Consider the following 288358-nt stretch of genomic DNA (forward strand, 5'->3'; position numbering starts at 1 on the left):
TCGCCCGCGGCGGGATCGGTGGCCGGGGGATCGGAAGGAGGTTGTTCCATTGAGAGAGAGAGAGAGGGAGAGAGAGAGAGAGAGCGTTGCAGGGAAGATTTGGATGAGAGAGTGAGATAGAAATTAGGGACGTTTTAGAAAACCGGCGGCGCTTGTATGCGTTTTGTATTGGAGTAATTTGAGTAATTTGAGACAGAGAAGGAGAGAGACCGTTTGGGTTAGTGAAGGGAGAATTGGAAATGGATTTGGAGAAGATGAAGAAGAAGATCTGGTTGAGAAGAGAAAGAGAGAGAGATAGAACGATTCCAATAAAGAGAGAGAAAAGTAGGGCTATAGTTTTTTTGGGAATTAAGGTTTTGGTTAGGGATAAAACAGTAAATTTATTCTTTAGGGTTTAGGTTAAAATTAGGGCTTCAAAATTGGCTTGGGACAACTTTTATATATAGAATAGATATTACAAAGAAATACATATTATCGATTAAAAAAAAAGAAATTCATAACATGAAGAGAGAAATGTGAAAATACTTAAATCTATATAAACTAAAGCTACTTCCATGAAATAGAAAAGTTAAGAAAAAAGATAACGGAATAATGGTGCGTATGACAAACTAAAAAGTAAAAAGTGTAAAAAACATTATGATAGTAATCAAAATACAAAAAAATATTTCTTGTTCAAAAAAGAAAATACAAAGAAATAGTTCTCTTTGTCAAGATGAAGATAAATTGTGTTTTTAGCATTTGAGTGGTATATATTTATAGGCCGGAAATATCACTCTTTGAGCCCCCAAAACTTGTTCAAAATCAACCAAGAATTTCAGAAATTAATTGACATTTAATTTACAACTTAAATAGTAGCACCAATCAATCCTTTTTTTGAGAAAATATGACCACCAACTAAAATTCAACTTTTCATGATTAGCAAAACAGGATTGCTATTTGGTTGTGACTTTTAATAGGTTTAATGCAATATTAATTGGTAGTAATTTTTTTTGAATAAGTTAATTGGTAATAATTGTTCAGTAAAGGACCACTTATTTTAGAGACCCCTCGTAGTAAGTTTAATAATTTCCTCTTTGCTGATATTTCTAGGGCTATGGTGGGACACAATTTTGTTCTAGCATATATTAAGAACTGTTAAATTCTTGAACAAAAAAATAAAAAGAATTGTAAAATTAAAAAAAACCTGATATGCTTATAATAATTTGACAAAAATATATATTTTGATTTTTTTAAGCAACCTTTCTACGTGACATTATTTAATTAAATTTAAGAAGATGTGTATTTTGAAAGTATGCACAATTTTTTTTTTTAGGAAGTATGCACAATATTATTGTTTCTGCATTTTTAGGTAATTGGGCATAATGTTTTCAATTGGTAGGTAAATAAATTTAAATTTGAATTCATTGAAATTAATGAGGAATCCTAATGAGAATTTGGCTTTATGTTGAAATAAACAATAAAATGTTTGTTCAAATAAAGAATTAAAATAAAAAAATATGTTTAATATCATTTCATACTTAATGTCAACAGAGAAGAGGCAAATGTGAAATTTAACCTTGTCAAACATTGCCTTTTGTAGATTTCACTCGAGTGAGTGGGATTTCTAAGGATTCGAGAACTCAGGCACAAGCCACATTCTCACAACCCTCACGGTTAACACCAAATTGTGGGCTTTTTCAGTAACATCGGAGATCAAGGCGTTTTTGGCCATTTGAAAAATAAACAAAAAAAAAAAGAGACAAAAAAAAAAGATGTGATGGAAAGTGAATGAAGAATCATCCTATTTATAGTACAATTGGGAACACGGTCTTGTCAAACATATCAATTATTGTAATTATTGTTTTGTCTCTTGATTTTTCTAATGTCAAAATAACAGCATAAAACAATTATTGTAATTATTGTATTGTCTTCCATTTTGTTTGACCATGTAGTCAAGGATGGTCTTAATTGTCAAATAATCAGTATTAAATTGGTAATATATGGTATAAGCATTGTGAAAATGTTAATTTTTTTAAAGAATTGTCAAATACTAAAGCGGTACTAATTCTAGCCGACAATGTTAATTTAACACGGTATACTGTTGTGTCAGATTTTGATAAAACATGTGAATGTGTGATATAAGAGTAAGAGTTAACAATAAATTAATTAATTGTAAAATAACTATTGTTGGTCAAATAGAGTATCAAGCATTCTTAGAATTATTGTCTTGTTAAACATATCAATTATTGTAATTATTGTCCTGTCTCTTGATTTTTCTAAGGTCAAAATGATACCAGAAATAAAAGATTTTATATTGTTTGATAATAAAGATAATTCACTTTAGTCTATGGTCCAGATTTTTTTTTTACGACAAAATGACCCTGATTTTGTAGGGTCTATTCTATTTTATTTAAGTGATTATAATATATTGTTAGAATATGTGCCTTCTTTTTTTCAAATAAAAAACTAATTATTTTATATGCTAGATAGACATTTTTATTTATCAACGCTAGATAGACATATAAATTATTGTGACTCTTTTTTCATATGTGCAGGTCAGACAAAAGTTTTTCTAATTAAACAAAGAACAAATTGTTTTTTTTTTTGAGAGAGAGAACAAAGAACAAAATGTTATATATTGATAGTATTATTTCAGGTGATAAAAATATAGAGGCTTTTTCCCTTTTTTTCTCAAAGGATTTTCAAAAATTATTAGAATTACTTTTTTTTTTGTTTGATCAATTAGATAGAAACAAATAATTTAAATCACAACAGATAAGAAGCAGCATAGAGAGAAGCAGAGAGAAGCTGCATTAGTTACGATGACAACAAATAATCTTGCCATATAATACTGCCTTATGTAATTTTATTTTTTTTGGTGGTGGCTGCTTTATGTAGATTAGTGCAAGGAAAATTGTCAAATGTAATATAGATATGCCAAATGGCACAATTGCACATGTGGATAGGCTAGATAGAAGAAGCATTTAATATTGGCCAATGTAAAACATTTGCATTTGTATATAATATAGATATAGATAGATATAGATAGATATAGATATAGATATAGATTTCTTGTGATTTGAAACAGTTGACTATGATTCTAAGGTGTGTTTGTTTCAAGTTTATCAAATTTATTTCTAGGAATAACATTCCTTAGAATATAAAGATGGGAATTTTATTCCAAGGTATTTAGGAAAAATATGTTTGGTTAACTTTATAATATTCCTAGGAACCATAAAAATAGGGATTATAATAGGTAACTATTTATAAACTTATTCTCATCTTCATGGGAACTTTATTCCCACCCTTTTCCTTGGGAAATTTTTTCTATTCCCAGGAACTTTTTATACCCGGGAATAAAATTTAGTAAACTTGTAACAAACATAGGCATATATATTCCTATCCTTTTATTCTCGGGAATTAACAAATATAACTTGAAGCAAACACACCCTAAGAATTTTTTATGTGTCTTGAAACCGTGTAAAGGCTACAATAAAATATCATTAAATGCATTTTAATTTTAACGAAAATATGCTGCTTGCCTTTCCTTAAAAAAAAAAAAAATTGCTTGCCACTTGTGAAAAATATCATTGAATTATCTCAATAATGCTTTACCATTCCCAAAATCATTTTGTGCCACTCAATTATTCTTATCAAATTTCTTTCTTTTCTAAATGGCTCCCAATTATGACTCTCTTATTAATATTAACGACAATAAGAGTAAATTCTGCTTGTTTGCAAGAATCGTTAGACAATGGTCATCTACCGATTCAAACAACTCTGAAAAACAAACGACAATCCATTTGATTTTAATGGATAATTATGTGCGTTTTTTAGATTTTATATTATGATAAGCTTTCGTAATTTATAAAAGATTAATATGTTATATGACTATTTTTTAAAATTATTTCCCATGCAGGGTCACAAGATACATGCAATGGTTGGTAGTGAACTTTTTAACAAGTTCGAAATTTCTTTTGAGTCAGTATCAATGAAATACAAGAAGTCATGACAACATCACATAGATTTTGTCTCAACTTTACATATAAGACTAAGATCGGACCTATTAATCATGGAATTATGCCTTATTATTCCTATATTTTGTTACCCATCCTTCAGTTTTTCTTTCAAATAGTTACAACTCTGAAGTTATGGTCGGTGAATTTCGATTAAGTTCAGTTTTACCAATCCTTCAGTTTTACCCATCCCTCTCTTATATAACTTCCAAAAACCCTTATAAATGATGTCTTAAGGGTTTGGGTGGAGCATCCAACGTTTCCTTCATTTCTAATCGATGTAGGACATGATCACTCACACTTGAAACCCAACAAGTTTCACGTCGATGGCTGCTATGTGTGACTTTAAACTATATATATTAATCACAAGAAACTTACTACACACATGACAAGAAATAACGAGGAAATTGTCGAAGATAGGACACATATTGAAAATGATTTAATTAATGTTTACTACTCCCTCCGTCCTTTAATGTAGGCACACATTGCCTTTTTCACATTTCTTAAGAAAAGTTGTTACTGTAATTAATGTGTCTGTTTTGTGTATTAATATTACCAAATTGTCCTTTGTTTGTATGTGTATTAAATTTGACTTTTCATATTTCAAGACAAGTTAATAGTATGGCTTAATACATCATTTGGTCCCTTAAGTTATTTTTCATTTTCATTTTGGTCCCCTAACTATAAAGTGTCTCAATTTGGTCCCATAAATCTTCTACCGTTACCATTTTTGGTCCTCTCCGTTAGTTTTTTAATGTCTAACATTTCTGATATGATTCCAACCATTCGATTGCAGGTCCATTATATACTATAGTGAACCATCACCACATAATTTTTTTCCCTCTCTTCATCTTTTTCCTTCCACCACTTCTTCATATTCATACAAAATTCATCAACGTTCATACTACCAGAAAAAAAATACTCATTTTTTTTTTAGAAAGAAAAGAATCTCTATCTCTATTATATATATTTGCGCTATTTTTTTTTCAATAGTACACGTGTCATTCTCTCTATGCTAATTGTCATTAATTGTTTTGATCTTGGCATATGTTATGGTAGTATCACTGTGTTATCATTGATTTTATTAAGAAAGGGTTTTAATTAGTTAATTCTTAAAAAGGTACCAGATCATTGTTTTTATTAAGAAATGATTTTAATTTTTGAATTCTTAAAAAGGTGTGTATGTAAGGGATACAAAAACGGTACAATAATGTTTGACTTATATATCATTAATTAAAAATCTTTTTTTGGGTACAAATTAAAAATCCTTTTATTTGTATCTCTTATTTATCTTCATCTTCATCTTCATCTTCATCTTCATCTTCGTAGTAAACATTTGCTACATGTGGCATGTTTATTTGCTTATCAACATGGACTACTTGGATTATAAAATAAAACCGTGTATTATCATCAAAGTTTATTTTACAGGTGTTTGGAGTGAAAGGAAAATTATTTCGTGTATTTATTGAGTCTTCAAAAATATGCAAATCGCAAATACGATTCGATTATGGAATGTCATTGAATAAGAAGATTACAGGTGTTTGAAAAGGCATATTCATTCACTCATTTTTTTTCTTCATTTTTCATAATAAAAGAGGGGTGACGCCAGATTCTTTGGTGCACTAAACAAAAGAAATTAAGAGGGCTGAAATTGCAGATCACAGATTCCATGAATCAAGCATGAATCATGTTCTTCATTTTTAGTGTTTAGGGTGCTATATATACATACCACTATTTACTCATCTTGCACAATAATTCATCATTCATCTCTTAGCATTAGCAGATGCACACACAACAACAATTTTTTAATCATGGATGCATCTTTTTCTGTATTATTATCACCTTTGAAAGAAAAAAAATTGTCGAGCATTTTGGTATCTCAACGGTGTATGTTAATGCTATTTTATTGGGAGTTTAAGGTTATATAATTGTTGTGCATTTCTATTTGGATCTAGATGCATGTTTCTCTTTAGCTATGTAGTGAATTTGAAATGTTCAATTTAATTTTTAATCTTCAGGTGTGGAAAAGAAGTTTAAAAAGCCGGAGAAGAGATACCCACTTCGTTTTGTAAACCTGTTGATAATCGAGGAATAAAGACTGATGGACTTAAGGAGTTGTTCATGTCACGATAGCAACCAATCTAATTTTTTAGAGAGGCGGCCACAAAAGGAGCTCAATACGTTGTGTGAAGACGATCATCAAAAGTTTTGCTAGGATTCACAATTTAACAAGTTCTTTTTTTTTTTTTTTACAAAGATGGTCATATGTTTTTACTCCTACATTTTGATCTATATATAGGTTAATTCTTAATGCTAAGTTACAAATTCTAATGATTTTTCCATGTGTGTTTTTGTATTCCGATATATGGAATGAAATCAAAATAACAATTCTATGTAATTTTCTATTTGAATGTTGATATTAAATAAGAGATTAAGAAAAGATTACGAGGTTGCTGAATTTGTTTTAATGGTTTTCATTGTAGCTCTTTGACAAGAAGTTCTATGAGTAGATTGTTAGAATTTCTTCTAATATTTTGTGGGCTACAATCAATTGTTGGTTCTGGTTTTAATAAAAACGGACTGATGTTGTGATCCATTTGATGATGCTTAGGCCTTAATAAAAGTGATCAATAAATATTGGGCTTTTGGGCACTTAATCTGATTTGTGTAGAAACATAGTGTAGGCCCAAACACTAGGCCCATGATGGGTGGTGTCTAGGGTTGCACGGTTATAAATAGAGAGGCTAGGTCCCCTTTGCCATCACTCTGACAATTCTGCTCATTAGCTGTTTGCCCCATCGAAAACCCTAAGTTCGGAGCATGTGAAAGGCAAAGGAAGACTCTTGTCTCCAATCTCGGCGAATCCGCTCACCATAGTTTCCAAGTAAGTGTGTTTTAATTTCATATATCACCATAGTTTCCAAGTAAGTGTGTTTTAATTTCATATAATAATTCGATGTTGTTGATTTAATTCTTACATGTGGTATCAGAGCCTAATATTATATGATTTAGAACCTTAATTTAAATTTTTGATCATCGGAAATATTCGGTAACGATGAGTGTGCCTGATTTTGTTTCGGCTATATAAATTTTTGTTGTGATAGTCGATTGTGTGATAACCATGAATATACAGATCGCATAACTTTGTTGATTTGGTTTTGGGTTTTGCTTTTTGCATATAAACAAATTGACATAATAATTACTATGGTATTTTGTCTTCTTGCCTTTGCATGTGATATGCGTCGATGATTTGTATTTTTGGTTTTGAGTCACCACCTACAACGTGTGTTCTTCGACTATCTTGCTGAAATTATTTGCTGACATATGAATTGAATTCAAAACAAAATTAATAAGTGCCGTGGAAAGTAGCCTGAATTTCGTAATTAATTTTAAATCGGTTATTATTATTCACATTGAAACAACTTGTTTTGTTTAGTTGTGGCTTCAACGCTTTCAGAAAATTCTTACTTAGATTTTGGATCCTGTTGAAGCCTTGCATCAGTATTGTTTATTTTATTTACATGAATTTTGTGATATCTGTTATATTTTATTTTATGGTTATATATAGGTCTTTTGGTCTCAAGTCTACATGAATTTTGTAATATCAGCAAAATGCCTCTTGGTCTCAAGTCTACATGAATGAATATAGGTCTTTTGTTTACTCATGGTTTGCGATGCATAAACCTATTTTATTTAATTAAGAGGCAAAGACAATATCTAAAATATAGATTTATTAAGCACAAGACTTAGATGCTATGTTCTGAAAATTGCAAGCTGTGTTATGGAACCTTGTAACTTTAGTCATAATTTTGTTGAGTAACCCCTTGTTCAAATATTAGACAGTTTGTTTCTTGAGATAGTTGATTCAAGCAACGTGTTACTAAAGGGATATTTTTGCGGATATTAATTTATTTCATATAAATATGGACCGTAAAATATATGTTTTCTCATCATATACTTGAATTAAGTTCCTAAAGTGGATATGGATATCGATTAATTTTGAGTAATTTGTTTCTGAAGATTTAGAATTAAATCTTTTCACTTTGCTCATTTTTTTTTTTAATATCGTTGCCATATCTTGGAATTTGATATTCTTTTCACCTTGGTATTTTTTTGGTCTGGTATATTTATATATATGGTTTGTACTTCATGGTGAATTTGCATATTATTTAAAAGGTTCAATTTTGTTTCCAAGATTTGTTCTTATTTTAAGCATACATTTTGAAGTTTTGAATTAAAATATATTTTTTTTAATATTCAATTTCAATTATTGAAATTGTTTCAATTTTCAAAATCATATGGTTGATAGGAAAATTAAATATTTCCTATTCTTAATCTTATGTGTTTGGTTTTGCTTATCTGGCAAACAATTTTTAATCAAAATGAAGTTACTTGAACAAGAGTTTTGATTGTTTTCTTCATTTTGGTAAATTTCCATAATCTATATGAAAGATGATTTGGGTTTAATAATCGTTTGCTCAATTATTATTAATTTTATATGTGCCATAGATGAATTAATACGTGTGAAAATGGTACATTGATCCAATTTTTGTGTGTCTCCTTCATTTATGTTTATGGATACTTTCTTTATATATGACCATTGTTTCTACTCTTTTATTTGAGTGGATTTGAGATATGGTTTATTCTTAGATTGAATTTGTTTTAAGAATATGTTTATCATAATTGAATTACAACCGCATGTGTGGATCCAAATACAATTTTGAGTAGTCATGTTTAAATTAAAATCATGTATTTTTTGTGCTACTCCTTTTGATGTTGTGTTTGTCACTGCATATTGATTTTACATTTGTTTCTGTTGCCCAAAGGTTTGAAGTTTTTTGAAACAAATTTCACATGTTGTGATTCATTGTGTATGTGCTTCAAATGTTTATAAGCATTGGCATGATTATTATATGAATATTCCATCATGCATAATTTTATTTTATCTCAAATCCGGAAGGAAACACCATGATTAATATTTTATGGATCAAATTTTGCATTTTCAAAAGGATTTGATTTGATTTTGGTGGATTGATTTGTTTTGAAATTGAGTAATTTGATTGAGATTAAATTCCAATATTGATTTCATATTTTTCTTTATGAAATATTCTTTTTGTATATGTGAGACATATATTTCTAAGGATGTGAGTCTAAATTATTATTTGTGAAAATCTCTTTTATAGAAGTGAATTATTCTATCAAATTGTTGTAATTGTGAAATTACTTTAGACTCAATTTTGTTGATATCACCAAATATTAAGTATACGAATTTATAATTATTGTATAAATTGTGTGTTGCCTTGTTATTTTTATGCTCATTTGTGGAATGTCATAAAAGATAATTTTTGAGCAATTCTGAAGGCAATTGAAAACTATTATCCTTGTATTTTATTGATGTATTATTAGAGTCTTTCTTTTGCTTTATTGTTGTTATTGAATTATGAACCAATTGAGATGACAATATGCCAAGTTTTGCGGAATTTTCTTTAAGTGATCGAAGCTTAATGACTCTACATACAAGGAGAATTTATTACACCTTTTGAGGTTAGTCATGGTTTAGTTAATTTAAATTATTTTTATTGAATTTGATTACACTTGTTCCCTTATTATATAAGGGATGTGGATATCTTATTGGTGTAATATTAATTGACATGACCATTGTGTGATAGAGAATATAGTTGAATATTTGTTTAAATATTTTAAAGTCTTGGATTGAAAATCTAACTATCATTCTCTATCAAGTGGGAGAATCTTACATGTCAATTATATATAAATGAGAAACAAACATCATTTGTTGATGAATACTCTTTTGTTTATTATGGAGACTTACATTGAGGATATTATTGTTTTTTCTTAAATATTTTTTTTATGACTATTTTGTCTTTTATCCTCAATGGTAGTGAAATTTAAGTCTCACATATTTCCGCTGCATTGGTAATTGATTTAAATATTTACTTGTTGATGAGATTATGAGTTTAACGGTAATAGTTACTCTTCCAAAAGATAGCACATGATTACATGTTGATTTTCTTTTATGTGCTTTTAATGTACTTTTCTACTGCATTGTATCAAACAGAATTATGATGAATGCAAATTGAAACGATATTGACCAGTTTATATGCATTTAAATAATGCATATTTTTTGTGTCGTATTTTGACAAGAGTTGTTGATTCCTATGCAAAAAGAATTTCTTGCGTTGATATAGGTCGTTACCACCAAAGTGGGACCACCTTTATTGATTGATTGATGAAATTTCTTTTTGTAGCTTGAGGAATGTTTTTAATCGTAACATGTAGTTTCCTGCCCAAAGGTGGTTATTGCATTTTACAATTAAAAATTTATTTGGGATAAGTTATTGGAGAATGTTTTGAACTAAGGAATTTGTCTGTCCAAAGGTGACAAATTTCTGAATTCAATACATGCTCATTGATTAACTTACCTGAGGTTTTGACTGGGGTTATAACCTTAGTTTGTACATTCTGCCCAAAGGTGGTTGCACAATTATATTGGCCTCATTGTGATAGCTTATTTATTTTGAGCTATATCTTGTCAATTGATATATTTTAATGCATTCATGTTTTGTCTCATATATTTCCTCAATGGATAATTATTGTGTTTTTATTATGCATGCTTACTGATTAACTTATACGAGATGGAGTTATTGGAGTATATGTCGAACTAAAGAATTTGTCTGCCCAAAGGTGACAATTTCCAAAGTTCAATGTATCCTCATTGATTAACTCATTTGAGGTTTTGGCTTGGGTTTTGACCTTAGTTTGTGCATTCTGCCCAAAGGTGATTGTACAATTATATTGGCCTCGTTATAATAGCTTGTTTATTTTAAGCTATATCTTGTCTTATGACATATTTTAATTCATTCGTTTTTTTTTTCCTTATCAATGAATGGTTGTTTTGCTTCCATCGAGATCTTAAACAAGTCAAACTGTAAGAAATGGAAGTAAGATTTGGAGTTGCCTTTAAGAGAACATGCATGAACTGAAATAACCCTTTGGTAAGTGGGAGATGACTCACAAGTTAAAGTACCTTATCATATTGGTATTGGTCTCCATGTGTCTAATGAAAAAGTTATTGGACTTGAAAATATGACAATGTTGTAATTTATGAGTAATTGCGAAGTCAGTGGGAGATGTTAACTTAATTTCAGATTAATATGATTTAGGAGAAACTGTGAAGTCAGTGGGAGATGTCAATATAATTTAAGATTCTAGTTTTGAACTTGTTTTGGAAAACATCTTTCACATACTTTCCTTTAGGATGAATCTTGTTTGTATTTCTTTGTTGGATGAACTTTGTTTTACTCTTGGAGGTAGAAAACTAAGTTTGAGATTAAACTCACATAACCTTGCTTCATCCTTTGTTCATCTATATAAATTGTCTCTAGTAGATGGTTCATGACTCCCTGAATCTTTTATTGATAGTTTATTAAGTTGTCTTTGACTTCACATAACCTTGCTTCGTCTTTCATTGTCAAAACTTTTGTTGCTATAAGGTCTAATGTTGAGGAAGACATCCTTTACTTTGTGACATAAGCACTTGGATTATATTTATTGGGGAAAGGGCTGAGAAATTAATCAAAGTAAATATTCTACCTTTCTTAAAGTTTGATGATCCAGGTACTTTTGTGGATTGCTGTAACATCCCAGACTGCTTACAGGATTGCCGACTAACCCCACAAACCAACACGAGTCTTTTCAGCATGCTTTGTCCTCACTCACATGCTTACCGGGAAACTTCCCGGTAGGTCACCCATCCTAGTACTACTCCAAGCCAAGCACGCTTAACTATGGAGTTCCTATGGATTGAGCTCCCGAAAAGAAGATGCATCTTGTTGATATGGGTAGTACCTAACAATTCTTATAAGCCTTCCTTCAACCATGTAGTCCCATACCTACACGGCCTCCGGATCCCTCTCATTCCGATGTGTTTCGGTTCCTACTATTGTCGTGGGGGTCCCTTGCGGCTTAAACCGTTCCCCTTAGGTCAGGAACCTTTCGTATCCACCTAGCGGGATATCGAAAGCCACGACGTGGGTGTTACATGCCCACCAGCTTCCGCCTGGTTCGTCCCCGAACCACACCGTACTGGGAGAGGTCTGCTCTGATACCAAGTGTAACATCCCAGACTGCTTACAGGATTGCCGACTAACCCCACAAACCAACACGAGTCTTTTCAGCATGCTTTGTCCTCACTCACATGCTTACCGGGAAACTTCCCGGTAGGTCACCCATCCTAGTACTACTCCAAGCCAAGCACGCTTAACTATGGAGTTCCTATGGATTGAGCTCCCGAAAAGAAGATGCATCTTGTTGATATGGGTAGTACCTAACAATTCTTATAAGCCTTCCTTCAACCATGTAGTCCCATACCTACACGGCCTCCGGATCCCTCTCATTCCGATGTGTTTCGGTTCCTACTATTGTCGTGGGGGTCCCTTGCGGCTTAAACCGTTCCCCTTAGGTCAGGAACCTTTCGTATCCACCTAGCGGGATATCGAAAGCCACGACGTGGGTGTTACAATTGCATTAGAAACAAATTTACTAAAACCAAAGGTTACAACTAGCATTTTTGAACCCTTTGAAATTGTCGAAAATGAAATTAGTGGCTCTCAACTCCTATAATTTATGGTAATGAATTATTTATTACATTCATTGGCTTCCTAACCTTGACATTAATTGTTCTTTTAACCAAATGATTTAGGTTCTTTGTTTTCAAGAGTCATTTTGAATAACATGAATACTGTGAATTCTTTTGATGCATTTGGTTAGTGGGAGTTTGAATTTTATATTATTAATTTTTTGATGATGAATTTTTCTTTCACTTATTTTCTTTGATATATTGATGTGAATTTCCATTCAATTTAATTATTGATGATGCGATGAATTCTTGTATATATCAAATATCAAATGTGAAAAATTATAGCTCAGTGTTGAAGCGATCACTATGCCGGTGATCGACACTATTTTGGAGTTGAGGCATTACATGTGAAAAATTTGAGCTCAATGTTGACAAGATCTTTATGCCGGCTGTTAACATTATTTTGGAGCTGATGTATTATGTGTGAAAACTAGAGCTCAGTGTCGTTGGGATCACTATGCCGGTGATTGACACTATTTTGGAGCTGAGGCAATGTGGTTTTCCGTGGACCACATAATTTCTCTGGCTTTAAAGCTTTTGAGAGAAATCAAATAATTTCTCTGGCTTTAAGGCATTGAGAGAAATTGTGGACCGACAATGAAAATGATAGTATGGTCGATGATCACGTTGACATATCATTTCTTGCTACACTCTACGCAGATGACTAGTCGACGGAATTGGTGATATTTGTAACCATTGAAGGTGTTGTATCAATTAAGGATATAACTACCGTCATAATTCGATATCATTCAGTTCTTAGTTGGACGGAGTCTTTATTAAGTGTTGCATCATGGGATCATGTAGTGGCCACGTTAGGAAGTTTGTTATCAGTCCGAGAGTTGTTTTCAAAAATTATTTTTTAAACTCAAAAAATTATTTTTTAAATTTTTATTTTTTATTTTATTTTTAAAATACACAATTGATTTTGCCCAAGTGGGAGAATGTTAGAATTTCTTCTAATATTTTGTGGGCTACAATCAATTGTTGGTTCTGGTTTTAATAAAAACGGACTGATGTTGTGATCCATTTGATGATGCTTAGGCCTTAATAAAAGTGATCAATAAATATTGGGCTTTTGGACACTTAATCTGATTTGTGTAGAAACATAGTGTAGGCCCAAACACTAGGCCCATGATGGGTGGTGTCTAGGGTTGCACGGTTATAAATAGAGAGGCTAGGTCCCCTTTGCCATCACTCTGACAATTCTGCTCATTAGCTGTTTGCCCCATCGAAAACCCTAAGTTCGGAGCATGTGAAAGGCAAAGGAAGACTCTTGTCTCCAATCTCGGCGAATCCGCTCACCATAGTTTCCAAGTAAGTGTGTTCTAATTTCATATAATAATTCGATGTTGTTGATTTAATTCTTACATAGATAACCAGGAACATAGTTTAGCAAATATAGAGTCTGTATTTTTACATGTTCTTTAACTATATGGCTGCTTAGTCCGATCGCTTTTTATGGAAAAACCTACACCATAAAATGAATCAGTAATATGTGAAAAATAAATTAAGCGATTATTGCTTTTTCTTTTCTTTTTTTTTTTTTTTTGTAGAAGAGAGTCGTAAAACATTGATATGCACATGTAAAAAATATAGAGGGCAAAATTATTTAGTGAACCACGTTTTTAATTTTTTTTTTCAGCCACGCTATTTATCGTGACACCTTTTCTCGCGAATGCCTCACAAATGCATTGTGAATATGTGGTCAAACTTTCAACGAGAAGAACGACCTTGCATATTGTTTTAAATTTTTTTGACATTTTTCTTTTATTTAGATCAGAATGTGATTTTTCAAGCATCTCTCTTTATCCATCATCACCTCTTTAGACTGGTGTTGTGCTTTTTAGGTTTGATAGAACGTTTTCCTTTTTTTTTTACGTTAAGATTTCCACGCTTACCAAAAAAAATTAGTGTAATATTTGTCGAAAGTTATATATTAATTTGGCAATTATATTAGTTAAAACTTAATTTAAACTTATTGTACAATCTTGACTATGAAATCGCCATCATATTAATTTGGCAACATTATGAATTCATTGTACTATTTCTTTATTTTTATTGATTTCTTTAACTAACTGTGATCTTTTTTTTTTCTGGGTACAAACTAACCGTGATCTTTATTTTGCTAATAATGGATATTCTTTTTTTTTTTGATGGGTAGGGATACTCATTTTTAAATTGAAAATATCAATTTATATTAATATATCAATTTTAATATCTATTTATACTACGATAAATATCTTTTTGCTAATAATGGATATTCTTTTTTTTTGATGGGTAGGGATACTCATTTTTAAATTGAAAATATCAATTTATATTAATATATCAATTTTAATATCTATTTATACTACGATAAATATCTTCACCATTTTCATATCATGTTTTGTTAAAATGATATATTAATATAAATTAATATAAAAAATGCGATATTAAGATTGAAAATAGATTAAATAGATATTCAAATGGTAAGACACTTTGTGATGCATTCCCGAGAAAAGTTTCACGATAAATAGCGGTTGAAAGAAAAATGATTAAAAATGCGGTTCACTAAATAATTTTGTCATCTATATTTAAATATATATTAAAATATGTCCAAAAGATATTTCAGAAAATTGAAAATATCTTCACCATTTTAATATCTATTTATATTAATATATCAATTTTAAATGGGGTTTCCTTGCTAAAAATGTGATTTTGAATCTCCTTTATAACATTAAGTTCTCTTATTTACGATTGGATGTAATATGTTTATTGTCTTACAATAATCGGTTTAAAATTAGGGAAATTCTAACCGGTTTAAAATTTCTAAAGTACACATGACACCTCTTCTTTCTATTGAGCATTAAATACTACTCCATCTCATAAAAAGAGTTTTCACTTGTGATTCATTTGGCAAGGCAATGTATGTAGATTAATTCGTTACCTTTATTATGTCTTTTCATCATTAGTTTTTGCTTTGTTATTAAAATAATTTAGGGTTAAATATGTTTATGTTCCCTATAAAATTGTAGAGTCAGGATCCGTTGACACCAGCTGTCAACAGATTCGTTGACACCAAATCATATCCATTCATTTGTATTGATCTAAAGGCTCATATTCATTTACTTGAAAATCTCACATGATCTTTACTTACATGAATTTTTGAAGTCCATATATTTTCATTTATTTAAATGCTAATTCTTCTCTCTCATTTTGGTTATCTTTATTATTGTCCAGATTTTCGTTTTCCCCCTCTATTACAAATGAAAATTAACAACGGATATTATTATATCTAATTATCTATCGTCATTTCATATACTAATCAGGGATTCTTCTCCATTTCAAGTTTTTGACAAAAATCTACATTTCAATATTATCATGTCAGATCAAAATTTAAATGCTATATAATATATTTAACTTAATTATATTTCAGTGGTGAATTTTTCTAACACTTTAAGTGACCATCAAAAGAAGTGTTATCTTTCTAACACTTTAAGTGACCAACAAAAAAGGTTTGATATGAGATTGCAAATTTTTCCTGTGCGAATGCAGACAAAAATCAAACAAAAAATAAAAAATACATGTTTTTTAATGTGTCTCGCCAATAAAAGCAATAATTAATTCCCTAAGAAGAAGGTAATAATTAATGCCCAAGGAAGATTAGAGAGAAGGGTCTACCTGAGGTTTTTCATTAAAAATTATGAACTTAGATCAATACAAATGAATGGACATGATTTGGTGTTACGAATCCGTTGACACCAGGTGTCAACGGATCCTGACTCAAAATTGTAAACTTTTAAGTTTAGTCTTTACCTAATTTTAATAGGTTTTTTAGTCCCTACAAAAAAAAATTACTTCTAATTTTAGTCACTGTTACAACAACGTTTGTTTAATTATCCTTAAACTCTTAAATTCTTGAACGATTTGTTTGAGAGAAGTTTAGAACACTATGAAAGATTCATTTACTAAAATTTAGAATTTTTTAACATGAAACGAATTAAATATGAATTTTTTTAAAACGACAAAAGTTAAAGATAAAATTAACAAAATCTGGACGAAAAATCAAATTTTGCAACAATTTTTTGTAGAGGATGTAACACCCCGTTTTCCCAACTTAAAAATTTCATAAAATTATCAGAGTTTATCATCATAAACGGAGCATCACATTCATCAATACATCAATTCCAACAATCATAGTAATAGAAAATACTATTTATTAAAGCAACCTATCTTTATAAAATTCAATAATCAAATGCAGCGGAATTTAGTTTACATCGTCTCATAAAAATCCTCGGCACTAAGAGGCCACAACTTAACAAATTAAATAGTCTTCATAAAATACTTCGACATTATTAAAAGAAATACGTAACAAGGAAAACAAAGCATCAGACAATCCCCATCCCGTTACGTATCAGAGCATCCTAGACGACACGACGGAGATCACTCACAATTGCACTATTCTCCGTTACCTGCAAGTTACTCATACGAAGAGCAACATTTTCAAGTAGAAGGGGTGAGATTTCACATTCATTAATAGCAAATAACAATTCATAAAGAGTAATAAACATATATATATTCAACATTAAATAAACATCAGTTAACATCATCTATTAATGTCAGAATAGCATTATCATCATCAAGAACAGCAACAACAACTCAAATAATCATCATTTATATCAGGTTATGACGACTCTACAATGCAACAACGACTCCTCATCTTAAAAACAACAACGTCTTAGACAACTTCAACATGCATGTGGTACCACCAGGGCATTAAGCCCCCATCTCTAACTATGCAACGACACAACTCTAATGCAACACTTCATCTTCAATGTTAATTCATTAACAACTATTCACAAGGACTCATTACATCAAATCAGCATTACTGGAACATCATATTTAACAGCATCATCATTAATATAAAGATCAGAAGCTAACTCATCAAGGAAACAGGCGAAAGGACAAGATTTCGCAAGACAACAGGTCTGTACTGCACTAGCTCGCGAGGCGAGCTACACTACTCGCAATGGCGAGATCCTCAGGGGGAACTCGCGAGACGCACAACATTGCTCGCAGTGGCGAGCTAAAAGGTTACTCGCGAGGCGAGCTAAATCACTCGCAATGGCGAGCTCAGGGTGTTTGCTCGCGAGGCAAGCGGATTCACTCGCAACGGCGAGTGATGACAGAAGGGTCTGTCGCAGACCCTCTGTGATCAATCTCAGGCATCCAAAAATCACTACTCAACCCCCTAAATCATCAGGAACCGACATCTAAACGTTTTATATGACTGAATAACATCTTTCTACATCAAATTACACAACTTTCACTTAAAATCTTCCAATTTTAATGATTCTTTACCTAATTCCCAAATCCCTAAAACTACAACAATTGATCAACTTCATGAATCAAAACTTGATACTAATGAGAGTTAGTCTCACCCTTACCTTATTTTTCTGAATTCCAAACGGCTGCGTTCTTCGTTATTAGGGTTCTCTCTGACTTCTCCTCTTTTCTCCTCTTTTCTCCCTTTTTCTCCTCTTTCTCCAAAAAGTGGTTTAACGTAAAAACTCTTTCTAACCTAAGCTTCCTTATTTATAATACCAATCACTCTTCCTAAATCTATTTAAGCCCAATAACTTATTCTTCTTTCTATTCTAACCTCCAATTCTACTTACACTAATAACTCTCATATTCTAATAAATAATAGAATAATGCTACATAATAAAATACTAACACCTCATATATATAAATAAATCACATAAATAGATTCTAACTTAATAAAAATAATTAAATAAAAGGAGGGCGTTACAGAGGAACTTTTACTAATTTTCTTAACACGTCTGCAAAAAAATTGTTCAAAAACTCAAGAGTTTAACCATAAATTAAACAAATTTGAATTGAGGAGAGACTAATACTGAGTGCAGGAAAAAAATTAGGGACTAAAATAACAATTAAAATTAAGTAAGGACTAAACTTAAAAGGTCACAATTTTATAGGGACCAAAAACATATTTAACCTAATAATTTATTTAAATATTTTAATAATTATAGCTAGGAAAAAAAATGGTTTCAAAATTTACATTAAGTTTTGGCTTATTGAAAACCATTATTCTTAAGAATTTGTGTAAGGAGTTCGAACGAATTTATGACACATATGTTTCATTTAAATCCACTATTATTTCCTTTTGGTGAAGATTGATATTACGTTGTTGAATTGTGTTACTAGCTTCGTTTACAAGAAGGATGAGATATATTTTTCACAACTTCAAGGATGCCATGTAACTCAAATTGAAGAGAAATATAAGATTTTATCAAATCTATGGTTTGAAGGAGAACAAAATATGCAAGAATTTGAAATGATAGAGATTGAATAAAAAATATAGCATCAAAGTGAACGACAGTCAAAAAATAAATTTTAGATTAAAAAATTAAACAAATGACATCCAAACACTAACAAAATAATCCATCATAATCATAATGTTGAGACTTCGGGAATGAGTCTACATTGGGTTGGACCATTATATTAGGGTAAAAGTAATCACACAAGTGATATTGATACCATGTCTTCACTTAAAATGTCTAAGAAACATGTATTTTGTTAACTCAACATAATACATCTATATTTTGACATTGTTAGATCTCATCATTTTTTTTTAAAAGTTCATCATGGGGGGGGGGGGGGGGGGGGGGTGTTTAAACTAGGTTGGATAATCGCATTATGCTAGGAGTAACAACAAAAGTGAAATTGACACCACATCTTCATCCAAATTGTTGACGCATTAGACATATGGGTCATTTAACTTATATGTTTCTCACCATCTACTCTTGCATCTAATGTGAAATTTTAACTCACATATGACTTATTGACATTTCTCGCTTACATGTGAGACTGTACATATGTAATCTGGTAACATAGTCAAATGAGATTAAGGAATACATAACAGGGTAAAAAGATGGGTTGGTGATGAAATAATAGAGGGAGGTTTTTGTTCATTTCTTTCATGCGAAGAGAGAAAATAAATTAGAAAAAAAGACAAAAAAAGAATTTGAAAATGAGAGAACTGATAAGGAAAAAAGGAGTGTTTGTGCTTTGTCTGTAAAAGTATATAAAATAAACTGAATATATGGTAATTTACGGGACTGCCGAAGGAGTTAGAGATTTTTGAGTAAATATTTTACCAAAAAAATAAACTAAATAAATAAAGCGCCACATTATTTAAAAAATTCTAATAACCATTTATTTTGTCAAATTAGCAAAACTCATATAGAGTTTTCCATTGTCAAATCTCACCAAAGACCAAAAGTGAAAGAATTTTAAATGATAAAGGCTGTATAAAAGATTTAATATGAAAGTGAATGATATCTAATAACAAAAATTTAAAATAAAAAATTAAACAAATGACATTAAAAAACTAATAAAACAATTTACCATAATGTTGGGATAATGTTAGGACTTTTGGGTGAGCCTAAACTGGGTTGAATCATTATATTAATTATTTTACCAAAAAATTAGACTCTATTAAAAAAAGAAGTCACATCATTTTAAAATTTCTAATAAGTATATATTTTTATCAACTCAGAATAATACATATGCATTCTTCTAGGGGATTCTACACTGAGTTTGATCAAACATTATACTAAGAGAAACCACACAAGTGAGATTGATATCATATCTTCGTCTAAAACCATTAGGTATCAGGTATTTGAGTCATCACACTTATATGTTGTTCAAAGTCTACTCTTCCATTCAATATATATAGAACTCTTTAACCCACACTCGACAGGTCAAATTATTTAAATCAGGTCAAATTAAGGCACGATTAAATAGTTTGGTTGGTGGTGGTTTCATGGAGTGAGTTTTAAGTTATTTTCTTCCATAAGAAGAAAGAAATAAAATTAAATGGAAAAAAATATGGAATTGAAAAAGGAATTTAAACATGAGAAGATAGGAGAAAGACAATAAATATTATGTGTTTTGTTTTCTTAAGAAAAATAAAAATATTATGCATTTTATTGTGGGTGTATAAGGAATAACGTGAGTTGTCGGTTATTTTATGGGTTTGTTGAAGGAGTTGGAGATTTTTCGGTATGGACAAAACTTAGGTACAATTCTTTAGGTGCTTTTCGTATGGTTCTTAACTAAAAATACACCTTTTTTTTTGGATATAACAAACTTTGATAAATTATGGATTTAAGGAAATCATGGTAAATTTAGTTAAGAACCATACGAAAAGCATCTAAGGAATTGTACCTAAGTTTTTTCCTTTGGGTAATTAGTTTACCAACAAATTAGATTAGTTAAATAATTTTAAATTGTCTAGTAAACATATATTTTTGTCTACTTAGCATAATGCATCAACATTTTACCATTTTCATTTGCCACCAAAGTCCAAAAGTGATTAAATTTGAAATAATAGACTTTGAATAAAATATTTCATATGAAAGAGAATGACATCCAAAAATTAAAAAAAGAACGGTTCATAACAATGCTTTGACTTTCAAAGAACACGACATTGAGTTTGATTATCTCATTAGATAAAGAGATTCCACACGAGTGAGTTTGACACCACACCTTAACCTAAATATTAATGAATTAGGTATATGACTCATACCACTCATATGTTTCTCAATATTTACTCTTGCATCCAATGTAGAACTTTAGTTGACACTTAAAACACTAACGTCTCTCACTCATGTTTGAGACTCTCTACATCTGTAACACCCGGAACCACACATGCTTCCTCCGTAAAATTGAATTAGGTTATTATACCATCGCTGGACCTTATAGAGGGAGTCAACATTAGTGTGGATCAATCTATTGGACATAAAACAACTATATAAATGAGAATAATACCACATCTTCATCCAATATTTTAATTACAAGGGAATTCTAGCCCGTGCTTGGCACAAGTATCCATACTAGGCTTTGTTAAAGGCATGCAAATCTCTGATATTTCTAGGATACTAGTGTTAGTTAATCACTAACAAAACACAAGCAAAAATGAGCGGAACTAAACAAAGTAGTAAAAGATTAACTAGAATATGTGTTACTTAGTCATGTAATTTTATTATTAAAAGAATATTAATAGGTATTCATTTGTATTAATTAGTCATTCATTTTGTATTCATTTTCTATTCATTAGTCATTAAGAGAATGATAGCAAATTGATGTATATAATGTACTCATATTATCAATGAAAAACATTCAGATATTTTCCTATATGGTATCAGCTAGGTTTTAGATCCTCTCCTACTTCTCCTAGCCACCCATCACCACCTCTTATTCTCTATACTTCCGCTATCAACCGCCATCCATGGCTAGCTCCAGAACAGTTGAATCAACCCCTCTCTCAACAAATTCCTCTCCCGTGACAGGCACATCTGTCTCAACGGGACCATCAAAAATTCACTCGGCCTTCACCATCAACAACGTGAAGTCTATCATTCCTGTAACCTTGGACAACGATTCAAGCCTCTACCTTTCATGGTCTGCCCTCTTCATGGTTCAAGCACGTGTTCATAATCTGCTTGATCACATCATCCCCCCAACCGATGTGAAGGCTATGCAGATCGCCGCTGATGTCAAAACCAATGATCCTGATCTTTGGAGCAGGCTCGATGCGGTCGTCCTTCAATGGATGTACGCCACTGTATCACAAGACATTCTCAACTCTGTTGTTGTGATCAATGACTCAGCTGAAGAATGTTGGAATCAAATTGCTTCGTTGTTTCACGACAACAAACATTCGAGGGCTGTCCACCTTGAAAATCAATTCACCAACACCAATCTTGAAGACTTCCCATCCACCAAATCCTATTGCACCCGCTTGAAGCTTTTAGCCGATCAGCTAGCAAATGTTGATTCTCCTATCACTAACACCCGATTGGTCCTAAAAATGATCTCCGGGCTCACAGACTCGTATGCCGGTTTTGTTACTTATATTCAACAACATGACCCACTACCTACTTTCGCAATCGCGAGATCGCGATTGGAACTCGAGGAGTCCACTATGATTCAACGAGTTGCTCGTGAATCCGGCTCATCACCAGGAGCTTTTGTTGCCAAAACACCAACCTCTCCTGATGAAACGGTTACCCAACCCTCCTCCCCAAGTAACAAGATTCAGTATCCTTGATACAACAACAACAACCCACGCAACAACCATGGAAAGAAAAATCAGAAAAACTCTGCTGCCCGAAACTCTGGCAGAGGTGGTCGGAATGGTACTGGTAATTCTGGCGGTGGCAGAGGTCAATTTTTCTCCGGGAATGGTGGTCGTGGTCAAAACCCACGTTGGCAACAATTCAACCCATGGCAATAGTGGACTCCATGGAACATGCCTCGATGCCCTTATCCTTCATATAATTGGGCAAGGCCCAATGTTGCAAACAACACTTAGCAACCAGGCGTTGTTGGCTCAAGACCTCAACAAGCTGCCTTCACCGCCGCGGCACCCCCCAGTCCAACAAACATAGAACATGCGATGCACACTCTGAGTATGGATCAACCTGATCCGTCTTGGTACATGGACACTGGAGCAACATCTCATATGACATCCACCAATGGTAATCTCTCGTCTTATTTTAATTTGAGAAAAAATAATGGTATAATTGTTGGCAATGGTCATTCTATTCCTATTCGTGGCTTTGGTAGTGCTAAATTACCCCTCCCTCATCCACCATTAGTATTAGACCATGTTCTACATGCTCCTAAATTAATCAAAAACCTTATTTCTGTTCGTAAATTCACTACAGATAACCATGTTTCTGTTGAATTTGACCCGTTTGGTTTTTTTGTGAAGGATTTTCAGACGGGGATGCCTATAATGAGATGTGAGAGTCAAGGCGAGCTATATCCTATCACCACCACCAATAAAGTTGTGTCTCTTGTTTCCTTTGCAGCATTGTCTTCTTCCATTTGGCATGATCGATTAGGTCATCCGGGAGCCCCTATTCTAGACTCCCTTAGGAAAAATAAATTAATCAAATGTAATTAAATTCCGCATTTGAATTCATCTTTTTGTCATTCTTGTCCTCTTGGTAAACATGTTAAATTGCCATTTATTAATTCTCATAATTCTACAAATATGCCATTTGATATTTTGCATAGTGATGTATGAACTTCTCCCGTTATGAGCTCTTTGGGTCACAAATATTATGTTTTTTTTTCTGGATGATTACTCAAATTTTTTATGGACATTTCCGATTTCAAACAAATCTCAAGTCTATTCAACATTTCAAAAATTAAGAGCATATATCAAAACTCAATTTCAACGGGAAATCAAATACATTCAGTGTGACAATGGTGGAGAATATATAAATGGTAAATTTCAAAAACTTTGTGAAGCAAAAGGAATTTCTTTTCGCTTATCGTGTCCTCATATGTAACATCCCAGATTGCTTTCAGGATTGCCGACTAACACCACAAACCAATACGAGTCTTTTCAGCATGCTTTGTCCTCACTCACATGCTTACCGGGAAACTTCCCGGTAGGTCACCCATCCTAGTACTACTCCAAGCCAAGCACGCTTAACTATGGAGTTCTTATGGAATGGGCTACCGAAAAGAAGATGCATCTTGTTGATATGGGTAGTACCTAACAATTCTTATAAGCCTTCCTTCAACCATGTAGTCCCATACCTACACGGCCTCCAGATCCCTCTCATTCCAATGTGATTTGGTTCCTCTTATTAACGTGGGGTCATCCTTACGGATAGTGCCCGTTCCAACTGGCGGGAACCTTTCGTATCCAACTGGCGGGATATCGAAAGCCACGTTGTGGGTGTTACATCGTACGTCACCACAAAATGGTAAAGCTGAAAGAAAAATCCGATCTATTAATAATATCATTAGAACATTATTAATACATGCTTCACTACCACCGTCTTTTTGGCATCATGCTTTGCAAATGGCCACATACCTGTTAAACATTTTACCAAGTAAAAATCTTCATTACCAATCACCTCTTAAAATCCTATATCAAAAAGACCCAGCTTACTCTCACTTACGTGTTTTTGGTTGCTTATGTTATCCTTTATTCCCGTCCACTACCATACATAAGCTTCAACCACGTTCAGCCCCATGTGTCTTTTTAGGATATCCATCAAATCATCGTGGATATAAATGTTATGATATATCCTCAAATAAAATTATCCTTTGTCGTCATGTCTTGTTTAATGAAAATGAATTTCCATTCTCAAAGTTGCATACTCCCTCTTCCACATCTTACAACTTTCTTGACATTGGTCTATCACCATATATGATTAACCATTTGTTAGAAGAGACTGAGACACACATACCTGCTCTTTCCCCGTCCCAACCTATTCACACAACCACACCTCAGCCCCCCACATCAAACACATCAAACAACGAACATTCCCCAATATCTCCTCACATAGTCCAACCCACCTCTCAAACCAACACACACCATCACCAAACAGACCAAAACACCCCTCAAAATGAACGCCCAATTCACCTTCCTCCCATTTACCAACCAACATCGAGTTCAGACGACAAACCCGTTACGAGAAGCCAACATGGTATTTTTAAACAAAATATAAAATATTATGGTCTTCATACTAATGTAACAAAATCACCCCTACCTCGTAACCTAGTGTCTGCACTCAAAGACTCGAATTGGAAAATGGCTATGGTTGACGAATATAATGCTCTTATTAAAAATAAGACGTGGGATTTAGTGCCCCGTCCTCATGATGTTAATGTTATTCGTTCTATGTGGATTTTTAGGCATAAAGAAAAAATTGATGGTTCTTTTGAGCGGCATAAAGCCCGACTTGTAGGTGATGGTGCAGGTCAACATGTTGGTGTAGATTGTGAAGAAACGTTCAGCCCAGTTGTTAAACCGGCAACCATTCGAACCGTTCTTAGTCTTGCTTTATCCAAAGCATGGCCAATCCATCAACTTGATGTGAAGAATGCATTTTTGCACGGGGAACTTAAAGAAACTGTATACATGCATCAACCATTAGGTTTCAAGGACCCTGAGCGTCCACATCATGTATGTCTTCTGCGAAAATCTTTGTATGGGCTCAAACAAGCCCCTCGAGCATGGTACAAACGATTTGCCAATTATGTTTCTTCTATTGGATTCTCTCAAAGTAAGTCTGACAACTCTCTCTTCATCTATCAAAAAGGCATTCATTTGGCCTACCTCCTACTGTATGTAGATGATATCATTCTTACTGCTTCCTCTGATGACCTTCGAAAGTCTATCATATCACTCCTTAGCTCTGAGTTTGCTATGAAAGATTTGGGATTGTTGAATTATTTTTTGGTATTGCTGTCACACGTCATCCTGGTGGATTATTTTTGTCTCAAAAAAAGTATGCAGAAGAAATTATTGAACGTGCTGGAATGGCTTCTTGTAAACCATGTCCTACACCGGTTGATACTAAACCAAAGATGAGCGCCAAAAGTAGCACCCCATTTGAAGACCCTTCTCTATATCGCAGCCTCGCCGGCGCCCTACAACACCTCACCTTCACAAGGCCTGATATTTCTTATGCAGTGCAACAAATATGTTTATTTATGCACAATCCGATGGATGATCACATGAACGCCCTTCGACGCATCCTGAGATATATTCAAGGCACACGTGAGTATGGGCTGCAACTTTACTCTTCTTCTACATCATCATTGATTGCTTACACAGATGCAGATTGGGGAGGTTGCCCAGATACCAGACGATCCACCTCTGGTTACTGTGTATTTCTTGGTGACAACTTACTTTCATGGTCTTCCAAACGACAGCCTACTTTATCTCGTTCAAGTGCTGAAGCAGAATATCGAGGAGTTGCCAATGTGGTTTCTGAATCTTGTTGGTTACGAAACTTGCTTTTGGAATTACATGTCCCCATTCACAAGGCTACTTTAGTTTATTGTGATAATGATATTGCCATATATCTATCCGGAAATCCCGTCCAGCACCAGCGCACAAAACATATCGAAATGGACATTCATTTTGTTCGTGAAAAAGTAGTTCGTGGAGACATCCGCGTCCTACATGTTCCATCCCACTATCAAATTGCAGATATCTTCACTAAGGGTCTCCCGTTGGTTTTATTTCAAGATTTTAGGGACAGTCTCAGTGTTCGACAACCTCCCGCATCAACTGCGGGGGAGTGATAGAATATGTGTTACTTAGTCATGTAATTTTATTATTAAAAGAATATTAATAGGTATTCATTTGTATTAATTAGTCATTCATTTTGTATTCATTTTCTATTCATTAGTCATTAAGAGAATGATAGCAACTTGATGTATATAATGTACTCATATTATCAATGAAAACAGCTATTTTCCTATATTAATAATTGAGAAAAGGGTTTTGATTTGGGAAATTTGTTTTTTATGTTCTTGCTGTTGTTGTTTCAAAGGAGAAGGATGGAACAAAAGATTGAATAGCGATGAAGATGAAGGAGGAGGAAACATCAGAGAAAATGGATTTGTGATTAATTGTTGAATATATTTTATCTTTTTTTTTCTGGATTTTTTTTTTCTGGGTTTATTTGGATGGTTTTGATGAAGATGAAGAAGATGAAGAAAGTGAGAAAAATATTAGGTGTTATTGGTTCACAGTAAAGTACAATACACCTTACATAATTCAACGGTCCTCTTTTAAAGAAAAAAATCAAATGGTTAAAATTTAAAAATTTAATACGGTCTATGGTGAACCACCTTTAAATATGGTTCACCTTATACTTTTGCTGTTAAAAACTAACAGAGAGGACCAAAAGAGGCAACGACAAAAGATTTATGGGACCAAATTGAGACACTTTATAGTTTGGGGACCAAAGTGAAAACGAAAAATAAATTAAGGGATGTAATATCCCGCTCGTCAGCTAATGGGAAATTTCATATGTTAAATGTATCAGAGGACTAAGATTCATGGAAAGTGATTATGATGAAGAAAGTTAAGTATGACGGAAGATATTTATAAGTAATATCAGTTAAGCATGAGTTAAGTATCAGGGTCAGATAAACACGACTGAGACGAAGGGCATTTAAGTAACTCGCGCAAGGGAGTATATAAGTGATTTTGGGGGTGAAAACCTCATAATTTCTTCTACTTTCTCTCTCTAGGTTTTGAGAGAAAGAGTTCTCTCCTCCTTCTCTCTAACCCACGCCCTCTCTCTTCACTTTAAATCATCCAAACTTCTTCCAAGTCATGATCAAGCATGGATTAAGGCAGCTTAGCAAGCAAGAAACACATAAAGAAGAGGATTAAAGCATGGTTTGGTTTGAAAGCTAAGGATCAAGAATTGGATAAAAACCTAGGGTTTGGGCTTGAAGCTTGAATAGATGCAAGACACATGATTAGGTGAGTTCCATAGATAGTTTACCTACCTTTGGTTGTGTAAATTCATGTTAGAAAGCATTGATTTATGTTTATGAGAGGTTTAGGACCCTAATGGACTTTTGATAAATTCTTGTTGATTTGATATTATATTGCCATGAAATATGTTTATAAATGTATATATATGTTGCTGGATGATTATGGTGCATTGCAGGATCAAACTGAACAAGTTTTGGGTTAAAACTGAAAATTTTGTACCACAGACCCGAAGAGCTACGCTATTAGCGAAATCTACGCTAATAGAGAAATTCTTCAGGATGAGCCACGCCCCAGCTGAGCTATCAGCGCAGCCCTCTGGTTTTGGCCAACATGCTTTGGCTTGTTGGTCCATCCTAGGGTCGGTGGTGCATTCCGAAGCCTTTCTTTCAACGTTTTATAACTTTATAACCCTAAAACAACATCTAGGCAATGCACATAACATCAAACGATTTTTGAAATGAAAATCATGGCAAACTTAACATGAATGGCAAGAGTGAATTAAGAGAGTTTAAGCCGATATTACTCGGGTAGCAATGAATTAAGAAAGGGATTAAAGTAGAGCCTCGATATAGCTTGTCGAGAACTAGAAGTTAAGCATGAACCTTATGTAGGTTAAGACGCGAAGTATATTCTCTTCGCACGTGACTAAGAATGATTAGGTATGTAAGATAAGCCGTGAATTGATAGCAAACTCTTCACTTATGAATAGATATGAATATGAATGAATATAGAGGTAGTTTACTACTAATCGGATCGACCCCGGATCCGAGGTAAACGAGTATGCATGTATAGGTTAGAAAACTTTCATGAATGTTTATGAATGTTAAGACCATGATATGTATGTGTAGTTTATCACACTTAGGATCGCTTAAGGATCCGTGGTAAATGAGTAAGTAAGACGTAGGTAACGTGAGAACGGGATAAGCTTCTTTCGAGAGGGGCCCGCACGTTACTGAGGGAGTCCGATTACCTTAGCTAGGTATTTTCGGTATGTATGGGATTGTACTCGGGTTTACTCCACCACGGGGCTCTCCGTAAAATGAATCAAGATAATGTTTGTATGTTCAACGCTAACATAATGAATGAACTTAGATACGAATATGTATGTTATGTTTATGATTATGCGAAAATGACTCCATGCACGTTTATGTTCAAGAACAAGAGCATTAGATGCTACATGATAAGTACAAGGCATGGATTAGATCAAGTAAAGAACGTGATACCGATGACGATCTTAGGTTTCCCCTAATCGTCCGGTTTAGATTAGTGTCATGATATGTTATTTTTAGGCCTCGATACGTAGAGCGTATTCTTGGCAATGCGGTCTTAGATTTCCCCTCGATCGCCATGACACGTATAGGAAGTGAAGCCTATAACAAGTTAAGATAAGATCAAGACGGCTCTAGTATGCACTACCGTCTAAGTATGCAAGTCCCCACACACGTATAATCAACCGTCAGGTTGTAATGTAGGCACGTGGTGACCGTAGGTTTCCCCTGAGGTTACCTATAGCCTAGGATTTAGGGGAACTCACTGAGACATTATGTCTCATCCCAATCCTTATTTGTTTCAGATAAACAGGTTGGATTAGCAAGCTAGTAGCCGAATGGATGATGCGACAAGTGTTCGTTCGTACCGCTGCGGGACGATGTGGATATTCAAGGATGCATCTAATATACTTTAGAAAAGTTGAGTTGTATTATTATGTACGAACGCATTTGGTTGTATATATATTCATTCGTAGTTGTAAATTTTTAATGTATCCAGTACTAAACTAATACACATGCTAGACTTTCTAGATACGTCTAGTATGGGTGTTACATTTGGTATCAGAGCAGGTCGATTCAGATCGTGCCTTGGGTCATTAAGTTACAACAAAGGTAGCGGGACCATTGGGTTCCGGGTAAATGTTCTAGTTGTTGATGTTAGTTGAGCCTGATCAACTCAATTTAGCATTCGACGATTAGAACGGATGCCTGAGAGCTGAATAGGACCCAGGAGGAACGAAGTATGTGATGAAGATGCACCGGAAAGTGTGGACTCAGAAGTAAGAACTCGGAATGAGTATTAGTAAGAAGTTGATTGTGCCAGTAGGTGGCCGGTGAACTAAACAAGTAAGAAGTATGAATCCTCTGGGAATGTAAGGCAATGATGAGAAGGGTCATTCGATAGTGTTATGTTATTGAAGTTAAGGACTTGAATGTTCAAAGTGAACAAGGTTCTAGTGTTTGGGAAGCTACGTTAAGCGGCAACGCAGAGAAGTAAGCTACTCGTAGTAGAAAAGGATTTAATGAAAGTTTTATGTTATCAGGAACGAGGCATTAATTTCTAAAGTGCCGAGGATTGTATCGAAATAGCTTGACATGTGCCATGCATATGATATAGAATATCTTACGATGCAAGTAAAGAATGATGTGCATTAGGTTACTTGAGAAATAAGAATTTTCGTTCAAAGAATGTTTTTCCGGAAAATTAAGCTGAAGAAACTCGCCGATAGCAAACCTGGGGCAAAGTTTTTGGTTTCCGAAAACTGTCAGTTTGTCTCCAGGATTTGCAGTGACTTGGGGAGTTGTTTTCACAAACTTTTATGCGACAAAAACTTTTATAACAACAAGTAACGAATGCATATCATATCTTAAAGTTTTCAAAAAGGGAAAGGGGCATGGGCAACCATCAGCGGAAATCGATTCGGTTTAACGTGACTTTGGAAGATAATGTGTCAAGGGATAAGAATGAGTTTAGACCAAGAGTTTAGAGGCACCAGTATCTAGAATGGAAGTCACAGATGTGAAAGCATGAAGCAAGAAGTTAAATGGTGCAGAGTCGTACGAAATCACAAGGATGTCGGATTTCGCAAAGTTATGAGTACCCCTCGAATCTATGTTTTGCTTGATTGACTTGCGAAGGCTCGTCAGGATGCTAAGTTGTAAAATTTATATGATTTTAGAAAGACATACGCATATGGGTGATTGAAGTTGACATTTTTGAAATTCAAAATGAAATTTTGTAGGTACCGGTATGTTAGGACTCGCGTAGTTTGGGCTAAACTCACTAGGACTAAGATTTGATGACACATACGTGTTATCAACTCGTCCTGGGATTTTAGAGTAACGACTGGGACCTAGATTTAGTATATGTTTTATATATATAGTTGTAAATCATCAACGTCAATGACCCGTGTGCTAATTTACGAAATTTTATTAGAAAGAAAAATTAACGAGCAAGCATAGGAAGGATTGAGCAAAACATAGTATGCGAGATACGAAGATACAATGTTAGATGCATTAGGAAGTATGTCTGAGTGCAAGATGAGTCTACCATGGGAAGATGTAAGAGCGATTCATGGAATAGTAGGTATGTAATAGCAAAGATGTGCTCCTTGAGTTAAGTTGCTCGGGAATAAGAATAAGTATGACATTGATATGTCCAGAGGTAAGTTTCCCCAAGATTCAATCTTAGCAGCAAGGAGTAGAGCGAGGTTGCAGAGTAGCATGCAACATAGAAGTATCGAGCAGAGTTCAAGCAGATAGTAATGTAGGGATAGAAGAAGAATAAAGTTCACTTGTCTCAACGGATCAGAGTATTGGTTGAAGCCAACCGGTGGGAATCAGAGTAGCGCAACGGAAGTTAATTACTTAAGTTGCGAAAGTAGCCTTGGAACATGGAATTTTGTAGTAAGAATCTTTGTGAAAAAATGTTCGAGATAGAAATACCATTTCAGTGGGAAGTATTATGTGGAAAGCGAGGAGTTCTCGTTATGTTAAGTAAGTATAGATGCTTATGCAGCTAGTAATGATTAAAGTAAAAGTTTAAAGAAAGCATCTTCACTCAGGTAAGATGAGAAAGACTAGAGTTACACAGATGGATTAATCGGGTTGCCTTTTTTGGTGATGTCGAATGCGCAGAAGAGTTGTTGGCCAGTCAGAAAGAATTTGTGATGTGATAAAAGAATACAATTCATGAGATATGCACGGAGAAGCACATATCATTTTATACCATACTTGTTAGGTGATAACGGTACTTTCTAGAATGGTGTCAAGCCATGATTTTATAATTTTTAGAGTTAAGATTGGTATTGAGGAACTTGGGAACGATGTTTATTTTAAAAACATGAAATTTCACATTGTTAAAACTGATGAGATACGTCGAAAGCGAGTAAGCTCACTTAAGAAGTACAGACTTCAGGACCAACTCGCTAGAGGCAAGTGTGAAGGAGAGTCGTAAAACCTTTTTCAGATATAGAGACTCGTCCTGAGGTTCTGCAGTACTAGTATAGACTCAGTTTTAAAATGATATTTTTCCTAGTCATGTATCTATTCGTTCCAAGGACCTATGTACCAGAGTTTAGAAATTTTAGAAAACAAAATGCTAGAATGATGTATCGTTATTAACTAACAAGAAACCGTATTAGAATGTGTGCAAACTATAGAAGATAAGGTTTTATGAGGAAACGACGATGTTCATGTGATACTAATGTCCTACGGGATGCACAGATTTGTGCTTAGAGTGTCCAATGCATGTGTAAATGGATTTAGTAGAAAGTTTAAGAGCGTGCAAACCTCAAGATTGGTTAATAGATTGTCAGATGAAAGGTCACCTAGATGCATGGTTATGCTCAGTAGATAAATTATGGATTCAGGACAATCAGTCCACTTGTAGAAAGAGCGTGTTTCAAACATGATGTTTTAAGACAGTTCGGTAATTTTTATAAAGATAGTGAGATTGAAGAGACCATATTCAATTATATGTAGAATAAGAAAGAGGAAGAATTACATGTATTGATAAGGAAAGTATACTTCAATCTTAGGAGTGAGTTTGATCAGACTTTATGTAATCAAAACCAAAGGAGGCAGATTATAGTTGCGATGTTTGTAGATGATTTCTAAATTTTGAGGACGAAATTTTTTTAAGGGGGGTAGAGTGTAATATCCCGCTCGTCAGCTAATGGGAAATTTCATCTGTTAAATGTATCAGAGGACTAAGATTCATGGAAAGTGATTATGATGAAGAAAGTTAAGTATGATGGAAGATATTTATAAGTAATATCAGTTAAGCATGAGTTAAGTATCAGGGTCAGATAAACACGACTGAGACGAAGGGCATTTAAGTAACTCGCGCAAGGGAGTATATAAGTGATTTTGGGGGTGAAAACCTCATAATTTCTTCTACTTTCTCTCTCTAGGTTTTGAGAGAAAGAGTTCTCTCCTCCTTCTCTCTAACCCACGCCCTCTCTCTTCACTTTAAATCATCCAAACTTCTTCCAAGTCATGATCAAGCATGGATTAAGGCAGCTTAGCAAGCAAGAAACACATAAAGAAGAGCATTAAAGCATGGTTTGGTTTGAAAGCTAAGGATCAAGAATTGGATCAAAACCTAGGGTTTGGGCTTGAAGCTTGAATAGATGCAAGAAACATGATTAGGTGAGTTCCATAGATAGTTTACCTACCTTTGGTTGTGTAAATTCATGTTAGAAAGCATTGATTTATGTTTATGAGAGGTTTAGGACCCTAATGGACTTTTGATAAATTCTTGTTGATTTGATGTTATATTGCCATGAAATATGTTTATAAATGTATATATATGTTGCTGGATGATTATGGTGCATTGCAGGATCAAACTGAACAAGTTTTGGGTTAAAACTGAAAATTTTGTACCACAGACCCGAAGAGATACGCTATTAGCGAAATCTACGGTAATAGCGAAATTCTTCAGGATGAGCCACGCCCCAGCTGAGCTATTAGCGCAGCCCTCTGGTTTTGGCCAACATGCTTTGGCTTGTTGGTCCATCCTAGGGTCGGTGGTGCATTCCGAAGCCTTTCTTTCAACGTTTTATGACTTTATAACCCTAAAACAACATCTAGGCAATGCACATAACATCAAACGATTTTTGAAATGAAAATCATGGCAAACTTAACATGAATGGCAAGAGTGAATTAAGAGAGTTTAAGCCGATATTACTCGGGTAGCAATGAATTAAGAAAGGGATTAAAGTAGAGCCTCGATATAGCTTGTCGAGAACTAGAAGTTAAGCATGAACCTTATGTAGGTTAAGACGCGAAGTATATTCTCTTCGCACGTGACAAAGAATGATTAGGTATGTAAGATAAGCCGTGAATTGATAGCAAACTCTTCACTTATGAATAGATATGAATATGAATGAATATAGAGGTAGTTTACTACTAATCGGATCGACCCCGGATCCGAGGTAAACGAGTATGCATGTATAGGTTAGAAACCTTTCATGAATGTTTATGAATGTTAAGACCATGATATGTATGTGTAGTTTATCACACTTAGGATCGTTTAAGGATCCGTGGTAAATGAGTAAGTAAGACGTAGGTAACGTGAGAACAGGATAAGCTTCTTTCGAGAGGGGCCCGCACGTTACTGAGGGAGTCCGATTACCTTAGCTAGGTATTTTCGGTATGTATGGGATTGTACTCGGGTTTACTCCACCCCGGGGCTCTCCGTAAAATGAATCAAGATAATGTTTGTATGTTCAACGCTAACATGATGAATGAACTTAGATACGAATATGTATGTTATGTTTATGATTATGCGAAAATGACTCCATGCACGTTTATGTTCAAGAACAAGAGCATTAGATGCTACATGATAAGTACAAGGCATGGATTAGAGAAAGTAAAGAACGTGATACCGATGACGATCTTAGGTTTCCCCTAATCGTCCGGTTTAGATTAGTGTCATGATATGTTATTTTTAGGCCTCGATACGTAGAGCGTATTCTTGGCAATGCGGTCTTAGATTTCCCCTCGATCGCCATGACACGTATAGGAAGTGAAGCCTATAACAAGTTAAGATAAGATTAAGACGGCTCTAGTATGCACTACCGTCTAAGTATGCAAGTCCCCACACACGTATAATCAACCGTCAGGTTGTAATGTAGGCACGTGGTGACCGTAGGTTTCCCCTGAGGTTACCTATAGCCTAGGATTTAGGGGAACTCACTGAGACATTATGTCTCATCCCAATCCTTATTTGTTTCAGATAAACAGGTTGGATTAGCAAGCTAGTAGCCGAATGGATGATGCGACAAGTGTTCGTTCGTACCGCTGCGGGACGATGTGGATATTCAAGGATGCATCTAATATACTTTAGAAAAGTTGAGTTGTATTATTATGTACGAACGCATTTGGTTGTATATATATTCATTTGTAGTTGTAAATTTTTAATGTATCCAGTACTAAACTAATACACATGCTAGACTTTCTAGATACGTCTAGTATGGGTGTTACAAGGGACCAAATGATGTATTAAGCCTTAATACTATTAATTAGGGATATGTTTAGGAAGAAATTAATAAATGCATCTAGTAATTTGAAAATGTGTTTACATTTAGGGGCAAAAATAAAGTCAAATGGGGGCTTAGTTATAGGGACAGAGGGAGTAGTAATCATTATCAGAAGTTAGGGAATTTCACCGGCCAATTAAATGAGATGTTGAGTTTTGACTAAGAGGTACACCCTCCGGTCACTATTATAAGCAAAAATCTACTTTTTAGGTTCATTCAATAAATGATGTATGTGGTCCATTAAATAAACCACATACATCATTTATTGAATGAATCTAAAAAATGAAATTTTGCTTATAATAGTGACCGGAGGGTGTACATGAGTACATGTAGTTGAATTTGGAAGAACAAGTATTTTTGAAATGGTATATGCTAACGTTAAGAAGTCAAGAAATGAAATTTATCTTGGAAATGATGCAATCAACACACAGAAAATTTAAAAAGTAACTTTTTTTACGTAAAATTTATAAATCATTTCTATATTTGAATCCTTAACAAGTGTCTTTAGGGCACGTATTAGCGAAACCCTTTTGAAATAAAGACGTTAATAGTTGAATTTGTTGGCTTTTATTTATATTTGAGACCAAAAGATTAAGATATTTTTTGCTTATAAATAAGGTAGATCGGAGCAAGCGTTTCCATATTGGTTTTTGTTTAATACTCAATGTATATGAGTATATTCATTCCTCTTCTATTTTTTATCGGGTCGCATTTTATTATTATTAAGCATGATGATTATTCAGCATAATATATACTTCCTCCGGTCTCAAATGTAAGAAACAAAAAAATAAAAAATAAAATTGATGGTCTCAAATATAAGAAAAAGTATAGTAAAATGTGAAGGTGAGAAAACACAAGAAGGGGGGTTGAATTGTGTTTTGAAAAATTCTTCGTTTCTCCTAAACAACTGAATACACTGATCAGAAGCTAAGTGAGACAACTTCTGAAGTGATGATCAGAATCTAAATGCAGCGGAATAAAACAGAGAGAGAGAAGAAGAACAACACAAAGCAATTATACTGGTTCCTTCCACAATCCGGAAGTAGTCCAGTCCCCCTTGCACTTCCAAGGAGATTTCACTAAGAGTAATATCTGATTACAATTGCTCAAGCACACAAGCAAGAGACTTCCTTTGCTCAAGCACACAAGCTAGAGACTTCCTTTGCTCAAGAACACAGTCAAGAGACTTCCTGCTCAAGCACAATTGCAAGAGACTTCCTAACTAAACAAAATTACACAGAAAATTGTTTAAGGTTGAACACTTGATATACAATCAGAGGTGCTCACAATACAAATCAGATACAGACTCAATGGACTTAAGAATTTCTAAGATATGACTTTAAGACACAGAAATTCTAAGTGAATGCAGAACAATTTCAGCAGAGGTTTGCCACTTGTAAAAATGTTGTGAGTCTTTCGTTCAGCGTTCTTGCATTACCAAAACTCTAAGTCTTCACTCCTTTATATAGAGGTGTGAAAGAGACGTTGTGAAATTGCCAGCGCACCAAAGAGTCGTTGTTGAAGCTTGATCTTTCACCAATGATCTTTTGCCTGATTTGGTTGTTGTCCTATGAAGAACCAATTTGAAATCCATTCCTTATCCAAAGGAACATCTATGCAGGCGAAGCTGTATTCTGGAGCTATTTTCTTGTCTTGTAGCGTGGACACAAAACAGAGAAGTGGAGAACGTGGTTGTACAATTCGTACAATAGTACAATGTCAACGCTTTCGTCCAAATTGCAAGCACATGCCTTCAAACACCTTTGAAATGACCGTTGCAATGTTCCACTAATTTTCTGCTATGTTTTCGAATCCAATAGACAGCTTTTGCAATGTAGATTCTTCAATCTTTGAATCTTTTGCAAATCCAGTTGATCTTCAGCTTCTGGTGAAATGACTTCTGATGAGGCAGCTTCTGATGATGCAGCTTCTGCAGCTTCTGATGGTGCAGCTTCTTCAGCTTCTGATGATCCAGCTTCTGATAATGTGGCTTCTGGACCTCTTGTCTTCAGGAGCACTATTCTTCAGGAGCGCTATTTCTTCAGGAGCAGCTTGACTTCAGGAGCGCTTTTACTTTCAGGAGCGTATTGCCTTCAGAATCACCTAAGCTTCATTTTCTTTTGCTCTTTATTTGCTCATTCAGAACCAATTAATGATGTAACTTTTTATCTGTGGTCCTGTACACTTGAACAAATATTAGCTAGTCCAATTTACAATTTTTAATACCTTGTTATCATCAAAACTCTTTAAGGTTCATTGTTAAACATATTTTGTTCCAACAATCTCCCCCTTTTTGATGATGACAAACGATAGTATTTAAAATTGATCAATTGTTGTTAATCTAATTAACAAGTTGACCTTGGGGTTCTGAGGTTTGTAAGCTCTAACTCCCCCTGAGTCTGATAGTCTTTAAGGTGAGGTTTGTAAGCTCCCCCTAAGTTCTATCCAAGTTAATTAAATTCATTTTTCGCACAATAATATCAGAGCTAAAAAAAATTGAAAGAATTGACTTATAGATAAGAAGAATGGTTCAATTAATTGTTATTTGAAATTTGATACTCCCCCTTTTTGATACACCGATAAAAAGAGATAGAAATGTTCAAAAATTTCAAACATTAATTAATGGGGCTCAGAGCCTTTAAATACTATCACATATACTCCCCCTTTTGTCATTAGCAAAAAGACATAAACAAAAAGAAGAGATGAGAAAAACATAAGATTAAAGGTTCAGAGCATAATTTAAATCATTTTAAAGCATATTAACCATCTTCAAAGATTAAATGAACAAGCATAGCAAGCATTATTATCAAAGCAAATAAAAACACACAAGGTATAAACAGTTAAGGATTTTCAGAAGCAGGAAAAATTCAGAAGCATCTAATATCAGAAGCGAAAGAAATCAGAAGCAGAAATGAACATAGAGTATCAAAAACCTAAAAAGACAGAAAAATAAGCTAAAAGTGTGCAACTATGGGTTTGACTTATTTCTCTAAAATCTTCTTCAGAAGCTCTTGAACATCAGCATACTTCTTGTCCATATCTCTTCTGTAGTTGTCTTCTCTGATCTTGGCTTCTTGCATGTCAGCTTCCAACTTTGATATCTTCAGCTTTTGCTCTATTAGCTCTGTTTCCAGCCTCTCATTTTCTTCCTTGAGCACTTTGTTCTCCTGAGCTAGAGCCAGGTTAGGTGCATCAATCTTCTCTAGGATCTCAGAAGGAATACTCAGATGCAGTTCCTTAGGCAGGAATTCATCAGGTGCTTTGCCTCTGATACTGAGTGGAGTCTTCACCCAAGTACCAAGAACTTCAACATCTCCAGTATTCTCTTCTATGCCATTCAACCAATCTTCCAGCTTCTGCTTGGCTTGCTCTTGAGCCTCAATACAGGAATCATGCAGCGCTGAAATTAGGTTGACGACCCTTTCCTTGATCCTTCTCCATTGCTTCTGATAGCTTATTGTATGACCCAGGTCATTTCTACTTGCTATCAGTCTGAGAACTTCAGAAGCAATATCTTCCCACACATCCTTTAGAACTTGAGAATCCAGGTATATGGTGGGAGGTGAAGGTTGTTTAGAGGGTTTTGGAGGGGCTAAGGGAATAATTGGTAGGTTTGGTGATGATTGGTCATTTGTAGTTACGGATTGGCAGGTTGATGGTTGGTCAGGAGTGGGGTCAACTACCATATCAGAGGCATGATCATTTTGATCATCCTCAGAAGTTAGCTCAGGAACAATGTGTTCAGGAGCGGCAGTTTCAGGTTCAGGTTCAGTAGTAGGTTTAGTAACTGGTTGTTCAGGAACAGTATGTTCAGGAACGGTCTTTTGAGGAGAGACTTGTTCAGGAACAGATAGTTCAGGAACAGTTGGTTGTTGTTGTGGGGGTGATGAAGTTGTAGGGGGTGAAGATTGAGAGGGTGAAAAGGCTTTTACTGGTGAAGGTTTTTGTTGTGGGGGGTCTTCTGAAACAACGTTATCAGAAGCAGTTGCTTCTGGAGTTGTCTCAGAGGCTCTTTGTGAGGTGGAGTTAAAGTTAAATTGAGGTAGTTCACCTAGATAATGACTTTCTAGGTGATCTAGAAAGGAAGTGTCTTCAGAAGGAATAGAGGATGTGTGAGAAACTTGAGGTACCTTAGATAACATTGCTGAGTTACCTACTGCTTCTGAAGTTCCATCTTCCGAAGCATCTTCAAAAATGATCATCATTTCTTCTTCCTCGTTGTCTTCATCAGTCTTACCAGCAATTTTTCTTACTTCGGCCAATTTCTCTTTGAAGTACCTATCACAATCTTCCATACCTAAAGCCTTGAGCTTGTCATCTCTTTGTTGAATGTATTGTGCTTGTCGTTCCTTTTTGCTTGATAAAATATCAGAAGCACGTTCATCTGCCATCCTTTTCATTCTTGGAGTCATCTCAACCATAGGACTCACAAGTTGAAGGGGAGCCTTCTTCTTCTTCAGCTTGGGCTCAGCCTCTTCTTTCTCTATTTCTTTAAGAGCTTCCTCCAGCTGCTCTTCGGTGATTACCAAATCTGCCTTACCTTTTCTTCTTTTCTGAGGAATAGAAGCAGCACCAACTTTCTGCATCTTTCCTTTATCCTTGACAGAAACAGGTATAGCTTCAGACTTAGCAACTTTTTGCTTTTCAGTTTTAGCAACAGCAGCTTCTGACTCAGTACTAGTTCTGGCCCTCTTTCCTTTAGTAGGAGCAGCATCAGATTCTGAACTAGTTCTGGCTCTCTTTCCTTTAGGTGCATCAGAAACAGTTTCTGACGCAGCAACTGCCTTGGCCTTCTTGCCTTTCCCTTTAGCAAGAGCAGCTTCCCCCCGAGAGCTTGCATCTTCCTCCAAGATGTACTCAGCTACTAATTTAGCTAAGTGTTCAGGTTTACTCTCCTTAAAGATGGAAGGAAAGTCCCTGATAATATCAGTTTCTTCTGTGGTCATCTCCAACCACTTCTCATCTTTAGGAGCTGTCTTGAAAACATGCATAGAATGTAATGTCTTGCTACTGATAGTCTTCTCAGCAGTAGAAACTTCGAAGCATTTATCAGAAGCATCCCTTGTCTTTTTCAAGAAATCCAGCACTCTTCCTTGATAAAAGATCTCTGATAACAATCTTCCACAGGGCACTTGTTTCCTTCCTTTGACAGTGCCTTCATTAATAGCCCAGCAGAGATAATCCATGACATATCTGGGAAAATTAATCTTCTCAAGCACGGCCATGAAGTAGATTGCTAGTTTCTGTTGATGATTCGGTTGGTCAGATCCTCCTGCTCTTAGAAAGAAGCAATCAGTGCAGAATTTCACCAGCATCCTGTGATGAATGTCCATTTCTGAAGGCTTAGCATCTTTGTTACCACCCAGAAGAGTGTTGTAGTAGCTTTGCAGCAGGACATCATCCTTCTTAACTATTTCTTGAAACCTTCCTTCTGCATTCATTCTACAAGCTTTAGCAATTATCTCCTCTGTGATGGTTACGGGAATACCCATCACTTCAGACCTTATCTCAAGGCTACTGAAGGAAGTGGGATTCAACTCTATCTCCATTTTTCCTTTCTTCGACCCAGCTTGTTTATCTGCTACCTTCACAGGTTTTCCATTGAAGATTTCAGCCCTTAACCAGAAATCTTTGACCAAGTTCACATACGTTGGCCCATTTAGCATCTTGAAGTAACCGGTCAGTTTCTGAGTTTCTACATAACCTTCCATGTCCACTTCGTACTTCTTGAGTGAGGTGAAGTCCACTGGCGATTCTACTTGGACGATTAAGGATTTCCATGGAATATCCATAGTCTTTTCTTTGTAGACTGACCCAGATTCTGTTGCGCCTTGCTTGCTTGAAGTAGATTCTGAAACTTTAGAGCTTGATGATGCCATTTGATGATGATTGAAGAAGATTTAGAGAATTTAGGGTTCTAAGGTTTTTGCGCTTACTTCGCAAGAGGTTTGAGAGCAAAATGTGTTTGTTGTGAGTGAGTAGTGTGTGAATTGACAAAGTGTTAAAAGTGAAAACGTTTGCAATTCAAAAGAGACAAACAAACATAACATTAATGACAAAATTGGGGGCGCGTGAAAAGTACTTTCAAAGCTATTAAATCATCATTGCCCTTTTAGTTATACACCAACACATACAGGCCACGTAAGAAGTTCACAGAGTAACTACCAAGTTAGTGGGCCAGAAGTTACTTTTAAAAAGTAACTCCCAACGTTTCCACTAATTCAACTATTCGAAAGCAATAAATCCAGCTTCTGGACTTCAGATGCTGACGTCATCATCAGAAGCGAGTTTTCCTCAGAACCTCAATAAAGAGCTTCTGATGGACTACTGCTTCTGAACTAACTTCAGAACCTAAAATCCTATTCAGGAGCAAGCAAACATCTAATCAGACACATAGTGCATGTTCAAATTTTTCTTTATAAAATCAAATCTTTCAACAGTTGGCTTAGTAAATATATCAGCCCATTGATTTTCAGTATCAATGAATTGTATATCTAAAATTCCTTTTTGAACATAATCTCTGATAAAATGGTGTTTGATTTCAATGTGCTTAGCTCTTGAATGCAAAATTGGATTTTTAGACAAACAAATAGCAGCAGTATTATCACAATAAATGGGAATACTGTTAGCAGTTATCTGATAATCTTCCAACTGATGTTTCATCCAAAGAAGTTGTGTACAACAACTTGCAGCTGAAATGTATTCTGCTTCTGCTGTAGACATAGCAATAGTAGTTTGTCTTTTGCTAGCCCAGGATATAAGATTATCACCCAAAAATTGACAATTGCCACTGGTTGACTTTCTTTCAATCCTATCACCAGCATAATCAGCATCACAGAATCTAATTAGCTTATAATCTAAGGATTTCCTATAAAGGAGTCCAAGATTAGTTGTTCCTTTCAAATACCTGAAGATTCCCTTGACAGCAGTCATATGAGATTCTCTAGGATCTGATTGGAATCTTGCACACAAGCATATGCTAAATAAAATATCTGGCCTAGATGCAGTGAGGTATAACAAAGAACCAATCATACCTCTATACAGCTTCTGATCTATTTTAGCTCCTTCATCTTCTTTGCTTAAGGTGCACGTAGGATGCATTGGAGTGTTCATCACTTTACAATCTTCAAGTTTGAACTTCTTCAGAAGCTCCTTTGTGTACTTTGATTGATGAACATAGACTCCATCTTTGCATTGATTGATTTGAATGCCAAGGAAGAACTTCAGCTCTCCCATCATACTCATTTCAAATTCATCCTGCATTAACTCAGAAAATTCCTTGCAAAGAGATGCATTAGTAGAACCAAATATTATATCATCAACATATATTTGCACAACAAGAATATCTTTCCCAAGGGTCCTTCTGAAGAGTGTAGTATCAACCTGTCCTCTTTTAAAATCATTCTTGATTAAGAAATTACTTAGTCTATCATACCAAGCTCTGGGAGCTTGTTTCAAGCCATATAGTGATTTCTTCAGTTTAAAAACATGGTCAGGATATTTAATATCCTCAAATCCAGGAGGTTGCTTGACATACACTTCTTCTTCTATGACACCATTGAGAAATGCACTCTTGACATCCATCTGATATAATATTATGCCATGATTAACTGCATAGGAAAGAAGTAACCTGATTGCTTCCAATCTTGCAACTGGAGCAAACGTTTCAGTGTAATCAATGCCTTCTTGTTGACTATACCCTTGTGCAACAAGCCTGGCTTTGTTTCTTGTTACTTCACCTTGCTCATTCAGCTTGTTTCTGAATACCCATTTTGTTCCAATAATGTTCTTGTGCTGAGGTTTGGGTACCAGATCCCACACATCATTTCTTTGAAATTGATTCAACTCTTCTTGCATAGCTAGGATCCATCCATCATCTGAAAGTGCTTCATCAACTGTTGTAGGTTCAATCATTGAGATTAGTCCAATCATTGACTCTACTTGTCTGAAATGTGATCTTGTTCTTCTTGGACTATCTTTGTTTCCAATGATTAGCTCCTCAGGATGTGAAGACTTGTGTTTGAATGTGTTTCTGGGAGGATCTGCTTGATGTGAGCCATCTTGTGCTTCATCAGAAGCAGCTTCATCTTGCGCTTCTGATGTGGGTTCAGCTTCTGGACTATCTTCAGACTCAGCTATCTGATCAGGTTCTGGAGTAGCTTCAGGAACCTGTATCTCTGCAAAACTTTCACCTTGCTTTGAAGTTTTATCTTCAAGCTCCTTGTCATCAAATTTAACGTGCATAGATTCTTCAACACAGAGTGTTTCTGAATTATACACTCTGTATGCCTTTGACCTTTCAGAGTAACCTAAAAAGATTCCTCTTTGGGCCTTGGCATCAAATTTCTTTAGGTAGAGCTTGTTGTTCAGAATGTAACATGTACATCCAAATTGATGAAAGTAAGAGATATTGGGTTTTCTTCCTTTAAAGAGTTTATATGCTGTTTGTTTTATCTTGGTTTTCGGGTGTCAAACATTGATTACGTTTGAACCTTTCTAACCGGTGATATCTTATTTTTTTCTTGGGAAGGGAAAAAGTAAGCAAAACCCTTGAGAATCGAGGTCCGTGAGTTGTTTTCGCTACGGGAAGGTGTTAGGCACCCATAACGACTATAGTATCCTATAGGAACCGTCTTTAATTTCTACGCGCGCGCTTTATTTTTAAATGCTATTTGAAAGCGTTTATTTAAACCTAAAGGTATTCTAAGTGAAAAATTGGAGGGAGAAGAATGTTTTTTGGATTTTTATTTTATTTGAATTGAAGGAATTTTGTTCCTTGCCTACGTACCCGTTTAAGGGATTAAATCCACCGTAGTTCTCTTACAAAAAATGTTTTTTGTTTTTTTTGTTGGTTGATTTTAAGTTTGAAAATGGAATTTTGAAGAATGGAGATTGAGAGGCCTCAAGGGCATGAGATTTTAAGAAAAAGAGTGGGGTTTGATTAGTCATTTTGCAAAAGAAGTCAAGTATGATTATTTTTCATTGAAATTTGATTAAGAAAATAAAAGGGAAAATTACAATGGGATTTTGATCCCAAGGTTTGTTTAGAAAATGGTTTGAGTGATGTTGTTCACATTTTTTTGGAAAATTGATTTTTTCTAAGTATGAATCCTAGGCATTCATCTAAACATACAATCCTAAACATACATCTAAACATGCATATTCTAGCTATATACCTAAGGTGATGTGTGTGCATGTGTCGGTGCTTGTGTCGGTGTACATTATTAGAGTCCATTGTCCTTATTACATCATTGGCCTAGTTTACATTCTATGGTCTTGCAAGGAATTAAAAGCATAAGGTAAAATACAAGAATTCCTAGGTTTTACACTCTAAATTTTGCATGGATTTTAAAGTGTAAGAAAAAATAAAAGGATGAAGATGTGAGATGGAAGATGAAATGCTCATGATGTATGAAATAGAATAGAGGAAGTTGTTAGTAATATAAGGCATAGAGAATAGGGATATAGGTAAGTAAAGCTATCATAACCAAAAGGAAAAAAAAGGATGTAAAATAAGCAAGAATAATGTATAATAGGCCTAAAATTTCTCACCAAGGCAAGGCTTAACTATGACTCATAATTCTCATGGTTCAACATATTTTCAAGACATGAAATCCAGGTTTAAAAATGAGGATCTAAGAGTTCATAGTGAGCCTTACATCTTAATGTGAATCTAGACCTATTTACACTATTTATTCACCAACATTACTTGCAAAGCAAGCAAGTAAACAATATATGCACATGACCAGTAAAAAACATTCAAACTGAGGTAAACTCTTCACCAAATCACATATCATGAATCACAAGTATACATCAAGAATTAGAAACAAAATTAAGTCAATTTTCACCATTTTTTAACATGAAATTCCAGAAATGAAACAAGAAACTATCTCAATATTTTTTATCAAGTTTTTCAGTATAAAACTACACAAAAACATCACAAAAATATCAAGAAAACTCTATAAATTTTTCTAGAATTTTCTAAAACATTTGAAGCATGCCAGGGGTACAAATATCAAAGACAGTGTGGGAAATAGTAAAAAATAAAAGGAAAAAACGAAGTCTGCAAGGACATAAGGCCCATGCCCAAGATCTTGATGGATCTGGACTATCCAAACGCATCAGGAGCGTTGGATTGATCCAGCTCCATCTAGACCTAGATCCAAGGGTCCAGAAGCAGCAGGCTCACAATAACACATTCAGCCACACAGGAATATGGCATCTAAGCCGTACACGTGCATAGGGAGCGAAATCAATGGCCAGGAATGGAGGGAAACCGAACCAGTCATGAATCGGACCGGTTCAAGTGCTTATAAAAGCACTAGCGCACCGGTCTGCTTCATTCCCTTCCCTTCTTTCTCTCTCTATGTTGTTGTTTAGTGAGAGAAGCTCTCGCCTCTCTCTACAACCTTCATCTTCAACCTCATGACTTTCTGGAAAAAACAAGAACACCGATGAAGTTTCCGGCGACGGTTAGGTTTCCGATGACGGAACCACCGTGCCGGAACTTCATACTTGACTGTTTTCGAAAGCTTTTTACACTGGTGTGTTCGTTTTTCCTTCCTGAGTTTGAAGATCTACTTCGTTTTTTCTAAATCTTATTGAATCTGTGTAGATCTACATTTCAAACTTACGGTTTCAGGCTTTTCAAATCTTTTCCAAAACTCTTGAAACGAGGCTCTAATCTGGACTATTTCCTCTACTGATTATGAATATGAACTCGTATTTGTAAAATAAACTGTGAATCTTCGTGGATTTGTGCTTTAGGGTTTCGATTTCAAGTTTTTTGAACTTCTTTCAATCTTTTTTCAAATGAACGAGTCTCAAGACTTGTTAATCCACTTGATTCACCGTTTATTTTTTGTTTATGGACCTTTGATGAAGATTTGAGGTGAAACGAGAAGGTCTTTTCGAGATTACCTGGATTTTAGTGGAGATTCGAACACAGATCCTTGAGAAAGCTTTTGAGTCCTCTGGTTCCTCTTCACCGTTTCAGGATTCACTTCGTTCTTTCTTCTTCTCTTCGTACGATCAAGTCTTCGTGATCGTGCCTGAATTCGTCACCGTAGGTGGTGAATTCGCACTAGAATTACGAAGCAATGGTTCAATGATGAGAATCCAGCAATGGATCGCTGAGAATCGTGAAGAAATTCATAAGTCTGCCTTGAATTGTTGATTCTGGAAAATTAGGGTTTATATGTGATTTTGTGCGTTCTTGTGTTCTTTGTGAAATTGAAACGGTTTTGAGGATTGTAAGGATTCTGTGGAGTTGAATTGCGTGTGAATTGAAGGATTTGATGGAGAATTGAAAGGATTAGGGTTCGGAGAAGATGAAGTTCATGCGAAGTTCTTGATGAACTTCGAAGAATTTCTTCAAATTTCTGAATCTTGATCTAACTGACAAGAGAGAGAAAATTGTGATGTGTTTGTGTGAGTTGGCACTGAATGAATGGATCTGTTGGCATTGACTGAGATGACTGGGCTTTATAGCTGACACTTGTGCACTCTGACCCAATAACCTGCTGCCACGTGTTCCCTAAGCTTGGACTTGGACTCAAAATGCTTTAAGGACCTTTCTGCAAAATAACAAACTAAAGGGACCATTCTGCAATAAGACTAAAAAACAATTTTAAGACAAAAAGGACTCAAATGCAATATCTAAAAAATAAAAGGACCAAAAATGAAACAAAAGAAAAAAAAAATTGGAATAAAATTGGTAATTTTGACTAAACGTAAAGTGAAACCAATAAAAAACACAAAACGGACTAAAACGAACCAATTACTTAAATGAGGTACTTTAAAGTAACCTCTCTCTGCCGAAATTTCGTGTGAAATGACCAAAATGCCCCTAGGGCTAGAACGACTAAAACAAAGACTCAGATGCAAATTTTAACAAGGAATTAGAGCAAGACCTTATACAAACAAAATTAAGAGACTCAGAGACAATTTTTAAACATTAAACAGGGTTTTAACACTCGAAAAGACTAAAATGCCCCTAGGGGCAAAACTGACTCAAAATGACTTCAGATGCAATCTTGGAACTGGATTTTGACATAGAATGAATTAGAGACTTATTCAAACCAAATGGAAAGACTCAAACAAATTTTTAAAAGATTGAAAGAAATTTTTGACATAGGAAATGACTAAAATGCCCCTAGGGGCTAAAATGACTAAAAAATGACTCAACTGATATTTTTTGAAATGAATTTTGACATGAGGTTGAAACAAGGACTTATACAACCAATTTAAAAGACTCAAACAATTTTCAAGGATTAAAATGAGTTGAATGCAAGAAATGACTAAAATACCCTTTTTCATGAATTTTGCAAATAACATTGAAATAAAATGCAGGGAAAGATGTAATTGATCAGAGACAGTTCAAATGACTTAAAATGCAAGAAAAGAAGAATTGAACAAGTATTTTTAGGTCCAAAATTAGGGTATAACAGCTGCCCCTATTTAAGTTTCTTTGTCCGGAGAGCCAAGAGACGAAGTCTTTGATTTGACGGGACGAAGATACTTAAATATTAACATTTGCACTGTTTTTGGACATAAAAATACGCTCTTGGATTTTCAAAGCATGAATGCCATGCAACATTTTGATTATGAATGCAAGACAAACGACTGGAGCCTATGGAACATGTCATGTCACTGGGGATTCGGGTAGACATTGACAGGGTAGGCAAACCAGGGGATAGAAAATAAGGTACAAGCTGTTCTTTGGATCGAACTAGTCACTTGACCAAGGAAGACAAAACAAGAGACGGGTGCAAGCTGTTCTTAGGATCGAACTTGGCACCTGACCGGAAACATAGACATATAGGCAGATACAAGCTGTTCTTTGGATCGAACTTGACACTTGATTGAAGATACAAACAGATAGGCAGACACAAACCGTTCTTTGGATCGAACTGGCTATTTGGCTGGAGATATAGGCAAAAGGGTAGATACAAACTGTTCTTTGGATCGAACTTGCCGTTGGATTATCACCACATCATGTGGGTAGGTGCAAACTGTTCTTTTAGATCGAACTTGCCGTTTGACCGATAACAAAGCATAAGCTGGGTACAAACTGTTCTTTGGGTCGAACTTGTCGTTTGTCCGGAAGTATAGGTATATAAGCAGGTACAAGTGGTTCTTTTTGGATCGAATCTGGCACTTGACCAGTAGTAAGATACAAATTGAAAGTCTGGTTTAACAAGATACCAATTGAGGGTAAATTGCCATTGACTTGATTTGAAAATAGACATGACCATTTTTGTTGGCCCAAGAGTAAATTGAGAGTGAATTGACATTGATTTGGATTGAATTGAAGATTGACATTGAAAGGGAGATTGAAAGTTGAGATTGAGCAGAGACATAGACATAGACATAGACATTGGATTTGGAGAGTTGAAATTGATATTTGAGACTGGATTGGAATTGAATTGAAAATTGAAATTGACATTGACATGGAATATTGACATTGACATTGGAGATTGAGATTGGATATTGACATTGACATTGAGATTGGATATTGACATTGGAGATTGGCATTGAAATTGAAGTTGAGATTGCTTCGAATTTGAATTGAATTGAAATTGAGGTTGCTTCGAATTTGACAGTTGACATGATTTGAAATTGAGATTGGAGAGTTGGGATTGCATCGAATTTGACAGTTGAAATTGAAATAGGAATTGGAATTGAGTTTGACAGTTGAAAGTTGGATATACAGCATGTATGCATGGTGTAGCAAGATTATTGGATGTATGAGCACATAGAATGCATGATTATGCATGTATGAATGCTTGAAATGCATGATTGGTTTGTAACTTGACAGAGAAGCTTCGCAGAGATAGACAAAACATTGGAAGATTGGGCACGTAGTGGCTCGTGCTGCAATATATTCACAGGGGAAAAACCTCTTTGGAGAGACCGTCGTTGAGAGACGTATCAAAACCATGGCTGAGGGCAATAAAACTTGTAGAGGGGGGAACCTTTGGAAGATTCTTGGATACAGGTCGCCGTTGCTAGGCGTGTCAGTGCTGGGTAAACATTGGATGTTCGCATCTGTGGTCAATGCTTTTCAATATTTCATTTTTCATTTTCAAACCCCATTTTTGCCTGAACCGCCCTTTCGGGTTTTCGATTCACCGGGGAGTAAAGTTCTTTTCATTGCCCCATTTTAGCCTGAATTGCCTTCATAGGTTGTCAATCAGCGGGGTGCTCATTTTTGCCTAAGCCGCCCTTTCGGGTTTTCAACTTAGCGAGCTTTTCATCTTCATTTTTCATTTTTCTTTTCATTTTCATTCTGTTTTTTCATTCTTGCCATTGACCACAGATCATCCTGGGGAGTAACCTGCTTGTAACATGTATTGAAATAGACATTGACACTCATTTATTCATGCATGTTTCATTGAAATGTACCCTGTTGCTCAGGTTTGCTTTCAAAATAGACAGGAAAAGATGTTTCAATTTTCAAAAATGTTTGTTTCAGACATTGGCATTATCAAATAGAAAGAAAATATTTTGTATATAGCATTGAAAATAGAAAGAAAAATAGAGTTTCAAACAAAAACACAGGCTCAAATTGATGTAGAAGAGGGAAAGTCAGCCAAAGGCATGACTTCACGGATTTACAAAGCTTGGAAAATGGTAATCTTATTGGTTGGTGATACATTGAACACGATGACCGCTACATTTCATAGAAATTTTGAATTCACAAGTACAGAAGCTTCTGATGAAGACGATCATTGACAGTTGCAGATGCCCCAAGGGGTGATGGTGATTTGCCAGATATAGTTACTTGTCTTTTATTGTCAACCTCATTTTTGCATGAACCGCCCTTTCAGGTTTTCGGCTCATCGAGGCGCTCATTCTTGCCTGAGTTGCGTACAATCTCAGCGAGCTCTTTCATATCCATTTTTTTTGTCCCTAACTTTTGCCTGGATCGCCCTTTCAGGTTTTCGATCCACCGGGAAGCGCATTTTTGCCTAGGCCGCCCTTTCGGGTTTTCGACCTACCACGCTGTTCTTTTCTTTCTAGACAAAGTATTTCTTGACTATATCGGCATTAACAGGATTTGGGAGTTCAACACCATCCATGTGTGTAAGAATCAGAGCACCACCAGATAAAGCCTTCTTGACAACATAAGGACCTTCGTAGTTAGGTGTCCACTTGCCCCTTGGGTCGGGTTGTTGACTTATCCTTCGTTTCTTGTCAAAAGCATTCTTCATTCGCACTTGATACAACTGTCCATGAGCCATAGCATCCATACGTTTCTCTTCAATCAGATTCAACTGGTCATACCGACTTTGACACCATTCAGCCTCAGTTAACTTTGCTTCCATGATCACTCGAAGAGATGGAATCTCCACTTCTAGAGGGAGAACTGCTTCCATACCATATACCAGAGAGAAGGGAGTTGCCCCGGTTGAACTGCGCACTGTAGTACGATAACCATGCAAGGCAAAAGGTAGCATTTCATGCCAGTCGTTGTAAGTAGTGACCATCTTCTGAACAATCTTCTTGATGTTCTTGTTAGCGGCCTCAACTGCACCATTCATCTGAGGTCTATAAGGAGAAGAGTTGTGATGTTCAATTTTGAATTCTTCACATAAAGCTTGCATCATACTATTGTTCAGATTGGAACCATTGTCAGTGATGATCTTGTTGGGAACACCATATCGACAGATGATGTTATTCTTGATAAACATGACAACCACTTGCTTGGTCACATTAGCATAGGAAGCAGCTTCAACCCACTTGGTGAAATAGTCAATTGCCACTAGAATGAAACGATGTCCATTAGAGGCCTTCGGTTCAATTCTCCCGATCAAGTCAATGCCCCACATAGAGAAAGGCCATGGGGAAGAGATAACATTGAGGGCATGTGGAGGCACATGAATCTTGTCAGCATAAATTTGACATTTGTGGCATCTTTTAGCGTGTTTGTGGCAGTCACGTTCCATAGTTATCCAGTAATAGCCGGCTCTTAACAGTTTTCTTGACATGGTGTGACCCGAAGCATGGGTCCCAAAGGTACCGTCATGTACATCATGCATCAACTTCTCAGATTCTTGTTTATCAACACATCTCAATAAGACCATGTCATAGTTCCTCTTGTATAGGATTTCTCCGTCCAGAAGGAATCTGCTAGCCCATCGTCTCAAGGTCTTTTTATCCCTGTTGGAAGCACCAGGTGGATATTCGCGATTCTGCAAAAATTGTTTGATGTTGTAATACCAAGGCTTTTTATCATTCACATCTTCATCAGCTTGATCTGGCATATTTTCAATAGTAAACACATGAGCGGGTCTATCAAGACGTTGTACTTTGATTACAGGCACATCATTCCAGTGATTGACACGAAACATGGAAGACAAGGTAGCAAGAGCGTCAGCCATTTGATTTTCATCCCGAGGGATATGGTGCAGTTCAACCTTGGTAAAGTATGTCAACAGACGTCTTGCATAGTCACGGTAAGGGATTAGCTTCTCGTGATGAGTCTCCCATTCACCCTTTATCTGATTAATAACAAGTGCAGAATCTCCATAGATGTCAAGGTGCTTAATTCTCAGATCAATGGCTTCTTCAATGCCCAAGATGCATGCTTCATATTCAGCTATGTTGTTTGTGCATTCGAAAGTTATTCGAGCGGTGAAAGGAATGTGGTGCCCCTGCGGAGTTACAATGATGGCCCCAATTCCTTTACCATAAGCATTAACAGCACCATCAAACACCAATCCCCATTTGCTATTGGAGTTCGGCCCTTCATTGATCAGTGGCTCTTCACAGTCTTTTGCTTTCAGATACATAATCTCTTCATCGGGGAAATCGAACTTAATTGGCTGGTAATCATCAAGAGGTTGACAAGCAAGATGCTCAGCAAGGATGCTTCCCTTGATTGCTTTCTGAGCTTTGTACACAATATCATATTCAGACAACAACATTTGCCAACATGCGATCTTTCCAGTAACAGCAGGCTTTTCAAAGATGTACTTAATTGGATCCATTCGGGATATCAACCAAGTTGTATGATTCACCATATAATGACGCAGGCGTTTGGCAGCCCAGGCTAAAGCACAACAGGTCTTTTCAAGCATTGTATACCGAGTCTCACAGTCGGTGAACTTCTTGCTCAGATAGTAGATAGCATGCTCTTTCTTACCAGTCTCATCTTGCTGACCGAGAACACAACCCACTGAATCATCTAACACTGATAGATACATAATCAAAGGCCTTCCTTCCACTGGCGGGACGAGGATAGGTGGCTCTAACAAATATTCTTTAATGCTATCAAAAGCTTCCTGACATTCATCATTCCACACAACAGGCTGATTCTTTCTGAGCAATTTGAAAATTGGTCCACAAGTAGTAGTCATGTGAGATATGAACCTTGAAATATAATTTAGACGTCCGAGGAAACCTCTGACTTGCTTTTCAGTTTGAGGGGCCGGCATTTCTCTGATGGCTCGGACTTTGTCAGGATCAACTTCAATGCCTCTTTGACTGACAATGAAGCCTAGCAACTTTCCAGATCGTACACCGAATGTGCACTTGTTAGGATTCAACCGCAGCTTGTACTTTCTCAGTCTTTCAAACATCTTTTTCAAATACACAACATGCTGCTCCTCATCACTTGACTTCACAATCATATCATCAACATATACTTCAATCTCTTTGTGAATCATATCATGAAACAGAGTTGTCATACCCCTTTGATAGGTAGCACCAGCATTTATCAAGCCAAATGGCATCACTTTATAACAGAACGTTCCCCACGGAGTGATGAAAGACGTCTTTTCTCTATCTTCAGGTGACATTCGTATCTGATTGTAACCGGAGAAACCATCCATAAAAGAGAACACTTTGGATTGAGCAGTACTGTCAACAAGCACATCAATATGAGGCAATGGGAAATTATCTTTTGGACTGGCTTTGTTCAGATCTCTGTAATCAACACACATTCGAACTTTCCCATCTTTCTTTGGCACTGGTACAATATTGGCAATCCACTCAGGATATTCAGCTGTCATGAGGAAACCTGCATCAATTTGCTTCTGTACCTCAGCCTTGATCTTAAGAGCCATGTCTGGACGAGACCTTCTCAATTTCTGCTTGACAGGAGGACATTCAGGTCTTGTCGGTATCCGGTGTTCCACAATCTTGGGATCTAGGCCCGACATATCTTCATAGGACCATGCAAAGACATCTGGATAATCATGGAGAAGCTGAGTGATCTTCTTTTTCACTTCCGGCTCGAGTGCGGCACCAATCTTGATCTCTCGCTTGTTCTCTTCAGTACCCAGGTTGATAAGCTCAATCTCTTCCTGGTGAGGCTGAATGGCTCTTCTTTCTTGCTCAAGTAGTCGAGTGATCTCATACGGTATCTCTTCATCATCCTCCTCATCTTCAGCTTCATATACAAGGAGTTCAAAATTTGGAGGAACCATAGGGTCACTGTGTTCAACGGGTTTATTATGGTTCAATCTGCATAATATGATTGGGATAATTTTAGAGAAAAAAAATAAAAAATTATGCAGATTTTTGAAATTAATAAGAAAATAACAAATGTTTTGGTTTTTTCTGGCATTACCATTATTTCCAAGAAAAAGGCACTAAAAAGTATAAAAAACAAAGAGTCGTGAGAAAGACGACAACTTTTATTGATAACGGCAATGCCGAAACAAACACGCCCTTACAATGATATCACTTTCGCCTTGGGCAGAGCGAAAGGATTGTTATTTTGAAAACAAAGAAAAACATGAGCAACAAGACACATTACATGGAAGCATGCATGACTAAAGGAACATCAATGGCCTCCCAATTTCTCACAGTGCCTCCTGGTATAACAAATGTAGGCACGTGACTACTCTCCGCAGCATCTTCATCAATAGCATTGACAAACCCAACACTGTAAAAAGTTCCTGTTGAAACACCCGAGGTTGGGGAGAATCCAAGGCCCTCTTTACGCTTGTTTTCCAGAATCTGAATCACTTTGCCCCAGCCTGCAGCTTGCCCTTCCTGAACAGCCTTCTGGGCATCCTTCAGTGAAGCTATGCTAGTACCAGCCCTCCGGGGTTCTGCACCTTCAACAGTCAAGCCTTGAAATGACGTCCCTTCAGCGGACCCTGCTTCAACACAAGAGAAAGATGACATTTGGCTAACCAGATATGCTTCTTCACCATGCACAGTGACAATCTTACCATTCCTCATAAACTTGAGCTTTTGATGCAAAGTAGAAGTTACTGCTCCAGCGTCATGAATCCACGGCCTTCCAAGGAGACAACTGTAAGAAGCATTGATGTCCATGACTTGGAAAGTAATCTGAAATGTCTCAGGACCAATGGTAATTGGCAAGTCTACTTCCCCAAGAACATCCTTGCGGGATCCATCAAAAGCCTTAACTAGATAGCTGCTACCCCTCAGAGAAATTCCATGATGACTCAACTGCCTTAGTGTGGATTCGGGCATTACATTCAAGGATGATCCAGTGTCCACCAGCACATTGGATATCATGTCAGACTTACAGTGCACCGAGATATGTAGAGCCAGGTTGTGGTGTTTCCCTGCTTCGGGGAGTTCATCATCACCAAACCCCAGGTTATTGCAAGCAGTGATGTTACCCACTATTCCATCAAACTGATCCACAGAGACTTCATGATCAACATAAGCTTGCTCAAGTACTTTCATCAACACTTTCCTGTGAGCTTCTGAGCTCATGAGCAGAGACAAGATGGATATCTTTGACGGAGTTTGCAGCAGTTGGTCAACAATCTTATAGTCACTCTTCTTAATAAGCCTCAGAATTTCATCCAGATTAGACTCTTCAATAGATTATCCTGATGGGCCGGTGTCCTTGTCAACAGGAGGAGCAACTGGTGGAGTTATTGTAGCAATGGGTGTAACCACCTTCTTTTGAAACAAGGGTGGACGGACTTTTCCACTTCTCAGGGCTGTAATTTCACTAGCAACGTTATCCACTGTAGCTGGGGATACCAGAGGCACCTCCACTCCATTCTCAATCATGGTTGCATTGTACTTGTAAGGAATTGCTTTTGTAGAGGCATAAGACACCGGACCAGGTAGCCTGATCACTAAGGGCTCAACATTTCTTGTCTGAGATGCCGTTTCAACAGGAGAATCATGAAATACTGGTACAATCACACACACATCACTGGCAATTAGGTGCTTGTCATCCGTCAGGCTCTGGATATCATCTTGCACCACACAACAGCCCATAGGATTTTGAAGACATTCTGAACAAGACGCATGATCGTGATTGAACAAAGAAGCCTGGCAAAGTTTGACATGTAACGATATCAAGGGAGTAACAACATTGCGGACATCCAACATGGGATCCTCTTTGGGGACAGGGACACTTTCAAAGGCCTCGATCATGTTAACAGCAGCATGGTTTGGAAGTGGATTGTCAAGAACATGTGGAACACTATTTTCAAAAGTCAACCGTCCTTTTTCTATCAGGTCTTTCACAATATATTTCAGAGCAAAGCAACCTTCAACATCATGGCCTTGAGCACCCTGATGGAATTCACATGTAAGATCCTGTCGGAACCTGGGAGGCAATGGATTAGGCGGAGGCTTGCCTGGTCTAGTGACGCAGTGTCCCTTAGCAAGTAGGGTTGGGAGCAACTCACCATACCGCATTGGTATTGGTGGAAAAGAAGGTTTGGGTCGGGGACCCTGTTGTTGCTGCCGTTGCTGTTGAGCAGGAGGCTGTTGTTGTACTTGCTGAGCGATGGCATTGACGGGCACTTGTGGTTGACCCGGTGGCAGAGGATATTGCTGGTAGAATGGTGGGAAGAAAGGATATTGAGAGTACTACATGTATTGATATGGCAAGGGTAGTTGTGTAGCAGCTGCAGATGGGTTACCAGATACCATCCCTACTTCAGATTCTTTCCTCTTATGGTGGCCATTACCATACTTCTTCGGTGCACTGGTTGAAGATTCACCTTTCTCAAGGACAATAATACCCTCTCGGACAGCCTCCTCTAGACGAGTTCCCATTGTAACCATATCAGAGAAGTTGTTTGGGGCAGAGACTATCATTCTCTCCTTATATTCCTTCTTCAGAGTCTTCAGGAATGTTTGTGTTAATTCTTCCTCATCAAGTCGAGGAGAAACACGGGCAGCTGCCCCTCTCCATCTCTGAGCATATTCACGGAAGGTTTCATCTGATTTCTGAGACAAGGCCTTAAGAGAGTCTCTATTTGGCTTCAGACGAGTGTTGAATTCATAATGACTTTCAAAAGCAGCAGCGAGTTCCTCAAAAGTATGGATGTTGTCTTTGCTCAAACTAGTGTACCAATCTGCTGCATCATCTGTCAAGCTACTCTGGAAGCAATGGATCATCAGTGCATCATTATCTGCGTAGTTAGCCATCTTTCGGACATACCGGATGACATGGTTGTGTGGATAAGAAGTTCCATTGTATTTGTCAAATTCTGGCTCTTTGAATTTCTTAGGAACCTCAAATCGGGATACCAAGCATAGATCACGAGCTTTAGCAGGAGCACCATTGTTTCCCCAGCTAGCCTTGACCTCACGGAGTTCTCCAGCCAACTCCCTTAACTGTCTCTTCATAGTTTCCATTGCGGAATCTTGTCCACGCGGAGTGTCAACATCAATCACCTGTTGCACAGTGTGTACAATAGGGTCGGTAACAACAGTAGTCACTTGAGGCATAGCAGTGGACACAGGAATCTGTCCTTGACCAGCAAAACCAGAGACACCAGCGGCAATATTAGGAGAGTAGTAAGCTGAGAGGCCATAAGGACGGCCGTTGGGCATAACAAAACGAGCATCAGTAGCCACAGTAGACAGTGGGATAGAGGGAATCACCTCAGCAGTAACTGGAATAGAAGTGGCTGGTTGTTCTTGTGCAGCCATCATAGTGGACATAGCGTCATGAGCCTTAGCCAAGTCTTCTTTCATAGCAGCCAATTCGGCACGGAGCTGAGCATTTTCTTCTTCAAAGTTAGTCATCATCCTTCTCTTGTGAAATCTTGTTTGATGAATTCTATCTGGTTGGTAGACTTTGCGAACACGAGCCACTTTTCAGACTGCGGCGGACAAAACCAAGAGGCAATGAGCACGAGAGAAGTTTTTTGTGACCAATGAATGCATATGATGCATGAAATGTGTTAATGCATATGCAAAAAGACTCTTTTTGTGTTATCGAAGGGTTTTAGACAAATTAGAAACTTGTAAACGGGAAACAAACAACCAACATATAGTTTTACAAGACAATTTCAACATAAACAAATGGAAATAACAACAGGAAAAAGAAATCCTCAAGCATAGGAAGTGGAAGCATCATCCTCAGACTCAGACTCATAGCTGCAGTATCGTGCATAGAAGTCACGGGCACCCCTAGCTCTCTTGGAGTCTCTCATAAGCAACCTATCCTTCTCTTCAATCTCTCTCTTAGCCTTAGCTAGCTCTTTCTTCAGTGTCAAGACCTCATGGGTCTGCTGTTCATCCTTTCCATCCAAGGTCATGATCAAATTCTCAGCCTCATAGTATCTAGCCCTCCACTGATGCTTCTCCCGACTCTCCATAGCTAGATGCTCCTGATACATCTCCTGGGTAGATGGGAGTAGAGGCAAAGGCATGGTAGGAACAGATGCAGACACATATCTCATAGAGGGGTAAGGCATACCAATCTCCTCAGCTTGGTTTATCACCCACTGTGTATAGGTCTCATGAGCAATACCGGACCTTACACCCATATGCTTCACCTCTTTCTTCCGAAGCTTGGACCAAGCTTCCATGAAATCCTCTCTAATTCCCATGGGAGCATTGGAGTAATGAAAGAAGTAAGGAGCTGTAGCAAGATTGATGGGTTTATCTTTCATCGGGAAACCAAATTGTCGCAAGGCAAGCTCCGGGTTGTAGTTGATTCCACCCCGGGTACCAAGAAGAGGTACATTAAGAAACTTTCCACCACCACAGATGATTTCCTTAACCCTAGAAGCGGGAGTAAGCCAAACCACTTCATTAGGAGTGAGAGACATAATCCTCTGTGAAATAGACCAATTCTCCGGATTGTCGTGGAAAGACTTCGGAAGGTGCAAAATAAACCACCTATAGAGGAGAGGCACACAACAAAGAATGTATCCACGACCTTTGCCGGAACGATCGTGAATAGCATGATATGTGTCAGCTAGCAAAGTAGGAACCGGATTCTTGGAGTGGAAGATCATAATAGCATTCATGTCCACGAAGTCGTCAAGATTCGGAAAGAGAATGAGCCCATAGATGAGGAGTGCAAGAATAGCCTCAAGAGTGTCCTGACAAGTGGTATTGAGGTGAGCTTTCCCAAGAAGATAATCTGAAGTGAACCCTCGGATACGAGCCTTAGTGACAAGATTCTTGGAGACATCGGAGGTTGTAAGATGGAGATCCTTAGCAATAACCAAAGAAGTAGGAGGATGCTCAAGTCCCGCTAAGGGTACCCCCTTAGCAATAGATAAACCCATCAAGCAAGAATAAGCCTCTAGAGTAGGCATCAACTGAAAATCTGGAAAAGTAAAGCACCGATACCCCCGATCATAGAATTGCACTAGTATGCATGAATGCATGATTATGTTCAAGTTCGGAGAAAACATGGTGGGTTGAAGTTCAAAGTCGAGGAGTCATGGGTGGTTACGGCGTCCGGTGAAACTAGGGCTTTAGGAAATAGTAACCGGGTTCTAAAAAGGTTCCCAAGTTGCAACCTCTCCGACGTATATCACGGTGTCACGAGACAACACTCGCTCCATGATCATCCGTGGAAGGTCTAACCTGAGTGTAGTACCGCGTGACGACTAAAACTCGAGACAACACTCGGTTTAGCCTCCGCACTACATCCTAGAAAATGGCCATGGATGGGTTTGGTTATCTACGGTTCATAGCGTCATAGAAAAATTAGAAGTAAAGTGCCTAAACGCGACAACACGCGCCGACAACATCACCCCCAAAATGCCTTAGCTATGTGGGATTGATCGCATAATCCAAAACACGAGGCAACCCCCGGAATGAATTGTCGATTATATCCCTCCTAAATCCTAAGTTCACTCAGCCCGGGTGCAGGACTCTTGATATTCTCACCCCACACGTTTGCAAGAAATTAAACATTTATTCACATAGGAAAGCAAGTAAAAGAAGCAAGTAAAAATACAAGCGCAAGCGTGGAAATAAAGACTAGGCGTAACTCTCGAATCTCCCCAGTGAAGTCGCCAGCTGTTTTATCTTGGTTTTCGGGTGTCAAACATTGATTACGTTTGAACCTTTCTAACCGGTGATATCTTATTTTTTTCTTGGGAAGGGAAAAAGTAAGCAAAACCCTTGAGAATCGAGGTCCGGGAGTTGTTTTCGCTACGGGAAGGTGTTAGGCACCCATAACGACTATAGTATCCTATAGGAACCGTCTTTAATTTCTACGCGCGCGCTTTATTTTTAAATGCTATTTGAAAGCGTTTATTTAAACCTAAAGGTATTCTAAGTGAAAAATTGGAGGGAGAAGAATGTTTTTTGGATTTTTATTTTATTTGAATTGAAGGAATTTTGTTCCTTGCCTACGTACCCGTTTAAGGGATTAAATCCACCGTAGTTCTCTTCGAAAATATGTTTTTTGTTTTTTTTGTTGGTTGATTTTAAGTTTGAAAATGGAATTTTGAAGAATGGAGATTGAGAGGCCTCAAGGGCATGAGATTTTAAGAAAAAGAGTGGGGTTTGATTAGTCATTTTGCAAAAGAAGTCAAGTATGATTATTTTTCATTGAAATTTGATTAAGAAAATAAGAGGGAAAATTACAATGGGATTTTGATCCCAAGGTTTGTTTAGAAAATGGTTTGAGTGATGTTGTTCACATTTTTTTGGAAAATTGATTTTTTCTAAGTATGAATCCTAGGCATTCATCTAAACATACAATCCTAAACATACATCTAAACATGCATATTCTAGCTATATACCTAAGGTGATGTGTGTGCATGTGTCGGTGCTTGTGTCGGTGTACATTATTAGAGTCCATTGTCCTTATTACATCATTGGCCTAGTTTACATTCTATGGTCTTGCAAGGAATTAAAAGCATAAGGTAAAATACAAGAATTCCTAGGTTTTACACTCTAAATTTTGCATGGATTTTAAAGTGTAAGAAAAAATAAAAGGATGAAGATGTGAGATGGAAGATGAAATGCTCATGATGTATGAAATACAATAGAGGAAGTTGTTAGTAATATAAGGCATAGAGAATAGGGATATAGGTAAGTAAAGCTATCATAACCAAAAGGAAAAAAAAGGATGTAAAATAAGCAAGAATAATGTATAATAGGCCTAAAATTTCTCACCAAGGCAAGGCTTAACTATGACTCATAATTCTCATGGTTCAACATATTTTCAAGACATGAAATCCAGGTTTAAAAATGAGGATCTAAGAGTTCATAGTGAGCCTTACATCTTAATGTGAATCTAGACCTATTTACACTATTTATTCACCAACATTACTTGCAAAGCAAGCAAGTAAACAATATATGCACATGACCAGTAAAAAACATTCAAACTGAGGTAAACTCTTCACCAAATCACATATCATGAATCACAAGTATACATCAAGAATTAGAAACAAAATTAAGTCAATTTTCACCATTTTTTAACATGAAATTCCAGAAATGAAACAAGAAACTATCTCAATATTTTTTATCAAGTTTTTCAGTATAAAACTACACAAAAACATCACAAAAATATCAAGAAAACTCTATAAATTTTTCTAGAATTTTCTAAAACATTTGAAGCATGCCAGGGGTACAAATATCAAAGACAGTGTGGGAAATAGTAAAAAATAAAAGGAAAAAACGAAGTCTGCAAGGACATAAGGCCCATGCCCAAGATCTTGATGGATCTGGACTATCCAAACGCATCAGGAGCGTTGGATTGATCCAGCTCCATCTAGACCTAGATCCAAGGGTCCAGAAGCAGCAGGCTCACAATAACACATTCAGGCACACAGGAATATGGCATCTAAGCCGTACACGTGCATAGGGAGCGAAATCAATGGCCAGGAATGGAGGGAAACCGAACCAGTCATGAACCGGACCGGTTCAAGTGCTTATAAAAGCACTAGCGCACCGGTCTGCTTCATTCCCTTCCCTTCTTTCTCTCTCTATGTTGTTGTTTAGTGAGAGAAGCTATCGCCTCTCTCTACAACCTTCATCTTCAACCTCATGACTTTCTGGAAAAAACAAGAACACCGATGAAGTTTCCGGCGACGGTTAGGTTTCCGGTGACGGAACCACCGTGCCGGAACTTCATACTTGACTGTTTTCGAAAGCTTTTTACACTGGTGTGTTCGTTTTTCCTTCCTGAGTTTGAAGATCTACTTCGTTTTTTCTAAAACTTATTGAATCTGTGTAGATCTACATTTCAAACTTACGGTTTCAGGCTTTTCAAATGTTTTCCAAAACTCTTGAAACGAGGCTCTAATCTGGACTATTTCCTCTACTGATTATGAATATGAACTCGTATTTGTAAAATAAACTGTGAATCTTCGTGGATTTGTGCTTTAGGGTTTCGATTTCAAGTTTTTTGAACTTCTTTCAATCTTTTTTCAAATGAACGAGTCTCAAGACTTGTTAATCCACTTGATTCACCGTTTATTTTTTGTTTATGGACCTTTGATGAAGATTTGAGGTGAAACGAGAAGGTCTTTTCGAGATTACCTGGATTTTAGTGGAGATTCGAACACAGATCCTTGAGAAAGCTTTTGAGTCCTCTGGTTCCTCTTCACCGTTTCAGGATTCACTTCGTTCTTTCGTCTTCTCTTCGTACGATCAAGTCTTCGTGATCGTGCCTGAATTCGTCACCGTAGGTGGTGAATTCGCACTAGAATTGCGAAGCAATGGTTCAATGATGAGAATCCAGCAATGGATCGCTGAGAATCGTGACGAAATTCATAAGTCTGCCTTGAATTGTTGATTCTGGAAAATTAGGGTTTATATGTGATTTTGTGCGTTCTTGTGTTCTTTGTGAAATTGAAACGGTTTTGAGGATTGTAAGGATTCTGTGGAGTTGAATTGCGTGTGAATTGAAGGATTTGATGGAGAATTGAAAGGATTAGGGTTCGGAGAAGATGAAGTTCATGCGAAGTTCTTGATGAACTTCGAAGAATTTCTTCAAATTTATGAATCTTGATCTAACTGACAAGAAAGAGAAAATTGTGATGTGTTTGTGTGAGTTGGCACTGAATGAATGGATCTGTTGGCATTGACTGAGATGACTGGGCTTTATAGCTGACACTTGTGCACTCTGACCCAATAACCTGCTGCCACGTGTTCCCTAAGCTTGGACTTGGACTCAAAATGCTTTAAGGACCTTTCTGCAAAATAACAAACTAAAGGGACCATTCTGCAATAAGACTAAAAAACAATTTTAAGACAAAAAGGACTCAAATGCAATATCTAAAAAATAAAAGGACCAAAAATGAAACAAAAGAAAAAAAAATAAAATTGGAATAAAATTGGTAATTTTGACTAAACGTAAAGTGAAACCAATAAAAAACACAAAACGGACTAAAACGAACCAATTACTTAAATGAGGTACTTTAAAGTAACCTCTCTCTGCCGAAATTTCGTGTGAAATGACCAAAACGCCCCTAGGGCTAGAACGACTAAAACAAAGACTCAGATGCAAATTTTAACAAGGAATTAGAGCAAGACCTTATACAAACAAAATTAAGAGACTCAGTGACAATTTTTAAACATTAAACAGGGTTTTAACACTCGAAAAGACTAAAATGCCCCTAGGGGCAAAACTGACTCAAAATGACTTCAGATGCAATCTTGGAACTGGATTTTGACATAGAATGAATTAGAGACTTATTCAAACCAAATGGAAAGACTCAAACAAATTTTTAAAAGATTGAAAGAAATTTTGACATAGGAAATGACTAAAATGCCCCTAGGGGCTAAACTGACTAAAAAATGACTCAACTGATATTTTTTGAAATGAATTTTGACATGAGGTTGAAACAAGGACTTATACAAACCAATTTAAAAGACTCAAACAATTTTCAAGGATTAAAATGAGCTGAATGCAAGAAATGACTAAAATACCCTTTTTCATGAATTTTGCAAATAACATTGAAATAAAATGCTGGGAAAGATGTAATTGATCAGAGACAGTTCAAATGACTTAAAATGCAAGAAAAGAAGAATTGAACAAGTATTTTTAGGTCCAAAATTAGGGTATAACACTGTTTTCTCCAAAATAGGTCTAATATAGATCCTGTTTTGAACATAGCATGCTGTATTCACTGCTTCTGCCCAAAAGTGTTTTGGTAAATAGTTTTCATGAATCATGGTTCTGGCCATTTCTTGTAAAGTTCTGTTCTTTCTCTCTACAACCCCATTTTGTTGTGGTGTTCTAGGAGAAGAGAATTCATGGAAAATTCCATGTTTTTCACAAAAAGCTTCAAATGGCTCATTTTCAAATTCTCCACCATGATCACTTCTGACTTTCAAAATTTTTGATTCTTTTTCAGATTGAATTTGAGTGCAGAAGCTACTGAATACATCACACGCAACATCTTTACTCTTTATGAATTTCACCCAAGTCCATCTGCTGTAATCATCAACAATGACTAATCCATATTTACTTCCATATAATGATGCAGTACTCACTGGTCCAAATAAATCAATATGGAGTAATTCTAACGGTCTTGAGGTTGAAACAATGTCTTTGGTTTTAAAAGATGATTTCACAATTTTCCCTCTCTAACATGCACCACAGAGTGCATCTAAATGATAGTCAATGTCTGGTAGCCCTTTCACAAGTTGTAACTTACTAAGCTTAGAGATTAACCTCCAGTTAGCATGTCCCAACCTTCTGTGCCACATCCATTTCTTATCATTCACTGATAGTAGGCAAATCACCTTCTGATCAGCCAGTTCAGAAAAATTGATTTTATAGACATTGTCAACTCTCTTTCCCTTGAACACAATGGATTTGTCTTCCTTGTTGATTACTGTACAGTTGGGTTTTTCAAAAAGCACATCATAACCATTATCACAAAATTGACTAATGCTCAAAAGGTTATGTTCAAGACCATCTACCAACCATACATTATTAATTGAGGTAGAGGAGTTACCAATAGTTCCTGTACCTATGATCTTGCCTATCTGGTTTCCTCCAAACTTCATATTTCCTCCCTCTTTCATTGTTAGGCTGAGGAACATGGACTTGTCTCCTGTCATGTGTCTTGAGCAACCGCTGTCTAGGTACCATGATCTTTGTTTTGGCACTGCTCTTAGACATACCTGCATCATTGACATTTTTTGATTTAGGTACCCATTGTTCTATGGGTCCTGGAAGGTTAGTACTTAAGGCTTTACTCTTCACTTCTTGTACCTTGTGCTGTAAGTTGGGTTGCTTCTGATTAACCATCACCTTAGGTTTTGGTACTTCAGAAGCAGTAACTGACTTCTTCTGAAATTTAGACTTCAGAACCCCAGATTTTGGATTCACCAGACTCTGAGGAATAGGTTCTGATCTTTTCAGGATCCTAACCTTTGAAAGCTTGGAATCAGATTTGATCATAGCCTTTGACTTAGAGTTCTTTGGCTTTGAAGTAATCTTAGCTTTAGAACTAGAAGCTTCAGGTTCTGATTGAACAACAGTTTCCAACTCAGCCCCTTCTGGTACAAAGGTTTTCAGACCTTCCTTGATGCATTCACAACAAGATTTTAGATTGGTTTTCTCAAGTTTCACTTATGGAAAACCAATTCCTCTGCCATTGTTCTTGTAAATGCTATAAATCATAGAAGCTACTCTGCTTCTGTCAATTCCAGATATAATAAAATCTTCAAGAGCAATTTCATGATTACTTAAAGGTTTTTCATTACACTTTTCTTGTAGCTTCTGACATAAGAACCTGAGCTGATCTTCATATGTTTTACACATGAAGTCAAAGCCCCTAAGTCCTTGTTCAGAAGCTTTCAGATCCAATAGAGTTGATTTTTGCTGTTGTACCAAATCAGCATATTTTTCTTTTAAATCCTTCAACTCATTGGTTCTTACTTCAAAATGTGTAAGAAGTTCTTTAAGTGACTCAACAAGTTCATCTCTGGGAATTTTGGAATATACCTCGTTTTCATCTTCTGAGTCTGAATCTGATCCAGCTTCTGAAGTTGCTGTTGCTACCAACCCAACAGCTACCTTTGCATCTTCATCAGCTTCCTCTTTATCAGATCCAGATTCACTACCCAAATCATCCCAGGTGGCCATTAAACTGTGCTTAATCTGCTTCTTGAATTTTCTTGGTTTGAATGTAGACCTCTTTGACTTGTCCTTTGACTTTTCTCTTTGAAGATCAGGGCATTCAGCAATGAAGTGTCCTGGCTTCTTACAGTTGAAGCATCCCTTCTTATCTTCTTTCCTTGAGCTTCTGGAGTTACCCCTTTTGGCGAGAAACTTTCTGTTCTTCTTGGCCAGATATTGAAGTCTGTTTGAGAGCATGGCCATTTCAGCAGCATCTGGTTCATAATCTGAACTTGACTGTTCTTCCTCTTCAGATTCAACCACTTTGAGAGCTTTCGATGACTTGCCTTTGGATGGAAGAGCTATTGATTTACTCTTCTTAGTAGACTCATGTTCATTAAGACTTAACTCATGAACTTTGAGAGAACTAACAAGATCTTCGACACTTAAAGTGTTTAAATCTTTAGCTTCCTCAATGGCAGTCACTTTTGGTCTCCATCTGGCAGGTAAGCTTCTGAGAATCTTACTTACATGATCAGAAGCAACATAGCTCTTCTTTAGAATCTGTAGCCCAGAAACTAACGTTTGAAACCTTGAGTACATTTCCTCAATAGTTTCATCATCCTTCATCTTGAATAACTCATACTGATGTACAAGTAGAAGAGCCTTTGCTTCTTTGACCTTCTTGCTCCCTTCATAATTTGAACAGAGAGAAGCAAACATAGCTTTAGCAGTGGATTTGTCACTCATCTTCATGTACTCTGCTTTGGGTATGGCAGTGACAAGAGCTCCTCTGATAATATGATGCTTCTTGTAGAGTTTCCTCAGTTCTGGAGTATGTTTCTTTCTATCCACAGCAGCTCCTTCTTCATCAAGGACTAAATCACCAACACCATCTTCCAGAAAATCCCATAATTCTTCATCTAGGCTCATGATGTAACTGTAAAAATTGGTCTTCCACCAAGAGAACTCTTCAGCATCTCCATTGAACTTTGGAACTTTTCCAACACTGGTTTTCTTACTATCACTATAATCATGTGAGACATTTTTATAGCTAGTATCACCAGAACCAGTAGGAGGAGGAATAGACATGTTTTTCTCAGATCTTTGATTGTTGCACGGTTAAGTGTAACACAACAGACCAAGGCTCTGATACCAATTGAAGGTGAGAAAACACAAGAAGGGGGTTGAATTGTGTTTTGAAAAATTCTTCGTTTCTCCTAAACAACTGAATACACTGATCAGAAGCTAAGTGAGACAGCTTCTGAAGTGATGATCAGAATCTAAATGCAGCGGAATAAAACAGAGAGAGAGAAGAAGAACGACACAAAGCAATTATACTGGTTCCTTCCACAATCCGGAAGTAGTCCAGTCCCCCTTGCACTTCCAAGGAGATTTCACTAAGAGTAATATCTGATTACAATTGCTCAAGCACACAAGCAAGAGACTTCCTTTGCTCAAGCACACAAGCTAGAGACTTCCTTTGCTCAAGAACACAGTCAAGAGACTTTCTTCTCAAGCACAATTGCAAGAGACTTCCTAACTAAACAAAAATTACACAGAAAATTGTTTAAGGTTGAACACTTGATATACAATCAGAGGTGCTCACAATACAAATCAGATACAGACTCAATGGACTTAAGAATTTCTAAGATATGACTTTAAGACACAGAAATTCTAAGTGAATGCAGAACAATTTCAGCAGAGGTTTGGCACTTGTAAAAATGTTGTGAGTCTTTCGTTCAGCGTTCTTGCATTACCAAAACTCTAAGTCTTCACTCCTTTATATAGAGGTGTGAAAGAGACGTTGTGAAATTGCCAGCGCACCAAAGAGTCGTTGTTGAAGCTTGATCTTTCACCAATGATCTTTTGCCTGATTTGGTTGTTGTCCTATGAAGAACCAATTTGAAATCCATTCCTTATCCAAAGGAACATCTATGCAGGCGAAGCTGTAATCTGGAGCTGTTTTCTTGTCTTTTAGCGTGGACACAAAACAGAGTAGTGGAGAACGTGGTTGTACAATTCGTACAATAGTACAATGTCAACGCTTTCGTCCAAATTGCAAGCACATGCCTTCAAACACCTTTGAAATGACCGTTGCAATGTTCCACTAATTTTCTGCTATGTTTTCGAATCCAATAGACAGCTTTTGCAATGTAGATTCTTCAATCTTTGAATCTTTTGCAAATCCAGTTGATCTTCAGCTTCTGGTGAAATGACTTCTGATGAGGCAGCTTCTGATGATGCAGCTTCTGATGAAGCAACTACTGCAGCTTCTGATGGTGCAGCTTCTTCAGCTTCTGATGATGCAGCTTCTGATAATGTGGCTTCTGGACCTCTTGTCTTCAGGAGCACTATTCTTCAGGAGCGCTATTTCTTCAGGAGCAGCTTGACTTCAGGAGCACTTTTACTTTCAGGAGCGTATTGCCTTCAGAATCACCTAAGCTTCATTTTCTTTTGCTCTTTATTTGCTCATTCAGAACCAATTAATGATGTAACTTTTTATCTGTGGTCCTGTACACTTGAACAAATATTAGCTAGTCCAATTTACAATTTTTAATACCTTGTTATCATCAAAACTCTTTAAGGTTCATTGTTAAACATATTTTGTTCCAACAAAATGAACCTATTAAATGCCACCATTCCAAATTTACCCTCATTAAAACCACTTCATTAATGTCTTTACTACTCCAAGACAAGGGTAAAATTAGAAAAATAATACTTTTTATAATGACTTAAATGTGGTCAATCCACTTTTTATCCTAAGTAGTGACAAATTAAAACCACTACTCAGAATACTTTTTATAGAAAATAAAATCATAACAATCAAAATATTTTCTTCATTCACATGCTGCAGAGTATTTCATTTCACTCACATACTTTAAAAACAGTCAAAACACTAGAATCAGACTTTCTCTTCTCATGTATTATCACTAACAATCTGCTTTCACTACCCATGTTATGTAAATGCTTTCACTACTTAGGTTATGTAAATTTATTTCACTAAGAGAATCACAAATAAATCTACCCTCTTTTCAATTCACCACTTTTATTCCAAATACAGGGAATGGATTCAAGTTACTTAACTCTTATACTCAAGACAAAACAAAAAGAATTACTGTGCGATTTCAGCTAATGTTGAAAACTAAACATGTTTCCTTATATCTGAAAGTAATCCCCACTAAAAAAGATCATTATACAGCTCTAGACAAAACCAAAAAGAACAAAAATCAAATCCTTTTAAGAAATGCAAAAGTCAAACACTCTTAAGTTATCAATAATGTTTAATTTCTCTACTTATAGGGTCGCCGATGGCAGCAAACGATGACGTAGGCGATGGTGTGGTGGTCATCTAGTCCGTCATGAGGCGGTAACTGAGGTCAATAGTTAAATTATCTTGGATGATGTAATAGGCAAGAGTCTTGCGGTCCTCCAATGGACCATCATGAAAGAAACGGTAAAAGAATAGACGCTGCTGGTGCAGTGGGATCCCTTCCTTGTCTTGAATTTTCTTCTTCACATCGAATATCGTGTCTGAACTCCTAACCATGAGGGGGAACTTCTTGTTTCCATACATGATATTTATGAATATTTGAACCTGCGCCGCAATTGCCAACACATTAATCACTGATAAAAGAATACAAAATCCAAATCTAGGGTAAAAAAGATTTATTATAGCATAACAGGGCAGAGGAAATTCATGATCAAATCAAAAACACATACAAAATTTATTCTTAATGGCTTAGCACAGCAGGTAGCGCAGTATGGGCGCTTTATCAAAATCTAAGGAAACAATACAAGAAATTCATATTATACACATACAGATTTGGGGCTGCTAGTCATCTTGCTATTCATTCCTTCGTTCACAGCAATCGCAGAGAAGTGATAACCGGAGCTGCTAGTCATCTTGCTACTCATTGCTTTGTTCACGGCCGTTGCAGGGAAGACAGAAATGGAGCTGCTAGTCATCTTGCTACCCATTCCTTTGTTCACGCCTGTTGAGATATATTATAATTCTCTATTTATTGTAATTATATTGTAATTATGTTAGGAGTAATTAGTCTTTATGTATAATTATTTCTTGTGTTTCTTTGTCTCCAATCCTATAATATAAATAGGACAATTTCCTTGTACTTGAAACACACAATGAATATACAAATATTTCTTATATCTTCCTGAGTTTCTACATGGTATCAGAGCTTAGGTTTTCCTTTGTCTCTTCTTTTTGTCATTATTTTTTCCTTTCGTGAGTATTCCTTTTTCTTTGATCACTGCCGCTATCCATCAGTGTATTTACTTAATACCTCATAAACCAATCACCACATCAAACCCATTCCACCAAATATTGCCAACGTGTCCTTCATATTTACTTTGCCACAATTGTGCAATTTCCTTTGCATTACCTTTCCAATTGTGACATCATCAATCACAATTGTTAACGTGAATTGCAGCAAACTTCTTCCTGCGTGCCTCAAAAGACAACAGCGTGATTTGGTAAATTTTCACGATGAAGGAATATTGTCATCGTTGCCGTAATTTCGGACATTCTTTCTCCTATTGTCCTATTGTTGAATGTTATAACTGCATGAAAAAGGGTCATATTGCTTCAAATTGTTGTCGATACTGCAAGACAGTCGGTCACTTGATTCAAAATTGTCCCACTCATCCTCCACGGTCTGATCAAAATCAGAATCAATCTCATCCCAACTCCATTGGGTCTGTCACAAATATTGAGTCTCTTTTGAGACAACTTTTTCCTTCTGGTAATACTCCTGCTGCTCTTTCCACTACACCAGGTAATTCTAAATGGTATCTTGATTCTGCATGCTGTAACCACATGACATCAGCGTCTCATTTATTTTCTTCCCTATCAAAAAATGACATTAATCCTTCTATCCACACTGCTGATAGATCTCTTATGCGCGTAAGCCATACAAGTTCTATCTCCCTCTCTAATTAAAGCCTACCTAATACATATCTCATCCCTAAACTCAATTTTAACCTTATCTCTGTTGGCCAATTATGTGACCTTGGTTATGAAACTATTTTCTCTTCCTCTGGATGTCGTGTGCAGGATCCACGGACCGGACAACTCATAGGGACTGGACGTAAGATCGGAAGGTTATATGAGCTCACTGAACTGCATATTCCTCATGAGTCAAACATTTGTGCAGCTTCCACACATTCGCCCATTGAACTTTGGCATCGTCGTCTAGCTCATAGTTCAATTGGTAAGTTGCGTCCTCTAGTGTCTCAAGTTTATTTAGGGTCTGTCACCAATGAGTCTTTTGATTGTACTGCTTGTCAAACTGCTAAACAACCAGCCTTGTCTTTCAATAAAAGTACTTCCATTTCAGTTTCACCATTTGATCTAGTGTATTCTGATATTTGGGGTCCTGCTCCCACACCTACTATGGGAGGTTCTCGATACTTTGTTCTATTTATTGATGATTATTCTCGCTTTACATGGATATATATGATGAAAAATAGACACGAGCTTCCTCAAATTTATATCAATTTTGGCAAAATGATTCAAACACAATTTTCTAAAGTCATTAAAATCTTTCGGCGAGATAATGCCATGGAATATTGTGATTCTAAACTCTTGTCATTTCTTAGTGAGCAGGGTACCTTGTCTGAATTTTCATGTCCATACACATCTCAACAAAATGGTCGTGCTGAGAGAAAGCATCGTCACATTCTTGACTCAGTCCGTGCCATGCTTATCTCAGCCTCTTGTCCAGAACGCGCTTGGGGTGAAGCCGCTCTTACCGCTGTCCATATAATCAATCGTCTCCCTTCCTCTGTCCTTGGTAATGTCTCTCCTTTTGAGCATCTTTATCTCACTACACCAAATTATAACTCACTTAAGGTGTTTGGTTGTGCTTGTTTTGTCCTCCTTCAACCCCATGAGTATACTAAACTTGAGCCTCGTGCTCGTCTGTGTTGTTTTCTTGGTTATGACACTGAACACAAAGGTTATCGATGTTGGGATCCAATATCCCAATGCATTCGCATATCTCGCCATGTTGTCTTTTGGGAACATATAATGTTCTCTTCCTTGTCAAAGTTTAAGTCAATCCCATCTACTTCAACTCCTCTCTTTACTAACCCAGATGTCGACCTTTTTCCTAGTGACACACATGCAGGTTCTTCTAGTGAGCTTCCAACCTCTTCTGATGTCCAACCCATTCCTGATGATGTTGTTCCGATTGTTGATCATGCACCACCCGCCATTGAGCTTCCTGAACGGGTAAGAAATCCACCTCCTTACCTTCGGGATTACCATTATTATTCCACTATGCTTCACTATCATGAACCACAGTCCTATAAGGAAGCCTCAACAGATCCTCATTGGCAGCAAGCTATGCAGGAAGAATTACAAGCATTAGAGAAAACTCACACTTGGGACCTTGTTGATCCTCCTTCTAATAAGACTCTTGTAGGATACAAGTGGGTTTATAAAATAAAGACTCTCTCCAGTGGATCTATTGAGCGTTACAAAGCTCGTCTTGTGGCAAAAGGGTTCACTCAAGAGTATGGTATTGATTATGATGAAACATTTGCCCCTGTTGCACGCATCACCTCTGTTCGAACACTTCTTGCCATTGCCGCCACATGCAAATGGAAACTCACACAAATGGATGTTAAAAATGCATTTCTCAATGGTGAGTTAGAAGAAGAGGTTTACATGCGTCCTCCTCCAGGATATACTTGTCAAGAAAATAAAGTATGTCGCCTTCGCAAGGCTCTTTATGGTCTCAAACAAGCACCTAGAGCTTGGTTTGCTGAATTTCACAAGACTATCACCCAATTGAATTTCTCCTCCAGTGGTCATGATTCTGCTCTCTTTACTCCAAAAACTGATAATGGTATTGTTATCTTGCTTCTTTATGTCGATGACATGATTATCACCAGAGATGATTCTGCTGGAATTGAAGAGCTCAAGAAATTCTTGCGTCAACATTTTGAGATGAAGGATCTTGGACCATTAAGTTACTTTCTAGGGCTTGAAGTATTATCTTCGAGTAATTGCTTGTTTCTCTCACAGGCTAAGTATGCTTCTGATCTTGTCTCTCGAGCAAGTCTCAGTGATAGTAAAATCGAACATACTCCACTTGAGCCAAATGTTCGATTTACTCATCAGGATGGTACTTTACTTAATGATGCTACTCTTTATCGGAAACTCGTAGGTAGTCTGATATACCTCACTATTACTCGGCCAGACATTTCATATGCTGTTCATCTTGTTAGCTAATTCATGGCTTCTCCACGTACCACACATTACGCTGTTGTCCTTCGGATTATTCGGTATATCAAGGGTACTTTATTTTATGGTCCTAGTGATCGTCGTTCCACCATTGGTTTTTGTATTTTTCTTGGAGATTCTCTTATATCTTGGCGTAGCAAGAAACAAAGCTTGGCAGCTCGCTCTAGTACTGAAGCTGAATATCATGCTCTTGCTGATACTACTTCTGAGATATTGTGGCTTCGTTGGCTTCTTGCTGATTTAGAGACATCACAATCTTCACCAACTGATCTATATTGTGACAATAGAAGTGCGATTCAAATTGCTCACAATGACGTTTTCCACGAGCGAACCAAACATATTGAAATCGATTGTCACTTCATTCGTCAGCATCTTCTCCGTGGTGAACTTCATCTTATCTCCATTGGAACTCTTGATCAACCGGCTGATTTGTTCACAAAACCTCATTCTCCAGGACGCTTCCGCACTTTAGTTTCCAAACTCAAGTTGGTTGAAGCTCCGCCCACTTGAGTTTGAGGGGGATGTTAAGATATATTATAATTCTCTATTTATTGTAATTATATTGTAATTATGTTAGGAGTAATTAGTCTTTATGTATAATTATTTCTTGTGTTTCTTTGTCTCCAATCCTATAATATAAATAAGACAATTTCCTTGTACTTGAAACACACAATGAATATACAAATATTTCTTATATCTTCCTGAGTTTCTACAACGCCGTCGCAGGGAAAAGAGAAGACGGTATTGAATTTGAATGTTAGGTTTTCTATTCTGGCCCCTTTGTTCAATTGCTTAAATAGGCGGTGTTTATGGACCGGGTTGAATTGGTTTTTGTCAAACTCGTTAATTGGCCCGATCAAACTTAGGATGGTTAAAAAAAATATGGATATCAATTTTACTCCAACTAGGTCGTAAGTTCCAATTGGTTATTTTAGTGTGTAAAATTCAATCGGACCGTGGTCTTGATCAGTTGTTTCAATAATGAGAATAATTTTGAGGGGTTATCATCCAAAAAAAATTCAGGAAGCAACCACCCAAACTTAATTGCTATGTTTGGGTAAAATAAATCAGTATTTTTTTATCAAACTTGATGATGAGCAAGTTGGTCTGTGTTGGGTAGACGTGTCATTAAACATACATTTTATACATATTTGTGAACAAAAAGTTGTAATCACTAATGTTCCCGTCTGTCCTCTTCTTTTCCTACGCTAATGTGTGCAAATTATAAGCAATATTTTTTGGTGGGATTTTGAATTTTTTATTAAAATTATCTGTATGGATTTTCTTTAAAGATAAATTATATGTATAGATTTTTTTGACTTTTAAACAGTAACAAACTATTTTTTTTTGTTGACAAAAGTAACAAACTATATTTATCATTTAACAATTATATAACAAATATAATAAAATTCTTATATTTTCCAATAACACCAATTATATAACATTCTTAAAAGATATTAATTTAAGGGTATAACTAGAATATTGAAAAATCAAGCCCTAAAAATTCATGTATTTTCTTTTTATATATTGTTATAGATGATTAGATGTCATTCAATTTCATGAAAATTCTAATATGTAATGTTTGAGGGCCTCGGCCCTCTTTTCTCCTACCCCCGAAAAAAAATTTAACATTTGAATTTACTTGAAACACTACAAGATTTAACAAATAAAAGTCTAGCAATATTAAAAATCATTACAATTTAACATTTTTTTAATAGATTGGTATCGAGAGACATGAACTCGAAATCAAAAAATTGTTACCCGAACCAAACGACTATGTGTTTGATGGGTTGGTTTGGATTGGACCTAAACTTGAATAAGTCCAGGTAAAATGCATGTAAGGTTTGATGAATGGGTTAATTACCCCGACCCGTGAACACCCCTAGTTTTCCCTTCAAATACATTTTTCCCCTAATATTCCTTTTACTTTTTCTGTTTGCATCATTTTCTTTTTAGATAATGAGGACTAAATTGTCATGTACTTCATTTTGATCAAGTGAATAAGCTTAAGTGGATATTGAGTTCCGCTTAATGATGAATCGTTAGAGAGAACCTAAGTTTGAATTTTGTTCTTATTTGTAATGCATTAAATTTTTGAGTTATAATTAGTTCATATTTGATTTATTAACATTGATTTAAGACTTAGATTTTCGGTCAAAAATAATTTAAGACTTAGATTTGATTTGATTTGATTAAAACTTTAAATTATGATCTAATCAAATTTAGAGCCCGTTTGTTATAGTTTTTTAAGAAAAAAAATCATTTTTTTATAAAAATAATCACTTTTATGAGTGTTGCATCTGTTTGTTATTGCTTTTAAAAAAAATCAGAATCTAAAAAAAAAAATCTAAAAACAGCTTCAAGTGAGAAGCTGTTATGAGCAACTTCTCAAAAAATAGATTTTTTTTAGAGGAGAGAGAAAATACGGTTTAAAAGATTGAATTAATTTTGTAAAAAAAAAAAAATCCCTTTTATATAGTTGTATCCAAACAAACTAAATTATTTGTTTAAAAAAAGTGATTTTTATTACGGTAAACAAACGCAAAATAGATTCTGATTTTTCATATATAATCTCTAAATTATTTTATGTGAAAATCACTTTTATTTTAATCCGTAACAAACAGACCCTGAATTATATTCAAAATATAAATTAGTTAAATTCAATTATTCTATTAATTGTTTAAATTAGTTAAATTTAACTATATTTGGGAAAATTCGTTAGATAAAGAAGGATAAAATTTTAAATAAAAGATTTTAATATATGGTAAATTTTTTTGTTTTTTGAAGAGATAAAAATGAGATATATTACTCAAACAAACTATCTTCCCGGTGAATAAGTTCCAAAACGCAAGTGCTACTTTTGAATTGCAATTGGGTTGGGGTTTACGTTTCCGACTTGAGGCAGAATGATGAGCACTCCAACTTTTTCGAAGGTGTTTACATTTGCGGCGCATCGCGTGATTATGGAGGTTAAGGATAAACCATCAGATAACAATGGAAATCAACAATCTGAACAGGGTGTCGATTGAATCAGAAGAAGAAAGTATCTTTTAGAGATATCTTGGCAGATGGACGACAGAAGGCACCAACAAAGTAGCGGCTCGACCTTGTTGAAAAAGGGTTGGTGAAATATGAGTACGATGGAGGTAATAAACTACTTCGCAAGGTTTTTCTCGATCAGAGTTATTTTCAAGATTTTTGTCATCCATGGAAGGATGAACTAGTGGTGAAACCTCTAGGAAAGATGTAGGATACATTGTCCTCAAGGACTGGTTGGCGAAAATGTTGAAGCTTCAAGGTCAGTTTGAAATCATGGTTGTTGACCAAGGGTTTTACATGGTGAAATTTGACATGCCAAGTGATAGGGAGAAGATAGTAATGGAAGGGACATGGGTGGTGTTTGATCATTATTTAGCAGTTTCTCAATGGTCCCCTAAGTTTGCTACTCCAGAGGCGAATATATAGAAGACATTAGGCTGAGTTCGTTTTTATAGGGCTAAACTTGCTATATTATATGATGAGAGTTTCCTTTTGGTCTTGCTTCAACAGTGGGAACTCCAATTCGAGTGGACAAAAATACTTTGAATGTTGAACGTGGAAAGTTTGCACGTATATATGTTGAAATTGATCTCACAAAACCAATCATTATTAAGGTTTGGGTGAACGACCATTGGTACAAGGTTCAATATGAAGGGTAACATATTATATCTACATCTTGTGGGTGTTATGGGCACTACTCTCGTAATTGTGTATAGAAAGCTTCCAACACTACAAGAAATCCTGCAATTAGCCAGAAAAATATGCCAGGAGCAACAACCCTTGGGAAATTTACCAGTATTACTGACAGAGAAACACCCTAGCAAATTTACCAAGGGTAACCCCTCACATATTCCCTATCTCTTCACGTTTCCACCACACACTAACACTTCATCACTTTACAATGTGTTTTCTCTCTCTAAAAAATCTCTCACATCACCACCGTCCAACACCTTTAGAATCCAGATCCGGCCACTAAGCGACGAGATCTGAGAAAATGAAACACTTTTGGAGCTCCTTATCACAAGACCTATCTTTTAGTCCGATCATTTATCCATGAGCAGCAACTTAATCGTCCTCCTCTGCTCCTCCGTGGTTAGACCATTTGCGACCACCTCTATTCATTTTTTTATGCTTTTCCTTCTTTGTTCTGAGTTCCTTCTTTATCTTTTCAGCGTTTGATTTGATCTCTAAAAAGTGGGCCAGGACAGTCTGCACGCGTCAGAAAAGTTGCCAGGGGTTGTACCAGGGAATGTACCCCACACAAATTGCCAGGAGCTAAAGCGCTGGCATGGTCATTTGCGATGACCTGAATTACTGAGGATTGTGCCCCTGGCAAACATCCATTTGCCAAGGCTTTCTGCATTTTGCTAGGGCTTCTGCCCCTGGCTAATTATGAGATTTCTTGTAGTGTAAAAACTTGTAACATGGAATTAAACCGATGCAAAATGGTATGAGTCAATAGGTGGATGATGAGGGGAACACAACAATTAGGGTGGTGCAAATGGCGGTTACCAATGTGGGGTTAACTGTAACTGACACAACTAATGTGGAGAAATTAATGGCAAATGATAAGGATGATCAACGAGAAACTAGGAAGGATCAGGATTTCATCACTGAAGTGCATGATGAGTGGATGATAGTTTCAAGGAAATACGCACGAGTGGGGCACACAATCCAGGTGAAAAACAAGCTACTACAGTGACCACAAATCTCTCTCATATTAAAGAGAATTCGAGTACCAGGAATAAGGGAAAGTCAATAGCTACAATTGTATACCAATGCTACCATGTGCAATCCACGACTAGGAAAGGGTCAGGGAGAAATTTAGAGAAAGTGAAAAAATTCATACTCGATATGGTTGCCCAAGGAGAGAACAATATATGCCCAATAATTCCCAAGGGGACTGCTGGCCCAGTCTTTAAAGTGGCTCCAAAGAAAGTTCCATCTCTTTTAAATCTAATGACCACCACGGGAATGACAGGATCAGATAAGAGGAAGGATTCTTCCAGAGAATAGGTTCACATGAAAGAGCCTTTGAGCACTGGCATCAACCCAAATGGTGGTTCCCTGCGAGAGTCGCCGCCGGATGAAGGAAAGTTGGAGACAACTTATGTTGATGCTGAAGTGGAAATGGAGTAGGAAACTCCCACTAATTGGGAGAATCACTGCCAAGACATATGCCAATAAGTTTTTAATTCTTTATATCCTCCATCAATCAACTATTATTATTGAAGATAGGATTCAAAGATGTTATAGTGCACTTCTGGAATATTTGGGGAGCTCTGAATAAAATTTCGAAGAGACATGGAGCTTTTTAGAAAACGTAATGTTTTTATTATGCAACAGGGTATTCAAAAGTCGAGGTGGTGGAATCTCGATGTGAAGCGGGAGGAATCTGGATTAGAAAATAGGTTGGAAGCATAGTGGTCGCCTCTATTGTGAATGTTCAAAGTGATACTATTACGTTTCATCTATCTTTGGGGAACGACTCTTGGTTTCTAACAGGAATGTATGCTAGTTATGTTTACTCAACTCGGGTGGAATTGTGGTCGTATCCCACAAACCTTAAAGACATGATTGCAGGGTCATGGTTTATTGTAGGGGATTTTAATGAAATTATGCTTTTATCGTCGGATTAGGAAAGCGTACCAAATCGTTTACCAAGTAGTAAAGTGCAAGTAGAGTATCATATCCATAGGGATTGTCGTTTCATCCAAACAATTAGCGTTACTTATTTGGGAACAATAAAATAAATAACAGAGATAAGAGTTTAAAGTTTTGCAATTTAATCTATTTGCAAGAGAGCAAAGTTTACCTGTTGAAAGATGAGGGGCAAAGATATTTTAAGCAATTGTTTTGTAGCACTTTACAACAGACAAACAATGTTCCAACTAGTGATGGTTTGCATGCTCCCAAACTTTCTGAGGAAGCTACTAGTTTTTTGACTCAAGTGGTAACCAGAGAAGAGGTAACAAAGGCTCTCAATCAGATATGCATATGATTTCCTGGGACCAGAGGGATTCCAGTGTCTCTTCTTCAAGCAATATTGGCATATTGTATGTAATTAGTCTATGCAACACTATATACAAACTTATCACAAAAGTGTTGGTAAATAGATTGAGGTTGTTCCTAGACTAAATAGTTGGGCCGTATCAGAGTAGTTTTCTTCCTGGTAGATGTGCAACAGATACTGCTATCATTTTGCAAGAAGTTATTCATTTGATGCGTAAAACGAAGAAGAAGAAAAAGGGTGATGTGGTGTATAAATTGATTTGGAGAAAACTTATGATCATGTGAGTTGGACCTTCCTACGTAACTGTCTCCAACAATTTGCTTTTCCATCTATTACTATTGATTTATTTATGCATTGTGTGATTGCTTCAAGCCCCTCCTAGCCACCGACCTCCTTGTCGTAATAGATGGACTCCTAGTCACTCCAAGAAATTTTCATATAATCCTTAACCACCACCACCCCCCCACCCCCCCCCCCCCCCCCCCCCCCCCCCCCCCCCCCAAAAAAAAAAAAAAGGTAAGAGAGATCCATTATTATATATGCAAAAATTATTGAAAATCAAAACATAATAATCTCTTTATCTACACTATATATAAATAAAATAGCCTTAAAATACATGTGTTTGGCCAGACTTTTTCATTACCTTTTTTTTTTTTTTGGTCAAGTTTCATTACCTATTTTATCTTTCATTTAAACTATTTAATTTACTATTATATCCTTTAATGATATTATTTTAATTTTTAAATCCTATTAAAATAGGAAATATCCCACCACAATAGGAACAATATTATATATGAAAGAGATCGATATTTTGAGCTGAACTTTTTATAATTCCAATTATACCCTTAGTGTCGGTTTGGTTCAACGGAGGGGGTGAATTTTAATGGAGGAGAGGAAAAGGGAGGAATGGCAAGGGTCCGAGAGATATTTTAATCAAATATATGTTTGGTTCAAGGGAGGGAAGGGGAGAGATTTTAATTAAAAATGTATTTGGTTCACAAGGGGATGAGAGAGATTTAAAAATTAATTTACTATCGTTAACAAGAGCCTTTAATTAAATATATAAAATGCTTCTTTTTACGATTTTATAGACCGACGAAAGACAAGAATACATCTAATAATCCCTAAAAAAATAATATATCTAATAATAAAAGTTGTTACAAGGGTAGTATTGAGATTTTAAGTTAATATAAGGATAATTTTTGGAATGCAATAAAATTTTAAAGATATCATCTCCCGTCTCTCCTCCTAAAAACTCCAATTTGGGGGAAGCAAAAAGTGGGTCTTGAAGAGATTTTGCTCCCCTCCTCTCCCATTTCCTCTCTTCTAAAAATTGAAACGAACATGTCAAATTAAAAATATCCCCTCCCCTCCAAAACACTTGAACCAAATAAGCACTTAAACAAATTTTTCTATATTAATGTTATATTGTTGGTGGTATTAAAAAAGATAATGATTTATATTATTTTGGTTAAATTACAGATGTTATTGAAAAAGATAAACATGTTTTTTTTTGGGTTTGTTACAATTTGAGAGTCACAAATATTTGTACTTATAATTTTAATCAAAATCAAAATTTCATATAAAATACCGTTCATAATTTACACATGTTAGTGCAATAAAAAGAGCGGATAGACAAGCACGTGAGTGCCGCATCTTTTTGCTAGTACTATAATACAAAGAGAATGGGCTTAAAATACATCAGTTTGGGCTGACTTTTTCATTACCTATTTTATCCTTTATTTAGACTATTTTATATAAATTTTTATCCTTTAATAATATTATTTTAAATTTTAATTAAAAATTAGATTCCATTAAAATACTAGAAAATATCCCACTACAAAATGAACAAATTATCAATATTATATATATGAAGGGGAAAGATATTTTGGGCTGAATTTTGTATAATTCCAATTATCAATATTATCAATATTTTCTTATATTAATGTTATATTGTTTATAATTTACACGCGTTAGCGCAATAAAAACGTGTCGTCTTTTCGCTAGTATAAATACAAATTGGAGAGACCACGCTATATGGATCCACACACCTTCTCTCTAATCATGTTAGCGCAATAAAAACATGTCCGTCTTCTCGCTAGTATAAATACAAATAGGAGAGACATGGATCTAGAGACCTTTTCTCTAATCATGCTTTCTAGATTCTAGTTTTTATTGTTAGGTGTAAACAAATGATTTTTTTTTTTTTGACAGAAAGAAAGAGAGTGTAAACAAATGCTTTGTGTGCAACTTTAATCCATTCTGGCATTTGAGAGATATTGTGATGCAAACAATAATTAAAACGATGAGCATTAATATAATCGTTGCGTCATAAAAATAATCATTGAAGAGGTTTTTTTTGGCTTACCAAATACCAATGGTTGACATCAGGTCACGTCCATTTCCAAGCAGATAATAAAAATATACCTCTTTGTTGCTACATTTTTTTATGAGTAGTAAACAAATTCCGTACTCTAAAGTTTACAGCACACAATGCACACAATCTACTTGCTTTAGAAACAGCGGTATCCGTTGTTGCTAGTTGCTACATTATTCGTCTCTTTTGTGAACTAGGGTAGAGTGGTGGTGGAAGCCGTATGAGTTTTAGAAAAGGACATTATTCTCGGATGTGGCTCAGCTACGGTGATAAGAAGAGCTTGTTTGATTTAGAGGGGTTTATTTGGGGTGAGTAGCGGGCGATGGATGGTTATGGATTTCTTTTTCAGTGGTCGTTTGCAATGGTGTTTGATTTAGGAGGTGAAGTTGATTTTGGTGGTTGTTGTTCTCAGGGGTTTTGAAATTGGGTTGGTTAGGTGATGCGTACTGGTGTCTTTTATGGTGTTTCTTTTGGGTGTTCCGCCTATATACGACACTTTTATTTTGTAGTCTCTAATTTACTTGTTTCTGTTCGTCTTGAGCAGGGATCTAGTTTTAAATAAATTTTTCCGTTTAACAAAAAAATTAAAATACCAGAAAAGCATCCTAAGCTTGTTTTTCTAAATGCATAGTCCCAAGATTGTCCCTTACAATAAATATACCAATTTGCAGCAATGCAAAATATCATGGTCCTGCAAATGAGACTTCTCTACTGCATAAGCAAGCACCAGACACACGCTGTGATCACCTTAGCATAAATTCTACAAATAAATATCATACCCCAAAAGAGTAATACCTAAAGTACATATATATATATATATATATGGCTTTTATCCAATTTTAGAGTGAAATATTCTAAAACCTTCAATGCTTCTTGGGTCATAGGGTTAACACCCTGAAAGTACAACTAGTATTGATGTTTCTGTTTCCATTGATTCTCCTTTAATGCACTGCTGTTTAGATGTTGAAAGGTAAATATGTTTCTTCAATTGCTATCCCTAGTAAAAATAAATATTACAGCTCAAGACATAACAAGAAAAATAATAATCAAATCCACGAAATGCGAAAGCCAAACACTCTATGTCATAAATAAAATATGATTTATATATTTAGAAGATGATTATTGTCTTGATGATAAGGGCCACCGATGGTAGCAGACGATGAGGTGGACAGTTGTTTGCTCTTGGATTGTAGTAGTAATCAGCAATGGAGCGGTGGTCATCTAGTCCCCAGTGAGGCGGAGGTGTACTTCGATGGTTGAATTCTCTAGGATGCGGTTATCGGCAAGGGTCTGGCTGTCATCTAGTCGCTTACAAGCAAATATCATATGTTGGGTGTGCACTGGGATACCTTCTCTGTCAAGAATCTTCTCCTTCACACTGACTATCGTGTCTGAACTCTCAACCCTCAAGCGGATCGTCTTTCCAGTCAGGAGTTTTACAAAGATTTTCATCTGCACCACAAATAAAAATATATCAATAAAGGAAAATTTGAGCCTCATATTTCAAGAGCTAATCCAAAAATTGAAAATACTAACAACCTTAGTTTTGGCATTTGAAACACTGATGAATTTGAGATAAAACACTAGAGTATAAATTCAAAACATAAAAGAAAATAACTACTAGACTTTAATTGGGAAAAAAAAACAAAAGCAAATAAAAGGAGATAGGAGGTACCATTGGGGTTAAGCAAATATCTAGCTTGAGAGGTTCAAAAGAACCAAATGGAATCACAAGCAAATCTGATGAAAGAGTTTCTAAAGTAACCTGTTGGACGTTCTTTACAAAAGAATGTAATTTCAGTTTGCATATCTGAGACCTAGCCAATATATCATAACTATATTTGGACTCAGAGTTAGGACCAAGGCAGCAAATATTGACTGCATTTCCTAAAAGCATAGTACTATTATTGAGAATAAATAGTTTGCCATCATTTTCCTCTCGAAGAACAATGGTTTGATCATTAGACTTCAAGGAGACAATGAAGGATTCACCATAAGAAAATTTGATTTAACAATCCCCGTGTTTATGGCTCAAATGGTTGGACAACACTTTTGATGATGCAGCAAAGCCACAACCTAAAATGGGGCAGTAACATAGTACGTAGATGCATTCATCTTCATGCTTCCTATTTCCTGTGGAACTGATTTTCTCCCTGCAACCATATGTTGCATTCGGACATGACATTTGGGTAGATAACAATATATTCTCAATGACTTTACAATTTTTTGAGCTAATACGCAATGAGCACTTGAAACACTTGTTCCTAAGTTTAGGACAGCAGGTAGAGCAAAAAATATGACCATTATCACACTGAAAGGTATTGCAGCATAAAAGAAAATCATCAAATTAGACTATAACCATTTGTTAGAATAAAATAAAATAAAATTAAATAAGAGATTTCTTTGTAAGACTTGTTAGAAAGTTATAAAATCAAAAGTATGACCAACATAAAGCTAAATTAATAATTCTCAATTTATTCTTCTCAAAATCTATGTACTCAATGACGGATTGCGGCTTGCCCCCAAGCTGTATGGTCGCTGTATCAAAGATTAGGGAAACAGTACAAGAAGTTCATACCATACACATAAAATCTGAAAAGTGGAAGGTTATACAAAATTAAAGACATTCACAATTGTTAATCAAATTTCATTGTAACTAATATTCGAACCCAAGTAAAGCATATAAGTGTCAGTCTCTTAGGATTAAAATAACCCATGGATGCTTTTAAAATAAACAAAGGTGATTCCTTAAGTAGAATCGCTATCTCTAACAACTTATTCATCATCGTCATGCTCACTCTCTTCACTACTAGACCTCATTTGTAAAGCATCTATCTCCGTTTCTCTCTAAGGTTGTGTTTGGATTGGTGGTATGGGATGGAATGGAATGGAATGAACATTGAGGAATGTATTCCATCCTTTTCCATTATTTCCCCCAATTTTTATTCCCCCCAAATCGGGAGGTATGGAATGGAACTACTCCCTCAAATATTAAAATGACTTGTATGCTCTCTTCTTTCAATATCACTCACTACCATTGCCTAGCCCTATTCTTAAGGGCGAAGTGTATAGCGAACACTATTGAATACAAAACTTGAAACATATTGCATATATGGCTATTCTCATATGCAATAAATAATTTATGAAAGAAAAAGAAAAGCAAATGCATACCTGAAAGACTGGAATAGTTAAGCGTTGAAAACATTTGGAGCAATCAAGCAATTTAGGGTTGAAAATCATCAGAGGCTCCATTACACCTTTTGAATAATCAAAGTTTATTTAAAAAACCTTACAGCATTATATAATCAAAATCAAGTTGTTTTAAATAAATAATCAAGTCGCTGCTAAAAATCACGTTTAACAAAACACTCACAGAGAGAGAAATTGTAGACTCCAGCAGCTTGAGGTTTTGCTTTTTGGTACTCGGTGGTCCTTTTTAAAGGCAATAAAGAAAATTTATATGACAACCTTACCCCTAATTATATCTTTTCAAACCAATCCAAATTAAAATAGTAAAGGAAAAACCAAAAACGGCACAAATCCAAATTTTATTAGATGAATGGATGCGTTTGGTAAAATGCATGTAAGGTTGGGTCAACAGGTTACCCCGACCTGTGAACACTCCTAGTTTTTCCTTCAAATACATTTTCCCCACAATTTTCCTTATAATTTTTCTGTTTAAATTATTTTCTTTTAAATAATGAAGACTAATCGTCATGCATTTCATTTTGATTAAGTGGATATTGAGTTCTGCTTAAAGATGGATCATAAGTGAGAACCCAGGTTAGAATTTTGCTCTTGTCGTGATCTTTTATGAACATTACGTTTTGTTATCATTTTTTATAAATTAAATTTTAGAAATATATTATTTATATTAAATTTATTAACATTGATTTAAGACTATCCCATGAGCTTAGCTCAGTTGGTAGGGATATTGCATTTTATATGCAGGGGCCGGGGTTCGAACCCCGGACACCCCACTTCTCCACATTTATATGTGTGAGCTCTAGCCGCTAGGCTACTTGACAAAAAAAAAATGTGTGAGCTCTAGCCGCTAGGCTACTTGACAAAAAAAAACATTGATTCAAGACTTAACTTAAAACTTAAATTTGATTTGATTAAAACTAGGGGTGTACATGGGTTTGGTCAACAGAAAAAAACTCGTCAAACCCACCAAAAAAAAACTCAATAAAGTAGGTGGGGTTGGGTGATTGGGCGGATATGGTTTTCAAAAATGAAAAACCCATAAAAAATAATGGGTTTTGGGTAAAACCAGACCCAATAAATTCACTTACCCAATAATGTTCATATTTTTATTTTCATTTCTATTTTCATAGGGAGGAAGGATAATAGCAAAGGTATTGGTTATAATATTTCTTTCAAAAAAAGTTTTTGTTATAAATCAAGTCTAATTAAAATTGACACAACACATCCTCTATATTGAAAATCAAAGTCAAATTTTTAAAATTGACATAACATATCTATATTGAAAATCAAAACATGTTAGAGTTACAAAGTATGATGTTGCACTTTTTAGTTATTTTGATGTTAAAGCAATTTTACGTCATCCAACTTTAGTTTGTTGCAAGTATTTTATAATGAAATTTGTTATTTAATATTATAACTTATTATTTTATAACGCTAAAATATAGTGAAATAGGTTATACAATTTTTTTAAGAAAATAAAAAGTTGAGTAATTTTTATGAGAAAAAAATATGAGGACTCGTTTAATATTAACAAAAAAACAGAAAAATAATTTGGGTAACCCACTACCCAACCCAACCCAAACCGGAAACTAGTGGGTTTGCCCAAACCCACTCATTAATATAACGGATGAACATTTTACCTCACCCAAACCGGAGTATCCTATATGGTTCGGGTCTTGGGTTTGGCCAAACCCAACCCAAACTAACCCACGTACACCCCTAATTAAAACATTAAATTATGATTCTATCAAATTTAATTATTTTCAAAATAGAAATTAGTTAAATTCAATAAAGAAGGATAATTTTTTTAAATACAATAGTTTAATATAGGGTTAAAATTATAGAAAATCAAAACATAGTATTCCCTTTTTATATAAATACAAATAATTGTAAAGTCACTATATAAATTGTTAACATGATCCTTCAAAAAAAAAAATTGTTAACATGATCATTACAACTTTACAAGTAAACTCTACCAAAGAGTAGAGAAGAAAAATTAAAAGGCTCCTACAAACTTAAGATAATTTTATGATTAACCCTTCTCACACCATTTGATAGATCTTTCTTAAATAGCCATAGTCGTCGATCTTCCACCATCACCTTTGCTATTGCCTTTTCCTTCTAAATTTAAATCTTTCTCCTTGCATTGTCCACTTACATTCTTCATTTTCTTTCTTGCAACCCTATCTTTACATCATGTCTCGATCTGATTCCCAAAACTGTTTCCACAACTACGAGGGTGCTAAGGATTACAGTCCTATAGTTCCTCTTCTTTAGGCTCCAGCAACTTGTGTTAAATCAGTTAATGAACCATCTCACTCTTTCTACTCAGATTTCATGGTTCCCCATTCTTTTATCTGCCAGCAAATTCGCATAAGATGGTCGGAGGGGAAACAAAGCTAGAGGAAATGAGAAGCAAAGACATGGTCAGATGAATCTTGATTAATAGAATAAAGGAATTTTTCTAGTCTAGCTTTGACGTGCGTGAAATTTTCTTTATTATTTGACCAGGCATAGGGATCACCAACATAACATACGTCACTCAGACAACAATTTTGTAAACATTTCTAAAACTTTCAATGCTACTTGGGTTGTACGGATTCCCTCCAATTTTTTCATTTTAGGACAAAATTATGTTGAAATCCCCAAACACAAGCTAATTAGGAATGCAATTAGAAGCGTAAAGAGAGTCAACTAAATTAAAATAAGAATTGGGATTACACCAGTAGCTCAACATTGCAGGAGATTAAGATTAGTAGTAAGATTTGAATTCAAAACAATGTAGTTAGAGTTTAAATCTTTCATGTTAATCTGAACATACTGAACATATGTCACTGGTTAAATTTCTTTGAATAGACATGCTTTTTGATAATTGTTGACGACCTGCCCTTATACCGTCTTATAATTGATAACATTTTTAAACTCAATGGTAATAAATTCAACGGTGCACTTTTTGTTTCAGTTGCCACTAATTCTCCTTTGATGCACTGTGTTGAAAAGTAAATATGAACGTTTTGAAAAGTAAATATGTATCTTCAAATACTAAAAATTATCCCCTGTAAAAAAAATTATTATACAGCTCAAGACATAACACGAAGAACAATAGTCAAATCCAAAAAATTCAAAAGTCAAACACTCAATGTCATGAATAAAGTATGATCTATCTATTTATACGATGATTGTTTTCATGATAAGGGTTGTGGGTGGTAGCAGTCGATGAGGTAGACTATTGCCTGCTCTTGGATGTAGTAATGTCGTCATCTAGTCCCGCAATGAGACAGTGAACGAGATCAATGGTTGACTTATCTCGGATGTTGTAATCGGCAAGGGTCCGACCGTCCTCTAGTCGCTTATTGGCAAAGAGCAAAGTTTGTTGGTGCACTGGGAGCTTTTCCTCGTCAAAAATCTTCTCCTTCACATTGTCTACTCATGTGTCTGAACTTTGAACCCTCAGGTAGAAACTCTTTCTAGTCAAGGTCATTATAATAATTTCCATCTGCACTGCAATTGCCAACTCATTAATCAATGATAATTCAAAGCAGTAGAAAGAAACCAAAACCCCTTGCAACTGTTATTACAGCACAACTAGGCAAAAGAAATTTATGATCAAATTAATAAAAGAAATATTGAGACTCGTATTTCAAAAAGTGATCCAAAAATAGAAAACACATGGAACCTATTTTTCGCATTTGAAAAACTAGTGAATTTGAGATAAAATGCTAGAACATAAATTAAAAACATATCAGAAAATAATAAGACTTTAATAGGGAAAAAACCAAAGCAAAGAATTGGAGATTGGAGGTACCATTGGGGTTGTATAAGTTATGCAAATTTCTAGCTTGAGAGGTGCAGAACCAAATGGAATCACAAGGAACTCTGACGAAAGAGTTGCTAAAGTAACCTGTTGGACACTCTTTGCAATAGACTGTAATTTCAGTTTGCATATCTGAGACCTAGCCAATATATCATAATTATACTCAAACTCGGAAGAGTTTAATTTGGACCAATGCAATAAATATTAACAACATTTCCCAATAGCATAGTACTATTATTGAGAATAAATAGTTTGCCATCAATTTCTTCTTGAAGATCAATGGTTTCATCAGTAGACTTCAAGGAGATAATGAAGGAGTGACCATAAGAAAATTTTATTTGAGAATTCCTGTGTTTATAGCTGAAATGCTTAGACAACTTGATGATGCAACAGTCACAATCTGAAAGGGGGCAGGAACATTTCCCATGGATGCATTCTTCTTCATGCTTCCTCTTTCTAGTGTAACTTATTTTCTCATTGCAACCATGTTTTTCATTGCGACATGACACTTTGATAGATAACTATAGATTCTCAATGGCCGTTTTGAGTTAATGGGCAATAAGCACTCATGACACATGATCCTAGTTTCGATCCTAGTTTCAGGCAGGGCCATTCCTAGAGTTTTACTGGCCTTAGCCATAATATGAGAAAAGGGCCCCTTTAATAATACATCATAAAAAAGTTTTAGTTCATTGTTGTGATTTTATCAGGTCTTTATATCGTTTTTTTTACCAATAGCTCTCAACAATATTTTTTTCGTGCCCTTTAATAATACATCATAAATTATTATGTATATTTGTGATTTTCAAGATTTGAGAAGAAAAATTATTATTGATATTAAAAAAAACATGATTATTAGTGAAGTACTCTATTAAAGATTTAAGAAGAAAAATTAAAAAACTGTATTCAATTTGGTTTGATTTTAACTTATTAATTTTTTTTCTACTCACGTCTTATTTTGAATCCACATCGAATATCTTCACAGTTAAACTAGTCTTGATTACTCTTTATATCACACAAAGATTTTGTTGTCGAACCAGAAAGTTAGTAGAATTTTACAAATAGCTCTCAACAATATATTTTTCTTCAAACGATTACGTCAATGAATGAATTTTCTCTCTTGATTGTGGATTTCTAACCTCATACAAATACTCCCTCCGGTCCTTTTTACAAGAGACAAATGGGTCAACTAAAGTTGATGTATTTGGTTCAAAATGTAGACCAAATACATCAACTTTAGTTGACCCATTTGTCTCTTGTAAAAAGGACCGGAGGGAGTATTATTAAGTGTGACAACGTATTTTTGAGAACTTAAAGGTTGTGAAAAACATAAATAAAAGTTAGAACCAGAAAAGTAACGGCCTTAATAGGTCTCTTACCCTAGACAGAGCCAAAAGATACATGTAAATTACAAAAAATCAAGTATGAAGTTTTACATGTGGTATTTATAGACAAATTATACATTGAGCCCAACATCCTATTATCCATGAAACATGTGAAATACAAAGATCATTATCTGCGCAGCTATGAGGCTATTAGCACCCAAACGTGTGTGAAAATGACTACCAGGCTAGACTCACTTAAGCTTTGTTTGGAAGTTTAGAGGGGAGGGAAAGGGAGGACTTCGGGGGTGAGAAATATATAGAAAAATAGAGAAGTCTTTTACAGTTTCTAAAACAACAATTTTTAAGAGAATGATAAACTTATGATTAATATATTTGTAATTTTAAGAATATTATAACAACTAAGATTAAATTTGAAAAATTCATATAAACCCTCCAAAACCCTTTTCCAATACAATTTTTGAGTTCCCCCACATGAGGAGGATTTTGTATTATGAATGAAAAAATAACCCCAAAAGCACTCTCTCCTACCAATGATTGCAATTGAAACAATTTTCAATAGGGGTTGGAATCACTCATGGTTAGAAATTGATTCTATGTTGGTCACTTTAGCTTTGAAATAAAAAATTGTTATTCCTTGACAGTTAAGAAACAGATGGGAGAATTGCATGCGCCTTGCTTCTTCAATGTCCTTCTTCATCACTCACATTTATAGCGAGGGAAATCATTGTGCTGACAAACTTTCTGCCATAGGTCTTTCACTTAATACTTTCTTCTGGTGGGATAATATTCCTTCTCAACTGAGTTTGGATTTTGTTAGAAATAGGTTGGCCTTCCATATTTTAGATTTAATTAATCTCCTTGAGGGCTAGGCTTTATGTCCTCCCTCACTTTTGTTTCTTGTTTTTCCTATTATCAATATATATTTTGGGGCTTGCTTCTTAGGCAAGTCTGCTTTGTTTAAAAAAATAAAAATAATCTATTTGTTCAACTTGCTCCTTAACAAAACCTTAACCTATGATTTTATCTCAGCTTCAAATTTTAGTCAAATGACTATTATTTATTCATTCATCCTCACATACAAATATCATTCTTCTGTGAAATGTCATATGCTATATCTAGAAACTCTAGCTTTGACACAAATACAAATGAAAAACGTTTGAGCACACTTTTTTTGATCAAGATGTTTGAGCACACTCACACAAAAGAAGAAAAATAAATGAGAAAGCATTGCTCTTTTAATTTTTTTTCAATTATGTGTGTGCTTAATCATTTTTTATTTGTGTTTGTGTTCAAATAAGCATTGCTCGTGCTATAAAAAACAAAGACCGCCGTCCTCACAAAACCATGGGTGCAGGCACATTTAAAATCTTATTGCTTTTTTTTTTTAAGGCAAAGCTTGTTACTTACAAACCCATTAATTTGTTTTTGACAAATTAAAATCACTACTCTGAATACTTTTTTTATTGAAAATAAAATCATAACAATCAAAATATTTCTTCATTCACATGCTGCAGAGTTCACTCACCTACTTGAAAAACAGTCAAAACACTAAAATCAGACTCTCTCTCTCTTCATGTACTATCACTAACAATCTGCTTTCACTACACAGGTTATGTAAATGCTTTCACTACTTAAGTTATGTAAATTTATTTCACTCAGAGGACCACAAATAAATCTACTCTCCTTTCAATTCGCCACTCTCTTTTCAATTGAATCATACTCAAGATAAAACAAAAATAATTATTGTGCGATTTCAGCTAATGTTGAAAAGTAAATATGTTTCCTTAATTGCTGAAAATTATCCATAGTAAAATATATCATTATGCAGCTCAAGACAAACATAAAGAACAAAAGTCAAATCCTTATTAAGAAATGCAAAAGTCAAACACTCAATAATGTTTTATTTCTCTACTTATAGGGTCGCCAACGGTAGCAGACAATGGGGTGTGGTGGTCATCTAGTCCACCAAGCCGTGGAAACTGAGTAGAATGCAAAGTCGTTTCAATAGTTGACTTCTCTTGGATGCTGTAATTGGCAAGGATTTGGCAGTCCTCTATTAGCTTATCGTCAAAGAATAGATGCTGTTGGTGCACTGGGATCGCTTCCATTTCATAATTCTTCTTCTTCACATTGAGTATCGTGTCTGAACTTGTAACCATCAGGGGGAACCTCTTCCCATCATACATGATCCTTATGAATGTTTGCATCTACACAGAAATTTCCATCATATTAATCAATGATAAAATCAACAGAAAGAAAATGAAATTCCTTGCAAAATTTATTATGGCATAACAGGAAAAAAGAAATTCATAATCAAATCAACTGGGCAACAACATGGCTCATGGATGCATTATTCATGTTTGTTCAACTGTGTTTTTCATTCGAACATGAAATTTCCATAGATTGCAATATATTCTCAATGGCTTTAGACACATTTACAAAATTCCTTCTTGAGCTAAAGCACACTTGAAACACTTGTTCCCAAGTTTACAATTAACAGGTAGAGCAAATAATATGACAGTATGACAATAACATAAAAGAAATAATCAAATTAGACTTTGAAACGTTTTCTAGAATAAAACAAAGTAAGAGATTTCTTTGTACAACAGGTAGCACAATATATATCAAATTAGAGAAACAATACAAGAATTTGGAAAAAGATATTGAGATGTTTGTTCCTAACTCTGCTGTTGTCGTTGTTGTTGAAGGTCCTCTCTACCTATGGAAGGTCATGTGATTGTTGTTGATGTTGGAGAAGAAGTTACTGGATAAGTGTGTGAAATTTTAGGATATGGATTGAATTTTGAGTGTTTAGTTTTCTTTTGAATTCATGTTATGGTCTTGTTATTGGAAAGGTTAGGGGAAGAATGTTACTGGAGAGTTTAGTGGGTGAAAGTGAGTTTATCTGGCTTAGTTTGAATTTTTTTATGAATGAATGGAGATGTTGATGAAGATGAAGAGAAGTAGGGAATGAAGAAAGGTACAAAAATTGGCTGTTGATGGTGCATTATTAGATCTGGTACGCATGAACTAATGGTTGTATTTTTTTTTAAAAAGATCAAAAGGTTAATATTAAACATTTTAATGAGGTCTTTGGTGCACCACTTACAATGTGTATCCATCTTAGATAATCGATTAACGTTTGTAACAGAAATGATTTATTTGGCTAATGGAGCATAAATCAAGGGATCAAAATGTAACGTTATAATAAGTTATGAAACCAAAACCTTTCAAAAAAAAAATTATGAAACCAAAATGAAAACAAGTTAAAAACCAAATATGCAATTTAGAAACACGAAGAACAAAACACGAAGAATGAAAGTCAACACACGAAGAACAAAGCATTATACAACTCAAGACAAAACACGAAGAACAAAAGTCAAATTCTTATTAAGAAATGCAGAAGTCAAAGACTTTTAAGTTATAAAAAATGTTTGATTTCACTAGGGTCGCCGATAGCAGCAGCCGATGAGTTGGATGGTTGGCTACTCTCGGATGTAGTAATCGGCAATGATGTGGTGGTCATCTAGTCATACATGCCACGGAAAATGAGGGAAATTTCCATAGTTGACTTCTCTTGGATGTTGTAACTGGCAAGGGTCTGGCGATTCTCTGGTTGCTTCTCGGAAAAGAATAGACGTTGTTGGTGGACTGGGATCCCTTCCTTGTCCTGAACCTTTTTCTTCACATCGAGTATCGTGTCTGAACTCTTAACCATCAGGGGGATCCTCTTGTTTTCATACATGATCTTTATGAATATTTGCATCTGCACCGCAATTGCCAACACATTAATCAATGACAAAAGAAAACAAAATCCCTTGTAAAATTTATTATAGCACAAGAGGGTTAAAGAAATCCATGATCAAATCAAGAAAACATACAAAATTTATTCTTAATGGCTTAGCACAGCAGGTAGCGCAGTATGGGCGCTGTAGCAAAGTTTAGGGAAACAACACAAAAAATTGATATCATACACATATATAGAATTTCATAACCATACACATATAAAAGAATTTCATACAGTACACGTACAAAATTCATTCTCAATGGCTCAGCACAGCAGGCAGCGCAATATGAACACTTTATAAAATCTAGGGAAACATAACAAGAAATTCATATTATACACATACAGAAACGGAGCTGCTAGTTATCTTCCTACTCATTCTTCTGTTCACGGCCGTCAGAGAGAAAAGAGAAGACAGTATTGAATTTGAATGTTAGGTTTTCTATTCTGGCCCCTTTGTTTGTAATTAGTAATATTCTTGTATGTTCTCCTTTTTTTTACTACGCTAACGTGTGTAAATTAAAATCAATATTTTTTATGAAGTTTTCATTTATTTAGTAAAATTATGAGCTTAGTAGTGGTGGGTCGACAGTCCAAAATAATTTTGTACACACAACTAATGAAAACATTTAAAATTGCCATATCAATTAATATTTTTAATTTACATGACTACTCTGAATGTTTTGATTAGTTGTATGTGCAAAGTTGTTTTGAATTGTCAACCCACCATCATTAATCTCTAAAATTATATTTATAGATTTTTTTGATATAAAATTATACGTATAGATGTTTGTGACTTTTAAATAGTTACAAACCATATTTATCTTTTATCATATAGAAAATATAACAAAAAAAATCTTATCATTTTCAATAACATCAATAATATAGCATTCTCAAAAGAAAATTTGTTAAAGGATATAACTGATGAAATAATGAAAAATCAAGCCCAAAAAGTTATGAATTTCCTTTATATATTCTTATAGAACATTTTTATTGATAATTAGATGTCGTTCAATTTCATGAAAATTCTAACATGTAGATTAAATTTTACCCCTTCCGTCCCAAATTATTATAAGTAGCTTTGGGAAAAAAATACCAATGAAGTATTAAATGCTACTTTTCCTACTAGACCCTTAATTATTTATTTTTCTATCTTCTTCCAGTTCGTTAATTTATCTTACCTCTAAAATTTATTAAGGAGAATTTTGTAAAACAATACATAATATCTCTTATCCAAACAAAATTAATTACATTTTTTAATACTTGTGAAGTGCTCAAAACGTCGTATAATTTGGGACGAAGGAAGTAGTATTTAAAATGTTAATGTCTCAGGGCTTCAGCCTTTTTTTGTTACAAAAAAAAAATAAACATTTGAATTTACTTAAAAAACTACAACATTTAACAAATAAAAGTCTTTAACAAAGTTAAATATTATTGAAAATTTAACATTTTTATTGAAACGACTTCAAGTTTGATGGGTTGGTTTAGTTTGGACCTAACTTGAATAGGTTCAGGTAAAATGCATGTAAGGTTGTATCAACGGTTTACCCAACTCGTGAACACCCCTACTTTTTCCTTCAAATACATTTTCCCCACAATTTTCCTTTTACTTTTTCTGTTTAAATTATTATCTTTTAAATAATGAAGACAAATCGTCATGTATTCCATTTTGATCAAGTGAATAAGCTTAAGTGGATATTGAGTTCTGCTTAAAGATGGATCATTAGAGAAAACCCAAGTTTGAATTTTGCTCTTGCCATGATCTTTTATGAACATTTCATTTTGTTATCATTTTTTATAAATTAAATTTTAGAATTATAATATTTATATTAGATTTATTAACATTGATTTAAGATTAAAATTTGATTTGATTAAAACTCTAAATTATGATTAGATCAAATTTAATTATTTTGCAAAATAGAAATTAGTTAAATTCAATTATTTAGTTTCTTTTATTTGGGAAAATTCAATTATTCCTATAGATAAAGAAGGATAATTTTCTTAAATAAAATAGTTTAATATAGGGTAAAAATTATAGAAAATCAAAACATAGTACTCTCTTTTTATATAAATACAAATAATTGTAAAGTCACTATATAAATTGGTCTGGACCGGACAGAAGGTCAATCCTATGGTGATATGTGGACTAAACCTCCACTAGATTAAGGCGCATCGCCTAAAGGAATACACTCACAACAATACACCCTACCTTATTGAAGCACGCTCCCGTGCATATCATGCCATACATGTGGCCTCTAACTGCCTCCTGATGAGGCGCTGCAATTCTCGGAAGCAGTTAGCGTCTCACTACAAGAAATCAGTCTTTTAGAGACCGAATATTCAGTCGCTATATTACAAAAATCGGTCACTAACGGAGTTTGTGACCCAATTAGTGACCAAAATTAACGGTGGTTAATATGCTAGTCGCTAATCCTTTGTGACCTAAATAGCGACCGAAAATCAGTGACCGAATATGAGACAGAATTTAGACACCGCAATAGAGACCGATATAGGGCTCAAGAGTTTAGAGACAGATTTTGTGACTGGATTTAGCGACCAAATTAGAGACTTGTATTAGAGACTGGTTTTGTCACCAATTTTGGTGACTGCGTTAGTGACCGATTTATCAAGTTATAAAAAATCGGCCACTAAATCAGTCTCTAACTTATGTTGAGCCAAAAAAAAATGTAGCCTGTCGAAATATGATTTTACCTCTAAATTTATATAAATGTAATACATAACAAAATATACATTTGTGTATTAAACTCTATACAAACAATATATACCATTAGATAAGACTTAGCCTATCGTATATTTGTATTACACAAACTTGAGAAACTAACTTTATCAATAAATAAAGAAGAAAAGCCAAAACCATGAACCGCATATGCTTGGTTGGAACGCATGAATCCCCATTATTACTTGCATCCATAACTCCAATGTTATTCTTGATCACAACCTACTAATATCAACAAACATAACATCATAATATACTTAGTATATGAAAGACACAATATAACATACAAACACAAATAAGGTTGATTTGCATCATAATAAAAACCATGATGATAATTCTAAGTCAATTCTTTCTTTTCCCATCCTTACTAGCTATCATCAGCCACATCATCATGGTCTCTGGTATATGGCTTGGGTTGAAATTTTAAGAAAACAATTAATATCATTGTTAGTCTCAGATGCTCAATTACAAGGACTATGCCCCGTATAGCCTACATTGAACTACATAAAAATATTAGTTTCAAATGCTCCCAAATAGAATAAATTATTAGAAAGAATCACATTAATTTTAGGCAAAATCAATAAATAATGAACTATATTAAAATTAGTACATAATGTTCCAATCTTCTATCAACCCAAGTGTCCTCCTTGCAATGAACGTGAGTGCAAAAAAAACAATTGCAAAGGATTTGGTTTAGTGTCATTATGTTTTGTCCAACCAAATAAAGATTGTAAATTAAAAACATGTTAACATGTAATATTTTGTCTTGTATTTGATCTATTCAAGAAAACTCAACATTAACAAAGAAAAAGAAAAGGTTAAAATAAAGAAAAACTAAGGTATCTTCACCATATATATGAACAATTCATTAACACACCTTCTATTTGTTTGTAAAATAGCTAATAAATTGGCTAAATCTTTCACTCATTCAAAGGTTACTGCCAGGGTTTTTTTTATGGAATAACAAATGCTATAATGAAAGAAAGACTAATTCATTAAAATGGCTATATGGTATAACAAGGTTACTATCCACAATTGAAACTAGTGACACATTGAACGGACAAAAACTAGTACACACATTGAACGAACAAAAACCAGTACACACATTGAATCAATAAAAAACCAGTGCACACAAAATACAAGGCCTGCAAAACAGAACAGTTTCACAAAGATGAAAATTATGTAAAAACTCAGCAGAGAAAGAAGAAAAACAAAACAAAAAAACTATAAAATCTGCCTCAAAACTCGAATAAAAAAGGCCCAAAATAAGGTTTAGCTTATTACCTAGTTCAACCATTAATAGAAGGGAGGGTGAGCGAATGAGTCGTTGTTAGCCTTTTCCAATGGTCTGCTCCTCGTGGTAACAGAGGAGGGAATCAGATAGGAGGATGAGCTGAATGAATGAAATGACCTACAAAAGTACAATACACACATCAGAATTAAACAATACACACATGATACAAATAACAATAACTTCAGTATCTTCATGTTTGCTTCAATTCACTTCACAAAAACCACAAAAACACACTTTAACAGTGTTAGCAACCAAAGAGTTTCAGTAGAATTACAGAAGAGTTCACTACGCTATTTCATGAGCTAACATAGTTACTTTTCTTTACTGTACAAATTAAACAAAGAGATTAATTCATTGTTCTGCACCTCTTCTTCAATCATTTTAAACACTAAATTTTTTTAAGTAGAATTATAGAAGAGGTCATTACTCAATGGTCGAGTTTCTACATTAAAATGTCTATGCCTCTGCATCATTATAACATAATACAAACATTTGTTCAGCTTTGAGAATGAAAAGATTATAATTCAAAGCAACAATATCAAAAGTTGTAACTCCTATATTATACCTTGGTTATCTCGTGGCCTACATACATGATCAAATTTTAAAGACTTATTGGAAGACTCCAAGAAAATGACTTGAAGCTCCTTTTTAAGAGTGGATTCAAAATTAACAGCATATGTAAACTTGTTTGCCTTTTCATTTTCAATTAAAGTTTTACATCTGAGAATCGTTTTATTTAGGTTTTCTATGAGAACCATACCAACAAGCTGAATAGAGTTCAAAATATCAAGGCTCGGAGAGGACTCGGCCGTGGTTTATTGAAAATTAATAAACAATAACATAGAATAAAGTGGAGTTATGATTCATTCACCTAAACTTTGATACTGAGATCAAAGACTTTCTTCAAAATTGGAGATGTATGACCCAGATCTAATGAATTCGCATTCATACCATTAAAAATGATAGATTCAAAAAAAAAAAAAATTCTGAACTTTAAATACCAAACACACAACACTGAAAAGTCACAAACACACAACACCTTAAAACGTTACTTCCAAACTAGAGCATAGATAATTGATTTAGGGAATACTTTATATCCAAATCATTAACCATTCTAATTATATAGATGAATTTAACAGAACATTCTAAAAACATAGATAAGTAACATATCATTCTAACAACATAGATAATTAACAGAATATTCAAGAAAACATAGATAGGAAGCGAACCTATCATTATGTCTCCAAATTCCAAGGAAGCAGCAACCTTAGCCATATCCCTCCTTGAAGCAAACTCCATGGCAGATTTCCCCAAATACTCATCATCAAATTTTTACCTTAGATCTGTGAGACATTAAAAAGATTTCCTCTAATTCTGAACCTTTTAAATCAAGAACGTTTTGGGAAATTACCTGAGTACAGATTCATTTTGTATATGAGAAACAGAACCAGATATTGATTTGTATGGCCGTGAATCATGGTGGAGAAAGGGAATCGATAGAAAATTCATGGTGGAAAGGATATGGGTTTGTTGTTGATTTAGGGTTACGATTCTGAATGGTGAAGGTTCTGAGTGAGGGTTCTAAGGTCTTTGAGTTCAGAATCAAGAAGATTTGAGAAAGAATTGGAAAGGTTCTCAGTGAGGGTTTAGATCTGTTAGTTTTGTTTCCTGAAAATTAAAGTAGATTGGAATGAAATTGTGAGTGAGAAAAGTTTAATTTTGTTATTTAATAAAGCTGCAAAAAAGAATAAAATAAAGGTATATATTTTGGAATTACCAAACCCATTAGTGACTGATTTATCCATCACCAAATCAGTCTCTAAAATAATTTGCGACTAATTCAGTGACTCAAGAAAATTTGGTTATAAAACAAAATATTCAGTCTCCGATTCGGTCTCAACAGTGACTAAATTATTTGGGTCGCTAAATCAGTCACTGATGGCGTGTTTTCTAGTAGTGTCTCCATCCTCTATATAAGGATGACGCGTCATCCTCAAGGTACGATTCATTTTCCCTCACTTTTTACACATTCAACCTCATTTTCTACACTGACTTGAGCATTGGAGTCCTGATGTGCCTGCAGACAGCCTCCTTTCCACCGCGAAGACTTCATCGCCACCGTGAGCATCATTCGTCTTCACCGAACATATCATAAATTGTTAAGATGATCATTATCGGTAAACTCAACTGAAGAGTAAAGATGAAAAATCAAAAGACTCCAACATTAAACATAAATAAAAGGTCTATATTCAATTTGATGTTTCTTATTATATTTTATGCTACTTATGTCTTATTTTGAATCCACCTCGAATATCATCACCGTTAAACTGGTCTCGATTACTCTATAAATTATGTAAAGATTTTGTTGTCGAACTTGAAAGTTAGTAGAAAATTTGACTAATAGCTTTGAACAATGATTTCTAATATCCATCAACATGTGGCCTACAATTAAAGACGTGATTGTTGTATTGGCGCTCCACGTTCTATATTATCCTCCAAATTTATATGGATCTAAGCACACACCTTCTCTCTAATCATGCGTTCTAGATTATTTTTAGCTTGAAAACGGGAAAAAAATCTTGTGAGGGTGCTAAGGATTACAGTCCTATTGTTCCTCTTTTTTAGGCTCCAACAACCGAGTTTATTTGGATTGCGAACCCTATTGAGGAAAACATTACCCTGCATCCTTGAATCTCTGATTTATCAAAGGGTATCATGTTTCTTGAGGAGTATCTTATCCCAAGAGCCTTATTTGACCGTCCTTTGGTTTACTATACAAGGAAGGCATTCTGATTTCAGGATGTTCCCTCAGCCCAAAAACTACTTGAGGTAGATAACTCGGCTGGAAATTGCCTATTTCTTCCTTTGATACGAAGCTCTTCCTTTTAGGGTGAACAATGAAAGAGGAGTTTAATAATATGATGGATAATCCTATTTCTTCCTTTGATATGAAGCTCTTCACGATGAAGTTGAGTTTATCATAATCTCAATATTTAATCTGTGTCCTTGTTTGTTAAAAACAGGAGTTTATAAGATCAGTAAAAAAAATTGTAAATAACATACACTTCCTTCCACAACTAAAGTTGACGGAGTGTTAATATTAACGCCTGTTGAACGCTAAAAGAAAACACCTACGAACAAACAAAATGCAGGAAAAGAGAATCGAAAAAACAAAAAGGTTATGGGAATATCTCGTGTACATTTCTAGAACATCATTATGGCCACATTAGACTGCAGTAACCATGACACCAGAAGTGTTATTTATTTCATTCTCTCTTTCAATGACGAGGAGTGTAATTTTCTCAATTTTTTTTGTAAATGAAATATATATTAGCACAAGAATTGCTTCAATAGGAGACAGTCTCAGCTCACTAAATCACATCCATTTCATAACAGATACAATGAGCTCCATGATAACATAACAAATGCATACCTCTTTGTTGCTACATTTTTTTGCGAGTAGAAAATGAATTATGTACTCTAAAATTTACGACACACACAATCTACTTGCTCTAGCTCCAGTATCCTTTGTTGTTACATTATTAGCCCCTTTTCATTATAAAATACCAGAAAACACCCTAAGCTTGTTTTTCTAAATGCATAGTCCCAACACCCAAGCTTGCCCCTTACAATAAATATATCAAATTGCAGCAATACACAATATCATCATAGTGCAAATGAGACTTCTCTACGGCATTAGTAAGCACCAGACACACGCTGTGATCACCTTAGCATAAATTCTACAAATATAATATCATACGCCAAAAGAGTAACTGGCCAAAATACATACACCATTACTGCAACATATGTTAAATCAGTTATTGAACCTTCTCACTCTTTCTACTCAGATTTGATGGTTCCCCATTCTTTTCTCTGTCAGCAAAGCCACATAACACTACAAGAAAATTATCTTTTTACAAAAATGCATAACCAAAATATAAACATGGAACCAAATTTAAATCACATACTCATAAGTAGAGACCATCCATCCTTTGATAACAAATCCTCAAAAAATAAAATCATTTAATAACAGTTACAAAATTATTTAAGTAGTATGATATAGTCTCGCAGTGCATTAACCTCCTTTCAACATTGCTCAGCGTAATTGTTCCCTAGAAAATATCATGATATTAGAACACAAATTCATAAGCATACTCTCTATTTGGATTATAAAAATGATAAAACAAGTGTTGAGAAAGAAAATGTATGCATATTGTTGAATACTTGTCATCAGAGTCTTACATAAGCTAAAAGCTTGATATGACTATTTTTATGAAGTACAAGGTTATCCGGTTTTATACAACTACAAGCAGAATACCATTAACTCAGCATAATACTAGACATTCTCAATAAGTATGATCACCTGAAGACACGACATTATTGAAAAACAAATTAACTGTACCATAATTTAATATAACTCATGTAACGACAACATAAAAGTGGATAGTTACTGAAGAGTGTCCCTACCTATAGTCCTTTATAATCTAATGAACCAGAACTTTTCTGATTCAGTCCAAACTTCTAAGCATCAGCAGAGCTCGCACCAAATGCAGTTTCAGAGGCATGAGTTTGCAAATTATTTTGACCCTCAGACATTGGCTTTAGATATAAAGCATACAGTGCCTTTGTTGTCTCATCCTCACTGATGTCACAAGAATTCATCCCAGGCCTAACAAATTCAGGAGAGCAATGGGGCAATGAAACATAGAGCGCACTCAAAAGTAAGCACAAATGGAGAAAATGGAAGGAAAAAAATGGTAACTGGTATATCATTCAAGATAGTCCTTAACTATTGTTGATAATACAACATCATCCTAACTAAAACATCCAGCTAGGAAGCACCGACACAAACAAGAACATCGGACATGACACTGACTTCGACAACAGTCATATTTTCAGGCAATGAATTATTTGAATGTAACCATATGTGACAATGTCGTGTCAGTGTTACATGTCAGACACCGAATACGGCTTCAATGTGAAGTGTTGGTGCTATATAGACATCTAAAATAATATGATCATGCATAATTTCAACCAATATGAAGAAGCAACTTACAGCCAATAAAGCATGCTACACAACCATTTCTCTGGCAGTTGATCGGGTGTTACACTGGTAGGTAGAAGCCGCCATTTCTGGCAACTGTCGCAAGCTACCCAGTCTTCTGCAAAAATTTGAGGTGCTGCTACTGCTGTTTGAATCATCTCCGGAGCAGGGTTATTTTCAGCCATACTAAATTGGATCCTCCGCAGCTAATATCTTTGCTGCTCCCTCTGCTGTGCTATTATTAGCCCTTAGGATCCAATTCCAGCCATACTAATTAAGTAAAGATCTTAAATAAATCCAAAATCCCAAAGTTTAAAATAAATAAGTAAAAAAGATTATGCAGACCCAGTAAAGGATACTATTTGGGAATGACTTTGACTTTTGTGGGTTTTAAGGTGTTCTTTGGATAAACAAATAATGTTTTAAAAGGCACAAATCATTTGTTTCACACATTTCATGGGAATAAAAGAATAAACATAGCATAGCATCTCAAGACCGCAAACCACAAACCACAAAATTCCCAAAAAAATCCCAAACAACAAAACCCATTCCTAGAAACCATAAGAGACCATCAAAAACAATAAACCACAAACAAAATGCCATAAAAAATCAAATATCTTTAGAACCCACAAACCCTAAAAACTAAAGGAAAGAAACAGAACCCATCAACATCGAACAAAACAATAAATCGTGATTTGGGTGAGTAAAATCGAACAGGGCAATGGTGAACAAGAGAACAAAGGAGTTAAGAGAGAAAATAAACATACCGTTTTGAAGAATCAAGAGCAAGAGCAAAATGAGCAGCAAACGATTACAGCAAACAAGCAAACGATTACCCCTCCCGACGAGTACGAAGCGAGAATGAAAACAAATTAAGGAATTATGATTATAGGTTTGAGAAGTGAAATCCTGATTTGGGAGTGTGAAATCGTGATTATACCTCACTATTTTGTCGAATTGTGGTTTTGGTGAAATCTGTCTGATTTAGGTTAAAGATGTTTGATTCCAAGTTATTTTGAGAAAGTTTTATTTAGTGAAAGTGTGAAAAAATTAGGCCAAAAAAAATGAAAAAATGTGTGGAAACTAATATTGACAAAAAAAAAAGATAAAAAAAATGAGAAAAATCTAATTTAGCATCAGATTTTGTGGATGCTAATTAGATAATTAAATTAAAAAATATAGCATCAGCAAATAGCTTCCATATGAATGAAGCTAAACTTCATAAAATAAATGAATTGCAAAAAACACATTTGCATCATAATTTGTTGATGCTAAACAGACACTAACATGCAAAATTAGCATCAGAAATGGTCTGAAGCTAAAATTATTGAAGCTAAATGACAACTTTCTTGTAGTGTAAGATGATTGGAGGGGTTTCTTCCAGCACCGTTCTCCATTTCATTTTTGTCTCAATTGATTGAAGCTAGTTATCAATAAGGTGGATTGATTTCATTCACGTGTGCTAGTTGCTATTGAATCCACTTTTGCTTCCATTCATCTACACTTTGGTGGTTTTGTTTCAAACTCCAAAGCCACTCACTACAAGTGTTTGTTTTTTTGCCTCAATCAAAATTTAATTGTGTAGCTTTCATTTGCATCGCAAATTCACTACTACAATTTTGGCTTTTAATAGCGCAATTTTAATAGCGTTTCTCTATAAACGCTATTATAAAGGCATCCCATAGACCTGTTATAGCACTTTCCCACGAGCGCTAATATAAGCTAGTTATAAATTGGATGACATAGCGCTTTTATGAAAACGCTATTGTTTAGCTTCACAAAGATAGCGCTTTCGAACAAACGCTATTATTCTCCTATACTTAGATAGCGTTTTCAACAAAACGCTATTTTTTAGCTTCATCAAATTAAAAAAAAAAGGACAAAACTTCCACCAAAACGTACCCACCCACCTCCACTCCACCTCACATAAAAAAAAATCCATATCTCTCACTCATCTTCATGAAAACCCTTCAAAAAAAATAAATCACTTTCACAAAAAAATCCAGATCGGCACCTTCATCTCATCATTCTAGATATGTACCTTCATCTCATCATCCTTCAAAAACCCAGATCGACACTTTCATCATCCTTCTTGCAAAACCCCAAATCGGCACCTTCATGTTCATACCCAGTTCGCATCAGCGCTATCTTGAAACGGCACCATCAGTGATCGATTCATCTCATCATCGCTTCGTCTATCCTTCATCGTTGTTCCTGCAAAATCCCAAACCCCAAAACTCATTGAACCCCACCCTCAAGCCTTAGCGCAAGGTCAGAAGCTTAGCAGTTTGAAGAAAGATGGTGCGCCAATAAACCCCACCCTCTTCATTCAAATTTCTCGTTCGTTATTGTTCCTGTTTGAATGAGCACGCGTCGTCGCCGTCGTCGTTTTCTCCATTTGTCCTTCAAGAATGGTAAGAAATTATTTTGGTTAGAGATTTTTAGAAAATCTTGTGGTTTTATTTAAGAAAATCTTGGGGTTTAATTTGATAAGTAACTTTGGCAAGAAAATGAGATTGAGATGGAGGTTTTAGGTTTTTCTGGTAACAGGTTTGTTTGTGACTTTGTGAAGAAATTATGTAGAAATTCCACTTAATTAAGTACTTATTTAATAAGTTGTTATCATATAAGAACTTATGTATAAGTTGTTTTTATAATCAACAAAAAAAAACAATGAGGACTTATGTATAAGCTGTTTTTATATAAGAAGTTATGTATATTAATAAGTTGTTAACTTGTGTAAATTTCGGTTGGCCCTCCCTTTTGCTGACTGTATTTGTTTGTTTGTTTGATTACTACGAGTGTTGTGCAAGACTGCTGTCTTGGGTTTTTTTGAATGAGGTTTAGTAGGCTAAAGTATTGGTGGTTTTGACAGAGTTTGTGTTTATGGCTTTAGCGATAGTTTTGGTTGTTGTCAGGCTCTTTTGAGCTGTTGGAGTTTTTTTTTTTCTTTTGGGGCTAGTTGTGTTGTACATCTATTCGGGTGTGTTGGCCCTGTTTTGGGCGGGTATAGTTTTTTAGGGGGAGGTACAGATACTGGTGCTTTCCGGGGTTATTGTCTTAATAAGCATTTGTAATTTGTTTTCCTTGTATTAATGATATTCTTAAGCTTTTTATTCTTAAAAATATAAGAACTTATGTATAAGTTGTTTTATACAAGAACTTATGTATAAGCTGTTTTCATTTCAGATTATATATAAGAGCTCCCTGATGTTTAATTCTTGGTTAAGAATCAGAAGAGTTCAGAAGGTTTATAATCAGGGAAATCCATTGATTTGGTAAAAAAAAAATAATGGTTTTGTGGGGAAAAAGTTTATAATTTATAAATGCTAGAGTTAAGTAGAAAACTTGTATATTTATGACGTCTGAACTGTAAATTGAGAAGCCTGAATTTACTTGTTTTAGTTGGCATATTGATTTGCATGATTTTTTTTTTATTAAATACTGAATAAATTTGTATGCCATTGGGATAATTATTTGCTTGATCATTACTTTTTGAATGATTAGGTATACTAACAGTAGGTAAAACTTTCTACTTGCCATGTTTTAACTACTATACATGTTTCTGCATTATTTGTAAACAACCATCATAGGCGGGTGTTTTTTCTCTCGCTGGTTTAGTGACTACTGTCCTAAACAGCAGAATCAATTTGTATTTGAATTCCTTGGCATGGTCTGGCCGACTCTTGTAGTTCTCTGTAGTCTTCTCCGTATTCGTCTTGTGTTTGGAACATACATTTTTATAAAATTTGATTAGCCGTTCAAAAAAATATTATTGATTGTCCTTGTTATATTTCAGTATGATGACGTTGTTATACTAATAGATGCAGATTGAAAGTAGAGCTTAGTTAAAACTTGAGAGCATGGATAGTTTGGTACATGGTTTTGAAGATTTGCTTGAAGAGAGGAAGCGTGTTAGGAACCCTTTTGTCTTTATGCTTATTATGGGCAGAACAATGTATTTGGTTTTTATGCAATATTTGAACAGCTAGTTTCTTTGGTGTCCCAGGATTGCTAACAAGTGGTGATAACCAGTGGTGATTGGAGAAGTGTGGAAACAACTATCTATCAATTCTTCTATAATACAAGAATGGTTAAGCCTACCATCCTTCCTTTTTCAGGTTTGTTAATATTTTTTAGTATTGTTTGATGAAAAATCATATGGCTAGAACTGAAGGTTGAAGTTCATGCATGTAGCTACCATATATGTTAATCTATCACAATATATAATACTTGTGATCAAAATAGAAAATGTTTAGTTTTTGTATACATCATATTCTATTTTCATTTCTATGTTAGGATATCAACAAAATCATCATTAAAATAACTCAACAAATTTTATCAAATGTTGACTGATTGAGTCACCTCTCTAAGTATACATGTGTATATGTGGAGTATAGAATAAGTATTTGATAAAATTTATATTAATGTATGATACTTTGAAGTAATTACACTAGTGACATGAGCTACCATAATATATCACCCTCTTGTAACTATCGCTTGACATAATTATTTGCAACTTGCTGATATGGGAATTTGGAAGGCATAGGAAGGTGATTTGACCCATCCACGGGTAGTTTGTTACTTATAAGTGTTTGAATGATCTAACCTTTTTACCAATTTTATGATAGTGGAATCACTCCTTTTTTGATAAAACTATGATATTGGAATCACTTTTTTTTCTTCTTCTAGTTATCAGTGTACATGTTTCGAAGTACTCTTTATTTTGTGAGTTATATGTATCTTGTCTATGGTCAAAAGCATATGAGATGATCTTAATATTATTAAATTGAAGTGATCTTATTTTGTTTTGGAAGCTAAGTTTGATCTGAACACGTGATGACTTTTTATACTTAGTGTTACTTGCTCTATGTATTGTTTTATTTGGGGCTTGTTACTAACTGATTTTGTGAGTTATATGTATCATGTCTTTGGTCAAAAGCATATGAGATGATCTTAATATTATTAAATTCAAGTGATCTTATTTTGTTTTGGAAGCTGAGTTTGATCTGAACACGTGATGACTTTTTATACTTAGTGTTACTTGCTCTATGTATTGTTTTATTTGGGGCTTGTTACTAACTGATGGGTCTGTCCAAAGTGATGCTCTATACTAAGTCATGCTAGTTATATGATAAGCAATTATGCCTTTATCCTATAAGAACAACTTGAGGTTTTGTTGAGAAGCTTTTTCATGTTAATTAATTTTTCGTTTCGTATTATATGACACAGGAGACTATATTGCTGAAAAACTTAAATTGGGTAAAATGCAACACTGATGGTGCTGCCAGCTCTGATAAAGCTGCTTGTGGAGCTTATTTACAAATTCTGACTCAGGTTTTTTAGGTGCCTTTACTATCAATATTGGTCAATGTTCAGCTTTGAATGCACAATTAATAGTAGCAATGGTAGCCATAGAGCTGGCTCATATGCATCATTGGCAGTCTTTGGCTGGAGACTGCTAGTTCCTTGGAGCTTAAGAAATAGGTGGGATAACTGTTTGTTTTTGTTGAATAGATTTCAGGTTACTCATATATATAGAGAGGGTAACAAATGTGCAGACATATTAGCTAACGTTGGTCTTGCTTTATCCTCACATTTCTGGTACAATGAATTGCCTCTCAGATTTTGGCAGAATTTGCTAGGAACAAGACTGGTTTCCCAAATTAGTACTTTTTGGAGGGTTTTGGTTTTATGTCCCCCCTCATCTTCATCTTTATTTTGTACTTTTATCTTTTTATGGAATGAATTCTGAAGATTGTAATGAGATTATCATGAATGTAATTTGCTATATTCATATTTCAGTATCTTACTATAGCGTTTAATTATAGCATTTTTGTTTACAAATTTTTTTTAAAAAAAATACGCAACTTTTATTAGCGCTTTTCGTAAAACGCTAAGAAACCCCTATTTGAGTAGAAAGGCTACGATAGCGCTTCTCAGAAAGTGCTAAGAAACAACTGTTAGAAAAGCTACTTTAATAGCACTAGAATAAGGCTATATTAGCGCTTTTCTGAAAGCGCTATTGACGTGTTGCTATTTAATAGCGTTTGGAAAGCGCTATTATAGGCTCCTGACCTTTTATAGCGGGGGCTTTCTTAGCGCTTGAGAAGCGCTATTAAGAGCCAAAATAAGTGCTATTAAAGGGGGTATTTTGTAGTAGTGATTACAACAATTCTCTGAATTTGATTCTGTCAATTGAGGTCGCGCAACCGCGCTAATGCCATTGGACATTACAAAGGTTGAGTCACGCGTGTATCAATATTAGAATCGTTCTGGTGAATTGTCAACGGACTACAGATGGCATACACGTGCCCTTGGCCGTGTGTGTCCGAAGCTGCACCATCCGTTTCAGCCATGGTGCAATCTGCTGCAGCACCGGTTTCAATGGCACCTAAGTCTTTTGCAGCAGCTCTATCGGGAGCATCAAAAATTGAAGAAGTGCCCTTACCCACACCGTGTATTAAGGGCGATGCTTTGAGCATTAAAATCGGTCAAGAAGAATACTATAAGGGTTTAGAAGATTGCAAGAATGCATTAAGGGCTCGTCTGACCCTTAACAAACGGCGGATGATTATAGGAAAATATGGGCCCTAGGTACGGTTAACCTCAAGCCGGGTCTGTTACGGTTTTCACAATGGACAAAGGATTTCAAATATCAGACACAAAAACAGACTAATGAACGGTTTGGATACGCTTGATGGAGTTACCTCAAGAGTATTGGAGGGAGAGAACGTTGAAGGAAATTGCTAGTGCGGTAGGGACTCCAATTGATATCTTTTGGACACTATGCGAGAATTCTTGTCAACATTGACCTCTCAAAGCGAATTTATGAAGAAATTCTTGTTGAAAGGGAGGGTTTTGCCTTCAAGGTTGAGGTGCAATATGAGAGGCTTCCTTTGTTTTGTCAGCACTGTTATTCTATAGGACACAGTGTCTCATCATGTCGGTGGTTACATCCGCATCCACCAAAGGACAAGAATGACCGTGGGAAACAAATTGTTGTTGCCGAGGCTGCACCTAAACATCCTCCTCGGCAAAACAAAAGTAGTAATGATGTGGGTGCTTCTTCTTCGGCCATTGGTAACAACGGGACATGGGTTCCTATCCCGGTTGTGTCGACTGTTCTTACCACACAGAGAGCTCAGGTTTCTTCTACACCTGTACCTACTTCATTGGTCTCAGTGTCACTGGCTTTACCGGCTTCAATTGCTGCCCCTTCTTTGAATCGCAGTCCACAGTTAGAGCCGGTTGTTTCATCTATTGTGGCTACTACACAATTCGACAAGTCTAATAATTTCAGCATTCCTCTTCACAATGTGTTTGATTTAATTACTCCTAGAGAGTTGCCACTTAATAGGCCAGTGCTTGAGCTTGTTTCCCCTGATGCGCACGTTGACGTGCAACCTGTAGAATCGACGAAGTTGATTCAGAAACCAAGGGAGGAGTTGGCGAACCCCTTGGTAACTGCAGATACAGAGTCGCTTCTGGATAGTGTGGAACACAATCATATGAGTCCTCGGGAGCTGGGGACGAGTCCCAAGGAATCTAATGAGCGTGGTACACACTCATCCCCTCTTGGGTGTGAGGACATACGACCTAACGGGGTGGAATAGACAACTCAGACGTCGTTGGTGACCCCAGTGACTGATGATGTTTCTGAACCACTTCAGGATGGTGTGGAACAAGATCATGTGAGCCCAAGGGAGCTGGAGGAGAGTCCCAAGGGTGCTCGTGAGATTGTTACAAGGCCATCCAATGATGAGCATGATGACATGCATGAGGTTCCGGTTCATACTTTGCAGGACGTGGTTGCAATGACTAATGACCCTACAGTCACGCAAATTTTTCCTCTGGAGGTAGCTTGTTTACCTACGGCTGATATTCAAGAGGTGGTGGGTATGCAACGACAAGAGGTTCACCCTAGTAAAAATATCCAACATGGTCTTGATTTGTGGGAAAGAGTCCGAGAGTATGATGCAAGGACAGCAGCGGAAGCAGCTCAATCTCAGTCCAAGTCTGACAAGTCCCTTCCGGTGCTTACAAGAAATCAGAAACAGAAAGTTAAGGTTCAACAGATAATGACAAAGCAGCCTCCTAAATCCCGTGCACGGGGAGATAACAAATTCAATGCTCAATGAATATCCTCTTTTGGAATGTTAGAGGTATCGGTAACTCCGAAACTCGAATTGCTTTGAAAAATTTCTGTTTATCACACAAACCTTCCTTAATTTTTGTGGCGGAACCAATGGTTAATTTTGCACAAATTCCTGCTTGGTATTGGCCTACTATAGGAGTGTCTAAATATTGCATTAATAATAGAGGCCCTTTGCTTCCCAATCTTTGGGCTCTTTGGGGTAATGATTTATGTGCAACAGTTATTTTTCTGTCTGATCAATGCATTGCTCTGGAGATTTCTTGTTATCAGTCAACTGTATATATTGCTGCAATTTATGCTAGTACTTATTATGTGAAGCGTCGACAACTTTGGGCTGATCTTACTCATTTACAAGGCTGTTTCCAAGGATATTTTTCGCGAAGGAAACAGTTGCGCAGATAAGTTGGCTAATATGGGTCACGCAATCACTGGTGCCATTTGTTAGACACTCTCCCCGTCGGTGTGGTCCTTGATTTTTTTAGGGATAGATGTGGACTTCCGAATTACAGATTTCCTTGATTGTTTGTTCGGGGTCTACTGTCTTTGTTTATTTTTTCTGTTTTGTTTTTGCTGTTTCCTTTTGAGGGTTTTGGTCTAGTCCCCCCCTCTTTTTGTAATTATTTTTCCCCCTTTTTTTAATAAATTTTTTGAATGTGGTGGCATAGGATGGAGGTGTTTCGGGGTGCCAACCTAGTTGGGATGTCGATGATACCGCTTGATGTTTGTCCACATTCCTTGCTTATCAAAAAAAAAAAAAAAAATTGGAGGGGAAACAAAGCTAGAGGAAATGAGAAGCAAGAACATGGTGAGAAGGATCTTAATCAATAGAACTGAGGAATTTGTCTAGTCTGGCTTTGACGTGAGTGAAATTTTATTTTATTTGACCAGGTATAGGGATCACCCAAATAACATAAGTCACTCAGACAATAATTTTGTAAAACATTTCTAAAACTTTCAATGCTGCTTGGGTTGTAGGTATTTCCTCCAATTTTTTCATTTTATAGGTCAAAATAATGTTGAAATCCCCAAACACGAGCTAATTAGGATTGCAATTAGAAGCATAAAGAGAGTCTACTAAATTAGAAGTAAGAATTATTAGTAAGATTTGAATTCAAAACAATGTAGTTAGAGTTTAAATCTTTCAAGTTAATCTGATTATGTCACTGTTCCAATGTCTTTGACTAGACATGCTTTTTCTCTCAAAAAAACACAATTTTTTAAGAGGTGTTTTTTGATAATTGTCGACGACCCACCCTTATACCGTCTTATAATTGATAACATTTTATAAACTCAATGGTAATAAACTCAACGAAACACTTTTTGTTTCAGTTCCACTAATTCTCCTTTGATGCACTGATGTTGAAAAGTAAATATGTGAACGTGTTGAAAAGTAAATATGTATCTTCAATTGCTAAAAGTTATCCCCAGAAATAAAGTCAAATCCAAGAAATTCAAAAGTCAAACACTCTATGTCATAAATAAAGTATGATTTATTTATCTATTTATACGATGATTCTTTTCATGATAAGGGTTGCGGGCGGTAGCAATGAGGTGGACCGTTGGTTGCTCTTGGATGTAGTAAAGTGGTCATCTAGTCCCCAACGAGACGGTGAATGAGGTCAATGGTTGACTTATCTTTGATGTTGTAATCGGCAAGGGTCCGTCCGTCCTCTAGTCGCTTCTTGGCAAAGAGCAAAATTTGTTGGTGCACTGGGAGCTTTTCCTCGTCAAAAATCTTCTCCTTCACATTGTCTATTGTGTCTGAACTTTGAACCCTCAGGAAGAAAGTCCTTCTAGTCAAGGTCATTATAATAATATCCATCTGCACCGCAATTGCCAACTCATTAATCAATGATAATTCAAAGCAGTCAAAAGAAACCAAAACCCCTTGCAACTATTATCACAGCACAACTAGTCATAATAAATTTATGATCAAATTAACAAAAGAAATATTGAGACTCGTATTTCAAAAAGTGATCCAAAAATTGAAAACACTAAACCTTTTTTTGGCATTTAAAAAACTGGTGAATTTGAGATAAAATGCTAGAACATAAATTAAAAACATATAAGAAAATAATAAGACTTCAATAGGGAAACAAACCAAAGTAAAGAATTGGAGATTGGAGGTACCATTGGGATTGTATAAGTTATGCAAATTTCTAACTTGAGAGGTTCAGAACCAAATGGAATCAAAAGGAACTCTGACGAAAGAGGTTCTAAAGTAACCTGTTGGACACTCTTCGCAATAGACTGTAATTTCAGTTTGCATGTCTGAGACCTAGCCAATATATCATAACTATACTCAGACTCGGAAGAGTTTGGACCAACACAATAAATATTAACAGCATTTCCCAAAAGCATAGTACTATTATTGAGAATAAATAGTTTGCCGTAATTTTCCTCTTGAAGAACAATGGTTTCATCAGTAGACTTCAAGGAGACAACGAAGGAGTGACCATAAGAAAATTTTATTTGAGAATCTCCGTGTCTATAGCTGAAATACCTAGACACCACTTTTGGTGATGCAACATAGTCACAACCTGAAAGGGGGAAGTAACATTTCCCATGGATGCATTCTTCTTCATGCTTCCTCTTTCTTGTGTAACTTATTTTCTCCTTGCAACCATATTTTTCATTGCGACATGACACGTTGATAGATAGCAATAGATTCTCAATCGCTCTACAACGTTTTGAGTTAATAGGCAATAAGCACTTGCTACACATGATCCTAGTTTCAGGACGGCAGGTAGAGCAAATAATATGACCATTGTCACACTGAATTGCAACAAAAAAGAAATACATCAAATTAGACGTCCAACCATTTGTTAGAATAAAATAAAATAAGAGATTTCTTCGTAAGGCTTGTTAGCAAATTATGAAATCAAAAGTATAACGAACATAAAGCTAATCATTCTTAATTTATTCTTCTAAAAAGTAGAAGGATATACAAAAATAAAGACATTCATAATTATTAACCAAATTTCACTCTTACTAGTATTCAAACCCAACGTAAAGCAAATAAGTCTCAGTCTCCTAGGCTTAAAATAACTTATCCAAGCATTTAAAATAAAAACAAATTGATTTTTTAAATGGAATCACTATCTCTAAGCACTAATTCATCATCATGCTCACACCAATAAAAAGAATGTATGGCCTAAAGTCTCGGTGCATGTTATGGTGGATAAGAATACAATTAATATATCAAATACAACATGTTATGGTGGATATAACAATTAAGGGTGTAAGAAGTAAGAAATATATAGTTGATCATTGAAATTACATTGCACTAGGGAAAGGGTCAACAGCATAAGTAAAAGATGATATTGATAATATTCATAAAATAAAATAAAAACAGCTGATATTCTGATAAGCTAAAGCTCCTACCAATCCCTTTTTATAATAAACCAAAACTTATAAATTAATAGACTATTCCATAAAACTATAACTTAAATGCCAAACACAGTAAAAAACTTTGCAAGCCTCTATTAGATTCATATCAGCAACATTTTCTCTTTATCTCCCATATGAATCTACAAAAGGATATATTCATAAGCCTTTATTTTTTTCAAGTCCAACAAACAATAGAGCTATAACTTTTTACAATATTACAAAAATATAACAACAAAAAAATTCATAGCTTTATCATAGATATTCAACATTTAATCAGCACAAAAATGTTCAGGGCAGCTATCAAATCCATTGATAACTGAATAAGGCTTTGTTTGGGAGTTTAGAGGGGAGGGGAAGGAAGAGCACTCGGGGGACATAAATATATGGGAAATTTGAGAAATCTTTCACATTTTTTGAAAGAGTGTTTTTTTAGAGAGTGATAAAGTAATGTTCATGATTAATATATTTTTAATTTTAAGAATATTATAACAACATATATTAAATTTGAAAAATTCATATAAACCCTCCAAAACCATCCTCCAGTACAATTTTTAGTTCCCCCAAATGAGGAGGGTTTTATATTTTCAAGAAAAATAAGCCCCTCCTCCCAATGTCCCCTATTTCTTCCATGTACTCCTTTCTTTTCTTTTTTTCCAAACCCTCCCCTCCCTTCCCCTCCAAACTCACAAACACAACCTACAAGAATCCCTTCCCAATTAGCTATCAAAGGCAAGAATCTTCATCAATGAACAACCTAGTATCCTTCAGCATGCAACATTTTTAACACATAAACAATGGTTCCCTCCTAAAAGAAACACTTGAAAATTTGAAGTTTTGAATAGTCCTGGGCGCTTAAGAGCAAAGTGTTTAGAGGAGTTTCACGTCGTGCTTAAAGGCGAAGTGTATAGCATATACTATTGAATACAATCTTGAAATATTTTAGAAAAGAGTATCATAGTTAATGACGAGAAACATATTGCATATATAACAACAAATAACTCTTCTCAGAAAAGAAAAAAAAAGAAGCAAATGCATACCTGTAAGACGGGAATACGTAAGAGTTGAAAACAAAGACAGCAATCAAGCAATTTAGGGTTGAAAAGCATCAGAGGAACAGAGCTATTCTTTCTAACATCTTTTGAGGAAGAATCAACAGGCTCCATTGCACTTTTTTACAAATAGTGAATAAAAACTATTAGAATTTTATATAATCAAAATCAAGTTTTTGACTAAAATAATAATCAAGTTGTTCTAGTATAAAAATTCAAGTCGCTAAAGATAAAATTTAACAAAACACTCACATGGAAATTGTAGATTCTTTGCTCGCTTGATTTTGGGTGTTCCGTGGTCGGTTGTCTTTTGGTGCTACCGATTCCTTTCCTATTTAAAGGCCCCTTTTCTTAACCCCCCACTGATTTTCTTTATCCGTTGTTGTCTTATTTGGAAAATTACTTTTAGGCACCTTCAATTGCGTATAGACTCCTCGAAAACCCAAAAATAACCCTATTAGGAGTTACACCCCGTTCGTTGAAGATCGAGAGTTACAAACTGATCCTTGGATCAGGCGTTGTGAACCGAATTGGGCGTAAGACATAAACAATCATAACACACTCGAACACACTTAAAAACACTAAAAGATAACACATTCAACATTCATCACTTCAAAATCCTTTCAACATTCAAATAATATAAAATTTGTGCGTATTTTGTTCAACATTCAAAATGTAATTCGTTCAACATTGAAAAGTGAAATATTCATACAAATTCAAAATGACAATCGTTGCGGACTTGTGATATACATCATTCATAAAAAAACAAACAAGCAAAATAAAAATACATATAAATTCATTGGAACACCCTCCTTCTACGTGCACCTTGATACTGAGTGACTGGCTCTGTTTCTTAGACAATTTGCTCCTGAGTACCATACAGATCATTGCAAGTGTTACCATTTGCCATGCCATGGTCCTAACCCTCCCGACTAGATGCAATGTATCCAAAGTATCTCCTCCTGTATCTGAACCTCCATGTTTGATGGCCTAAGCAGACCTCCCACGACTAGAGCCACTAATTTGGGGTGAGATACTCACTAGAACTGGAAGTGTAACCGATATGTACTATCAGTGTGCCTCCAGAAATAGACAACTCATTTCCTCAGGACATGAAACAAAAAGTCTTAGAATGTCTGGTCCATCTGGAAGACATTTAGCTCTAGTACGGCAAAGGGATTCCTCGAAATGGTTTGAATACTCCCAAAATTCCTCAACACAAACTCTGGAAATTGTGACATTAAACCATCTTGCAGCCAAAAGTTATCCACCTAGAGTACCCACAAATATCTTGGAATAGAAGCGTCTAACAATAGTTGTCATAGGGATCAAACTTCACGTCGTCGGCCTCTATTCTTGAATCCGTAGTCTTAACTATTTTTTAATTGCATTTTACTAGATGATCATATAGACTAACTATTTGTAAGAGGTCTGATTAAAAGGTTAAGCAAGGAAATTATATGTACTTCAAGACTCCACTAATTTCAATGACCATGCAATGGTGTATTTTTTATTTTTTTATAATGTCTACACCATTTTTGGTGGCTTTACCCCTTCTTTGGTTTTTAGACTTTTTATTGACAATTCGAACAAAGAATAATTGTCCTTTTCTTAATTTTCCTATCGATCATTATGTTTCTCTCTTTACTTTTTGAAACACACAAATGACTTTTATCTCTTCAATCTTCATTAGTTTTTAGACTATCCATTGAAAATTCATCCATAAAACAAATGTAATTTTTTTCATTTGTATCACTATGCATTTCTTTCTCTTGTTTCAAATTCACAAAGGCCATTTACAAATTCATTAGTTCTTACACTATTCGTTGACAATTCATCCATACAACAAAAGTTGTTTAATTCATTTATATCTTCGTCGTTATGCATCCATTTCTCCTGTTAGAAATAAACAGATGCGCCTCTAACATTTTATCAGAAGTGTTAAGTGATATGTTGTGCAAACGTACAAGTGTTTCAATCAACGCATATATAATGGAATTATAAACTTCATTATCTGAAGGTCGTGTCTTGCATTAGAGTAATCTTCATTTTCACTTTACATCACATAAATATTTATTGTGAAGGTTATAGATTAGGTGTAGAAGAAGCTGAGGACAATCACATAACTATTACTTGATTATGAAGTTTGAAACTTTGTGTGTTTTGTTTATTTCCTTGTGTAATTTTATTTATCTATCTGAAGGTAAAGGTCTAGCAGCTGGCTTTGGGCACTTTGAAGGGTAACTAACTTTATTCTACATATTTCACTGGTTCAACTTATTCTGAACACATCTAATAAAGAATGTGGGTTACAAGATCCATAAAGAAGTTCAATATTTTCAAAGAACTATGAACGGAAGGTAGTCACACTTCTTGAAACTCTTCCATTTGCATCTTTACTCAGCATTTATTGTATAATTTGTTTCATTTTTTGCTCTCTATTTTAGAGGTGCTATTCCCTAACATAACTCTGAAAGTTTGTTGCTTCTGCTCTAATGTTTATTTCTCAAGGATCATAACTAAAACACACTCATGTAATATAATTCATTTTAATTAAATTATTATTCTTTCAAGTTTACAAACTAACACTTAGGAAGTCATAATGCAACCCATATCCCCACAAAATTTAAACCAATTTTATTATACATCTTGTGAATAAAGAGATTAAAAATAATTTCAAATTTAAGTCTGCGCAATGCGCGGGTCTACATCTGGCGAGAATATAAAACTGCATAAGATCTAATAATAGATTGTCTAAACTTGATGTTTACTACTTCTAGCTAGTTATATTCCCTCTTTCTTCGTATCCTTTTCTGTTTGAAAATCAATGTAACCATACTCTTGCATGCATGAATAAACTTAACATTTTATCTTCTGCCTCTGCCCTACATTTTAGCATATAGTCACTATGTTTACTACAATTGGTAACATATACTATACAATACAACAAAGTCTCACTAACAATCTGTCACTGATGTACATTTGTTCCACCCAGAGAATCATCAATAACTCATAGGGAGTGGATTCAAATCACTTCACAAATAATTCTTAAGTATATACTTTGCCACTGCAATACGCTTCATATGACTATACTACATAAGTCATTTCATCTATCTATTATAAAAATAGACTTCAATTTATCCTAGTGTATGTTTCTTAATCGCAGAAAGCCATATCAAGCAGAAGATCATTACAGAGCTCAAGAAAAATTTAAAAAAATTAAAAAAATTAAATCCTTGAGCATTAGAAGAAAATATCACATGTTGCAGGTGCACTGAGATTGTTTCCTTGTCAATAACCTTCGCCTTCACATTGGATATCATGTCTGAACTATCAACCCTCAAGGGGGTAATCTTTACAACTCAGTGCATTATGAATATTTTGCGTCTGCACCAAAACTGCCAACAAATAAATCAGTAATGAAACCACCAGCAAGAAAACAAAAGCCCTTTCAACCTTTATTATAGCACAACAGGGAAAACGAATTTCAAGATCAAATGAAAAAAATAAAAATTGATTTTGATATTTCAAGAACGTGTCTTAAATTGAAAAATGGAAAACACTAACAATCCTTTCTGGCATTTGAAAAACTGATGAATTTGAGATAAATTGCTAGAGTATAAATTTGAGATAAAATGCTCGACAACAAACAACATTCGTTTTATATTATAATATTTTATTCTAATTAATAATTTTTAACTATATTGCGTGTACTTTGAAATTTAAAGACGTTACTCCCATTGTGTCAATGTACTACTGTGATGGTTAAATTTCAACCGTACCTTTATTGCAACTGTATTATGATTCTTCTATGCATATATAATCTATACATTTGCAACTGGAAAGTTTGGTTACCATTATGCTTTTATCCTCAACAAATAGCTCATCTTTTACTCTAGTGTAGATGTTGAAATATGCTAATAAAAATGATTTCGTATGAAATGACAACAAATAATTATATTACTGTGTCCATATAAACATTTTTTCTCATTCCTCTCCTCTTGTTACACAACATTCATCTCACTCCATATGTACCTTTTCTATGCAATAAATTACACTCAGTTATGACTATTTACTTGAAAGCTTTTTAATCAATGTCAACCTATATCTTTTATATTCAACACTTTCTTTTGAAACACTTTGAGACGATTCAAATCACTCGAGCTTCAAACAGACTATATAACAAGATTCATTACATCTATCTATAAGGAAATTATTCTACAACTTCAGTTGAAAACAAGGTGAACCTATGTTCAAGCTGGCGAATGACGACAAGACAGAAGAAGATGAGCAGTCGTAACTTAGAAACATCAAGGAGATGGACAAAGATAGATAGCTGGAATTGCCAATGTTGAGAGATGGCTATTGTGAGAACATGAAGGGATTGGGGGGGGGGGGGGGGGGGGACAAACATGAGAAAAGCACCTGCGAATGACACAAGACTCACTTAACCTATGTTTTAATTTCAGCTTCACATTTTAATCCTTTCATTCTCTCATACAAATGTCATTCTAATTTGATATGTCCCGTGCTATATGATACAAACATCGTCCTCACGAAAACATGCGTGCAAGTGCAATTAAAACCTTGATGCTTTTTTTAGGCAAAACTCGTTACTTACAAACCAATTAATTTGGTTTTGACAAATTTAAACCACTATGAATATTTTTTTTACACAAAATAAAATCAAAATATTTCATTCACAGGTTGCAGAGTATTTCACTCACGTACTTTCAAAATAGGAACACCCTCAGCAAATTCAAACACAAACACGTTCTCTTTTGCAATTTGTGTGTACAATCTATCATAAGAAATGTAGTATACTAAAAATATTTAAGGACGAGAAACAACAATCCAACATTTTGTTCCGGTTTTTGACCCTAAAAGTAGTACTAATGTTGATGTTTTAGTTTCCACTAAGGAAACAAACAACTAATTTTTATGAGCTCTCCTTTGATCCATTGATGTTTAGATGACACCATGGCAAACAAACCTCAGGATCAATTTTTGGCATACTGTATATGGCCTCCAATTTTTCGCTCAAAGAATCACATATAAATCTAATTTCTTTTCAATTCACCACTTTTATTTCAAACCCCAGAGAGTGGATTCAAGTTACTTGACTGTTATCAATTGAATCAGACTCTATGCCAGAGTTACGATTTAAAATAGTGTTGAAAAGTAAATATGCTTTTTCAATTGCTAAAAATCATACTCGGTAAAAAGAAAATCATTATACTCCTTAAGGAAAAACAAAAAGAACAAAAATCAAATCCTTAATAAGAAATGTGAAAGTCGAAGACTCTTAAGTTATAATAATCTTTGATATTCTCTATTTATAGGGTCGCCAACGACAGCAGACGATGCTGACTACACTTGGTGTGGTAATTGGCGATGGTGTGGTGGTCATCTAGTCCATCATGTGGCGTACAAGAAGGTTAATTTCTTTAACAGCAAGGGTTGACTCCTCTTGGATGTTGTAATTGGCAAGGGTATGGCGGTCCTCTAGTTGCTTGCCGTCAAAGATCAAACGTTGTTCGTGCACTATGATCCCTTGCCTTACTTGAATCATCTTCTTCACATCGGATATGTGTCTGAACTTTTAACCATCAATGGGAACGTCAATTTTCCATACATAACCTGTATGAATATTTTCATCTGCACCGAAATTTTTTATTGCACAATAGGCAATCAAAATTCATGATCAAACATGGCAGCAATACTGCATTGAACAATAAAAGAAAATCAGGAAATTATACTTCGAAGCATTTTCTAGAAATTCAAACCATACACGAAATAAGAGATTTCTTTGTAACGCAGGTAGCCACTGTATCAAAGTTTAGGGAGACAATACAAGAAATTCAAACCATACACGTATAAAAGAAATTCATATAATACAAGAAATGAATACCATACTCGTGTACCCATTGATTTTTGAATTAATTTATTTTTGTACAAAGAAAAATACTTTTTCAATATTTGTATTCCTCTAAAATTAGAAAGTCCTAAAATCTAAAATCATAAACAAGTAATAATGATAAGGAAAAGAAGAAGAAAAAAAGAGAAGAGATTAAGGGGAAGAAGAAACATGGCCGCACAAGAAGAGGAGACGAATAGAGATTTTTGAAAGAATACCACAAGAAAGCACTAAAATTCCGAGGCACAAAATTCCTTGGAAATCGTCAAAATCTCCTCGGAATACCAACTTTTTCCGAGGAACTCATGTCCTGGAAAAATATTTGGTTGCAATCCAAATACCGAGGAAATTTCCGAGGAACTTTTGTTTCCGAGGAAACATGTCCTCGGAATTAAGATGTGACGGCAGAAACCCAGACTGACGCACATGCTGTGGCTGACATAGAAGTGACTAGCATTTCCGAGGAACTTTGTCCTCAGAATGTATTATATTTAAAAAAATATTAAAATTATAATTATTTTCCTGTGTTTCAAAATTTTAAATTTTAAAAAAGCACCAAATATTTTAAAATTTCAAAAAAGCGCCAAGTTTTAAATTTCGAATTTCAAAAAAAGCGCCAAATATTTTAAAATTTAAAAAACCAAAACCTTCCGACGAAAAAGTTCCTTGGTATTCATTTTAATTAAAAACGAAATTTAATTAAAAAAGTAAATAAATTAATTTTGAAATGAATGAATTAATTTTTTTTTTAAACATCTATATTTTATTAAGCTGATCTAGGTGTAAGGCACAAATTAGAACGCACGGAACAATAACAAAAACAGCAGGTTCCGAGACAAACACGGAAAGCCCCTAAAAAACTAAACATACAAAAAGAGACTGCTGCTCTAACAACTAACAAAGCTTGTCAATAGAAACTGCGCCAAACAGCAAAAACAAGCCTATTACAGTGGTTTTAGCAGCGAAGTTGTTAATGTATATTGTTAGGATTACAAATATGTTGACAAGAGACATTGTTATTTGATTGCAAAGAGAAACATATCAAATACAAATACTAATACAAAAACAACTTAATTAGTTCTAACTAGCATTAATCCTAACTAACATATGCAGAGTCTCAAAGCAGTAGCACCAAATCATCAAACTTATGATGATTCAAAAAGAGAAAAGCTCATACCAATGTTATGAAATCTACTCCTCCAACACAACGGTTAATTTCTTCTGATGAACATGAATCCTAAAGATGCATTCCTTTATCCTTTTTGACATCTGAAGGGATACAAGAGAGAATTAAATCTTTTAACATTTCATCAAGCCTTAAAATAAACACTACAAATAAACAGCATCACGGTAAAGCAACGTAACAACTTAACAAATAATATGCAAAAATTTAATTGAATGCAAGGGTTTCATGCCAACCAATTTGTGAATCCAGTATAGTTACAAAATCACAGCAAAATGTATGAAAAAGAATGATTTATACCTTCATGCATTTTCTGAGTCCTCATCATCATCATCATCACCACCATCTTTTGAGGAAAGAGATTCATTATTTCCAGAGTCTTGTTGAGGCAAGAGTCGGCGGCGTCTAAGGTCCCGTCTATCAACCCTCCTTTCCATCGTTTCTACCAACTCTCTGTTACGCCGAATTTCTTGCATGAAAAAGTCTTGTTGTTGTTTTAACTGAGTCCTCATCTCTTCAAGCTCTTTTTGACTTTGAGTCCTCACTTGTTCAAGCTCTTGATTTCGAGTCTGCATCTCTTGACTCAATTGTTGTATCAGTGTCACCATTTCAGGGGTCATCTCCACATTACGAGAACCACCTTCTCCATCAATAGATCGTTCATAAATACATCTATTGTGTACCAAGTTGGAGGACATGGTTCCAGCACCATAATATTTGCTACTTTTTCCACGTCCGACTGTTTCCTTCCAAATGGTTTGTGCAGTAGAATGATCAAGTGAACGCATTGTACCCGTCGGAGATGAGCCATCAGATTGAGATAATACCTTTTTAGCCCTCTCATCAAACCCCTCCTGTATGGTAAATGAATAAACCAGACATCAAATTGGATTACTAATTAGATAATTAACTAATCATCAACTAATATATACATGAGTTCTAATATTATTGAGTGTGGGTTAGTGTTTTCTGGTCTATCTGGGCTGCTAGCTAGATACAGGAGGATCTTTTCTGGTTAGGAGCAAGAGATTTCAACATTTTTTTTGAAGCAGCGTATTCATTAATAGCCACGCACCAGAAGTGCAAACGGTAAGAAAAATACAAAGGGGCCAAGACAGACTATACCAAACTAATGCCAACAAGAGCACAATATGGAATAGAACAGTCCCAGCAAAAAGAAATAAAAGCCCCTGATACAATAAACAGCCAGAACCGCAAAAAACTCCCTCCCAGCCGAAACAGACTTAGCGGAACAGGCACAACATATGTGTGTTATTGCATATATAAACTATTATAAAATTGTAAATTTACCTGAGTGATTTTAGCACGAGAATCAACATATTCACGTTTGCCTTTTTTCATGTACCGTTCTTTGTGCAATTCATTAATAAATGGAAGTCGCCCGAGGGTGCGTTTCTAATTTAGCACGACATAAAATTAATTATAAGTGGTCAAAAATAAAGTTAGTTAGAATTTGTGAGTAACTAAATATATACAAATATATAAAATTAAGAATTAAATGTATTTTTACCATGCGTTGACTGGTTGTATAAGCACTTGCAGAACCACCTGCGTCCAGGCAACCTCCCTTCTCTGACGCTCGGTTAACTTTTCCAATTTGTGAACGTTTTTTAAATGTTGGATCTGTAGCCCAATGATCTACTAAGCGAGGCCAAATGTCTACTCCTATAAACTTTGGAAACCATTCAGGTTTTTTAGCATGCTTTCGTCTAAATGTTGACATCATATCTGAGAAACGGTTTTGAGCTCGGTAATGAAAATTCTTCTTAACCTGAGCATCATAGCGAGACTCCCAAACACATTTTTTCTGCATCAAATGTATTATCAAAATCAACTTTATATTTTTATAAGCTCGTTTTTACCTCTCACAATTTACTGTAAACATAGTTCCCAAATAAAACATATGAACTAAATCAGATGCATTATAGTAACTTGACCCTGAATAAGAACTTATACGTATTTATTTCAAGTTACCTGAAACCAACGAAAAATCAAGTCCTCATCAACATCACTATAAGCTTTCCAAAATTGCTTGAAGTTGGTTTGTATTGCCAACCTAATGTATTTGGCTACGACCGCATTGGGCTCCAACGTAAATAAAAATTTGAAATATATGAATTAAATTGTTAAATTCAAAAATTAATAAAAGTTAAGTCAAAATATAAATATAAAATTAATTTGTTAATACTTACCCTCGATCAATAGGCTCGATAATAAATCGATTATAGATTGGATGTTTTGCATGTTGCTCAATAAATTGCTCGTCCTCATCATCATCATCCTCCTCCTGGCCTTCCTCCTCCTCCTCTTGGTCTTCCTCCCCATCCTCTTGGTATTGTCCCTCATCTTGCTCATGTTCTTGCTCTTGTTGTACATGTGGCAGCTCATGTTGTGGATCATGTTGTTGCTCCTGGTTCAAAATGGTGGGTACTGGCATGAAGACTTCAGCGGATGGTTGTGAAGACAATAGATTCATGAATTCTCCAGGTGGATTTAAACGTGGTCCATGAATAAGTGGACGTTGTCGGAAATTTGGGGAGTGTGAATGGACAGCTGAAGTAGTGGGTGTAGGGAATGGAGTACTGATGTATGTGGGTGGAGTAGATGAAGGGAATAATGGTTGAGTGTGTGTCGGGAATGATGGATATTGTGTAGGGACATGTGAACGATAATTTGGGGAGTGGGAATGGACAGCTGAAGTAGTGGGTGTAGGGAATGGAGTAGTGATGTATGTGGGTGGAGTAGATGAATGGAATAATGGTTGAGTGAGTGTCGGGAATGATGGATTTTGTGAAGGGTTTGATAGATGTGTCTGCGCAGGACGTGGAGGCAATGGATATGTAGGAAATGGTGCACAGTAAGTTGGTGGAGTCTGTACTGTTGAAGAACCATGGTCATTTTGAGTCGGCATCGGAATAAACTGTAACGACGGGTCTGTCTCAACTATATGTTCAACGAATTTTGTCCTCCGTTTAGTACCCTTTTTGTTTTCACCTTTCTTGGGTGGCATGGCTGAATAACTATACAAAAATAATAAACATGAGTAACAGAGATCAAAATAGCCAAAATTGTCCCAAATGTAGTAACAGAGATCACAAATATGGCTATTGGGAGTGCTCCAATGTATATATAGCAGTAGCACAAGCAAAGAAAAGAGCAAAGAACTCTTAATTTTAACCAACCTTGTGTTTCAGTCTAAAGCAAAGTGTCGAAGCTGGTTATAGGTACAAATTTCTCTCAAATATATTAGTATTCCTTATTAAATATTAAGCACATCTTATAGACAAATATAAGCCAATTTGCTTCTATATTTCCTACTAAAATTATAAGAGTATATATAAGATACTATTTAATGCATTCTAAAAATAATCAAATATTACATTGGACTTTGATAGGTTTCATAGGTACTGGAATGTTACTACCTCTTATTGCTGTCATAATATGCCGAAATAGAGCTAGGATATGGAAGTTATAAAAACACAATTCAGCAAAATAACAAGGAACAATCAGCATATAGAAAACTTCCTTGAAAGTCAAGGTCCTCTGAATATAAAAAGATACAATTACTCTGATATAAAGAAAATGACTGAATCCTTCAAAACCTGTGGTGCATTCAAACAATTCCTACTCATAGACCTACAATAAGTAAAGTTATTGATATGTTGGAAGGTAGCATGGATTCTTTGGAAATGCCACCAAAACCTGTAACGTTTTCTCCTCCAAGATCAATACCAGAATTTTCTACTTCATCAAAATCATTGGAAAGCTTCTCCAACTAATGGAAATGATGTAAGAATTGCTTGTGTTGTTTCAAGACACCAAGGTATAAACCCTAATCCCTAAATTATTATAAACTCTAATCCCCAAAGAATAACCAATTGAATAAAAAATCATAATTATCCACCAGAAATCGTCAACTTAAAGCTAAAATGAAAAATGGAATTTTGGGGAAAAACGGTTTTGAGGGTTCAGCGAAAAATCAAAAACAAAAATGGAGAATGTCAACTCAGCTTGATTCTTCTTAGCTTCTATTGAAAGATTTGAGAAGAATCACTAAAAATATTCCAAAGATTATAAACCCTAATCACCAAATCATACAACAAAAGGATGAGAATACCTTTGAATAATTGATTGAGTCCTTCAATGGTTGTGTGACCCAGCTTCGATTACGGTAAGGGAGGATTCAGCGAGAGCTCTTCAAGGTGAGAAGGAAAACTGACTGAGCTTGGTTCTGTGAGAGAATGAGAAGCTCTAGATCTAGCCTTGTGAGAGAGAGAAAGAGTGAGACAGAGAGGAAAGTGCTCTCCAATGTATCAAAATGATTTTTGTTATTGAAAAAAAAGGAAAAAGAAAAAAATAATGAAATAACTTCAAAACTAGAACGCGCCACATGGAAAAAGCGAGCGGGAGAGTGAAAAATGTGTTTCTATAAAACTAAGAGAAATTCCCTATAAAAAAAAGGGTTAATTAAGTTTTTAGTCCCTATAAATATTCACAGTTTTGTTTTTAGTCTCTACAAAATAAAATCACACTTTTTAGTCCTTGTGACATTTTTCTTAAGCATTTTAGGGACCAAAACTGTTGATGAAAATTTTTTACAAGGACTAAAAGTGCTGATGAAAAAATTTTTAGGGACTAAAAATGCTAATGGAAAATTTTATAAGGACTAAAAAGTGTGATTTTATTTTATAGGGACTAAAAACAAAACTGTAAATATTTATAGGGACTAAAAACTTAATTAACCCAAAAAAAAAAACTAAGAGAAATGCTACACAATAGATAATGTTTAAAGAGTGTTTCGGAGACACTCGTTAACAAGATTCCACAACTAAAAAAGAAGATAAAGACACATTAAAACTAATAAATTCATCATTAATATGAAATGCTACACAATATTTCAAAGAAATTGAAATGTTACACAAATATTTTAATCAAAATCCTATATGTCATCATCACTATCTGTATCACCCCCATTGTAAGACATGTTATCTCCACTGCTATCTGCCACCTCCTCATTGTCATCCAACAAGTTAACTTCAACTTCTTGACCACCAACTTCTTGGTCAACCAAACCTGTAATTGGTTCGACTTCAATTTCATTAGGAACAGATGACATTTCATTATCTTGGTAAGCTGCTTCTTCAATTGGGATGTTCGTTTCAATGTGACCTCTTGGGTTTGTCTTGATGGCTGCACACCATCCTCGTTTGCGTTGCTGAAACGAAGGATAAGGTACATAATACACTTGTTTGACATTATGTGCCATGATGAATGGGTCAAACGCATTATACCTTTTGTCCATTCGTATGTCAACAATTTTGGTGATTGAGTCAATTTTTGTCCCATTCCTAGAAGGGTCAAACCAATCACAGTAAAATAACACAACTTTGTTCTCATGTTCTACATATTGGTAAGACAATTCATATATGTTTTTAATCACGCCATAGAAGTCATCTTCACCTCCTTCTCCGACTCCTTTTACGTAAACACCACTGTTATATGTTTTTTTGCCCACCGTCCATGCATGAGTATGAAATTTATATCCATTCACAAAGTAAGTGTGATATTCTTTGGCAAGCCTCTCTGGCCCTTGAGCTAGTCCTCTCAGATGACTGACCCCTCTAGTAGGTTCAATAATTGATACTTGATATTTAAACCATTCTGGAAAATTAGCATATATATAACCAGAAGATTGTTGTTCACCAACGTTTGCCCAACTCAAAAATGCCCTGTGGTGAAATTCAAAAGTTAACTTTAGTAATATTAAAAAAAAAATGGGATTAAAATAAACATATACATGATGGACGTACTCGAGGTATGGTTTAACTTCAGTACAATTAATCAACACATGAACTTCAGCTGACCACAACTCTTTATCTTTCATCCAATATTCTTTGTTCCCAACATGACGCCCGGGCAGACAAAAGACCGATAATGCAAATGAGTGACTTCCACTTGCAACATCAACTTCATTTTGTGTGTTTGTTGGAATCAATGTCGATTTTTTGAAGTAATGAGAGATAAAATAATTTGCTTCCTTCAATGTGTAAGCTGTGCGTATTGATCCCTCAACTTTAGCCTTATTCTTCACACATCGCTTTGCATCACCCATGCATCTTTCAAAAGGATACATCCACCTATATTGAACAGGTCCGCCGAGCATGGCTTCGTAAGCGAGATGAACCGACAGATGTTCCATAGAATCAAAGAAACCCGGTGGGAAAACTTGCTCAAGTTTACAAAGAGTGACTGGCATATTCTGGTCCATTTTAACAAGTTCATCCATTCTTAGAGTTGAAGCACAAAGATCTTTAAAAAATTGGCTAACTTCAGTCAATGGTTTTATAACATTGTTTGGCAATGAACTAAACGCAATTGGAAGTAAGCGTTCCATGAAAACATGACCATCATGACTTTTCATCCCACGCACCTTTCCCTTGTTGACGTCGGCACACCTTACTAAATTTGAACAATAACCATCCGGCATCCTCATCTCTTTTAACCACATACAAACAGATTTTGCTTCATCAGAGGTTAGACTAAAAATAGCCTTGGGTTTTCAAAATTTTCCATTTGGAAGAGGTTGTAGTTCCATTTCTGGTCTCTTACAATACACCGACAAATCCAGTCTAGCCTTCTCATTATCTTTTGTTTTACCTGAGACATTCATCACTGTGTGAAGTATATTGTCAAAAAAATTCTTTTCAATGTGCATAACATCAAGATTATGTCTCAGTAAATTGTCTTTCCAATAAGGAAGGTCCCAAAAAATACTTCTTTTGATCCAGTTGTGCTCTTCCCCATATTTATGGTATCTGATTCTTTTGCCAACATCTAGGAATCTCGATAGCCCACGGACCCTACGGAACACTTCTCGAGATGATATCTTAGGAGGCGGACCATCTTTTTCTATTTTATCTTTCCTGAACATATTTATTTTCCTCCGAAATACATGACCTTCTGGTAAAAACATCCTATGGTCAAACCATGAAGCCTTTCCTCCATAGTCCAAAGTAAACGCCTTTGTCTTCTCCATACAATGAGGGCAAGCAAGTCTACCATGAGTACTCCAACCAGACAACATCCCATATGCGGGAAAGTCGTTGATAGTCCACATCAAAGCCGCCCTCATATTGAAATTCTCCCTCTTTGCAATATCATATGTCAATTGACCAATCCACAACCTCTTTAGATCATCAATCAAGGGTTGTAAAAACACATCAATGCCATCAAGTGGACTCGATGGTCCCGGTATAATACAAGTCAAGAACATGTAAGGTTTTCACATACACATCTCAGGAGGGAGGTTATACGGGGTAACAATAATTGGCCAACAAGAATAAGGCGTTGCAGATGCTTGGATATATGGTGTAAAGCCATCAGAGCATAATCCCAATCTCACATTTCGTGGATCTGATGCAAAATCATGATGAACACGGTCAAAATGCTTCCATGCCTCACCGTCACAAGGATGCCGCATCTCAGGTGGATTTGACTTATTGTAGTAATGCCAGGTCATTTTACCAGCAGTTTGCATTGATGCATACAACCTTTGCAGTCTTGGTATTATTGGCAGGTAAAACATTGACTTAACCGGGATTCGTTTGTGATTACGGTGAACATCATCATTGCGAACAACATACCTCGGTTCATTGCAAAATTTACACTCCTCTAGTGCACCATCATTTGTACCGAATTCATTATCATAGAACAACATGCACCCATTACTACAACAATCAATCCTTTTAGATTCTAATCCCAACTTCGACACTAATCTCTTGGCCTCATAATAACTTTTCGGAAGATTGTCTTTGATGGGAGTAGCATCCAAAAGCATTTTCACAAAATGCTCCAAGCACTTATCAGGTACATTCCAATTTGACTTGGCAGCTAAAAGTCTCGCGCACATGGATAATTTAGAGTCATTTGATCCTTCAAACAACGGTTCATTTATCTTTTCCAACAGGTTGTAAAAATCTTGTGCTTTCTTGTTCGGGGGTAGCTCCTCTTCAACCGGCTCATCATAAGACATGTTCACTCCAAGAGCGTCACCAATCATATCATCCATCATGTCAAACTGTTCAACATTCTCGTATGTGTTCCACTGCATGAAGCATGTGTGTTCACATTGAACCCAGTATTAATAGGCGGCATTTGTTCACCATGATTAGTCCACACCCAATAGGAATCCATAAAGCCAACTTTTTTTAAATGTTTGATGACATCTTCTCCGCTCTGTATCAATCTACACGTACAATTAAGACACGGACATCTTATCCCTCCCTCCCTCTCATAAATGTCTTGTGACATGGCGAAAGCAACAAATCCATGAATTCCTTCCTCAAACTGCGGTTTAAGTTTGGTTCTCCCCGGAAATGTTCTATCGTACATCCAACTTCGGTAGTAATAATATTGATCCATCTTCTGCACTGTTAACATTTGGTTAAATTCTATTTAAAAAATAAAACTATTTATGCATTTCTTAAAACAAAAACTAATATTTATGCATATTAATTTTTTTATACCAATATCCATGCATATTTAATCAATAAAGTTATATATAAATAAATTTAAAATTTAAAATACATATGTAATAATATTAAATTAATTTAAGAAACTAACCTGATCAAGTTGTAATCCGATGAAAAATATCCAGAAAAATCAACAGCGGCAACAACGACAACATGCACGTCTAACGACAAAAAAACTATCAAATTAGTTATTTACAATTTACATGAATCACACACATTATATGTCACATGTATATACTAAAATTTATGAACTAAGATTTTTGTTACTAAGATTTTTACTAACTAGCATTTTTATTACTACCTATTTACCAACTAACAATTTCTGTAATTAAGTAACGACGTTTTTATTACTAACAAATTTTTTTCACAACATTTTAATCACTAACTAACATTTTTATTAACTAATATTTTTATTAATTTTTTAAAGAAGCTAATATTTTAAAACTACTTAACTTTTTACTAACATTTTTTTTACCAACACAATTTCTTTTTACAAATTAACATTTTTACTACTAATTAACCTTACATTTAAAAAACTAAAAATAAAAAATAAATAAATTAAGCAATAAATAGAAAAAATTAAGCATCAACAAGAAATTGACAGTGAGATTACAAATAACTATGATCAAAAGTATATAACTAATTAATGATAGTGAGATTATAAATAAATTGATAAATTAACATTGTACAAAAAAACTAAATCAACAACATACATAAAATAAAAATACATTTGTAAAACTTACCAATAACAATGATTTGATGCTAAATTTCAGATGATTTAAGTGAAAATGATTTTTAGAGAATGAAGAAGTTCTTGAAAAAGTTTAGAATCCTTGTTTATAGATGAAAGCATTACAAGAAACGGTTTGTATGGAGGATGGGGACTACACGCTTTGAAAAGAGGGAGGTAGGTAATATAATTTAAAATTTGTTGTAAAAATTACTGAGGGAAATTATTACAAGCTAGCTGCCTCCTAGTAAAATCCTTGTTTAATACATTACAACGGTCATACACGCTTTGAAAAGAATTTAATAATGACAACATGTTTTCCGAGGAACATTTTCCTCGGTATTTAACTTGGAAAAGCGCGTTTGCAGGAGGTGGGGGCAGGGATTCTGACTTGTACATACCGAGGAAAAAGTTCCTCGGAAATCCTTAATTTTAGCGAGAAACCATTGTTCCTCGGATATTTTTGGTCGGAATACACAAGCTTTCTTGTAGTCCTTGAGAGAAAGATCAAGAAGAGCACCCTAAACTACACACTAGTAAACTAGGGTTTTTTTGACACCAAACTCTTTTATTAACGGATACGGATACCCGCGGGCGCGAATATGTGTCTGTGTCCATAAAGTAACAGGTAGTTAAATATCTGTTTATTATACCCTTGGATACCTGTTTTGCTACTCGCCCGGTGTCTGTAACAGATTTTATCAACGGATACCCGCGGGTACGGACTTTTTTGCCACCCCTATTTTGAACCCTTTGTTTGTTTTTGCTAGAGGGTGTTCACGGACCGGGTTGAGTTGGTTTTGGCTAAACTTGTTATTTGAACCCCCAATCAAACTTAGTTGGTTTGTTTGGGTAAAAAAATCAGTATTTTTTATATCAAACTTGAACCGATCCTAGGTTGTTTTAGGTTGGGTGTACGGGTCATTAAATATTACATTTTTTGTAAAGACTTGTGCAAAAATCTATAATTAAATGTCATTTAGTATTTAACCAAGAGCGCTTAGATGAGATGGAAGGGGTCTTTTCTAGCTTAACCAAGATCCTGGGTTTGAATCCAGCCTTGGGCATGCAACAACATTAAAACTCTGAGGGAAAGCTTGCCGCCCATTTGGGTCCACAATGCTCGAGGGATTAGTCTCCGCAGTTGCGGGTGGAAGATACCCGACATACACAAAACAAAAATGTCATTAAGTATTTAATATTATATCACTTAAATTTACTTGAAACACGTTAAGATTAACACATAAAAGTCGTAAACTATATTAAAAAGAGTTAACATTTTTTTTTATCATTGTTGTTCCCACTTTTGTGTATGCTAAAAAAACTCATGCGGCGGCAGTTAACTGCCGAATTTTCTTGTTCTGCGGCATTTAATTGCCAAAGTTTCTTTCTTTGCAGTGTAAATCTGGTGGCAATTAATTGCCGAGAGGTAAATATGTAATTTATTGGTGTTCCATAGCAGAGGCTGAAGTGGAAACAACAAGTTTTTTTTTTTTTGGTAATTGGTTGGGTTCGGGTTCATGAATATGGAATCATAAATCAGTTACCTAAACGAAACGACTTTGGGTTTGAATGGGTTGCTTTAAATTGGACCTGAACTTGAATAGGTTTGTGTAAAATACAAGTTGCATGAGATTGAGCAGGTCATCCAGAACCATGAACACAACAAATTTCCCTTCAAATACATTTTCTCCCCTAATTTTTCTTTTACTTTATCATTTTAAATTATTCTTTTTAATAAACGAGGACTAAATTTTCATGGATTTAATTTTAATAAAATGAATGAATTATTGAGTTTCACTGAAAGACAAATTATTAGGAAGAACGTAAGTTTACTTAAGTCTTTGTTGAACTCCAAATTATCATAATTTTCTTCTCTTATGGATCGGAGTGATAGCACCAAAGAAAACAAAACTATCATTTTTTTTTTGTTAACCAACATTGTTAATGTCACATCAATAATTTAATATTTCACATCATTGTTTTAAAGACATTTCAAATTTTGTAGAAGACTAAAAAGGGAAGATCTTTGTAAGAGGGCCTCCGAATTATCGGACTTACCGATGGTTGTCATACCAAGAATATCCTTCTTGTGACTTTATCATTAACCCCTTTACATAGCAAAGTACATTCATTTTGGGCCTCCAAATCCTTCAATCTACTTTCTCTAGACTCCTGTATCCTTTGTTGCTACATTATTCGTCCCTTTTAATTATAAAAAACCAGCAAAACACATTAAACTTGTTTTTGTAAATAATCTATGTTTGTTTTTGTTGTCTGTCTCCACCACTTATTCATCATTATCATGCTCACTTTCTTCACTACTATATCTCATTTGTTATGCATCATTATCATTTTCTGTCTAGGCTCTGATTTTATGGTCCCTCATTCTTTCCTCTGGCCAACAAAACTGCACCAGATGATCGGAAGGGAAACAAAGTTAGCAGAAACTTGAAGATAGTTTTGAAATACAATATTTAACGATTTTCCCTTCCTTTGTGTAAAAAACCAGTTTAATCATACTCTTGCATGAATCAACTTAACATCTTATTTTCAACCTCTACCCTGCATTTTAGCAGAGTCGCTCTGTTTACTATAATGTCATCATAGATTATGCACCAAGGCTCGCTAACAATCTAGCTTGGCTTTTAAATACTTTTGTATTCACTAATATGATTAAACATAGGAAGTGGATTCAAATTACGTTGGTATTTGGTGCTGCAAATGATTCAATGAGAGTAGACTACAAGAATCATTACATCTATCTATAAGAGAAATTGACTACAATTTCAGCTACTGTTTTTTTTAATTGCAGAAAAAGAATACCCATCAAAAGATCATTCCAAAGCTCAAGGAAAAAAAAAGAGCAAAATTCAAATCCTTGAACATGAGAAGCAAAAGTCAAAAGCTCAAGGAGTCACTTTGAAAATTACTAAACAAAATCATTATACAGCTCAAGACAAAACAAAAAAAAAATCGCTTTTACCTCACTCTATAACCTACATTATTAATATAGTTAGGGACTTACTTGTTTCACAAGTAAGCTAGATAGTCAGCAACTAACTAAGCATTTGGCTATGTTAATTAATCAATAAGATTCGCTTCTACCTAACACTCACCTCCTGATGGTGTGTGCATTCCTCGAAGCTACACCACCCCTACACCCCTTTAGAGGTTGTCGAGTAATCGTCAAGTTTAGTACGATGCTAGAAACTCCGTTGACAGCTTTTGCTCCTCTCCACGGTGGTTTCTCTTTAATGTGTTTGGGTCTGTTGTGAGACCACAAATCACGTTGGTGGATTCTGTTTTGATCCATCTATTGGTCGCTACGCTGAGTTTTTTTGTTGTGAAGTCTAGGTTCATTGGTGCGTGTCTCTCGCATTCCTGGGTTTTTACTTCGATTTGGCATTGTTCGGATATGTTTCAGGTTTGTCTCAACTTATTTGTGATCAGGTCTCTCCATCGGGTTGTCATGGTTGCGGATCTGGTTTCTGGGTTCGGGTTCTTAATTGCGATAGTTGTTGGGAGTCATGCCACCATCACCGTCTCCACCACATCATCTTTTGACTTTAGATTGCTTGTTCGAGAGAGCTTGGATATGTGTTCTGAATGCATCTTGTGTTTCGGATCGTTTAATGGTCATTGATGCTTGTTGTATCCGTATTTTCATGGTAGCGAGTTGTTGGTGTGTGGATTTGCTTTTGTGTTGTCAGGTTCATTTGTCGATCTTCAACGGTTCGGGTTCCTTTGAGCTCATTTCTATTTTGATGCTCAAGAACATACACGCACCTCACTTTTTTTTTCCCAATTTAGATTCATGTCCCTACGTGGTCGCTGCATTGTACATGTGGTGTGTGCATGTTTCCTTGTTTGCTCTTTACCACCCCCCCCCCCCCCCCCCCCCTCTAGGTTTGTGTGTAACACCATTTTCATTTAATTTTAACAATGTTTAGTGTTGTTTGTTTTTTGCTTTCACTTGGTCAGATTTTTGTCCCCCCTGGTCTTTTGTGAAATCTAATTTTAATCTATCTAATTAAGGTGTTGTAAATGGTTCTTCGCATTTTCCTGAAAAAATGATGAATCGTTTTTTGCTTTTATTTATCATGTAACATGGTCTAATTAGTTGTGAAAATTCGTGATGAGGTTAAGGTGTTTGACGATTATTGTGAGAAAATAAAGTAAAGTGATGAACAACAAGAGAAAGAAACGTCCCATGTTTGAATAGGAAACGCAAATAATAGTTATGACACCAAAATGAAGCTATAAAGTAAACGGTAACAAGCGTTTAATTGGTGAAATAAAACCGTAAAAAGAATAAATAGTGGCCAATGGAATTAGAAGTGTATTTTGGCCCAACTTTTCCTAGAAGAGAAGAAGAAGATGAAGAACAGATGAATGGCTTAACAAGCTCTAAGTCAAGGGGCCAAATGTATATACTTATAATTTTTTGCTTTAATTTTTTATTTCCTTTCCTTTAATAAAAACTTGCACAAAAAATAAACTAAATTTAGGTTTTATTTCCTTGTAAATCAAACTATGTATCGAAAGAAGGGTTTAGCTATATGACTACATAACAACTTGCATTTATCAGATTTTCTTAGTTTAAGATCATAGGTGGCCTCCATCATAATAAAAAGATTAAAAACTAAATTTAAAGTTGTGGACGAATTTTAAAGTTGTGGTATGTTAATTTTTGGCATATTGTATATCCTTTTATCTAACTTTGTCGCCATACATGATACGTACTCTTTCATAAATCAACTAACTAACCGATTATCTTCTGTCCCACACATTGCATTTTTGCAGAGTCGTTGTTTACTTGCATTCTTCTCTCTTCACAAACAATCTGACATGACTATAACTCAGGTTATGTAAATTTGACTAAGTTCTTTACAATTCACCAGTTTTAGTTCAGACATAGTGAGTGGACTCAAGTTACTTGACTCATATCGATCATATGATACTTTGATACTGAAATTATGTTTTAATCAAAATATAATGCATGAGTCACTCTATGTAAGAATTATTGCACGTTTTCAACTATTGTTGAATAGTAAATATGTTTCTTCAATTGCTAAAATTACCCCCCAGTTAAAAATATCATATACAGCTCAAGACAAAACAAATGGAACAAAAGTCAAATCATTAATAAGAAATGCAAGACTCTATGAATAAAAGAAAAAGTGCAAGACTCTATTTTATCAATAATTTATGATTTCTCTACTTATTGGGTGATTGTATGCATAATAAGGGTCGCCAGCAACGGAAAATGATAAGGTGGACAATTGCCAACCCTTGGATGTAGTAATCGGTGATGGTTTTGTGGTCATCTAGTCCCCAAGGAGGCGGAGGACAAGGTGGAGGGTTGATTCCTTTTTAACGTTGTAATCTGCAAGGGTCCGGTTGCCATCGAGTTGCATACCAGCAAAGATCAGACGTTGGGCGTGCACTGGGATATCAAGCATGTCAAAAATCATCTCTTTCACTTTGGGCATCCTGTATGAACTCTTAACGTCAAGGATCGTTGTCTTTCCATCTAGACCCTTTACGTAGATTTGCATCTGCACCACAATTGCCAATAAAACGATCAACAATAGAAAAATAGAAATCACTAACAACACGTTTTTGGCATTTGAAATAATGATGAATTTGAGATCAAAAGCTATGGTATAAATTCAATACATAGAGAGAAGATAATAACAATTTAATAGGAAAATAACAAAGCAAAGAAAAGGATATAGGAGGTACCCTGGGGGTTGCGCAAGTTATGCAAATTTGTAAGTTGAGAGGTTCGAAAGAACCAAATGGAATCACAAGGAACTCTGGTGAAAGATTTGCTAAAGTAACCCGTTGGACATTCTTGGCAAAAGAGTGTAATTTCAGTTTACATATCTGAGACGTAGCCAACATATCGTAACTATACTCAGACTCAGAAGCGTCTGGACCAAAGCAGCAAATATTGACAGCATTTCCTAACAACATAGTACTATTATTGAGAATAAATAGTTTGTCATCATTTTCCTCTCGAAGAACAATGGTTTCATCATTAGACTTCAAGGAGATAATGAAGGATTGACCATAAGAAAATTTGATTTGAGAATCCCTGTGTTTATGGCAAAAATGCATAGACAACACTTTTGATGATTCAACAAAGTCACATCCTGAAAATGGACAGTAACAGGGCTTATGGATGCATTCTTCTTCATGATTTGTCTGCCTAATGTACGGATTTTTCACCCTGCAACCATATTTTGCATTCGGACATGGCATTTCAATTGATCGCAATAGATTCTCAACGGCTTTACAACGTTTAGAGCTAATGGACAACGAGCACTTGTGACACTCGTTCCAAAGTTTAGGACAGCAAGTAGAGCAAACAATATGAGCATTATCACACTGTATTGCAGCAAAAGAAAAAAACCATCAAATCGACTTTGTTAACCAGTTATGCGATCAAAAGTATAACCAACATAAAGCTAATCATACTAAGTTTATTCTTCTTAAAATCTGTGTACTCAATGACTGACAGTAGCTGGTACCAAAAATGTTACAACAATATAGTTATCAAAGTTAATGGAAAAATACAAGTTCGTACCATGCAAATATAAAATCTCAAAAATAGAAGGATATACAACAATATTCAAGACATTCATAATTATTTATCAAAGTTCAATGTTACTAATATTCGAACTCAATGTAAAGCAAACAAGTCTTAAGTCTATAAGGCTTAAGGTAGCTCATCAAAGCATTTAAAATTGTTGGGTCGTTTGTTACCAGATCACCGTTATCGGTCACTTAGGTCACCCTCCAAATGTCTATTCGTGGACGTGACAACACAAAGACGTGACAACACAAAGGAGTTTCACATAGCACTTAAGGGAGGAGTGTATATTAAATACAATCTTGAAATATACTAGAAAATGGTATCAAATTTAATGACCAAAAGCTTATTGCATATATGACATCAGATTAACTCTTCTCAGGTATAGAAAATAACTTATGAAATCAAATAAAACAAATACATACCTGAAAAACGGGAATCTTTAAGGGTTGAAAACAATTGCAGCACTCAAGCAAATTAGGGTTGGAAATCACAAGAGGAACGGAGCTGTTCTTACTATCTTTTACGGAATTAACAATCTCTTGATAGTCTTTGTTGCATGTCTCCATTTCATCTTTTGCCTAATAGTGATTAAAAAAATAAATACATAATCAAAATCATGTTTTTGAGTAAAGCATAATCACGTTGTTCTAGTAAAATAAAATTAAGCTATTAAAACAAAATACTCACAGAGAAACTAGAAATTATAGGCATAATCACGTTGCTACCGATGTGTACTTTGGCGCATTTGGCAGTGCCCTTTTTTAATGAATGTCTTTGTCGGATGTAACTAAGCTTATATGAAGCAAAATATGGCCACATATGCCTGTGCTTTGCAAAAAAAACATGAGTTCGCGTAAGCTTAATGTGCCTATTTTTCTCCACTTTAGATTTGATTTGAGAATCCCCGTGTTTATGGCTGAAATGCATAGACAACACTTTTGATGATTCAACAAAGTCACATCCTGAAAAGGGACAGGAACAGGGCTTATGGGTGCATTCTTCTTCATGATTTGTCTGCCTAAGGTACGTATTTTTCACCCTGCAACCATATTTTGCATTCGGACATGGCATTTCAATAGATCGCAATAGATTCTCAATGGCTTTACAACGTTTAGAGCTGATGGACAATGAGCACTTGTGACACTTGCTCCAAAGTTTAGGAAAGCAAGTAGAGCAAACAATATGACCATTATCACACTGTATTGCAGCAGAAAAACAAAACCATCAAATTCGACTTTTAACCAATGGCTATGATAAAATAAAGTAATACATATATTTTTAAGGCTTGTTAGCAAGTTATGTGATCAAAAGTATAACCAACAAAGCTAATTATACTAAGTTTATTTTTCTTAAAATCTATATACTCAATGACTGATAGTAGCTCGTACCAAAATTGCTACGACAATATAGATATCAAATTTTATGGAAAACTACAAGAATGTAGTACCATGCACATATAAAATCTCAAAAATAGAAGGATATACAACATTCAAGACATTCATAATTATTTATCAAAATTCATTGTATAAGGCTTAAAGTAACTCATCAAAGCATCTAAAATAAATGAAAGTGATTCCTTAAATAGATCACTATCTCTAACCATTTATTCATCATCATCATGCTTACTCTTTTTACTACTAGACCTCATTTGTTATGCATCATTTTCCTTTTCAGTGTAAGTAGTTCCCATTCTTTTCTACTGCCTACAACGTCGCATAAGATGATGGGGCAAGTAATGTCATTTTTTTAGAGGAATTTGGCTCCTCTAAAGTGAGAAAGTCAAGCTTCATTAATTTAAAAACTCTTCATTGTTATGGTGTACCTTGTAGGATTTAATGACAATCAAGTGTCCTTTTTACTCCTGCAAAATTATGTCTCCTTAAAACCTCATAACCATTTGATTGAATTTGCTTACGGTTATAAAAATAACCCAACCGTTCTTAGGCCTTCATGGCCATTAATTCTATTGCTTTTGCTATGAGAAGTGGAGAACGGTAATATGAGATATTCTTTGAGTATAAGACCACTTGCACAATTCATATAAGGGAGTGGTATGGGAACATTGGCGTGGGAAATACGATAGAATATCAATTTCACTATATATTATCAATTCAGTCCTTTCTTTTCTATTGTTCTTCTATAATTATTCTGGGCATTGTTTGTGAAGCTCCAACGTGTTGGCCTCGAGTGCACGAGTTCAGACACGTAGTTGTGTAAACCTTGGGGAGCAAAACCGGATATTGGGTTGCACCAGAGGTCCACCGGAATTTTGCTTTCAGGGCAGTGGTTTTATCTTTCCTTAACACTCTCTCAATTCTAGTTTACTCTTAATATTTCCAACAATCTGAAAGCAAAATTATTTTTATTTATTTAATTATATTTGGAAATATTAACGTTCTGATTTACTATGTATCATGTTGGTTCGAATTGCATGGAAAGATCACTCGGTGCCCTCATCAAATGGATGGTAAAGAACATTGCGGGTGAGAGTTCAAATAAATCGTTGTCTAATTTGAGGAAAAAATGATGATGTTGGAGTTCAAGTAAGCCTCATACTCAAAGATGTTTATGCATATAGATGTTGACATAATCATAGAAATATTTTTTATATCCATGATTAAAAGAAATGATTTAAATATTTTTCTATCGGTGAATAATTATAGAAATATTTATATGAAAAGTTATACCGAGGAAGTATTGATTATAGCTTCAAAATATTATGTGAAATTTTTATAGGGTAATATAGTGGTTCATAAACTTGAAGCTTTCATGGAAAAAGTATACCTTGTTATGTTTTTGGTTGAAAATCTACAAAACCAATTTTTGTGAGATTTTTACGTATTGTAGAGAACAAATTTGATTACCTATTTTTTTTAGAAAAATTCTCTTACATATTTCTGAATATTTTATTGATCTTGTCATGGAGCTGAATGCGACAATAATTGGAAGTTTCTCCATTTCAGAATTTTAAGAAAAATAAAATAAATTGTGCATGTGGGAATGAGTCTAGTTGTGACTGATTATATTGTCTATAAATATTGTGATATTTGGAGTGTGCTCTTATGCATGAACTAGTTTATGCATTTGATGTCTTGTTGATGAGAAAGTTATACATTTGATGTATTGTTGATGAATTTATTTATTCATATAATTTATGTTTAACTTTCTCTTATATGTGTGGGATGGTTATATATATATAAGGTAGAAAAGTTATTCTCCTTACCTAAATTTTTAAAATGTGGGGGCTATGAGAATTTTCCTTAATTTGGTAAATGATGTTAATTAGTTTTGCTTCTAGTCTTATTATTTTTAATTGGGTCCAAAGTATTGAAATTGTTGGACCAAAATGGAAGTAAAAGTATTAGAGAAAAATGACATAGATTGTATTATTTTCCCCTTTTAGCAAGAGTAGAAGATGTTGATAAATTATGAATAAAAAGCTATGCTTAAGATAATTTCACTATCTATGAATATGCTAGGGTTAACCAATGTTGTTTTTAAAGGAAAGGGTTAACCAATGCTATTTTATTGTTACTTAAAATAAAAATAAGGCATTAGAAGTGAACTAAATTACATGGTAAATATGGTTTGAAAATAGTGAATATGCCTTAAGGTAGCAATCTCATAGATAGCAAGTGAAATTTTAAATGATAATCTCTCAATTTGAGTGTGAGATAATTGAGATAATTGACTATGTTATGTATTTTGTGAATTATATTATACATGATATTGCATGTGGTATAATGAATAGATTGAGTATATAAACTCATGATTTCAATGGTTATTATTTGAATGGTCAATTATGTTTTCCAAAATATTTAAAGAGTATTTTGGATATTATATTTTGATGATTGTCTATCTTAGAAGGATTTTAGTGAATTGGATCTCAAATAAGGATGAGGTAAGTTCCTTTAATTTGCAAAGCACAAATTTATTTCATGATGATGTGATGATTCTTGGAAATAAATAATGCAAATATTGAAATCAAAAATCACAGCTCTTGAATTTGCAGGTCAAGAAGCATAATAGTTGAAAGAGTTTCTGTGAATGGGATACTTTTATTGAGGAGATCCACACCTTCTAAATATTTTGTGAACACAAACTATAAGTTATGTGACTAATAATAGTGTCTATAAGAGACGACACAAATCCTTTTGTGAAAAGAATTAAAAATAATGTTATCTCACTATATGAGAAGTGAGAAAAAGAAGAAAAAAAAAAACTTAAGATCCTTATGTGAAAGGATTACCCAGGAAAGTTGTCCTGGATACTTCGAGGGGGATGAATATAAAGCCTTGAGTGGAGGAAAATATGGTGGATACCCAATTCGTGGTCAAACAAAGCCATATGAATACTCCTATATGCACTACATTTTTCATCCCTATGGCGTGTGGTAGTGCTTAATGTGAGGTTGAGCTTTTAGCTCTTAAATGAGTTCATAGCCCTAATTTTTTGGGTGGTCCTTATGAGACGGACTTGATGGACTCGCCGCTTGTTAAATTTGAGGTTGAAGATTTTTTTATGTTCTTAATAAATTCATAGCCTTTTATGGTGGTGCTTTTGAGACGCACTTGATGAATTTACCTACTTGAGTGTGAAGGCTTAGACCACCTTCTATGAAAGACTTGGGCAATCTTTCTAGAGCACTCATGAGCGACCCAAGGTGATAAAGGTCTTAATTATGACATAATTAATTATCGCGGAGCTATCACAATTTTAAAGGTAAAAGTGCGTGTTGTGGGGGTCTCATCTAAAATCTATTAAGTTCAAGAGTAATTTCACTTTATAGGTTTAAGGTGTTGCCTCATTTCACTACGTGTTAATTCAATCCTCGTGACATTAACACTTAAGCATGAAAAAACCTTTCCTTGCCCAGAGTTATATTTTTTTTCCATGTCCAAATTTCTATTCATTTTCATTGTCTTTCTTTGATTGCCATTAGTGGGGGATTGTAGGATTTAATGACAATCAAGTGTCCTTTTTACTCCTGCAAAATTATGTCTCCTTAAAACCTCATAACCATTTGGTTGAATTTGCTTACGGTTATAAAAATAACCCAACCGTTCTTAGGCCTTCATGGCCATTAATTCTATTGCTTTTGCTATGAGAAGTGAGAACGGTAATATGAGATATTCTTTGAGTATAAGACCACTTGCACAATTCATATAAGGGAGTGGTATGGGAACATTGGCGTGGGAAATAGGATAGAATATCAATTTCACTATATATTATCAATTCAGTCCTTTCTTTTCTATTGTTCTTCTATAATTATTCTGGGCATTGTTTGTGAAGCTCCAACGTGTTGGCCTCGAGTAGTGCACGAGTTCAGACACGTAGTTGTGTAAACCTTGGGGAGCAAAACCGGATATTGGGTTGCACTAGAGGTCCACCGGAATTTTGCTTTCAGGGCAGTGGTTTTGGCCACGGCACAACAACAACTCTCTTCTATCTTTCCTTAACACTCTCTCAATTCTAGTTTACTCTTAATATTTCCAACATACCTTTAATATTATCCATAATTTTTTAATTAACAGTTGATAATACTTATTTTATCTTCTAAAGTGATTTACTTGTTATGAGTCTCGCATTTGATGAAATAAAGCTCAAGTATAGGGGGTGTGTGTGTGTGTGTGTGTGTGTGTGTGTGTAAATGAGGTATTGAGTAAGGTACAACTCAAATTCGAAATTTTGTTGGGTCGCCTATTAACAGATCACCATTATCAGCCACTTGGGTCACCCTCCAAATGTCCATTCATGGACGTTACAACTCAACGGAGTTTCACATCGCACTTAAGGGAAAAGTGTATAGTGGAAACTATTGAATACAATCTTGAAATATAATAGAAAAAGTATCAAATTTAATGACCAGAAACATATTACATATATGACAACAGAGTAACTCTTCTCAGATATAGAAAATAACAGATAAAATAAAACAAATGCATACCTGAAAAACGGGAATCGTTAAGGGTTGATAACAATTGCAGCACTCGAGCAATTTAGGGTCGAAAATTATAAAAGGCACGGAGCTGTTCTTACTAACATCTTGTACGGAATCAATGATCTCTTCACTGTCTTTGGTGCATGTCTCCCTTTCATCTTTTGCCTAATAGTGATTAAAAAAACAAATACATAATCAAAATCAAGTATTTGAGTTAAGTATAATAACGTTGTTGTAGTACAATAAAATCAAGATACTAAAACAAAAGACTCACAGAGAAACTAGAAAATATAGGCATAATCACGTTGCGACCGATGTGTCCTTTGGTGCTTTTGGCGGCTCCCTTTTTTAAAGAATGGCTCTGTCGAATGTAACAAAACCTTATTTCTAAACCTTATTTTCGGTTTCTGCTGTGTGCTGTTTTTGTAGGCAGCGGCAGTGCAGAACTGTTTTTGGAGGTCTCTTGGTTTCTTTCCCTGCTTGTTCAGGTTCAGGGGGTCTGTTACGTTTTGTTCTCTCCTTGAGAGGACTGTGTTGGCTTAATATATGTGGCTGTTCAAAAACAAAAAAACTAAACCTTAGTTGAAGCAAAATCTTGCGACATACGCTTGGGCTTCGAAAAAAATAAAAAACACAAACATGAGTTATCCGTTATTAATTAATGTGTTTTTGTTGATTATTAATTAATTTATAATATTTTGTTTCAAAAAAAAATTATACTATTTAATATATTTCTCCATCCTCCATCAAACAAAAAATTCTGCACACATTTTTTTGAATTTATTTTTGTTGGTCTTAGATGAAGTGGTAATCCACTGAAATTAAACTCACACACAACTGTGAGGTCCCGGGTTCGAACTCGGGTCACGACGTCCAGCCTTGCAATTTTGGTATTTGCCAGTTGAGCTAGGATTTCTAAACATTTTTTTGAGTTTAATACATAAGTATCCAATCATAATCTATTATATTTTTTTTGAGGAAAATCATAATCTATTATATTATTAGATGATCTTAAAAAAAAAATATGAAACACGCCGTTTCATTTTTAAATAAAATAAAATAAAATAGAATGAAAACAAATGAAATAAAACCAAAGAAAATCCACTGAACCCTACCCAAAACCTTTTCAGTCACTTTCCACATATCTCTTTTTTCCTTTCTTTTTCTCATACGAGAAGCTTCTTCATTCTCTTTTTCATTTTTTTTTCTTCCATTTCAATTTACACAAGACAAATAAAAACAATTCATCATCCATATTCCCTTGAGAAAAATTCTTCATTTCAAACCAAAGCTTCCTCATACCTCACAAGTGCTTTTTGGTAGTATGTTGGGAATAGGGTTTGTGCTTTGGGACGCTTCACATGCTTCGTCATGAGTGGTTAGAGAGCAAACTTAGTTGATTCGTCATAACTATGAGTTAATAACGACCACTATCACTTATTTTAGTTATCGTTATTATTGATATTTTGGTGATTTTATAAGTTAAAGTATTTATTAAAACGGGAAACACACCCTTTTGAACATTTTTCTTGTCGTTGAAATTTATGTTTAAGGTCATGAATATTAATGTTGTCTCTATTTGAACTTGTCTATGATTTATCGACAACTTGTCTCTATTCAAACAACTTAACCTGTTGTTCATTTTTATTATGCATAGAATAGAATTGAAGCTCCATAATCAATCATGAGATTTATGAAAAATATGTTTGGGCCACCTTTTCCTAGAAGAGAAGAAGATGATTGGCCAAACAAGCTATAAGTCATAGGGCCAAATGTTAATCTTTTGCTTTAATTTTTTTCCCTTTCCTTTAATAAATATTGGACAAAAAATAAACTAATAAAATCGATTCTAATTATATCATTTTAAATCTTATTGTAAAATTGATGTATCAAATTTAAGTTTTTATTGCCTTGTAAACCAAATTATGACACATACAAAGGGTTTAGCTATCTGACTACATAACAACTTGCATTTGTCTGATTTTCTTTGTTTATGATCATAGTTGGCCTCCATCATAAAAAAAATTAGATTTAAAGTTTCATAAAAATATTTGGATATAAGAATATTTTTAAATACAAATATTTATGTTACAAGCAACCCTCAAGGAAGTTTCATAAAAATATTTGGATGAGAAACAACAATTTGACAGTTTTGAGTAGCTTTAATTTTTTTCCCTTTCCTTTAATAAATATTGGACAAAAAATAAACTAATAAAATTGATTCTAATTATATCATTTTAAATCTTATTGTAAAATTGATGTATCAAATTTAAGTTTTTATTGCCTTGTAAACCAAATTATGACACATACGAAGGGTTTAGCTATCTGACTACATAACAACTTGCATTTGTCTGATTTTCTTTGTTTATGATCATAGTTGGCCTCCATCATAAAAAAAATTAGATTTAAAGTTTCATAAAAATATTTGGATATAAGAATATTTTTAAATACAAATATTTATGTTACAAGCAACCCTCAAGGAAGTTTCATAAAAATATTTGGATGAGAAACAACAATTTGACAGTTTTGAGTATTACACCATAATTGAAACAACTATGTTTAGATGACTCTGACAAACCAACCTCTAAATCAATTTTTGGCATATTGTATAGGGACTCCAAATCCTTTTATTACAACTTTGTCGCCATACATGAAACATTCTCTTTCATGAATCGATTAACTTTGTCGCCATTTTTGCAGGGTCGTTGTGTTTACTGATATTCTTCTCTCTTCACTAACAATCTGACTTGACTCTAACTCAGGTTATGTAGATTTGACTTACTCAAATCACATATAAATCTTAAGTTCTTTACAATTCACCAATTTTATTTCAAACATAGTGAGTGGACTCAAGTTACTTGACTCGTATTGATTATATAATACTTTGATGCTGCAATTATGTTTCAATCAAAATATAATTCATGAGTCACTCTATGTAAGAATTATTGAACGTTTTCAAGTAAATATGTTTCTTCAATTGCTAAAATCAGGCCCCAGTTAAAAAATATCATATACAGCTCAAGACAAAACAAAAGGAACAAAAGTCAAATCATTAATAAGAAATGCAAAAAAGTGAAAGACTCTATGAATAAATCCAAAAGTGGAAGACTCTATTTTATCAATAAATTATGATTTCTCTACTTATTGGGTGATTGTATGCATGCTAAGGGTCGCCAACGACGAAAATGATAAGGTGGAAAATTGCCAAATCTTGGATGTAGTAATCGGTGATGGTGTTGTGGTCATCTAGTCCCCAAGGAGGCGGAGGACAAGGTGGAGGGTTGCTTCATTTGTGATGTTGTAATTGGCAAGGGTCTGATTGCCATCGAGTTGCATACCAGCAAAGATCAGACGTTGGTCGTGCACTGGGAAACCATCATTGTCAAAAATCATCTCTTTCACTTTGGGCATCCTGTATGAACTCTTAACTTTAAGGGCCTTTGTCTTTCCATCTATACCATTTACAAATATTTGCATCTGCACCACAATTGCCAATAAAACAATACAACAAAATTTAAGACTGATATTTAAGGAATTGATCAACAATAGAAAAATAGAAAACAACAACAACACTTTTTTGGCATTTGAAATAGTGATGAATTTGAGATCAAATGCTAGGGTATAAATTGAAAACATAAAAAGAAGATAATAACAATTTAATAGGAAAATAACAAAGCATAGAAAAGGATATAGAAGGTACCATGGGGGTTGCGCAAGTTATGCAAATTTCTAACTTGAGAGGTTCAGAAGAACCAAATGGAATCACAAGGAACTCTGATGAAAGATTTGCTAAAGTAACCCGTTGGACATTCTTGGCAAAAGAGTGTAATTTCAGTTTACATATCTGAGACGTAGCCAACATATCGTAACTATACTCAGACTCAGAAGCGTCTGGACCAAAGCAGCAAATATTGACAGCATTTCCTAACAACGTAGTACTATTATTGAGAATAAATAGTTTGTCATCATTTTCCTCTCGAAGAACAATGGTTTCATCATTAGACTTCAAGGAGATAACGAAGGATTGACCATAAGAAAATTTGATTTGTGAATCCCCGTGTTTATGGCAAAAATGCATAGACAACACTTTTGATGATTCAACAAAGTCACATCCTGAAAAGGGACAGTCACTACAAGAAAATATGACATTGGCTACCATTAATTTGTGGCCAAACTGAATGGTAGTTAATATCAAATTTAGTAGCTACCATTTGACCTTAATTTATTTTATTGACTTTTTTTTTGACAAATTAATTTTTCAACTATTCATTTTGTCAAAACACATTGGAGAAACGCACCAAACTCACGTGCTCTCAGAAATGTACCACACTCTCAGCGATAACGTGTTTTGCTCCCGTCACCGATCGCCACCGTCTCCCTCATCGATCACCACCGTCTACCACTGATTTATCACGCTCCGTCTCCCGATCTCTCAGCTCCATGGTGAGAACTTCAAATTTCTCCGATGCCGCGTCTCCGATCTCGGTTCAAATTTTCGATTCACGAATCTCACCGATCTGAATTATCGTCATCTACAACGCATTCTTCTGTTTTCTCTCCAGGTTCGTATTTGATTCCTATTGAATTTTCTTCTATGATTCGTTCTCCAACTTATCGCTAGGTTTTTCTTTGATTCCTAAGTTTTTTTTGTCATTAATGCATTCAATTGTATATTACTTCTATTTCTCTGTAAGTGTATTTTGTTCTCTATGATTGAAATCGTTGCTCTTAAGTGTTTTTTTAGTATATTGTTGATTTTGTTCATTGGCATTTGGAATTGGTGCTCTAATATGCGTTGATTTAGATTTACTACTAGGTGTTGATTTAGATTTGTGGTGTTTGCGTTTGAATTTGAGGATTTAAGGACTGCACATCATCTGTTTGATTAAAATACTGACATGTTATTGTGACTCTTGCATCAATAATCATATCAAACATTGTGATTATATCAAGCACTTCTGTTTTTTTATATTTAAAAATCTATGAAGTATCATTTCGATTTCTACTTCAATTCATTCCTCCGTATCTATGATTATATCAAGCACTTCTGTTGAATGTATTTACATGAGAAGATGATTTTCCATCACGCTGTGGAGGTTGGAACCAGAGGTATTCCACCAGATTCCAAAGGCTCTGATTCTAACTCTCTCGCTCACAATTCCCCTAAAAAAATTGATGAAACAGTTAGTTATTTTTGCTTATAGTATGTTTGCATGGAGTGTTTTGAAGAATTGAGTCTATATTTTGATATATATTTGATTTTTTATATGAATTTGAATGACTAATATGATAGATGATTATATAACAATTCAATCTCAATGATTTCATTTTTATAGTTTCTATAATTTAGAAAAGGAAAATAAGCATTTTCCTCCAAAAACCTTCATCCAAACATACCCTTACATATTTTTTGTAAGTAGCAGAATTGTCTGATACTGTGATCATTGATTTGTATGCAGATATACACAAGTTGTTACGATGGACTTATTCGATTGATGGATGCTGAGAAGGAAATATTTGATATGGTAGTCAACGGTGAAAACAGTATATATGCCCTCTCACAGCCAAAGAATGAGGCAAACTGTTTATATTTTGCCGAGGGTTCCGGGGTCTGTCTGTTTGGGATAACAGGATAGGAAAATGTTCATCTCAATGGGATTTACGTGAAGCTAGGATTAATACAATAGATTTCAACCCGCAAATCCCTCATATTGTAGCTACCAGTTCCTCCGATGGAACTGCATGTACCTGGGATTTGTGATCTATTAGGAGGCCTAAGCACACATCCCTGAGGACATTAACTCACAAAAGGTTTGTGCAATCAGCCCATTTTTCTCCTTCTGGATGCAGCCTTGCCACTACAAGGTATGAGGTCTTTGTTTCATTCTTCATACCACTATTTCTCCATACTTAAAATGAATTACAATGTGAATATGCTTACTCATGTGGCCTGGTACTTACTGTTATTTGATAACTGTAGTTAGCGACTTAGCGTGTTAACTAGATTCCATTTTTTGTTGTGATTCATAATTATATTGAGCTGGGTATTTTTAATTGTTGTGAATTTGATGGATTGAGTTGATGTTATCTCTTGATGTAGCCTGGACAACACTATTGGTATATACCGTGGAGTTAACTTGGAGGATAAGATTTCCATTTATCATGACAATCAGACTGGAAGATGGATTTCGACTTTCACAGTCTTGTCACTGAAAAGGAGAGCTTTCCTGACGAAGAACTCGAGGTAACAGCTGGGACTGAAGATGGTCTCATAATGGATGTTCGCCGCAAGAAATATCGTCATCTGCAGGTAATAACTTATTCTTCCTGTTTTACCGATCTGTCATGAAAAGGTCCTAGAAAGGTTGTCAGAACCATTTTAGGTCTACTGTAGGTAGTCTTAAATTGAATTTATAAGAGACTTATTCCACGACTCAAATTCGAGACCTTTATTTAGCACTGACACTTCAGATTATAAGCGTGTCCAGTGTCAAATAATATGTCCGTGTATGCTATGCAACTATAAATTTCACATTATATAGTATCCCATTAGACATTTTCTGATTCAACAAAGTAGAATAAAAGCTGTCAATTTCAAGTTGTCGAGTTGGCATTGCAATACTTATATTTGTGTCTTTGTCTTCAATATTAATTTGTCATTGAAAAATAACAATTGATAAATATTTGTCTATAACAAACTATCCAGATTATTAATCATGCTAAACCTTTGTGGCGTGGCAAAAGAAAATAATAAGCTATATGTAACTATATTATCATCTACATGCTCATTCTTGGTTTTATGCGTTACAGGCTGCTACAAAGAAGCTAACATTGTGAAATGTCACATACTACATTGCAGATTACTACATTGCAGATCTTATCTGTAAAAGAGTCGAATCTTATTATATCTATGGGGTCATTCTTATCCCTGAAGGTCTAATCGAATTCTTTCCCAAGGTACCTATCATTCTGCTTATCATCATTCTCTGATACATTTGTGTTCGTTCATTTTATTTTTGAAGTTATGATGCTTTTTGGGTCGGGAGACTATTTGACCATATATACTTGGATAAGTACTTGTGAGACTGTTTGGATAAGAAAAATATATTGCTACCATTACTGCGAGGTACACCGGAGTGGGTGTGTGTGTGTGTGTGTGTGGGTGTGTGGTAAACTAGCCAAATAGTACTGAATGAATATTTAGAGTATCTATGTAATATTTTTACTCATTTTCACTAACTAATGGAAACTTTTGATTGTGCACACCATGGAATGCAGATATTTCAGTCAATCTATTCAAACTTTGTTAATAGATATTTCCTAATTGTTTTGTTTGTATTTGTCAGGTAACATGTGGGAATTCAAACAAGCTAAATTCAATATCAAATAGAGATGGAATATTTAAAGGTAGATGTGACAAAATTTAGTCCTTGCAATTTTTAGTTCTTGGTTCTCATATATCATGTTATGGTAGTTGTCTACTGATGGTCCGAACCGTGCAGTTTACCTTACCAGAATGTTACTCAACAGGATTGATTACTTTTTCTTTGTCTAGGAGTTTAGAAAAAGACAACGCTCTTAGCTGACTTATTCATAAGTCTTCCGCAGGAACACTAATGACAGTCAATCAGAGTGTGGCGGTCACAACTTACAGTGAACTGTTATAGCTTTGTATTTAGATTAAGACCAATGTAGAGAGTTGCGAACTGAATTAGTTGTCTGTCGTTACTGCTTAGATAGTCACAACATACAGTGAACTGTTTAGGGATTGGGATGGAGACATGTAGAGTGAACTGTTTTAATTTTCTGAACTTGTATTGCAGAAATCCTATGCTCTAACATTGTTATTGCTTCAACAGTTCAGAAAAATGTTTTAAGTTCTGTATGTCTGGTTGGTTGAGTTGCTAAGCTGAAGGTTGCATTTCTTCAGAAAGTTATAAGAAAAGCCTCCTACATTCTTGGTTCTGATTTCAACAAGTTTTGCAGTTGTAGTGGCTGATTTATTGATCTAGAATGTGATCCCTGTTCTGGTTATTTTTTGGGGCTGTTATGTGCACTTCTGTATATTCATCAGTTTCATTTTTACAGATTGGAGGATAGATAGATAAAGATATTTGTGACAATTTTTGTAGTGTGGTCCAGCTACCGAGAAGGAACTTGAGCTTGAAGCTCAACTTGTTGAAGCAAGGAGCATTATATAATAGCAGGTAATGTTTTATGCTCTTGCAATTAGTAGATCGTTTTACTATAATGAAAAATAACAAAAGCTTACTTACCTTATTTCCTTTATTTAGAAATGCTCTTCTTTAGATGTTTTCAATCGAACCAACAAAGCCTTTTTCTATATATGAAGAATGTTTTAAACCAACGGTACCCAATTCTCTTGCATATATGCATCTCTGTGCAACTGTGTAAGGTCTGTCATCAATTTTTATAAAAATATCAATTCATTCATGTTTTTGTTTAAAAATCTCAATTTCTGTTAATGTTGCTAGCTGCTATAGCAGAGGAACATTAGCTTTTGCTTTTAAGGTAATAGTATTGTTTTCTGATTTAAAATCTCAATTTCTGTTATTGTTGCTAGCTCCTGTAGCCTTTTGCGTTGACGTGTTAGTATTCATTCCTATGTTTATGTATAAAAACTTAATTTCTGATTTAAAGAATGATTTATACTACACTACAAGGGTGGAGATTTATCTCTAGTTTTTGATATCCATGACCTTATGAGATTATGTTTTATGGTTGTTGCTCGTAATGCTATCTATTTTATCTTCCTCCCTCCATCTATTAGATTACCCTATATCTCAGACCTTGCACTGCACATTGAAACACTGCTATTGGAGACCCGGATTATTCTAAAACTTTTAATTCAAAGGCAGACGTTAACAACTCATTGGTAATGTTTAAGCTGATGCTTTCTATTATACAGTTTGTTGAAAGATTGGTGATGAAAGGACATTCAGGCTCTTGTTGTTGACAAAGGAACTAAAATGGTCAAGGTTAGTGAATATGCCTTGTTATGTGCTTACCATCTCAGAGGCACTTTGATAAACTTGCAGCATCAAGGATGAAGATCTCGTTGGAGGACAAGTTGTGAAAGGACAGAAGTTGTGCTATGGCTCGTCTCCGTGGTTTAGAGTGTAAACTTTTGTCTTCGATTATTTTCTGCTACGTTGTTATGTATTATAGCGGATTGAAAAATGTCTGTTAGTTCTAAAGAACATGTGTAGTATGTTTATTTCCGTTATGAATAGTGCAAGCGTACACTAATAATTAGTGATTTTGAATCAATGACTATTTATCGACATTTTAAGTATATTTTTCACAATCTAGCTTAATCACTTTTTGATTAGATACACTGAAATAATCAAATTATAAAATATAAATAGCTAGGAAGATACTACGAAATTGCTAGGTACTTGCGGCTAGAGATTTACTTCAAAATTTTTGCAGTAACATCCTAGCCAGATAGTTACGAAACTTAAATTTTGAATAGCATTTTGCTAGGTATTAGTTTGAAAATAGCTAGGCAATTCAAAATATTAGTTGCCAATTCGCTAGGAAATATTTTGATAGGCTATTTGCCGCCCAATCCATGCTACGGCCAGTATGACAGCTAAATCACAACTAAATGGTAGGTAAATAAGTTTTGCTATAAATTAGCTGTGCATTAGCTACGATTTGTTTCGTAGTAAATCTGTTATTTTCTTGTAGTGAGTAACATGGCTTATGGATGCATTCGTCTTCATGATCCCTCTGCCTAATGAACCTATTTTTCACCCTGCAACCATATTTTGCATTCGGACATGGCATTTCAATAGATCGCAATAGATTCTCAATGGCTTCACAACGTTTAGAGCTGATGGACAATGAGCACTTGCGAGACTTGTTCCGAAGATTAGGACAGCAAGTAGAGCAGACAACATGACCATTATCACACTGTATTACAGCAAAAAAACAAAACCATCAAATTCGACTTTGAACCAATTGCTATAATAAAATAAAGTAAGACATTTCTTTATAAGGCCTGTTAGCAAGTTATGCGATCAAAAGTATAACCAACAAAGCTAATCATACTAAGTTTATTCTTCTTAAAATCTATGTACTCAATGACTGACAGTAGCTGGCACCAAAAATGCGTTGACAGTATAGATATCAAAGTTTATGGAAAAATACAAGAAGTTCGTACCATGCACATATAAAATCTCAAAAATAGAAGGATATACAATATTCAAGACATTCATAATTATTTATCAAAGTTCATTGTTACTAATCTTCAAACCCAATGTAAAGCAAACAAGTCTTAAGTCTATACGGCTTAAATTAACTCATCGAAGCATTTAAAATAAATGAAAGTGATTCCTTAAATAAATCACTATCTCTTGCCATTTATTCATCATCATCATGCCCACTTTTTTTACTACTAGACCTCATTTGTTATGCATCTTTCTTCTTTTCTACGTAAGTGGTCCCCATTCTTTTCTACTGCCTACAACGCCGCATAAGATGATGGGGCAAGTAATGCCATTTTTTTTTAGAGGAATTTGGCTCCTCTAAAGTGAAGAAATCAAGCTTCATTAATTTAAAAACTCTTGATTGTTATGATGTACCTCTAATATTTATCCTTAATTTTGTGATTAACAGCTGACAATACTTACTTTATCTTCTAAAGTGATTTACTTGTTAAGAGTGTGTTTGGATTGAGGGTTTGGGAGGGGAAGGGAGGGGAGGGTTTACTTTTCGTTTTTAAATTACGGGCTACATAACAAGTTTTTCTAAAATAATTTAAGTGTGATTGAAGTATTATATGATTGTTTATCATGTTATTATGTTAACTTTTTATAAAACATTACATAGTGTCCGTAATTTAAAAATGAAAAGTAAACTCTCCCCCCTCCCATCCCCTCCCAAACCCTCAATCCAAACACACCCTAAGAATCTCACATTTGATGAAATAAAGCTTAAATAAAGGTATATAAATGGGGTATTGAGTAAGTCCAAATTCGAAAATTTGTTGGGTCGCCTATTACCAGATCACCGTTATCTACCACTTGGGTCACCCTCTAAATGTCTATTCATGGACGTGACAACACAACGGACGCACTTAAGGGATAAGTGTATAGCAGAAACTATTGATAACAATCTTGAAATATACTAGAAAAAAGTATCAAATTTAATGATCAGAAGCATGACATCAGATTAAGTCTTCTCAAATATAGAAAATAAATTATGAAATAAAACAAAACAAATGCATACCTGAAAAACGGGAATCGTTAAGGGTTGATAACAATTGCAGCACTCAATCAATTTAGGGTTGGAAATTATAAGAGGAACGGAGCTGTTCTTACTAACATCTGTTACGGAATTAACGATTTCTTCACTGTCTTTGTTGCATGTCTTCCTTTCATCTTTTGGCTAACAGTGATCAAAAAAACAAATACATATCAAAATCAAGTTTTTGAGTAAAGCATAATCACGTTCTTCTAGTACAATAAAATCAAGCTATTAAAACAAAATACTCACAAAGAAACAAGAAAATATAGACATAATCACGTTGCTACCGATGTGTGCTTTTGGTGGCTGCCTATTTTAAGAATGTCTCTGTCGAATGTAACAAACCTTATTTGAAGCAAAATATGGTCACATATACGCTTGGGCTTCGCAAAAAAATAAATAAATAAATAAATAACAATGAGTTATCCGTTATTAATTAATGTCTTTTTGTTGATTATTAATTAACTTATACTATTGTCTATTAAATAATTTATACTATTTAATATAATTATAATTAATTTATACTTCCCTCAAAAAAATATATATAATTAATTTATACTATTTAGGGTTAATTATGTTTCTAGTCCCTATAAAATAGCGACCTTGTAAGTTTAGTCCTTACTTAATTTTAATAGCATTTTTAGTCCCTATAAAAAAAATTTACTTATAATTTTAGTCCCTGCTAAAACAGAGTCTGATTAATTATCCTTAAACTCTTAAATTTTTGAACGATTTTTTTGAGATAAGATTAGAACACTATGAAAGGTTCGTTTACTAAAATTTAGAATTTTCTGACATGAAATGAATTAAATATGAATTTTTTAAAACGACAAAAGTTAAAGATAAAAAGTAATAAAATCTGGATGTAGAAATCAAATTTTGCGATAATTTTTTGCAGAGGAACTTTTAGTAATGTTCTAAACATGTCTGCAAAAAATTGTTCAAAAATTTAAGAGTTTAAGCATAAATTAAACAAATTTGAATTGAGTAGGGACTAATACTCAGTGCAGAAAAACAAAATTAGGGACTAAAAATGCTATTAAAATTAAGTAAGGACTAAACTTATAAGGTCGCTATTTTATAGGGACTAGAAACATAATTAACCCTACTATTTAATATACTTCTCCGTACTCCATCAAAAATACAAAATTCTCCATACTTTTTTTTAGTTTAATAGATGAGTATCCAATCATATTCTTTTTTTTTTTTTTTGAAAAGACTAAATTTATTAATAACAAATCCTTGTTCAAGACGAATAAAGACAAGTGAAACAAGATTTACAAAGCAACATTGTTGTATATAGGCGGAACACCCAAAAAGAGAGATACAGACAAAGCAAATTCCATGTACAAAACCTCACAATAAAAGCCATATTGATAACCCAACAAAGAGCTACCAACAACACCCAAACAATTGCGCAAAACAACCAAACCAAACCGCACAGAACATTAACAATGGCCCCAACCCTCAACCTAAAAAACCACTAAAATTTGTCCATATCCGCAAGCCAGTACATAAATATGATTTCTAAAACAATAAGCAAACAAAACCCATAACGAGAATCCATTGAGAAACAACCATACCAGCCCCTACGACAACCTTCCACCACATCGGCACTTTGTCCGACAAAAGCCAATACAAGACCTCCTCACAACAGCCCTAAAAACCAAACAAAAACCACAACACCATACACCAACACCCCTGTCATTGCCAAAACCCAGAACAGAGAGACAAAGCTGAAATCACTTTCAACAGTCACACCTAGCTCGTTCGATTTGTACAAACTGATACACGACAATCTTCGCTACAAAATTCATCTTACTCAAACTCCATCACTGCATTAAAAAATCAAACCCTTCAACATTCACAAACACAATTCCTCGCCACAATAATCACAACCAACACAACCCCCCAAAGCCAAACAAAACCAAAATGACGACCCCTGCAAAATAGCACACCGTTGAACGACAGTGTTCTAACTAAGTGAACCTTGAAAAAATCGCACCTGAAGGACGACTGAGAACATTGGGACGACCGCTAAAGATTCTTGTCCAGACCCATTTTGGAACAACAACAAAGGCGTGGTGAAGCCCACTAGAAAACCACAACCAACGAACCCCAATCAACCAGAACCAAATGAACATAAGGAATGAAACAAACAAAGTCACGATGCCATATAAAAAACAGACCAAGAATACATAAACAAAGAACGGATGATGCCATCTCATCAACATAGTGAACCCAACAACTTTTGTTTACCTCATAAACAGAATGACGAACACGACAATGCAGCAACACAAAGAAAATCACACCTTGGTTAAGTGTGAGTAACAGAGCAATCCGCGGTTAAAACACCGTCGACGACTGCTTAACAACCCCGTATGGGGTTTATTTTTAGGGGATGTAGCAGACCGATGCATTCACACCACCGGTCTTGAGGCTACATTGTTACTAGATCTCAACAAAATGTATGTTATTAGCGTTCATACGAACACTCCGTGTCAATCTGTCGACTCTTTTTATTGTGCTAATGCGTATAAATTACAAACAATAGAATTTTTGAATTTTTGATTTTAATTTAAATTATAGGTATTAGCTTTCAGATGGGAACATCCGCTTCTTTTACTTCGATTTGGCATTGTTCGGATATGTTTCAGGTTTGTCTCAACTGATTTGTGTTCAGGTCTCTCCATCGGGTTGTCACGGTTGCGGATCTGGTTTCTGGGTTCGGGTTCTTAATTGCGATAGGTGGTGGGAGCCATGCCACCATCACCGTCTTCACCACATCATCTTTTGACTTTAGATTGCTTGTTCGAAAGAGCTTGGATATGTGTTCTGAATGCATCTTGTGTTTCGGATTGTTTAATGGTCATTGATGCTTGTTGTATCCATATTTTCATGGTAGCGAGTTGTTGGTGTGTGGATTTGCTTTTGTGTTGTCAGGTTCATTTGTCGATCTTCAAGGGTTCGGGTTCCTTTGAGCTCATCTCTATTTTGATGCTCAAGAAAATTACACGCACCTCACTTTTTTTTTCCAATTTAAATTCATGTACCTACGTGGTCGCTGCATTGTACATGTGGTGTGTGTATGTTTCCTTGTTTGCTCCGCTGGGTTTGTGTGTAACAACATTTTCGTTTAATTTTAACACTGTTCAGTGTTGTTTGTTTTTTGCTTTCACTTGGTCAGATTTTTGTCCCCCCCTGGTGTTTTGTGAAATCTAATTTTAATCTATCTAAGGTGTTGTAAATGGTTCTTCGCATTTTCCTAAAAAAATGATGAATCGTTTTTCGCTTTTATTTATCATGTAACATGGTCTGATTAGTTGTGAAAATCAGTGATGAGGTTAAGATGTTTGACTTTAGAGGTTGAGATTATTGTGAGAAAAGAAAGTAAAGTGATGAACAACAAGAGAAAGAAACGTCCCATGTTTGAATAGGAAACGTAAATAATAGTTATGACACCAAAATGAAGCTATAAAATAAACGGTAACAAATGTTTAATTGGTGAAATAAAACCGTAAAAAGAATAAATAGTGGCCAGTGGAATTAGAAGTGTATACCACTAAAGAAAGTTCTGAAAAGCCATATTAATCGAAGCTTCGTAATCAATCAAGAGCTTTGTGAAAGATTTGTTTGGCCCACCTTTTCCTAGAAGAGAAGAAGAAGATGAAGAACAGATGAATGGCTTAACAAGCTCTAAGTCAAGGGGCCAAATGTATATTTTAACTTATAATTTTTTGCCTTAATTTTTTATTTCCTTTCCTTTAATAAAAACTTGCACAAAAAATAAACTAAATTTAAGTTTTATTTCCTTGTAAATCTAACTATGTCTCGAAAAAAGGGTTTAGTTATATGACTGCATAACAACTTGCATTTATCAGATTTTCTTAGTTTAAGATCATAGGTGGCCTCCATCATAGGTGGTCTCCATCATAATAAAATGATTAAAAACTAAATTTAAAGTTGTGGATGAATTTTAAAGTTGTGGACGAATATTTATGTTACAAGCCAGCAACGGAGCCAGGAATTTGGAATAGTATGGGCACTATTACACGAAATTTGTTGATAGGGAGAGTTGGTGTGGATGATTTTACAGTTCCATGAAACAAGGAGGTAGGGTTTTCATTCTTCTCATTGAGAAAGAGAAAGAGATTATTGTAGGTGAATTTAGAAATAAAATCTCACAAAAACGGCATGTGAGGTGAATATTGCCCCACTTATAAACATTTATTCTAGTCATCTTTCAACCAATGTGAGACATTTTTAGATAGTGAGGCGGGGTGTGATGAAAATTGGTTATTTTAATTTAAAAATAAATAAATATATGAGAGTGTAACATGTTTTGTTTGCGTGATGGGGAAATCAAAATAAAAGTGAATAAATTTTGTGCAAAATCCATACTGATATGTTCCAATTCACACATTTAATTTGTATGCAAAATCTAATATGAGTATATTGCAAGTATGGTGAGGGATGTTAAAGATGTTTGTGCAGGCAGGATCCCACACAACCTTGTATGTGGCTCCGCCTCTGCAAGCAACCCCCTCAAGGAAGTTTCATAAAAATATTTACATGAGAAACAACAATTTGACGGTTTTGAGTATTACATTACACCCTGATTGAAACCCTGAGTATCATACAATTTTTGGCATATTGTATATCCTTTTATCTAACTTTGTCGCCATACATGGTACGTACTCTCATAAATCAATTATCTTCTGTCCCACACATTGCATTTTTGCAGAGTCGTTGTTTACTTATATTCTTCTCTCTTCACAAACAATCTGACATGACTATAACTCAGGTTATGTAAAACTAACCGATTATCTTCTGTCCCACACATTGCATTGTTGCAGAGTCGTTGTTTACTTACATTCTTCTCTCTTCACAAACAATCTGACTTGACTATAACTCAGGTAATGTATATTTGACTAAGTTCTTTACAATTCACCAGTTTTAGTTCAAACATAGTGAGTGGACTCAAGTTACTTGACTCATATCTATCATATGATACTTTGATACTGAAATTATGTTTCAATCAAAATGTAATGCATGAGTCACTCTATGTAAGAATTACTGAACGTTTTCACCTATTGTTGAAAAGTAAATATGTTTCTTCAATTGCTAAAATTACCCCCCAGTTAAAAATATCATATACAGCTCAAGACAAAACAAATGGAACAAAAGTCAAATCATTAATAAGAATTGCAAAAGTGAAAGACTCTATGAATAAATGAAAAAGTGGAAGACTCTATTTTATCAATAATTTATGATTTCTCTACTTATTGGGTGATTGTATGACTAATAAGGGTCGCCAGCAACAGAAAATGATAAGGTGGACAATTGCCAACCCTTGGATGTAGTAATCGGTGATGGTTTTGTGGTCATCTAGTCCCCAAGGAGGCGGAGGACAAGGTGGAGGGTTGATTCCTTTTTGACGTTGTAATCTGCAAGGGTCCGGTTGCCATCGAGTTGCAGACCAGCAAAGATCAGACGTTAGGCGTGCACTGGGATATCAACCATGTCGAAAATCATCTCTTTCACTTTGGGCATCCTGTATGAACTCTTAACGTCAAGGACCATTGTCTTTCCATCTAGACCCTTTACATAGATTTGCATCTGCAATTGCCAATAAATCGAAAAATAGAAATCAATAACAACACGTTTTTGGCATTTGAAATAGTGATGAATTTGATATCAAAAGCTATGGTATAAATTCAATACATAGAGAGAAGATAATAACAATTTAATAGGAAAATAACAAAGCAAAGAAAAGGATATAGGAGGTACCCTGGGGGTTGCGCAAGTTATGCAAATTTCTAAGTTGAGAGGTTCGAAAGAACCAAATGGAATCACAAGGAACTCTGGTGAAAGATTTGCTAAAGCAACCCGTTGGACATTCTTGGCAAAAGAGTGTAATTTCAGTTTACATATCTGAGACGTAGCCAAAATATCGTAACTATACTCAGACTCAGAAGCGTCTGGACCAAAGCAGCAAATATTGACAGCATTTCCTAACAACATAGTACTATTATTGAGAATAAATAGTTTGTCATCATTTTCCTCTCGAAGAACAATGGTTTCATCATTAGATTTCAAGGAGATAATGAAGGATTGACCATAAGAAAATTTGATTTGAGAATCCCCGTGTTTATGGCAAAAATGCATAGACAACACTTTTGATGATTCAACAAAGTCACATCCTGAAAATGGACAGTAACAGGGCTTATGGATGCATTCTTCTTCATGATTTGTCTTCCTAATGTACGTATTTTTCACCCTGCAACCATATTTTGCATTCGGACATGGCATTTCAATTGATCGCAATAGATTCTCAATGGCTTTAACGTTTAGAGCTAATGGACAACGAGCACTTGTGACACTCGTTCCAAAGTTTAGGACAGCAAGTAGAGCAAACAATATGAGCATTATCGCACTGTATTACAGCAAAAAAAAAACCATCAAATCGACTTTGTTAACCAGTTATGCGATCAAAAGTATAACCAACATAAAGCTAATCATACTAAGTTTATTCTTCTTAAAATCTGTGTACTTAATGACTGACAGTAGCTGTTACCAAAAATGTTACGACAATATAGTTATCAAAGTTAATGGAAAAATACAAGAAGTTCGTACCATGCAAATATAAAATCTCAAAAATAGAAGGATATACAACAATATTCAAGACATTCATAATTATTTATCAAAGTTCATTGTTACTAATATTCGAACCCAATGTAAAGCAAACAAGTTTTAAGTCTATAAGGCTTAAGGTAGCTCATCAAAGCATTTAAAATTGTTGGGTCGTTTGTTACCATATCACCGTTATCAGTCACTTAGGTCACCCTCCAAATGTCTATTCGTGGACGTGACAACACAAAGGAGTTTCACAAAGCACTTAAGGGAGGAGTGTATATTAAATACAATCTTGAAATATACTAGAAAAAGGTATCAAATTTAATGACGAAAAGCATATTGCATATATGACATCAGATTAACTCTTCTCAGATATAGAAAATAACTTATGAAATCAAATAAAACAAATGCATACCTGAAAAACGGGAATCTTTAAGGGTTGAAAACAATTGCAGCACTCAAACAAATTAGGGTTGGAAATCACAAGAGGAACGGAGCTGTTCTTACTATCTTTTACGGAATTAACGATCTCTTGATAGTCTTTGTTGCATGTCTCCACTTCATCTTTTGCCTAATAGTGATTAAAAAAATAAATACATAATCAAAATCATGTTTTTGAGTAAAGCATAATCACTTGTTCTAGTAAAATAAAAACAAGCTATTAAAACAAAATACTCACAGAGAAACTAGAAATTATAGGCATAATCACGTTGTTACCGATGTGTACTTTGGCACATTTGGCAGTGCCTTTTTTTAAAGAATGTCTTTGTCGGATGTAACTAAGCTTATATGAAGCAAAATATGGCCACATATGATGTAAGTTTTTTTTCCTACATGTCATATAACTATGTCCAGCCTGATTAAGTATCCGAAAGCATTAAAATCTTGATAAAAAGTAATTATCAAAGGTTGACAAACTTGTCAAGAGTGATACAACATAAGATAGATTGTTATTCTAGTTCTAGATTCAAGAGTTTGTGTCCAAATCATCTTGAATCTTATTGAAAGCATTAAACATAAGAATAACAACAATATTGAATCATTAAGCTAGAACCTTATATATTAAAAGATCAAAAGATTACATAATAGCTTGTTTGTTACCTCAATACTACAAAGAAGGTGATAGCTACACATAGACATGCAAACTAATGCAAGGAATGAAGGAAAGATGAAGATTCCATGCCAAGATCCTTGATGTCTCAATGAATCTAGGGTTGAATCTACTCCTTAATCACTTGCTTTGTGTTTCTCTCTTGGAAATAGCTCTGACCTCTCTCTTAGAATGTATGAAAAATATTAATGGAATAGTGAATGACCTAAAAGAGAGGTAAAAAATGCTATTTAAATGGCCTGTGTTTTTGTACCTACGCTAATAGCGCAGATTACGCTAATAGCGTGGCATGTCGGCCAATAATCTGGCCAATGGGCTTGTGCCACGTTGGCCTTGCCCTGCTTCTACGCTACAGCTACGCTAATGGCGTATCCCTCTGGAGCTTTTACGCTAATAGCGTAGGATACGCTAATAGCGTGTTTCTTCATGACCAGCTACGCTCCAGGTGCGCTAATGGCGTAGCTCCCTGGAGCCTGTACGCTAATAGCTCAGTATACGCTATTAGCGTACTCTTCAAGAGTGCTCTAGATCCTACGCCCCAGGTACGCCATTGGCGTATCTCTCTGACCTTGGGCATTTCTTCATCACGCTAATAGCGTAGGATACGCTAATAGCGTAGGACTTTGAACTTTGACGTTTCTTGCTCCTTGCTTGTATTTTCCTGCACAAAAAGGGTAGAATAAGGCTCAAAAGCATAAATGACATATTTACACAATAATTGGAGTTTTCCATAGAGAATCTTGCAAAACAAGTCACTAAAATGCCTAAACTCCTATATGAAATATATCACTTTTAAACACTTATCAAACTCTCCCCAACTTGGCTTTTTGTTTGTCCTCAAACAAATCAATGGAAAAGGAAACTAACAAGGCTTTGGACAAGGTTTTCAATAAGGTGTCAAACAATTCAAAACAAAAATAAACAAATGGTGATTCAAATATGATCGCGTGGACAAGCATGAAGTCCTCTGCTACTCTAGGTGCAAACTAAGAATGCAAAATATGTCCTAAGCACAAACTATACATCATAAACTTCAAAACATAAACATAACTATCTATGAACCACACCTAACACTCTTCTGTAAAAGTAAATGCAATACTATGATAACAAAAAGTGAAGTAATGAACACACATCCAACAATCATGCTAACATCCTATTTAAGTTAGGTGTCCATCCAAATATCGTCTCAAAAAGCATAAAAGCATGGATCAAAAGGTCTTGCAAGGGTTATAACTTGGCCGGGCTACAAAAGAAATGTCATATGTGGGGCAATTGATCAGAAAGCCTATCAAAGAGGAACATTTTTTTGTATCACAACTTGAAATCCATATACTTCCCTACCAAGAATTACAACCTTTGGTGATTAAAAATCAAACTTATAACCTTGACAACTTATTCTATTTTTTGATTTTTCTCTTTCTTTTTCTTCTTTTTCTTTTCTTTATCAAATGTACAACTTTTTCTTTGATTCAATGTTGTCGGGTTATTTTAACAATTTCACCACAAACTTGACATATAATGCCTCCTTTTTCTCCCCAACTTGAATACAACAAAACTCTAATTGAATGTTCCCCTATCGTAAGGCAAGGGACAAAGTACAAAAAGGTTAAGGGTTCAACAAAGTAAAATTATCAAAGTCCTATAAGATTCAACCATGAACTAGATTTTTGAAAAATTTCAGGCAAATTCAACAAGCATTGTGCTTATGAATATTGACAGTTCATGTTTGAAGACTTGATTCATTTGGCTCAGATTGGGGTATCAGATACTCGCTCTTCTCACAGGTAGGCTTTATGTGGTCAAGTAGGTTACTCTCAATTCAAAAAGTGCCTTGATCCTTTCCATGCTTTCAAACAATTCAAAATAATTATCAGATTTAACAAAACTAAAACAAGTTAGACGGTGATTATCGGTCTCCAGCATATATACAACAGATTGAAGCTACCTCACATTTATGTTAAGTACTAAGTGGTTCAAAAATATTTATGTTTATGACAAGAACTAAATGATATATATTTCGTGCAAAGTACAAGTTTCAAATTCTTATTAAAAACCTAGAATAACAGGAAACCAATACCTTGGCTTTACGCTTTCTCACAAGTAATATCATTATCACTCACCTGCTTTTGCTCAAACATTGGCTCCATGGAGCACTTTAAAATTTATTGTTCATGAGCAATTTTCTTTTGAGGGACACAAGCAAGATTCAAACAAAAATTTCATCCAAAACATAAGTTAAAATCCACAAGATAAGTTATTAAACCAAATATAAAGTAACAAAGTAACAAATCAAGCACTAAAAACCACAGTGCTTGAAGAGTACAAAATACAACCAAATAAACAATTGTTCCAACATGAAATAAAAAACATAGAGTTTGAAAGCGAAAATAAAAACATCACTAAAAGCCCAATGATCTCACTGATCATCCTCTCCTGCATCGTCCATGTCATGATCCACATCCACATCTTCACCATCAACTCCAGCATCATCAGGAGTAGCCTCATCATCCACAGCATCTGCCACCCCCACATAAGGTCCTGGCCTGCCCTCAGGCCAATGAACAAAACTCTGATACTGGTCAGGAGTCATAACCGGGTAATCAGCATTTCCCGGATGCATGTGAGCATTAAAGAGGTCCTGATGAATGCCTTGGTTGCTCCTCCAAACTGCCTCGTTCTGGTCCATCAAGAAGCTGTTCTGGTCCCTCACATACTGGTTATGCATCTGCTGCTCTAGCATAAAGGTCTGCAACCCTGAAAAATCAAAAGAACCAGCACCCTCAGATGGGCCAGCCTCATCATCAGAGAAATGGTATTGAGCTGCCCTCTGCTCTGTTTTCTCCCAGGTACGAATAGAAGTGTCAGTAATGGCCCCCACAATGTCTTCATCAAAGGGTCCAGAAATGGGCACTCCATAGGCCTTCAGCAATCCCATAATAAGTCCCGGGTAGAACAATGCAACCTTCTTAGCACCTGTGGCAACCTTCAAAGACACAGCTTTCATCTCATTGGCTATGATGCGAGCAATATCAACAGGCACTCCTTTCATAATGCACCAAATGAGTGGCAGAACGGCTTTTGGGGCATCGGATGTATGGGCTCTGGGGAGAGCATTGTGGACAAGAAATTGGAACACCAAGCGGGCCTGAGCAGTCATCTCCTTTGTAAGTGCATGCCTAATCTCTCCCTTGTCATTCTTTACAAAGTACCTACCCTTGTTCATGATGTCCCTCTCAATTTGCTCATATTTCCAATTCCCCTGAGCATTTCTCTTAGCATAAGTACATAAGGTGGGCAAAGTGGGATCAGGTGAAGGCTCAAGGTCTAAAGCATTACCGAGGAAATCATTAATGGAATCCCTATCAAATGGGATTTGCTTCCCTCGGACATAAGAAGTCCAGGAGAAAGCATCAGCAAGGGTGGTGGGTGAGGCATCAGGAGCAGCATTACAATAGAACTCCTTGATTAGGTCGGTGTTAATTTCAGTTGTGGGAATAAGGAGTTTGGTCCACTTGCGGCCAGTGAAAATGTGGAGTAAATCAGAGTATTCACCACTTGGTTGAATTTCAAATGTTTTCTCATGCCAGGTTTTGTACTGAGTCATCTTTTTGAACCTGGCAGAGGGGGCAGGTGTGGGAAAACGGTTAGGGATCACTGGTGTGGCTAAGGTGGAGGCAGATTTGCCTCTTGGACGTTTGGTCCTGGTGACTTTTTCAGCTTGTTTAGGTGCCATCTGCAACAAAACCAGGAAATACCAACATATTGTATAGAAAATATTAGCACAAAGCAGAATTGGTCATTTAAAAACATCAAAAATTTTGAAAATCTGGGCAAGTATGAAGAACCACGCTAATAGCAAAATTTTCTGGAAAAATTTCGCTATTAGCATATTTCTTCGTACCTGCAATTTTCAAATTTTCAAAATTCTTGTTCCTGCAATTTCTCAGCACATACCAGCATATTTCAACCCTAGGTTTCATCCTATGTCTCTACAACACAATATAATCATGAAAAGGAATCAAAATCACAACATTTGCCAACAAATCATTCAAACCCTTAATTTTCAAATTTTTACAAAATGGGTCAAAATCAAAAGATGAATGTTTGTTGCATGTGGGTTATGATTCTTGTTCCTTTTCCAACTATAATCAATGTAGAACAATCTCTTTTTACAAATCAAAACTCTAACCCTAGCCCTAACCATTGCTAATTATGTCAAAACATGAATTTTTCAATAAAAACAAGGAAAGGAAGGATAATCAAACCTGTTAGTGCAGTGATTGGATGCAAGCAAGAATGAATGATGTAAAGATGAATGCTTGGAACCAATTGAACCATAGGAAAAAGGGTTTGATTTTTAGGGTTAGTGTGTGAGTGAGAGAAGTTTTTGTGTGTGAGAGTGAGAGAAGAAAGAAAAGAAACCGTGAGAATGGGAAAAGAATGGGTTATGGGAAGTTAAGGGGAGTTACTCCCCTTGGGCCCACAAAAAAAATTTCCCCCACGCCAAACTTACGCTATTAGCGTAGCTCTCTGGAGCTTCCACGCTAATAGCGAAAATTACGCTATTGGCGTGAAGCTTCAGGATCAGTTTTTTTCAAAGTTGTTTCATTTTTCTGCTTTTAATGCTTATGTACTACTACTATATGCAATGAACATAAAAATACTTACAAAACTGGGTGTGCCTCCCAGCAAGAGCTTGTTTTACGTCCTTAGCTTGACGCATTTTAAAGAAATCATGGTTCGATTAGTGAAATTGTCGACAAACACCGATCAATTTCACCACCGAAGTAGGGCTTAAACCTTTGCCCATTCACCGTCTAGTTGGCTTTTGTGACTGGATCCTCAAGTTCAACAGCTCCATATGGTTTGACCTCTTCAACCATGAAAGGTCCGGACCACTTAGACTTCAATTTGCCCGGAAACAATCTTAGTCTTGAATTGAAAAGTAACACCATTTGCCCCGGCATGAATTGTCTCAGAATGATCTTCTTATCATGATACTTCTTGGTCCTTTCTTTGTAGAGCTTTGAAGATTCATAAGCTTGATTTCTCAATTCTTCAAGCTCATGCATTTGAACTTTTCTTCTTTCACCGGCCTTCTCTTGATCAAAGTTTAAGAACTTCAATGCCCAAAATGCTTTATGTTCGAGCTCGACCGGTAAGTGACAAGATTTGCCATAGACCATTTGAAAGGGAGTTAGGCCTATAGGAGACTTGTAAGCAGTCCTATATGCCCACAAAGCTTCATCAAGTTTAGCCGACCAATCCTTCCGAGATGTAGAGACCGTCTTCTCAAGTATTCGTTTGACCTCCCGGTTGGAAACTTCGGCTTGTCCATTCGTTTGCGGATGATACGGTGATGCTACCTTGTGCTTGACTCCATAATGATCTAGTGCTTTGGCAAGTTGTGCATTGCAAAAGTGTGACCCTCCATCACTAATAAGAACTCTTGGTGTACCAAACCGGGTGAAAATATTCTTCTTTAGGAACTTCACTACCGTCTTGCTATCGGCTTTAGGCGATGCTACGACTTCCACCCACTTTGAAACATAATCAACAGCGACTAAGATGTACTCATTAGAAAATGAAGGAGGAAAGGGGCCAACAAAATCTATACCCCAACAATCGAACACTTCCACTTCAAGGATGAGTTGTAGAGGCATCTCATTTCTCTTTGACATTGATCCGGTTCTTTGACATTCATCACAATGCTTGCAATGTATATTGGCATCCTTGAATAGAGTTGGCCAATAGAACCCGGATTGAAGTACCTTTGTGGCGGTTCTTTCCCCGTTGAAGTGACCTCCATAGGGTGAATTGTGACATTGCAATAGGATCTTCTTTGCCTCTTCATCATCCACACACCTACGCAAGAGATTGTCCGCTCCAATTTTGAACAAGTAAGGCTCATCCCACACATAGTGGTTAGCATCATGGACGAACTTCTTGCGTTGTTGCCATTCAAAATCTTCCAGAATGAACCCGGTTGCTTTGTAGTTCACCATGTCGGCAAACCACGGTCTCACATTAATTGCTAGCAACCTTTCATCGGGAAATTCTTCACGAACTTCCGGTTCATTCTTGGTTACCTCATTGTTTGTCAACCTTGAAAGGTGATCAGCTACAAGATTCTCCGTGCCTTTCTTATCTTTGATCTCTAAGTCAAACTCTTGAAGCAACAACATCCATCGGATGAGCCCCTTGGCTTTGAGTCGGACTTAGTAAGGAGATACTTGATAGCTGCATGGTCAGTATATACAACAATTTTGGAACCTACAAGGTAAGAACGAAATTTCTCCATTGCATAAACTATTGCAAGTAACTCTTTTTCAGTTATGGCATAATTGATTTGTGCCTCATTTAAAACCTTACCTGCATAGTGGATGGCATGAAAAATTTTGTCCTTACGTTGACCCAAGACCGCACCAACATCATAATCACTTGCATCGCACATTAGTTCAAAATTTAAATTCCAATTAGGAGCAATGATTATTGGTGCAGTGGTCAATCTTTCTTTCAAAGTTTCAAATGCTTAAAGACATTCATTATCAAAAATAAAAGACTTATCTTTGTTGAGCAAGTTGCTCATAGGCTTTGCTATCTTTGAGAAGTCTTTAATGAATCTCCGGTAAAAACCGGCATGGCCAAGAAAACTCCGAACACCTTTGACATTCATCGGTGGTGGAAGCTTTCCAATAACATCGACCTTTGCTTGGTCTACCTCAATACCCTTAGCAGAAATCTTATGACCAAGGACAATACCCTCGGTAACCATGAAATGGCATTTCTCCCAATTGAGCACCAAGCTAGTTTCAATACACCGCTTCAGCACGGTATCCAAGCTATTCAAACACAAATCAAATGACGAACCGAAAACTGAGAAATCATCCATGAACACCTCCATGCATTTACCAATTAAGTTGGAGAAGATTGCTTGAACACACCGTTGAAAAGTTGTGGGTGCATTACACAAGCCAAATGGCATTCTTCGATAAGCAAAAATACCAAAGGGGCAAGTGAAAGCCGTCTTCTCGTGATCATCTGGGTTCACGGCGATTTGATTGTAACCGGAGTAACCATCTAGGAAGCAATAAAAGGATTGACCGGAGAGTCTTTCAAGCATATGATCCATAAAGGGCAAGGGAAAGTGATCCTTCCTTGTTGCTTGATTGAGTCTTCTATAATCTATACACATCCTCCATCCGGTGACGGTTCTAGTTGGGATCAACTCATCTTTATCATTAGTGATCACCGTCATTCCTCCTTTCTTGGGAACTACTTGAACCGGGCCTACCCAAGCACTATCCGAGATAGGATAGATCATGCCGGCTTCAAGCAACTTCACTACTTCCTTTCGCACCACCTCTTTCATGTTTGGATTCAAGCGGCGTTGCGGTTGTGCTACCGGTTTGAAGTTTTCTTCCATCATAATCTTGTGCATACAATAAGATGGACTTATCCCTTTCAAGTCGGATAACTTCCACCCTATCGCTTCCTTGTTGGCCTTGAGGACCTCTACCAACTTTGTTTCCTCATTGATGGACAAGGAGCTACTAATGATCACCGGTTTTGTACCATCTTCCTCAAGAAAAACATATTTCAAATTAGATGGTAAAACATTTAATTCTACCTTGGTGTCATCAACTTTTGCTTCTTCCTTGGATTCTTCTTTCAAATCTTCAAGTATGGCTTGATTAGGAAGAACCTTTTTCAAGGAATCTAGCTCCTTCAAACACTCTTCAATGGCTCTTGCTTCATCTTCATCAATAGCATTGAGTGCGTCCACCAAAGCACTCTCAAGGGGTGTTCTATTGTGCAATTGCTTCCGAGTAGTCAAGATAACTTCTTCGGTTGCATCCATGTTGAAACATGCACCCTTGTCTTTTGAGTACTTCAAGGCTTCCCGGATGTTGAAAGTAACCTCTTCATCATTTACCTTGACCTTCATGATATTATCATCAAGATCAATCATCATCCGAGCCGTTTGCATGAAATTCCTTCCCATTAAGATAGGCACATCCTCATCTTCTTCGACATCCATAACCACAAAGTCAGCCGGAAAAATAAATTTGTCCACTTTTACAAGAACATCTTCGGCCAAACCTAGTGGTTTTGCAAAGGATTTGTCGGCTAATTGCAACATCATCCTAGTCCGCTTTATACATAGGTCACCAACTCTTTTGGCAACGGACAAAGGCATGAGGTTTATGCTTGATCCAAGATCAAGTAGTGCTTTACCTACATGTGTTGTGCCAATAGCTACCGATAGAGTGACTCTCCCTGTATCTTGCTCTTTCTTAGGCAATGTTCTTTGAATAATAGCACTACAATTGGCATCAATTTGGATAGTCTCTTCATCGTTGACTCTTCTTTTCTTGGAAAGGATATCTTTCATGAATTTCGTATAGACCGGCATTTGCTCCAAGGCCTCTGAGAATGGTATATCAATCTGCAACTTCTTGAAGAGTTCAAGAAACCTTGTGTATTGCCGCTCTTTGTCTTTCTTCGATGGAGCATGTGGGTAGGGTAAGCGTTGAGCCACCACTTGCTTCTCAACTTCTTGTTTCTTGCCTTTATCTTTCCCCACATCTTTCATCTTCTTCTCCATCTCCTCTTGTTCCACTAGTTCTCTTTTTTGATTTTTTTTCTTTTTCAACTAATTCTTCTTTATTCTTTATATACACTTCCTTCTCTATCTCTACAATATCCTCCTCTAACTTCTCTATATCCTCCTCACTTACAACTTCTTCATCCTTCTTTTCAACTACAATCTCTTCACCTACCCCTTTATCTACTACTCTACCACTCCTTGTAGCAATAGCTTTTGACTGCTATGCTTTGTGATGCTCCTTAGGATTTGGTTGAGTGTTGGCGGTGAAAGTTCCCACTTGCGGAGGACCTTGAGCCATTTGTTGTGCTAACTGACCAACTTGCGTTTCAAGGCCTTTGATGGACGCGTCGGTATTTTTCTGGTTGCTTCAAGACCTCCTCGGTGCTTTGGGAATTGTTAGGTTGTTGGGGGTTATTTTTTTGTGGGAATTGGTATTGATTATTGAATGGTTGTTGGAATTGAGGGAACGGTTGTTGGTAGAAGTTTGATTGCGGATATTGGTAGTTATTGTTGTAAGGTGTTCTCCAAGGTCTTTGTTGGTTTTGGTTGGCCGGATATCTTCCTTGGAAGTTGGAAGTACCCGGATTTTGGGCTTGTTGTGAGGTTCCGGCTTGTTGTGGTTGGTTAGGTCTTTGTTGGTTTCCCACATAATTTACCTCTTCTTCAAAAGAACCGGGTGTGGGACAAAAGCCGGTGGGATGATCCCCCGTGCAAAGCTCACAAGCGTTAACCTGAGATGTTCCTCCTTCTTGCTTGAGAGATTCGAGAATTTGTTTTGGCATAACTCTCATCTCCTTTTGCATAGCTTCTATTTGTTGAGTGAGAAGCTTATTTTGAGCCAAAACTGCATCATTTGCTTCTAGTTCAAGGATACCGGCTTTCCTTTGATTAGGATTCCGGTTGTGAGAAGATTTTCTAGTGTTGAGAGCCATTTGGTTAATGATTTTGACAGCATCAGCTGGACTTTTCAAAGCAATAGATCCTCCAGCACTTGCATCTAGCATTGTCTTGGACATGTCTTGAAGCCATTGATGAAATAGGTAGATTTGCATCTGGCTATCATAACCATGCTTCGGACAGCTCCTAAGCAAAGATTTGTATCGCTCCCAAGCATCACATAGAGACTCACTTTGGCCTTGAGAAAAAGTTGTGAGTGATGTTTTAGCTTCAAGATGCCTATCCTCCGGAAAGAACTTCTCTTGAAACATTTTCTCCAATTCAGGCCAATTTTTCATCAAAGAAGTAGGTTGATCTAAGTACCACTCCTTAGCCTTACCAATCAAAGAATGAGGAAATAATGCGCAAAACATTGGCTCTTCCTCATTTCCCTTCATACCAAGAGTACCGGCGGTAACATAGAAATTTGTGAGATGCTTGTAAGGGTCTTCATGATCCATTCCAGTGAATTGGTTTTAAGTTATCAAATTTATCAACCCCGATTTCAACTCGACTTGTTTGGCATTTTGATTACCAAGGTTAGCAAGCCTTCTTGGACTAACCCAACTTGGAAGAGCATTCTCATCTTCATTAGCCATTGTTACAATAGTTTCCCTTTCCGGTGATGATGGTGGAGTTGTGTGTAGAGAACCACCCGGAGATAGTGTATGAACCGAACCCGAAGGCGAGTGAATAGAACTAGATGATTCCGGCTGAGCCAGCCTGGCTAGTCTCTTAGCTTCCTTTGCTTGCTTCTTAAGTAACCTAGCAGTTTTCTCTATCTCTGGATCAAATTGAAGGTCTTCTTTAGAAACGGTACCTCGCATAAACAAAGTTTACCAATACTATACCAGGTGGTTAGCATAAAAAAATAACGAATGATATAAGTGTATAAGTATATGCATGAAAGAATTTTGTGCAAAATTGACTTAACATGACAAAATTGTTCAAAACTTATAATATAAAATCCGCTACTCCCCGGCAACGGCGCCATTTTGATGTAAGTTTTTTTTCCTACATGTCATATAACTATGTACACGTGAGTATATATAGGATCGTTTCCACAGGGAGTTGCGTTAATCATAAGCATTTTCACAATCTTTCACATTAAGGTATCGTTTATAAAATGTTTGTTTGTAACACTATATCCACAAATGACATAAAAGTAAAAACGAGAGGAGATCGAACTATTTCGCTTGCGGTATAAGATAACGAGCAAGCATAACAGCAGCAATCTCTCGATCGATTAACAGATTCTAGCTTTATAACCAATATTATTACAATCATTTCTACAATATCCTTCGTGTCCAAAGCGACATCGTTATTTCTAAGTTAACGTTTAAACATTCGTGTCCAAATTCCTTAAACGATAACAAAGTCGATCGGATAACTTAATTGACCGTGTCCAGCCTGATTAAGTATCCGAAAGCATTAAAATCTTGATAAAAAGTAATTATCAAAGGTTTACAAACTTGTCAAGAGTGATACAACATAAGATAGATTGTTATTCTAGTTCTAGATTCAAGAGTTTGTGTCCAAATCATCTTGAATCTTATTGAAAGCATTAAACATAAGAATAACAACAATATTGAATCATTAAGCTAGAACCTTATATATTAAAAGATCAAAAGATTACATAATAGCTTGTTTGTTACCTCAATACTACAAAGAAGGTGATAGCTACACATAGACATGTAAACTAATGCAAGGAATGAAGGAAAGATGAAGATTCCATGCCAAGATCCTTGATGTCTCAATGAATCTAGGGTTGAATCTACTCCTTAATCACTTGCTTTGTGTTTCTCTCTTGGAAATAGCTCTGACCTCTCTCTTAGAATGTATGAAAAATATTAATGGAATAGAGAATGACCTAAAAGAGAGGTAAAAAATGCTATTTAAATGGCCTGTGTTTTTGTACCTACGCTAATAGCGCAGATTACGCTAATAGCGTGGTATGTCGGCCTATAATCTGGCCAATGGGCTTGTGCCACGTTGGCCTTGCCCTGCTTCTACGCTACAGCTACGGTAATGGCGTATCCCTCTGGAGCTTTTACGCTAATAGCGTAGGATACGCTAATAGCGTGTTTCTTCATGACCAGCTACGCTCCAGGTGCGCTAATGGCGTAGCTCCCTGGAGCCTGTAAGCTAATAGCTCAGTATACGCTATTAGCGTACTCTTCAAGAGTGCTCCAGATCCTACGCCCCAGGTACGCCATTGGCGTATCTCTCTGACCTTGGGCATTTCTTCATCACGCTAATAGCGTAGGATACGCTAATAGCGTAGGACTTTGAACTTTGACGTTTCTTGCTCCTTGCTTGTATTTTCCTGCACAAAAAGGGTAGAATAAGGCTCAAAAGCATAAATGACATATTTACACAATAATTGGAGTTTTTCATAGAGAATCGTGCAAAACAAGTCACTAAAATGCCTAAACTCCTATATGAAATATATCACTTTTAAACACTTATCAACATACGTCTGGGCTTTGCAGAAAAAACATGAGTTCTCGTCAGCTTAATGTGCCTATTTTTCTCCACTTTAGATTTGATTTGAGAATCCCCGTGTTTATGGCTGAAATGCATAGACAACACTTTTGATGATTCAACAAAGTCACATCCTGAAAAGGGACAGTAACAGGGCTTATGGGTGCATTCTTCTTCATGATTTGTCTGCCTAAGGTACGTATTTTTCACCCTGCAACCATATTTTGCATTCGGACATGGCATTCCAATAGATCACAGTAGATTCTCAATGGCTTTACAACGTTTAGAGCTGATGGACAATGAGCACTTGTGACACTTGCTCCAAAGTTTAGGAAAGCAAGTAGAGCAAACAATATGACCATTATCACACTGTATTGCAGCAGAAAAACAAAACCATCAAATTCGACTTTTAACCAATGGCTATGATAAAATAAAGTAAGACATATATTTTTAAGGCTTGTTAGGAAGTTATGTGATCAAAAGTATAACCAACAAAGCCAATTATACTAAGTTTATTTTTCTTAAAATCTATATACTCAATGACTGATAGTAGCTGGTACCAAAATTGCTATGACAATATAGATATCAAAGTTTATGGAAAAATACAAAAATGTAGTACTATGCACATATAAAATCTCAAAAATAGAAGGATATACAACATTCAAGACATTCATAATTATTTATCAAAATTCATTGTTACTAATATTCAAACCCAATGTAAAGCAAACAAGTCGTAAGTGTATAAGGCTTAAAGTAACTCATCAAAGCATCTAAAATAAATGAAAGTGATTCCTTAAATAGATCACTATCTCTAACCATTTATTCATCATCATCATGCTTACTCTTTTTACTACTAGACCTCATTTGTTATGCATCATTTTCCTTTTCAGTGTAAGTAGTTCCCATTCTTTTCTACTGCCTACAACATCGCATAAGATGATGGGGCAAGTAATGTCATTTTTTTTTAGAGGAATTTGGCTCCTCTAAAGTGAGAAAGTCAAGCTTCATTAATTTAAAAACTCTTCATTGTTATGATGTACCTTTAATATTATCCTTAATTTTCTAATTAACAGTTGATAATACTTATTTTATCTTCTAAAGTGATTTACTTGTTAAGAGTCTCACATTTGATGAATTAAAGTATAAGTATAGGCGTGTGTGTGTGTGTGTATATGTGTGTGTGTGTGTGTGTGTGTGTGTGTGTGTGTGTGTGTGTGTGTGTGTTTGTGTGTGTGTGTGTGTCTATATATATATATATATATATATATATATATATATATATATATATATATATATATATATATATATATATATATATAATGAGGTATTGAGTAAGGTACAACTCAAATTCGAAATTTTGTTGGGTCGCCTATTACCAGATCACCGTTATCAGCCACTTGGGTCACCCTCCAAATGTCCATTCATGGACGTTACAACACAACGGAGTTTCACACCGCACTTAAGGGAGAAGTGTATAGTGGAAACTATTGAATACAATCTTGAAATATACTAGAAAAAATATCAAATTTAATGACCAGAAACATATTACATATATGACAACAGAATAACTCTTCTCAGATATAGAAAATAACAGATAAAATAAAACAAATGCATACCTGAAAAACGGGAATCGTTAAGGGTTGATAACAATTGCAGCACTCAAGCAATTTAGGGTCGGAAATTATAAGAGGAACGGAGCTGTTCTTACTAACATCTTGTACGGAATCAATGATCTCTTCACCGTCTTTGGTGCATGTCTCCCTTTCATCTTTTGCCTAATAGTGATTAAAAAAACAAATACATAATGAAAATCAAGTATTTGAGTAAAGTATAATAACGTTGTTGTAGTACAATAAAATCAAGATACTAAAACAAAAGACTCATAGAGAAACTAGAAAATATAGGCATAATCACTTTGCTACCGATGTGTCCTTTGGTGCTTTTGGCGGCTCCCTCTTTTAAAGAAGGTCTCTGTCGAATGTAACAAAACCTTATTTCTAAACCTTATTTTCGGTTTCTGCTGAGTGCTGTTTTTGTAGGCAGCTGCGGTGCAGAACTGTTTTTGGAGGTCTCTTTGTTTCTTTCGCTTCTTGTTCAGGTTCAGGGGGCCTGTTACGTTTTGTTCTCTCCTTGAGAGGACTGTGTTGGCTTAATATATGTGGCTGTTCAAAAAAAAAAAAAAAATTATACTACGTTTTGTTGATTATTAATTAATTTATACTATTTTGTTTCAAAAAAAATTATACTATTTAATATATTTCTCCATCCTCCATCAAACAAAAAATTCTCCATACATTTTTTTGAGTTTATTTTTGTTGGTCTTAGGTGAAGTGGTAATCCACTAAAATTAAACTCACACACAACTGTGAGGTCCCGGGTTCGAACTCGGGTCACTACGTTCAGCCTTGCAATTTTGGTATTTTTCAGTTGAGCTAGGATTTCTAAACATTTTTTTGAGTTTAATACATAAGTATCCAATCATAATCTATTTTTTTTTTTTGAGGGAAATCATAATCTATTATATTACTAGATGATCTTAAAAAAAATATGAAACACGCCGTTTCATTTTTAAATAAAATAAAATAAAATAGATTGAAAACAAATGAAATAAAACCAAAGAAAATCCACTGAACCCTACCCAAAACCTTTTCAGTCACTTTCCTCATATCTTTTTTTTCCCTTTCCTTTAATAAATATAGTACAAAAAATAAACTAATAAAATCGATTCTAATTATATCATTTTAAATCTTATTGTAAAATTGATGTATCAAATTTAAGTTTTTATTGCCTTGTAAACCAAACTATGACACATACGAAGGGTTTAGCTATCTGACTACATAACAACTTGCATTTGTCTGATTTTCTTTGTTTATGATCATAGTTGGCCTCCATCATAAAAAAAACTATGTTTAGATGACTCTGACAAACCAAGCTCTAAATCAATTTTTGGCATATTGTATAGGGACTCCAAATCCTTTTATTACAACTTTGTCGCCATACATGATACATTCTCTTTCATGAATCAATTAACTTTGTCGCCATTTTTGCAGAGTCGTTGTGTTTACTAATATTCTTCTCTCTACACTAACAATCTGACTTGACTCTAACTCAGGTTATGTAGATTTGACTTACTCAAAATCACATATAAATCATAAGTTCTTTACAATTCACCAGTTTTCACCAGTTTTATTTCAAACATAGTGAGTGGACTCAAGTTACTTGACTCGTATTGATTATATGATACTTTGATGCTGCAATTATGTTTCAATCAAAATAATGCATGAGTTACTCTATGTAAGAATTATTGAACGTTTTCAACTATTGTTGAAAAGTAAATATGTTTCTTCAATTGTTAAAATCACCCCCCAGTTAAAAAATATCATATACAGCTCAAGACAAAACTAATGGACAAAAGTCAAATAATTAATAATAAGAAATGCAAAAGTGAAAGACTCGATGAATAAATCCAAAAGCGGAAGACTCTATTTTATCAATAATTTATGATTTCTCTACTTATTGGGTGATTGTATGCATGCTAAGGGTCGCCAACTACGAAAATGATAAGGTGGACAATTGCCAACTCTTGGATGTAGTAATCAGTGATGGTCCTGTGATCATCTAGTCCCCAAGGAGGCGGAGGACAAGGTGGAGGGTTGAATCATTTTTGACGTTGTAATCGGCAAGGGTCTGGTTGCCATCGAGTTGCATACCAGCAAAGATCAGACGTTGGTCGTGCACTGGGATACCATCATTTTCAAAAATCATCTCTTTCACTTTAGGCATCCTGTATGAACTCTTAACGTCAAGGGTCATTGTCTTTCCATCTAGACCCTTTACAAAGATTTGCATCTGCGCCAATAAATCGATACAACCAAATTTTAGACTGATATTTAAGGAACTGATCAATAATAGAAAAATAGAAATCACTAACAACACTTTTTTGGCATTTGAAATAGTGATAAATTTGAGATCAAGAGTTAGGATATAAATTCAATACATAGAAAGAAGATATTAACAATTAAATAGGAAAATAACAAAGCAAAGAAAAGGATATAGGAAGTACCATGGGGGTTGCGCAAGTTATGCAAATTTCTAACTTGAGAGGTTTAGAGGAACCAAATGGAATCACAAGGAACTCTGATGAAAGATTTGCTAAAGTAATCCGTTGGACATTCTTGGCAAAAGAGTGTAATTTCAGTTTACATATCTGAGACGTAGCCAACATATCGTAACTATACTCAGACTCAGAAGCGTCTGGACCAAAGCAGCAAATATTGACAGCATTTCCTAACAACGTAGTACTATTATTGAGAATAAATAGTTTGTCATCATTTTCCTCTCGAAGAACAATGGTTTCATCATTAGACTTCAAGGAGATAACGAAGGATTGACCATAAGAAAATTTGATTTGCGAATCCCTGTGTTTATGGCAAAAATGCATAGACAACACTTTTGATGATTCAACAAAGTCGCATCCTGAAAAGGGACAGTAACATGGCGTATGGATGCATTCGTCTTCATGATCCCTCTGCCTAATGTACCTATTTTTCACCCTGCAACCATATTTTGCATTCGGACATGGCATTTCAATAGATCGCAATAGATTCTCAATGGCTTCACAACGTTTAGAGCTGATGGACAATGAGCACTTGTGACACTTGTTCCGAAGATTAGGACAGCAAGTAGAGCAGACAATATGACCATTATCACACTGTATTACAGCAAAAAAACAAAACCATCAAATTCGACTTTGAACCAATTGCTATAATAAAATAATGTAAGACATTTCTTTATAAGGCTTGTTAGCAAGTTATGCGATCAAAAGTATAACCAACAAAGCTAATCATACTAAGTTTATTCTTCTTAAAATCTATGTCCTCAATGACTGACAGTAGCTGGCACCAAAAATGCGTTGACAGTATAGATATCAAATTTATGGGAAAAAACAAGAAGTTCGTACCATGCACATATAAAATCTCAAAAATAGAAGGATATACAATATTCAAGACATTCATAATTATTTATCAAAGTTCATTGTTACTAATCTTCAAACCCAATGTAAAGCAAAAAAGTCTCAAGTCTATAAGGCTTAAATTAACTCATCAAAGCATTTAAAATAAATGAAAGTGATTCCTTAAATAAATCACTATCTCTGACCATTTATTCATCATCATCATGCTCACTCTTTTTACTACTAGACCTCGTTTGTTATGCATCTTTCTCCTTTTTGGCATAAGTGATTCCCATTCTTTTCTACTGCCTACAAACGCCGCATAAGATGATGCGGCAAGTAATGTCATTTTTTTAGAAGAATTTGGCTCCTCTAAAGTGAGAAAGTCAAGCTTCGTCAATTCAAAAACACTTGATTGTAATGATGTACCTCTTTTATTATTATCCTTAATTTTCTAATTAACATTTGATAATACTTACTTTATCTTCTAAAGTGATTTACTTGTCAAAAGTCTCACATTGAATGAGATAAAGTTTAAATATGAGTATATAAATGGGGGATTGAGTTAGGTACAACTCAAATTTGAAAATTTGTTGGATCGTTTGTTACCAGATCACCGTTATCGGTCACTTGTGTCACCCTCGAAATGTATATTCGTGGACATAACAACACAAAGGAGTTTCACATAGCACTTAAGGGAGGAGTGTATATTAAATAGAATATTGAAATATACCAGAAAAAGGTATCAAATTTAATGACCAGAAGCATATTGAATATATGACATCAGATTAATTCTTCTCAGATAGAGCAAATACTTTATGAAATCAAATAAATCAAATGCATACCTGAAAAACAGGAATCTTTAAGGGTTGATAACAATTGCAGCACTCAAGCAATTTAGGGTTGGAAATTATACGAGGAACGGAGCTGTTCTTACTAACATTTTTCACGGAATTAACGATTTCTTCACTGTCTTTGTTGCATGTCTTCCTTTCATCTTTTGCCTAATAGTGATCAAAACAACAAATATATATCAAAATCAAGTTTTTGAGTAAAGCATAATCACGTTCTTCTAGTACAATAAAATCAAGCTATTAAAACAAAATACTCACAAAGAAACAAGAAAATATAGACATAATCACGTTGCTACCGATGTGTGCTTTTGGCGGCTGCCTATTTTAAGAATGTCTCTGTCGAATGTAACAAACCTTATTTGAAGCAAAATATGGCCACATATACGCTTGGGCTTCGCAAAAAAAAAAAAAAAACCATGAGTTATCCGTTATTAATTAATGTTTTTTTATTGATTATTAATTAATTTATACTATTTAATATATTTCTCTGTACTCCATCAAAAATAAAAAACTCTCCATACTTTTTTTTAGTTTTTTTTTATCTATATTTTTTTTAGTTTAATACATGAGTATCCAATCATATTCTTTTTTTTTAAAGGCTAAATTTATTAATAACAAATCCTTGTTCAAGGGTTATTAGTTTTGTTGTTGATTAATCCAACAAAAAAAAAATCGTTGTTCAAGACGAACAAAGGCAAGTGAAACAAGATTTACAAAGCAACAGTGTCGTATATAGGCGGGACACCCAAAAAGAGAGATACAGACAAAACGAAGTCCATGTACAGAACCTCACAATAAAAGCCATATTGATAACCCCGCAAAGAGCTACCAACAACACCCAAACAATTGCGCAAAACAACCAAACCAAACCACACAAACTCTCATGAACATTAACAATAGCCCCAACCCTCAACCTAAAAGACCACTAAAATTTGTCCATATCCGCAAGCTAGTACATCAATATGATTTCCAAAACAATAAGCAAACAAAACCCATAACGAGAATCCATTGAGAAACAACCATAACTGCCCCTACCACAACCTTCCACCACATCCGCACTTCGTCCGACACAAGCCAATACAAGACCTCCCCACAACAGCCCTAAAAACCAAACAAAAACCACAACACCATACACCAACACCCCTGCCATTGCCAAAACCCAAAACAGAGAGACAAAGGTGAAACCACTTTCAACAGTCACACCTCGTTCGATTTGTACAAATTGATACACGACAATCTTCCCTACAAAATTCATCTTACTCAAACTCCATCACCGCGTTAAAAAATCAAACCCTTCAACATTCAAAAACACAATTCCTCGCCACAATAATCACAACCAAAACAACCCCCCAAAGCCAAACAAAACCAAAATGACGACCCCCGCAAAATAGCACACCGTTGAATGACAGTGTTCTAACTAACGATCATTCTCTAACTAAGTGAACCTTGAAACAATTGCAATTGAAGGACAACTGAGAACATTGGGACGACAGCTGAAGATTGTTGTCCGGACCCATTTTGGAACAACAGCAAAGGCGCAGTGAAGCCCACCAGAAAACCGCAACTAACGAACCCCAATCAATCAGAACCAAATGAACATAAGGAATGAAACAAACAAAGTCACGATGCCATATCAAAAATGGACCAAGAATACATAAACAAAGAACGGATGACACCATCTCATCAACATAGTGAACCCAACAACTTTTGTTTACCTCAAAAATAGAACGACGAACACGACAATTCAACAACACAAAGAAAATCACACCCTGGTTAAGTGTGAGTAACAGAGCAATCCACGGTTAAAACACCATCGACGGCTGCTTAACAACCCTGTATGGGGTTTATTTTTGGGGGATGCAGCAGAGCGATGCATGCACACCACCGGTCTTGAGGCTACATCATTACTAGATCTTTAAAAAAAATGTATGTTATTAGCGTTCATACGGACACTCCGTGTCAATCTATCAACTCTTTTTATTGTGCTAATGCGTATAAATTACAAACAATAGAATTTTTGAATTTCTGATTTTAATTTAAATTATAGGTATTAGCTTTCATATGGGAACATCCGCTTCTTTTACCTTGCTAATGCATGTATACACAATATTTTTTTATGAAGTTTTGATTTTGAATAAAATTATATATAGTTAAGGTTATAACTTTAATAATGAAAATTTGAATAAAATTATATATAGTTAAGGTTATAACTTTAATAATGAAAATTTCGACCAAAAAATATATTGTATTTCCTTTATATATTGTTATAGAGTTATAAATAGATGTTTAGCCATTGCATATTGTAACAATATATCGTTCTAGTAAATATAGTCTAAATTCTTATCTTTTTAAATGACACGGACAATATATCATTCTAGTTGACAAATTTGTTTAAGGATATAATCGAAAGTAAAAAAGCCACTCAAAAACCATGTATTCCCTTTACATATACTAGTGTTTAGACGGGCACGAACAATAGTTTTTATGAAATTTGTCCCGTCTTCTTATTACACTAATGCGTGTAAATTACGAACGAAAGTTTTTACGAAATTTTGATTAAATCTATTGATTTTGATTAAGATAATAAATATTTTGCACTTTCATATTGTAACAAACTATACTTATCTTTAATCTTTTTCAATGATACCAAATATAATATTTTTCAAAAAATATAAATTCTTATCTTTTTAAATGACGCTAATAAAATAACATTTATACAGTCAAATTTAGTTAAGGGTATAATTGGAAGGAGAAAAAACCAGCCCAATATACAGTCAAATTTAGTTAAGGGTATAATTGGAAGGAGAAAAAACCAGCCCAAACCAGCTTATTTTATTAATATATATATTTTTTGGTAGTGGCCGGGGTTTGAACCCCAACCTTGCATATTTTATGCATTGTCCCAACCAACTGAGCTAAGCTCACGATATATATATATATATATATATATATATATATATATATATATATATATATATATATAGTATAGAAGTATAGATATTCTCTCAACAAAAAAAAAAGAAGTGTAGATATACACTACTAGCAGAAAAGACAAGCACTAATTTGTCTGTGTATCACATTTTTTTCTTGTATTTCATTGTATATATTTGATTTTATCATATTTTTTCATTCGGTCCTACATAAAACAGAAAGTTAGGTCAACCAAAGTTGATGTATATGGTCCAAATTTTAAATCAAATACATAAGTTTTTGTTGATCCAATTTTCTCTTATAAACCAGATATTTCTGCAATATATTTATCCATCCTTTTTGATTTTAATACATGTGTGTCCAGTCATATTATATTATTACTACTGGGGGAAAGATGTGCGGTAACATAATAATCTATCCACATTTTTTATTGTACTTTGTTGTATATATTTTATTACGAGTGAATAGGCATTTTGGTCCTCAAATTTGTCTGCACCCGTCAATTTCATCCCTCAATTTTTCGGAATCGCCATACGTTCTTGAATTTTGTAAACGTCAATCAATTTAGTCCCTCCGTCAAGTCTTAGCGTTAACAGTGTTGACGAGTGACATTAAGCGCGGACATTGAGTTCCAAGTCAGGTTTCACGTGTACAGGGACAAATTTGATATAAAAAAAAAATAAATCTTTTTTTTGGACTTTTACATGAGAGTCTCTGAATGTCCCATTTGGAAATCAGTTTCTATTATTTTATAAAGGTGTTAAATGTTGGTTCTCCTACTTAGTTTATGACAAACCAACAAAACCATTGTACTTTTAAATCTATATGAATGAAAAGAGGTTGTCTTGCAACCTACAATACACAAAATATCATCGATAAATCATTAAACACCGGACAATTACTCATGCATAATTGCAGGTGTGTTTTACATGTTGAAGAACCATGGAAGTATTTTAGAGGCAAAGTAACACATTCCCATTAAGTCACCTTCATATTTTGCTCCGTACCGCAATAAAGACAACATCAATATAAGTTAAATTCATTGAAAGTATAAATTTCCCAAAAACACAAAATCGCATACAGAATCTTGAATGAACCTTCATATTAACCAATTTTTAAAAGTGTAGCTGGGAAATTTAATTTGAAGTATGGGTCTTTTCGACAGAAGTCTAACTCTTCTTTTTTCACTTCAGAGTTTAAATTACCAGTATTTGCATTAACCCAATTCCTTTGAAATAGTTTGGTTTGTATCAAATCCAAAAACGAAGGGCTCTTTGTGAGACTTAAACTGAGATATTAGCCCATCAAGTATATTACTTAGTAAAGATATATCAGCACTATATTTTTTTTGGTGAATTTATCAGCATTCTATTGTTAATTAAACAATACACACAAAAAAAAAACTTGAAAAATAAGAAAAGAAAGTCATAAACAAAAGTGAACATTAGCAAAATAAATTCTACTTACACATATCAAAACCAAAATTTACAACTTTAGAATCAGTTTTGACTCAGAATTAAACATTAAGTTTAACCGTTATTTATTAGGTGTTGAAACTATAATGTTTAACTGTTATTTCTAACTTGTTCCTCACAGGTTCTCAAACCAACCAAAAAGTAGTTAGTCAGTGTGTAATTTTTTAGTTGCAATTTATATAATGGTAAAAAGAGTTCACACGGGCAAATTTTTTAGTCGACATGGGCAAATATTTAGGTAACAGCTTGTTACACTGTGTGGAATTGAAGAAACAAAAAGGTTCAAGATGAGATTTTTGTGTTGCCCTTTAACGGTGGGTCAATTATTGGGTGGAGTTAATCAAATATTAGAATTTGAAGCTAAATTGGGAGGTTTGAATTTGTCATACCTTTAGAGAAGCAAAATCTTGTGCAGATGTTCTAGTGAATTTGGTGTGTGATGGTGGCTCCTCTTTAATCATCTATCAACGGTGTCTCGTACAGATTAGTTTGTATCTTTTAGTTGATTATGTTGGTGTGACAACACCTCGTTTGATTAGACATTATTTTTGTCTTTTAGGCTTAGTCCCTTTTGTATTCTAAAAAAAATCGCATTATAAATGTTAACATGGATTTTTTTTGGGCACAAAACAATATTATTAATATTTTGTGCAAAAAAAAATTCATTTTTACTGCTCGTTTTTTCAAAGCTAAATATTTTTCGAGTTACTTATTTGATGCTAGACTTCAATAACTCCAGTTATGTGTGGAAAGCATTTGGAGTACTAACCCCCCTTCTCGATGAAGGTACACTAGTGATGATTCAGAATTTTGTGTGGGATGAGAATTGGTTAAGTGGCAGATCAAATACAAAAATTAAGTACAATCCATCCTTCTATGGAAGCTTAAAAGCATAGAATTGGTGAGAATTGATGCTACTCACTTTTAAGTTGCAGAGAGATGGTATCTTATTTTGTGCAAAAAGGTTCCACCAAAGTTGAAAAACTTCTTGTCGCAATTGTCTTCCAAGTATACTACAGTTACAAGATCGTGGAGTTACTTGTGCTACTAATCGCGCGCTGTGCGATAAAGATTTGGAAGATAACAGAGCCTAACACTCATTGTTGAAGCCTAAAATAGTGAGCTTATGCTAAAAGGATGCTGACGGACGCAAACAACTCCGCCTAGCACCAACATTTCATGGCTTCATAAATTCTTTGATAGAATATGTATCCTGTTGCTGGAAAAAGGGAAAGAAACCCCTTTAATTACAGAACAAGGCGATAAAGCGCCCTATAAATTCTTTCTAGTTTTGATGTTTCAGTCTCCTATGCAGCAGCAGCACTAGGAAATGAAGAATTTAAACAACTAAGTTTAGATGACTCAGTGGAAAACTGTATAGGGCTTCCAAATTCTTTTATATATCCAACTTTGTAACCATGCATACTCTTGCAGTTCACTACATTTATTTCAGACACATGGAGTGGATTCAAGTTACTTGATTCATATCGATCAAATGATGCTTTGGTGCTGCAATTATGTTTCAATCAAACTATAGAGCAGGAGCCACTCTATGTCAGAATATTTGAAAAGTAAATATGTTTCCTCAATTGTTAAAAATCATCTCCCAGTAAAAAAAAATAATCATTATACAACTCAAGACAAAACCAAAAAAAAAAAAACAGTCATATCTTCAACAAAGACTCTATGTTACCAATAATGAATGATTTCTCTACTTCTAGAGTGATTGTATTCATGATAAGGGTCCACCAACGGTGGAAAACGATAAGGTGGACAATTGTCTGCTCTTGGATGTAGTAATTGGCAATGGTGTGGTGGAGTTCTAGGTTCCAAGGAGGCGGAGGACGAGGAAGAGGGTTGAAAACCTTTGGATGTTACAATTGGCAAGGGTCTGGTTGTCATGTAATTGTGTGCCATTAAAGATCAGACGTTGGAGGTGCACTGGGATCATAGTCCTTTCAAGAATCTTCTCCTTCAGATTGACTACCTTGTTTGAACTCTTAACCATAATAGCCATCGTCTCTCCTTCCAGGCCTCTTACAAAGATTTGCATCTGCTCCACAAAGTCACAACCTAAAAGGGGGCAGTAACATGGCACAAAGATGCATTCTTCTTCATGCTTGCTCATTCCACTACGAGTTATTCTCTCCTTGCAACCATGTTTTTCATTCGGACATGATATTTTGATAGATTGCAATAGATTCTCAATGGCTCTGGATCGTTTTAAGGTAATGCCTGTGAAACATTTTTGACAACTGTTCCCAAGTTTAGAACAGCAGGTAGAGCAAACAACATGACCATTATCACACTGAATTGCAACATACAAGAAAATCATCAAGTTAGATTTGGATTTGCTGGAATAAAATCAATTAAAATAAAGGAATTTTCTTTCAAAGGTTTCTTGCAATAGCAAGCCAGTAAAAAGTATAACCAACTCGATTTTAATTTTTTTTTTCTTATATGGGAGGAGGAATGTTAGTTGTTAATTATTTTTTGAAGAAATGTTAGTTGTTAATTATTATTTTTGTTACAAGGGAGAGTTCCTTATCACTAGGGGTGTAAAAGGGTCAGGCCGGACCAGGCTTTACAAAGCCTAAGTCTGGCCTATTACAAAAATTATAAGCCTTGAGTTTGGCCTATTGTCTGTCATAGACACTTTTTTAAGGCATGTCTCGACATTTTTAAAGGTCTCGTAAAGTCTGAGAACTTATTTTACACGAAGGCCTCGCAACACCAATATATCAATTACTAAACAGGTCTAATCTTATGAAGATATAAACACACCAACAAGTCTGCTACTAAATAATCAAACCCTAAGAAGACCTAATCACACCAATGTCCTTTGACTTGAAAATCAAATCATATGAAGGCTTGAATTTATAAAGAAAGCTTCAAGCAAAGTGAAAGATACAGTATATATAGAGGGCTGCTAACTTACACCCACCTAAAAACACTAAGGTGCAAGTTAGCAAGCTGCACCCACTTATAATTTACTAAAACACCCTTTTGTTTATATTTTAATTAATTTTAAATAGAACGGCAATTTTGTAACTAGCTTAAAAAAGATCCTTAAAAAAGAAACAAAAAAGACAATGACATGCTTAAGCTACAAAACATGTAATAAATACAAACTTTTAAGAAACGATATTTGGAATGATGAAAGTGGGTGTAAATTAGTGAAGGTTGCTAACTTGCACCTTAATAATTTTAGGTGGGTGTAGCTTGCTAACTTGCACCTTAGTGTTTTTAGGTGGGTGTAAGTTAGCAGCCCCCATATATATATATAGATATATATATATATATATATATATATATATATATATATATTTGTGTGTGTGTGTAAATAGACCGGTCTGACATGCCTTATAGACTTGTAAGCATTGGGCTGGTCTATTTAATTAAATAGACTATACAAAAAGCTTGAACCTATCCTTGTTATCAAACAGGCTGAGTTGGATTAGGCTTTCAATAAGTCATGTCATCGACCTCTATCGGGCGGTCTGGCATGTTCTCGTCCATACTTATCACTTAAACCCTATGTTCCTCACTCATTCTACCAAACCACTTGCTATGTGTTAAAATATTATTTAGGAAAAGTACATCATATAATAATGTGTTGAAAAAGTGTTATTTCACAACAAAGGTCTTTTAAATCTTATTGTTACCATTTTCACATATTCTATAACAAAAATACACATGAATTTTAATCTATGTAGCACGGATACGGACACGGACATTGGACATGACACGGCTAATAATTTGAGAAAATCTTATAATTCAATGTAATCATATGTGTCGGTGTAGGACACGACGCATGTCCGACACCGAAACACGTTTAATCCGAGGAGTGACTGTGCTTCATAGATTGTACTCGTTTTCAATTAGAGATTTGAATTCAGCTTTTTGAGTTTAGAAAACTAAACATGTTTAGGAGTATCGCATGCATAGGCAAAAAAATCACCAATATTGTGAGTTATCTAACATGTGTCGTAGCGTATGTATGAGTGTCTGACACTGCTATGTGTCCAATATCGAGACACATAGGCTACCCACCCATGGGATCAAAGCAATAAATTTAATCATTCTTCGTGATTCTCAACTTTTTTCCCTCAAAATATGAAAGGAGTATCACAATCAATCTCACCACAAAATATTAAAACATATTAACTATTCTAAGAGTAATTAACTATTCTAAGAGTAACAATTGAGATGCATACCTCGAACACAGGGATAGTCAAGAATGCAAAACAAATGCAGCAATCAAACGCATGAGGATTGGAAATCATCAAAGAATCAGAAGTCTCTTCACAGTCGTTGGTACTTGACTCCATTACACGATGATTAGGCTATAATATTGATAAGAATGAAAAGTATTATTATATATAAACTACATGACAATTACAACTTTTGATCCAAAAAAAAAACACCATTACAACTTTATTATTATATAATCAAAAACAAAAAGGGGAGGGGAAATACCTCTTTGAACATGTTGCTTTCGGTTTTGCTAGATACTGATCGATCTCTCTCTAAACTCTAGCATTTTTCCTCTCTAAAATAGTAACTAGTAACCGATAGCTCTCTAAAGGCAACTGAATTCTCAAATTCAAATCAATCCTGATAATTAGTTAAAAAAAATGTATATATGTTTAATTAGATTTAAACCATTCCTGTAACAAAAAAAAAATATTTAAACCAATCCTACAAAAAAAAAGCCATTCAAATCGATCCTAATAAATGTATTCACCGTAATTTTAGAAGTTTATTTATTCACCGTAATTGATCTGTTTAATTAGGATTTTCTGGTGGTGGCCGAGGATTAACATGTGTATGAAAAGAGTCTGACCAAAAAATAATAAAAAATTGTGGGTAACATTAGGAGTGTTCATAGTGTGGTTTGTTTCGAAAAATTGTGGGTAACATTAGGAGTGTTCACAGTGTGGTTTGTTTCGGTTTTGAGGCTAAAAGTCATCCGAACCGCAAAATAAAATGCATGCGGTTTGGTTTTGTTTGTTGAACTTTTAAAATACAATCTGAATCAAACCAATGTGGTTGGATCGATTGGTGTGGTTTTTTCAAGACAACACATTTTTTGTTCCCGACATGAAAATCAAGTTAAAAAGTTAAAACACAACATATTTTCATTAATGTTTCCAACAATGTTTCAAATTTCATCCAACATTACAATATTATTTTTACCCAACAATGCTAGCAAATACATAGATCAAATTAAAAACATGGACAAAAAGTAATCTTGAAAATTAGGGGTCAAATATTTGTAAATGATAAAAATAAATAACCACTATTAATATCGGCCATTGATACATAAAAAAATATTGAAGAAATATTTGTCATTGATAAATCTAAAAAAATAAAATAAGGGACAAATATTTGTGATTGATACATAACAAAAAAGGAAAACATTTGTGTTGATAAATATAAAAAAAAAAAAATTGTATTTTTTTGACTGATACATAAAAACACGGGATATTCCCTCAAAAAAAAAACACAGGATATATATTTTAGTGCATCTCTAATATTTGTCACCCCTTCCGGTGTCAATAAATTGAATAAAAAAAAGGGGAATGTCAATGCATCCGAGAATAAACGATTGATTTATATCAAGAGACCTGCTAGAACCGTGAACCGTAGAGTACTTGCCACTTGTGCCACACATAGATATGTTTTTAGATCTCGCATTTCAAATCCTCCTTCGTTATCACTAATATATATATATATATATATATATATATATATATATATATATATGTATGTATGTATGTATATACATACATACATACATACATACATATATATATATATATATATATATATATGTATGTATATAACACATATTTGTCATTGCGGTTTAAAAAAACACGGACAAATTTATAAGGAAAATAAGAGATAAATAATTTTCATCAATAAATAAAAAACAAAAAATGTTATATTTTTAGAGATTAAAAAACATTAGTATGTCGCCCGTGCATTGTACGGGTTAACATACTAGTAGGGTTATAAATTAGTATATAGCACAATCAAACAAATGTTTAACTTATATTATTCCTATTTTAAGGAGAATTTTTTTTTTGAGGGGCCTATTCTAATGTTGTTCCTACTATAAATAGATTTAACTAATTTTTTTAAGAATAGAATAGATGATTGTTGATTAATGGACCTTGTGTAATAGGATCTCGCTTTACTTGGAGAGGTCCTATTATCATGGAGGAGGTCGCAATTTTGAGAGGTTGAATCGTGCACTTTGTAATGATCATCGGAGAGGTTGAATTTCTAAGATCAGCACCCTATTCTAATTCCTCATGGTGATTTGAATGATATGATGTCTACGCCGTTTCGGTTCAAGAGTGCTTGTTTATTGGAGGTGTCATATAAAGAGATTTTGAAGATCACATGGAATGTTAGTGACATTGTAATGCATAGTCTCTCTTCTCTTCATAGTCAAGTGGATAACTGAAAATTACGTTCGATTGATAGTGTTAAACATGTTAAGCGGACATTTATGTCAAGGCTGGATGGTATTCAAAAATGTATTCAATAGGGTTGAGGTCATGGTGGTTGGTTGAGATTGTAAAAGAAGCTTCAAGTGGAGATGGAAAAATAAATGACTTTTGAATGAGAATGGAAACTGGTGCATAAATGACTTGCTGTAAAGGCTGCCTAGTGAAATAATTAATAGGATGGCATCATTTCCTACACCGCGTGAAGATTATGGAATGCATATGTGTGTTTGGCCGGGTTCTAAAAGTGGAAAATTTTCAATTGCTTATGCTTACAATTCTTTATGTGGATTTAGTTCTAACAACAGGTCCAATATTTGGTCCTGGGTGTGAAAATTTAATGTGAATGAGCGAGTTCATTGTTTTATATGGCTCCTTCAACACGACAGGGTTATTAACTAATGTCCGGTAGGCCAAGATGCATCTAGGGTCACCATTACCACTGTGGGGATGAGCTCGAGACCACGTTACATGTTTTGAGGGATTGTCCATTAGCAATGGTCATTTGGATGAATACAGTACGAGTCTTGAACCGTGGTTTTTTGCAGCAGACTTGGAGGAATGGATTACTATAAATATGACCAAAGAGTTGGGGCTTGAAGGTACTGCGACATGGGCAGTTTTTTGGGCAACAACTTCTTACACGATGTGGAATTGAAGAAACAAAATGGTTCAAGAAGAGACTTTTGTGTTTCCCGTTAAACCATGGATGGAAATTAGCAAAAGAGTTCACCTATATAATTCAGTTTACTACAAGCAACAAGTGATGGATAATAGCACTTCGGTAATGGAGAACATTAGGTGACAACTTCTAACGATGGGATGGATTAAGCTAAATACCGGTGGAGCTAATAGAGTTAATAGTGTGTATGGTTAAGGAGGAATTTTGCATAATGACAGAGGTGAGTGGATATATATATGGATTTTCAAAGTGTTTGGGAGTGTGCAGTGCATTTTTAGCAGAGTTATGGGGAATTTTTTATGGTTTGAAGATAGCTAGAGAGTGTGGCTTTCATAAATTGGAGTTTCGTGTAGATTCAAGAGTAGTAGGGTCTAATCTTGAGTTTGGTAACCATGGGTCTGTTATTGGGTCGAGTTTGTTAATCAAATATTAGAAGAAAATTTGGAGTTAAATTGGGAGGTTTGAATTTGTCATACCTTTAGAGAAGCAAATTCTTGTGCAGATGCTCTAGTGAATTTGGCGTGTGATGGTGGCTTCTCTTTAATCATCTACGAACGGTGTCCCGTACAGATTAGTTTATATCTTTTAGTTGATTATGCTGGTGTGACAACACCTCGTTTGATTAGACATTATTGTCTTCTTTTAAGCTTAGGCCCTTTTGTATTCTTAAAAAAATCGTAGTATAAATGTACACAGATTTTTTGGTACAAAACAATATTATTAATATTTTTGGCAAAAAAAAAGGTCATTTTTAGTGCTCGTTTATTCAAAGCTAAATATTTTTCGAGTTAATTATTTGATGCTAGACTTCAATTAACTCCAGTTATGTGTGGAAAGCATTTGGAGTACTAAACCCCTCGATGAAGGCACTAGTTGCGGTGGTACACTACTGATGACTCAAAATGTTGTGTGGGATGAGAATTATTGGCTTAATCAAGTGGCAGATGAATTCCAAATATCAACTACAACCCATCCTTCTATGGAGAAATCGCAAATACTAGTGGCTCATTTGTTAGTAGCATCAACAAAATCTTGGAAGGTCCTTTAGTGCACTCTTCATTTCATCATAGTACAACCACCAAAATCATTAGTACTCCCTTATTCACTTTGATAAAAGAAGATAAAAGCATGCAGGCTATTTGGTACGTAGCGTGTATCGTTTATGTATTATATATTGACTTTGTTGATGCTTCTCACTTTTAAGTTGCAGGGAGATGGTATCTTATTTTGTGCAAAAAGGTTCCATCAAAGATGAAAAACTGCTAGTCGCAATTGTCTTTCAAATAGACTACAGTTACAATATCGTGGAGTTGATTCTGCTACTAATTGCACGCTGTGTGATAAAGGTTTGGAAGATAGTATTGATCTATGTTTTCATTGTCCAAGTAGTGTTCACAGTTGGCGGAAAACGGAGCCCAACACTCATTGTAAAAGGACGGTGATAGACGCAAACAACTCCGCCTAGCACCAACATTTCATGGCTTCATAAATTGTCTGATAGAATATGTATCATGTTGCTGGAAAATGGGAAAGAACCCCCATAAGGCCCTATTACTCTCAAATGACAAGATGCCATTATCCTATATACAGTTTATTTACTCTTAAATGTTTCAATCAAATAATTTTAAATGTTAAATTAAGACAATGAATTTAAATATAAACAAAACAAATATAGTGCTGAAACATCATATCAATATACCTCTACTCATAGTCATACATTAATTATTAAATTTGAGTCGGTACCAATTATAGAAATCACGTTGTGGCATCATTGGTTCATTGTGTCTGAGTTTGTGTTGATGGTTTAAAAATATGATTTACATTGTAAATTTAGGACTTCAAGGGACATAATTCTTTTGAGGGAAAAAATGAAGAGTGTATTAGTTTATCACTCATGGCATATGCATGATCGACGCTGAAAGTTTTTCTAGTTTTGATGTTTCAGTCTCCTATGCAGCAGCAGCACTAGATGACTCAATGGCAAACTGCTTAGGGCCTCCAAATCCTTCTATATATCCAACTTTGCAACCATACATACTCTTGCAATTCACTACTTTTATTTCATACACAGGGAATCAGAGAATGGATTCAAGTTACTTGATTCATATCGATCAAATGATGTTTTGATGCTGCAATTATGTTTCAATCAGACTATAGAGCAGGAGCCACTCTATGTCAGAATTACTGAACGATTTCAGCAATATTTGAAAAGTAAATGTGTTTCCTCAATTGTAAAAAATCAGACAAACCAAAGAAGAACAACAGTCAAATCTTCGACAAAGACTCTATGTTATCAATAATAATTAATGATTTCTCTACTTGTAGAGTGATTGTATTCATGATAAGGGTCACCAACGGCGACAAACAATGAGGTGCACAATTGTCTGCTCTTTGATGTAGTAATCAGCGATGGTGTGGTGGTCTTCTAGTCCCCAAGGAGGCGGAGGAGGAGATGGATGGTTGTCTTATCTTGGATGTTATAATCGGCAAGGGTCCGGCCATCCTCTAGTTGTTTACCAGAAAAGATCAGACGTTGGTCGTGCACTGGGATGGCAGTCTTGTAAAGAATCTTCTCTTTCAAATTGACTACGTCGTCTGAACTATTAATCCTAATGGTCATCATCTCTCCATCCAGGCCTTTAACCCAGATTTCCATCTGCTCCTCAATTGCCATTATATCAATAAAAGAAAATTTAAGACTGATATTTCAAGAATTGATCAAAAAATAGAAAAGAACTAGTGAATTTGAGATAAAATGTTAGAGTATAAATTCAGAACATAAGATAAAACAATAAGTCTTTAATAGGAAAATAACCAACGCAAATAGAAGGATATGGGAGGTACCGTGAAGGTTACGCAAGTTATGCAAATTTCTAGCTTGAGAAGACTAGAAGAACCAGATGGAATCACAATGAGCTCTGATGAAAGATTTTCTAAAGTAACCCGTTGGACACTCTTCACAATAGAGTGTAATTTCAGTTTGCATTTCTGAGACGTAGCCAATATATCATACCGATACTCAAACCAACCAGCATTTTGATCAAAGTTGCAAATATTGATTGCATTTCCTAAATGTGTAGTACTATTATTGAGAATAAATTGTTTGCCATCGTTTTCCTCATAAAGAACAATGGTTTCATCATTAGACTTTAAGGAGACCACGAATGATTTACCATAACAAAATTTGATTCGAAAATCTGTGTGTTCAAATCTCAAATGATTAGACAACACAGTATCATTTGCAACAAAGCCACAACCTGAAAAGGGACAGTAACATGGCTTATAGATGCATTTTTCTTCATGCTTGCAACCATATTTTCTATTCGGACATGACACTTCGATAGACTGCAATAGATTCTCAAAGGCTTTACAACGTTTTGAGCTAATGGACAATGAGCACTTGTGACACTTGTTCCGAAGTTTAGGGCAGCAGATAGAGCAAACAATATGACCATTATCACACTATATTGCAACAATAAAAGTAAATCATCAGATTAGACTTTAAACTAATTGCTAGAATACCATAAAATATGATAAGACATATTTTTGTAAGGCTTGTCAGCAAGTTATGCAATCAAAAGTATAACCAACATAAAGGTAGTCATTCTAAGTTTATTCTTCTCAAAATCTATGTTCTCAATCACAGACATACCATAGACGTCTAATTAAAGTCTGAAAAATAGAAGGATGTACAAAATTAAAGACATTCATAATTATTTATCGAAGTGCATTGTTACTGATACTCAAATGCAATGTAAAGCAAATAAGTCTTGAGCCTATAAGGCTTGAAATAACTCATCCAAGTATTTAAAATATATGAAAGTGATTCCTTCTATCATCATGCTCGCTTTTATTCTAAAATAGTATCAGAGTTTATCGGCGACTTGCATCACCCTCCAACTGTCCATTCATGGACGTGATAGTGTATGTTAAGAGTCCTAAATTGATGGATCTCTAGCTGCGCTACTCAAAACCACAACGCAACACAAAGCAAAGCAAAGGGAGTATCACCAAAGGAGAAGTGTATAACAGGCACTATTGAATACAATCTTGAAATACTAGAAAAAGCATCAAATTTAATGAGAAGAAACATATCGCATATATGAGAACAAATTAACTCTTCTCAGAAATAGAAAATAACTTATGAAAGAAAGTGTGTGTGCATGTGTATATATACACACACATACTATTACATCATGAAGATAAAGAAGAGAATGATGATAACTTGCGCAGCAAGTTACCTAACTAGATAGCTTCCTTTGTTCATATTAGTTAGTTAATCTAGTTTCTATCTCCTATGTGATTACCATTGTAATAATTGTGCACCTACACAATGCCTATATAAGTTGTAATCACTCTCATTTGATAAATAACAACAATATTATTTTCTCTATTATTCTCTCATTTCTTCTCTCATAATATGGTATCAGATAACTTTCTCCATTGGTTGAGAAAGTTAGTTACGATTCAGTTACGGTGCTTCCGCCATTAAAGCTTCACCTTGAAGCTTTCTTCTTCTTTTCTTTGCTTCCTTCGTGAAGCTGGTTTCTCTTCTTTCTTCTTCCTTGCGTATTATCGCAATTTCTTCTTCTTCTTTTTGCGTTCTTTTCCCAAATTTTCCCCTGTGATTTCTTGCCTCTGTTTTCATGGCGCCTCGCAATGTTCCTTCCAATTCTGATACTGATTCACCATACTACGTTCATCCTAGTGAAGGACCTAATTCCCTCACAATTTCACCAAAGTTAAACGGTTCCAATTATCTTGCATGGAGTCGTTCCATGCAGCGTGCTTTGGGGGCCAAGAACAAGCTTGTTTTCATTGACGGTTCTATTCCAATTCCTGATCCTAATGATCTCATTCGTAGTTGCTGGGAACGTTGCAATCATCTCCTTCATTCATGGATCTTGAGCTCTGTTTCAGATTCTATTGCTCAAACTATCGTTTTCCATGATACTGCTATTTCTGCGTGGCTTGATCTGAAGGAAAGATTTGCAAAGGTTGATCGTGTTCGTATCTCAACCTTACGTTCCACCATTAACAACCTCAAGCAAGGTAACAAAACGGTTTTGGAATATTTTCTTGAGCTTCGTTCTCTTTGAGATGAATTGGATTCTCATAGGCCTATACCTAATTGCACTTGTGTTCATCAATGTCGTTGTGCTTCTATTCGTCTTGCCAAATCCTATCGTGTTGAGGATCAAATTCTTCAATTTTTGACTGGATCGAATGAATCTTTCTCTGTTGTTAAGACTCAGATATTACTCATGGATCCTCTTCCATCAATCAACAGAGTATACTCTTTAGTGGTTCAGGAAGAAAGTCAGAATGCTTTACTTCCTTCTCCTATCTCTCTTGATGAATCAAGCATCTCTGTTAATGCTTCTGATTCTAGAAAATTTGCTGGTAATAAGGGCAAGACTGGTAATGGTGGTAACAAAGGCAATAGTAGGTTTTGTACCTTTTGCAATCGTTACAATCACACCATAGAATTTTGTTACCAAAAGCATGGTCACCCTAGTTTCAACAAGGGTGGTTCCTCTTCACAAGTGGCTAATGCTGAAACTTCTAATGCAAGCAAGCCTACACCTTCTTCTGATGTGGTATCAACAGGTTCCAGTTTCAGTTTAACTCAAGAAAAGTATGATCATCTTGTGTCTTTGTTGCAACAAGCAAATTTACTTTCCTCAGCTGCACCTCCTTCTGGACCTGTCTCAAATCATGTTACCACTGCTTCTTCAGGTCATTCATCTGGTGTTGCTTCTCAGACAGGTATATATAGTGTCATTTCATGTTCCATTCAAACTGATTCTGATTATTGGCTCTTAGATTCAGGAGCTAATGATCATATTTGTTGTTCTTTGTCTAGTTTTACCTCATTTTACAAAATTAAACCTGTTAATGTTAACCTTCCAAATGAAACTTCTGTGTTAGCTCATTTTGCTGGTAACATTCAATTTTCACCAAACTTGTATCTTAATCATGTTTTATATTCTCCTGCATTCAAATTGAATATCATTTCTGTTTTCAAACTATGTGAATCACTATCATGTTATGTACAATTTTCCTCTAATAGCTGTGTCATTCAGGATTTGAATACAAGGAAGATGATTGGTTTGGGTGAAAAACTGAATGGCTTATACAGATTGGTGGTGAATGCTTTTGCTTCAAGTCACCCTCACTTGTTTCATTCCAATAAAGTTGCTCCTACTCTTTGTAATTCAACTAGTTCTTTGTTTCCTTCTGATAAAACTTCCAATGTAATTCCTGATTCAGCCACTTGGCATTTTAGATTGGGTCACCTCTCTCATCAGAGATTGGTTTCCATGCAAACATTGTATCCATCAATTTCTTATGATAATAAAGCTATATGTGATGTTTGTCACTTTGCCAAACACAAAAGGTTACCTTTTATTTCTAGTTCTTCTCATGCTCATTCTAAATTTGAATTATTGCACTTTGATATCTAGGGTCCTCTTGCCACTCCTTCTGTTCACAATCACAAATATTTCCTCACCATTGTAGATGATTTTAGCAGATTTGTTTGGACCATTTTACTTAAAAATAAATCTGAAGTTTCTGATCATGTCAAACACTTTATCACTATGATTGAAAACCAATATCACATTGTTCCTAAAACTGTTAGATCAGATAATGGTCCTGAATTTCTTATTCCTAATTTTTATGCCTCTAAAGGTATTTTGCATCAAAAGTCTTGTGTTGAAACTCCCCAACAAAATGGGAGAGTTGAGAGAAAACATCAGCACATCTTGAATGTTGCTAGAGCTCTTTTGTTCCAATCTAAACTTCCTAAGAGCTTCTGGTGCTATGCTGTACATCATGCTACCTTCCTAATCAATAGAGTTCCTACTCCTTTATTACATAACCTTTCTCCTTATCAACTTCTCTATGATTCAATTCCTGATATCAATGTTTTCAAAGTTTTTGGTTCACTTTGTTATGCCTCTACTCTTCAATCTCATAGAACCAAACTTGACTTTAGGGCAAGAAAATGTGTTTTCTTGGGTTATAAGTCAGGATAAAAAGGTTTTGTTCTTTTTGATTTACAGTCTAGAGAGATTTTCATTTCTAGACATGTTACTTTTCATGACCACATTCTTCCTTATGTCTCTTCCCATGCTCCCCAATGGGAATACTTTCCTTCTCAATCTTCTTCTTCTATTGATACTCCTTCTGATGCTCCTGCATCACCTTCTCCTTTCATTGACCCTCCTTCTTTGGATCCTCCTTCCACCATTACTCCTTCTGCTCAATCTCCTACTCCTCCTCCTGATCTTCCTAGATCATCCAGAAGCAGAAAGCCACCACCACATCTCAAGGATTTTGTTTGCCAGATTTCCAATCAATCATCTTCTGCAACTTCTGATAGTATTTCTTATCCTATTATAGATTCTCTTTCTTACAATAAATTGTCTGATTCTCATCTTCATTTTGTTTTGTCCCTTCAAACACATACTGAGCCAAAATCCTATGCTGAGGCAAGTAAATTTGATTGTTGGAACAAGGCCATGGAGACTGAGCTTGCTGCTCTTGAACAAACTGGTACCTGGAAACTTGTTGATTTACCTGCAAACATCAAACCAATTGGATGCAGATGGGTGTATAAGATTAAACATCATGCAGATGGCTCTATAGAGAGATTTAAAGCAAGATTGGTTGCTAAAGGATACACTCAAGTTGAAGGTTTGGACTATTTTGACACATACTCTCCTGTTGCAAAACTCACTACAGTCAGATTGGTGATTGCTTTGGCCTCCATCCATCATTGGTTTATTCATCAACTTGATGTAAACAATGCCTTCCTTCATGGTGAATTACAAGAAGATGTTTACATGCAGTTACCTCCAGGAGTCAAAGCTTCCAAACCTAATCAAGTTTGCAAATTGGTGAAATCTCTTTATGGTTTAAAGCAAGCTAGCAGAAAATGGTATGAAAGGCTCACTGCTTTATTACTAGCTCAAGGATATAAACATGCAAATTCAGATCACTCCCTCTTTACCAAATCCACTTCTGATACTTTCACTCTTCTTTTGGTATATGTGGATGATATTATTCTTGCTGGCAACTCTATGTCTGAGTTTACAAACATAAAGTCCATCTTGCATGCTTCCTTCAGAATCAAAGATCTAGGTCAATTAAAATATTTCCTTGGTTTAGAAGTAGCTCATTCACATCAGGGTATTTCTCTTTGCCAAAGGAAATATTGTTTAGATCTTTTGCATGATTCAGGTCTCACATATTCAAAACCTGTCTCAACACCTTCTGATCCATCAGTCAAGCTTCATAATGATTCCAGTCCTCTTTATGAAGACATTTCCTCTTATAGAAGGCTGATTGGTAGACTCTTGTACCTCAATACCACAAGACCTGATATTACTTTCATCACTCAACAACTAAGCCAGATCCTTACTAAACCTACACAAGTACATTACACTGCTGCTTTAAGAGTGTTGAAATACCTTAAGAGTTCTCCAGGCAAAGGCTTGTTTTTCCCTAGAGATTCAGAACTCCATCTTCTAGGGTTTTCTGATGCTGATTGGGCAGGGTGCTTGGATACCAGAAGATCAATATCTGGCCAATGCTTCTTCTTAGGCAAGTCATTGATTTCATGGCGTACTAAGAAGCAGCTCACTGTCTCTAGGTCTTCCTCAGAGGCAGAATATAGGGCACTTGCAGCTGCAACCTGTGAGCTTCAGTGGTTACTTTATTTGCTTCAGGATTTGCAGATCACCACCATTAAGTTGCCTGTCTTATATTGTGACAATCAAAGTGCTCTTCATATTGCTGCAAACCCAGTTTTTCATGAACGCACCAAACATCTTGAAATTGATTGCCACTTGGTTAGAGACAAGCTTCAGGCAGGCATGATGAAGCTTCTTCCAGTCACTTCTCAAGACCAAACTGCTGATTTCTTCACTAAAGCCTTGCTTCCCCAACCATTTCAGACTCTTTTATCCAAGTTGCGCATGGTTAATATTTACCATCCTCCAACTTGTGGGGGGATATTACATCATGAAGATAAAGAAGAGAATGATGATAACTTGCGCAGCAAGTTACCTAACTAGATAGCTTCCTTTGTTCATATTAGTTAGTTAATCTAGTTTCTATGTCCTATGTGATTACCATTGTAATAATTGTGCACCTACACAATGCCTATATAAGTTGTAATCACTCTCATTTGATAAATAACAACAATATGATTTTCTCTATTATTCTCTCATTTCTTCTCTCATAATACATACATACCTGAAAGACGGGAATAGTTAAGGGTTGAAAACAATAACGGCAATCTTTTGCGGAATAAACGATCTCTTCACTGTCTTTGGTGAATGTCACCCTTTCATCTTTTGCCTAATAGTGATTAAAAAAACAAATACATAATCAAAATCAAGTTTTTGAGTAAAGCATAATCACGTTGTTCTAGTACAATAAAATCAAGCTATTAAAACAAAAGACTCACATAGAAACTAGAAAATATTACCTTCAAAAAAGAAAAAAGATTAGAAAATATAGGCAATTTCATTGTCAATGATTTTTGGCCGCAAACGATCTGTCCTTTGGTGCTTTTGAGTAAAGAATGTCTCTATCAAATGTAACCATATTTGAAGCAAAATATGGCCACGCATGCTTGGGCTTCGCCAAAAAAATATGACCTCTTCGTTATTAATTATTATTTTTTTTAGTTAAATACATGAGTATCCAATCATATTCTATTATATTATTCCTTCACAAAAGATATTATATTATTACTATTCCTAGCGGAAAGACACACTAAATTTGACCGTCTATCCATATTTTTTCTTGTATTTCGTTTTATATATCTTCTCATATTACTTCCTCCGATTCTATATATAAGAAAAAGTTTGGTCAACAAAAGTTTATGTATGTTGTCCAAATTTTAAACTAAATACATCTTTTTTTGTTGATCCAACTTTCTCTTATAAACTAGATATACATGGAAAGAGTATATTTCTCCATACATTTTAAGTTTAATACATACGTGTTCAATCATATTATATTATTATTACTAGAGGAAAGATGTGCATTAACAGAACCACGTATCCAAGGTCTCAAGAAAACATCACCAAACTAACCCAAGTGAATTTTTTTTTGGTACAAACCCAGGTGAGTTTTTTATTATGTTATATATTGTAAAATACTTACTTTAATTTAAAAATATTACTAAGGGTGTGTTTTTAACAAAAAAAAAATGTTCAACTAAAAGATAATTAATGTCGTATTTTCTCTTATAAACTAGATATATAGGTAGATTTGATCACAAATACATCTAAAGATAATGTTTTTTTTTAACTCAAATGACGTGTAGATTGTGAACCAATGTACAACTATAAGTAGATGAAATAAAAAGGAAGGTTATAAATGTCTAGGGGACATAAAACCGTATCCATTAAACGCAAAAAACAAACCACCCAACAAGTAGTACATATCAATCCAAAGGGGCAAAGAATCAAATCCAAATCCGGGGTAAACAATCACACACCACGTGCACAATTCATCAAGCCATCACACGAGCACGAAACTAAATTGTAAAAATATATGGTGTGTGAACATTTGCTAGTACAGAACTTAGATCAAGATACACATTGAATGCATCGAAACACAATAACATCAAGGATTAGTGGACATGAAGCAACATGATCAGAGTAGCGAATGAAAAGAAGATCGAACATAGCATACCACATTGGGTGATCGCTTCAATGGCTGCTTTAACCGCCCCATCAGGGATTCAAGGGGGGTTGTGACGCGACGGAGGATATCGTGATTGTACCAGACGCCATGGAGGCTACATGGCAGTGGTGAGGTTTGGATTGTTGAATAAAGGAACAGACGTTTTGACCTTGGTTTGGTTCTTTATATTTTACAAAAACATGTACTCACTAGAATAGAAAGTTCCCTCCCTCCCTTGAAGAAATCATCATCACCATGTGAAAAAAAAGTATCATAAAAATATTTAAGGATGACAAATAACAATTCAACCGTAGTTCCCTCAAAAAAAAAAAAAAACAAATCAACAGTTTTGTCAAGGTTTTATTAGCCGAGAGGTCTACATCAGCGAGAACTTAAAATGTGTAGATGTTTGTAACTGAATTTAATAGTGTTGATGTTTTCGCTGAGACAACAACAAGTAACTTGAATGTTGTCTCCTAAGACCTAAGCTGGACTAATAGATAAAGAATTCAAACATGTTTGCAAAGAATCTTGCATGAATTCAAACATGTTAACTAGAATATTCCTAATCGCTTTTCGTCAACATCAATTGCAGGAGTGATCAAATGTATCCATGCGAGAATAACTCTACAATTTTAGCTAAAGTTTGAAAACTGAATCTATTTCTTCAATTGCAGAAAATCATCCATGATAAAAAAAAAAAAAAAAAAAAAAAAAAAACCATTTTACAGCTCGAGAAAAAAAAAAGGAAAAATTCAAATCCTTAAACAGAAATGCAAAAGTCAAGGACTCCATGTTATCAATAATGTATGATTTATCTAGCTATAGGGTGAGTGGTTGTCTTCATGATGAGGGTCGCCGACGAGGTAAAGGATGGACTTATCTTGGATGTCGTAATCATCAATGGTGAGGCGGTCATCTAGTTGCTTATTTCCAAGGAACAGATAATGCTGGTGCAATATGAACCATTCCTTGTCACAAATTTTCGCTTTCACGCTGGCCACCGTATCTGAACTCTCCACCTTCAAAGGGATAATCTTTCCAGTCAGGGTTTGTACGAAGATTTGCATCTACACCACAATTACCAACAAAACTAATCAATAATAATAAATAACACCAGAAAAAAAAAACTAAAACAGGTTACAATCATTTTAGTTATTTGAAAAAACGAATGAATTTCATATAAAATGATAGGGTTAAAATTCGAAAGGAAAAAGAAAATATCAAGACTTTAATTGAGAAGAACAAGTGAGGTAAAGTAAAGGAGATAGATACCTTGGGGGTTATGCAAATTTCTAACTTGAGTAGTTCGGAAAAACCAAATTGAATTAAAAGGAACTCTGATGAAAGAGTTTCTAAAGAAACTCGTTGGACATTCTTCGAAAAATTGTGGAACTTTGCACTGGATTTTTGGGACCTAGCCAAAATATCATAATAGTAGCGTGGTTCAGAAGAGTTGGGAGGACCAATGCAGCTAATATTGACTGCATTTCCCACACTCTCAGTTCTATTATTTAGAATGAACAATTTCCCAACACTGTTCTCTTGAAGAATAATGGCTTCATCATTAAACTTCAAGGTGACAAAGAAGGGGCTACCATATGAAAATTGGATTCGAGAATCCTTGTGCAAATGGCTAAAATGGTTAGATAACACTTTAGATGACGCAGCAAAGTCACAACCTAAAATGGGGCAGTAACATGGCACGTAGATGCATTCTTCTTCATGCTTCCTCTTTCCACTATAAGTTATTCTCTCCTTGCAACCGTGTTTTACATTCAGACATGACATTTTGATAGATTGCAATAGATTCTCAATGGCTCTGGATCGTTTCAAGGTAATGCCTGTAAAACATTTTTGACATCTGTTCCCATGTTTAGAACAGCAGGTAGAGCAAACAACATGACCATTATCACACTGAATTGCAACATACAAGAAAATCATCAAGTTAGATTTGGAAACATTTGCTAGAATAAAATTAATTAAAATAGAGATTTTCTTGCAATAGCAAGCCATGCAGTAAAATGTATAACCAACTCAATTTTAATTTTTTTTCCTTAAATGGTAGGATTAATGTTAGTTGTTAATTATTATTTTTGTTATGAGGGAGAGCTCCGTATCAATAGGGGTGTAAAAGGATCAGGCCGGACCAGGCTTTATAAAGCCTAAGTCTGGCCTACTACAAAGACTACAGGCCTCGAGTCTAGCCTATTGTCTGTCATAGACTTGTTTTTAAGGCATGTTCCGACAATTTTAAAGGTTTGGTAAAGTCTGAATACTTATTTTACACGAGGGCCTAGCAACACCAATAAATCAACTACTAAATAGGTCAAATCTTATGAAGATCTAAACACACCAAGAAGTTTGCTACTAAATAATCATATCCTAAGAAGACCTAATCACACCAACGGCCTTCGACTAAAAAACCAAATCATTTGACGGCCTTAATTTATAAAGAAAACTTCAACGGTAGCAAAGTGAAAGATACATTATATATATACCGGTCTGGCAGGCCTAATAGACTTTTTGTAAGCATTGGGCATGTCTATTTAATTAAATAGACTTTACAAAAAGCATATATCCTTGTTATCAAACAGGCCGAGTTGGATTAGGCTTTAAATAGGTCATGGTGTCGACCTCTACGAGAGGTCAGCATGTTTCTGTCCGTACTTATCACTTAAACCCTATATGTTCCGCACTCATTCTACCAAACCACAATATCATTGCTATGTGTTGAAATATTATTTAGGAAAAGTACATCATATAATAATGTGTTTAAAAGTGTTTTTTTACAACAAAGGTCTTTTAAATCTTATTGTTACCATTTTCACATATATTCAATAACAAAAATACACGTGAATTGTACTCATTTCAATCAGAAATTTAAATTCAGCTTTTTGAGTTTAGAAAACTAAACATGTTTAAGAGTATCGCAAAGGCAAAAAAATCACCAAGGTTGTGAGTTATCTAACATGTGTTGTAGCGTATGTATGAGTATCGAGACACATAGGCTAAGGCTACCCACCCATGGGATCGAATCGAACAAATAAATTTAATCATTCTACATGATTCTCAAGTTTTTTCCCTCAAAATATGAAAGGAGTATAACAATCAATCACCACAAAATATGACAACAAATTAATATTGATTAACAATTGAGATGCATACCTCGAACACAGGGATAGTCAAGGGTGCAAAACAAATGCAGCAATCAAACGCATGAGGGTCGGAAATCATCAAAGAATCAGAAGTCTCTTCACCGTCGTTGGCATGTGCCACCATTACACGGTGATTTGGCTATAAAATTGATATTAAGAAAAGAAAAAAAAAAGTATTATAGACAACTACATTACACCATTACAACTTTATTATTATATAATCAAAAACAAAAAGAGGAGGGGTAATACCTCTTTGAACATCTTTTTGAACATGTTGCTTTCGGTTTTGCTCGATACTGATCTCTCTCTCTCTCTCTCTTTTTGCTTGTGTAGTAACCGATATCTCTCTTTTAAAGGCAACTGAATTCTCAAATTCAAATCAATCCTAAAAAATAGTTTAAAAAAAGGTATATATGGTTTAATTAGATTTAAACCAATCCCACACAAAACCTTTTCAAATTCCCCAAAAAAAAACATTCAAATCGATCCTAATAAATGAGAAATTCTTACATGAACTCTTACCTAAGAGATCATTCTTACACCCAACCAGTTAAAATCAAACATCTCATTAAAATAATAAAAATAATTAATATCATCATTTTTTTCTAATTATTTTTAAATATTTCTCTCTCCTTTTTCCACTTTCTTTAACCAACAAAAATCACCCACCACCATTTATTGTTTCCATTTCCTTAATTAAAATCACATTTTTTTAAAGTTAATAACATGTGTCATATTTTTATTGGTTGGGTGTAAGAATAATCTCTTAGGTAAGAGTTCATGCAAGAATATCTCCTAATAAATTTATTCAAGCCATCGTCAAAAAAAAAAAATATTCAAGCCAATCCTAATTGATGGGTCTAATTTTAGAAGTTTATTTATTGACCGTAATTGATGTGTTTAATTAGGATTAACATGTGTATGAAAAGAGTCTGACCAAAAACAAATATTGTGGGTAACCCGCGGTGCGGTTTGGTTTAATTAGTCATCCGAACTGCAAGATAAAAATGCATGCGGTTTGGTTTGATTCGGTTGACTTTTAAAATACAATCCGAATAAAGTTAAAAGGCTAAAACGCAACATATTTTCATTAATCTTTCCAACAATGTTTTAAATTTCATCCAACATTACAATTTAATTTTATCCAACAATGTTCGCAACTACATAGATCAAATTAAAAACGTGGACAAAAAGTAATATTATTTTGTAAGAAATGCAAAAAATTATGATTTTATATTTCTCTAAAAGGTCAAGTAGCACATAAATATATTTTATAAGTAAAAAGCAAAGAAGAAACTTAACAAGAGAAAATATATGTCATTTTATAAAATTTTCCATTGAGTTTATTTGAGTATTGGTCAAAGTAACATATGTTTAGTTAGTGTTTTTCTTATGTTGCGGTTTAGTTTGGATTGGTTCGATTAGTAAGATAAAAACCGCAAATCAAACCAAACCATGCGGTTGAGTAAAAAAATAATCTGAATACATCCGAACCAAATTCGGTTTTTTACAGTTTCAGTTTGGGTTGGTTCAGTTTGCGGTTTTTCTATTGAATTGGTTCAGGTTTGAACACCCCTATATAACCTTAGATGTATTAATGAAAATATAGTGGTTGCTCAAAAATTATTCATAGCATGAATAAATCAACTGGTAAAGTGGGTTGTTTTACTATTAAGGTGGATCTTGCTGAGGCTTATGATATGTTGAGTTGGAACTTTATGCACGAGAATATTATTGAAGTTGCTTTTCCAATGGAAATAATTAATGTTATTATGGCTTATGTCAAGACAAGGAGGACTAATGTGAGATGGAATGATGCAAGAGCTTATTTGTTTTCCTTCCCCAAAGAAAGGTTTCAGACATGGAGATCCCATTTCACCTTACTTGTTTGTCATATGTATGGATAAATTGTTTCACCTTATTTGTGATGTGGTGAATGAGGGGGATTGATTAGCTATGAAAGCAGTAAGAATAGGTCTTATGATATCTCAAATTGTTGTCTGTCAAATAAGCCATAATTCCCTTTGGATCCGCTTATTTGAATCCCACTTACTCCAACACTCCCGATGGGGGGAGGGGGGGGGGGGGGGGGGGGGGGGGGGGGGGGTGGTGGTGGTTGGGTTTACAATATTACAGCCCATCCAACACATAAGAAACTAGCAAGCCTTACTAGTCACCTCACAATGCAGAAAGAGATGTAGCGATGATTCCTCATATTTCCCACAAAAATTGGACATACCTTATGATAGAGGCTCCTCGTTGACTATCTATGAATGGTGTCCCGCAAAAATTAGCTTGTATCGTTTGTTTGATTGTGTTAGTATAACACCTCATTTAATTAGACATTGGTGTCTTTTAGTTGATTATAACTAATAATTTTGCCAAAAAAAGGTGATTTTTACCACTCGTTTTCTCAAACCTAAATATTTTTTGAGTTATTTATTTGGTACCTGCTAGACTTCCATAACTCGAGTTATGTGTATAAAGCATTTGGAGTAGGGGTGGCACGCTAGTAGGGGTGGTACACTAATGAATAATGATGACTTCAAATTTTGCATGGGATGAGAATTGGTTAAGTGGCAGATCAAATCCAAAAATCAACTACAATCCATCCTTCGATGTACAAATATTAGTGGCTCATTTGTTAGTAGCATCAACAAAATCTTAGAATGGTCGTGCACTCTTTACTTCATCATTGTATAACAATCAAAATCATTAGTACTCCCTTATTCACTTTGATTCAAGAGGATAAAAACATATGAAAGTTGGCTTGTTCAAAAAAAATATATATGACAGCTTAAAAGCATGGAGGCTATTTGGAGTGGTGTGTATTGTTTATGTATTAATAAATTTGTTGATGCCTCTCACTTTTATGTTGCAGGGAGATAGTATCTTATTTTGTGCAAAAAGGTTCCACCAAAGGTGAAAAACTTCTTGTCGCAATTGTCTTCCAAGTAGACTACAGTTACAATATCGTGGGGTTGTTTGTTCTACTAATTGCGCGTTGTGTGATAAAGGTTTGGAATAGTATTGATCTATGTTTTCATTGTCTGTTCACATTTGGTGGAGAACGGAGCCCAACGATCATTATTGAGGCCTAAAGTAGTGAGCTTATGCTAAAAGGATGCTAAAAGACAAGCGCAAACAACTCCGCCTAGCACCAACATTTCATGGCCTCATAAATTATCTGATAGAATATGTATCCTGTTACTGGAAAATGGGAAAGAAACCCCTTTGGTTACAGAACAAGTAAGGCCATAAGGCCCTATTACTCTCAAATGACTTTCTTTCTATTTATACGCAATAACTAACAAACAACTTCATAACTGACAGACCTATAAAAATATGACTTACATGGAAATGGTACTTCAACTACAGTTGGATGGCTTTAAACTAATAAACGGTCTTATACTGTGTTCCTAGTTTTCCCTCCAGCTACACTTTAATATAAAGAAAAAATAAAATAAAATAAAATAAAATAAAATAAAGGATACCATTAAGCACGAGGCTTGTCACTACCTAACCACAAGCATTACATTGTACGTCTAAAAAGAATCAATGTGAGTCAAGAGAAAGCAATTCAAAACTCAAAAATGACAAACAAGCGTGTCTCTAATCACAAAACTTTTGCCTATTAATTTGCACCTGATACATCGTATACGAGAGTTAGTCAAATTATTTCTTTTATAATTCATATGGTCATACATAAAGAAACAACGCCAATACTCAGATACTATCATTCACACAAGTTAAAAAAAACGGAAAATGAAGATATACTTTAACTATATAAAATAAAGCAAAAAGAAAACATACGACCAACTTACAAGTTAAAATTTGCAACTCTCTGCTACCGAAACGCCTTTCTTGTAATGAAGTTGAAAATCAATTTGCTAGGATTGAAATGTTAGATAGAAAATTATCTATATCCTCAGTACCAGATTGATTCTTTCCAGGGCATAAACAACCAGCTTCATCCCATGGTTCATGTAATATCAGCGAATATATCTGGTTTTGTAGAGTATAGAAGATAAAGTGTGAGTTCTGATTTACCCATGACATGTAAAATAGCAATTAATATGACATGTAATGTGCATGAAGAGGCATCTGATGTACAAAGCAAAAAAAATTGTCAATGTTCAATCAAACTATTTCTCTAATCATTGAATAATTTATCGTATGTAGCAAGATGTCAAAAACATATGCCAAAATAGGTCTGTTACAGCATTGGTGCAAGTAACAGGCAGGTTCGCAAAAAAATTCGAAAATGATACCTATCATTAACCAAAACAAAAAATAACGGAGTCATTAACCAAAACAAGAATGGCTCATTAACGATCTGTATGGACTCCAAATCACGTACGTAAATTTGTTTCACTCGTCTAGAATCACAAAAAAGTCTTGATTTCTTTTAAATTCACGACTCTTATCAATCATGATGATACTTTGGTCTTACAATTAAGCTTCAATCTGACTATATGGCAAGAGTAATTACATATTTAATGTATCTATATATTAAAAATTTTGCAGAATTTCAGCTAATGTTAAAAGCTAATTTTGTTTCCTAAATTGCAGAAAATCATGCACAGTAAAAAATAACTATACAACATAATATAAAACAAAACGAGCAAAAGTCAAGGACTTTATGTTATCTCTAAAGTAAGGGTCAGGAACCAAAACGGAGGATGAGGTTGAGGGTTGACTTCACTTTGATGTTGTAATTGGCAAGGGTCAGGCAGTCAATATTATGATCCAAATATAAGCAAAGCCAAGTCATCAAAGTGGAATCAACAATGGGTTAGAGAAAAGGAACATGTGTCACTTGATCCAACAATTAAGGGATAATTCTAGCAAGAAAATAATCTCTTAACCTTATATAAAAGGGAGCAATGATTAGCAAGAAGGATATCCTTTATTATAAAAGCTAGACTTGCTTGGCTATCATGTTTGCCCTAATTCACCCTTCTTTGCCCTAATCCCGTGCATTTTTCCCTCCTAAACATTTACTAATGACTAATCTAATCTCATCCGTTCAACCTCTATTTTCACACTTGATCACACCCGTTGATTCAAAGTCTACAAATTTTCTCTCATATTACTTAGTTAATGCAATTAAAGACGTATTTAATGCAAATATAGTAGGTCAACAATCCCCTAACTAATTGCTGATCAAAAGGTGTTCTTCGTACTGACATTACAATGTTTCACACGTACATTTTTTAAATAAAGTCGAAATTATATGCCATTAACTATAATTAAATTGCTATAACTAATTGCTTTAAATAAAATGATATGCCACTGTCCAAAAAGTATTTCGACTTCTCTCAAAAAAAAAGTATTTCGACTAAATAGGAATTACTTTAAATATTTCTATAAAATAGGCTGGTAATTAATTGCTTTTAATTTTCGCAATGTATGGGAATTACTACCAATAGAACCACAATGATCATTCACATTAATTAGCATTCTATAAAATGTTGTCTTCTCCTTATAACTTTGGTGCATATTTTTGAATCAAAGCCTTAAAAAAACATATGATCATGTAATTCTATGATGTTAGACCTCACGACAGCAAAAAAATATCACGGATTTCGCTCTATACTCATGCTCATGTATATTTTGTTTAATAGAAACTTTATGTTAATATCATCTGATTACTCTTATTTTTTGATGAGTGAAATATATCGTAGCTATGGAACAGCAATAATATATTAACATTGTTCCTTCGCAGATGTTGCACTATGGGAGTATCACGTTGAAGATCCTGCATTTATGCAACTGCTGAAGCTAAAGTGGCGCACATATCATGTGCAGTACCACCCAGACGAGGTATTTTATACAAAAAGTCCTGGAACTCAATCATACTGTTAGAAAGTAAAATAGAAGAAAGAGAATATTTTGCTATTTAGTTGCTATAAAAAGCATAATTGATTTATTTTGATATATGTTTCCAATATAGACACATTTGATATTGGGTACATCTCTCAACAAGGAGATAGACAATGAGTTGAATAGGTATGTCACTTTAATCGATCCAGGACTCAATCAATTTGAGGTTGTCGTGGATAAATATGATGGAAAGCTGTATTTCTCTCATGGAATAGAAGAACTGAACAAAGGCCTATAAATTAGAGCATGGTGGCTGGATATCTCTGATCAATGCTTTCCCTCAACTTTTTGTGATTCGGGTTCACGATCGCCATAACTATGAAATCAAGTATCCGAGTTATTTCCCTCCTTTACGTTTAAGGCTAGCGCAATTAATTTACGGTCCTAATGCAGCACCTGGATCTGTCCAGATCGACTACCCCGCTCCTTATCCCCACATATGCGACTGTTTTAAATTTAGTGTCACCAAATGGTTAACACTTGCATATGTAACATCTGATCAACTGGTATACAATCTTTATAGATTTAGTCACATATTTCAGTTTGTTATTTGTCAATGTCGATTTATTTATAAGATCTCATATGTGTCTGTTTTCTTATTTTACACAGACTTTCTCCTATGCTAAAGTATTTGATAGCATGGTTCACTAGTACAGAAAACACTTTTTAAGTGGGGTGAAAATGACTTTTTAAGTCAGTTGGGGGATCCCACTTATAGGTGGCCGACTTAGTAACTATTTTGATTTTAAGTCTAACTTCATCCGTCTTAAAAAAGTTTTATTAAGTCAGATCACCCCACTTAACAAGCTATTAATTAAGTCGGTTCATCCCACTTAAAAAGTACTCAAAAAGTATTAAAAAAATCCCTTCAACCATTTTTTTAGTTTCTTCCATATTATACATGATTATAAAACATAATTTCATAAATTAATCCAAAATTACATTCACAACCACTAATATAAAATATCATTGAACCAAATTTCATATTGAACACCAAACAAATTCAAAGTTACAAAATCATTCATTAATACCATTAAACTATATTGTTTCACACACACTGCATGTTAGGCAACAAGGTAAGAGTCATTTCTAAGCAACGTTTAGCTCTAGATTGAAACATCACACACACAAACACAGACACTACATCACGTTGATAGTCCTGGCATGTCCAATATGTTGGTGATTACCACCTCCATGGGGATATCCTCAAGTGGAATTATAGCAAAACCCGCAAACCTTAGGCCAGTAGTTTCTCTTCATCCTAAACTTATGGTAAGCATTCCCAGTCTACATTGGCTTCTCAATTCTTCCACCACCAGCAACTTTCCCACTCATTGCCCTGCAATCACTTGGAAAAATCTTCTTGGCAATAGATGGGAGCTTGACCCTGTACCAAGCCAAATTCAACATTATTATTCCAATTCAAGTCAACAGACAAATAATCAAACAAAACCCTAAAAGGTGTTATATAGATAATAAATTGCTAGAGATACTTACATGTGTCATAATGCTTATATTCATGATTTCCATTCAATTTAGTAATCATGATATAGATATTCAGAGTCCGGAAGGGTTTACGTATGATTTGGGAGGTTGCCATTTTGGTGATTTGGAAAGCGAGGAATGAGCGTATTTTTAATAATGTGGTAGTAACGTGGGAAGAGATAGTGGACCAGGTGAAGGTGATGTCTTGGAGGTGGATTATTTGGAGAACGGCAATTCCGGTTTGTATGTTTTATGAGTGGAGTTGGAGTCCACGGGATTGCTTGTTGCGCTAAGGAGTTGCTGCCTCCTATCTGTTGTTTTTGTACCAGCTGGGTGGGATGTGTGTCTGAGGCAGCGCTGCTGAAGCTGCTGTCATGACAGTCCAGCAGCTGTTGCTGCTGTTCTCAGGCAGTTTTTGGCTGCTGTTTGGGGGTCCCTTTCCTCCCCTTCGATTGTTTTTTGGGGGTATTTTGGTTGGTCCGCTTGAGGCATAGATATGGGACTGAATTTTGGTGTTTTGTATTAGATTTCAGGGTCATATCTTAAGCCATTTATTTGTGGTTTATGGTTGATTTTGGTTTTTTAGCCTCCCATCGCTTCTTGCGTTTGGTTTTGGGTGAGGTTACGCTTATATGCGGCATCTTTATTATTTGTCTTCCACCGTCTCTTAGTGTCTTGCGAGCGCTTTGGTTTATTAATAATATTTTCTGATTAAAAAAAAATTGGAGTTACACAATCACAACAATTGATACAAACTTAAAAAATGCAACAATTTATTTATGCTGCTAATTAGCGATGTAATTATAATCAAATACAAAGCAAACCACTACGAACACATATTGCAACAACCACTTATTAAATTTTCCTGTCAATTAGCATATATTGAGAGCAAAAACAGATTTGTTCTGTAGAAAGAACATAATCCATTAACTACAAGAAAATTGACATGATTGTAATATTTAAGGCAATGCTAAATGTCAAAAGCAAGTACACCGACAAAAAATTAATAGAAATAATTGTAATAACAACATATATCACTATAACATCACATTGTTTAATGAACATGCAAGAAAAGAAACCAAGTCTTTTTAACAGTTGAAGAAAAGATTGCGACAGACCTTTATCATTCAAATCAATGGGAAGGGTAACTTTTGGCTTGAATTCCCATTTGAGGCATGGAGCTTCGTTGGAAGGTTCAAATACATATCAAAGTCAGATGAAGTTATGCCAGTCAGTTTCTTGCCCTTCGATCTTCCCCTAAAATGGCCGAGTAATAAAATAATTCAGTGGGCATTCATTAAAACTAAAAAAGTGGTAACACGACGAATGTAATTGTTGTCAATAAATAGATGACAGTTTAGTACTGCGGATACCTGTCCTTTCGCTTTTCAAGATATCGCTGCAGCGACACTTTTCTGCTTGCATGCCCATCTACATCTTTTATAAAACAAATAAATATTACCGATACTTAGGTTCTCATAATTTGAGGTATGGAAGCTTGATATAGGGCTTTCAGTTTAAAAAGAAATTATTCTCTGTAGCTCTTGAAAATTCTTGTAGCTTAAGTTCAATATATACCACCATGTCAGTGCAGGTTAAGCATCATTATCAGTTACATATCAAGTATTTTATATTCTACCAATTTAATACATACATAAAAGCCTTCCTCTTATACACTACTGCTATATTACATTATAGTAAAACCCACAAGATTTCTTCATATTTCGTTGCTTTAAGAATTACAAAGAACAAGTTCGTTAGCCAGGTAATATACGGGTGCACATGCTGCCCAAATACATAAATCGCTATCAATCTAGGGTGAAAAAACACAACACGAGTATGAAAACTAGTATTCACAATCATGCATATTTTGTACGTGCATGGAATCTTTTGAGGGGACAAAACTACCGTAATTGCTGAATAGTAACACCAGTACTGACACATGATCAATTTATAATTACATTGACATATATTGTAACATAGGTGAAAATCTAGAAATACTCATGTACTGATAATAGCAATTTTACTGGAAGACATGCATGATGGTTAAAAAAGGCATGAAGCTCGTGAATTCCAAAGTGGGGCTGACATCCAAAACTAAGGTAGAAAAATAGTAGTAACTTTATAACCCAAGGAAAATAGTAACAATAACAGTAAAAGCCTTTTCCACTGGATAGGATAGGAACCAGGGATCAAATGGTGTATTGTGTTTTGTCAATAACAACTCTCTAAAGTCAAGTACGTGAATTTTGCATTTCTTTATTTTAAAGATCACTATAGCATGACTTGGAATGCCAAGGAAAAAACAAAGGCCCACTTAATTGGAATAATCTGTAAATCTGCCAAAGAGAACACAAGATAAAATTCTAGAGCAGGCTGCAAAAGTTTAAGCACCTAATTGTCCCTACCAACATCACGAGTTGTGCTTACTTTCTCCCTGTATTGCAGAGGGTATTCCAACATCTTATCGGTAAAACCAAATTTGGAACACCAATTATGAAGTTAAAGATTTTCAGTTCCTGACTAGATACCATAATTTTAAACGAGTAAAAATGTCGAGTTTGTTCATCTACTAGATGCATGGACTCAATAACTTTAATTCAAAAATCCTACGAAGCACAGCGTGCTAACTAGACAATAGAGGATCCTAATTAAGTCATCAAATAATTCAAAACCCTAACCCTATATAACAAACGAAAACATCTTTTAACAGAAACTGAATCCAATTCCAATATAATTGATTAACATGGTTCCTCTAATCTTCTAAAACAAAGGAAAATAGTTTTTTACTAACTTAACAGCGAGGTCGAAATTGAAGTCACAAAACAAAGAAGAATTAGAGAAGTGTTACCTTTGTACGATTGTCAAGATTAAGAAAGAGTGAACTAGACGGTGTGAAACTCCATGGGTGTGACAGTGGAAGAGAAGTGACGTCGAGAAGCTCGATGTGTGTGACAGTGAAGAATCAGTGGATTGAAGGTCGATTGAGAAGGTTTAGTGAAAGTGAATCTGTGATTGAGTAGCTCGATTGGGAGATTCAGATGGTTAGTGGAGAAGGTTTGGAGAAGCTCAATTTCAGAAGGATTGGATTTGGAGATGATTCAATTGATTCAGAAACTCTTTTTGAAGAAATCATCGTTGGCTCTTCTCTTCAGAAACTTGGCTCGACTTGATTCAGATTTTTGGGGTTTGGAGAAGGTTTGGGGTTTTTCTCTCGATTGGGTTTGGTAAGCGGGATAAAGGTTTTGGTGAAATTTTGGTTTGGCTTAATTTTAAGCAAAATAAATACTTTTTAAGTGGGGTCAAATGATTTAATATCTATTGAAGCAAAAAACTTACCCTTAACACAAGTTTTTAAGTCATGTGGATACCCGGCAACTTAAAATCCCTCTATCAAAAAGTCTTTTTTGTACTAGTCGTTGACAAGAATTGCAAAGAATTGGCAATTATTGACGATAGCGGACATCATTGGTTGTTCAATGTGGTCATTCTTTTTGACAAGGACGAAATTAAGTTCGGAGGGGATTGGAAAATGTTTTGCATCGTAACAAATCTGTACGAGTGGACGACATTAAGGCTTGGAGTAAAAACTTTGGCCCCCAATGCATTCCTATTTTGCACATTTGATTTTTAGTTGTCTGATGGTTTTGATTACGTGCTATCTAATGTCATGTAATTCCTATTTGATACTCCCTCCGGTCACATATATAAGCAAAAAACAACTTTTTAGGTACATTGAATAATGAATGTATCTAACCCGTAAATGTGCCCGGATACATTAATTATTCAATGTACCTAAAAGTCATTTTTTTACTTATATATGTGACCAGAGGGAATATGTTTTTATTATTTTCAATTGAAGGATGCTATGTTTTGGTTGATTCATTATTTCCATCTATTGTAGACTTTTATATATTGCGATTGAAAACCAGATTAATTATATTTTCTTAAAGAAACCAGAATAAGTTCATCTATTAATCTTATTGTTGCAATCTAAACAAATACTAAAACTATAATAAAAATAGTGAAAAAAATACAGTCACCGATTTGTAGAAATAATAATAATAGTCATCATGGCTCTTTGATTAATTATGTAGTGATCATGTCTCAAAGCATGGACGATAAAGGCCATTTGATTTGCAATATAAGGTCTTAAGAGATCAACATATTTATTTCTTAGAAACCGACAAAATAGGTATATCGTCACATGAGAAATCAAATTTGAATTACTCCATGAGAACATAGTTAATGCTAATTAAAAAACGAATAACTTACTAAATGCTAATTAAAAACGAATAATACACTTTTAATGCAATTAACAACGAATGACGCACTGTTAATGACAATTAAGAGTGTAGTTAATGGCTTGAAAACGTAGTTAATGGCAATTGAAAACTTTTAACTTGCATATTTTCCTATAACAATTGCTTTTAATTGCTTTTATGCATTATGCACTAATTATTCTACCAATTACTACCTATTAAAAGCATTTATGACGTATTTATATCAATTGGTCACGAAAAACTTAATACACGGAGAAGTTAATCGACTATGCTATATATGCTATATATCAAATATGCTCCAATAACAAAAAATAACCACAAAAAATATATTAAACACATTTGTCACGCTATATGGAAAAGCTTTGCATCAATATGCACAGAAAATTTAACAACAAATATTGCATCACGAAAAAATTGATGCAGTATATTTTTTGTTAAATTTTCTGTTTCCATTCTTTACGGTAATGACACTTTTTTTGATGCTCTCCGTTTTTCTTTATGATGTGACTTAAGATCGAGCAGTGCAGGGCTATGTGCAATTTTGTTAACAAGTATTCAATTTTATTCAATTTTGTTAACTACCATTTCATTTTGTTATGTATGATATAAAACTTCTATGACTATGTATGGTTACATTATTTTCATTGATTCGATTAACTTCTATGTGGTAGGACCCGTGCGGTAGCACGGGTCAATGGTCTAGTGAAGAAAAATGAACTCTCTCCTTTCTCCCTTTGGTAATCTCTTGTAGAGTAAGGATTAAGTCTTAGACTTAATCTTCTTCGATCTTTTTTTCCTTTCTATTTTTATGTACTAAGAACACCAACTCTAATTAGGTTCTCATCAATCAGTTTTACCTTTGATTTAACAATCAATTTGCAATTATCTATTTTATCACATTCTCTATTTTGAGAACCCTTACACTTAGTTGGTTGGATAGTCATGTTAAAAAAATTATTCAAACTGTCGTGGCATGGCATTGTATCGTTTTAATTGTTATTTTTCCTAATACAACACTTCTTTTTCTTAGGTGTAGTATTTTGATTTTGGCGTCTCCCGGATGAATTTATTTAGGTCCGTTTTGGAATTTCATCTCATTGTATAGATATTTTATTTTTTTGTTTTGATGAATAAAAATCTAATTCGACCTTGACCAGTGCTTAAAATGCTTATATATTATACGCTAAACCCAACGGTAATAATATAACAAATTTTTATCATAATGTATTAGGGAAAACATTCATTTTGGTCTCACGATGTGTACATCGCTGTCATAATGGTCCACTCAGGAAAAAACATAAAAAAGTCTCGGACTCTAAAATGATGTCGTGCCTCAAAATTGCTGCCTCAAAGTGATTATTTCCCTAGAAGTGCGGTCTTGCCTTGAAGTTGCTGCAACCTAATGATCCAATGCCTTCGTGGAAAACATTTACAAGCTTTGCAATGAAAATTGCAGAAACCAACACATAGTCTTGATTCTCATATAGCCTTTGTCCATCAAGGTATTGAACAAAATCATTAATTAGATAAGGACCAACATGACCCCACCCGAGTCTATCCATCTTGCAATACCTTGCGTTGGCCATTGGCAACTCTAAGAATTTTTCTTTTAAATCGAATGCAAGCAAAAGATTCACAAGAAACAATACATTTATATCATATTCAAAGGCACCATAAAAAAAAAAAGCAACATTCAATTAATTGAAAACCAACTCTGTTCATCAATATGGAACCATAAAAACTCATACAACAATAACAAAGTTTTATCCCCCTAAATTACCAGTTTATAAACAAATCAGCAACAAATAGAGAATTAATAACAAGGTGTATAGTTATTCTGATTTTCGAAGAACATGGACGTCTTACTTTTTCATTTTGGACTATGCACATTCATATAATATCTTTCATAAAGAACTGTCCTGCTCTTTTCTTCAAGGCTAGGTCACCTTGTTATGCTCCAATCACAAAATACAATAAATAGGTAAAGATGACTTGTTATTTAAAAAGTAAACTAACCCCCAGATTTCACAAGACAAAAATAATAAGAGAATTCAAAATAAACTGAACAGTCTTTGGCAAGTTTAATTACCGAAACTGGTAAGATTCTTTATAATAAAGGGGACATGAAAAAGATTAATTGATTTGAACTAAGCCATCAAGCTTGAACATGTTCAGTTTATTGATTTGGATTTGGAAATGCAAATGAAAAAAATGAAGCGCAAAATTAAACAGAAATGCATATATAATTGAATATAGAATGCAATGAAGTTCTAATAAAGAGTTATTCCTCATCAGATAATCAAGTTTCCCATACATTAAACTAGAGGCCATTTGGTAAAGGAAAAAGACGGTTGTAATTGATATTGAAACCAAACCAGTTTGCAAAAGTAGAGTGAACATTCAAAATAAAATTGACAAAGCAAATACCATAATAACCTTAATCCTAAACCCCTAGGTGAAAACAAGAAAAACAATTATTTTTTAATTCCACTAATTGGAAGGTTTTCCTTGTAAACTACTAACGGAGAAATACGACTGTCTCCTTTAACACCAAGCTCCTCGATCATCAGGGTATTTAAGTCAAACCATGCTACTTCTTTGTCTTTCCTAATGAAGAATATTTTACCCTTTCCAAATCCAATAGGATACTCAATGCAAGGCAACGACCCAAGAATGAAGAGCTTGGTCCATGATTCTTTCACACTTAATTCACCTAAAATTGATATTTTAAAAGTAGCCATATGTTCATGATATGTGAACAAGGAAATGGATCCATTTAACACTGCCAAGTGTCTCCATGAACAATAATCGTCCACATCAGTACAGTCATCTATGTATAAGGGTATGGGTGTGGTAATGAATGTCTCATTGCTCAAGTCAAACGACACCAAATCTGCTTTAGATTCATGTTGAAAATGTTGTATACACCACCAATGACACACTCCATCTGTGTACGCTCTAGTTCGATTGGTAGTACCAGAAGTTGAAGGCATAACAATATCAAGTTTTCTTCAAGAGTTACTTCTAAGGCTATATATCTCCCATAAGGGTTGTAAAGATATATGATCACCCAATGGTACATAACCTCCTGTCATTCGAAACAACTGTGGGGCTACAAATGTTACATAACTAATCATCTTATAGTCATTTGTAGCACGGTCATAGCCAAATCCATGAAGATTATCCATTGAGTGAAAATTAATCACGTCATGAGAAGCATTGGCAGCATAAGGTTGGGAGCCGTGTGGAGGAATGACCCTGAAATCCTCGGTAGTGGGATTCCATAGTGCAACTCTTCTATCAAAATCGAGGTTATGACGGAGACTACAGTAGGCGAAAATGAAGTCACTAATACTGCATAAATTGATAAAATCATAACAATAGAGACGGTGGAGAGTTTGAGTATCCTGTTGAAATGGATCTGGGAAATGTAATTTGACCATATTCTCACATCTCTCACCGGAAAGAGAATACAACTCACTCACAGGTGGTGTTAGTGTAAACATATGTAAGAGGAGAGATGCATCATGGCAACAAGAAGGGTCTTTAGAGAAAAAGTTGTTGCGGATCATCTTCATGAAACGAGGGTTTTCAAATAAAAGGGACCATGATTTGCGTACGCATTCAAACCGCTTCAAAGATTTAAGAGGCAATTTTGATAGAATTGAGAAAACAATATCATCGTGTAAATAGTTGTTGCTGAACCTTTCATTAGTCACAGATTTCTTCTCCATCTCCGACAGCACAACCAAGAGAAACCTACGCAAAAAATTGTTACCGCAAAAGAATTTTATTAAATTAAATTATTGGTACAAAATGAAATTGTGCTGTGTATTACTGACCTTTTTATTTACATTCACAAATGTAACTGGCTGACCGTGTAAACCTCTGTTACCAATTGAACTGATTTGAGAGTATCTTAAAACACGTTCTTCAGTTAGTAACTAATTCCAGAAAGACTAGGGTTCATCGACTTAGACATCTGTATCCTCCATTATTTATATTTTCTTTTATTTAATTTTTTATATATTCTTTTTTTTTAGGAATTTTATTTATTTATCTATCTTCATATAAGTTCATATAAGTTTTTTTTTTTTTTTATACCAAATATTAAGACAAGATTTTTTTAAGATCATATAAGTTTTTTTTTTTTACCAAATATTAAGACAAGATTTTTTTTTAACGAAGTAAAACACATAATAAAATAAAACATAACTAATCGCAGATCAGCCCTGCTATCTTCGTAGTTTTTAGATTGGATCAAACTTTTCTGAAATTCTTCAACAGATCTGACAATTGAAGCATCCAACTTGATCAGTCAATTAGTAATGTACTGATCAAATATAGAGAACATCATTCTCACGTCGTTGTCGTTTCTGATCTGGGTGAACTGCACTCTTCCAGTTGAGTCGGTCGATTGACGTCGATACTTAACACCATCCACCCTCCACGTGTCTATGTGGTTGATTTGATTCAATTGATCCTTTAACCCAGAGAGTGTGACATCATTCCGAACCATAAATAAAGAGGGTGGTTTTCCATTTTTATAGTAAACTGCAATTAACTTGGTGTTCAGATCAATGACCGAAGTGTCCATGATTTTTGTTTGTGTGGTTTACTGGTTATGAAAATATGGAGGCAAGCATCAAATCATGTGAAGGTTTTGAGATTTTGGCACTTAATAGATGTAGTGATCTATCGTGAAATGGGAGGATTGGAATTATAGTAGTAGCAGAGAAGTTCTCATGTTTTGAGAGAGTGGAGGAATTCAAAATTTTTAATAATTGTATTTTTGTTTTTATTTAGATTAGATTTCTATTGTTGGTAAATGACCCTCATCTATGGTAGTTGAAAATTGTAAAATTATGGCCTTCTTTTATTGAGAGGTAAGTTCCTTATTTTATTTGTTGGAAGTCAATGAGTTCACATAGTGTCTTTGTTGGAAGTCAATGACTTCATATAGATTAATTATTATTGATACCATAATCCGAAAATTCTTGCTGATGCAAAATGGTAGGTAGAGAACTTATGTTATCATCATCTTCATCTGTTGTATTGCTTTGTTTGTTTGGTGTCTCAATTTCTCTACTGCACCTTCTATGTAGTTGTTCCTTTATGCAATTTCAACCTCTTTTGAGGTTGTTTTTGCAGCTGAAGTTGGATATATGAATATTGGCATGATGACTAAATGTCAGGAAGGATATGTGCAGCTGCTGTAAAACATTTTATGTTTACACTTATTTCTAGGTGGATCCTTCATCATGTTGCTAAATTCAAATGCTTATCTTTTTTTTTTAAGAAAAAAAATCGTGTTAAAATTCAAATGCTTATCATTTAGTGATATATGAGTGATTTGATTGTCTTAGTGTAATGATCCAAATATAAGCAAAGTCAAGTCATCAAAGTGGAATCAACAATGGGTTAGAGAAAAGGGATATGTGTCACTTGATCCAACAGTTAAGGGATAATTCTAGTAAGAAAATAATCTCTTAACCTTATATAAAAGGGAGCAATGATTAGCAAGAAGGATTAAGAGATAAAAATGAAGTCTCTCCTCTCTCCCTTTGCTACTCTCTTGTAGAGTAACGATTAAGTCTTAGACTTAATCTTCTTCTATCTTTTTTTTCCTTTCTCTTTTTATGTGCTAAGAAAACTGTTGGAACATGTGTGGAAATTGAGTTAAAAAGACTAAACACAACCCATGTTGGGTAGAACTAGTGTTGTGTGAATTGAAAAAAAGTGGAAGTCCCACATCGAATGGAACACACACATTAGTAGTGTTTATATAGTGGGGGTGTACCTCTAATTAATGGGGGTACATAAGCACTAGAGAAAAATATATATTGATATATATTTTATTATTTGGAAATGATAAATTAAATAAATTAATTTAATCATTATTAGAAAGTGTTTTCTTAGTCCCCAAGTTTTGCTAAAATATTTTAGGAACGCAATCTAGAATATTTTGGAACACAATCTGAAATATTTGGGTACGCAATCTAATATATTTTAGTATTTGATCTGAAATATATTTTGGTACATAATATAATATATTTTTGTACTAAATATAGTAATTTTGGTACTCAATTGAGATATTTTTGTACTAGATCTAATATGTGAATTACTTAATGACAAAGTAATGTATTACTTGTTCCCAAAGTTTCTCACTTATTAGTTGTGAATTTTTTCTATAAATAGAGAGCTCACACAGTGCATTCCACACACCAAAGAGTTTCATTGAGTTGTCGGGAACTCTTTCTCTCTTCTCCCTTTCTTGACTTGTGTTGACGAGTCTTTCCTCTCTTCTCCCTCCTTCGACTTGTTTAACAAGTCCTTCTCCTCTTTCTACTCCTTTCTGTCCCTTCGGAATTAAGAGTGTTATTAAGACCATAGTCCCTTTTTCGGTTTAATGTCCCTTCAGAATTAAGAATGGTCTTAAAAACATAGTCCCTTCGGTAATATATGTCCCTTCGGAATAAAGAGTACTTTTAAGATCATAGTCCCTATTTGGAATAAACAATGTCCCGTCGGAATCAAGAATGATCTTAACGGTATATAAAAATTATTCAATATTTTTATTTGAGGAGAAATGGTGGTAACACCATATTTGAGTGGTCGTAGTGCCATATTGATACTTTGGAGAAATTAAGGTTAGAATGGTGGTAACACCATATTTGAGTGGTCTTAGCACCATAATAGAGTGGTAACAATACCATATTAAAGTGGTTTCAGTATTAAAGAGTGGTCTTAGTACCATATTTGAGGGTGTAATTCTCGAACGGTTTTCTACGGTGCAGTAGTTAACCGCACAGTTGTAGTTGGGCTTGTTTTATCCTGGAGGCGGCGTGGTTGATAGTCTACCTTGCACAATTTTTGGGTAGTGCCACGAAACGTAAGAGAGCGACCTGGTCGTGACTCAACCTAGTAACAACTTCGGCAGATAATAGAATTTGGAAATCCAAATACAATAATTTGGAAATCCAAAAACAACAAAAACCAACTCTAATTAGGTTCTCATCAATCAATTTTACCTTTGGTTTAACAATCAATTTGCAATTATCTATTGAGAACCCTTACAGTCAACTAGTTTTTTACAAGCAAAGATCATACATTGCTGATCCACTGACATTCTTTTCTTGTCTCGAACCTTCGTCTTCAAGTTTGCTACCGTGTATGAACTCTCCACCTTCAGGGTCTTTATGAAGATTTGCATCTGTGTGACACAATTGCCAACAAATTAATCGCTAATAAAATCACGAGAAAGAAAACAAAAGGTGAAAGAGAAAAAAACAGATGAGTTTGAGACAATTTCGGAGTATAAATTCAAAAGGTGAAAGAGAAAAAAAAAGAGTATAATTTGAAAAAACAACCAAATTAATGAAAAGGAGGGGATAGGAGGTACCTTGGGGGTTATGCAAATTTCTATCTCGAGAAGTTCAGAAGAACCAAAATGACCAAATGGAATCACGAGGAACTTTATTGAAAGAGCTGATAAAGTAATGCGATGGACATTCTTTGGAAAAGACTGTAACTTCAAACTGCATATTTGAGACCTGGCCAATATATCACACTGATACCGCAGCTCAAAATAGTTAGGACCAATCCAACAAGGAAGAATGCCCTAAAATGGAAATGAAGCCACCTACTTATAGATTTCATTGAAGTGTAAATTCTTCTGGTCATTTATGCACTTATCGGGCGAATAGATGTTTCTTCACCTTGAAGGTGTTATCAGCCCAACCATGTGGGTCATTAAACCGCCCTAATTCTTCAGGCCAAGTAAATACTCATCATGGTGCATCTGACCTGTTTTAGACTTCATCTTTTCGTTGTTAATTCGCTCGGCCATTTCATGGCTTGCCAGGAAAAGTGGTTCAACTTCACTTCCCTTGTTCTTTTCCTAGCTACTCATCCTGTTAATCTTCCAAAAAACTAAAAAATGTATTGGAAAAAGGGTGAAAGTACAAGGAATTTATAATTAACCTAACTTCTTCATATATGTACACAAAATCTGGGATTTTCATTAGGTTTCTTTCAAAATAAGTAAATAAGTTCCATAAAATGTACATGTAAAATCATGTAATTTTGACACTTATCAGATATTTTTTATTCTCTGTTTAGAGTTATCAATATTCAAAATCATTAAAACTTGTATTTGACCCATTAGCGGTAGATTGTTGTTTCCTCCAAGGTTTAAGTGTTATGTCGTTTTTAGAAGATGGAAGTATATAATCAATTTGACAAGAAACTCATTTGGGTTGGCCTGGTGGCATTTGCTTGGGATCTGGGAGTGTGCTCCTGCTCGAGGTCTCAGGTTCGATTCTCTCCTGTGCCAATTTAGGTGAGCTAGTTTATCTTCTTCAAAAAAAAAAAAACAATTTGACGAGAATATACTCTAGTTCTCGTCATTTTGATTTTGTTGCTTTCAAAAATATACTCTAGTTGATTTTGTTGCTTTCAAAAAGCGTAATTGTTAGGAGCTTAATTGTTAGGTTGTTTCGAGAAGATACCACCTTTCCCAATTGTAAGTGAGTTTTTCTTCTTTTTTTTTAAAGGAGAGAGATAAAAGAAAGTAGAGATGTAAGAAAGAGGGAAAGAAAGATACTATGAATGAAACATTAATTTAATAATTATTTATTCCATCCCATTTTTGACCAATAACTAGTTCCATCTCATTCTTTCTAAGTTTGGTCAACCAACGATAAGAGGAAATGATTCCATTCCATCCTTTTTAAGGGTATAATTGAGATAACGAAAAAAACAACTCGAAATCTCCTATTTTCTTTATATTATAGTATATATCAGAGATTCTAATGTGTATAACACATCTCGTTGCTTTTTTATTATCCACATGGCATGCATGATCACTTATTTTTCACTTTTATTTATCTTGTAATAGGATTTGATTTGTTGTGAGAATTTATGATGAGGTTAAGGTGTCTGTGACTGCAGAGATTGTGATTGTGGTGAGACAAGAGAGTGATGTAATGAACAACAAGAGAAAGAAACCTCCCATGTTAAAGTTTGGACGTTAAAACTAACTAAAACCAAACAAAAAATAGTTATGAAACTAAAGTGAAACAACGTAGTAAAAAAAAAGTAAAATTATAACAAGTGTTTGATAGGTGAAATAAAACTTAAAATGTCCTATCATAGGATCGACACTGAAAATGTGCTTGAGATCTTACACCCTGATTGGAACTTAGTTTCATAGGGATCAGACACTTAAAGTTTAAACTCTTGCAATTCACTAGTTTTATTTCAGATACAGGGAATGGATTCAAGTTACTTGATTCATATCGATCAAATGATGCTTTGGTGCTGCAATTATGTTTCAATCAAACTATAGAGCAGGAGCTAGCCACTCTACATCAGAATTACTGAACAAGACAAAACATCTACCAGTAAAAAAAAATTCATTATACAACTCAAGACAAAACAAAAAGAACAACAATCAAATCTTCAACAAAGACTTTATGTTATCAATAATGAATGATTTCTCTACTTGTAGAGTGATTGTATTCATGATAAGGGTCACCGGCAGAGGCAAACGATGAGGTAGACAGTTGTCTGCTCTTGGAGATGTAGTAATCAGCGATGGTGTTGGTGGTCTTCTAGTCCCCAAGGAGGCGGAGGACGAGTTCGATGGTTGACTCCTTTTGGATATTATAATTGGCAAGGGTCTTGTCGTCATCTAGTTGTTCAGTAGAAAAGATCAGACGTTGATCGTGCACGGGATCATCGTCTTGTCAAGAATCTTCTCTTTCAGATTGACTACCTTGTCTGAACTCTTAACCTTAAAGGTCAAATAACCTCCATCCAGGTTTTTTACAAAGATTTGCATCTGCTCCACAATTGCCATTAAATCAATAAAAGAAAATTTGAGACTGATGATATTTCAAGAATTTATCCCAAAATAGAAAACACTAAGAACCTTTTTTTGGCATTTGAAACTGATGAATTTGAGATAATTTGCTAGAGTATAAATTCAAAACATAAAATAAAATAACAAGACTTCAATAGGAAAATAACCAAAGCAAAGAAAAGGATTTAGGAGGTACTGTGGCAGGTACGCAAGTTATACAAATTTCTAGCTTGAGAGGTTCAGAAGAACGAAATTGAATCACAAGGAACTCTGGTGAAAGATATGCTAAAGTAACCCATTTGACATTCTTCGCAACAGAGCGTAATTTCACTTTCCATATATGAGGCGTAGTCAATATATCATAAATATACTCAAACTCAGAAGCGTCTGGACCAAAGCAGCAAATATTAACTGCATTTCCTAAAAGCATAATACTATTATTGAGAATAAATAGTTTGCCATCGTTTTTCTTCTGAAGAACAATGGTTTCATCATTAGACTTCAAAGAGACAACAAAGGATTGCCCGTAGGAAAATTTGATTTGAGAATCCCCATGCTTATTGCTGAAATGCTTAGAAAACACTTTTGATGATGCAACAAAGTCACAACCTGAAATGGGGCAATAACACGGCTTATGAATGCATTCTTCCTCATGCATCCTCGTTCTTTTGTAATTTATTTTCACCCTGCAACCATATTTTGTATTCGGACATGACATTTCGATAGATAGCAATAGATTCTCAATGGATTTACAGCGTTTTGAGCTGATGGACAATGAGCACTTGTGACACTTGTTCCGAAGTTTAGGACAGCAGATAGAGCAAACAATATGTCCATTATCACACTGCATTGCAACAAAAAAGAAAATCATCAAATTAGACTTTGAACCAATTGCTAGAATAAAATAAAATAAAACATTTATTTGTAAGGATTGATAGCTAGTATCAATCAAAAGTATAACCAGTCCTCGTGAGCTTAGCTCAGCTGGTTGGGACAATACATAAAATATGCAAGGTCCGGGGTTCAAACCCCGGCCACTACCAAAAAAAAAATCAAAAGTATCTTATTTATAAAAGTTCTTAAGTTTATTAGACAACTTTTTTGGAGCCAAAAAAGTTGTTTCGTATTTGCTTTCTAATTTTTTGTTGTTTCTTTATTTTTTTAGAAAATGATCGCCTATCTTATTTATAAAGGTTCTTAAGTCTCTTACGTAACTTTTGGATCCAAAAAATGTTTTGCAAATTTCCTTCCTAATTGTTTTTCTTTATTTAGAAAATGATAGCGTATCTAATTTATAAAAGTTCTTAAGTCGCTTAGATATCTTTTTGGAGGCAAAAAAGTTGTTGCACATTTCCTTCCTAATTTTTTACTGTTTCTTTATATTTTTTGAAAATGATCGCATATCTTATCTTATCTTATTTATAAAAGGTCTTAAGTTTCTTAGACAACTTTTTGGAGCCAAAAATTTTGTTGCACTTTTCATTCCTAATTTTTTGCTGTTTATTTATATTTTTAGAAAATGATCGTCTGTCTTATTTATAAAAGGTCTTAAGTATCTTAGACAACTTTTTGAAGCCATAAATGTTGTTGCACTTTTCCTTCCTAATTTTTTGCTGTTTATTTATATTTTTAGAAAATGATCGTGTGTCTTATCTTATTTATAAAAGTTCTTAAGTTTATTAGACAACTTTTTTGGAGCCAAAAAAGTTGTTTCGTATTTGCTTTCTAATTTTTTGTTGTTTCTTTATTTTTTTAGAAAATGATCGCCTATCTTATTTATAAAGGTTCTTAAGTCTCTTACGTAACTTTTGGATCCAAAAAATGTTTTGCAAATTTCCTTCCTAATTGTTTTTTTTTATTTAGAAAATGATAGCGTATCTAATTTATAAAAGTTCTTAAGTCGCTTAGATATCTTTTTGGAGGCAAAAAAGTTGTTGCACATTTCCTTCCTAATTTTTTATTGTTTCTTTATATTTTTTGAAAATGATCGCATATCTTATCTTATTTATAAAAGTTCTTAAGTCTCTTGGACAAATTTTGGGAGCCAAAAATGTTGTTGCACATTTCCTTTCTAATTTTTTGCCGTTTCTCTATTTTTTAGAAAATGTTCGCGTATCTTATATTTTATTTGTAAAAGTTCTTAAGTCTCTTAGACAAATTTTTACCAAAAATGTTGTTGAAGTCTAAATTACTTCGGGGAATTAGTTATTTGTCTTTTGGAAGGATTGTCAGTGGTTTTTTCATAACAAGGATTGGACCAAGGATCAACCCTAATGCATATGAACGATTTTTTCATAACAAGGATTGCACCAAGGGTCAACCCTAATCCTATATTTTTTTACATTAGTTTATGATGTACTTACAAAACATATTCAATAGCTTGCACCAAAGATGTATGGATTTGGTACATGATGTAATCTTAATTGGAGAGTCGAGGGAGGGATTGAATGGGATGTTGGAGACTTGAGACAAGTTTTAGAAGCGTAAGAATTTCATTTGAGTAGAAGCAAGACATAGTATATGTAATGTAATTTTAGCAAAAGACGAAGTAGTTTAACCTTAGAGGTGAGAGTTAGAGATCATATCATTCAAGTTACACAGTTTAAATATCTTATTTTTTTAGAAGTTCTTAAGTCTAAAATGTTGTTGCACGTTTCCTTTCTAATTTTTTTGCCGTTTCTCTATTTTTTAGAAAATGATTGTGTATCTTATATCTTATTTGTAAAAGTTCTTAAGTCTCTTAGACAACTTTTTGTAGCCAAAAATGTTGTTGAAGTCTAAATTACTTCGGGGGATTAGTTATTTGTCTTTTGGAAGCATTGTCAGTGGTTTTTTCATAACAAGGATTGGGCCAAGGGTCAACCCTAATGCATATGAACGATTTTTTCATAACAAGGATTGGACCAAGGGTCAACCCTAATCCTATATTTTTTTACATTAGTCTATGATGTACTTACAAAACATATTCAATAGCTTGCACCAAGATGTATGGATTTGGTACATGATGTAGTCTTAATTGGAGAGTCGAGGGAGGGATTGAATGGGATGTTGGAGACTTGGAGACAAGTTTTGGAAGCGTAAGAATTTCATTTGAGTAGAAGCAAGACATAATATATGTAATGTAATTTTAGCAAAAGACGAAGTAGTTTGACCTTAGAGGTGAGAGTTAGAGATCATATCATTCAAGTTACACAGTTTAAATATCTTGGGTTCATTCTTTCAACAAAAAAATATTTGGTTCATAGTACAAAAAGACGAAGAAATAAAAGAAACTGTAAATTATTGTATTCAAGTTGGGTGGTTGAAATGGAGAAAAACATCATGTGTTTTTTGTGATACAAACGTGCCGTTTAAGTTGAAGTGCAAAAATACCAGAAAGTTGTTAGAACAACGATGTTTTATGGAAGTTAAGAACCAACACGAGAATAAAGCAAGTGTGCGGAGATGGGAATGTTGTGTTGGATGTGTGGTAAGACTAGATGGGATAAGATTAGAAATGGCAACATTATAGAGATAGTTGGGGTAGCACCTATATTATAAATATTGTGGAAAATAGGTTTAGGTGGTTTGGACAATTAGAGAGAAAACCTGTAGATTCAACAGTAAGAAGAGTAGATCAAATAGAGGATAGTCATATTACAAGAGGTATAGGAAAACCTAGAAGAACCATAAGAGGGTGTTTGTTTCAAGGTTAAGGATGATAGTCCCGGGAAAACATGGCTAGGGAATGATTATACTCATGTTTGTTATGACGTTGAGAAAAAAATATTCATGTGTATAAAGGTTCCTGGGAATGAAGTAACTTCCCATAACTTCCATTATTCCCATCTAAAGAGATGGGAGTGTGAATTCCCATGATATTCTGCATTGATTTGAAGAAAAAAAATTGTAACTTCCAATTTTCCCAGGAATGTCAAGTTATTTGCTAAACACTTTTTTTAACAAATACCCGGGAATCAAATTTTCATATTTTCATTCCCAGGTATGTTATTCTTGGGAATAATTTGTGTTTTCCCAAAACAAACGCCCCCTAAGAGAAACTATTTGGAAAGATTTATAGATTAATGAGTTGGATGTAAATATTGTTTATGATAACATATTTCGATCCATGTAGTCAACCCCATTTAGTGGGATAATGTTTGGTTATTGTTGTCATCGTCTTTTGGAAGTATTAACTCATGCTCAACAACAACTATTATTTCATGAGAAATGCTAGGGTCACACCCTCTAACACTCTCCTTTTAACACACCCAATTATTTGAATCCACGTCATCCCATTTTTTTACTCCTTAACCTGAAAACTGGCTAAACAAGTTACGGGATAACAAATTTCCTTTTTAATTTTAAATTATTTTTTTGGGAATTTGGCTTTGCAGATCCATGTCTGGTCGCTCTTTACCTCCATCTTCACGAGTTGTTGTGTTGTATAGACTCAATCATTTTCTTTGTTCCAAGCTTCATCCTTTTTCTAGAGCTCTGTCGTCTTTATCGCTTTTTCTGACCTATCCAATCTCGCGAGTGGGCAGCCACCGTCGTCTTAGCCGCAACCCACGGTGGTCTTTTATGTTTCTATTGTCTTTGTATAGAGCTATGGTTGTTGGTTGTTCCTATTCTCCTATTTACACACTGCTGCGATATATTTCATCATAGCCGCCGCTGTCGTCTCAGTCGCGATGTAAGTTGTTGTTCTGGGTTCCATCTTACGAGTGTGACAGATTGAGTTCGGTAATGTTGCAGGTATTTGAGTTGGGTTCCATCTTCCAAAATAAATTGGAATTGGAATTGTGAAACAGATCAATGGTAGTGGCTTCAATTTTGGGATCCCTTTTGTTAATATTTTTACAACCCTTCAGTTTTCTTTCTTTAATCCTTTTTCTATAATTTCACATCTCTGTATCAAAAAAGTATAAAATGGAAAGAAGAAAAAAGAGTGTTGGAGGAACAAGTGCAACGGTTTGTTAATTGTTTTAGGACGATGAGAACTTGCAGAAGAAAGAGGTTTTCTTTTGTATAAACGCAGAAGAAAGAGGTTGTGTTTTGTTGTTTTAATTAAATGGTTAATAATAATCTAAATAAATAAATGATTAGAAAATGCAACCGGTAGCCAAGTACAAGAGTAAAAAAATGGGATGATGTGGCTTCAAATAATTGGGTGTGTTAAAAGGAGAGTGTTAGAGGGTGTGACCCTAGCATTTCTCTTATTTCATTTCATGATCAACTACCACATTTATTAGTCAATGATATAATCAACTTCCCGTGCATCGCACGGGTCCAAATACTAGTAACCAACTTAAAGCTAATCATTTTTAGTTTATTCTTTTCTAAATCTATGTAATCAATGACATGCTGCAGCTGGCAATGGCACCGAAAATGTTACGGCATTATAGATATCAAAGTTTAGGGAAACGATACAAGAAGTCCATACCATATACATACAGGGCCATTTCTGATATTTTGCTGACCTAGGACGAACCTATAATTTGGGTCTTAACCTAACTAATAAATATATATAAACATCAAGAGAATTGCTCTTCTCCCATTTACAATTGTACATTCCCGTAAAAAAGTAAAAAATTTGAACGTGAGTTAACTCACGTAGGTGTATTTTCAATGTGGGTTAGACATTTTTTAGCGTGAGTTAACTCAGGTAGCACGGGAATGAACAAAAACAAATGGGAGAAGAGCAATTCTCAAACATCAAACTTGATACAAAAAACTATGCAGCTTTTTTGAGGGACTAATTGACCCCTAAAATAAAAAATTGGGGCCCAAATTTCGTACTTATTTTTTTGGGCCTAGGTTGGTTGCCCTCTTCGTCCTGCCTCAGTGTAAACATATAAAATCTCTAAAATAGAATGATATACAAAATTAAAGACATTTTTAATTATTGATCAAAGTTCATTGTTACAAATATTCAAACCCAATGTAAAGGAAATACTCCCTCCGGTCCTATTTATAAGAGAAATTTTGGTCAATAAAAGTTAATGTATCTGGTTAAAAAATTGGTCCAGATACATCCACTTTTGTTGACTCAAATGTCTCTTATAAATAGGACCGGAGGGAGTAAGTATTAAGCCTATAAGGCTTAGAATAACTCATCAAAGCATTTAAAATAAATGAAAGTGATTCCTTAAATAGAATCACTATCTCTAACCATTTATTCATCATCATCATGCTCACGCTTTTTACGACTAGACCTCGTCTGTTATGCATCTTTCTCGAGGGCAAGTAAAGTCATGTTTTTGGAGGAATTTGGCTCCTCTAAAGTGAAAAAAAAAAATCAAACTTTGTTAATTTAAAAACTCTTGATGGTTATGTTGTACATGACAAAAAACTTAAGAAATAAAACGAAACGAATGCATACCTGGAAGACGGGAATACTTAAGGGTTGGTAACAATTGCAGCAATCAAGCACTTTAGGGTTGGAAATTATAAGAGAAACTGAGCCGTTCTTACTAACATCTTTTAAAGAATGAACGATCTCTTCATTGTCTTTCGTGCTTGGCTCCGTTGCACCATTTACCTGATAGTGATTAAAAAAAGTAATATATTATCAAAATTGAGTTTTTGAGTAAAGCGTAATCACGTTGTTCTAGTAAAATAAAATCAAGCTATTAAAACAAAATACTCACAGAGAAACAAGAAATAAAGTATAGGCAATTTCATTGGTAATGCTTTTAGCCGCTACTGATCTGAAGAATATCACGAATGTAACCTTCTTTGACGAATGAAGCAAAATATGGCCACACGCCCTTGATTTCCCATTAATTAATGTATCCTACCTATTCTTGGTTATGTTCATGGATTTTGTAGTTCATGGTTATGTTCATAACCTTCATCACGAATGTAACCTTCTTTGACGAATGAAGCAAGTGTGTAGTCTCTGGATTTTGTAGTTCATGTTTATGTTCATCTAGAAACTCATGGATAGCCAACTTTCCCGTTCTTACAACGTGAAAGTGTAATTCTTGCAAGGCAATTTGTTCTAAAAATTGAAAGTGTATTTTTGTTCCCTTTATTCTTTAGCCCTTCCTTACAACAAACAAACCTACATGATGTTACACTACCGTCTTTCTTCCTGTTTGTAAAACGTACTCTAATTATGCAGCCCACACGTAAACCATAAGCAAGCCAAAATTGTTTAGCCTCTTCCATATTATCAAATCCCATTCCAACCTCTGGCTTCCAATCAACATTTGTAGATGCCATGTTTGATCAAACTATCCAAGGAACAACAAGAACAACAACATAAGTCAAGCTATTAAAAAAAAGAAGAAGTAGAGTTTATGTAACAGTAAGAAACATAAACACTAAAATTATCATGGCATGGTATTTTGAAGTATGAATTGAACTAAGGGTCTATCATGGCATAGTGATCAATAAAACAGTGCATACAAAACAATACATACAAAACATTAATAAAGAAGGAATGACAAGGACACAAATTCTCAAGGATCAATCAATTCTTTTTCCTATTTCACAACAACAAAAACAACAGCAACAACAACATAAGTCAATCCATTAAAAAAAATAGAGTTAAAAACAGAGTTTATGTAACATTGCAATGGGTTATGTATCATCCTCAAATAAAACCCTAAATTTCCTAAAATTCAATCCCAATGAATTGAAACTAGTTCAAAAAGGTTTGCTTTGTTCCTAATGTGTTCCTATTCTCTGCTTTCATTGAAATTTTGATTTTTATTATGGTTTGTTCTCATTCACATGGGCATTTCAATCGTTCAAAAGAAAAATAGATAAAGAAAAAAAACGGCAGGTTCATGGCAGGTCAATGGCTGTAACGCCCCGTTTTTCAGCACTAAAAATTGTGTTAGTTTTTTTTTTTTATAACGAAATAAAACTGTTAAACTTGATTAAGCACAAGTTATAGATTTTTATTCACAAAATAAATTAAAGGTTCCTTTTCAAAACAAGCGTCAGATTTATATAGAGTTTTACATGACAGTTCAACAATTTACATGACATGATTACATCCCTACGCATAGGGAGGATTTCCTTTCGAAAGTACTATCCAAAATTAGAGGACTATTAAGCTGAACTTTTACTTTAAAATGAAGAAATTTGGGTACTAGACCCTCTAATGACGATAAACTCACATCTGGCTCCCTAATAACTATATGGCTACTTGCGAGTACGTTGCCCGTAAATGTGACCCGTCCTATGGCCGGGTCAAATCCCCAAGACATAGTAGTTCCGTTGTCAGAGAAGTTGAAGTTCGTCGCCTCCGATGAAAGCATCTCGGGATCCCATGGTGCCATCATAATCTATGGCATATAGCCCACACATCCACTGAAAGGGTCACCAATCCGAAAATAACAAATATACAAGAAGCATACACAGAGAAAACATTATACATGGATTAAAGATCTCATTTTAACCCATGTATGGAAACAAATAGAAAATAAGACAATTAAAAATTATAAGGACTCGATTCCTAATGCAATGCAGACTCTACATGAGTGTGAAGCCTATCACAGGACATCACATGCATATGATTCCGGAAATTATCACCGCTCCGCAGAGGGTTGTGGCCGCGCCACTAAGTAGATAAGTATCTACTCATCTATCAGACTCAATGATCCACTACGGGATAAGGTGGTTTTAAAACGCACCCCGTGCCACCTCTCCGGTGTGCACCTCGTGACTCCTCTCTGGTGGCCACGTTTACTATGAAATGCATGAACATAATATTTTCACCATGTATATGGACTTTTAGTCACATATTACTACTTAACTATACCATGAACAATTGTTTTAATTTCTCATGCATAAATGATCACGTATATATTGTCATTTAATCACCTTGAAATTTATAAGAAAACACATAAGAAAAAGAGCAAATATACATAATCACTTTAACATGTATAAGAGTATCTAGAAAGTGGATAGGCGCCCTTACCTCGACTAGCTTTTCATCCTCACAAATTTATCCTTTGTCCCTTAAATTCTTTTAGTCATCAAAGTCCCTCCAAGTTCCAATAACCTCTCCCATTAAATACTTTTATGTCTCTTCGTACTCACTTCTCCAAACTCTCACAATCTCACTTTATTCTCACTCAACTCTCACTTCTTTCAAAGTTCACAACACCAACACTCAAGGAATCGGAAAAGAAAAGTAAAGGAGTGCAGAGAGAGATGATCGGACTCAAGAGAAAGCAAGAAAATACGACTCGAACTTGAAAGAGAGCAAGAAAGATAAAACTCAGCTAGTTTCTATCGAAGGAGACCACGGTGTTGAAGATCATGAATAAAGCCGGGATTTATCGTTCCTATTATTATTTATTTTATTTGTTTAGGTAAAAGTTAAAATTATTAGAAGTTTTCTTTTCCTAAAATTAACTAACACTTGAAAATTACTCTTAATCAAGAAAACATTTCTAACTTCAATCAAGTTATATATCTCATTTTAAACTAACCAAGAATTATAATAATTCTTAACGTTTTTGTTGTTTAACTTCTAAGAAAAATCGACGGAGTCTACTTTATTTTTATATAATAACTTCTTGAATTTCGTCAAGTACGTTAAAACTTTTATGCGCGGTCTAAATTTATCAAAAACGTCCTGAATATTATTTTTCACTAATAGTTGTTTAATTAAATAAGTTAATCCTTAAGTCATTTAATTATTATTATTTCTAAAGGACCTAGTATACATAATAAAACAATTATTTTTCTAAAACATTGCCTCGAGAAAAATAAATCTAGCCGGTATAAATTTTTATTATAAAGTTCTCATTCTAAAAATATTAGTATCTTTAGTGTCTAATAACTATTCTTTTTAGTTACTAACTAACTCATTGGTTTTAGACCAAAAGTAATAACAAAGGTTCAATTTTAAGATTCCCTTAAAACTACCAAAAGAAGAAAAATCAGTCATGTTAAATAATTTATTTCACACCATAACTAAGTTTAATTTCAAAGTCCATAAATTCAACTCTTAAGTCTACTTCAATTAACTTAACATTATATTTTTTTTTCTCTATATAGACACATAGTTATATATTTTATTTTTCTTTTCGACAGTCCCAAAGCTACATCAATATATATCTATATATATTTCCAAAATTAGTTTGTCGAGAAACCTCCAACCCATATATAATTTTTTCTCTAAAGTTGTTATTCTAAAAATAATAGTACCTTTCTATCCCTTTTAAGTTACTAACTAAATCATTGACTTTTAGACTAAAAGTAGTTAAAATCCTACTTCATATTCTATCTTCACACAAAAAAGTAATTTTACTTTCAAACTATTTCCAAAAGTTTTTTTTGCTCAATTAAATTTATATCCATGAAAAAGAATTTGAAATAATTTAAGATAGAAATACCAAATTAAAGTGTTATTTCCAGTTCTAGTTCAACTAGGAGTTATTCCAATTTTAAAGTTATTAAACATAATTATATCTTTCTCTCTTTATGATTAAAATTGATAACCCTTTGACCAAAATAAAATCTGAATAAGAATTAATAATTAAATCAAGGGAAAAAGGATATAAGGCTAAGTATAGAGTAGATACGAAAGAAGAAGAACCATTCTGGACAGTTAAAAAAACACCAGAAAAAAATGAGCAGAACAACAAGGGAGATAAAGCAGGAAACACACACCAGCATAACAAAACTGCAAACTGTAGCAACACCACCAAAACTTACCGCAGGCCAACCACGAGTAGTAGTAGCAGGCACTCATGGTGAAGCAAAACAAAGTAGGTACTATATTTTATTAGGATCAAGTTATACTATTTAAAAATTTAACTTATAGTTAGGGTTATTTATTCTATTTTGTCTTGAATAAAGTCCATGAATTAGATGGTTGGCAAAATATCGATCATGTTCTTAATAGTTAAATTTAGTCAAAAGTATATAGCCTATGTTCAAACATCCTATACGTGTGGCCTTGGATGAAATTTCTCTAACAATGATTAATTAAAAGTATAGAAGGTTTGGGAAAAACAACATAGCAAGTGAATCGAGAATGACCGTGAAATGATAAAATCATAAGGAATACAAAATGACAACCTTGAAAGACCAACCTTTGAGATTGATCGGCTTTGGCTTTGGCTTGTTGTGTATATGTCGATAGAGGTGAAAAGGTTTTGTAGAAGATATGAGAAAGAAGGAAAAAGAAGAACTGAAAGATCATAGAAAAGGAAGTAAAAGGATGATGTGAGAATTTATTCTTATGTTAGATGTGGATGATAATTTGTATGAAGATGAAGGAACAAGAGACATGAGAGGCTTATGGTTTTGTAGATAGAGAAGTAGGAAGAGAGAAGATGAAGTGAAAGAATGAAGAAAGAAGAGAGAAGTATGAAGATAGGAGGGAGAGAGAGACGTGACAAAAGAAAGAAAAATGAAATGAGAGGATGGAGTAGAATGTTTGTTCTGTGTAAATACATATATATATAACCTTGGTTTGGTTTGGTTTGGATACATATAACACAAAGGGCTTTGAAAAAAAAAATATAACATAAGTGAAAAGATTAGGATCATCTAATATGTTTGTGACGTGTAATTAGAAAGAGGATAAGGGTAGATGTTTTCACCATAGAGTAGATATTTTCATTCATAAAGCAAGTATTTTTGAATAAAGCAAGTATTAGACTTGACTAGTTACAATTATATCGTTAATTAATTTAAGTTCTGCTAATTCCATAACCATAAACACTTAGTTACTTCTAAAAAACTCATCATGATTATTCGTTTCCATAACACGTCACATAATTTTAAACGTAAATGATCGCGGTTGATAATGATACGTGCACCGGTAAAATAACTTTTTATTCCAGTATTCTATCACGACTAGAAAATTATTTTCACTACATTAATCTATCATAAATAATTTTATGAGTCTATACAAAGAATTCCGCACAAAGCGGAGTTAGTTTTAAAAAATTAAGCGCGATCAAATTTTTATTTGTCAAAGAGACTGAGAATTAAATTCTCGAGAAATTTTTCAAAATTTTTATCATGAGTCACTATCGCGACAAAAATCACAAAATGTTCGAGTAACGATAAAAATTCATCGTCAAAGGTATTATTTATTTTTATTTGATCGTAATTTAAAATAGACGAAGTAACATAATATTATATTATCAATATTTATTTATTTTTCAAAATTACGGGTCTTACAATGGCGGTGGAGGCGACTGGCGGTGATGACCGGTGGTGAAGGAAAAACAAATGATGATGGTGGTGGGTTTTGTTTTTGAGAAGGAGAAGAGTGTAATAGGAAGTGTCGAAGTGAACGCGTTCTGCTTCTACTTTGTTTCTTTTCTTTTATTTCATATGATTTTTTTAAAAAAAAAGAAGTGACATGTGGCACAATATTACTGGCTATGTCATGTGACATAGCCCGCCACAATGTTACGGAAGTGCAATCCCTATTCTTGACGAGTTATTCCGATTAACATTCCCCTTTTGCGTGAGAAAATACCAAAAGTATTTTTTTTAAGGAAAAAAAACACCAAAAGTATTTTGTCCCTTGTTACAATAGTTTCAACCGTTCAAGTTTACAATATTCTTAATCAAGGTTGTGAAAGAGTTTGTTTAGAAAACAATTTGTAAAAGGAGTTGCAAATATGAATACCAAGATTTTGTGCTAGGATTAGACGTCGTCAACTATTCATTGAAGTAGATAATATAGTCACAAGGAAGGGGGGGTTTAAATTGTGACCTTTTAAAATTAAACCTGTCACTTAAAATTTTATTCTCAAGTTGAAAACTTGGAATGGTTAAGTTAACTGACAGACTTCAGAACGTTCTGAAGTGTTAGTCTGAAAAACAGTTTAAATAGTTAAGTTAATTAAACGTGTTTGTGTGTGTGTTGTGTTTACTGAAATTAAAGAGTAAAGAGAAGAGAAGAAGGACACACAGAAATTTATAGTAGTTCACCCAATGTGGGCTAGTCTACTCCTCACAGTTTTGTGAGATTTTCCACTATGATGCTTGAGATAACTTCTCAAATCCTGCACCGTACAACTCTGTTCACCTGAACAATTACACAACCTGTATTCTCTAAGCCTCAGCAGGCTTACACCTTTCTTGCTAAGTTACCTACTTAGACTTTACACCTTTCTGCTCAACTTAACACTTTAGTACCCCTAAAGCTAGATGAGACTTTTGTTTACAATTTGTATGGAGTTTGTATGGAGTTTGAATGATACAGATCAGACAAAAAAGAAATGGAGGAAGAGATTTATCTTTAAAAAGATAAGAGAGATATTGATGTACACTTTGAAGACTTCTTGGAATCTTTGTGATGATCAATGTTTTTGCTAAAGCTTCAAACACTCTTATGCTGTTTTCTTGTATGCTTTGCAAAGGTGTATATTATGTTGAGGCCTTGATCTCTTTTTATAGAGTTTCTTGAACCTTTGTAGCCGTTGGAGAGTGTCCACTGGTCTTGTGCCACGTGTCATGGGACCCACCAACTTACACTTGAATTCTGGGCAAAACTGATATACTTCAGAATGTTGTTGTGTTCTTGAGAATTTTCCAGAATATTGTTGTGTTCTTGATGATCTTCATCTGGGTTCATGTGAATTGACGGTCAGATGTGCTTCTGGGCTTTTTGCAGATGAATGTCACATGAATTTCTGGGTTGTACTTGAAGATTTGCTTTGTACGACTTCAGAATGTTCCTTGGTCAGATTTTCTTTGCAATCTGCCTTGGAACAAGTGCAGGATCTCATAAAGTGGAGCTGTCACTTTCATTCCATGCTTTAGGGGATTTGGTTTGCTTTGTACAGTACCAACTCCCTTATGTGTCGAAATCTTGTTGAAAAAGATTTGATCTTGCTTTTGTCTTTGCCTTTTTCTTTCCAACAACTATACTGTTCATGTCAGAAAAAGCATGGAGCAGGATCGAACTTTCTGAACTCAGGGGACTTCAGAATGTTCCTTTTTGTTTCACTTAGGATGATTTGTAAGACTTTCATTTGATGTAATCAAATCCTAATAGTGAAACATTTATGAAGTGCAGCTTAGAAAACATCTAGGATGATATTCTTGATGGAATATTCCTGATGTTTTGTACTTCAAATGTTCATAGTCTTGAATGAACATTGAAGATGCCCTTTTTGACTTTAATCAATTAACTGCCTTTATTCCTTGATTGATATTAGTCATTGTACTTTACTGGGCTTTTATTTAAGTCACGTAGACCTTGCATGTTCTTCATTTTGTTCATGAATATCTGGGCTTGGTTCTTGATGTTCATCATGAACAACCTTCTGAACTCTGTCCAACCTTCTGAACTCTTTTAACTTTCTGAACTCTGATTGAGTTCTTAAGTCTTTATGTCCTTTGATTCTTTGTTTCTTGGTATGAATTGAAACTTGTTCCTGTCTTAATTAACCACTCAAGAGCACAAGTTAAATACCAACAAATTAATCAAAGTCCATTAATTCCTTAATCATCAAGGTTTGTTATCTTTAAAATTATTTAGGGATTTTGCCTCAACATTCATTTGGTGCATCTTCTTAATCAATTAGTATATAGTTTATAGGATTCAATTATGTGTGAACATATCCCTCATCATATGTTTTCATGTCTGGCAAACGACGTAAAATCCACTGTATCGATTGATTTCCGATGCTAAGTAGAGTAACCAATTGATTCAATGAACATATGATTGGATAGTGTGTGTGTGTGAACGGAAACCTAACCATATTTCTAGAAATTAGTATCTACACATGATTTAATCCAAACCCCTTAGTTTGTTATCGGTTTGCACGTTAGAAAGAAAGAAAAGAACATTGAACTGAATTCAACCAAAGAACATAATGAATAATATATCTTCCTAAAAAAAAATAATGAATAATATATCATATATAATTTTCAAACCAAGAGTATTTCCTATGAAAAATTCCTATATATACACAATAAGAAGCATCTGAAAATAACAAACCGTCGTGAATTACAAGTCTTCGACACATCTTGATATGCTTCCACGTGTCTTCCAAAAGTTCAACACCTTACTAGCTAAAGATGAGCTAGTTTGACTTGTTAGCAACCACAAATTCACAACTCCACGCAGCAATATGAAAAGGGTTCACACACAGTCGACATGCAATCTACATATTACCATAAGCTTGAAAAGTTTCTAAACGTCAATCAAAATCAATGTCAATGCACACTTTGAGGTCTTTAAGGGTTATAACGGGGCTTAGGTGAAGGTGGGATAATATTTGGATAAGTAGGCTACACAAAATTTAAGTTAGGCATTCCTACGGAAGTTAAGCACAAAATTCAATCCATCATTTATTCACCTTATGGAACAACAATTATTGCAAAGGTACTAGAGAATACTTGTAACTATTGGGACAATCGAGTTTAAAGTTACTCTGATTTTCAATGTGTTGTCCCTTTTTCATTCTATTTTTTTTTCTTTCTCTTTTTTTTTTTTGATACATCATTTTTGAGTGTATATACACCAATTTAGTGTATTTTTCATGATAATGTTCTTTCTTTGTTCTCTAGTACCTCCACCCCCAACTTAGTTGGTTGCAAATTCCAATAGCAACCCCAAACTTAATATTTAGCAACAGTCTACAATGCCTAACTCAGAAAAACAATATGGGACAAGTCCTAAAAGTCTCTAAGCTTGTAATGCAGTTTGTCACCGAACAAAAAGATCTAATCCTACCAGCTCAATTTGGCTGAAGAAAGGATAATTATTCCAATATAAACAGGGTAGGCTTCAAAAAGGCTCACAGGACCAAGCACTTTTGCCTCAGTGTGCTAATGACAAAGATCAATCGATAGTAGAGAAACAATGCAAGTTCTAGAAATGTAAAAGCATGGAACACTCCACATAAGTAAATTGAAAAAGAAAATTTGGCCATGAACCTTACAGTTATGATATCTGGGAGTTGTGACTACCTATCTTTAACTGCTGTACACTTCGCCTTTGAAATCACAAGTCATTCCTCCTTTTGAACTCTTGGAATACCACTTGAACAAATATTTGTTACTAAACTGGGAAAAGTCAATAAAACAAACAAATTCATCAATAATAAACAAGTGCAGATTCATTACAAAACGGGGAATAACAAGTTCACGGACATTTGACAATACATAAAAACGATACAAAATAAAACAAAGTACTAAAAGGAAAGTACAATGAAAACATAAAAGCAAATCCAGCTGAACCATCAGTGATCCAGCCCCATATCCAAATCCTCATCACTTCCTGCAGTAGGTAATCCATCAAAGAAATCATCAGCAACTCTCTTCTCCCCTGCCTCGAAATCATCAGTGATTTCTTTCTTCATAAACGCCGCAAACCGCTCCTGGTGAGCAAAATAAGCATCCATCCGCTCGCGGGATTTATCAAACCTCTCATAAGAGCCAGTAATGGGCCTCCTGTGCATCTTAGAAAGCAACTCATCCCACTCGCTATTTGGCATATTCGCCGCTTCTCTCCTCAACCTCTGCACTTCACACTCTTCCGGTGGTGTCAATCCCAACAAAGAATTAATAGCATCAGGGCTATAGTCGATCATCTTTCCCCTAACATAAGCTTGATACACAGTGGGCGAGAAACGAGCATTAGCAAAGAACTCCATAATCACAGATTTGTTGTTGAGACCTTTCACCATTCCATTCAATTCCTCCCATCCCCTTTGCCTAATCTTGTGTCAACATTGGATACTTGGTGAGCTTTGTGACTTCAAACTTTCGCTCACCCACAACCTCATAACTCTTGATTTCGTCAAACCTTTCCTTTGCTTCTTCAGAGATAAAAGGGTTAATGTCGGATGGAGGGATAGGGTCGGTTCTTTTGCGTTTGGGTTGGCTTTGGCTTGAGGTGGCTGTTTGCTTGGTGGTTTTCTTGGGTTTAATTGGATTTTTGGGGGCCATGGTTGATGGTTTGATGAAGACGTAGGCTTTTTGTGAAGGTTTGATGAAAATGGTGATGTGAATTGAGGGAAGATGATGGTTTAGATTGAGAATGTTGGATGAAATTGGTGTTGGGATAGTTTGAGAAGATGAAAAAGTGAAGGAAAAGGGGTGATTTTCGTGTTTGAGAGTTTGGGGAAGGTTGGAGAAAATTTTTGGCAGAGTAACACTAGGGTAGAAGGTGTGAGAAGGTCTGAGAAATGGCTGGATATTTATAGGCATAGGTGCAATCGCGTCGCGTTAGAGATGTGGCATGACACAATTGAAATAGTAACGGTCAAAAAATTTAAATAACTGCTGCAATCGTAACTCGTTGAGTATCAGCGTGACGCGATTTGAGCAACAGAGAGGAACTCAAAAGTTTTGGAGAAAAATGCGTCACGATGGATATTGGCGCGACGCGATTGCAGTAGTCAAAGTCCAGTTTCTTTATTTGACCATTTATAATCGCGATGCGTTGTGAAATAGCGTGGCGCAATCTGAATGGTAGAATGAAAAACTTTTTCTGGACATGAATTTTTGAAAAAGAGTTGATGAGGAGAAGATTGTGACACAACATCAGTATCATATCACAATTTTCTTGGCAGGTTCACACATGTGATTTTGAAAGAAAAACAATCCTGCCAGCTTTATGTTTTGTTGTTTGAAAAGTAAAAGAAAAATAAAAGAAATACTACCTGAAAATAAATTCAGTGGGTTGCCTCCCACCTAGCGCTTTCTTTTACGTCATTGAGCTTGACGCTTCAACCACTGTTAGGGTGGCAAATATGTCAGAAAGAACACATCATCCTTCTTTTTCCTCTTGTTTGGTAGGAATTCCATGAATTTGTAACAAAGAAGTAGATGTTCCCATGCACTCACAGTTAAACCTTTGGAATTTAAGCTCTCCCACCTTAGAGAAGGACATGCATCCATTTGCACACGAGGGATTTCCTTAACCCCTGTTGGTTCAGACTTTGAGAAAATATCTACACTCCTCACTTTTGGATTTTCTTCCAACACAACCTCGTGACACTCTGTCTCCATCTTAACCAACTTCCTTTGAGACTCATGTGCTTTCTCAACAAGATCACCACACTGAACATCAAACCTCTCAAATGAAACTTGATTTGACACCAAGAAATCATCTAAAATATTTTGCAGTTGAGTATTATAATCGATGTTGATCACCTATTTCTTCCTTTCACAATCACTACCTGGTTGATTCGCCTCATAATGACCACAACTCGAGATTTTGTTGTCCAAAATTCTGATCTTAAACGATAGCATATATTTTTCATACTGCAACTTAGGAATCTCTTCTGTGTTATAGAGGAGTAACCTGTCTATCATAGCTGCAAAACTTGGATAAACTTTTTAGTAGCAAAGCACAAAGAAATAGAAGTGAAGAGCATAAATAATAATTTTTTTTCTTTTTTTTTATATATAAACAAAAAATATAAATGACAGAAATCCTAAATAATAACGAAATTACCAAGTTGAAATGATTCAACTTGATAGATATTTGGCAAGTCTACCAAAACTATCGAAGTAATAAAATTTATAAGTTCGTATCCACAGGGACTGTTTCAATTCCTACTCGGTAAAAACGTTAAAATTAAGGATGTAGTAAATTTATGGGTTGCCCTAGGCAGTTGGGTTTGGTTTTATAAAACTTAAACAAAGTAAATAAAATGGCTTGATAATTGGATTAAAAACAGATGATCAAGCCTTTCGAATCCTCTATTGCTCACTGCGAGTAATTTGCCTCTCTTCTCTCTCAATGAAATTAACCTAGCTTTACGACGGATTAACTAAGTGGTTTTGATCAATCTATTGACTCAAAACCCTTTCCTAAGTTATAACCCTATTAATCTCTTAACCAGATTGAATAACCGTGGAAGCAAAGTCAGAACGTTATTCCTTAAGTCATAACTCTCAATTTCCTATCTCTAGGTTCCTAGTGCTGAGTTAAACAGAATTACTATTTCAGGATTAAAAGCTAGGGCTAGTAGTCATTCAATTCCTAAGATCAATTCATGTGATTGCAAGAAGCTAGGGCTAGTAGTCATACAAACAATAATCATGAAAAGCAATAAACACAAATAATTCTGAATAAAGACTAAGTTTTCATTGATGTCAAAGAGAGTTCGTAACAAATTACATGGTTCACAGATCACAAAGATTCATCTCATGGCTTAATCAATCTAAGAGTTTAGCTACTCATAACTAAACAATCAAATAAATAGAAAATAGTGAACATACATAAACCAGAACCAACTATGAGTTGGGTGAGATCCACTGCGTGTTCTGCGGTTTCCTGGTGCCGTCTATGCTCTGTTTTGGTCTCCAAAATCGCACACCAAGCTTCTGGTCGCTTCTGGCTTTTATAGACACAAAATTAGGGTTTCAGAAAGCCCACCATCGTGCCACGTTACGATCCAATCATGGCACGATCACTTCATTAATCCTACGTGGCAGCAGATAAACTTTCCTATCGTGGCACATTCCAGACTTCATCGTGGCACGAAATTTCCAGTGACAAATCCTTTGTCCCACGTTCATCAAACGTGCCACGAGATGCTCCCATCGTGGCACGATGCTTCATTCTTAGGCATTTTTCAATCTTTTCATCAATTTCTCCTGTCGAGCTCTTATTCCTATTTTGATCTGATTTCACCATGAATTACAAGTAATTGACTCTCAAAACATTACAAAAAGGACTCAAATATGACTAAGAAACTAGTGTTGATGCACTGTCATCACTAACGACCACTGATGAACCTCTTGCAAGGGGTTTGTTTGATGATGTTTGGCATAAGCATGTCCCGCTGAAGGTTTCATTATTTTCTTAGAGACTTCTTCGCAACACACTACTGATGAGTCATAGATAGTATAATTTATTGCCTTATTTAGTTTAGTTTTATTTTAGATTTGATTTTATTTTATTGCATTTTATTTTAGTTTAGAATATTTTACTTCAAATTATGTTTTATTTTATTTTAGGAATAAATATATGGTGGAAGGTGCCTTGGAGCAAAAGAAAGAGGACTGGAGCAAAATACAGCGCAAGAATACGAAGATACGGGGCAAAAATACAATTCCCCTTACCAGAAGCTTGGCACGGCCCGTGCCAACATGTGGCACGGTCGTGCCCGTCCCCAGAGTCTCTTTTGCTGCTTTTTCTTCGAGCCCAAGTTACCCTGTTGCAGCTTTACTGTTTTACCCTTTTAGTTGCTTAGTTTCTAAGTCGATTGTAAAGCTATAAATAGAGTAGCTCTCCACCATAAACAAACACGCTTTACTTTGTTTATTTCAATTGCTATTTCAATAAAGTCTTTATTTCGTTTTACTTTCTTCTTTGCAATTTACTTTTATCGCATTCTCTCTTCTTCCCCCATGTCTACGATGAACATGAGTGAGTAGACTTCTTTATCTTGGGATCGTTGGATAAGTCTAATGACGTAATCCGGATCAAGCCAAGTCTTAAACCCTGATTAATTGTTACCCTAATTCCTAATCTAAATTCACCGTTTTAACATGAATTAATTATTATCAAACTGTGGAAGCGAACGCGGAGGGTTTGATAATGGTTAATTCATCATCATAGATATCAATTCATAAAGCGAACGCGGAGCTTTGATATCCGAACAAGTGAATTTAGACAAGGTTTGCGAAACATGAGAATAGTCTAGCAAACCTTGGGACACATAAAGTTTCGATCTTCAAGGGTCCCAAAGGCAATCACCCATGAGAATAGGTGTGGTTGTTGGAGGGATACACTCACTGACTTCGAGAGGAGCTGTGATATGCTAAAGAGAAACTTGTCCTTAGTAATTAGGATTAACGTTTAATTATAAGTTTAAGGCTTGCTTGTGAAAAGATTCGTTATTATGATGAACCAATGATCCCAAGGCTCTTTTATATTATTGTTATTTACCTTCAGCAATTAAACCCCCTTTTTATAAACTTTTCTCTCTTCTAATCATTCTCTAAAAGTTAATTGAATTCACAACTCCCTAGCGGAACGATACTCTTCTTACTACTATTACTTCGATAGGCCGTGCACTTGCGGTTTGGCCCTATCAAGTTTTTGGCGCCGTTGTCGGGGAGTTAACTAATTTAATTAGCTTTTTCTTAGTGATTAGAACTCTCTCTTCTTCTTTCTCTTTTCTTTTTATTTTTATTTTTAACTTTTTCTTTTCCTTCATCATTAACTTCTTGGAAAGCATAAAAATAATACCAAACATGGCTGAAAGACGTGCTCTTAAAGAATACGTGACTCCTTCAATGGGAGAGCCATATGCTATTATTGTGTATCCAACGGTTGAAGATGAAGATTTTGAAATTAAGCCTGCCCAACTTAAAATGGTGCAGCAAAATTATTTTTCGGGATCCCCCGATGAGGATCCCAATCTCCATATCTCAACTTTTTGGCAGCTCACCGTAACATATAAGAAAAACCAAGAAACCTTGAGACTACATCTCTTCCCTTTTTCTCTAAAAGATAAAGCTCTCAATTGGTTCCATTCCCTAAGAGTTGGTTCCATCACCTCATGGGACCAATTGAAGCGTGAATTTCTCATCCGTTTCCTTCCCCCATCAAAAATTGGCCAACTAAGGGAAAAGCTTTTTCAATTTACTCAAAAAGAGGGGGAATCTCTTCACGATTCATGGGGACGTTTTAAGGATATGCTTAAACTTTTCCCCCTCCATGGACTAGAGGAATGGTTGATCATTCACACTTTTTACAATGGTTTATCTCATGCTACGAAAATCTTTGTTGATACAGCTGCAGGTGGTGCTCTAATGAACAAAGACTTCAAAACAGCCTATGCGTTGATTGAAGACATGGCTCGAAATCTCTTTCTATGGACTGATGAAGAAATCACTACAAAGTCTTCACCCTCCAAAAAGAGGGCAGGTATGTACGAAGTCTCTAATTATGACCACCTTGCTTCTAGGATTGATGCACTAACCCACAAATTTGAAAAACTTAATGTTAGTGATACTACTCCTACATCACCTTGTAAAACATGTAGTGAATGCAAACTAGGTAGTGTTGAACAAATAAACTTTATTCAAAACAACCAAGGGGTAAGTCTTGACCAAAGCCCTAATGAAAATCCCTTGGTTCAAAGAACAACACCACCAAGTTATGCTAATAACCAAAAGGTTATTCAAAAGTCTAATCTTGAACTTTTAATGGAAAATTATCTTCTTAACCAATCCGAGCAGCTCAAAGAGCTTGCAAATCAAACTAGACTTTTGAATGACTCTTTTGTTTCACTTACATCAAAAGTAGACTCTATCTCCTCTCACAATAAGGTCTTAGAGGCTCAGCTCTCTCTAGTTGTTCAATTTTGCCAACCTAGAATGAACGCCGTTACACTTAGGAGTGGTAAGCAATTAGAAGACCCCTTAAGAGTCAAACCTAGTGAGGAAGAGACTAGTGAACCGCAAGGTGAGATGGCTGAAGAAGAGAGTGAGAAACCACAAAGTGAGGAAGTTACACCACCTCCCTTCAAACCAAAGATTCCTTTCCCTCAAAGATTTGCCAAGTCTAAGCTTGATGAGCAATTTAAAAAGTTCATTGAGATGATGAATAAAATCTACGTTGACGTTCCCTTCACCGATGTCCTAACTCAAATGCCCACCTATGCTAAATTTTTAAAAGAAATTCTTTCAAAAAAGAGAAAAATTGAGGAAAGTGAAACGGTGAACCTTACGGAGGAATGTAGCGCCATCATCCAAAATAAGTTGCCACCCAAGCTTAAGGATCCAGGAAGTTTCTCAATACCTTGTGTCATAGGGTCTGAAATAGTAAAGAGGGCAATGTGTGATTTAGGAGCCAGTGTCAGCTTGATGCCTTTATCTCTTTATGAGAGATTAGGACTGGGAGAGCTTAAGTCAACTAGGATGACCCTACAATTAGCAGATCGTTCCCTTAAGTATCCAGCTGGAATCATAGAGGACGTCCCTGTCAAGGTAGGAGAAATCTACGTCCCTACGGACTTTGTTGTGATGGAAATAGAGGAGGATAACCAAGTACCTATACTTTTGGGAAGGCCCTTCCTTGCTACCGCTGGGGCTATAATAGATGTTAAACATGGGAAATTGGAATTTAATGTTGGTAAGGATACTGTTGAATTTGAACTTGCTAAACTAATGAAAAATCCTTCCATTAAAGACTCTTGTTACATGTTTGATATAATTGACCGTTGTGTGAAAGAGTGCCCTTTGGCATCAACTACACATGATGGTTTGGAAGTATGCTTGGTTAGTGATGCAGGTACAAAACTAGATGAAGACGCCAAAGAGTATGAGAAGATGTTAGATTGAACTCCTCCTATGGAAGATGTGGGCATAGAGGAGCTAATAGGAAAAGAACCAACCCCTTCACCAAAGGAAGCTCCAAAGGTGGAGCTTAAACCACTCCCACCAAGCTTGAGGTATGAATTCTTAGGCCCCAATTCAACCTACCCTGTCATTGTAAATGCAAATCTAAACGAGGTGGAAACTGAAAAATTACTTTATGTCCTCAAAAAGTATCCTAAGGCTATAGGTTATACCATTGACGACATTAAAGGAATAAACCCCTCATTGTGCACACATAGGGTACTACTTGAGGAGGACTATAAGCCCTTCGTTGAACACCAAAGAAGGTTGAACCCTAACATGAAAGAAGTTGTGAAAAAAGAGGTCTTAAAACTCCTAGATGCAGGTGTCATTTATCCAATTTATGATTCCAAATGGGTTAGCCCGGTTCAAGTAGTACCTAAAAAGGGTGGTCTCACTGTTATTAAGAACGATAAAAATGAATCCATTGCCACTAGAACCGTCACCGGTTGGAGAATGTGTATTGACTATAGGAAGCTCAACAAAGCAACCCGTAAAGATCACTTCCCACTCCCCTTTATAGACCAAATGTTAGAAAGGTTAGCTAAGCATTCACACTTTTGTTACTTAGATGGCTATTCTGGATTCTTCCAAATACCCATTCACCCTAATGACCAAGAGAAAACCACTTTCACATGTCCCTTTGGTACCTTTGCCTATAGGAGAATGCCCTTTGGTCTTTGCAATGCCCCCGCTACCTTTCAAAGATGCATGATGTCTATTTTTTCTGATTTTGTTGAAGATATAATGGAAGTTTTTATGGATGATTTTTCTGTGCATGGATCTAGTTTTGATAATTGTTTGACTAACCTGGAAAAAGTTTTGGAAAGATGTGAACAGGTAAACTTAGTGTTGAATTGGGAAAAATGTCACTTCATGGTAAGAGAAGGAATTGTCCTAGGACACTTAGTCTCTGAGCGAGGTATAGAGGTAGATAAAGCAAAAATTGAAATTATTGAAAAAATGTCTCCTCCTACCTCGGTCAAAGAAGTTAGAAGCTTCCAAGGACATGCGGGATTCTACCGCCGTTTCATTAAAGATTTTTCTTCAATCACTAAGCCACTAACAAGCTTGCTCCTTAAGGATGCAGATTTTGTGTTTGATGATGCATGCCTAAAGGCATTTTGCAGGTTAAAAGAAGCTTTGGTCACTGCCCCTATCATACAACCACCGGATTGGAACTTGCCTTTTGAAATAATGTGTGATGCGAGTAACTATGCAGTAGGGGCTGTGTTGGGACAAAGAAAAGACAAGAAGATGCATGCCATTTATTATGCAAGTAAGACCCTTGATGGGGCACAGGTAAACTATGCCACAACAGAAAAAGAATTGTTAGCGGTAGTTTATGCCATTGACAAATTTCGCCCATACTTGGTAGGATCAAAAATCATCATTTACACAGATCACTCGGCAATAAAATATTTGTTAAACAAACAAGATGCCAAGCCGAGGTTGATCCGATGGATTTTGCTCCTTCAAGAATTTGACCTTGAAATAAAAGATAAAAAGGGTACCAAAAATGTTGTAGCTGATCACTTGTCCCGCCTTAGGGAGACCAATGAGAATGAGTTACCCCTGGATGATTCATTTCCGGATGATCAACTCTTCTTATTGGCACAAACTAACGCACCTTGGTATGCAGACTTTGTTAACTTTCTTGCAGCTGGAGTACTACCACCTGGATTGAGCTACCAACAAAAGAAGAAGTTCTTCCATGACCTCAAACATTATTATTGGGATGAACCCTACCTTTTCAAAAGAGGCTCAGACGGGATCTTCAGAAGATGCATTCCTGAAAACGAGGTAAGTAGTATTCTAACCCACTGTCACTCCTCTTCTTATGGTGGCCACGCCAGTACTCAAAAGACCTCTTTCAAAATTCTTCAATCTGGTTTCTGGTGGCCATCGCTTTTCAAAGATGTGCATAAATTCGTTTCTAAATGTGACAAATGTCAACACACCGGTAACATTACTAAGAGGAATGAAATGCCCTTAAACAACATTCTTGAAGTCGAAATTTTCGATGTATGGGGTGTTGATTTCATGGGACCTTTCCCCTCTTCTTTTGGAAATCAATACATATTGGTGGCAGTTGACTATGTGTCCAAATGGGTTAAGGCTGTTGCCTCACCCACTAATGATGCACATGTTGTTATAAAATTTTTCAAAAAGATTATCTTTCCAAGGTTTGGAGTGCCAAGGGTTGTAATAAGTGATGGAGGGTCTCACTTTATATCTAAACTTTTCGAAAAACTTTTACAAAAGTATGGAGTGAAACACAAAATTGCTACACCCTATCACCCACAAACTAGTGGACAAGTTGAGGTCTCCAATAGACAAATAAAAGCCATTCTTGAAAAAACAGTTTCAAACTCTAGGAAGGATTGGTCAAGTAAGCTCGACGATGCTCTTTGGGCCTGTCGAACGGCTTACAAAACTCCAATTGGAATGACACCTTTTAAGCTAATCTATGGAAAATCTTGTCACCTTCCGGTTGAACTTGAGCATAAAGCCTATTGGGCCATAAGAAACCTCAACTTAGATCCCAATCTAGCTGGTCAAAAGAGAAAACTTCAGTTAAGTGAGTTAGAAGAACTTAGAATTGATGTCTATGAAAATGCCCGTATTTACAAAGAACGAACTAAAAAATGGCACGACAAGCATATCCTCAAAAGGAACTTCAAGAGCGGTGACCTTGTACTGCTCTTTAACTCTAGGCTAAGGCTTTTTCCAGGTAAGTTAAGATCAAGATGGTCTGGTCCATTCACTGTTCGTACTGTCTACCCCTATGGGGCAATTGAAATTTTTTCTGAAAAGACTGGACCTTTCAAAGTTAATGGCCAAAGACTAAAGATTTACAATGCAGGTGAAGCTGTTGAAGAAGAAACAATACTAGCCCTCTTAGATCCTCCATGAGGAACCACTCTTGCATCTTTCGTCAAGCTAGTGACGGTAAAAGAGCGCTTCGTGGGAGGCAACCCACGCATTTAACTGCTTTCGTTTTGTTTTAAGTTGTTTTGTAGGTAATTGTCCGAATACGATTCAAGAAAATGAAAAAATTGAAGTCCCTGGAACCAGAAGATTGGCACGGCCCGTGCTAAGGTTGGCACGGCCGTGCCATGTTTTTCAAAGAAAAATTAGGAGCCAGCCACAGAATGTTGGCACGGCCCGTGCTGAGGTTGGCACGGCCGTGCCAGCTTACAGAGTCCAAAAATTCATTTTTTTTTGCTATCTATAACACCTTGTGAGCTTTCTGCACCCCTTCTTCTTCTCTACTTCTTCTTCTTCTTCTTTTAATTTCTTTTTCTTTTGAATCATTGAGGACAATGCTTCCCCTAAGTGTGGGGGGGGGCCTAATAAAGTGTCTAGAGTCGTAGTGTCCAAACTCCCTTGAACTTTATTCTTTTGTTTTGTTTTTATAGCAAGAGGCATGACTAAGTAGCTTGTTTTTAATGTAAATATGGCATGAAAATTTTTGTTTTGTCTCTTCTTTAGGTCGCCTCTTGTACATGAAAATAGTTTCTTGTGTTTCTTATGTTCTTGCTATACCCATGTCTTGTTTTAATGTGAAAATTCTCCAATGAGAAAAACACCCGGTTGCAATCCTTGAGTAAATGTATGAATAGGTATTTTAAGGAACACGTTCTATCTTTAGTGTTAACTTAGACCCTTTAAAGTCTTAAGAGTAAAAGTAGTATAAGTTTGTGTGGGAAAATTAATCAAATTGTTCTTAATCGTTATATTCTTTTTAATTTGTTAATGTTAAATGGGGCGGGAGAATGGCACCAACATGAGGGGGAAAGGACAATCCCTAACTTCCTAATTGTGGTGGTGACTCCCCAATTTGAACCTAAAGTGAAACAAATCCATCAATGCTAGGGGGAAAGGACAATTACATCCAAAAAGACTTCCTACGCGGAGATGAAACAAACAATTTTGCAGCACTGCTTAGGGTGATTTTGAATCTAGGGGGAAAGGACAATTACATCCGAGAAGACTTCCTATGAGGATAGATAGCCCCTAAGCATCTGCAGCCCCTTGTGCTTAATTGTTATATCTAATTTAATTTTTAACTCAAATTCCCATCACTCTTATTTGAAATGAAGAAAGGACTTTTCTCGGTTACTTTAGCACTAAGGATAGAACCTATTCCTCATAATATATGTCTTATACAGGAGCAAGAAAAGGGTTGGACTGCACACACACACTCACTTGAGACTTGATGTTGGGTAGAATAGGTTCATGAGAAGTATTTGAAATTGTAATTAGTGTACTTGAGGCAAAGCCTTTCTCTTGAGCCATTTGTTCTTAATATTGCCATAATCAAATCTTTTGTTGCTGCTATGTTTGCTGCCTTTTGCTTGAGGACAAGCAAAGATTCAAGCGTGGGGGAGTTTGATGAGTCATAGATAGTATAATTTATTGCCTTATTTAGTTTAGTTTTATTTTAGATTTGATTTTATTTTATTGCATTTTATTTTAGTTTAGAATATTTTACTTCAAATTATGTTTTATTTTATTTTAGGAATAAATATATGGTGGAAGGTGCCTTGGAGCAAAAGAAAGAGGACTGGAGCAAAATACAGCGCAAGAATACGAAGATACGGGGCAAAAATACAATTCCCCTTACCAGAAGCTTGGCACGGCCCGTGCCAACATGTGGCACGGCCGTGCCCGTCCCCAGAGTCTCTTTTGCTGCTTTTTCTTCGAGCCCAAGTTACCCTGTTGGAACAAAATGTGTTTAACAATGAACCTTAAAGAGTTTTGATGATAACAAGGTATTAAAAATTGTAAATTGGACTAGCTAATATTTGTTCAAGTGTACAGGACCATAATTATAAAGTCACATCATCATTGGTTCTGAATGAGCAAATAAAGAGCAAAAGAAAATGAAGCTTAGATGATTCTGAAGGCAAAGCGCTCCTGAAGTCAAGCTGCTCCTGAAGAAATAGCGCCCCTGAAGTAAAGCTGCTCCTGAAGAATAGTGCTTCTGAAGACAAGAGGTCCAGAAGCCACATCATCAGAAGCTGCATCATCAGAAGCTGCCTCATCAGAAGCTATTTCACCAGAAGCTGAATCTCAACTGGATTTGCAAAAGATTCAAGAATTGAAGAATTATCAATGCAAAAGCTGCCCATTGGATTCGAAAACACAAACAAAGGATTAGTGGAATTTTGCAACGGTCATTTCAAAGGTGTTTGAAGGCTTGTGCTTGCATTTTGGACGAAAGCGTTGACATTGTACTTTGTACGAATTGTACAACCACGTTCTCCACTACTCTGTTTTGTGTCCACGCTACAAGACAAGAAAACAGCTCCAGAATACAGCTTCGCCTGCATAGATGTTCCTTTGGATAAGGAATGGATTTCAAATTTGTTCTTCATAGGACAACAACCAAATCAGGCAAAAGATCATTGGTGAAAGATCAAGCTTCAACAACGACTCTTTGGTGTGCTGGCAATTTCACAACGTCTCTTTCACACCTCTATATAAAGGAGTGAAGACCTAGAGAATTGGTAATGCAAGAACGCTAAACGAAAGACTCGCAAGATTTTCACAAGTACCAAACCTCTGCTGAAATTGTTCTGCATTCACTTAGAATTTCTGTGTCTCAAAGTCATATCTTAGAAATTCTTAAGTTCATTGAGTCTGTATCTGATTTGTATTGTGAGCACCTCTGATTGTATATCAAGTGTTCAACCTTAAACAATTTTCTGTGTAATTTTGTTTAGTTAGGAAGTCTCTTGCAGTTGTGCTTGAGCAGGAAGTCTCTTGATTGTGTTCTTGAGCAAAGGAAGTCTCTAGCTTGTGTGCTTGAGCAAAGGAAGTCTCTTGCTTGTGTGCTTGAGCATTTGTAATCAGATATTACTCATAGTGAAATCTCCTTGGAAGTGCAAGAGGGACTGGACTACTTCCGGATTGTGGAAGGAACCAGTATAATTGCTTTGTGTCGTTCTTCTTCTCTCTCTCTGTTTTATTCCGCTGCATTTAGATTCTGATTATCACTTCAGAAGCTGTCTCACCTAGCTTCTGATCAGTGTGTTCAGTTTTTAGGAGAAACGAAGAATTTTTCAAAACACAATTCAACCCCCCCTTCTTGTGTTTTTCTCACCTTCAATTGGTATCTAGAGCCTTGGTCTGTTGTGTATCACTTAACCGTGCAACAGTCAAAGATCTGAGAAAAACATGTCTACTCCTCCTCCTACTGGTCCTAGTGATACTAGCTATAAACATGTCTCACATGATTATAGTGATAGTAAGAAAACCAGTGTTGGAAAAGTTCCAAAGTTCAATGGAGATGCTGAAGAGTTCTCTTGGTGGAAGACCAACTTTTACAGTTACATCATGAGCCTGGATGAAGAATTATGGGATATTCTGGAAGATGGTGTTGGTGATTTAGTCCTTGATGAAGAAGGAGCTGCTGTGGATAGAAAGAAACATACTCCAGAACTGAGGAAACTTTACAAGAAGCATCATATTATCAGAGGAGCCCTTGTCACTGCCATACCCAAAGCAGAGTATATGAAGATGAGTGACAAATCCACTGCTAAAGCTATGTTTGCTTCTCTCTGTTCAAATTATGAAGGGAGCAAGAAGGTCAAAGAAGCAAAGGCTCTCCTGCTTGTACATCAGTATGAGTTATTCAAGATGAAGGATGATGAAACTATTGAGGAGATGTACTCAAGGTTTCAAACCTTAGTTTCTGGGCTACAGATTCTAAAGAAGAGCTATGTTGCTTCTGATCATGTAAGCAAGATACTCAGAAGCTTACCTGCCAGATGGAGACCAAAAGTGACTGCCATTGAGGAAGCTAAAGATTTAAACACTTTAAGTGTCGAAGATCTTGTTAGTTCTCTCAAAGTTCATGAGTTAAGTCTTAATGAACATGAGTCTACTAAGAAGAGTAAATCAATAGCTCTTCCATCCAAAGGCAAGTCATCAAAAGCTCTCAAAGTAGTTGAATCTGAAGAGGAAGAACAGTCAAGTTCAGATTCTGAACCAGATGCTGCTGAAATGGCCATGCTCTCAAACAGACTTCAATATCTGGCCAAGAAGAACAGAAAGTTTCTCTCCAGAAGGGGTAACTCCAGAAGCTCAAAGAAAGAAGATCAGAAGGGATGCTTCAACTGTAAGAAGCCTGGACACTTCATTGCTGAATGCCCTGATCTTCAAAGAGAAAAGTCAAAGGACAAGTCAAAGAGGTCTACATTTAAACCAAGCAAACTCAAGAAGCAGATTAAGCAGAGTTTAATGGCAACCTGGTATGATTTGGGTAGTGAATCTGGATCTGATAAAGAGGAAGCTGATGAAGATGCAAAGGTAGCTGTTGGGTTGGTAGCAACAGCAACTTCAGAAGCTGGATCAGATTCAGACTCAGAAGATGAAAACGAGGTATATTCCAAAATTCCCAGAGATGAACTTGTTGAGTCACTTAAAGAACTTCTTACACATTTTGAAGTAAGAACCAATGAGTTGAAGGATTTAAAAGAAAAATATGCTGATTTGGTACAACAGCAAAAATCAACTCTATTGGATCTGAAAGCTTCTGAACAAGGACTTAGGGGCTTTGACTTCATGTGTAAAACATATGAAGATCAGCTCAGGTTCTTATGTCAGAAGCTACAAGAAAAGTGTAATGAAAAACCTTTAAGTAACCATGAAATTGCTCTTGAAGATTTTATTATATCTGGCATTGACAGAAGCAGAGTAGCTTCTATGATTTATAGCATTTACAAGAACAATGGCAGAGGAATTGGTTTTCCAGAAGTGAAACTTGAGAAAACCAATCTAAAATCTTGTTGTGAATGCATCAAGGAAGGTCTGAAAACATTCTTTGTACCAGAAGGGGCTGAGTTGGAAACTGTTGTTCAATCAGAACCTGAAGCTTCTAGTCCTAAGGCTAAGATTACTTCAACGCCAAAGAACTCTAAGTCAAAGGCTATGATCAAATCTGATTCCAAGACTTCAAAGGTCAGGATCCTGAAAAGATCAGAACCTATTCCTCAGAGTCTGGTGAAACCAAAATCTGGGGTTCTGAAGTCTAAGTTTCAGAAGAAGATAGTTACTGCTTCTGAAGTACCAAAACCTAAGGTGATGGTTAATCAGAAGCAACCCAACTCACAGCACAAGGTACAAGAAGTGAAGAGTAAAGCCTTAAGTACTAACCTTCCAGGACCCATAGAATAATGGGTACCTAAATCTAAAAATGTCAATGATGCAGGTATGTCTAAGAGCAGTGCCAAAGCAAAGATCATGGTACCTAGACAGCGGTTGCTCAAGACACATGACAGGAGACAAGTCCATGTTCCTCAGCCTAACAATGAAAGAGGGAGGAAGTGTGAAATTTGGGGGCAACCAGTCAGGCAAGATCATAGGTACAGGAACTATTGGTAATTCCTCTACCTCAATTAATAATGTATGGTTGGTAGATGGTCTTGAACATAACCTTTTGAGCATTAGTCAATTTTGTGATAATGGTTATGATGTGCTTTTTGAAAAACCCAACTGTACAGTAATCAACAAGAAAGACAAATCCATTGTGTTCAAGGGAAAGAGAGTTGACAATGTCTATAAAATCAATTTTTCTGAACTGGCTGATCAGAAGGTGGTTTGCCTACTATCAGTGAATGATAAGAAATGGATGTGGCACAGAAGGTTGGGACATGCTAACTGGAGGTTAATCTCTAAGCTTAGTAAGTTACAACTTGTGAAAGGGCTACCAGACATTGACTATCATTCAGATGCACTCTGTGGTGCATGTCAGAGAGGGAAAATTGTGAAATCATCTTTTAAAACCAAAGACATTGTTTCAACCTCAAGACCTTTAGAATTACTCCATATTGATTTATTTGGACCAGTGAGTACTGCATCCCTATATGGAAGTAGATATGGATTAGTCATTGTTGATGATTACAGCAGATGGACTTGGGTGAAATTCATAAAGAGTAAAGATGTTGCGTGTGATGTATTCAGTAGCTTCTGCACTCAAATTCAATCTGAAAAAGAATCAAAAATTTTGAAAATCAGAAGTGATCATGGTGGAGAATTTGAAAATGAGCCATTTGAAGCTTTTTGTGAAAAACATGGAATTTTCCATGAGTTCTCTTCTCCTAGAACACCACAACAAAATGGGGTTGTAGAGAGAAAGAATAGAACTTTACAAGAAATGGCCAGAACCATGATTCATGAAAACAATTTACCAAAACATTTTTGGGCAGAAGCAGTGAATACAGCATGCTATGTTCAGAACAGGATCTATATTAGACCTATTTTGGAGAAAACAGCATATGAACTCTTTAAAGGAAGAAAACCCAACATCTCTTACTTTCATCAATTTGGATGTACATGTTACATTCTGAACAACAAGCTCTACCTAAAGAAATTTGATGCCAAGGCCCAAAGGGGAATCTTTTTAGGTTACTCTGAAAGGTCAAAGGCATACAGAGTGTATAATTCAGAAACACTTTGTGTTGAAGAATCTATGCACGTTAAATTTGATGACAAGGAGCTTGAAGATAAAACTTCAAAGCAAGGTGAAAGTTCTGCAGAGATACAGGTTCCTGAAGCTACTCCAGAACCTGATCAGATAGCTGAGTCTGAAGATAGTCCAGAAGCTGAACCCACATCAGAAGCACAAGATGAAGCTGCTTCTGATGAAGCACAAGATGGCTCACATCAAGCAGATCCTCCCAGAAACACATTCAAACACAAGTCTTCACATCCTGAGGAGCTAATCATTGGAAACAAGGATAGTCCAAGAAGAACAAGATCACATTTCAGACAAGAGGAGTCAATGATTGGACTAATCTCAATGATTGAACCTACAACAGTTGATGAAGCACTTTCAGATGATGGATGGATCCTAGCTATGCAAGAAGAGTTGAATCAATTTCAAAGAAATGATGTGTGGGATCTGGTACCCAAACCTCAGCACAAGAACATTATTGGAACAAAATGGGTATTCAGAAACAAGCTGAATGAGCAAGGTGAAGTAACAAGAAACAAAGCCAGGCTTGTTGCACAAGGGTATAGTCAACAAGAAGGCATTGATTACACTGAAACGTTTGCTCCAGTTGCAAGATTGGAAGCAATCAGGTTACTTCTTTCCTATGCAGTTAATCATGGCATAATATTATATCAAATGGATGTCAAGAGTGCTTTTCTAAATGGTGTCATAGAAGAAGAAGTGTATGTCAAGCAACCTCCTGGATTTGAGGATATTAAATATCCTGACCATGTTTTTAAACTGAAGAAATCACTATATGGCTTGAAACAAGCTCCCAGAGCTTGGTATGATAGACTAAGTAATTTCTTAATCAAAAATGATTTTAAAAGAGGACAGGTTGATACTACACTCTTCAGAAGGACCCTTGGGAAAGATATTCTTGTTGTGCAAATATATGTTGATGATATAATATTTGGTTCTACTAATGCATCTCTTTGCAAGGAATTTTCTGAGTTGATGCAGGATGAATTTGAAATGAGCATGATGGGAGAGCTGAAGTTCTTCCTTGGCATTCAAATCAATCAATGCAAAGATGGAGTCTATGTTCATCAATCAAAGTACACAAAGGAGCTTCTGAAGAAGTTCAAACTTGAAGATTGTAAAGTGATGAACACTCCAATGCACCCCACGTGCAACTTAAGCAAAGAAGATGAAGGAGCTAAAGTAGATCAGAAGCTGTATAGAGGTATGATTGGTTCTTTGTTATACCTCACTGCATCTAGGCCAGATATTTTATTCAGTGTATGCTTGTGTGCAAGATTCCAATCAGATCCTAGAGAATCTCATATGACTTCTGTCAAGAGAATCTTCAGGTATTTGAAAGGAACAACTAATCTTGGACTCCTTTATAGGAAATCCTTAGATTATAAGCTAATTGGATTCTGTGATGCTGATTATGCTGGTGATAGGATTGAAAGAAAGTCAACCAGTGGCAACTGTCAATTTCTGGGTGATAATCTTATATCCTGGGCTAGCAAAAGACAAACAACTATTGCTATGTCTACAGCAGAAGCAGAATACATTTCAGCTGCAAGTTGTTGTACACAACTACTCTGGATGAAACATCAGTTGGAAGATTATCAGATGACTGCTAACAGTATTCCCATTTATTGTGATAATACTGCTGCTATTTGTTTGTCTAAAAATCCAATTTTGCATTCAAGAGCGAAGCACATTGAAATCAAACACCATTTTATCAGAGATTATGTTCAAAAAGGAATTTTAGATATACAATTCATTGATACTGAAAATCAATGGGCTGATATATTTACTAAGCCTTTAACTGTTGAAAGATTTGATTTTATAAAGAAAAATTTGAACATGCACTTTGTATCTGATTAAATGCTTGCTTGCTCCTGAATAGGATTTTAGGTTCTGAAGTTAGTTCAGAAGCGGTAGTCCATCAGAAGCTCTTTATTGAGGTTCTGAGGAAAACTCGCTTCTGATGATGACGTCAGCATCTGAAGTCCAGAAGCTGGATTTGTTGCTTCTGAATAGTTGAATTAGTGGAAACGTTGGAAGTTACCTTTTAAAAAGTAACTTCTGGCCCACTAACTTGGTAGTCACTCTGTGAACTTCTTACGTGGCCTGTATGTGTTGGTGTATAACTAAAAGGGCAATGATGATTTAATAGCTTTGAAAGTACTTTTCACGCGCCCCCAATTTTTGTCATTAATGTTATGTTTGTTTGTCTCTTTTGAATTGCAATCGTTTTACTTTTAACACTTTGACAATTCACACACTACTCACTCACAACAAACACATTTGCTCTCAAACCTCTTGCGAAGTAAGCGCATTCTCTCAACCTTAGAACCCTAAAATCTTCATCTTCTTCAAATCTTCGTCAATCATCAAATGGCATCATCAAGCTCAAAAGTTTCAGAATCTACATCAAACAAGCAAAGCGTATCAGAATCTGGGTCAATCTACAAAGAGAAGACTATGGATATTCCATGGGAATCCTTAATAGTTCAAGTAGAGTCACCGGTGGATTTTGCTTCACTCAAGAAGTATGAAGTAAACATGGAAGGATTGATAGAGACTCAGATGCTGTCTGAGTATTTCAAGATGCTAAATGGGCCAACATATGTGAACTTGGTCAAGGACTTTTGGTTAAAAGCTGAAGTGTACAATGAAAAGCCTGCAAAAGTCGTAAGCAAACAAGCTGGGTCAAAGAAAGGGAAAATGGTCATGGATATGAATCCTACATCATTTGATAGCTTAGAAATAAGGTCTGAAGTGATGGGCATTCCTATAACCATCACTGAGGACGTTATAGCTAAAGCTTGTAGGATGGATGCAGAGGGAAGATTCCAAGAAATAGTCAGGAAGGAAGATGTCCTGCTACAAGGTTACTACAACACTCTTTTGGGTGGGAAGAAAGATGCAAAGCCTTCTGAAATGGAGATTCACAACAGGATGTTGGTGAAATTCAGTAATGATTGATTCTTTCAAAGAGCAGGAGGATCTGACCAACCTAACAATCAACAGAAGCTAGCAATTTACTTCATGGCTATTCTGGAAAAGATAAACTTCCCAAGATATGTAATGGATCATCTCTGCTGGGCCATAAATGAAAGCACTATCAGAGGAAGAAAACAAGTACCCTATGGAAGATTGCTGTCTGAAATCTTTTATCAAGGAAGGGTGCTGGAGTTCTTAAGAAGGACAAGGAGTGTTTCTGATAGATGTTTCAAAGTCTCTACTGCTGAAAGGACTATCAGTAGCAGGAGCTTATGCTCTATGAAGTTCATCAAAGAAGCCCCTAAAGATGAAAAGTGGTTAGAGATGACAACTGCTGAAACTGAGATAATCAGGGACTTTCCTCCCATCTTTAAGGAAAGTGACTCTGATTTCCTAGTTCAATCAGTAGCTGAGTATGTCCTGGAAGAAGATGCAAGCACTCAGGAGGAAGCTGTTCCTGCTAAAGTAAAGAAGGTAAAGAGTGCCACTGCATCATAAGCAATTACTGATAAGGGCAAGCAAAAGAAGGATGTCAAAAGAAAGAGGGGGAAAGCTGAAACAGTTTATCACAAGGAAAAACTGGATGAAGCTTTGGATGAAATAGAAAAGGAGGAAGCTGAGCCCAAGCTGAAGAAGAAAAAGGCACCTGTTGATATAAAAAGCTCTATGGTTGAGCTGACTCCTGCCAAGGCCAGAATGGCTAAGGAATTTGCTGCTTTTAAGTTATCAGAGTTACAGGAGAAGAAGAGAATAAGGGCTGCTTCTATTCCTGAGAAAAGAGTGACTTCTGATATGAAGAAAGAAGATGATGAGCAAGCTGTTCAGATGCTAGCTGAGATAAAGAGGAAAGAAGCTCAGCACAATCAGGAAAGGGATCAAAGGCTCAAGGCTTCAGGACTGGAGAATTGTGATGAATTTCTCAAGAAGAAGTCTGAAGAAGTCAAGGAAGTGGCTGTTAAAGCTTCAGAAGCGGTTCTGAAAGCACCTAGTGATACCACTTCTGTAGCTGGCTCTTCAGTCAAGGTATGTCAGATTCCAGTCACCTCTACCCCCATTTCACCTTCTTCACCATCAGTACCTGAACCAATAGAAGACACTTCTGTCTTAGACAATCTTGCTCTCCATTACTCAGGTGAGTTACCCATAGACAAATCTAATTCAGAAAAGGCCTCTGAAGCAACTCCAGAAGCAGCTGCTTCTGAAAACGTTGTTTCAGAAAACCCCCATCAACAAACACCTGAACCACATAAACCCACAACACCCCCACAATCACCAACAGCTACCATTGACCCCCAACTCAACACTCAAACATCAACTTCACCACAACAACCACCAACTGAAATTGAACACTCCCCACAACCAACTCCCATGGATGTTGACATCTCTCTAGTCAATGTTCAAGCCTCAACCTCTACCACTCACATTGCCTCTGACCAGCCTTCATCTTCAAACACACAAACACACTTTACCATTCCACTTCCTAACCCTGTTCAAGATCTGGAAATCAGTGATTCTGATCTTGAAATCCTTGAACAACCACCCACAAACATCCTGGAATCTGGATATATTAATTCTGAGCTTCTGACAATCCTTAGTAGATTGCATAATCTTGTGGATCAACGAAGGACAATTGATCTCACAAGTGCATATGAAGACTCCTGGACATCTCTTCAGAACCGGGCAGCTGGGCTTATTGAAGATATCAAGGCTAAATGCATCAGAGTCAAGCAAGCTTCAGTCAGAAGACTAATAGAGCATTTGAATCAGAGTCTCAGAGTAAGAAGTTCTACACTGCTCCTGGCAAACCAGCCTTTCTTCTTAGAAACGGATTACTTGACCAGAGAAGCAAGGTTGTGTAAGCTTCTGAAGAAACAGATGGCACAGCAGCAGCAAGAAGCTAAGGAAAGGGAACAGGCTCTTCTCCAGAGGCAACAACAGCTTGAAGAACTGTTGCAGAAGAAGATTGAAGAAATGGAGGAGATGAAGAAACAACATCAAACCAACACTTAGTTGCACACCCTTGTGTTTTTCTTTTTGTTTGTTGTTTGTTTTGAATTCCTAGTCCTTGCTTCTGAAACCATTCTGTTTTAATTCTCTTTGCTTCTGAATGCTTACTGATTCTGACTGTTTAGCTGCTTCTGATATTTTAGATATTCATGTTCATATATTTTTGATCTGATTAATTTCTTGTATACTCTCTTTTGATTAATTTCTTGTATACTCTCTTTTTGTCTTTTATGTTTTTTTTATCTTTTTTGATAATGACAAAAGGGGGAGTATATGTGACAAGTATTTAAAGGCTCTGAGCCCCATTTATATGTGACAAGTATTTAAAGGCTCTGAGCCCCATTAATGGCATTTGAAATTTTTTGAAAAACTTCTATCATTTTTTTTACCTTATTGGTATAAGCTATGAACGAACGAAGGAGTATCAAAATTCAAGTAAAATTAATTGAACCATTCTTCTTATCTATAAGTTCATTCTTTCAATGATTCAATTTTGTTTTTAAGCTCTGATATTTTTTATTGTGCGAAAAATGAATTTAATTAACCTGGATAGAACTTAGGGGGAGCTTACAAACCTCACCTTAAATACTATCAGACTCAGGGGGAGTTTGAGCTTACAAACCTCAGATTCTGAGCTTACAAACCTTAGAACCCCAAAGTCAACTTGTTAATTAGATTAACAACAATTGATCAATTTTAAATACTTTTGTTTGTCATCATCAAAAAGGGGGAGATTGTTGGAACAAAATGTGTTTAACAATGAACCTTAAAGAGTTTTGATGATAACAAGGTATTAAAAATTGTAAATTGGACTAGCTAATATTTGTTCAAGTGTACAGGACCATAATTATAAAGTCACATCATCATTGGTTCTGAATGAGCAAATAAAGAGCAAAAGAAAATGAAGCTTAGATGATTCTGAAGGCAAAGCGCTCCTGAAGTCAAGCTGCTCCTGAAGAAATAGCGCCCCTGAAGTAAAGCTGCTCCTGAAGAATAGTGCTTCTGAAGACAAGAGGTCCAGAAGCCACATCATCAGAAGCTGCATCATCAGAAGCTGCCTCATCAGAAGCTATTTCACCAGAAGCTGAATCTCAACTGGATTTGCAAAAGATTCAAGAATTGAAGAATTATCAATGCAAAAGCTGTCCATTGGATTCGAAAACACAAACAAAGGATTAGTGGAATTTTGCAACGGTCATTTCAAAGGTGTTTGAAGGCTTGTGCTTGCATTTTGGACGAAAGCGTTGACATTGTACTTTGTACGAATTGTACAACCACGTTCTCCACTACTCTGTTTTGTGTCCACGCTACAAGACAAGAAAACAGCTCCAGAATACAGCTTCGCCTGCATAGATGTTCCTTTGGATAAGGAATGGATTTCAAATTTGTTCTTCATAGGACAACAACCAAATCAGGCAAAAGATCATTGGTGAAAGATCAAGCTTCAACAACGACTCTTTGGTGTTCTGGCAATTTCACAACGTCTCTTTCACACCTCTATATAAAGGAGTGAAGACCTAGAGAATTGGTAATGCAAGAACGCTAAACGAAAGACTCGCAAGATTTTCACAAGTACCAAACCTCTGCTGAAATTGTTCTGCATTCACTTAGAATTTCTGTGTCTCAAAGTCATATCTTAGAAATTCTTAAGTTCATTGAGTCTGTATCTGATTTGTATTGTGAGCACCTCTGATTGTATATCAAGTGTTCAACCTTAAACAATTTTCTGTGTAATTTTGTTTAGTTAGGAAGTCTCTTGCAGTTGTGCTTGAGCAGGAAGTCTCTTGATTGTGTTCTTGAGCAAAGGAAGTCTCTAGCTTGTGTGCTTGAGCAAAGGAAGTCTCTTGCTTGTGTGCTTGAGCATTTGTAATCAGATATTACTCATAGTGAAATCTCCTTGGAAGTGCAAGGGGGACTGGACTACTTCCGGATTGTGGAAGGAACCAGTATAATTGCTTTGTGTCGTTCTTCTTCTCTCTCTCTGTTTTATTCCGCTGCATTTAGATTCTGATTATCACTTCAGAAGCTGTCTCACCTAGCTTCTGATCAGTGTGTTCAGTTTTTAGGAGAAACGAAGAATTTTTCAAAACACAATTCAACCCCCCTTCTTGTGTTTTTCTCACCTTCATACCCTGTTGCAGCTTTACTGTTTTACCCTTTTAGTTGCTTAGTTTCTAAGTCGATTGTAAAGCTATAAATAGAGTAGCTCTCCACCATAAACAAACACGCTTTACTTTGTTTATTTCAATTGCTATTTCAATAAATTCTTTATTTCGTTTTACTTTCTTCTTTGCAATTTACTTTTATCGCATTCTCTCTTCTTCCCCCATGTCTACGATGAACATGAGTGAGTAGACTTCTTTATCTTGGGATCGTTGGATAAGTCTAATGACGTAATCCGGATCAAGCCAAGTCTTAAACCCTAATTAATTATTACCCTAATTCCTAATCTAAATTCACCGTTTTAACATGAATTAATTATTATCAAACTGTGGAAGCGAACGCGGAGGGTTTGATAATGGTTAATTCATCATCATAGATATCAATTCATAAAGCGAACGCGGAGCTTTGATATCCGAACAAGTGAATTTAGACAAGGTTTGCGAAACATGAGAATAGTCTAGCAAACCTTGGGACACATAAAGTTTCGATCTTCAAGGGTCCCAAAGGCAATCACCCATGAGAATAGGTGTGGTTGTTGGAGGGATACACTCACTGACTTCGAGAGGAGCTGTGATATGCTAAAGAGAAACTTGTCCTTAGTAATTAGGATTAACGTTTAATTATAAGTTTAAGGCTTGCTTGTGAAAAGATTCGTTATTATGATGAACCAATGATCCCAAGGCTCTTTTATATTATTGTTATTTACCTTCAGCAATTAAACCCCCTTTTTATAAACTTTTCTCTCTTCTAATCATTCTCTAAAAGTTAATTGAATTCACAACTCCCTAGCGGAACGATACTCTTCTTACTACTATTACTTCGATAGGCCGTGCACTTGCGGTTTGGCCCTATCAACTACCGACAAAAGATAATCTTGTGCGGCGTCGTGTGCTTCAACATGAAGACAACAAGTATGTAGGAGGTTGCGATGTCGAGGAGTCTGCATGTCACTTATTTTTTAGTTGTGCTACCTTTGGAAGCGTGTGGTTACTTGTCTTGTGGTGGTTAGGTATCTCTTTCGTTGCTACTGACAGGGTCTGCGATCACTTTCTTCAGTTCAGTCACATAGCAGGGTTACCGCGATTTACACATACATTCATGAAATTGTTGTGGCTTGCATGTATCTGGGTAATTTTGAAGGAAAGGAACAATTGAGTTTTCAATCAGAAGGTCGTGGATCTTCATCAAGTAACGGACAACGTAAAGCGGATGTCTTTTCAATGGTTAAAGGCTCATCTGACTACTTTCACCTACAGTTATAATGACTGGTGGTGGCACCATTTATCATGTATGGGTGTTTTGTTGTAACTTGATTTGTTTCTTCTTTTTTTGTGATGTTTATTGTGCTGAGGTATCATACTTAACTCTGTAATTTTTTGGGTAGTTCTCTTTTTTTTTTTGTCATGTAGCCTAGTGGCTAGATTCACACACATTATGTGTGGAGAAGTGGGGAATCTGGGGTTCGAACTTCGGCCCCTGCACAAATTATCTCTGATAGCTACCAACTGAGCTACACTTACGGAACCTTTTGGTTGGTTCTCTTTTGCACGCCTTGTGCGAGATGAATAACTTACTTTGATATATCAAATTCCATTGAAAATTGCTTTTCTGACATAGAAAACTTCACAATGACACAAGTAAATGATATAAATGCCCCCAGCGGTAGTTAACAGCCGCTTAATAATACGCCGGCAGTTAACAACCACTGGAACCTAGCGGCAGTTAAATGCCGCTCACACCAGTTAACGGAACCAGTGCAGTATGCACTGGTTTTTCCCAGGAAATTTGTCCTGTTTTACCTATAATTTCAAACGGCAATTTCGGAGGAAAGCAAACTGAAACAACAACATCCAGCAATCACAAACATCAACATTTCATAGTTTATCGATTATTCGGTAACATTACACAAAACCGATAATGCGTTAATGTTTCACAATTGTTTGAAATTTGTCAAATTTTCCACATTATGCAACACATTACACGTAATGTACATTAATTACTAATAAATGCGAAACTCAAATATATTGATATATATATATATATATATATATATATATATATATATATATATATAAATAGTTAAAGGTTAGTTACATATCACCCAAAAAATTGGTCAATACATTATATATCCAAAAAATTACGTCAGCGCGTATCGACCAAAAAATGGATTAACACCGACTAAAAAGTGTCACATTTCATCTAATAAAAGCAAATCATCTAAATGTTCCAGAACATCTTCAAATTCGGTGTTTGCTTTAACCGGAGTGTCATCAAACATAATTGGATTGTCTTGATTTGTTGGCTTTTTTGGTGGAACCGGTTTCTCTTTTAGCTCAATGTCCATGAGTGTTCGGAAACGATCGTGTTGATCCAAGAATTCATCCTCCCATGTTGCCGCCTCTTCGCTCCTATGTAGCTTCCACTCCGTGGATGATGGAGATAGTGGGCAACCATCTTTCAACGAAAGAAGGACAAAATAATTTAGGATTAGACCAAGGCAAATCATGTTGCTTTTCGGGTTAACCGGAGGCCGACCTCTAAGTGGGAAAAAAGTCTCGGAGATGTAGTCTAAGTAGGTAGTCATCTCTAACACCGGCCTATTGTAACATGATGCAACGATGTGTCCCATATCCGGCAATGTCAACCATTTGTCGGGAGGTGTAAAGCTACTAGGATTTTTGGGGGGATGCAATCCATCCAAAATGTACTTATAACGGTCCTCGCTCGCATATATCTCGATGTATTTGCTCATGTGCTCTTTCAGCTCTTGAATAAGTGCTCTCCGCACCATAACATGATTTTCTTCCGTCAAACCCACGGATTCGGCTATAGCCCTAAACCCACAATGTCCGTCACCAATAACATCCACAATTCTCTCAATGTATGGTCTCATGAATTTTGGCATGTAATACATAGGGTTCGATGGATCATAATTTCTTGAAACCAAGCTAGGCATAGGAACTGGAACTGGAGAAATGCCAATGCGAGCACCTTTTCTTTTAGGTTGTGAATATTTTTTTCGTGGTGAAGATTGACTTTCCGGATGTTGAGAATCAATAGTCTCCCACGAAGATGGGATCCTACTACGTGTAGTTTTGATTTTTTTGGGAGCTCCTTTGGTTGCCACCTTTCTTGGAGGTGGTGACAACAATGTGGTCTCCGGAAACGCTAACAACGACAAACCCTCTTTGATTTCTAGTTTCATTTGGAACGGAACTCTTTTGAGACGTTCTTGGATAGAACGCCACTCCTCCGCGACCGAAAACAAATATTCATTACTTTCTTCTTCACCCATATACAACTTATGCCAATGTGGGTGTATCTCATCCAATCGAATGGGCTTGTTGTGACTGATTGTCATAGCAATGAAGCATGCACAAGGTAGGCCATACGACGTCCTTTGAACACAGCCGCAACTTTTCTTCTCGATGCACAAGGTTTTCCTAGCACGCTCTTCTTCCACAAAAATAAAGTTCATGGCTTGTCTAGACACGTGACCCCCCAACCCAGAGTACAAAGTGACATCTTTGTATCGATGTTCCAAGACCGTAACGCTCCTACCAAAAGATGATTGTATCTCCCCAAATTGGTTTGCCAACATTCATCTATTTTTTGCCAACAAGTACCCAAATCACCCTTGGAGGTGGACAAATATTCCTTCACCACACCATGAGCTCCTTCAACTCTATTCATGGTCATACACCCAAGATGTAACACAAGGTTTGTCCATGCCCTCACTAGTTTGTCCTTGAAAGGCTTCAAAATGGTAGTTTCAACATAGTGAAGAAACTTTGGATGATCCTTACAAGCATCTTGGAATTCCACTAGATTACCCGCATATAACTCTTGAGTAGGAGATTCAACCAATTTTTCTCATGCATCAAATATGGTATCAACCAACTTACTATGCTTCTCCTCGTCGACAATCTTCTTTTGCTCATCCACCACAACAACATTTTGTTTAATTTTGCAAATCGGTGATGATTCTTGATCTAACATTTTTGCCAACATGGAAATAACAAAGTATTGCACTACTACTGGGGAGAACATTTGTTACGGCATTCATCATACCCGTGTCCCTGTCGGTCACTACCACCTTAGGCATATCGCTATTTGGTCCAAGAAGTTTAAGCAACATTTGCAAAGCCCAAGTAAAGTTATCCTCCTTCTCCGACGTCATAAATGCAAAACCAACCGAATATGTCAAATAGGTTAAGGTGGCTCCAACTATTTCAAACAATGGCATCCTATACAAGTTGGTTTTGTACGTGGAATCCATTATCAAAACAGTCGGAAAATTGTTAAACAACTTTACCGATTTTGGATGAGTCCAAAATATGTCTTGAACGGTTTAACTTTCCTTTTTTCCTATTACGTAATAAACATATCTATTCTCTTCCAACTTTGTGATTAGATATTGCATCTCCGTCAAGTCACCCCCTTTTGCCTTTTTGAATTTATGTCGTTCATTGTAGACTTGCTTGATATTTGTCATGGACTCTTTCCTTTTATTCTTCAAATTTGTCAAAATATTTTTTGGTTTCACCAAAGAATCGATCAAGTCATGTACAATCTTTTTGTCGTCCTCCGCTAATCTTCCGGCAAGAAGGTGCCCATCTACATACGGCACCATCTCATGGTTGTGAACGCCATTGAGAATAGCCAATTTCCAAGCATTGTCTTCCCTAATGACATATCCATGCACCTTGAACAAACACCCACATTTTCTTGATCCAGTTGCTTCATGCTTCACTTTTGTCTTCGGCACTTTGTGCTCGCCGCTCCGTTCACAAACCAACTCCAACATAGCATTTCTACCTTCACAAGATCTTCTAATGATAACCGTAAATCCAGCCCTATTTGCTTGTCGACGGACCCAACCGAGCAATTCGTCTTTATCTTTCCATGTGTCTCGGGTCGAAAAGAAATGAGCTGTGTCCACTTCGTTGTCACGAAGTTTCCACCCATCGGAATTGACGCTTGAAGCCTCAACTTTAACGGAAGTTTCGACCTTAGCGGGAGCTTCAACTTTAATGGAATCGATAACTCTAGGTTTTTGATCACCCGCATTCTCATCATTATCTATAAATAAACAACATACAATTACTAAACTAATTAATAAACATGTATCTAATATCATATAATAACATAAACAAACCAAAAAAACAAAAGAAAAAAATTTGTGGAAAAAAAAATTTGGCAGTAGCTACTGCCAGTTGAAAATTTAGAAAATTTTCTAAGTGTCTAGCGGCAGTTAACAGCCGCTCACTCCCAGCGGTAGTTAACTGCCGCTACAACGCGTGACAGTACAAAAAAAACAAGAAAAATCAATCAAATGTAATGGATTTTAACTTTGAAATACATGTTCTTTGATGCATGTTGTGTGTAGAAACGTCCTAGCAATCGATCAGCATTGATTTGGAACCAAGATTTTGACACAACATTTTTCAAATGGGAATTTTTTTGGTTTAGGTAATGGTGAGAAGGTGATGAGTGAATAGGAGGTAGGGTTTTCTGGTTTTGGGGGGAAAGAATTAAGCGGCAGTTAACAACTGCTGGGTCCAGCGGCAGTTAACTATCGGCGTGTTTCCTAACGGTAGTTAACTACCGCTGGGAGCTTTTTGATAAATTATTTGTGTCAATAGGAAGTATTTCATGTCAAAAAAGCAATTTTCTATTCCATTTTGGCTTGTTCAAAGAAAATATTAAAAAAATAAAAATATGCATACCTGAAACACGGGAACATATTATCAAAAAAAAGTTTGAGTAAAGCATAATCACGTTGTTCTAGTAAATTAAAATCAGACTGTTAAATATTACGTGTAACAAAACACTCACGTATTAGAAAGAAAGAAAGAAAAAAAAAAAAAAACACTCGTAGAGAAACTACAAAATATATTAAAAAAATTGCTCTTTAGCCACCCATGGTTTACTCTCATGCAGATGATCAAAATGCATCTCGAGCAGAAGAGTCAGATATGGAGTTAGTTGAAGAGACTCCGGGTTTTGGAAACGGCGATCCAATGGATATAAACTTTGTTATTTATGATTTTACAGCATAATGTGGAATAGTAGAGGAGCGGGGGTACTGCTTTAATTTTACATGTTCTGTAAGAAGTATGTTGATGTGAATAAACCAGATATTTTGGTGATTATGGAAACTAGAGTGGGTCTTGAGAAGTTGCGTAAGATGTTTAGTTTGTTGGGGTTTGATGGTTATGACTTCCCAAAGGTGCGCGAGATTGTTGTAGCGTGGAAGAGGGACAATGAATGTAGTGACTTTGCATAAGCATTTTCAATTCATTCACTTGAAAGTTTGGGGGTGACTTTAATGAAATTGTGGTGGCTAATGAGAAGAAAGGACGAGCTCCAACATCAATTAGAAACTGTTCTAGTTTCAAGAATAGAATTGATGATTGTCGATTAATGGACCTTTGGTGCAATAGGATACCACTTTACTTGGAGAGGTCCTATTTATCATGGAGGAGGTCGCATTTTTTAGAGGTTGAATCGTGCGCTTTGTAATGATCATTGGAGGATTGAATTTCCTAATGCTTATGTGTGAGTATTGGCGAGGTTAGATTTCTCATGTCATTACCTTATTCTATCTTCATCATGGTGATTTGAATGATAAGATGCCTACACCATTTATGTTGGAGAGTGCTTGGTTGTTGGAGGAGTCATATAAAGAGATGTTGAAGAGCACATGGAATGTTAGTGACATTGTGATGCGTAATCTCTCTTCTCTTCATAATCAAGTGGATAACTGGAAATTACGTTCAATTGACAGTGTTAAACATGCGAAGCGGACAATTATGTCAAGGCTGGATGGTATCCAAAAATGTATTCAATAGGGTTGAGGTCATGGTGGTTGGTTGAGATTGTAAAAGAAGCTTTAAGTGGAGATAGCAAAGTTGCTTCGACAGGAAGAGATTATGTGGTTTCAAAGATCTAGGAAGTGATAGAAATACGTGTTACTATCATTTAAAAACAGTGCAAAGAAGGAGGCGTAATAAAATTATCAAGCTTAGAGATGCAAATTGGAAGTGGCTCAAGAAGAATAAAGATGTGAAAGTGTTGGTCAGTAAATTTTGTTTTTACGGATATTGAATCTAGTTCTTGGTTTCAAACAAATATTTCCTTTTCCTCGGTTATAGGCGGTGTGGGTAGAGCAGCTGAGTTTGTCTCTTGGAGATGAAGAAATTAATAAGACAGTTCTTAATATGACTCCATGGAAGGCGCCTGGACCAGATGGTTATCCTGCAGGTGTCTATCAAAAGTCTTGGCATGTTGTTGGTAAGAGTATATGAGATTTTATTACGGAACATTGGCGTAGACGGATCTTATTGGCGGGATGAACCTTACAGATATTTGCTTAATTCCCAAGGTTCAGGATCTGCAATTCGTGAATCAATTTAGACCCATTTCATTATGTAACTCTACTTTCTCATGCAACTTAATAGAATGAAGGATTGCATTGCTACTATTGTATCTCCTAAGCAGACAGGCTTCATCCTTGGTAGATGTATTCATGAAAATATAGTGGTGGCTCAAGAAATTATCCATAGCATGAATAAATCAATTGGTAAAATGGTGCAATACCGAAGACATGCCTACAAGAGATTCAAAAGGTGCAAAAAGTTTTCATTTGGGGTGATAATGACTTCCAAAAGCACGTGCATGTTGTTAATTGGAGTACCATGAAAAAGCCGAAGCGATGTGGAAGACTTGGAATTTGAAGATTAGAAGAAATGAATGGGGCATGTCTTCTTAAGCTTGGTTGGAAATTGAGAAGGGGCAAAAAGTTTCTCTGGAGTATGGTTTTGAAAGGCATGTATGACAGAAGTAATTTGGCAATGGATGAGGTTATTCCAAAAAATAATGACTCGAGTTTGTGGAAACATTTGGTACAGCTCTGGCCTAAATTAACCTCTATGGCCTTTTGGGTTGTTAGAAATGGTGAAAGTGTCAAACCTTGGGAGCATTGTTGGGTAGAGGAATGGCTGCAAATTGCAGAACTGGGAATTAATATTCGAGAGCACGTGAGTAATTGTATGGTGACAGACCTTGGGAATGAGAATGGCGACCGGTCCATAAATGAATTGCTGCAGTGGTTGCCTAGTGAAATAATTAATAGGATGGCATCAATTCCTACAATTCTTTATGAGGATTTAGTTCTAACAACAGGTCCAATTATTTGCAGCAGGCTTGGAGAAATTGATTAATATTAATATGGGCATAGCTGGAAGGTACTGCGACATGGGCAGTTTTTTGGGAATCAGCTTGTCACACGATGTGGAATTGGAGAAACAAAATGATTCAAGATGAGACTTTTGTGTTGCCCATTAAACCGTGGATGGGTAATAGAACTTTGGTAATGGAGAATATTAGGTGACAACCTCCAGCGACGATGGGATGGATTCGGCTAAATACAGGTGGAGCTACTGGAGGTAATAGTGTGTCTGGTTGCGGAGGAATTTTGCGTAATGAGTGGATATGTGGATTTTCAAAGTGTATGGGAGTGTGTAGTATATTTGTAGCAGAGTTATGGGGAATTTAAGGTTTAAAGATAGCTAGAGAGTGTGGCTTTCATAAGTTGGAGCTTCATGTAGATTCAAGAGTAGTGGTGTCTAATCTTGAGTATGGTAACGGAGGGTCAGCTGTTGGATGGAGTCTGTTAATCAATATTAAAAGATTATTGGAGCTAAATTGAGAAGTTTGAATTTGTCATACCTTTAGACAAGCAAATTCTTGTGCAAATGCTATAGTTAATTTGGCATGTGATGGTGGCCCCTCATCGACTATCTATGAACGGTGTCCCGGACATATTAGTTCGTATCTTTTAGTTGATTGTGTTAGTGTGAAAATACATCGTTTAATTAGATGTTAGTGTCTTTTAGTTGATTATTATTAATATTTTTGGCAAAAAAATGTTATTTTTACCACTCGTTTTTCAAAAGCTAAGTTATTTTCGAGTTATTTATTTGGTGCTAGACTTCCATAACTCCAGTTATGTGTGGAAAGCATTTGGAGTACTAAACCCGTACTCGATGAAGGCACAAGTAGGGGTGGCACGCTAGTGATGACTCAAATTTTTGTGAGGGATTAGAATTGGTTTAAGTGACAGATGAAATCCAAATATCAATTACAATCCATGCTTCTTTGGACAACTACTAGTGGCTCATTTGTTAGTAGCGTCAACAAAATCTTGGAATGGTCCTTTAGTGCACTCTTTATTTCATCATAGTACAACCACCAAAATCGTTCCTACTCCCTTATTCACTTTGATTCAAGAGGATATTTTATATATAGCGTGTATCGTTTATGTATTAATGATTTTGTTGATACCTCTCACTTTTAGGTTGCAGGGAGATGGTATCTTATTTGGCGTAAAAAGGTTCCACCAAAGGTGAAAAACTTCTTGTCACGTGTATCGCAATTGTCTTCCAAGTAGACTACAGTTACAATATTGTGGAGTTGCTTGTTCTACTAATTGCAAGATGTGTGATAAAGCTTTGGAATTTAGTATTGATCTATGTTTTCATTGTCTGTTCACAGTTGGCAGAGAATGGAGCCCAAAACTCATTGTAAAAGGATGGTGATAGACGCAAACAACTCCGCCTAGCACCAACATTTCATGGCTTCGTAAATTATCTGATAGAATATGTATCCTTTTGCTGGAAAATGGGAAAGAAACCCCTTTGCTTACAGAACAAGTAAGGCCATAAAACCCTATTACTGTCAAATGACGAGGCCATTCTCTACCCCTTTCTTTCTATTTATATGCAATAACTAACAAACAACTTCATAACTGACAGACCTATCATTATCCTATATATACAGTTTATTTACTCTTAAATGTTTCAATGAAATAATTTTAACTGTCACCTTAACACAGAATTTAAATATAGACAAAACAAAAATAGTGCTGAAACATCGTATAAATATACCTCTGCTTATAGTCATACATTAATTAATTATTAAATTTGAGCCAATACCAATTATAGAAATCTCTGGCAACATTGGTTCATTGTGTCTGAGTTTGTGTTGATGGTTTAAAAATATGACTTACATGGAAATGCTACTTGAAATGGATGACATTAAACATCTCCAAGCAACACGGGATACTTTGAGTTGTAGAAGTGATCCGCGTCTACTAAAAGGTCTTCTGTTGTGTGCCTAGTTTCCCCTCTTCCTATACTTTTCTATACCAATATTCATATACATCAATTAATATAAGGAAGGAAAAAAAAAAGATACCGTTAATTAGGATATGCTTTGCGCTATCCTAACCAAATAGGCACAATTATCACATTTTACATCTAATATGAATCAACGTGAGTCAAGAGAAAATAATTCAAAACTCAAACATGACCGCTCAAATCAGAAATCTTTTGCCGATTACTTTGCACCTGATACAGCCTACCGGAGTCAGTCAAATTATTTCTTCTATATTTCATATTTGCATACATAAAGAACTTTTGCCAATACATACTGTCATTCAAATAAGTTATAAAACAGAAAATGAAGATATATACTTTAATTTAACTGAATGAAATAAAACAGCAAACAAACATATGACCAACTTACAAGTTAAAATTTCCAAGAACTTTGTACTACCTGATCGTCTTTCTTGTAATGTCTCCTAGCATAAAAGCAATATGAATTAGCATCTTTATCAAACCCACCGTCTGTTAGTCTCTGAAAGGTAAACCAATCTGCTCTCCATCTGATAACGCAGTTACATGGACAAGTCACCCACAGATCATAAACAACCAGCTTCATCCCATGGTACATGCAATGTCAGAGAAGATATCCGGTTTTTTAGAGTTTAGATCATAAAGTGTGAATTCTGATTTACCCATGAAAGGTAAAATAGCTATTAATATGACATGTAATGTGCATAAAGAGGCATCTGATGTATTAAGCAGAACAAAAAAAATCAATGTTCAATTAAACCTTTTCTCTAATCATTGAAATAATTTGACGTAAGTCAAAAAGATTAGCCAAAATAGGCCTGTTATAACATTGGAGCAAGTACCAGACGAGGTACACAGAAAAAATCAAAAATGATACCTATCATTAACCAAAACACAAATAACAGAGTCATTAACCAAAACAAGAATGACTCACTAACAATCTGGCTAGACTTCAAATCACGTACGTAAATTTGTCTCACTCATCAGAGAATCACATAAAAGTCTTGCTTTCTTTTAAATTCACCACTTTTTTATTGATCACGATGATACTTCGGTGCTACAATTAAGCTTCAATCTGACTATACTGCAAGAGTAATTACTGATTTACATGTATCTATATGAGAATTTCTGTACAATTTCAGCTAATCATAAAAACGAAATCTGTTTCCTCAATTGCAGAAAACCATCCCCAGTAAAAAATAACTATACAGCTCAATATAAAACAAAACGAGCAAAAGTCAAACACTTTATGTTATCAATACTTTCTAATATCTACTTCTAGGGTAATTATCTTTATGGTAAGGATCTGGAACCGAAACGGAGAATGAGGTTGAGGGTTGACTTCTCTTGGATGTTGTAATTGGCAAGGGTCTGGCAGTCAGCTAGTTCCTTACTGGCAAAGACCAGACATTGCTGATCCACTGGGATTCTTTCCTTGTCTCGAATCTTCGCCTTCAAGTTTGCTATTGTGTATGAACTCTCCACCTTCAGGGGGATGGTCTTTCCAGTCAGGGTCTTTATGAAGATTTGCATCTGTGACACGATTGCCAACAAATTAATCACTAATAAAACCACGAGAAAGAAAACAAAAATCCATTGCAACCTTTACTGCAACACAACAGGATGAAAGAAATTAAATATTTGATACTGATATCTCAGGAACTAGTCCAAAACGAATACAAATACAAAACACTAACAACCGTCTTTGGCATTTAAAAAAACGGATGAATTTGAGATAAAATTCTAGAGTATAAATCCAAAAGGTGAAAGAAAAAATGATAGTATAATTTGAAAAACAACCAAAGTAATGAAAAGGAAGAGATAGGAGGTACCTTGGGGGTTACGCAAATTTCTAGCTCGAGAAGTTCAGAAGAACCAAAATGACCAAATGGAATCACGAGGAAATTTGAAGAAAGAGCTGCTAAAGTAACGCGTTGGACATTCTTCGGAAAAGACTGTAACTTCAAACTGCATATTTGAGACCTGGCCAATATATCATACTGATACCGCGGCTAAGAATAGTTAGGACCAATGCAGCTAATACTGACCGCATTTCCCAGACTCACAATACTATTATTGAGGATAAACAGCTTGCTGACACATTCCTCTTGAAGAACAATGGCTTCGTCATTAGACTTTAAGGAGACGATGAAGGAGTGACCATAAGAAAATGTGCTTCGAGAATCCTTGTGTTTGTGGCTGAAATGGTTGGACAACACTTCTGATGAGGCAACAAAGTCACAACCTGAAAGGGGACAGTAACATGGCATATACATACATTCTTCTTCATGCTTCTTCTTCTCATTGTAACGCATTGTCTCCTTGCAGCCATGTTTTTCATTCGGGCATGACATTTCGAAAGATTGCAATAGATTCTCAATGGCTTTACAACGTTTTAAGCGAATACGTTTTGAGCATTTGGGACACTTGTTCCGATGTTTATCACAGCAGGTAGAGCAAACAGTATGACCATTAACACACTGAATTGCAACATACAAGAACTCATCAAATTAGCTTCTTAATCATTATCTAGAATAAAATCAACTAAAATAAGTAATAACTTCTTTCAAAGGCTTCTAGCAATAGCATGTTATGCAGGTAAGGTAAGAGGGATGCATCAGTTCATGCTTTATTAATAGAGATTTGAACTCGATTTCTTTGAGCTAGAAAATTAGACAGGCACCACAGGATAACAGAAAATATTAATCATTCTCCAAACTCCATGATTCGCAAATTGTTTTCCTCAAAAATATATAAAGGGGGTATGAAGTTTTCTTTGGTAAAGTTAAAACCATTTATTGGTAAAGTAGGAGGAATATCACATTTAATCACCAGAAACATACATACTGCATAAAATATGGCAACAAATTAACCATTCTCAAGTAAAAAAATAACTGTTATTAAAAAAATTAACAATTTACATGCATACCTGGAACACAGGGATACTCAAGGGTTGAAAACAAATGGAGCAATCAAATGCATTTGAGTCGGAAATCATCACAGAAACTGAATTTTTCTCATTAACATCTTCTGAGGAATCAACGGTCTCTTCACAGTCTTCGGTACCCGCCTCCATTAGAACATTTGACTAATAATGATAAAAATAAGAAAGTAGTTTAAATACTTTGCAAGTCTCTGAACTACTTGTGGATTTTGAAATAGGTCCCTAAACTAATTTTAACAGAAACTGGTCCGTTAGAAAAATAACCAATATATGTCCAAACCAAAACCAACAACGTAACTACAAAAAGAAAGGAAAATAGCTTATACATATGTGGGAGAGAACAGAAAGAAAACAGTTAAAGAAACAGATATATCAACACCAACTAATCAAACCAGAAGACATGTTGAGATTAGAGCAAGATAAATACACCATAGTCTATGACCGGCTTTATCAGTCAAATGATTCAGCACTTAACAAAAACTAGCATGTTTTTCTTTTGACTAAAATGAACTTATTGCATTTCAAATCAATATATTCACCAAAAGAAATAGGTATCGACTAGTCGAAGATGTAGCCTACCTAGCAAGGGTGTGAACTGTCAACTGCTGCATTTGTTTGTCGCCTAATAAACTCAAAGTTAGGAAAAAGAGGTAAAACATTCCAACAAAAATACACCCTCCGGTCACTTTTATACATTTTAGATTCATTCAATTAATGATGTATATAGTCTTTATTATAGATCACATACATCATTTAATGAATGAATCTAAAATGTTGATTTTTGCTTATAATAATGACCGGAGGGTGTATATAACACCTATAAATAATAGACTCGATGCAAATTCAAGCTACTTCACCTTTCCTTCCTATCTTCACATACACGCCAAACCCCCATGCTCACACCCCACTTAAGATTCCACTTAACACATCATCATTGGTATACTAGCTTCTAACCTCCCAAAAGAATAAACCATCAATTTAGTCCCTAAAATATCACTTTCACTTCAACTTAGTTCGTAAATTATGTAAATATAATAAATAGTCCATAAATTATACTCCCTCCGTTCCAAAATGAGTGTCGCTTTAGCCAAAAAAATTTGTTTCAAAATGAGTGTCGCTTTCAGTTTCCAATGCAATAATAACTTTTTCTTTTCAATTGTACCCTCCAATTAATACTCTGCACACTACTTTCAAAGTATTACTTTTAAAACTAACCAATAGTTAATAAGGATAATTTGGTAAAATAACCATTCCCTTTCTCTTAATCATTGCATTTCTTAATATGTGTGTAAACACCTAAAACGACACTCATTTTGAAACGGAGGGAGTATAAAATCCACCTATTTAGTCTTTGCTATTAATATGTTACGGACTAAGTCTAGATTGATATATTTTTATTTACTTTAGGGACTAAACTGGCAATTTTTATACACTTTAAAGACTACTTATTACATTTGTATAGTTTACGGACACCCTAAATTGATAGTCTAAATTCTATAAAATTCTATTAAAAACCATAATTCCACATCACATCATTTCCATGAACAACACAATTCCACAACCATAAAAAGCAAGATCATAGAATAACTTTTGTTCCACATTGAAAGCAAGTTTGAAAGAATTGAATCAAAATTTTGGAAGAAAACTTAGAAATTTTGAAGAAACAACGAAGAACACTTCAAAGTTGCAAGAACAATGGTACCTTTTGGTTCGTCGAAGTTCTTCGTTCGGATTTTCCCTCTCCCAAGTTCGGTGAACACTGACTGACTCATAACTGAATCCAATATATTTATATGTTTTGTTGGGATTCACAATTCTTTTTTTCCCGGTTTTCAGAATTCTATTTTATTTTTTGGTTCAAAATTCTGAATTCTAACTAAATAATATTCCTAATATGTTAAAAAAATATAAATAGATGTTCGTACAAAAAAATTATCCTCCCTCCTTCCCATAATATAAACAAAAAAAACTCATTTTCATTGTCCTAAAATATAAGAAAAAAAGACAAACTTTTATCCTATTTAATCTTGTTTTTTTAAAAAATCTATTTTTCAAGAAAAACTTTTGTTTATTCTCATAAAATTAAATGCAAATTACATTCAATTTTCTCTCTCTTTCATTTTTTCCATAACCAATAGCCAATGAAAATTGTTTTTCATTTTCCTATAAAACTTTTTTTCAAAGAAAACACAAAAAACTATACTCCAAATTCTTATGTTTTAGTTTTCTTAATAAGTGTGACTTTTTTTTAGTTTTGTTTATAGTTTGGGATGGAGGGAGTAGTGATTAACATTTCTTTCTTTTTTTTAAGATGGTAAGAAATTTCTTCTAATTTAAATAGATATTTGTACAAAATTCAAAATTCTAAATAAATATTTGTAATTTGTTCAAAAATAAATAAATAGATACTCGTAAAAAAATATTATAGTGATTAGCGTTTTATGAGATGGTGAAGAATCTCTTCTAACTTAATAGGTTTTAATACGATGATAAAAATAAAAAGATTGGTCACTAGCTACCATATAAAATCTCTCAAATCAAAAAAAAAAAAACTACCATATAAAAAAATTGGTCGCCGATTATGAACACTATATAATAGTAACATTTATGTTTGTCGATGAACTAAACTTGTATAATTCTAATGTAAGAGCTCTATAGCGTGGATCAATAGTTTTGGGTTCATCTTCAAAAAAAAAAAATGAAATTGAGTAAACCATTAAAATGATTTTTGACTTTGTAAGACGTCGTCAATTTGGTCCATAAAAATATGAATATTTCAATTTGATCTTGACTTCTTTAAAACAATTCTCAAGTTATTCTTCTATCAATATTTCAATTTGACACGTACCTATTCTTGCATTTCGTGGACAAATTTTATCGTAACGTTTAGCATAGCTCTAAAATTACGAAAGAAACAGGCAAGAATTGCAAGAATGAATCGTAACATTTAGCACAGATGTCATAAACTCCCCATCTATCTCTAACTTTTTCAAAAAATCATAACTAAGTTTGGTATATAAATAGCCTCATTTTTAATTAACAACTCTTTTAAGATAGTGTTTGGCTTCACTTCTTATAATGAGAAGATAAGCCATAATAAAGACTAGAGTTTTTTTTTTTAAAGAACCTACACACATAATTACTATATACGATTCTTTATCAAGTGTCTTGTAAGCATTAGTGTTCATGACCTTGTCGCAAGTATAAAACACCTAGTATGCCACACATTTCCTTTATCGAATGAGTGATAGGAGATTTTTGAATTTAAATGTTCTGTTAACGTTGGTACTTGTAAAACCAAACAACCTTTCTGTGATGTAAATACACTAGTAGAACATATTTCTAACTCATCATCTTAAACGGTACTAATCTTGTCATTGAAATAAACATGTAAATATATAAACATGCTCACATTTAGAACTATAATCTACACATTTAGTTGCTTCTGGCATGGCCTATATTTTGATTCGTTCAACTCTTACCATCAGAAAATGAATGTTAAATAGTGCTATAAAATTTGCATTCCCATCATTTAAAATCTAAACACTACATTGACATCAATGAATTTTTTAACTAAAAAACTATTGAGACACATCAGCAAAAGCTCAGATTACTGTTGTACAAGGTTGACTTTCCTATTTCACTCTCCAGTAAATCATATCCCTTACAAAAATAAGGAAAAACCTTATTTGCATTACAACAATTAATCATAACATCATTTCATGAAAGAATCCAGTATTACATTGCAATAAGAGATACAATCAATAAGGACTCTCTTATACCTGAGCCTCCATGAGACGGCTAATTTCCATCTATCCATTGACCTTCTCGTTTTCATAGATGAAATTACATCACAAAAACTAAGTGCGTCTGTTACATTATGAGCTTCTAAGAAGGTATAAACTTCATCCCTGAATGACATAAGTTTAACAATCTTCATGAAAGTTATAAAGTCTTGACTACACTCCAATGCATTCAGGAGTAAGGTATCGTCTTCAATAGATGTTGGCATATTCTTTAAGACAGTGTCACAAGTTTTCGACAACCATTTCATAACGATGATTTCATTGTCAGCAGACAGTTGAGAACCAGAATATGCAAGACGTCCGACAGACCTCCTTTTATTATGAGGGGTTGCCCACAGTCGTAACGCAGCTAGTAGCGCAAACGAAGGTTTTCCGTTGGGATGGATATAGAGTGATTCCTTAGACCATGAAGTAGAAGTGTACATAGCAGGTTCCAAAGGGATGAAAATTTTGTCATTTGGATTTTCTTGTAAGAGAAATCCGTAGTGTTCAAGAAGCTCAAAATTTGTATATGTTCCATAGCATAATAGAACCTGGTGAAAACAAGGTAACTTGTCATGCCTTATCCACTAAACAGTGGAATGAAGATAGAGCGAAAACAACAGTGTAATTTTGACTCGAATTAGAAAATATTTATACGGAAAGAAGAAAATCAGTCCCTGTAATAGTTTGTAGTCTACATATAAGACAAGCAACAATTTGTTTCTGGAATTTTAGCTTCATGTACAATTTATGATAAAATTTATTCAGGGTAATATTCACATGTTAAATTGAATATGTAAACCTAATGGTTATGTTAAAATTTCCAAGAATTGTGCACTACCTGATCGCCTTTCTTGTAATTTGTCCTAGCATAAAAGCAATATGCATTAGCATCTTCTTCAAACCCACCATCAGTTAGTCTCTGAGAATGAAAATCAATATGCTCTTCGTCTACCATTCCATTCTTGTCTCCATTTGATTGAAAATTATCTACGTCGTCAATACCAGATAGGTCCTCTCCAGGTGCATCATAATTAAACAAGTCACCAACAGGGCATAAACAACCAGCTTCATCCCATGGTATATGCAATGTCCGAGAAGATATCTGGTTTTTGAGAGTTTAATATGATTAGATGATAGAGAAATAGTGTGAGCTCTGATTTACTCATGACAAGTAAAATGGTGTCTGATGTACCAAGAACACAAAATGAATCAATGTTCAATCAAACTATTTCTCTAATCATTGTAATGATTTGATGTATGTAACATGACTTCAAAAAGATTAGCCCCAATAAGTCTGTTACAACATTGATCCAAGTACCAGAAAGGCAAGCAAAAGATTTCAAGAATGGTACATATCATTAACCAATGATGTCAATCGCCGATAACATAAAATAGAGGATAGTTCAAATTTCTATGCTACAGTGCTATAGCGCCGCTCTATCCGTTATTTGACGACGCTTCATACTGAGTAGCGTAAAGTGGAACAATACCGATTTGTTCAAATTTCGCTACATTATAATGTTGTCAACGGCGGAAGGTCAAAAGTCCACCATATAAAACGTCATTGCAGCCCATGGAGACTCCATGGTGGGCATTCATTCACAAATTTTCTATAGTGATTGTCCTAAAATTTGCCTCGCCATTCTGCCATGGCGGCACCATGACCACCATTTAACCACACTGCTACGCTATAGCAACTATTTGACAACAATGTCATTAAACCAAAACAAAAATAAAAGGGAGGACAAGTTTCTAACCGTTGCAGCAGCCCAAAGCCATGCCTTAAATGTTAAAAACCGAGGCTTAAACATCAGTTCTTCCATCAAGGCATGAGCTTCTTTCCATTCTGATTTAGCTTTTTGTACAGCTTTTTCTGTGACCCACATAGCTTCATCCACCTGATAACCACAACATAAAGATGAGTTATTTATAACATAAAGTACATATCACATTCTGATAAGTATCATTAGCCAAGATATAATCTAACCTAATGAGATAAACTAAAAAATTCTAACAGAGACTGAACTTGCAGGGCTTGTTTCTCAAATTCACCAAACATGGCTAGCAAGTCATAACTTTGCGGCAAATGGACGAGGTAAGGATGCCACCTTGAAGTCTTTCCCTTACCAACTTCGTATAACAAGCAAACAGTCAATATCTGCAATATAAAAAAGCTCGGAAATAAGCATAAAGTAAAAAACTAACGGTGCATAACAGTAACACAGCAATAGTGATGAAACCAAATCCTAACAGGTGGGCTCAATGCTTTGGTTTAACCATGCATACAATAATTCTAACAAAAAAATTGGATTGGTTCAATAACCAATGGAAGGTAATTAAAATTAAGAGGAGTAACTTGACCATTTAGACCTGTTTGGACACACAACTTATTTGCAGCTTAAAGCACAAGCCCTTATCATGATGAGCACTTATGTATAAGTTATTTCTATAGCAAAAGGATAAAATTAAATTAAATTTTGTATAAGTTGTAAGCTGTTTTCATAAGCTATCTTGGAGAATTTATAAAAATAAGCTGAAAACAACTTATAGACATGTCATAAGTTGTTTTCAAACGTTCTCCCAAACAGTCTCACAACACTTATGTCAGTAGATAAGCTCAAATAAGCCAATCCAAACAGACCATTAGTCTCTAACATTGCACACTTCAGGCAATTTGGTTTATGAACTGGACTGATATGGGTCTTTTGAATGAAGAACAAATGTCTACAACTTAACATGCTTGACATTTGGTGGACTGTAAACTGGTATGGGTCGATCAGGTAGAGAACAAATGTCTACGCCTTAACAGGCTTGACGTTTGGTGGACTGTGGTTTGGTATAGACGACCATAGTCACACCAACCATGCCAAGCGCGCCCCCAACTGGGCTGTGCAAATCAGCTTATTGTGGTCCCATTCAAGTGTCTCACGACCTGCCACGCGGCACAGTGACGTAAGCTATGTAATTATGTATGCTCTGATTTCACGTGTCAGGTACGAATAACGAACATCTCTAAAGAACGCATCTCAGCTTCCCATGCCCTGTACGGACGAGCTGCAACCTAATTCACACACAGTTGTTGCCGTACCAGCCAACCAACGAGAGGCCCATCAAGTCAACAAATTGAGGACTATAAAAGGAGACCCTTAGGAGGCACTTACGCTCATTCTGATTCTAGTCTGAACAGTGTATTTTCATTTAAGTCTTAGAGTATTCTTGGAGCTCCTCCTAGGCAGCTCCACTGTTGTAACACGTGAACAAAACAAAATCTAATGATCCCTAAATTGAAAGCTCCTCCTAGGCAGCTCCACTGTTGTAACACGTGAACAAAACAAAATCTAATGATCCCTAAATTGAAATCATACATCACATTGGACTCATGAAGGCAATCTTTATGACTAAATTAACCGATCTAAAGGGACTAGAGGAATAGAAAAATTTCATTTTCAATGATTATTTTGTAATTTCATTAACAGCAGGGAGCAGATCGTCTGCTCCTTACAATTTCAAGAATTAAATACAAAAAACTATTGGCTTTATCCATTAGCACCTGTTAATTAGGTCCGTCTCTTGATCAGACTCTGTTATCAAATGTATTCTAAACATTATTTACTTAGTTTCAGATGCATCTCTGACATTACAAACTTAATGTCATTACA

At 35.2% G+C, this 288358-nt stretch overlaps 10 protein-coding genes, 5 long non-coding RNA genes, 1 other non-coding gene and 6 pseudogenes across 30 annotated transcripts in view; 5 read left to right on the forward strand and 17 right to left on the reverse strand.

The window, feature by feature from the left end:
* The window catches only part of LOC146898247 (lysine--tRNA ligase-like), a 5940-nt gene extending 5539 nt beyond the window's left edge, over nt 1-401 (reverse strand). Inside the window, exon 1 of one of the 3 annotated variants that reach the window (XM_085737916.1) lies at nt 1-401. This exon is cut by the window's left edge and continues 15 nt beyond it. In XM_085737916.1, the coding sequence (XP_085594042.1) occupies nt 1-50 (50 nt within the window). In that variant the 5' untranslated portion in view covers nt 51-401. The other 2 variants (XM_085737917.1, XM_085737918.1) reach the window with 2 other exon arrangements.
* Nucleotides 402-21680: 21279 nt separating this feature from the next.
* On the forward strand, nt 21681-22765 carry LOC146898248 (uncharacterized). Its single transcript, XM_085736530.1, has one exon. The coding sequence runs from the start codon at nt 21944-21946 to the stop codon at nt 22763-22765; it is 822 nt and encodes a 273-aa protein (XP_085592656.1). The 5' UTR covers nt 21681-21943.
* Nucleotides 22766-82120: 59355 nt separating this feature from the next.
* LOC146898249 (E3 ubiquitin-protein ligase SINA-like 10) lies at nt 82121-84486 on the reverse strand (annotated as a pseudogene). Its single transcript, XR_015023632.1, has 3 exons — nt 84406-84486; nt 82910-83545; nt 82121-82686 (listed from the first exon to the last, which is right to left on the reverse strand). The product of XR_015023632.1 is annotated as an E3 ubiquitin-protein ligase SINA-like 10 (transcript).
* Nucleotides 84487-92923: 8437 nt separating this feature from the next.
* LOC146898250 (polyubiquitin-like) lies at nt 92924-179747 on the reverse strand (annotated as a pseudogene). The gene is made up of 9 exons (XR_015023633.1): nt 179100-179747; nt 178658-178885; nt 160650-160877; nt 147234-147461; nt 136773-137000; nt 120510-120715; nt 112222-112458; nt 99938-99946; nt 92924-93367 (listed from the first exon to the last, which is right to left on the reverse strand). The product of XR_015023633.1 is annotated as a polyubiquitin-like (transcript).
* On the reverse strand, nt 95703-99192 carry LOC146898251 (uncharacterized). 3 transcript variants are annotated; one of them, XR_015023647.1, is made up of 4 exons: nt 98828-99192; nt 98646-98759; nt 97407-97533; nt 95703-96344 (listed from the first exon to the last, which is right to left on the reverse strand). It is a non-coding gene; the product is annotated as an uncharacterized LOC146898251 (long non-coding RNA). The 3 variants fall into 3 exon arrangements; XR_015023645.1 differs by having other exon boundaries at nt 98646-99192; XR_015023646.1 differs by having other exon boundaries at nt 95703-96347; nt 98646-99192.
* On the reverse strand, nt 101145-103462 carry LOC146898252 (uncharacterized). 3 transcript variants are annotated; one of them, XR_015023642.1, is made up of 4 exons: nt 103228-103462; nt 102473-102730; nt 101884-102085; nt 101145-101311 (listed from the first exon to the last, which is right to left on the reverse strand). It is a non-coding gene; the product is annotated as an uncharacterized LOC146898252 (long non-coding RNA). The 3 variants fall into 3 exon arrangements; XR_015023641.1 differs by having other exon boundaries at nt 101145-101528; nt 102473-102707; nt 103228-103460; XR_015023640.1 differs by lacking the exon at nt 101145-101311 and adding an exon at nt 101355-101528 and having other exon boundaries at nt 103228-103461.
* On the forward strand, nt 104091-108293 carry LOC146898253 (uncharacterized). The gene is made up of 2 exons (XR_015023649.1): nt 104091-104874; nt 106470-108293. It is a non-coding gene; the product is annotated as an uncharacterized LOC146898253 (long non-coding RNA).
* On the reverse strand, nt 122460-124278 carry LOC146898254 (uncharacterized). Its single transcript, XM_085732794.1, has 4 exons — nt 124153-124278; nt 123689-123985; nt 123469-123573; nt 122460-123011 (listed from the first exon to the last, which is right to left on the reverse strand). The coding sequence occupies exons 2-4, from the start codon at nt 123902-123904 to the stop codon at nt 122460-122462; spliced, it is 873 nt and encodes a 290-aa protein (XP_085588920.1). The 5' UTR covers nt 123905-123985; nt 124153-124278.
* On the reverse strand, nt 126942-128686 carry LOC146898255 (uncharacterized). The gene has a single exon (XM_085737912.1). It carries the CDS (start codon nt 128684-128686, stop codon nt 127118-127120), a length of 1569 nt encoding a protein of 522 aa, XP_085594038.1. The 3' UTR covers nt 126942-127117.
* LOC146898256 (uncharacterized) lies at nt 128687-130796 on the reverse strand (annotated as a pseudogene).
* LOC146898257 (uncharacterized) lies at nt 148261-158561 on the forward strand. 6 transcript variants are annotated; one of them, XR_015023639.1, is made up of 7 exons: nt 148261-148546; nt 149444-149849; nt 150085-150294; nt 150795-150941; nt 151331-151391; nt 151593-152191; nt 152914-153300. It is a non-coding gene; the product is annotated as an uncharacterized LOC146898257 (long non-coding RNA). The 6 variants fall into 6 exon arrangements; XR_015023636.1 differs by having other exon boundaries at nt 152073-152191; XR_015023638.1 differs by lacking the exon at nt 152914-153300 and adding an exon at nt 157942-158561 and having other exon boundaries at nt 151331-152191.
* Nucleotides 179748-194522: 14775 nt separating the features above from the next.
* Nucleotides 194523-196359, reverse strand: LOC146898258 (E3 ubiquitin-protein ligase SINA-like 10). The gene is made up of 3 exons (XM_085736531.1): nt 196336-196359; nt 195292-195909; nt 194523-195103 (listed from the first exon to the last, which is right to left on the reverse strand). The coding sequence occupies exons 1-3, from the start codon at nt 196357-196359 to the stop codon at nt 194873-194875; spliced, it is 873 nt and encodes a 290-aa protein (XP_085592657.1). The 3' UTR covers nt 194523-194872.
* A 7428-nt stretch (nt 196360-203787) lies between these two features.
* LOC146898259 (E3 ubiquitin-protein ligase SINA-like 7) lies at nt 203788-206629 on the reverse strand. The gene is made up of 4 exons (XM_085737913.1): nt 206562-206629; nt 206323-206451; nt 204430-205071; nt 203788-204224 (listed from the first exon to the last, which is right to left on the reverse strand). The coding sequence occupies exons 1-4, from the start codon at nt 206583-206585 to the stop codon at nt 203973-203975; spliced, it is 1047 nt and encodes a 348-aa protein (XP_085594039.1). The 5' UTR covers nt 206586-206629; the 3' UTR covers nt 203788-203972.
* A 6548-nt stretch (nt 206630-213177) lies between these two features.
* On the reverse strand, nt 213178-216912 carry LOC146898260 (uncharacterized). The gene is made up of 4 exons (XR_015023648.1): nt 216535-216912; nt 215057-215120; nt 214802-214940; nt 213178-213585 (listed from the first exon to the last, which is right to left on the reverse strand). It is a non-coding gene; the product is annotated as an uncharacterized LOC146898260 (long non-coding RNA).
* A 3317-nt stretch (nt 216913-220229) lies between these two features.
* Nucleotides 220230-221808, reverse strand: LOC146898261 (putative F-box protein At3g17490; annotated as a pseudogene).
* A 3218-nt stretch (nt 221809-225026) lies between these two features.
* LOC146898262 (E3 ubiquitin-protein ligase SINA-like 10) lies at nt 225027-234670 on the reverse strand. Its single transcript, XM_085736533.1, has 5 exons — nt 234665-234670; nt 234196-234354; nt 228229-228675; nt 225369-225569; nt 225027-225179 (listed from the first exon to the last, which is right to left on the reverse strand). Exons 1-5 carry the CDS (start codon nt 234668-234670, stop codon nt 225027-225029), a joined length of 966 nt encoding a protein of 321 aa, XP_085592659.1.
* A 14305-nt stretch (nt 234671-248975) lies between these two features.
* LOC146898263 (uncharacterized) lies at nt 248976-251069 on the forward strand. Its single transcript, XM_085736534.1, has 2 exons — nt 248976-249625; nt 249770-251069. Exons 1-2 carry the CDS (start codon nt 248976-248978, stop codon nt 251067-251069), a joined length of 1950 nt encoding a protein of 649 aa, XP_085592660.1.
* On the reverse strand, nt 249342-249448 carry LOC146898264 (small nucleolar RNA R71). The gene has a single exon (XR_015024409.1). It is a non-coding gene; the product is annotated as a small nucleolar RNA R71 (small nucleolar RNA).
* A 9-nt stretch (nt 251070-251078) lies between the features above and the next one.
* LOC146898265 (uncharacterized) lies at nt 251079-254042 on the forward strand. The gene is made up of 4 exons (XM_085736535.1): nt 251079-251392; nt 252257-252428; nt 252636-252929; nt 253104-254042. Exons 1-4 carry the CDS (start codon nt 251079-251081, stop codon nt 254040-254042), a joined length of 1719 nt encoding a protein of 572 aa, XP_085592661.1.
* A 15911-nt stretch (nt 254043-269953) lies between these two features.
* LOC146898266 (uncharacterized) lies at nt 269954-272941 on the reverse strand (annotated as a pseudogene).
* Nucleotides 272942-278947: 6006 nt separating this feature from the next.
* On the reverse strand, nt 278948-281412 carry LOC146898267 (E3 ubiquitin-protein ligase SINA-like 7; annotated as a pseudogene). The gene is made up of 3 exons (XR_015023631.1): nt 280894-281412; nt 279797-280444; nt 278948-279497 (listed from the first exon to the last, which is right to left on the reverse strand). The product of XR_015023631.1 is annotated as an E3 ubiquitin-protein ligase SINA-like 7 (transcript).
* A 3105-nt stretch (nt 281413-284517) lies between these two features.
* The window catches only part of LOC146898268 (protein SET DOMAIN GROUP 40-like), a 4749-nt gene continuing 908 nt past the window's right edge, over nt 284518-288358 (reverse strand). Inside the window, exons 3-6 of the mRNA XM_085737920.1 lie at nt 286726-286857; nt 286457-286597; nt 285538-285801; nt 284518-285247 (exon numbers count right to left, since the gene is read on the reverse strand). Of these exons, the coding sequence (XP_085594046.1) occupies nt 284624-285247; nt 285538-285801; nt 286457-286597; nt 286726-286857 (1161 nt within the window). The 3' untranslated portion in view covers nt 284518-284623. The remainder of the gene's footprint in view (nt 285248-285537; nt 285802-286456; nt 286598-286725; nt 286858-288358) is intronic.

Source organism: Medicago sativa, chromosome 8, assembly GCF_051527215.1.
Source record: "Medicago sativa cultivar Bolivia chromosome 8, Bolivia_mono, whole genome shotgun sequence".
Taxonomy (NCBI): Eukaryota; Viridiplantae; Streptophyta; class Magnoliopsida; order Fabales; family Fabaceae; genus Medicago; species Medicago sativa.

Coding starts and splice junctions, on each gene's coding strand:
- LOC146898248 (XM_085736530.1), top strand. CDS start 21,944: ATGGCTAGCTCCAGAACAGTTGAATCAACCCCTCTCTCAACAAATTCC.
- LOC146898254 (XM_085732794.1), bottom strand. CDS start 123,904: ATGATGTCAACATTTAGACGAAAGCATGCTAAAAAACCTGAATGGTTT. Junction 123,574..123,688: donor ATACAACCAGTCAACGCATG/GTAAAAATACAT, acceptor GTGCTAAATTAG/AAACGCACCCTCGGGCGACT. Junction 123,012..123,468: donor CTCGTGCTAAAATCACTCAG/GTAAATTTACAA, acceptor TTTACCATACAG/GAGGGGTTTGATGAGAGGGC.
- LOC146898255 (XM_085737912.1), bottom strand. CDS start 128,686: ATGTGGTTAAAAGAGATGAGGATGCCGGATGGTTATTGTTCAAATTTA.
- LOC146898258 (XM_085736531.1), bottom strand. CDS start 196,359: ATGAATGGACAGTTGGAGGGTGAT. Junction 195,910..196,335: donor ATGGACAGTTGGAGGGTGAT/GCAAGTCGCCGA, acceptor GTTGCAATATAG/TGTGATAATGGTCATATTGT. Junction 195,104..195,291: donor TAACTTGCGTAACCTTCACG/GTACCTCCCATA, acceptor ATTGAGGAGCAG/ATGGAAATCTGGGTTAAAGG.
- LOC146898259 (XM_085737913.1), bottom strand. CDS start 206,585: ATGTTCAAAAAGATGTTCAAAGAG. Junction 205,072..206,322: donor TGACTATCCCTGTGTTCGAG/GTATGCATCTCA, acceptor GTTGCAATTCAG/TGTGATAATGGTCATGTTGT. Junction 204,225..204,429: donor AAATTTGCATAACCCCCAAG/GTATCTATCTCC, acceptor ATTGTGGTGTAG/ATGCAAATCTTCGTACAAAC.
- LOC146898262 (XM_085736533.1), bottom strand. Junction 228,676..234,195: donor TAAGTATTCCCGTCTTCCAG/GTATGCATTCGT, acceptor GTTGCAATGCAG/TGTGATAATGGACATATTGT. Junction 225,180..225,368: donor AAATTTGCATAACCCCCAAG/GTACCTCCTATC, acceptor TGTGTCACACAG/ATGCAAATCTTCATAAAGAC.
- LOC146898263 (XM_085736534.1), top strand. CDS start 248,976: ATGGCTGAAAGACGTGCTCTTAAAGAATACGTGACTCCTTCAATGGGA. Junction 249,626..249,769: donor GATGAAGAAATCACTACAAA/GTCTTCACCCTC, acceptor TAAAACATGTAG/TGAATGCAAACTAGGTAGTG.
- LOC146898265 (XM_085736535.1), top strand. CDS start 251,079: ATGGAAGATGTGGGCATAGAGGAGCTAATAGGAAAAGAACCAACCCCT. Junction 251,393..252,256: donor TTCGTTGAACACCAAAGAAG/GTTGAACCCTAA, acceptor GGCATTTTGCAG/GTTAAAAGAAGCTTTGGTCA. Junction 252,429..252,635: donor AGACCCTTGATGGGGCACAG/GTAAACTATGCC, acceptor AAAGATAAAAAG/GGTACCAAAAATGTTGTAGC.